This window comes from Pristiophorus japonicus, chromosome 1 (genome assembly GCF_044704955.1).
Source record: "Pristiophorus japonicus isolate sPriJap1 chromosome 1, sPriJap1.hap1, whole genome shotgun sequence".
Classification (NCBI taxonomy): Eukaryota; Metazoa; Chordata; class Chondrichthyes; family Pristiophoridae; genus Pristiophorus; species Pristiophorus japonicus.
The window spans coordinates 280342377-280630734 of NC_091977.1; the positions used below are offsets into that span (position 1 = coordinate 280342377).

General features: G+C 45.9%; 1 protein-coding gene across 1 annotated transcript; it reads right to left on the reverse strand.

Annotated features, from left to right (window-relative positions):
* Positions 1-112079: 112079 nt before the first annotated feature.
* dipk1c (divergent protein kinase domain 1C) lies at positions 112080-201414 on the reverse strand. The gene is made up of 4 exons (XM_070879039.1): positions 201229-201414; positions 156778-157473; positions 141987-142151; positions 112080-112285 (listed from the first exon to the last, which is right to left on the reverse strand). Exons 1-4 carry the CDS (start codon positions 201412-201414, stop codon positions 112082-112084), a joined length of 1251 nt encoding a protein of 416 aa, XP_070735140.1. The 3' UTR covers positions 112080-112081.
* Between the last annotated feature and the right edge of the window lie 86944 nt (positions 201415-288358).

Genomic DNA, 288358 nt, shown 5'->3' on the forward strand with positions numbered 1-288358 from the left:
ATGTAATTAGTAGAATGGACAAGGGAGAACCAGTGGATGTGGTGTATTTGGACTTTCAAAAGGTTTTTGACAAGGTCCCACACAAGAGATTGTTGTGCAAAATTAAAGCATATGGTATTGGGGGTAATGTATTGACGTGGATAGAGAACTGGTTGGCAGACAGGAAGCAAAGAGTAGGAATAAACAGGTGCTTTTCAGAATGGCAGGCAGTGACTAGTGGTGTACCTCAAGGTTCAGTGCTGGGACCCCAGCTATTTACAATATACATTAATGATTTGGACGAAGGAATTGAATGTAATATCTCCAAGTTTGCAGATAACACTAAGCTGGGTGGCAGTGTGAGCTGTGAGGATGATGTTAAGAGGCTGCAGGGTGACTTGGACAGGTGAGGTGAGTGGGAAAATGCATGGCAAATGCAGTCTAATGTGGATAAATGTGAGGTTATCCACTTTGGTGGCAAAAACAGGGAGGCAGAATATTATCTGAATGGTAACAGATTAGGAAAAGGGGAGGTGCAACGAGACCTAGATGTCATGGTACATCAGTCATTGAACGTTGGCATGCAGGTACAGTAGGCAGTGAAGAAGGCAAATGGCATGTTGGCCTTCATAGCGAGAGAATTTGAGTATAGGAGCAGGGAGGTCTTGCTGCAGTTGTACAGGGTCTTGGTGAGGCCACACCTTGAATATTGTGTGCAGGTTTGATATCCTAATCTGAGGAAGGACGTTCTTGCTATTGAGGAAGTGCAGTGAAGGTTCACCAGACTGAGTCCTGGGGTGGCAGAACTGACATATGAGGAGAGGTTGGATCGACTAGGCTTATATTCAGTGGAATTTAGAAGAATGAGAGGGGATCTCATAGAAATATATAAAATTCTGACGGGTTTGGACAGGTTAGACACAGGAAGAATGTTCCTGATGTTGGGGAAGTCCAGAACCAGAGGTCACAGTCTAAGGATAAGGGGTAAGCCATTTAGGACTGAGATAAGGAGAAACTTTTTCACTCAGAGAGTTGTGAACCTGTGGAATTCTGTACCACAGAAAGTAATTGAGGCCTGTTCGTTAAATATATTCAAAAAGGAGTTAGATGTGGCCCTTACGGCTAAAGGGATCAAGGGGTATGGAGAGAAAGCAGGAAAGGGGTACTGAAGTTGCAAGATCAGCCATGATCATATTGAATAGTGGTGCAGGCTCGAAGGGCCGAATGGCCTACTCCTGCACCTATTTTCTATGTTTCTGTGTTTCTATGTTTCTCCGCCCACTCCCCATAACCTTATCATTCAAAAATTTAGCTATGACCCTCTTAAATACATTCAATGACCCAGCCTCAACAGCCCTCCGGGGTAGAAAATTCCAAAGATTCACGCCCCTCTGAGAGAAGAAATTCTTCCTCCTCTCAGTTCTAACTGGGCGACCCCTTATTCTGAAACTATGCCCCCAGTTCTCGATTCCCCCATGACGGGAAACATCCTCTCTGCATCTATCCTGTCACGTTCCCTCAGAATCTTGTATGTTTCAATACGATCACCTCTCATTCTTCTAAACCCCAATGTGTATAGGCCCAACCTGTTCAATCTATCCTCATAAGACAACCCCTTCATCTCAGGAATCAACCTAGTAAACATTCTCTGAACTGCATCTGATGCAAGTTGATTGCTGGACAATTAATACTTTTGGGTTTGGCTTTGCAGCCAGGAATGATCAAAGATAGTAAAGCCAGTAACACCCTGCCTTGGAGAGGTAAGTCGTATTTCATGTCTGTGTTTCTTGACACGGTGAGGATGATTTTCATGTTGAGTATTGTTCGATGGAAAGGGGAAGTGAGCGGGTTGTAAAACGGGCTGCCGATTCCTGACTGCCCGCTTTGCGCTGCCGCACCAGACCAGTTGCAGCCTAAAGTTCTTCCAATTGGAATTGCAAGGTAACACCAATGAGTAAAGAAACACCACTCTCCAATCTACAAAGCCATACCACCTGGATGTTAATTCAAATAGCATTCATCTCCATGCTCCACGAGGCTGGAGAAAAGTTGGAGAAAAACCTATTCCACTCATTCCAGGACTGGAATTGTCCGGAGTGATGGCGAGTACAACTGGTGGCAGGTCGGGTGGGAAAGTTGTTGGGTTTGTTTTTCTGGTCTTTTGCGCTGCGGGTTTCACCCCGGAGCGGCGTGAAAGGCGGCGTTGAGGTCTCCTGCGTCCCTTCGCAATCCTCCGGTCCATTTTTGCAACGGTGCTGAGTAGCACCGCGTAAAGAGCTGTGCCAGGTGTGCAACGCCACTTCTTGCGACATGGGCAGTACTTTGGCATTTTACCTGATCCGTCCGCCCGGAAGTGCGCCCACAATGATCGCCTGGGAAATCAGTGCGGTTCAGTCATGCCGGCGGCAGTGAAGAAGGTAAAGTACTCCGAAGGTAAGTGCACGTGCTTGTTCGTTTAATTTTTTTAACGATTTGTGTTGTGGTGCTTGGGCAATGTTTTGGGAATGTTTTTGAGTATTTTTTTAAGGTTTTCCCCCAACCCCCATGGCACCTCCCTCCCCCAGGCCTCTCTTGGAGTGCACACGGTCGGGCTCTTTAGTTCGCGAGTTACCCATCCTTGTGCCACAAAAAGTGTACAATGCCTCTCTTCGCACTGCGCCCCCTGACATAGGGCCTAGATGCCGAAACTTACTTACCAAAACGCAAACTATTCCTGGGTGGTAACATTCCCGCCCCGCCTCTGGTTCCACCCTGAAAACAGAAGAGCCTAAAATCCAGCCCATTATTTTTGACAGCGGGTCAGGAACCTGCTCTCATCTCCCTCCCACATGCCTTTCCCACAGGCACATCGTCATCATGGAACTAACCCAACTGGCAATAGCGGGCGAGCCAATTGAGGAAATTATCAGGTAGTTTACAGGCACTTAAGAGCCTTTTTTAAGTTACTTTTTAAATTTCCCTGAATGGCCACGGGATTCACACAGCTCGGAAACCATGTCTGTCAACCTGAATCGGGAGTTCCGTGGCCATTGCTCCAGCTGATTACTTGACAGTATCAAATATACAGTAAAAGCTCACACCTGAGAGATGATCACTTTCTTCATGCAGAAGCAATTGCTCAGTCCATCTGCAGCACAGCTTCTGCAGGCTGCAAGTGTTACCAGCAATGTCTCCATCCAGTTTCACCTCATTGAAAGAACTCTCTCACCAATGACAATGCTTTATAGAATCATAGAATCATAGAAATATACAGCACGGAAGGAGGCCATTTTGGCCTATCGTGTCCACGCCATCCTAACCCCACTTTCCAGCTCTTGGTCCATTGCCCTGTAGGTTAAGGCATTTCAAGTACTTTTTAAATGTGGTGAGGGTTTCTGCCTCTACCACTCTTTCAGGCAGTGAGTTCCAGACCCCTACCCCTCTTTGGGTGAAGAAATTTCCCCTCATATCTCCTAAATAAGAACATAAGAACATAAGAAATAAGAGCAGGAGTAGGCCATTTGGCCCTTCGAGCCTGCTCCGCCATTCAATAAGATCATGGCTGATCTGATCATGGACTCAGCTCCACTTCCCTGCCTGCTCCCCATAACCCTTTGCTCCCTTATCGCTCAAACATCTGTCCATCTTCGTCTTAAATATATTCAATGACCCAGCCTCCCACAGGGCAAAGAATTCCACAGATTTACAACTCTCTGAGAGAAGAAATTCCTCCTCATCTCAGTTTTAAATGAGCGACCCCGTATTCTAAAAATTTTCCCCCAGTTCTAGATTTCATCTTGAGTAGAAACATCCTCTATTCATCCACCTTGTTGAACCCCCTCATTATCTTACATGTCTCAATAAGATCCCCTTTCATTCTTCTGAACTCCAATTACAGGCCCAACCTGCTCAACCTTTCTTCATACGTCAACCCCTTCATCTCTGGAATCAACCAAGTGAACTTTCTCTGAACTGCCTCCAATGCAAGTATATCCCCCCTTTAAAAAGGGAGATCAAAACTGTACTCCATGTGTGGCCTCACCAATATCCTGTACAGTTGTAGCAGGACTTCCTTACTGTTATACTCCATCCCCCTTGCAATAGAGGCCAACATTCCATTTGCCTTCCTGATTACTTGCTGTACCTGCATACTAATTTTTTGTGTTTCATGCACAAGGACCCCCAGGCCCCTCTGCACTACAGCAGTTTGTAATTTTTCTCCATTTAAATAATAATTTGCTTTTTTTTTCTGCCAAAGTGGATAACCTCACACTTTCCCACATTATACTCTATCTGCCACATTTTTGCCCTCTTACTTCGCCTGTCTATATCCCTTTGCAGATTTTTTGTGTCCTCCTCACAACTTGCTTTGCTATCCATCTTTGTATAATCAGCAAACTTGGCTACATTACACTCGGTCCCTTCATCCAAATCATTAATATAGATTGTAAATAATTGAGGCTCCAGCACCGATCTCTGCGGCACCGACTAGTTACTGTTTACCAACCGAAAAATGACCTATTTATCCCAACACTCTGTTTTCTGTTAGTTAGCCAATCCTCTAAGCACGTTAATATAATATATTACCTCTAACCCCGTGAACTTTCATCTTGTGCAGTAACTTTTTATGTGGCACCTTATTGATTGCCTTCCGGAAATGCAAATACACCACATCCACTGGTTCCCCCTTATCCATCCTACTCGTTACATCCTCAAAGATCTCCAGCAAATTTGTTAGACATGATTTTCTCTAAACCTCCTACTAATTACTTGAATTTATGCCCCCTGATTGTTGGCCACTCTGCTAAGGAAACTAGCTTCTTCCTATCCGCTCTATCTAGGCCCCTGATAATTTTATACACCTCAATAAGGTCTCCATTTAGCCTCCTCTGTTCCAAAGAAAACGAACCCAGCCTATCCAATCTTTCCTCATAGTTAAAATCCTCTAGTCCAGGCAACATCCTCGTAAATCTCCTCTGTTCCCTCTCCAGTGTAATCAGATCTTTTCTGTAATGTGATGACCAGAACTGCACGCAGTACTCTAGCTGTGGCCTAACTCGTGTTTGATACAGTTCAAGCATTACCTCCCTGCTCTAATATTCTATATCTTGGCTAATAAAGGCAAGTATTCTGTATGCCTTCTTAACCACCTTATCTACCTGGCCTGCTACCTTTAGGGATCTGTGGACCTGCACTCCAAGGTCCCTTTATCCCTCTACACTTCTCAGTGTCCGACCATTTAATGTGTATTCCCTTGCCTTGTTAGCCCTCCCCAAATGCATTACCTCACACTTCTCTAGATTGAATTCCATTTGCCACTGTTCTGCCCACCTGACCAGTTGTTTGATATCTTCCTGCAGTCTACAGCTTTCTTCTTCAATATCAATCACACAGCCAATTTTAGTATCATCTGCAAACTTCTTAATCATACCTCCTACATTTAAGTCCAAGTCATTGATATATACCACAAAAAGCAAGGGACCTAGCACTGAGCCCTGTGGAACCCCACTGGAAACATCCTTGCAGTCACAAATACACCCGGCAACAATTACCCTTTGCTTCCTGCCTCTGAGCCAATTCTGGATCCAACTTGCCACTTTGCACTGGATCACATGGGCTATTACTTTCGTGACAAATCTGCCATGTGGGACCTTGCTAAAATCCATATACACTACATCAAATGCACGATCTTCATCGACTCTCCTTGTTACCTCCTCAAAAAATTAAATTAAGTTATTCAGACACGACCTTCCCTTAACAAATCCATGCTAACTGTCCTGGATTAATCCGTGTCTTTCTAAATGAAGATTTATTCTGTCCCTCAGAATTTTTTCCAATAATTTTCCCACCACCAAGGTTAGGCTGACTGGCCTGCAATGACTCAGTCTATCCCTTTCTCCCTTTTTAAACAAAGTTACAACATTAGTAGTCCTCCAGTCTCCCAGCACCACACCTGCAGCCAGATAGGATTGGAAAAGGATGGTCAGAGCCTCTGCTATTTCCTGTTCTTCTGTCCCCCATATTCAATCAACTTGGATACCATATATACTGCCTCACCTTGGTCCTCAGAATCTGACCAAAATGAGCACCAACACCAGCAGCAGCAGGCACATCAGCGCACCAACAACAACACTAACCTGCTCCACAATCACCTGATGCTGCACAGGACACAGGGCATCAGCACCTGAGCACATTGTCATGTATCTTACATTATTATACATAACTGTATCCTAACATGCTATACATGACTGTAATAAGACATTACCTGTAACCACCAGCATACCTTACCACCAGGGGTGCACTTGCAAGAGACAGGTATATAAGGACAGGTCTCAGGCAAGTGCAGCATTCCAGAGCTGTGAAATAAAGGTGCAGGTCCAGAGTGACCTTGACTTCACTACATGCCTCGTGTGAATCTGTACTGAGGGGACAGGACTTTACAGTGGCGACGAGTTACGGGATTACAGAATCCACAGAATGGTGAACAACGGATCAGATGAAAAGTACAATACTGGAGACAATTGGGAGGACTTTATAGAAAGGCTCCAGCAAAGCTTTGTAACCAAAGACTGGTTAGGAGACGACAAAGCAGACAAGAGAAGAGCCCATCTCTTGACCAGCTGTGGCTCAAAAACATACGCTTTAATAAAGGATCTGCTGACACCCGAGAAACCAGCAAGCAAGTCGTTTGAAGAATTGAGCACACTGGTAAGAGACCACCTGAAGCCAGCGAGCAGCCTACAGATGGCCAGACACAGGTTCTACAACTACAGACGCTATGTGGGCCAGAGCATACCCGACTTCGTGGCGGAACTTCGGAGGTTGGCTAGTTTATGTGAGTTCTCCGATGAACTGAGGAGAGAAATGCTGAGAGACTTTTTCATTGAAGGAATAGGCCACGCAGGCATATTCCGAAAGCTCATAGAGACCAAGAACCTGATCTTAGAGGCAGCAGCACTGGTTGCGCAGACATTCTTGGTAAGGGAAGAAGAAACGAGGTTGATTTACAATGCAGGTACGACAACTAACAAAATAATGGAACAAGAAGTTCACAGCACTAAACAAGCTGCTACCCCCACACACAGGCAAAACCGGGAGAACAGGCTCTCGACAGCAGGCAGTGGCGCCAGAAACCATCAAGGGCCACAGGAACGGCCGTTCACATCTCATCAACCCACAATGCGAGCAATCAACTACAAACTGAGAGAAGCTCAAGAGAGATCAGCCAGACGCAGCTCATTCTTTGCAAACAGTCTGTGCTGGAGGTGTGGGGGTGGGCACTCATCAAGGGGATGTCGATTTCAGCAGGCTGTTTGCAGGAACTGTGAATATACAGGGCATTTGGCTCGCATGTGCAAAAAAATGGCAGCTCGGCTGGTATACGAATCGGATGGGTCGAAAAGTGGACCAGAAGACGGTGGGGACAGTACCTGGGACACCGATGTACAGCGGGTCAACACGATCAATAGCCGCTGCTCCTACAACAGGACACCTCCTCCTATAATGATGAGGGTCCTACTCAACTGGATACCTGTCAACATGGAGCTGGATACGGGAGCGAGTCAATCTCTCATGAGCGCTCAACAATTTGAACAACTGTGGCTGCATAAAAGAGTCAGACCAAAACTCACAAGGGTCGACACCAAACTAAGGACCTATACCAAAGAAATCGTACCAGTCCTCGGCAGCGCCATGCTCTGTGTCACACACAAAGGGACAGTGAACCGACTTCCCCTATGGATTGTCCCCGGAGAACCCCCCAGCACTGCTGGGGAGAAGCTGGCTGGCAAAACTAAACTGGAAATGGGATGATGTCCATGCCATGTCATTAGAGGAATGGACCTCCTGCTCAACAGTTATAAAGCGATTTGAACATCTCTTTCAGCCAGGTGTGGGCACTTTCAAAGAGGCCAAAGTCAAAATCTACATCACACAGGATGCTCGACCGGTCCATCACAAGGTCAGAGCTGTACCCTATGTGACGAGGGAAAAGATTGAACACAAACTAGACAGGCTTCTGCGGGAAGGCATTATATCACCTGTGGAATTTAGCGACTGGGCAAGTCCCATCGTCCCAGTCATGAAGCCTGATGGATCCGTACAAATCTGTGGGGACTACAAATCTACCATAAACAGAGTCTTCCTACAGGACCAATACCCGCTGCCCAGAGCGGAGGACTTATTTGCACATTGGCTGGAGGTAAACTTTTCTCAAAACTAGACCTCACATCTGCGTATATGACGCAAGAATTGACCGAGGAATCCAAGCTACTCACCACCATCAACACACATCGAGGCCTTTTCATGTACAATCGATGCCCATTCCAGCGCAACATGGAGAGTCTGCTCAAGTCCATCCTGGGGACGGTTGTATTTCAAGATGACATACTTATCACGGGCAGGGACACCGACTCCCATCTCTGTAATTTGGAGGAAGTACTAAAGCGGTTGGATCGGGTAGGCCTAAGAGTCAAGAAATCCAAGTGCCTGTTTCTCGCACCCGAGGTTGAATTTTTGGACAGAAGGATTACCGCTGATGGAATCCGCCCAACAGAGTCCAAAACAGAAGCAATTCGCCTGGCACCCAGGCCCCGGAATGTCTCAGAACTGCACGCCTTGCTCGGGCTACTCAATTACTTTGGGAACTTTATGCAGAACTTAAGCACGCTGCTGGAGCCTCTCCACGTGCTACTCAGGAAGGGGTGCGATTGGTTTTGGGGGGACGCCCAGGAACGGGCTTTCAATAAGGCACGCAACCTTCTGTGTTCCAACAGTGTTTTGACTTTCTTTGATCCAGGTAAAAAGCTAGTTCCCACATGCGATGCGTCAGCGTATGGGGTCGGGTGCATTTTGCAACATGTCAATAGTATTGGGCAAATTACAACCCATAGCTTATGCCTCCAGTTTACTTTCGCGAGCAGAGCTCGGGTATGGAATGGTAGAGAAGGAGGCGCTCGCGTGCATCAAAAAGATGCACCAATACCTTTTCGGGGCCAAGTTCGCGTTAGAAACCGACCACAAGCCCCTCACGTCCCTTCTATCCGAGAGCAAGGCAATAAACGCCAATGCCTCGGCACGAATTCAATGGTGGGCACTCATGCTAGCGTCCTACGACTATACCATAAGGCACAGACCAGGCACAGGCAACTGTGCCGACGCGCTCAGCAGGCTACCCCTGGCGACCACGGAAGGGTCTGACGAACAGGACTGTGAGATAGTCATGGCAATCAATGCCTTTGAGTCCACATCTTCGCCCATGATGGCTTGCCAAATCAGAGCCTGGACGGCCAGCGACCCCACATTATCCTTCGTAAAAAGATGTGTCCTAACCGGTGACTGGGCAGAGGCTCGCGATGCCTGCCCCGAGGAATTAAAATCCTTTCACAGGCGCATGCATGAGCTATCACTACAAGCAGACTGCCTGATGTGGGGCAGCCGAGTAGTCATGCCTCTGCGAGGCAGAGAGGCATTTGTCCGGGAGCTCCACCATGAACACCCGGGGATCGTTCTCATGAAGGCCATAGCCAGATCCTGTGTCTGGTGGCCTGGTATAGACGCGGACTTGGAGCTTTGCGTCCGAAGGTGCACCATTTGTGCCCAATTCAGCAATGCCCCCAGGGAGGCTCCCCTGAGCCCCTGGCCCTGGCCTACCAAACCGTGGTCGCGGGTGCACGTAGACTATGCAGACCCATTCATGGGCGAAATGTTCCTCATAGTTGTAGATGCATTTTTAAAGTGGATCGAATGCACCATTTTAAACTCAAGCACAACTTCCACCACTGTGGAGAGCCTCGCAACCATGTTTGCAATGCACGGAATCCCTGACATATTGGTCAGTGACAATGGTCCGTGCTTCTCCAGCGCAGAATTCCAAGATTTTATAATTGACCACGGCATAAATCACGTCAAGACGGCACCGTTCAAGCCGGCCTCCAATGGCCAGGCGGAGAGAGCAGTGCAAATCATTAAACAAGGCATGCTTAAAATCCAAGGTCCCACGCTGCAGAGTCGCCTGTCGCGACTGCTGCTGGCATACAGATCTCGCCCGCACTCATTGACTGGGATCCCCCCCACGCAACTGTTGATGAAAAGGACTTTAAAGACAAGGCTCTCATTAATCCTCCCAGACATGCACAAAATCATTGAGGCAAAGCGCCGTAAGCTGACTGAGTACCATGACAGAAATTCGAGGGGGAGATGGAATGAGATAGGGGACAAAGTGTTTGTACTAAACTATGGCAGGGGTCCCAAATGGCTTGCAGGGACAGTAACGGGCAAGGAAGGAAACAGGCTACTGGTAGTACAAATGGACAATGGCAAAACCTGCCGGAGGCATGTAGACCAAGTCAAAAGCAGATTTACCAACAACACTGCGGAACCAGAGGCAGACTACAATGTGGAACTCACACCACATTTGGTGGACAGACAGAGGGAACAACCTGAGGAAAGTGCAATCCCAACAGACAGCCCAGGCGAGTCAACAACAATCACACCAATCGAAACAGACAACCCAGGCGAGATACCAGCAACCACACCCAAAGAAAAACAGACACCAAGGCAAACAACTGAACCACAACTCAGACGCTCCACGCGAGAGCGTAGACCACCTGAGAGACTGAACCTATAAAGACAATAAGACCTTGGGGGAGGGTGATGTCATGTATCTTACATTATTATATATAACTGTATCCTAACATGCTATACATGACTGTAATAAGATATGACCTGTAACCATCATTATACCTTACCACCAGGGGTGAACTTGCAAGAGATAGGTATATAAGGACAGGTCTCAGGCAAGTGCAGCATTCCAGAGCTGTGAAATAAAGGTGCAGGTCCAGAGTGACCTTGACTTCACTACATGCCTCGTGTGAATTTGTACCGAGGAGGACAGGACTTTACACACATTGCTGCCCGGGAGGCCAGGAATGGCTTCATCATGGCCAGATTTAGTTAACTTTAAGCATTACACCCATATGACTGTCACATGATGCGTCAGGTTGGCACCACCCCACACGAACACCATGAAGCACCCTACAATATCCAAGCCATTCCTTTCACACTCACCACCATTGGAGGGGGTGGGTTACTGGTATGTCTCACCATTCACTACAACTCACTAAGCCACTTCCAAAGGTACACACAAATCTGTCCAAGAATGCAAAGTGTTGATAATAAAGATTTCAATGTTTGACAGCAAATTTACTGAAATTTTGCATAAACATTGGATAGAACTCCCAAGTGGCTACCCTTGTTTGTTGTTTGTTGGTATGATTAGACAAGAGTGAGGGTGAGTATGAGGGGTGGCTAGTGAGATGGGGCTGTGATAATGCAGATTGAAAGAGAGGGATGGGTGGAGGTGCATGGTAAGTTGGTGTGAGTAAGGTTGTGCAGGGGTAGGGTGGGGCAGGCAGAGTGATGGGGATGTGATGAGAAGCACAGCAGGATGAAGTTGAGTGTGGCTTTGTACTAACGGTTTTTGATCTAATGAGATCATTTAAACATTTGAAGCACTGCACCCAGGTCTTCCTGACCATATCCCTGCTTGTGATCTCCTCTGCTATCTGCAACCAGGCTGTTTTGATCTCCTGGGGTGGTCTCTTCCGCCCATCGGAAGGGATGATGACCTCCCTGCATGTTGTGACTCCCTCCATAATCAGTCATGGGAGAGCCTGGGTGCAGCCCTCTGCCTCTGTGCAGTCATTGCCAGTATTTGCAGCACTCCAAGCCAGAAACTTCAAATATAATCTGGCCATGGTCCCTTTAATGATCCTAGCTAAAAACGCATCCTGAATGACGTCACCAGACCCGCTCCATCTCATTGGCCCGGGTAATACGCTAGCCGGGCTTAATAGGCCTGATAAAGGTAAATACATTTTCAACAGTGGGGTGGAGCCAGTGGCGGGGTCGTGACCCGCCGTGGTCACTGCCCGCAATGGACCCACCCAGGTAAAGCAAACTACAGCCCAGGATTCTGGATAAGAGCGGACACTATTTTGATTTATAGACTGTGCTGTTTCTAGCCCAGGAGATAAGCGAAGAATTAGTCCACACTGGACAACTAGGAATCAAAACTCAGAAATGTGTTGGTGCAAATCTGACGTAGTTGTGCCATAGGGGACTGGAATGTGAGGTGCAAGTCAGATACGCCAGAGTTACTCCCATTCTAAAACTCCCACTAAATCCAGGTACAATTGCCTACTGGCAGAAGATGTGCCCACCCTCAAAGTGGTGTCTGTATGAAAATGGCAGGATAATGATGGCAAAGCTGCAGTCCCTGAAATTCAGCAATTGCACCAGACTTGAGTTGAGCTAGCAGAAAAGAGATTAAGCTAACTGCGTCAAACCAGCCAGTGGTTGAGTTCATAGAATCCTAGAAATTTTGAACATGGAAGTAGGCCATTTCAGCCCATCGTGTTCACGCCAGTTGACAAAGAGCTATCCAGCCTAATCCCACTTTCCAGCTCTTGCTCAGTAGCCCTGTAGGTTACAGCACTTTAAGTGCACATCCAAGCACTTGTTAAACATGGTGAGTGAGTTCAGGCAGTGAGTTCCAGAACCCCCAGCACCCTCTGAGTGAAGAAAGTTCCCCTCAAATCATCTCTAAACTTCTTACCAATTACTTTAAATCTATGTCCCCTCATTGTTGACCCCTCTGTTAAGGGAAATAGTTCTGTCTTATCCACTCTATCTAGGTTTTTCATAGATTTATACACCTCAATAAGGTCTCCCCTTAGCCTCCTCTGTTCCAAAGAAAACAAACCCAGCCTTTCCAATCTTTCCTCAGAGCTAAAATTCTCCAGTCCAGGCAACATCCTCGTAAATCTCCTCTGTACCTTCTCTAGTGCAATCACATCCTTCCTGTAATGTGGTGACCAGAACTGCACGCAGTACTCTAGCTGTGGCCGAACGGGAATTTTATATAGTTCAAGCATAACCTTCCTGCTCTTATATTCTGTGTCTTGGCTAATAAAGACAAGTATTCCATATGCCTTCTTAACCATCTTATCTACCTGGCCTGCTACCTTCAGGGATCTGTGGACCTGCACTCCAATGTCCCTTTGTCCCTCTACACTTCTCAATGTGCGACCATTTAATGTGTATTCCCTTGCCTTGTTAGCCCTCCCCAAATGCATTACCTCACACTTCTCCAGATTGAATTCCATTTGCCACTGTTCTGCCCACCTGACCAGTTGATTGATATCTTCCTACAGTCTACAGCTTTCTTCTTCAATATCAACCACACAGCCAATTTTAGTATCATCTGCAAACTTCTTAATCATACCCCCTACATTTAAGTCCAAGTCATTGATATATACCGCAAAAAGCAAGGGACCCAGTACTGAGCCCTGTGGAACCCCACTGGAAACAGCCTTCCAGTCACAAAAACACCCATCAACCATTACCCTTTGCTTTCTGCCTCTGAGCCAATTTTGGATCCAACTTGCTATTTTGCCCTGGATCCCCTGGGCTTTTACTTTCGTGACCAGTCTGCCATGTAGAACCTTATCAAAAGCCTTGCTAAAATCCATATACACTACATCAAATGCACTACCCTCAACGACCCTTTTTGTTACCTCGTCAAAAAGATTCAATCAAGTTAGTCAGACATGATCTTAACTTAACAAATCCATGCTGACTGTCCTTGATTTATCCGTGTCTTTCTGAATGACGATGTAGAGTTTTGTGCTGTGACTGTGCATGACCTTTTTCTGGAAATATTTGCTTTGACTGAAGTGATTAGAAACACCTTTTCTCTGCTTGTGCAGCCAAAAATGATTCTGCCCTCTGCCTTTTAGCATTTACAGGTAGAGCAATCTTTTGCATACCACCCTATTCCTATCTAATCGTAGCCAGAGAATCACCAGCAACTGCTTCTCTTCCTACCCCCGTATTGTTACCTCTGGTGTACCCCAATGATCTATCCTTGGTCCCCTCCTATTTCTCATTTACATGTTGTCCCTTGGCGACATCATCCGAAACATAGCACCAGTTTATACATGTACGCTGATGACACCCAGCTCTGCCTCACAACCACTTCTCTCAACCCCTCCAGGGTCACTAAATTGTCAGACTGCTTGTCCAACATCTAGTTCTGGATGAGCAGAAATTTTCACCAATTGAATATTGGCAAGACCGAAACTATTGTTTTCGGTTCCCTAGCCACTGACTCTCTCCCGCTCCCCAACTTCTGTCTGAGACTGAACCAGACTCTTCGCAACCTTGGTGTCATATTTGACCCTGAATTTAGCTTTTGACCACATATCCACAGCATAACTAAGACCGTTTATTTCCACATCCGTAACATCAATCGTCTCCGCCCTTGCCTCAGTTCATCCGCAGCTGAAACTCTCATCCATGCCTTTTTTACCTCTAGGCTTGACTATTCCAATGCACTCCTGGCTGGCCTCCCACATTCTACCTTGCGTAAACTAGAGATGATCGAAAACTTGGCTGCCTGTGTCCTAACTCGCACCAAGTCCCGCTCACCCATCACCCTTGTGCTCGCTGACCTACATTGGTTTCCGGTTAAGTAACGACTCGATTTTAAAATTCTCATCCTTGTTTTCAAATCCCTCCATGGTCTTGCCCCTCCCTATCTCTGTAATCTCCTCCAGCCCCACAACCTCCCGAGATGTCTGCGCTCCTCTAATTCTGCCCTCTTGTGCATCCCTGATTGTAATCGCTCAACCATCGGTGGCTGTGCTGTCTAGGTCCCAAACGCTGGAATTTCTACCCTAAACCCCTCCGCCTCTCTACTGCTCCTTAAAACCTACCTCTTTAATTTCTACTTATGCGGCTTGGTGGCAAATTTCTATCATAATACTCCTGTGAAGCATCTTGGGATGTTTCATTACGTTAAAGGCGCTTTATAAATACAAGTTGTTGTTGTTGTTGTTCACTATGAGCATTCTCATATATGTCCTTATTGTGGAGGAGGGGCAGGAGGAAGAGGAAGTGACAGAGGCACACAGGATAATGCTAGATTAAAGGAGAAGACCACCAACTAGGAGGAACCCATCCACTGAAGTCGACTGCCAGGCAGCTCCCTTGATGATGTCTCAGAAGAGGTCTGGTTAAAGAGGCTACAGTTCAGTAAGAATGCATAGAAGGATTTACGCGATCCATTGCAAGTTGACATCCAAACACCCTCCCAAACACTAAAAAACAAAGAACACATTAACCAGCACCCTGGATGTGGTTGCCAGTAATTTCCAATGGGGTTTCTTCCAAGCTTCTGCCATAACTTGTGCGGATGGTCAGCAGGAACTCTGGAGAAGCAGAGTAAATTCCCCTTGGAGAACGCCTGGCTTTGCTTAGTGCCTCTCTGCGGTAGTGCCAACAAGATCCAAACTCAACAATATGGGATCATAAATCCAGATCTCACTACTTCATAGGTCCACATGCTGGAACTTCAATACATGGACATCTTATTATAGACAAGAAAAAAACATAGTGACTAAATGATCTGAATGATTCCAGAGTAGATACTGTACTCATAATAAGAACATAAAAACATATGTAGGTGTAGGCCATACAGCCCCTCGAGCCTGCTCCGCCATTCAGTAAGATCATGGCTGATCTGATCTTGGCTTCAACTCCACTTTCCCGCCTGTTCCCCATAACCCTTGATTCCCTTATCAATCAAAAATCTGTCCATCTCAGACTTGAATATATTCAATGATCCAGCCTCCACAACTCTCTGGGGTTGACAATTCCAAAGATTCACAACCCTCTGAGAGAAGAAATTCCTCCTTATTTCCGTCTTAAATGGGCGTCCCCTTATTCTGAAACTATACCCCCTAGTTCTAGATTCCCCCATGAGGGGAAACGTCCTCAGCATCTACCCTGTCAAGCCCCTTCAGAATCTTATATGTTTCAATAAGATCGCCTCTCATTCTTCTAAAATCCAAAGAATGTCAGCCCAACCTGCTCAACCGATCCTCATAAGACAACCCCTTCATCCCAGGAATCAACCTCATGGATCTTCTCCGAACTGCCTCCAATGCAAGAATATCCTTCCTTAAATTAGGAGACCCAAACTGTATGCATAATATTATTTTATACTTAGTTATGATTGTCCTATACGCACAGACACTGTAACTAGTTACGTGGGGCCCAAGTTTCCACATGATTTGCGCCTGATTTTTAGGAGCAACTGGTGGAGAACGGACTATCTTAGAAATCGCAATTCTCCACATTTTTTTTTATGCAGTTCTAGTCAGGTAGAACAGTTCTACTTTGGAACAGAATTTTTTCTTCAAAAGGGGGCGTGTCCGGCCACTGACGCCTGATTTGAAAGTTTCCACAGTGAAAACGTACTCCAAACTAAAGTAAAATGGAGCAAGTGAAGATTTTTGTAGAACTGAAAAAACTTGTTCTACACATTAAAAAATCAGGCGCAGGTTACAAATTAGGCGTCCAGACGGAGGTGGGGGGGGGAAGGGAAGTCATTAAATTCTATAATAAATCCTTATTTATACTTCTACAAATATTATACAAATAAATCCAACCTGAATAAACATTTATAAGCAAAGAAAAGATTAAATAAACCATCTTCCTACCTGTGTGAAAGTGCTTCAGGCAGGCCTTTCGGGACCGAAGGCTGCCGGCCCGTCCCCAGCACCAGATTTACAGGTAGATGGCATTGGGTTGGGTCGGGTCGGGGGGAGGGGGGAGAGAGGGAGGGGGGGGGGTGCGGAGGTCAGGTCGGATCCAGTCTGGGAGCGGGAGTCGGGTCGGGTCCAGTGGGGGAGGGGGGGGGCTCGGGTGTCGGGTCTGGTCCGGAGGCAGAGGGTGTGCGGGGAGCGAGTGTTGTGTCTAGTCCTGAGGCGGGGGGGGGGGCGGGGAGCGAGTGTTGTGTCTGGTCCGGAGGCAGGGCGGGGGCGGGGAGCGAGTGTCGGGTCTGGTCCGGAGGCAGGGCGGGGGCGGGGAGCGAGTGTCGGGTCTGGTTGGGGGGGGGAGCAGGAGCTGGCCGTGGGAGGAGCCTTATTTACGCAGCCCCAGTGAGGCCATTCGGTCAGGGCTAGAGGCTGCGTGCTTCGGGCCTCTCCCACACAGTTTGGCGCCTGGAGCTACTGCACTTGCGTGCCCACTGTAGCGCGCATGTGCAGAGGTCCCGGCACTGTTTTCAGCGCAAGGACCTGGCTCCGCCCCCCCCCCCACAGCTCGTGCTGGCTGTGCCGAGAGCCAGAGGACCTGCAAGTAGGTGGAGAATACCGAGGATTTTTTTAGGCGCATTTTGTGGCGCGAAAAACGGGCGTCCAGGTCGGGACTGCGCCGTTCTAGGCGCGTGTGGAAACTTGGGCCCGTGGAGTCATGATAATTGTACTGGACAGATTACACACAGCACAAAAGAAGTAAAAATTCAGCAGCCACGCTAATAGGTTGGTGCACTTGTTTAATTCTCCCAGTATTTTCAATTAATCGTTGTCTTATGTGCAACAAATGTCTGTCATGCAGCATATTTGAAAAATATTTTTTTTTTAAACTGAAGGCCTGAAAATAAATCTGAACAATGATATGAGGACATAATCCAAAAATTGCTCATGAGATTATGTTTTAAAAATGTAAAAGTCAAGCAGCCTGAGCAAATGTAATTAAATGGTGAAAGGTTCTGTAAAACTGTCAGTAATTGGAAGAATTACTGGTCTCATTTAGTTTAATATCAATATGGGTAAAGATTTTTAGCAAGACTTGTCTCGAACAGAATTACACTATTACACTTTAAACTAAGTTACTAAATGGACTCAGCACATGTTCAAACAAATTCAAACTCAGTTACAGAAGAATTCATTACAATGTGCAAATGTACTGTGTGGAACTACTGTAAGCAAATTGTTTGACGAAATGTTTAGGGAGTGTGGGGTATAAATTCGCATTGACTTCATGCAAAAGAAAAGCAGGCTCGAATGCAAACAGGCTGATGATTTGCTATCACCTGTTATGTGCTGCTACCCAAGATAAATGTATACTCCTGTGCCTCTGGCCCCGATTTTAACTCCAGGTGGATTCCTCGCTCAGGTCTGAGTTAAAATTACAGTTGGGTCTCAATGATGTCTATGTAAAGAAGGACCCTGTTGGCTCTGGGTGCATGGCCTTGTTGCCTGCTCAGGAGAGCAGGTTAAAATTGTGGATGTTGCGATCATGGCGACTTTCGAACAGGTAAGAGCCAGGGCGATTTTACTGCCAGCTCGTCATGTTTCTGCTGAGCAAGTAGTGTTAAAATCGCCCCTTAAGTGACAGCTCAGTCTCACAGTCCATTGGTGTACCAGTGGAGTAACAGGGTGCAAGTTTACCACGCAATAAGCTCCCCACCTGAGGTTCACCAGTAGAAGAAGAAACCATACAAAACTGAGGTACTTCTCCTTCAGGACGGTCAGAGGGCAAGTCATATAAACAGCTACTGTAGGGTAATTTGTACTGTACATAATGCACCACAGTTACAGAACATTTCCAGAGATCTAAACAGGTTAGGCTGGATTTCCAGTTCTTCTCATTTCGGAGCAGTAAAGTTTGCACCGGGAACAGTTTGCGCCTCAGTCAGCAAAATTCATTAGCTGGGCCCTGACTGTGGGGTGGAGTGCTAAGGGAGGCATTACACACCTCTTTTAGGGTGCAAGGCCAGCTGAGCAACTGAAAATCCGTTGCTAAAGAGCCGGCCTTGGAGCACCCTAAGAGAGGCTTCTGTGGCACCTAAAAACACAACGAGCATTCCCAATACCTTAAACACCTCACAATAAGCTACATCGTAAAATTAAACTAAACAAAACAATCAAACTTACCTCATTCACCAACTCTATCACTCATTGCCACCGGGACAGCTCTGACCGCCTAGTTTTCCTACGCTATGGTGCGCTATGGGGCGTTATAGGCTGAATGCACAGCAAATTTCACCGCGCAGTCTAAAGTTGCACACCGGCTCGATGCTACCAGGCGGTGCTGCTCTGCTCCCCCACAAAACTAATTTATTAATAACTAATTTCCCGGTGGGGTGCTGAGAGCTGGCTGGTCGCCCGGAAACCATTGCCGCCCCTCTGGGGCACAAACAGGGACTGCAACATAGCGAAAATGCAGCCCATTAGCTTCCGACCCTTTTGGTCATGAATTGTGTGGCTTTGAAATTCCACAGGGGTTCTACTGTCTCACACATTGGGCCGAAAATTGTGGTCGGAGACTTCCTTCATACGAACGCCTCTAACCTGAAAAAAATCTATGAAACCACTTATTGATCCCAGATCTGAGGACTTCATTCACTGTGTAGCACATGAGAAGATGTCTTCCATGTACAAATGTATCTGCAGGAATCACGTGGGCCTGGACCACCAATCACAATGTAGAATTCTCATTGATAATAATGGGAACTCTGTTTGTACAGGCTCCCATTACTATCAATGAGAAAAAAACACTAATACAAGAAACACAGCACAATAAATTTTTTAAAAACTCACAAAATTTAAAATGAATTGAAATTAAACGTAATTAAATGTTTAAGAAAAAAATATATTTTGGGGATTTTTTTTTAATGGCCCTGAAATTCCGATGTCCCGGATCCGTAAGAAGTTCCTACGGACCCGGGAAGGCATTGGAAAAGCCGTTTTACAGCGTGCAATGCGCATGCGCTGGAAACCAACATTTCCGATCTGTCAAGTTTTTGGTCTTGACAGATGGCCGCATCTCGGGAGCTAGGACACCTTGCAGGGTAAGATTTCCGATATTTACGAATATCTTGCCCTACAAATGTCCTTTAAAATCTTGTGCCTGAAAAAGCAGGCGTATAGCCTACTTTTACAGGCACAAGTGTTTAAAAATACACATACAAATAAAAAATAAAGTTTTAAAGCACTTTTTATGTTTAAAAACCCTCCCCACTCCACTACTCATTCTCAGCATAATCGAGTGCACAAACCCAAAATGTAAGTTTAACATTGTTACTGAACAAAATAGTCTGTTTCACAGACACCACTGTGAGGTCTAACTTCAACAATTAACATGTTTGGTGCTGTTACCGTGGAGTTGGGTTGGAGAAACAGCATGTGTGGAGGAGAGCTAGCCAGGGTTGAACAGAACTACATCTGTAACTTGCATTTCTATGGCGTTCTTTGTGAGCAGAAAGATGCCTCAAAGCGTTTTACAATAAGAAGGAAAAATTGTAAATGCTCGATCAAAGAGAAAGATTTTTGGGGAGGCTTTTGTAAGTACTGTTGTGGAACAATATTTCCGAGACTGTAAAATATATAAAGAGAGGTTTATTAAATCGGAGACAAAGCTTTGGGAGAAGTGTTAGGGACCCCTGTCTCTGAACCACTTCTCAAATTGGTATTTCCAGTGAGGTTCTTTTATCTTACAAATTACGTCACTTTACATCACATGTTTTAGCACTAGTCCTTAAGTCTAATCATCGCATTACAAGGTTTACTATCCAAGGCTGAGCTTTTGATATAACCCAGCCTCGTATTGTGACAGGGCATTATAAACAAGTGCAGGCTTTTTGGCACCGGTATAGACAAACATCCCACTTAATTATCTCTCCAGTCGTTCATTATCTCACTTTCCTATCTCCATAACTCAAGGCCAGCATACCTTGAAGTCTAACTGTGTTTTTTTATATCAGTATTGTCCCTTACAAAATTCATTAAAGGGGAAAATAAAACAAATGTTTGGTCCCATATACTAGTCAAGTATATGTCCAAAAATCCGCTCCAACGGTAGGATGAGAGTTGGTCAGCAGACTAGGGAGGCATTTCCAGGGCACAGGAAAATAGTCTCTCAGGTAAAAGATCCCACAGCACTATTTTGAAGAAGAGAGTTATCCCCGGTGTTCTAGCCAATATTTATCCCTCACATTATCACATTGCTGTTTGTGGGAACTTGCTGCATTTCCCACTTTACAACAGTGACTACACTCCAAATACACCTCATTGGCTGTAAAGTGCTTTGAGACATCCAGTGATCGTGAAAGGCCGCTATATAAATGCAAGTCTTTCTTTCTTTCTTTCTTTCTTTCTTTCATCTGTTGTATACCACAGTGCCCCATACTTGCCTCTTGCCTCTCCATCATTTATGTGCCAGCCCTCAGTGATGTCAGCTGCCACATGTACGTAGATGACACTCAGCTCTACCTCCCGGCGGGGCGCTGGAAGCTGACCGGCCGTCCGGAAACCATTCCCGCCGCCATTACCTTCCCTCTGGTGCGTGAACAGGAGTGGCAGCATAAGGAAAATCCAGCCTGTTAGCTTCCAACCCTTTTGTTGTTCTACTGTCTCATATACTATCTCCAGTGGGAGATCCCGTGCCCCGCCACCCCCTTCCAAAAGGAAAATGGCATAAATATCTGTTTTCACCATTTATGCTGTTTCCTTGGGGGTTCCACTTGTCTTATAGTTATGGCAGGAGACTGGGAGAACTCCAATGACAATTTCAAGTCCTGTATGTATGACAGGAATCCCAGAACTTAAAAAAAAAGATTAGATGGAGCCAACACAATTGAATAAAACAAAAGCAGTTATTGAAGCACAGAAAAGCATGTTATCAAATCAGTACAACAGGCCAGATATTATCCTGCAGTCAAGCTCGATAATGTATGTGAGGCTCCCACTCTGTCGACAGTTCAGCAAAGAAGCTCGACTTGTAGATTGTGATGTACTGGCAGGACAACCATTTGTCAGAGAAAGCACTGAACTATCATGTCAAAATACATCTGGCCTAAAGTTACATATTGTGCCCCGAACTATAATGGCCCAGAAATTGTAGACAGAGGGTTCCTGCAGGCGGACGCCTCTTACCCAAATTAATTTTGTGAAAGTATCTGGTGGTCCTGGAGGAACATAGACTTGTGGTCCAAGGCCTGGTATGTGCAGCCTAGGATCACATGGGCCGGGCCAACCAATGAAAATGCCGTATCCCCATTCGCAGTAATGGTGAGTTCCGTTTGCACGGAGATACCTCCAAAACAGATAAACGTTTAAAATAAATAACAAAAACACTTCACATATTTAAAATTAATTGAAATTAAATGTTTTAGACAAAAAATTGTTTTTAATGTTTTAATAGGGGTAAAAATAAACTTACCTTAATGGACAGGGTTTTTAATATAAAAATTATTGCTTGCATTTCATTTTTCTATCTTTTAAAACTCTTACGCTGGTAAAAGCAGACCATACGCCTGCTTTTACCAGGCGTAAGAGTTTGAAGGACATTTGCTGGGCAGGAATTGGGCAAATAGCCCAAATCTCAGCCCGTAAATGTCCTTCTCCCGGGGATGCGTGCGATCTGTCAAAACATTTTGACAGATCGCAAATGCCGGTTCTCGGCACATCCGCATCACCCGCCGAGAACCGACACTTGCGAGGCTTCTTCGCGTGCATGCACACATCGTAAGCACCGGGCGAGGCCGCAATTTACAGGCCATTGTGAGAGAGACAGAGAGAGAGAGAGATTTTCCAACTCCAGCTTAATCCTTACAGAGTGTACACTTCTGGAACAGTCTGCATTCCTAGACCACAATTCTTTTCATTTTCACCTCACCAATGACTTCATACAGTACATATTAAGTAATGATGATATTCAGACAGTAGGAGTGGTTTTGTCACTGTAAGAATGATACATGTAGTTATGTCTGCCAGTCTAACTGGTTAACATGGATTTGATCAGCACTTTTGTGCCATCATGTAACAGCCTCGAATGATGTCAACCATTTTGTTTTATATAAACAATTAGTAATTCACGAAAACTACAACGGTTATTTCTCCTTGTGATCAAAGGATGGTCCCATGTTTGCAGCATGTTTTTCAAACCTTTTCAGCATGGCTAGGCTGGTGCACTCATTCTTAGCATAATGAAGTGCACAAACCCAAAAGGTAAGTTTAACATTGTTACTGAACAAAATAGTTTGTTTCACAGACACCACTGTGAGGTCTAACTTCAACAATTAACATGTTTGGTGCTGTTACCGTGTGGTTGGGTTAGAGAAACAGCATGTGTGGAGGAGAGCTAGCCAGGATTGAACCGAACTACATCTGTAACTTGCATTTCTATGGCGTTCTTTGTGAGCAGAAAGATGCCTCAAAGCGTTTTACAATAAGAAGGAAAAATTGTAAATGCACTGAGTAAATGCTCGATCAAAGAGAAGGATTTTTGGGATGGGAGTTGGTCAGGTGACTAGGGAGGCATTTCCAGGGTACAGGAGAATAATTTCTCGGGTGGATGTAAAAGATCCCACGGCACTATTTCGAAGAAGAGCAGGGGAATTATCCCTGGTGTTCTGGCCAATATTTATCCCTCAATCAATGTAACAAAAACAGATTATCTGATCATTATCACATTGCTGTTTGTGGGAGCTTGCTGTGCGCAAATTGGCTGATGCGTTTGCTACATTACATCAGTGACTATACTCCAAATGTACTTCATTGGCTGTAAAATGTTTTGAGACGTCCAGTGGCCGTGAAAGGCCACTATATAAATGCAAGTCTTTCATCTGTTGTATACCACAGTGCCCCATACTTGCCTCCCTTCCTCTCCATCATTTACGTGCCAGCTCTCGGTGATCTCAGCTGCTACACGTACACAGATGACACTCAGCTCTACCTCCCTGTTTCCTCCACTGATCTCATAGCTGTTGTCACTCTCTCGCAAACACCCACATAACTCTGACCTCAATTCCATGAACCTCTCTGCCTGACATCTTCGGTTGAGCCGAGAGGTATTGGACTTTGCTGTACTGCTCAACTCTCACAATCAGTTTCTTCCCCCACGTCCAATCCATTCATCACCTGTTCTTCTTCTTTGAATCTTTGTCCACCTTTATCTCTAACTTTCCCTTCTGCCAGTAATCCACACCTTTATCACCCTGAGACTGCATTCTTAGCTGATTTTATAGCTAAAGCTTCTCTGCATCAACTACAAGCTATCGAGAATGCTGCACCTCATATTCACTCACACCAATGCCCATTCACACCAACCTTCTGCCCTTTTTAGGCTCAATTAAGTGAGTGGGCAAAACTGTGGCAAATGGAGTTCAATGTGGGCAAGTGTGAGGTCACCCACTTTGGATCCAGAACAGATAAATAAAAGTATTTTCTAAATGGTGAGAAACTAGAAACTGTAGAGGAGTATAGAGATTTGAGTATCCATGTACACAAATCACTAAAAGCTATTGGACAGGTATAAAAAGCAATTAAAAAGACTAATGGAATGTTGGCCTGTACTGAAGAGGACTGGAATTCAAAGGGGATGAAGCTATGCTTCAATTGTACAGAGCCTTACTCAGGCCACATCTAGAGTACTGTTTTCAGTTCTGGGCACCACACCTCAGGATGAATATTCTGGCCTCGGAGAGGGCACAGCACAGATTCGCCAGAATGATACTGGGGGTTAATGAGGACAGGATGCATAAACTTGGCTCATTTTCCCTTGAGTTTAGAAGATTGAGGAGTGTTCTAATCAAGGTCATTAAAATGATAAAATGGATTCACTAGTGTAGATAAGAAAGAAAGAAAAGAAAGTATGGGCTAGATTTTCCATTATCTTGGCATACATAATGCCCACTTAACATCCATTTTAACACTGAAATGAGGTATAATGCCAGATACCACTCATTTAGCCACAAAATGGAAACTGACGCCCATTTTTAGGACACTTATCGCGAGCGTTACTTTTGCCATGTATGTAACGCCAGGAAAAAATAATACCACCAGCCCACTTTTTGGGGGCGGAATCATCAGAATCGGCGAACCCCATGCCCATAATATCACCCAGCGTTACCTTCGGCACGTAATTAACGGCGAGATTTAATAATACCGGCCGCCCACTGTTTTTTGTCGTAAAGATCATATTTGCCGAAACTAACGCTCAGTGCATCGTCCATCCTTACTTTCGGCACCTCGCACACATCTCGCCGACAATATCGCTCGCCGGAAAAAATGCTGGGAAAAAGTTGAACTGACCGGAACGACTCACAGCGGTATGGACGCCATGTTCTAAATCACATGTCGCATCATTTAAAAGGCTGCTCTGCTTCAACCTCGGGGGAGTTCGGATGTACTCTGGAGGTGTTTGGAGGTGAAGTGAACATCTGAACAAACATCTTTTCATACTGTGGACAATTGGACTTTACTAGGTGTCTTAGTGGGGACTTTCATTCTTTGTGAACAATCGGTGGAAAACAGATAGCTATTGGAATGGGGCCTGTCATTTCTCACCCTCTCTTGATGACCACTCACATGCTGCAGACTCGAGATGGCAGAAGGTACACTCGACAGCATCATGTGCCCAATCTAAGATGTGACAGACTGATGAGGAGGACCAGACGTTACACCCCCCTCAAATACAGGGAGAAGTAGTCTTACCTCAAATTGTGCAACACCATCTGCCTTAGGAGACTGCGCTTCCACAAGGAGGTTATCAGTGAGATATGCCAGTTCATAAGGGGAGATCTGCAGTCTGCCAGCACCATCAGGATTGCACAGTCCGTCGAGGTAAAGGTCACCGCGGCACTTTCGTTCTACGCATCGGGTTCCTTTCAGGCCTCAGCTGGCAACATTTGCGGTATATCTCAGCATGCCACACATTGCTGCATTAGACAGGTCACTGAAGCCCTGTACGCATGCAGGATGGACTTTATCAGCTTCCCTATGACTAAAGAGGCTCAGGCTAAGAGGGCTTTGGGATTCTACCGAATTGCTAACTACCCGAAGGTGCAGGGAGCAATAGACTGTATGCACATTGCGATGCAGGCACCTTTTCAAAATGCAGAGGTTTTCAGGAATCGAAAGGGATTCCACTCCCTGAATGTGCAACTCGTTGTCGACCACCAGCAAATTATTATGGCAGTGAATGCTAAATTTCCAGGCAGCATCCATGATGTTCACATCCTGCGTGAGAGCACTGTATCTGACTTGTTTAATAATCAGCCACAGGGTCAATGCTGGATGCTTGGTGACAAAGAATATGGCCTCACCTGGCTGATGACCCCCCTGTGTGACACCCACATTGAAGCCGAGAAACGATACAACGAGAGCCACAGAGCCACTTGCAATATCGTCGAGAAAACCATTGGCGTGCTTAAGCAGCACTTTAGATGCCTGGACCACTCAGGAGGCAAGCTTCAATACCACCCTGAGCAGGTAGCTCAGTTTGTGATGGTGTGCTGCATGCTGCACAACTTGGCTATCAGGAGGGGACAAGAATTGCCAGAAGGGTCTGACGGTCCACCTCCGGAGCGAAAGGAAGAGGAGGACGAGGAGGTCGGACATCAGGCCAGACAATCAGGCTGACGCTGAAGCCATGCCCCCATCCCCCTGTAGACCGCAGGAAAGGGCCCGTGATGGCATCATAGCTGCAAGACTCTTGTGTCAGGAGCTCATCAATGAGCGCTTTGCTTGAAAGAACATTGGTGGTATTTACAAAGCTGACACACTGCTGGTTGTGTAGGTCATACTTCAATGGTGGGCATCACCTTGGTGACAGTTAAAGTTTAAGTTGATTCAAGTTAAGTGTAATTATACACTTTCATGTTAAGGAATCACCAATGTGTAGCAGTGCAGCTATCTGAGCCAATGCGCAACAAGGTTATGTTAAATAAAAAACATTTAATCCGACCATTTGTCTGAAATCATAAGTATGTCTGTAAAAACCACCCCACCCCAACCCCGTCCCACGCCACAACAAAAATTTATCACATTTACATCATTACAATGGTTCCCATTTCCAGCAAAACAGAACACAAATGCAAATCAACAAGGTAGCCCCCTTGCCCCTTGCCCGGACCCTCTCACAAAAATAGCAGCAGGAACCTAAAAATATGCCCCAGACAACACCTGCAGCTATGCACCACACTTTCCTTCCCCCCCGCCGCTTCTCCTCCCCACTTCTACCCCTGCCCTTTCCCCTCCTGACTCCAAGCCGCCTGGCCGAGGAACTCCTTAGGTGATGCTTCATTGGGGGGATGACAGCCGACCCGTTGCTTGGACGGATACGGAAGAGGACGGTCCCGAGGTGGGAACGTGCTCTAAGCCAGAAGCAAGATGTTGCTCCTGGCTCTCATGTGTCATTGGCAATGGGGGTGTGGCACCTTAGGATGCAGTGCCGTGCTCTGGGACCACTGGGAGCCTTCTGCCACCAGCGTTTCTGGCTACCAGCTCCAGGGCCTCCTCCATCCCTTCCATGTTATCGATTATTTGTTGGACAAAAACTCGGTGCCAACTATGTTCTTGGTGCTTAATAGGCTTTTTGCTGCTGGTGAATCTCCCTTGTGCCTCCCACAACAGCCAAGCAAGCACAAACCACACCCACACACGCTTTCAGTCCCTCTCTGCTCCCTCTCTCTCTGTCTCCTCTTCTACGCATGTAATATTGACCCCTGACCTCCTGAATCGTGGGAATCGAGCATTGCCATTCCATTGCTAAGGACGGCGACACTTTATGGCAGAAGGTCAGAGAAATTTAACGCTAACGCCCATTTCATATTGCTCGCAGCAACGCCCAATTTTTAAAATGGAGCCGGCGATCTGAAAACCTATTTTTACAGCCCACGCCGGAAATAACGCCCATTTTTGGCTGATCTGCACAAAAGTATAAAATCTAGCCCAAAGACTTGGACTTATATCACGACCACCGGACTCCTAAAGCGCTTCACAGCCAATGAAGTACTTTTGAAGAGTAGTTACTGTTGTAATGTCGATAAAGTGAATATATTTCTCCTGTTTGGTGAATCCAGAACAAGAGCGCATAATCTTAACATTAGGCTATTCAGAAGTGAAATTAGAATGCACTTCTTCACACAAATGTGGTGCTGAGTCAGTTGAAATTTTCAAGACTGAGATCACTAAATTTTTGTTAGAGAAGGGTATCAAGGGATATGGGTCAAAGGTGGGTCAATGGGATTTAGGTACAGATCTGCTATGATCTAATTGAATGTCGGAACAGGCTTGGGGGCTGAATTGCCTCCTCCTGTTTCTATGTTTCTCCATTGGCTCCCCATATTCCACAAATCTGATTTCAGGATCTTAGAAACATAGAAACATAGAAAATAGGTGCAGGAGTAGGCCATTCGGCCCTTCTAGCCTGCACCGCCATTCAATGAGTTCATGGCTGAACATGCAACTTCAGTACCCCATTCCTGCTTTCTCACCATACCCCTTGATTCCCCTAGTAGTAAGGACTTCATCTAACTCCTTTTTGAATATATTTAGTGAATTGGCCTCAACAACTTTCTGTGGTAGAGAATTCCACACGTTCACCACTCTCTGGGTGAAGAAATTCCTCCTCATCTCAGTCCTAAATGGCTTCTCCCTTATCCTTAGACTGTGTCCCCTGGTTCTGGACTTCCCCAACATTGGGAACATTCTTCCTGCATCTAACCTGTCTAACCCCGTCAGAATTTTAAACGTTTCTATGAGGTCCCCTCTCATTCTTCTGAACTCCAGTGAATACAAGCCCAGTTGATCCAGTCTTTCTTGATAGGTCAGTCCCGCCATCCCGGGAATCAGTCTGGTGAACCTTCGCTGCACTCCCTCAATAGCAAGAATGTCCTTCCTCAGGTTAGGAGACCAAAACTGTACACAATACTCCAGGTGTGGCCTCACCAAGGCCCTGTACAATTGTAGCAACACCTCCCTGCCCTTGTACTCAAATCCCCTCGCTATGAAGGCCAACATGCCATTTGCTTTCTTAACCGCCTGCTGTACCTGCATGCCAACCTTCAATGACTGATGTACCATGACACCCAGGTCTCGTTGCACCTCTCCTTTTCCTAATCTGTCACCATTCAGATAATAGTCTGTCTCTCTGTTTTTACCACCAAAGTGGATAACCTCACATTTATCCACATTATACTTCATCTGCCATGCATTTGCCCACTCACCTAAACTATCCAAGTCGCTCTGCAGCCTCATAGAATCCTCCTTGCAGCTCACACTGCCACCCAACTTAGTGTCATCCGCAAATTTGGAGATACTACATTTAATCCCCTCGTCTAAATCATTAATGTACAGTGTAAACAGCTGGGGCCCCAGCACAGAACCTTGCAGTACCCCACTAGTCACTGCCTGCCATTCTGAAAAGTCCCCATTTACTCCTACTCTTTGCTTCCTGTCTGACAACCAGTTCTCAATCCATGTCAGCACACTACCCCCAATCCCATGTGCTTTAACTTTGCACATTAATCTCTTGTGTGGGACCTTGTCGAAAGCCTTCTGAAAGTCCAAATATACCACATCGACTGGTTCTCCCTTGTCCACTCTACTGGAAACATCCTCAAAAAATTCCAGAAGATTTGTCAAGCATGATTTCCCTTTCACAAATCCATGCTGACTTGGACCTATCATATTACCTCTTTCCAAATGCACTGCGATGACATCCTTAATAATTGATTCCATCATTTTACCCACTACCGATGTCAGGCTGACCGGTCTGTAATTCCCTGTTTTCTCTCTCCCTCCTTTTTTAAAAAGTGGGGTTACATTGGCTACCCTCCACTCGATAGGAACTGATCCAGAGTCAATGGAATGTTGGAAAATGACTGTCAATGCATCCACTATTTCCAAGGCCACCTCCTTAAGTACTCTGGGATGCAGTCCATCAGGCCCTGGGGATTTATCGGCCTTCAATCCCATCAATTTCCCCAACACAATTTCCCGACTAATAAGGATTTCCCTCAGTTCCTCCTCCTTACTAGACCCTCCGACCCCTTTTATATCCGGAAGGTTGTTTGTGTCCTCCTCAGTGAATACCGAACCAAAGTACTTGTTCAATTGGTCCGCCATTTCTTTGTTCCCCGTTATGACTTCCCCTGATTCTGACTGCAGGGGACCTACGTTTGTCTTTACTAACCTTTTTCTCTTTACATATCTATAGAAACTTTTGCAATCCGTCTTAATGTTCCCTGCAAGCTTCTTCTCGTACTCCATTTTCCCTGCCCTAATCAAACCCTTTGTCCTCCTCTGCTGAGTTCTAAATTTCTCCCAGTCCCCGGGTTCTCTGCTATTTCTGGCCAATTTGTATGCCACTTCCTTGGCTTTAATGCTATCCCTGATTTCCCTTGATAGCCACGGTTGAGCCACCTTCCCTTTTTTATTTTTATGACAGACAGGAATGTACAATTGTTGTAGTTCATCCATGCGGTCTCTAAATGTCTGCCATTGCCCATCCACAGTCAACCCCTTCAGTATCATTCGCCAATCTATCCTAGCCAATTCACGCCTCATACCTTCAAAGTTACCCTTCTTTAAGTTCTGGACCATGGTCTCTGAATTAACTGTTTCATTCTCCATCCTAATGCAGAATTCCACCATATTATGGTCACTCTTCCCCAAGGGGCCTCGCACAACGAGATTGCTAATTAATCCTCTCTCATTACACAACACCCAGTCTAAGATGGCCTCCCCCCTAGTTGGTTCCTCGACATATTGGTCTAAAAAACCATCCCTTATGCACTCCAGGAAATCCTCCTCTACCGTGTTGCTACCAGTTTGGTTAACCCAATCTATGTGCATATTAAAGTCACCCATTATAACTGCTGCACCTTTATTGCATGCACCCCTAATTTCATGTTTGATGCCCTCCCCAACATCACTACTACTGTTTGGAGGTCTGTACACAACTCCCACTAACGTTTTTTGTCCTTTGGTATTCTGCAGCTCTACCCATATAGATTCCACATCATCCAAGCTAATGTCCTTCCGAACTATTGCCTTAATTTGCTCCTTAACCAGCAATGCTACCCCACCTCCTTTTCCTTTTATTCTATCTTTCCTGAATGTTGAATACCCCTGGATGTTGAGTTCCCAGCCCTGATCATCCTGAAGCCACGTCTCCGTAATCCCAATCACATCATATTTGTTAACATCTATTTGCACAGTTAATTCATCCACTTTATTGCGGATACTCCTTGCATTAAGACACAAAGCCTTCAGGCTTGTTCTTTTAACACCCTTTGTCCTTTTAGAATTTTGCTGTACAGTGGCCCTTTTTGTTCTTTGCCTTGGGTTTCTCTGCCCTCCACTTTTCCTCATCTCCTTTCTGTCTTTTGCTTTTGCCTCCTTTTTGTTTTCCTCTGTCTCCCTGCATTGGTTCCCATCCCCCTGCCATATCAGTTTAAATCCTCCCCAACAGCACTAGCAAACACTCCCCCTAGGACATTGGTTCCGGTCCTGCCCAGGTGCAGACCGTCCGGTTTGTACTGGTCCCACCTCCCCCACCTTCTTCTTCATCTTGCTGCCTTGCCCCTCCTGACTTCGCAATATCCTCCCACATATTCTCCACTTCTCTGACACCTGCCCCTCCTGACTTCGCAATATCCTCCCACATATTCTCCACTTCTCTGTCACCTGCCCCTCCTGACTTCGCAATTTCCTCCTACATATTCTCCACTTCTCTGTCACCTGCCCCTCCTGACTTCACAATATCCTCCCACATAATCTCCACTTCTCTGATACCTGCCCCTCCTGACTTCACAATATCCTCCCACATAATCTCCACTTCTCTGTCACCTGCCCCTCCTGACTTCACAATATCCTCCCACATATTCTCCACTTCTCTGATACCTGCCCCTCCTGACTTCACAATATCCTCCCACATAATCTCCACTTCTCTGTCACCTGTCCCTCCTGACTTCACAATGTCCTCCTACATATTCTTATTGCCCATTGCCCCTGCTCCACCATTGCCTCCCCCTTTGAAACTCCCTCTCTCGGCCTATCCACCTTTCCTCCTCACTCTCTGTCTCCAAAAGCCTCATAAAGTCCAAATTGACTGTGCTTTTGATCCCTCCTTGTAAAGTCCTTACTCTACAGTATGAAACCACACGAGGCACATTCTGAGGACAAGGTCACTCCGTGATCTTAACTCTTTATTTCAGGACTCCAGAAGTGATGACCCTGCGTGGAACCTCCCTTTATATACCTGAGTGATCAGGTAAGGAGCGTCTCACACAAGTTCACCCCTTGTGGTCAAGGTGTGCATCAAGATTGAGTGGATACAGTAATAAGGTGGTGTTACATTGTGGTTACAAACATGACACTCCTGACTTCCTCCCTCTTGCTCGGCGTCCACTCCTGGCCCCCGTAAAATGCCCTGTGATGTCTTGATGTATGTGAGGACCGCTATAGAAGTGTAAGTTGCTGTAGAGGACCAGCTAAATTGTGGAGTTGTAGGCCTAGAATTACATTTGATTACTTTTAGAGAGCTAGAAGCATAGAATCATAGGGCTAGACTTTCCTCTTAAATGGCTATTGCCCAAAAAATGGGTGATGTTCCAGTTTTAGCGATGTTTCAGCTTTCAGGATCGCTGGAAGATCGCCCATTTTTCTGATCGGTACTTTTGGCTTTTATTTTGGGCCGATAGCTCAGCGATAGCTCAGTGATGTGAAATGGGCCTTAGCGATGTGGAAGGCAAGGGGCACCTGGCAATGGCCTTTCTGCGCATGTGGTTTTTTTTTTTGCAAACATGGTTTCCTGCATTTCGGGTGGTCAGGGGTCATCAGGGCATGCGCAGAAGGCAAAGGGAAGGAGAGAGAGAGAGAGAGAGAGAGAAAGCAGTTGAGAGATAGAGAGATAGAGAGATAGAGAGAGAGAGAAAAAGCAATGTCTGAAAACTAAAAGATGTCCCATCATGAGTCTGCAGAGAGTGGGCAGGATGTGGAGGGGAGGAGGAGGGAATAGCCATTTTCAGATGAGGCCAATGAGGCCCTCGTCCAGGAGGTGCATTCGAAGTGGGGCCAATTAACCCGGGGTGGACGTGGGAAACCTCCACCCTGGGCCTACAGAAAGACTTGGGACGAGATCGCCGACGTGGTCTCTTTGGCATCCCACGAGGCGAGGGGGTCGGACCAGTGCCGCAAGCGCTGGAATAACCTGGTTGCCTCAGCAAGAGTAAGTATTAAATAGATTTTAAATTGTAATGATACCCATAATATGTAAATCTCCTGGATTGAAATTAAGCTGGTTATTCGTGCATATATTCCCGGCTAAGATCTGGACAGGGCTCGGAACCTGCACCCTCTTTAAGTCTAATTTTGGCACTGTTTCCTTTTGAATTACATTGGCGGATGGGGCACGATTGAGCAATGAGGGGTCCGGTCACCTTTACCCAGATTGTGTCAATCTCTCCGGCTGCTGTCACTTACACAGTGAGCCAGCCTGGACTGGGGGAGAGCTGCCCTGGCTCACTGTCTGCCCTGGGACACTATCGGACATTAGCTCCTGTCATTGCCAAGCTCACCAGCGGTCCTGATTCCCCCCTGCCCCCCGTTCCCCAGGGGCCCTCATGGAGATTGTAGTCGAGATGTTTTGTGTCAAGCATTAGACCCTAAACATGATCTTATGAAATATTTTATCTGAACGTAGATGTTATAACCATGCATCAATTGTGGATACAAACTATATTAGCATATAACGTTGGAACCTGTTGTCTTTCCATGATATTACCTAGTCCATTAGCTTATGCCATGCTCTTGTCACGTTTGTTGAGGAAGATAATCACAGTGAACAGAGGTGCACCAGAGGAAGCCCTACTCAGCTACAGCTGCTCAGCGAATTGGAGGAACGTGCAGCAGCACTTGTGGGCACCCACAGTCGCTCGGCCACCCGTGGTAGTGCAGATCCCTTGCTTGCGTCACATGAGTAATGTGTAAGCAGTGGTCATTCAAAGTAATGTAATGGCATTTCATTATAATATACGAATGATGTCATGTTATGCATGCAGTTTCTGTGCTACTCTCAGGTTAACAACATAAGAACATAAGAACTAGGAGCAGGAGTAGGACATATGGCCCCTCGACCCTGCTCCATCATTTAATAAGATCATAGCTGATCTGATGTAGGGCTCAGTTCCACTTGCCTGCCTGCTCCCCATAACCCTTCACTCCCTTATCATTCAGAAGTCTGTCTATCTCCACCTCAAATATAGTCGCTGATCCAGCCTCCACTGGGGCAGTGAATTCCACATAGATGTACTACCATATGATGCATTAATATGTAACATCTCTTGGTCACATTTATTGTAGTAGTGCTGCTCCTCCTACGTATGCCAGCACAGCGCAAGAATCATGTGTACCCTTCTGTTCTAATAAGCTCAATAAGCTCAATTGTGTTTTGCAAGTCCAACTCCGCAGGCACAAAAGGAGGCCGTACCTGTCCCTTTTCAGGTCATTATCACCACGGGTGGTGAGGAGGAGACCATGGAGCCAGAGGAGGAGATGGAAAATATTGAGGAGGACGCCTCTTGCATCCCGATATCTATTGTACTTGCGGCCACAGCGTCGTCTTCGACAGAAGAAGTAGCGGACCCAAGCGGCTTACAGCAGGCGACTCCAAGGCGTACAGTGCCCACACCAACCCCATGGATGTTGAGTCAGCGAAGTCGGTAAGCGCCGCGATGGGCAGATCCCAATGAGGACGGGGAGAGCGTCGCCATAAGTCAAGAGTTGCTTCAGGTGATTGGTGGGTTGACCGGAAACATTGCCGCAATATCCGCTCGAATAACGGAGGGCTTTGAGCGCATAGTTGTGGCAATGGGCCAAACGACCTCCGCCATCCATGCCATGCGGCAGGTGATAGTGTTGGGAAATGGCACTGCACTCCAAGGTGCCATTCCACCAACCACCAGCACAGATTCGAGTCGGGAGGAACAACTTCCTTCTGGCGCAGAAGTCGTTTCATCTGAAACACCTTCTCCTCCACCCCCTGAGGGAATGTTGTCACCATCACCGCCCACCCCCGCCGCCCCCCCCCCCACCAGCAGTAGGCCTTGCGGTCCCCTGCTGCAAGTCGTCCTGGTCCCATTACTCGGGGGGCTAGGACACGGGGGGCTACAGGATCTGCAGGGAAGCATCGCCGCAAGTAGGGAGGAGGGGGGGCGGTATTATTGTTGTTATTGTTGTAGTTGTTAATAGAAATTTGTTGAATGTTGCGGGTGGTGGGCGAGTGTTTTTGTATTCTAAATTTATCATTGGGTGACTGTTGGGAGGGGGGGGAGGGTATTTTTACAGTACATAAATTGTTAAATTGTTAAAATATTTTATTGAATTTTACAATTGTTGTGTAGTGTCTTCTAATAATGTAAGGTAAGGTAAAACATGAATACAATTGTTGGAAAACAATGGCCAGACCAGGGCAGGCAAAGATGAAATGTAACGCAACTGTAACTGTTGTCTTTCCGTAACTGTAACTGTAACTGTAACTGTCACCAATGTAAGTTCACGCAAAGTGTTCATTTATGAACTGCTGATGCAAGAGTTTTGTAGCTGCGTAACTCCCACGGGGCTTTTCCAGTCTTGCAGGGGGGGGCGTGAGGACATGGGTTCATCACCAGGCTGATTGCCCTCCCCGAGGTCCTCATTATCCTCCTACTCCTCCTCATCTTCCTCTTCCCCGCTTTCCTGAGGTGGGCCTGCAGTCCCAGCTTGCAAATGTTGTCCTCTCCTTATAGCTGGGTTATGCAACATGCAACACACCACAATAAACTCAGCGACCTGGTCAGGCTGGTATTATAGGTTGCCTCCTGAATGGCCCAGGCATCTGAAGCACTGCTTCAGCACTCCAATTGTCTTTTAGACGATATTCTGTGTAGCTATATGGCTTTCATTATAGCGCTTCTCAGCTTCCATCTGGGGATTACGCAGGGGGATCATGAGCCAGTTGGCAAGGCCATATCGTTTATCCCCCAGCATCCAACCGTCACCTTGTGGCTGACTGTTAAACAGGTCAGAGACGGTGCTCTCAAGCAAGATATGCGCATCATGGATGCTGCCTGCAAAATTACTGCCATGATTATTTGGTTGTGGTCGACAACGAGCTGCACATTCAGGGAGTGGAATCCCTTTCAATTCCAAAACACCTCCATATCCTGTAAAGGTGCTTTCAGGGCAATATGCGCACAATCAATTGCTCCCTGCACCTTGGAGAAGTTTGATATTTGTGAGAAACCCAAAGCCCTCTCAGTCTGTGCCTCCCTGGCCATAGGTGTAACATATGAATAAGGAGTCTGATTAGATACTGTGAGCTCAAAGTAAAGTGTGACCTTAGTCTTTTGTTGCAGGTCTCCAGAGTGCCTTTCCAGCCTGTGAGCCCTCCTTAAGTACCAGTGCTCCCAAGGGATTGTGAGATCTCTTGAGACTCCAGGGGATGAGCCCTCTGGTGGCTACACAAGGTATATACAGGTTTACATATATAACAACACTCCCCCCCACAAGTCAATAATGTAACTATTTACAAGGTGAGTCGATCTGGGGCCTGTCTTTCCCTGGTTCATAGTCTCGGTGCAAATGCTGGTTTTGGTGAGTCATTTGTTATACCCTCGCTGGGCTGCCTGGTGTGGTGTTTCCTGCTGGGCTGCTGCAGGTGATTGGTTCTGCTTCGTGGTCAACAGCGGTGTCGGTTGCCACTGATGTGTATGTTGGGGGGGTCAAAGAAGGCAGGGTCCAATGGGGGTTGCTCTGGATAGTCCGTGAATCTGAGTTTGATTTGGTCCAAGTATTTCCGGTGGATGAGTCCATTTGGAAGTTTGACCTGAAAGACCCAACTCCCCTTTTTGGCCACAACAGTGCTGGGAAGCCACTTGGGACCTTGTCCCTAGTTCAACACAAATACAGGATCATTGATTTCAATTTTGCATGACACATTTGCGCTATCATGATGTGTACTTTGTTGAAGCTGCCTGCTCTCTACCTATTCATGTAGATCAGGGTGGACTACCGAGAGCCTTGTCTTAAATGCCCTTTTCATGAGCAGTTCAGCAGGTGGAATCCCAGTGAGTGAGTGGGGTCTCGTGCGGTAGCTAAGCAGGACTCGGGATAGATGAGTCTGCAGTGAGCCTTCAGTTACCCTCTTCAAGCTCTGCTTGATAATTTGCACTGCTCTCTCTGCCTGACCATTGGATGCTGGTTTGAACGGGGCAGATGTAACATGTTTGATCCCATTATGGGTCATGAACTCTTTGAGTTCGGCACTGGTGAAACATGGCCCGTTGTCACTCACAAGGATATCAGGCAGGCCGTGCATGGCAAACATGGCCCGCAGGCTTTCAGTGGTGGCAGCGGACGTGCTTGCCGACATTATCTCACATTCAATCCATTTGGAGTACACATCTACAACCATTAGGAACATTTTACCCAAAAATGGGCCTGCATAGTCGACATGGACCCTGGACCTCGGTTTGGAGGGCCAACACCATAAACTTAGTGGCACCTCCCTGGGTACATTGCTTAACTGCGAGCATGTGCGAGCAGGACTCTAAGTCCGCATCGATACCAGGTCACCACACGTGGGATCTGGCTATTACTTTTATCATTACAATGCCTGGGTGAGTACTGTAGAGATCACTGATGAAAGTGTCCCTACCCTTCTTGGAGACCACTACCTGATTACCCCACAGAAGGCAGTCTGCCTGTATAGACATTTCATCTATACGCCACTTGTATGGCTTTATCTCTTCTTGCATTTCCACTGGAACACTGGACCAGCACCCGTGAAGCACACAATTTTTTACTAGGGACAGTAAGGGGTCCTGGCTCATCCAGGTTCTAATCTGTCGGGCGGTAATGGGTGATTGCTCACTCTCGAATGCTTCCATTACCATGACTAAATTTACGGGCTGTGCCATTTCCACCCCTGTGGTGGGCAATGGCAGCCTACTGAGAGCATTGGCACAGTTTTCTGTGCCTGGCCTGTGGTGGATGGCGTAGTTGTATGCGGACAACGTGAGCGCCCATCTCTGAATGTGGGCCGATGCATTTGTATTTATCCCCTTACTTTCAGAAAAAAGGAATATCAGTGGCTTATAGTCAGTTTCCAATTCAAATTTGAGCCCAAACAGCTATTGATGCATTTTCTTTACCCCATAAACACAAGCTAACGCTTCTTTTTCAATCATGCTGTAGGTTCTCTCAGCCTTAGACAGACTTCTGGATGCATAGGCAACCGATTGCAATTTCCCAGATTCATTAGCTTGTTGCAATACACACCTGACCTCGTATGACGACGCATCACATGCTTGTACCAAACGCTTACATGGATCATACAACACAAGCAATTTGTTTGAGCATAACAATTTTCTAGCTTTTACAAAGGCGTTTTCTTGGCTTTTACCACATACCCATTCGTCTCCTTTACGCAGTAAGGCATGCAATGGTTCTAACAGTGTGCTGAGACCCGGTAAGAAGTTACCAAAGTAGTTCAGGAGTCCTAGAAACGACGGCAGCTCTGTCACGTTCTGTGGCTTCGGTGTGTTCTCGATTGCCTCCGTCTTTGAATCGGTGGGCCTGATGCTGTCCACCACGAATCTTCTCCCCAGGAACTTCACTTCAGGTGCCAGGAAAATGCACTTCGAGCGTATTAACCTGAGCCCCACGCAGTTGCGTCGACTAAGAACCTCCTCCAGGTTTTGCAGATGTTCGACTGTCTCCCAATCAAGATGTCTTCCGGAAGACCACCTTGTGCGGGACCGACTTCAGTTATCTTTCCATGTTTCTCTGGAGCATCGCCACGGCTGATCTGTTGTAAATGAAGAGACCTTTGTGCGAAAGTAAGGGGATTTCTCCAGCTCCTACGTCATGTAGGCTGAGGTCAATTCCAGCTTCGTGAACGTCTTTCCTCTTGTCAGCGTTGCAAAAAGGTCGTCAGTCTTTGGTAGTGGGTATTGATCCTATAGGGTGAAATGATTGATAGTTACTTTGTAATCACCACAGATTCTGACGGTGCAGTCTCCCTTGAGGAAGGCAGAATATTATCTGAATGGCAGCAGATTAGGAAAAGGAGAGGTACAACGAGACCTTGTTGTCATGGTTCATCAGTCATTGAAAGTTGGCATGCAGGTACAGCAGGCGGTGAAGAAGGCAAATGGTATGTTGGCCTTCATAGCTAGGGGTTTGAGTATAGGAGAAGGGAGGTCTTAATGCAATTCTACAGGGCCTTGGTGAGGCCTCACCTGGAATATTGTGTTCAGTTTTGGTCTCCTAATCTGAGGAAGGATGTTCTTGCTAGTGAGGGTGTACAGCGAAGGTTCACCAGACTGATTCCCGGGATGGCTGGACTGACATATGAGGAGAGACTGGATCAACTGGGCCTTTTTTCACTGGAGTTGAGAAGAATGAGAGAGGATCTCATAGAAACGTATAAGATTCTGATGGGACTGGACAAGTTCGATGTGGGAAGAATGTTCCCGATGTTTGGGAAGTCCAGAACCAGGAGACACAGTCTTAGGATAAGGGTTAGGCCATTTAGGACTGAGATGAGGAGAAACTTCTTCACTCGGAGAGTTGTTAACCTGTGGAATTCCCTGGCACAGAGAGTTGTTGATGCCAGTTCATTGGATATATTCAAGAGGGAGTTAGATATGGCCCTTACGGCTAAAGGGATCAAGGGGTATGGAGAGAAAGCAGGAAAGGGGTACTGAGGGAATGATCAGCCATGATCGTATTGAATGGTGGTGCAGGCTCGAAGGGCCAAATGGCCTACTCCTGCACCTATTTTTCTATGTTTCTATGGGACAATCGGACTGGCCCACTTGTTGAATTCGATCGGTGAAATGATGCCCTCTCGTTGCAGCCGGTCAAGCTCAATCTCCATCCTCTCTCTCATCATGTACAGTACCGCTCTCGCCTTGTGGTGGATGGGTCATGCCCCCGGAATCAAATGGATCTGCACTTTTGCTCCTTGGAACTTCCCAATGCCCAGTTCGAACAGTGAGGGGAACTTGTTTAAGACCTTGTTTAAGTGTCATCAGCGGACGAGAGCGCTCGGACGTCGTCCCAGTTCCAGCGTATCTTTCCCAGCCAGCTCCTGCCGAGCAGCGTGGGACCATCGTCCGGTACCACCCAGAGTGGTAGCTTGTGCATCGCTACATCATAGGAGACCTTTACAGAAGCACTGCCAATTACAGGAATCAGCTCCTTTGTGTAAGTTCTCAGTTTAGTGCGAATGGGAGTCAGGACTGGCCTTGAGGCCTTGCTGCACCACAATTTGTCTCAAATCTTTTTGCTCATAATGGATTGGCTCACACCCGTGTCCAGCTCCATTGACACAGGGAGCCCATTTAATTAAACCTTCAGCCTTATCGAGGGACACTTTGTGGTAAATGTGTGCACCCCATATACCTCTGTCTCCTCGGTCTGAGGCTCTGGTTCGTTGTGATCCACCGTGGATCTGTCCTCCTCTGCAACATGGTGGTTTGCAGGATTAGTAGGGTTTGCAGCTTGCCTGCACATACATTGGATGTGTCCCATTGTTCCACAGCCCTTGCAAATGTACCCTTTGAAGTGGCATGAATGGAAATGATGATCAGCCCCACAGCGCCAACAATGTGTTAATAGCCTTGCATTCATCACCCTTGATGGGGGACTCATATCTGCGGACGTGCAGTTGCAGGCATAAGGGGCCTGCCCGGTATGTTGCGATTTGAAAACAACATCACTTTGTTCACAGTACTTGTAGCAGCACTCGTGTGCTGAGAGATTTGCTGAGCATTGTGACTGGTGGCAATGAATGCCTGGGCTATCGCTATGGCTTTACTCAAGGTTGGGGTCTCTACAGTCAAATTTGCGAAGTATCACTTCATGGCTAATGCCAAGTACGAAGATGTCCCGGAGCATGTGCTCCAAATGTACTTCAAATTCGCAATGTCCTGCAAGGCATCTCAGTTGGGCGACATAGCTCGCCACTTCCTGGCCTCAGACCTTTTGTAGGTGTACAACCAGTACCTCACCATCAGAACGCTTTCCTTCGGGTTCAGATGCTCCCGGACCAGTGTGCACCAATCATCGTACGATTTCTCTGTGGTTTTCGTTGGAGCAAGCAGATTTTTCATGAGACCATATGTTGGTGCCCCGCAGACAGTGAGGAGAATCGCCCTTCATTTGGCAGCGTTCACTTCTCCTTCCAGCTCATTGGCTACGAAGTATTGGTCGAGTCACTCCACGAATATTTCCCAATCATCTCCCTCCGAAAATTTCTCCAGGATGCCCACTGTTCTCTGCATCGTTGGGTTCATCATCTGTATCTCATCACCAGTTATTATGTATGAATAAAGAGTCTGACTAGATACTGTGTGACCTTAGTCTTTTATTGCAGGTCTCCAGAGTGACTCTCAAGCCTCCTTAAGTACCAGTGCTTCCTTGGGATTTTGGGATCCCTTGGGACTCCAGGGAATGAGCCCTCTGGTGGCTACACAAGGTATATACAGGTTTACATATATAATAGGGACGTTTATAAAGTTCATCCTGCGAGCGTAAAGGGCTTTAGTCACCTGTCGAATGGAGCAATGTGTGGCGTACTGAGAGATACTGCAAATGTTGCCAGCTGAGGCCTGAAAGGAGCCCGATGCGTAGAAACAAAGTGCCGCAGTAACCTTTACTTCAACGGACAGTGCGGTCCTGATGGTGCTGGTAGGCTGCACGTCTCCCTTGATGAGCTGGCATATCTTAGAGATGACCTCCTTTCGGAAGCGCAGCCTCCTAAGGCATGCGTTATTGGACAAGTACAGGTATGATTGCTTTTCTCTGTCAGTGCATCAGGCGTAAGGTCTCCTCCACAGCAGCAGCAGTCTGCCATTTCTTTGGGCACATAATGCTCTTCAATATACCTTCTCTCATCTTCAGTTTGCAGCATGTGATTAGTGACCAATACTGGTAGAGAAATTACAGACCCCATCACTATATATCACTCTAAATGCCTAAATTTCCTTAACACATAGAAATGTGATTAGATGATTGCCAAGAGTCAATAAGATCCTTAAAATCACTCACAAATTAATTCTCCTCATAAGCCCCTTGTTGAAGCAGTCTCTTTCAGTTCCTCTAACGTTAAAAATGGCATCCATAGTGCTGCGACCTGCCGAACAGTGCCAGTCGGGAGCAATTTTACTCCAGCGATCTCCTGCGATCTTCTCGGCGAGTGATCAGCCCGGAGATGTGTGAGCGATGTGGCGAAAGTTGCGGTGGGTGATCACCTCGGCGATAGCAAATTCATGTGTGCCGAAAGTTGGGCCAGCGATCTTTGGATGTTGTTCCGGCCCAACTTTCCATTTTTGAGCTAAAACGGGTGATAGCCTGCCTATTTGGGTGATAGATGGGCGATAGCTTGCCGATCATCAGTGGAAAGTCTAGCCCATAGAATCATACAGCACAGAAGGAGGCCATTAGATACATTGTGTCTGTGCCGGTTCTTCGAAAGAGCTACCAATTAGTCCCACTCCCTAACCTTGTTCTTTCCCCAGAGCCCTGTAAATTTCTCCTTTTCAACTACATACTAAATCCTTTTTGAAAGTTACTACTGTATCTGCTTCCACTGCCTTTACATGTAGTGCATTCTCGATCACAACAACTCAGGCATAACCAGAATTTTCGGTAGTCATGGGCGGGCAAATGTCAAACATGTGCCCAAAGTGGCGCTTGCAGCAGCCTGGCAACCCGCCTTGGGTAGCCAGTCGCTGGTCCGATCGAAGCCCTCCCTGGTGGCCCAGTGGGCGCCACTAAAGTGGCCACAGTGCTCGTAGCGGCCCTTCCTTTAACTGAAGGGGAGGGACGTGGCTACGTGTCAGCGTGGCGCTGATGACACCGCCTGCCTTCCGCCCCGCTCCGAAAGCATTTCTGCCCCACAGCCGCCCCAAACACCGCCCGGACAAACTAAAAAAGTTAAAGAGGCCAATTTCCCTCTATTCTCCACCCCATGGATTTGAGTAGAGAATATTCATTTAATTTGAATTTTTCGCCCCATTTGGGGTGGAGGGCAATTTCAGCCCTGAGCGCATAAATCCAGGTTGACACTCCTGTGCAGTGCTGAGGGAGTGCTGCACTGTCGGAGGTGGCGTCTTTCAGATGAGACATTAAACCAAGGCCTCGTCTGCCCTCTCAGGTGGACGTAAAAAATCCCATGGCAATATTCGCAGAAAAGGAGAGGAGTTATCCCCGGTGTCCTGGCCAATATTTATCCCTCAATCAACATCACTAAAACAGATTATCTGGTCATTATTACATTGATGTTTGTGGGAACTTGCTGAGTGCAAAATTTGACTACCACCTTTCCAACAGTGACTACATTTGAACAAGTACTTCATTGGCTGTAAAGCGCTTTGGGACGTCCTTTGGTCATGAAAGACGCTATAGAAATGCAAGTCATTCTTTCTGGAATTGTAAGCCGAGGAAGTTCTGGACTATGGGATGCCATTACTAGACTTGCCAGGAAAGAGAACTAATGATATAGAGCCGGAAGAGTTGGGAACTTCTGAAGTGTGGACATCAGGGACCCAGTGAAACTGATAAATTTAAAGGGGTATGGCACATGCACATATTCTGATGGGCTTGAAGCGAGATTTGTAAATCCAGGCCAGGGATTTTCTTGGGTCTCCTTTTGGGAAATTATCCACATAGATGTATTGGTTGTCCACACGGTATCTGTAGAATGTCTTCTGACATCTTGTTTGTAAGTGTACCTCTTCTACTGCTTACTTACTTTGTTCTTGTTCATGTTGGCATGTGCTTAATAAATCTTTGTAAATATATAGATATATATATACATCATTGATATCTGGGTCTCATTGTGATTGTTTAACGGTCACAACATGATCCTTAAGAAGTGGGCCTATGGCCTTGTCCATCACAAAACCTAAAAGTCACCTCGAAAACTCCAACTGGATGGAGGCCTATAGCATAGGTAAACACCAGACTGCTATGATGAAAGTCACCTCTTAGTGTCAGCTGTGGCTCAGTGGGCAGCACCCTTGCCTCAAAGTCAGAAGGTTGTGGGTTTAAGTCCCACTCCAGGAACTTGAGCACATAAATCTAGGCTGATGCTCCACTGCAGTGCTGGGGAAGTGCTGCACTGTCGGAGGTGCTGTTTTCGGATGAGATGTTAAACCCTGTTTGCTCTCTCAAGTGGATGTAAAAGATCTCATGGCACTATTTCGACGAAGAGCAGGGGAGTTATCCCTGGTGTCCTGACCAATATTTATCCCTCAATCAACATAATAAAAAAAATGAATATCTGGTCATTGTCACATTGCTGTTTGTGGGAGTTTGCTGTGCACAAATTGGTTGCAGTGTTTCCCACATTACAACAATGACTACATTCCAAAAGTACTTCATTAGTTGTAAAGTGCTTTGAGACGTCCGATGGTCATGACATCTAAGTATTTCTTTTCTTTCTCTCTGCTGAGCGTAAGGATCCCAAATTTCAGAGCTTTTCTTAGTCCATAACACATCACAGCTGCTTTTCAAAATGTAAAACCAAAAGACTTGTTCAGCACTTGTAAGACTGTAAGATTGGGGTTCAGGCACACTGGAGTAAAAACTCTGCTACTTTATTCAGGCCAGGTGGTAGAAGCACCAATTGGGAAATTGCACACGCTCTGTCTGCAATTTTTCATCCTTTAATTTTAAGATATTTTTGAGATATGCGTTCCTATCTGCATTAGGAGTGCAAGAGTAGAACCTTCACTTTTCTTTTGGAGCAGAGCTGAGAAAGCTATGCTCTGTGCTTGCTCTGTACGACACCTGGCTATGGATTGCTTGGTAATGACATCTTCATTACTCCTGGCACATTAATTTATTGAATGGAAAGTTGTGGGGCTGTCAATTGGGCACATGCCTGAGTTCCCGATATGTGGTCTTGGTGCGCAAAGCTCTGCATTGGGCATGAGTTAAGGTGTAAATTACGGTCAGAACAACATTGAGTTTAACTGTGTATCAGAGTACTGTTACTTCTCAGGCTTTCATTATAAAAACTATACAATTGTGTAGCAATAAGGTTGCCTACTGAATGTGGTCATATAAAATTTGTCCAGGCAGCTGGAAGAGCAGCTTCTGGACGAAACAGTCTAAAACAGTCCAAAACCTTAAACCTATAAAAAGCTGAAATAATCAACGACAAAAACATTTCCAAACATTTAATGTTATTTAATTCTGCAAATCACTGTTTTGAGCTTCTGTATCTCATGCCAGTTCCTCCCCATCTGTGGTTCACTGGAAAACTATGAAGCCCTCTTATTGATTAAAGCAAAATGGTAGAAAAGTCATATGTTATTCAAGAACAAGTGGCTGGATTTTCGGTTCTTTCGTGCCTCTGTTTGGGTCCTGTTGGGGCAGTAAAAGCTGCTTTTGGGCGTTACGCTGGCCGTCCAGGTTTTCGCACCCGGCTGCTAAATTCAGCTCCTGATTTGCGGCGATGCATAAACTTACCGCCCTGCCCTCCAGTTTGACTGAGATCATGACGTCAATCATCGTGCAATGCTGCGTCACCACGCTGGATGGAAGATTCAGCCCTCATGCCTCATTAAATGCCCGCCCCAGGAAACGTCTGAAGAAATCGGCATTCCCAGGGTGCAGCAGGCATTCTTGGCGGCATATTTAAATGGATGGTGGAGGATTAGACATCGCAGGTCACATTGACTGCAACGGCTGCGCACAGCACGTTTCGTGAAGCTTCAACATGCAAACGGCACTTTTATGTGCTATTACAGTTTCCTTACAAGGTCAATGAGAGATTTGGATGGGGACATTATTAGTTCACCAGCATATCATCCTGGTTGCTATTGGCAGGCAGCTTGAAGCTAGAAGACGGGCTCTTGGCCATGTTGGTCCACGGATGAGGAGAGATTGAAGACGTATGGGGAGGAGGCCTTATCCCCCCATGGGTTTACAAGGACCATTGCTCACACCTCCAGCTCTCTGAGGCGCAGTGCATGAGAAGGCTATGCTTCTGAAAGGAAGTGCTGACAGAGATATGCCAGCTCCTACAGGCAGACCTACAGTCTCACATCAGCACCAGGACTGCATTGCCCATCGCAGTGAAGGTCACTGTGGCGCTGGCCTTCTATCCCTCTGGCTCCTTCCAGGCAGCAGGAGGGGACATATGCAGCATCTCTCAACATGCTGCACATCGCTGCAATGTAACAAAGGCTCTGTATGCCCACAGAAGGGACTTCATAAAGTTCCCTATGAGTAGGGACAGCCAAAATGGGAGGACCTGTGAGTTTGGCAGAATTGTAGGCTTCCCAAGGGTTCAAAGAGCTATTGACTGCTCACACATCGCCTTGCGAGCACCATTACACAACGCAGAGGTATTCCAAAACCGAAAGGGAAACCACTCCCTAAACGTGCAGCTGGTGTGTGGCCACACGCAATGCATCCTCGCAGTGAATGTCTGCTATCTAGGGAGTGCATATGATGCTTTCATCTTATATAAGAACAGTGTCTCACAAATGTTTGAGCAAGAAAGAGAAGGTGCGGCTAGCTGATTGGGGACAAAGGATACAGCCTAGCCACCTGCCTCATGACTCCCCTTCACAATTGCACCACAGAGGCCAAGCAGCACTACATTAACAACCATTCAGCTACCCACAACATCATTGAACAGACAATTGGGGTGCTCAACAAGCAATTCCGATGCCTGGACTGCTCTGGAGGCAGCCTTCAATACTCCCCTCAACAGGTCACCGAATTCATTGTGGTGTGCTGCATGCTACACAACTTGGCCACCATGAGGGGCCAGGCATTGCCAGTGGGGATTGCAGGCCTACCACAGGAGGAAGAGGAGGAGGACGATGAAGAGGAGCCTGTTGAGGCACTGATTGCAGAGCCACCCCATCCAAGGGGGAAGCAGCGTAGAGATGCTGCCAAAGCAAAAGCCACACGTCGCCAGCTCATAATGGATCGGTTTGCTTGAACGTGGAAGCTGAGGGATGTAGCTAAGACTCACAGCACTATGCGCCACCATAAAGGCTCTTCTACAGTGAATTTTGGAATGATACACATGACACCAATGGAAAAGAGTCAAAGTTACATTTTTATCCAACAAAGTAAGAAACCCCCCTCCCCCCGCCCCAACAAAACCAAATGATTCAATAAACAGAGTTCTGCTGCAAGTAACTCCACAACAATGAAGTGCATTAATGAAAATAAACTATTTACATGCGTACTCAAAATACATCCGGCCATCTACACAATGTTGTCCCACCCATTAATGGGACTTGGCCTTACATTTTCTCCTTTCCTTAATCCACCTCCCACGTCTGCTGATCCTCCTTAATGAGGCATCAGTGCCTACAGCAAGGCTGCTTGAGGGCTGCTGTGTTAGGGAGACAGACAATGCAGATGACCTAGGACGATGCCCCGGACCAGCTCTTGGCCTGGAAGGTCCGGCTGTGGACTGCTGCGCCTCATCATCATCAGAAGCAGTCACTGGTGGCTGGGCGTGTACCGTGTATGGTGCATGGATGGAGAGTCAGTGGTGGGAGCTGGAATGCTGCCCTCCTGAGGAAGGACAGCATCTTCCATGTCCTGGGAGCCACTGAGACTCCAACGGGGCTTGGCCTCAATATCTGGAGCATGATGTGTCTCCACAACTTGCTGATCTGCTTTGGCACCATCCCTTCCCTGTGGGACAGTGGGGAATGCAGAGAGGTTGACACCAGTCATCGATCACATCACATCACCAAGCTGCAGCGTAGCGATTCGATCGATGCTGTGACGTGATCAAGGACACACGTCACACACTCTGGAATGACACTGTCACTGCTGGAGGCCACCTGCCTCTGTGAGTGGGCAATGATGACCTTGCTGGAGTCCTGAGTTGCACCGACAACTCGTGACGCTGCCTCCGCAACAGTCGCAGAAAGTTTGTCGATGCTCTCTGGGATCCAATCCAATGCAGCCATGAGCTCACAGTGCATGCCTGTGTTTTCCCTGGACAGTTCCACCAAGTTCAGTTCCATGTCTGCCTTTTATTGAGCAGACTTATTTTGCTGACTCACCCTCCAGAGAGCTGGCCTCCGAGATTCCCCTCTCGCTGTTGCTGTAGGCGACTGGGGCCAGGAGCCTCTGACGACTCAAAGCCAGGGAAATTGGGCTCGTCCCCAGATGAGGTCTCTTCTAAGGGGCCAACTGATGGGTTCTGCGGCTCAAGCCTCGTCATCTCCCCCATGGCCAGATGTCAATGGCTCCCTGGACGCCTGGAGCGATTGTGGCTATTCTTCTGCAAGCAGAAAACCACAGACGTGTGATTAGCAGGAGGGAAGGGGGCAGGGTGACAGCAGGAAGGTAGCATTGCACATGTACATGTGAAGGCCCCACGCCACTTCATAATACATCTCAATGAAGTCACATCAGTCGCGCAATCCATTTAAATACACTCAATACTCGAAGGGGGCTCAGCATCGCCCCGGCAACTGTCCGAGCTGGTGCTTCAATGAGGGCAGACACCCGTTCATCGACATCGGGCAATTCTAGGATTTGAGGTGGACCCCTGCCTGCATGCAGCTGCTCGTGCCTGTTGTGTGACAGCTTCGACTGCAAAGAGAAAAATAGGAAGTGTTCAGAAAGGATACACTTCCTGTTGTGCCACATATACCTACCATACTTCAATAGGTGAGACTGTGTGGATCTTCTAATGACTTCACTTCAATCTATGCTGCTATTGCATGAGCTTTGTGAGTGATTGTTAGGAGGTGAGAGGTATGTAACATAGGGGCTGCAGGTGATTTTTATGAAACGCATGTCAGGAGTTGGAGTGTATTGCGAGGACGGTTCTCAATGATTAGGGAACAAGAGTCTATATGCATCCTTAATTAAGAGGCAATGGGTGGAGAAGTCATCCTTGGGTTTTCTGAGGCACTGTGAAACCCACCCCCACAGGCTGCAAGACTTTAAGAATGTGCTTATACATGAGATACTCCTCATAGCATCGAACATTCCGCCCCGATACTGGGAAAGCCGAAAATCCATTTCATCCAAAGCTCTCAAGAAATGGCATGTAAAAATAGGGGGCCATTGTGAACTCTGGATAATGTGTATTTATGCTCTTTGGGGAACCTACCTGTGGTTATGTAATATGTCTACCTGTTAAGCAGCACTGCGGGCAATCTTTAAAGATAATCGTTCTTTACTGCAGTTGGAGATATATTAATAAGTGTTACAGTGAAACTTTATTTCCTTACTTATATAAAAGTTTAAATAATGATTCCCATATAAGGACTTCCTGAAAACATTCCTTTGTGTAATGATATTGGCTCAAATGATCAGGATGTTGAAACAGTCTGGGTGGAGATAAGGAATAATAAAGAGAAAGGTAATTGGTGGGCGTAGTATATAGGCCCCCAAACAGTAGCAACTCTGTTGGTTGGAGTATAAACCAGGAAATAGTGGGGGCTTATAAAAAGGGAACAGCAATAATCATGGGTGATTTTAACCTCCATATTGATCTGGGTAGCTTTGAGGAAGAGTTCATAGAGTGCATAAGTTCATTGGGCAGTATGTAACAGAGCCAACCAGGGGGCAAGCTATCTTAGATCTGGTCCTGTGTAATGAGACAGGATTAATAAACAATCTAGTAAAGGATCCCCTTGGAACGAGTGATCATAGCATGGTTGAATTTCAAATTCAGATGGAGGGTGAGAAAGTTGGATCTTAAACCAATGTACTAAGCTTAAATAAAGGAAACTATGAAGGTATGAGGGCAGAGTTGACTAAAGTAGACTGGGAAAATAGATTAAAGTGTAGGACAGTTGATGAACAGTGGTGCACATTTAAGGAGGTATTTCACAACTCTCAAGAAAAATATATTCCAGTGAGGAGTAAAGGGTGTAAAAGAAAAGAGAGCCATCCGTGACTAACTAAAGAAATAAAGGACGGTATCCAATGAAAAACAAGGGCATAAAAAGTGGCCAAAACTAGTGGGAGGACAGAAGATTGGGAAGCTTTTAAAAGCCAACAAAGAATGACTAAAAAAATGATTACAAAAAGGAAGATAGACTATGAAAGTAAACTAGCACAAAATATAAAAACAGATAGCAAGAGTTTCTATAGGTATATAAAAAGGAAAAGAGAGGCTAAAGTAAATGTTGGTCCCTTAGAGGACGAGACCGGGGAATGAGTAATGGGGAACATGGAGATGGCAGAAACTCTGAACAAATATTTTGTATCAGTCTTTACAGTAGAGGACACAAACAATATTAAACAGTGGATAGTCCAGGGGCTACAGCAGGGGAGGAACATAACACAATCACAATCACTAAGGAGGTAGTGCTCAGAAAGATAATGGGACTAAAGACGGATAAACCCCCTGGACCTGATGGCTTGCATCCTAAGGTCTTAAGAGAAGTAATGGCAGGGATAGTAGATGCATTGGTTGTAATTTACCAAAATTCCCTGGAATCTGGGGAGGTCCCAGCAGATTGGAAAACTGCAAATGTAATGCCCCTATTTAAAAAAAGAGGCATTCAAAAAGCAGGAAACTATAGACCAGTTAGCCTAAAATCTGTGGTTGGGAAAATGTTGGAGTCCATTATTAAAGAAGCAGTAGCAGGACATTTGGAAAAACATAATTCAGTCAGGCAAAGTCAGCATGGATTTATGAAGGGGAAGTCATGTTTGACAAATTTGCTGGAATTCTTTGAGGGTGTAACGGACAGGTGGATAAAGGGGAACCAATAGATGTGGTGTATTTAAATTTCCAGAAGGCATTTGACAAGGTGCCACATAAAAGGCTACTGCACAAGATAAAAGTTCACGGGTTTGGAGGTAATATATTAGCATGGATAGAGGATTGGCTAACTAACAGAAAACAGAGAGTTGGGATAAATGGTTCATTCTCGGGTTGGCAATCAGTAACTAGTGGGGTGCCGCAGGGATCAGTGCTGGGACCCCAACTATTTACAATCTATATTAATGACTTTGATGAAGGGACCGAGTGTAATGTAGCCATATTTGCTGCCGATAAAAGATGGGAGGAAAAGCAATGTGTGAGGAGGACACACAAAATCTGCAAAAGGACATAGACAGGCTAAGTGAGTGGGCAAAAACTTGGCAGATGGAATATAATGTTGGAAAGTGTGAGGTTATGCACTTTGGCAGAAAAAAATCAAAGAGCAAGTTATTATTTAAATGGAAAAAAATTGCAAAGTGCTGCAGTACAACAGGACCTGGGGGTACTTGTGCATGAAACACAAAAGGTTATTATGCAGGTACAGTAAGTGATCAGGAAGCCCAATGGAATCTTGGTCTTTATTGCAAAGGGAAAGGAATATAAAAGTAGGGAAGTCTTGCTACAGTTATACAGGATAGTGGTGAGGCCACACCTGGAATACTGCATGCAGTTTTGTTTTCCATATTTACAAAAGGATGTATTTGCTTTGGAGGCAGTTCAAAGAAGGTTCACTAGGTTGATTCCAGAGATGAGGGGGTTGACTTATGAGGAAAAGTTGAGTAGGTTGGGCCTCTACTCATTGGAATTCAGAAGATTGAAAGCTGAGCTTATTGAAACGTATAAGATGCTGAGGGGGCTTGACAAGGTGGATGCAGAGGATGTTTCCACTGATGTGGGAGACTAGAACGAGGGGGCATAATCTTAGAATAAGGGGCCGCCCAGTTAAAACTGAGATGAGGAAAAATGTCTTTTCTCAGAGAGTTGTAAATCTGTGGAATTTGCTGCCTCAGAGAGCTGTGGAAGATGGGACATTGAATAAATTTAACTCAGAGATAGGCAGTTTCTTAACCGATTAGGGAATAAGGGGTTATGGGGAGCAGGCAGGAAAGTGGACCTGAGACCATGATTGGATCAGCCAAAATCGTATTAAATGACGGAGCAGGCTCGAGGGGCCGTATGGCCTACTCTTGCTCCTATTTCTTATGTTCTTATGTTCTTATGAGTGGGTTGAATTATGAGGAAAGGTTGAGTAGGTTGGGCTTCTACTCATTGGAATTCAGATGAATGAGTGGTGATCTTATCGAAACATATAAGATTTTGAGACGGCTTGACAAGGTGATGCAGAGAGGATTTTTCCATTGATAGGGGTGACTAGAACTAGGGGGCAGATTGGAAAACTGCAAATGTAACTCCCCTGTTTAAAAAAGGAGGCAGACAAAAAGTAGGAAACTATAGACCAGTTGGCCTAACATCTGTGGTTGGGAAAATGTTGGAGTCCATTATTAAAGAAGCAGTAGCATGAAATTTGGAAACGCAAAATTCGGTCAGGCAGAGTCAGCATGGATTTATGAAGGGGAAGTCATGTTTGACAAATTTTCTGGAGTTCTTTGAGGATGTAACGAACAGGGTGGATAAAAGAGAACCAGTGGATGTGGTGTATTTGGACTTCCAGAAGGCATTTGACCAGGTGCCACATAAAAGGTTACTGCACAAAATAAAAGTTCACGGGTTTGGGGGTAATATATTAGTATGGACAGAGGATTGACTAACTAACAGAAAACAGAGAGTTGGGATAAATGGTTCATTCTCGGGTTGGCAACCAAAAACTAGTGGGGTGCCGCAGGGATCAATGATGCGACCCAACTAGTTACAATCTATATTAATGACTTGGAAGAAGGGACTGAGTGTAACGTAGCCAAGTTTGCTGACAATACAAAGATGGGAGGAAACGCAATGTGTGAGGAGGACACAAAAAATCTGCAAAAGAACATAGACAGGCTAAGTGAGTGGGCAAAAATTTGGCAGATGGAGTATAATGTTGGAATGTACGAGGTCATGCACTTTGGCAGAAAAAAATCAAAGAGCAAATTATTATTTAAATGGAGAAAGATTGCAAAGTGTCGCAGTGCATGAAATTCTTTTAGAGAAACACAAAAGGATAATATGCAGGTGCAGCAAGTGATTAGGAAGGCCAATGGTAACTTGGCCTTTATTGCAAAACGGATGGAGTATAAAAACAGGGAAGTCTTACTACAGCTATATAAGGTCACACCTGGAGTATCGCATGCAGTTTTGGTTTCTATATTTACAAATGGATATACTTGCTTTGGAGGCAGTTCAGAGAAGGTTCACTGGGTTGATTCCAGAAATGAGAGGGTTGACTTATGAGGAAAGGTTGAGTAGGTTGGGCCTCTACTCATTGGAATTCAGAAGAATGAGAGATGATCTTATCGAAATGTATAAGATTATGAGGGGGCTTGACAAGGTGGATGCAGAGAGGATGTTTCCACTGATGGGAGGAGACTAGAACTAGAAGGTACGATTTTAGAATAAGGGGCCGCCCATTTAAAACAAAGATGAGGAGAAATTTCTTCTCTCAGAGGGTTGTAAATCTGTTGAATTCGCTGCCTCAGAGAGCTGTGGAAGCTGGGACATTGAATAAATTTAAGACAGAAATAGACAGTTTCTTAAACGATAAGGGGATAAGGGGTTAAGGGGAGCGGACGGGGAAGTGGAGCCGAGTCCATGATCAGATCAGCCATGATCTTATTGAATGGCGGAGCAGCTTGAGGGGCCATATGGCCTACTCCTACTCCTATTTCTTATGTTCTTATGTTCTTACTCATTTGGTTCCATATTAGAAATGTGCTTGAAGATAGACTTTGGAGATGAAATTCACCCTGTTGATAATTCTTATTGATCATTTTTACCCAAGTCAGAATGCATACATAGCAGAATAGCCCAATTTGTGCACAATCCGCCTTTTTCCCTACATTTATTGGCAGGAGAAATGACACCACATATGTGAGCTTTAGAAATTTCAGCCAGGTCTGTATATAAATGAAGAGAAAAGCAAAAAGTCTTGTCGCTGAAATGATTATAACCCCAATTTTAACCTAACCCACCCGACAGAATTGGGGCAGATTAAGGTCAGATGCCACATTTTACACCCACCCAATTTTACTTAAAGGGGTGTATAAACCGGGCGTCCAACCTGACCCTAGGTTGAAGTTGGGGCGATTGTCTTTAATACTTTATTCTTTTAGGCAGTCCCTCGGAGTCGAGGATGGTTTGTTTCCACACTAAATATGAGTTCTCAGATGACTGATGAGTGCAATGCGGGACTTTTAGTCTCTGTTATAAGTGGGGCAGACGGTGGTTGAAGGAACGGGTGGGTGGGGTGCCTGGGTTGCCATGCGCTCCTCCTACTGTTTACGCTTGGCTTCACTTTGCTCCCGGCGTAGAGACTCGAGGTACTCGGCGCCTTCACGGATGTTTTTCTTCCACTTTGAGTAGTCTTGGGCCAGGGATTCCCAGGTGTCAGTGGGGATGTTGTACTTTTTCAAGGAGGCTTTGAGGGTGTCCTTGAAGCATTTCCTCTGCCCACCTGGGTCTTGCTTGCCGTATCGGTGCTCTGAGTAGAGCGCTTGTTTTGGGACTCTTGTATCAGGCATGTGGATGACATGGCCCACCCAATGGAGTTGATCAAGCGTGGTCAGTGCTTCGATACTGGGGATATTGGCCTGAGCGAGAACGCTGACGTTGGTTCGCTTTTTGAGTGGAAGCAAGTCTTCCTTGATTTTGAGGGACTGCCTATGATGATGATGATGATGATGATACCCTGCCGATGGATTTGCAGGATCTTGCGGAGGCAGCATTGGTGGTACATTGGTGGTGCCCCGCCATGCAGCACTGCTTCCCAATGATCAAAATCCACGATGGGGCCTTGGACAATGTGGACCATTTTCCATACCTTGGAAGCCTACTGTCAACAGGGGCAGACGTCAATGATGAAGTCCAACACCGCCTTCAGTGCTCCAGTGCAGCCTTCAGTCGCCTGAGGAGGAGAGTGTTTGAAGACCAGGACCTCAAACCTAGCACCAAGCTCATGGTCTACAGAGCAGTAGTGATACCCACCCTCCTGTATGGCTCAGAGACATGGACTATGTACAGCAGGCACCTCAAAGCACTGTCTTTAATACACCACTGTTAGTTCAGATCCATGAACCTCGCTTTCAACTGAACCTGCCCTATGGGAATGGAGCAGATTTGTGTCGGACGCAGATTTTACATCCTGCCTGGTTTTAATCTATATTTTAAAAGGAGGTGAGACACCCGCCACAGAATACCCAGCCTCTGACCTTTGCTAGTGTGGCATTTATATGGCTGGTCCAGTGGAGTTTCTGGTCAATGGTGACCCCCAGGATGTTGATGGTGGTGTATTCGGAGATGGTAATGCCGTTGAATGTCAAGGGGAAGTGGTTAGACTCTCGCTTGTTGGAGATGGTCATTGCCTGGCACTTGTGCGACGTGAATGTTACTTGCTATTTATCAGCCCAAGCCTGGATGTTGTACTGACTTCAATGGGAAAGTAAAATGGGACAGGGTGTTAAGCAAGGCTATGGTTTGATTTAACACTTCAGTGCTGCCCGGATTTTCTTTCTGGGAACTTCTTAAATAGAATTTGTAATGCTACATTTGGTCTATTCTCAAAATGCCGAGATAGTACTTTACTTGGTTCCAAGGTTTTGTTACAAATGAATTGTCTGTATGGTGGAGGAGCTACAATCCGTGTTTCTTAAAGGAGGCACAACATTCTGCTCATGGAGCGTTCCATTACTAATGAAAATAACAAGAATCTATAAACAAGAACATTGGATTGATTCGAAGATGATACCAAGTGTGTACAATTACAATATAATCTGGTCACATTCTCAGTTTATTTTTATGGGGGTAATTTGGGAAATGTATCCACACGATAGATATCAGGCAGAGGGAATGGAAGTTTTTTTTCATTTGTGGCTATCAATGTTTATTTCAAGTAGTACCAAGTCAGATATAGCATATCATCATTATAGGCAGTCCCTCAAAATTGAGGAAGACTTGCTTCCACAGACGTGGATTGGGTCTGTGGTGGATCCATTGGTCAGGATCACAGCTTGCATGTCATTGTGGAGCAGGCAGAGGATGGTGACAAACTTTTGGGGAAAATCGAAATGAAGGAGGACGCTCTATAGTCCCTCACGGTTGACAGTGTCAAAGGCCTTTGTGAGTTCATTGAAGGCCATGTACAAGTGTTGGTGCTGTTCCCTGCATTTCTCTTGTAGTTATCGCGCAGTGAAGATCATGTCCGTTGTACCCCTTAGTGGATGGAATCTGTATTGCGACTCTGGGAGGAGCTCTTCAGCCACAGGGAGAAGATGGTTGAGGAGGATTCTTGCGATGATTTTCCCAGTGACCGACGGCAGGGAGATTCCTCTGTAGTTGCCGTAGTTGGATTTGTCCGCTTTTTTGAAGATGGTCACGATTACGGCATGCCTGAGATCTCCTGGCATGTTCTCCTCCGTCCAGATAAGAGAGATGAGGTCATGCATTCATGCCAATAGTGCTTCTCCACCATACTTTAGTGCCTCAGCGGGGATTCGATCTGCTCCTAATGCCTTGTTGTTCTTGAGCTGGCCTTTTCTACCTCATGCAGGGCTAGGGTTTTGCTGAGATCGTGGCGGGTAGCGTGCTGCAGGATGGAGTCGAGGACACTCGTGTCAAAGGCAGAGTCTCGGTTAAGGAGATCTTCGAAGTACTTCTTCCAGTGGGCCCTGACTGCTCGGTGTCCTTAATGGTGTCTCTTCATTCTTGGCCAGCAGTGGGGTGGAGCCTTGGGTGCTTGGGCCGTAGGTGGCCTTGGCTCCTGTGCTTTCTCCACCCACCATCTATTCTTTAGGTCTTTAGCAAAGCAACGCTACAGCGGCTGAAGGCTGAGGTCCAGGTCAGATATAGCATAATCAGACACTAGGTACACCTGAATCTATTCTATCTGAGCATTGTGCCATAAGCCAGTTCAAAGGAGTAAATCCTCTTGAATCAATCTGACATTTTCATATCCCTCACCATTTATCTTGATAGCCAATGGGGCATTGAGGTCAATGGAAGTGAAAATCGGGAGAGATGTATAATGAGTGGCTACATTTCACCCATTTTACACGATCACCCAAAGTAAAAATTACCCCCAATTGTACTCAATTATTGAAAGTTTGGGGGGCTGAAATCATGCCTACCAGGAGCTGGGTTAAAACCTTCCAAACTGATTTCACTTAGGATGTTTACAATTGGCAGAGAAAAGAGATTTAAGAACATAAGAACATAAGAATTAGAAACAGGAGTAGGCCTTACGTCCCCTTGAGCCTGCTCCGCCATTCAATAAGATCATGGCTGATCTTCTACCTCAACTCCACTTTCCCATTCGATCTCCATATCCCTTGAATCCCTTCATGTCCAAAAATCTATCAAACTCTGTCTTGAATATACTCAACGAATGAGCATCCACAGCCCTCTGGGGTAGAGAATTCCAAAGATTCACAACCACTTGTGTGAAGAAATGTCTCCTCCTCTCACTCCGAAATGGCCGACCCCTTATTCTGAGAATGTGATCCCGAGTTCAAGACTCTCCAGGTGGGGCAAACAGCCTCCCTGCATCTACCCTGTTAGAAACATAGAAACATAGAAAATAGGTGCAGGAGTAGGCCATTTAGCCCTTCGAGCCTGCACCACCATTCAATAAGATAATGGCTGATCATTCCCTCAGTACCCCTTTCCAGTTTTCTCTCCATATCCCTTGATCCCCTTAGCCATAAGGGCCATATAGAAACATAGAACATAGAAAAATAGATGCAGGAGTAGGCCATTCGGCCCTTCTAGCCTGCACCGCCATTCAATGAGTTCATGGCTGAACATGCAACTTCAGTACCCCCTTCCTGCTTTCTCGCCATACCCCTTGATCCCCCTAGTAGTAAGGACTTCATCTAACTCCCTTTTGAATATATTTAGTGAATTGGCCTCAACAACTTTCTGTGGTAGAGAATTTCACAGGTTCACCACTCTCTGGGTGAAGAAGTTTCTCCTCACCTCGGTCCTAAATGGCTTACCCCTTATCCTTAGACTGTGACCCCTGGTTCTGGACTTCCCCAACATCGGGAACATTCTTCCCATATCTAACCTGTCCAGTCCCATCAGAATCTTATACGTTTCTATGAGATTCACTCTCATCCTTCTCAACTCCAGTGAATAAAGGCCTATTTGATCTAGTCTCTCCTCATATGACAGTCCAGCCATCCCTGGAATCAGTCTGGTGAACCTTCGCTGCACTCCCTCAATAGCAAGAACGTCCTTCCTCAGATTAGGAGACCAAAACTGAACACAATATTCCAGGTGAGGCGTCACTAAGGCCCTGTACAACTGCAGTAAGACCTCCCTGCTCCTGTACTCAAATCCCCTAGCTATGAAGGCCAACATACCATTTGCCTTCTTCACCGCCTGCTGTACCTGCATGCCTGCTTTCAGTGACTGATGAACCATAACACCCAGGTCTCGTTGCACCTCCCCTTTTTCTAATCTGCCGCCATTCAGATAATATTCTGCCTTTGTGTTTTTGCCTGTAAAATGGATAACCTCACATTTATCCACATTATACTGCATCTGCCATGCATTTGCCCATTCACCTAACATGTCCAATTCACCCTGCAGCCTCTTAGTTTCCTCCTCACAGCTCACACTGCCACCCAGTTTCGTGTCATCTGCAAACTTGGAAATATTACACTCAATTCCTTCATCTAAATCGTTAATGTATATTGTAAAGAGCTGGAGTCCCAGCACTGAGCCCTGCAGCACTCCCCTAGTCACTGTCTGCCATTCTGAAAAGGACCGCTTAATCCCGACTCTCTGCTTCCTATCTGCCAACCAGTTCTCTATCCACGTCAGCACACTAGCCCCAATACCATGCGTTTTGATTTTGCACACCAATCTCTTGTGCGAGACCTTGTCAAAAGCCTTTTGAAAGTCTAAATACACCATATCCACTGGTTCTCCCTTGTCCACTCTGCTAGTTACATCCTCAAAAAATTCCAGAAGATTTGTCAAGCATGATTTCCCTTTCATAAATCCATGCTGACTTAGTCCGATCCTGTCACTGCTTTCCAAATGCGCTGCTATTTCATCCTTAATGATTGATTCCAACATTTTCCCCACTACTGATGTCAAGTTAACCGTTTTCTCTCCCCTCCTTTTTTAAAAAGTGGTGTTACATTAGCTATCCTCCAGTCCACAGGAACTGATCCAGAGTCGATAGACTGTTGGAAAATGATCACCAATGCATCCACTATTTCTAGGGCCACTTCTTTAAGTACTCTGGGATGCAGACTGTCAGGCCTTGGGGATTTATCGGCCTTCAATTCCATCAAATTCCCTAGCACAATTTCCTGCCTAATAAGGATATTCTTCAGTTCCTCCTTCTCACTAGACCCACTGTCCCCTTGTACATTCGGAAGGTTATTTGTGTCTTCCTTCATGAAGACAGAACCAAAATATTTGTTCAATTGGTCTGCCATTTCTTTGTTCCCCATTATAAATTCACCTGAATCTGACTGCAAGGGATCTACGTTTGTCTTCACTAATCTTTTTCTCTTCACATATTTATAGAAGCTTTTGCAGTCAGTTTTTATGTTCCCTTGCAAGCTTCCTCTCGTATTCTATTTTCCCCCTCTTAATTAAACCCTTAGTCTTCCTCTGTTGAATTCTAAATTTCTGCCAGTCCTCAGGTTTGTTGCTTTTTCTAGCCAAATTGTATGCCTCTTCCTTGGCTTTAACACTATCCTTAATTTCCCTTGTTAGCCATGGTTGAGCCATCTTCCCAGTTTTATTTTTACTCCAGACAGGGATGTACAATTGCTGAAGTTCATCCATGTGATCCTTAAATGTTTGACATTGCTTATCCACCGTCAACCCTTTAAGTATCCTTTGCCAGTCTATTCTAGCCAATTCACGTCTCATACCATCGAAGTTACCTTTCCTTAAGTTCAGGAACCTAGTTTCCAAATTAACTATCACTTTCCATCTTAATAAAGGGCTTTTTTACGAGTCAATGAGATTGCCTCTCATTCTTCTAAACTCTAGGGAATATAGGCATAATCTACTCAATCTCTCCTCATAGGACAATCCCCATCCCAGGAATCAGTCTAGTGAATCTCTGTTGCACTCCCTCTAAGGCAATTATATCCATGCTTTGGTAAGGAAACCAAAACTGTACACAATACTCCAGATGTGGTCTCACCAGGGCCCTATAAAATTGCAGCGACTTCCTTACTCTTGTACTCCAACCCCCTTGCAATAAAGGCTAACCTAGCATTGGTCTTCCTAATTGCTTGCGGTACCTGCATGTTAACTTCCTGTGATTCATGTACCAAGATCCCTTTGCATACCAACCTTTATTAGTCTCTCACCTTTTAAAAAACATTCTGATTTTCCATTCTTCCTACCAAAGTGGATAATTTCGCACTTCCCCACATTAGATTCCATCTGTCACCTTTTGGCCTAATCACTTAACCTGTCTATATCCCTTTACAACAATAACAATAACTTGTATTTCTATAGTGTCTTTTAACGTAGTAAAATGTCCCCAGCCACTTCACAGGAGTATTATAAGCCAGCCTCTGTGTTCTCCTCACAGCTTACTGCCGTACCTAGCTTTGTATCACAAGAAAACTTGGATACATTGCATTCGATCCTCTCCTCTAAGTCATTAATATAAATTGTGAAATGAGAAGGCCCCAGCACAGACCTTGTGGCACCCCATTAGTTATACCCTGCCATCCTGAAATGACTTGTTTATTCCTACTCTCCGTTTTCTCTCTGTTAGCCAATCCTCTATCCATGTTAATATATTATCCTCAACCCCATGAGCCTTTATCTTGTGTAACAGCCTCCTGCGTGGCACTTTTTCTATTTGGCTCGGACTCTACACTCAGATGGAACAATGCTGGTTTCCTAAGAGCAGCTAAAATGGACAAGCCAGCAGAGTAGCATGATCCTCTGATGGAACTTTGAATACCCAACCGCCTATGCTTTCTGGGCCAGGTTGCTATTACTGGACTTTTGAAGGAGGTGTTTTACTTCTCTCTGTGTAATCTTGCTTTGGCTAATTGGACAACTACTTCCAAATCCAACTTTTGATAAAGGACCTTGGCCTAGAAATTCGGGTCGTTTGTGTCTCCCATTAGAGCACGGACCCTAAATTGGGTATCGCCCCCTGAAGCTGCGCATGGGAACTGCCGCTCACGGGGCACAAGTTAAAGGGGAGGTATGGGCCTTTACCAAAAAATGTTGCCAATTTTATCCTGATGTTGCCGCTTTGAATGCGGGGTCCATGCCTAGCACTCTACTTGAGTGCCAAGCTGTCGGCACGGCACCCCCATTCTCCGGTGGTCCAGGTAGGGCATTTTTATCGTGCAGAGTTTGCAGCTTCGGTCCTTCCCTTTAATTAAGGGAAGAGCCCCTCCTATGCGGCAGCGCTATGTGGCCTAGTGCGTAGCGCTGCGCCCCACTCCCAACGCGTCCGCCCCGCTAGCGCCCCAAGCGGGGCTCAACTGAATTTTTTCCCCCTTAAATTTGAATTAAAGTGGATTGAAACCAAGATGGTCACTACTGAATTCGTCAACCAGATCACTGACGAAGATGAGACAGCGATGTTACCCTTCTATACTCGCCTTTGTGTGACGAGAATTGGAGATGTGCCACAAGGCTCAGTGCTTCATTCACTCACCCGCGCTGTCACCACCCCAGAAAGAAGTTTCTCTTCAGCTGACCCAACTAATTAACTTTTCTTCATGGATATGCCACTGTGTTCTACAAATATCACCACGGCAACAGCAGTTTGCTCCAGTAATGAAGGAAATGGTTAAATTATTGCACGCTTGGGTTTTGTTCGGTTGGATATCTACAATATCTTTCTGCCTGTTAATCCTAACCAACAACATGAAGCAAGCATTTGTTATTCCTGTCACATTCTTGCATCAGCAGGAAACCGCTCAGCTAATATAAAACCTGTGAAAACATTTGGTTATTGAATAGCTAAAGAATGCCACTTAGACATTTAAAACCAAGGCACTGCAAGCTTTTCTTCACAACAGCGCCACCATCCAAAATTAACCCCACTGGCCCTGTGATATATTCACAGAGCACAACACACACACACACATGGCAGGCAGCTCTCAGAAGTCTCTGGAACCCCCTGGTTCTGTTTATTATTAACTCTGTAGTTGCAGTACACAATACGTCCACATCCACAGTGTGGAGTTCCAAACATTACAAGCTTACAGACATTACACTTCTCCCTCCTTAATGAAGAAGTTATTATAACATCATACATAACTTGCATGTTTATACATAACACACAATATAGACTTATTTTTTCTCATATTTACAAATTTAACCTAACCACTTGTTTTCTGTTTCGAAGAGGATACCTTCGCTCTCGAACAGAACCTTCCAAACATGGTGTTGAATTTAAACTCATTCGAGGCTCATCCTGAGGAACGTTTTCCTCCACAGAATTTCCTTGACTTTCATTTGAACTCACTCTAACTTCAGGCTGTTTGTTTTCCTGACTCAGACTCAAACTTACATTCTGATTTTCTTTTGGATTTGTTTCCAGTACATTATCCAAGAAAAAATCAGAATTTAAGTCTGAGTCCGAGTCAGGAAAACAAACAGCCTGATGTTAGAATGAGTATATTAGATGTAGGATATGCTACTGGTGTATCAAAACGATCTGATGAGTCAGAAATAATTGAATCATTCCCACCTTCAACTCCTTCCATGTCTGTAGGTAAAATATGATCAATGTGAACAAACCTAACCTGTCCATTATCAAACATCTTGACAAAATATGTGCGAGGACCACATATCTTCACTACTCTTCCTAGTAACCACTTTACCCACATATGGTGATGGTTCTTCACTCTCACCTTCTGGTTTAATTTCACACTTCTCTCTTTTACTCTACCTCTATCATGATTCTCTTTCTGTCTTAATTGTGTCTCTTCTACGGACTGTGCTAAATTTGGTTTTAACAACGAGAATCTGGTTCATGGCTGTCGTTTGAGAAACAACTCTGCTGGTGTTCTACCAGTAGTTGTATGAGGAGTATTACGATACGTAATCAAAAAATTAGACAATTTGTGATCCAATGACAACTGTTGTTTCCTTGGATTTGGATCTAACATTTGTTTTATGAGGGCACGTTTTACAATTTGTATAGTGCGCTCTGCTGCACAATTCGAAGCAGGATGGTATGGTGGAACCTTGGTATGTTTCACACCATTTTTGCTCGTGAACTGTGCAAATTCTTCTGAACGAAATTGTGGTCCATTATCCGAAACAATTTCTTCAGGGAAGCCAAATGAAGAAAATAAACTTCGCAAAATGTCCAATGTTTTACTTGTTGTTTTCCACATTGGAATCACCTCAACCCACTTTGAATGGCTATCAATTACAATGAACAATTGTTGTCCATATAACTCAGCAAAATCAATATGTAGCCTTTGGCACACCCTGGGAGGCCATTTCCATGGCTGTAATGGTACTGGTGGTGGTTGCTTGCTTACCGATTGACATGTCGTATACTGACTCATGATGTACTCTATATCTTTATCAAGACCTGGCCACCATAAATAACTGCATGCAAAACTCTTGGTCAAGCACATTCCTAGGTGCTGGTTATGGAGGTCTCCTAATAATTTGGACCTGAATTTATTTGGTATAACCCCTCTTGCACCCCACATGATACAATCTTTATCGACTGATAATTCATTCCTACGAGTGAATAATGGATGAACATCTTTGTCTGTTTTCTGGTTTGGCCATCCATTTGCAATATAATCATACACCTTTGACATCACTGGGTCACGTTTTGTTGCTCTACCAATCTCTTCAGCTGTGACTGGCAGTTCATCAATGTATGAAAAATATCCTGATGTTGCCGCTTTGAATGCGGGGTCCATGCCTAGCACTCTACTTGAGTGCCAAGCTGTCGGCACGGCACCCCCATTCTCCGGTGGTCCAGGTAGGGCATTTTTATCGTGCAGAGTTTGCAGCTTCGGTCCTTCCCTTTAATTAAGGGAAGAGCCCCTCCTATGCGGCAGCGCTATGTGGCCTAGTGCGTAGCGCTGCGCTCCACTCCCAACGCGTCCGCCCCGCTAGCGCCCCAAGCGGGGCTCAACTGAATTTTTTCCCCCTTAAATTTGAATTAAAGTGGATTGAAACCAAAAATAAAGCACTTCTTCCCTATCCGGTGTAACTTGTGATGGGGAAGGCAATCTCGACATTGCATTAGCATTACTGTGATCAGCTGATCATCTGTATTCAATATCATATATATATGCTGACAAAATCAAAGCCCATCTCTGCATTCGGCCTGCAGCTAATGTTGGAACTGGGGACTTTGGATGGAGGATTTCTGTCAGGGGCTTATGTTCCATAACGATGGTAAACTTACGATCATACAAGTATTTATGGAACTTCTTCACCCCAAAAATGAATGCCAAAGCTTCCCTTTCAATTTGTGCATAATTACTCTCACTGGCACTGAGAGTGCGTGAAGCAAAAGCAATTGGTCTCCTCCCCACTACGTGATACATGAGAGATCACTGCCCTCACTCCATATGGAGAGGCATCACATGCTAGCTTAATCTCCTTAGATATGTCATAGTGAACTAACATGGCGCTCTCTACCAATTTGCTTTTACACACTTTGAATGCTGTATCGCATTCTTATGACTACTTCCGATGCACCTGTTTTTTCAAAAGTTCATAACAGCAATGTAATACTGTAGCCAAATTTGGTAGGAACTTCCCATAATAGTTCAAAAGACCCAAGAATGAACGAAGTTCAGTGACATTCCTGGGAGTGGGTGCATTTCTGATTGCATCCAGCTTTCCCATGGTTGGATGAAAACCACCTTTGTCTACTCTGTACCCTAAGTACTCCACTGAGTTTTAAATTAACTCACACTTACGAGCAGACACTCGTACTCTAGCCGTTTGAGGACTTCATTCAATATGTTATTATGAATTTGCCTATTTGGTGCTGAAATTAATATGTCATCCAAATAACATACTACCCCTTCGATACCTTGCAAAATCTGGTTCATCACCCCTTGGAATATGGCAGCGGCGGAAGACACCCCAAATGGTAGCCTTGATATAGGCCGAGATGAGTATTTATAGTCAAGCATGACATCGACTCCTCATCTAGTTCAAGCTGTAACTAGGCATTCGTAAGATCCAGTTTTGAGAAGATCTGTCAGTGTTGTGAACAAATCTTCTGCATTTGGCAATGTATTGGGGACATTACCCTCTAGAACCTGGTTTACGGTTACTTTATAATCACCACACAATCTTACCTTATCATTGGACTTAGGTACAACAACAATGGGTGTAGCCCAATTACATCGATCTATCTTACAAATAATGTTCTCAGTCTCTAGTCTTTTGATTTCTTGCTCAACTTTCTCCTTGAGGTACAGCATATGGTACAGAACATGGCTTGTCGTAAACCAATCTAGCGTCCTTCTGTACTCTGACACTCGCCTTGAAGCCTTGGATCGGACTGTCCATTTCGCAGAACACCTTCGGATACTGCTTGATAACTTCATCCGTTGATGAAAATCTCGCTTCCACACAGAAAATCTTACTCCAATCCAGCTTCAGTGATCTCAACCAATTTCTTCCCAGTAAGGCAGGCTTGTCTCCTTTCACTACTATCAGAGGCAAGTTCTGAAATTGATCTTTATATTTCACTGGTACGGTGATACGACCTACCACAGGAATTTTCTCTTGCAAGTAGCCTCGCAGCTCCATCTTGGATTTCTCCAATGGGCAATCACGCAATTTGTCGAGGTATAGCGACTACGGTACCACATTCACGGATGCACCTGTGTTGATTTCCATTGCTAACTTGAATCCCGCAACATTTATGTGGATTTTGATATTTTCCAAATCGCTGTCGTGTTCCTGATGACATGTAACTCTAACATCTCCTCGTCCTGTTGTTGTTCCTCCACGCTATGTAGTCTCTAGACCCATAGCTTTAAAAGCTGGTTTATCCTTCAGTCAGCATGCCTTTGCAAGGTGCCCAGTCTTTCTGCAGAAGAAACACTCTGCCTTCACATATGGACAACTTTGAGCAATGTTTTGTCCCAGGCACCTATAGCACAACTTCGACTCTCTGTTAGAATTTCCAGTTTCTGAGACTTTGGGCCCTCTCCGCCTTTTAGTTTGAATCTGCAGGCGACTCACCTCGGTTGACTGACGACCGTAATTATTATGCAATTCTCGGGAATATTGATCGGCCATGCGCATCGATCTCGCTGTCTGACAAGCAATCTCAAAAGTCAAGTCATCCATCGTCAATAACTTTCTTCTGATTGCATCATTTTTCACCCCACAAACAAAACGATCCCGCAATGCTCGGTTTTGATAGTTTCCAAAATTACTTGTAATCACTGATACTTTCATCTGTTTTTTGATTCCATATCCCGAAACGATAGCTTTCAGCAATTTATAATGATTTGAGGTTATAATGCTGCTCCAGCTTTGTTAAAATCTCTTTAAGCGTTGTGTCCTTTAGCTCATCAGGCACAAGCAGATTTACAAGGGTTTCATACAATTCAGGTCCAGCTGCAGATAAGAAGATAACTCGCTTCCATTCCAATATCGCCTGATTCTGGACTGCATTCTCTGGAACTTCGATTATGTTATTTGCAGTGAAATACAGTTCTAGCCGATCCACATATGCTTTAAAACGTTCCCGGTTGTGTTCATGTTCACTCAAATGTCCCATTACTGCTATGGGTGCCGCCATTTTAAACTCTGCAGTGCAGACAGTGTGCTTGTTCTTTACTTCAGATTTTGTAGCTATTTCCAAAGACAGAGAAGCTTCCAAAGTCTCTCTGTCGGCTGGCTGAATCCTTCATCAACAAAATTTCAGCTTTAAATCATCTGAAAAATCCCATCTCGCCACCAAAGGTGATATATTCACAGAGCACAAGTACACACAGCTTCATAACATGGCTGGCAGCTCTTGGAAGTCTCCGGAACCCCATGATTCAGTTTATTATTAACTCTATAGTTGCAGTACATAATACGTCCATGTCCACAGTGTGGCGCTACAAACATCACAAGCTTACAGACATTACAGGCCCCAGCAATAACAACTCACGTATTTAGGGGGAGAATGTTCAAGTATCAGCCTCCGGGGCTGTGGATGAGATCGGGTGGATCTCAGTTTAGCAATTTAACTGAAAGCAGCTGCTATTGTGATGGATTCTCACGGGCAAGTTTGAAACTTTGATGCAGATGCTGATGACAGTTGTTGGGCTTTTACATGTCAAAACTGAGATACATGAAACCAGTTTGCCAGGAAATATTACACAAAGATCAAGATTGCATAAAAATCAGGATTTCTTCTAACTCAGGATTTTGGAGTGGGGAACAACTGTTTATTTCCTCTTCCTTTCCCTCTTCCCCTCCATCCCCCCTCCCACCTAGTCCCTTTTCTGGGACTAAAGATCTAAAGGGAGCCTTGAAAATATATCTTACACTTCATAAACTAGATACAAAAACCACCCTCCTGATGTGCAAAGCTCCACACTGGGTGTCCAAATTCATTGTGGGAGAAATTCAGTATCGTCCCGTTTGAGGGCGGTAATTGTCGGGAGGCATGAGTCTTAGCGCCAGGGAAGGGAAGGGCTCATGCTACCGACTCTGCAAATGTAAAGGGGATCTTGTTGGACCACCATGGAGCAGGGGTGCTGCGCGAGCAGCCTCGGTACTCAAGCAGAGCGCCAGGCTGAGCGATCATGGCACCGACTCGGCGAAGAAATTGGATCAATAGTGGGAAAACCAAGCTAAGTTTATTATCTAATTTCCATTGGCAACCTCGCCTTTAACCATCGCCCTGGTAGCGGCTGGCCGGCCAATCCATGCCTCCTGCACTTTTTGCCCAGTGCTGCTGCAGGAGACGGAAGTGAATTTCGGGGCTGGGTTGCTAACGGGGCGATGCACGTGACAATCATGTCACAATCTCTGGGTGCAGGAGACCAGGGTGCAAAGCCATAGTGCCGCTGCTAAAACCCGCCCAATATGGCAGGAGTCATTGCCAACGCCGTGCCCGGACAGTAAGACATTTGCACAAAAGAATCGAATTTCTAGCAGGTAAAGTCTACTCTATGATGTGTTGGATTTGTTTTTTTTAACTTAGGTGGGTGAGTGTTGAAGCGATCTGTGTATCCATGCAGGAGTAGCATCAGGTGGGCTCATTTGATTTTAACCTCGTTATCATTGCCTCCTGCCAACTTCCCGACCAAACGGTTCAGGGAGTCAGCAGGAGTCAGCTGCTCAGCCGTTAGAATCAGGCGGGAAGGGGTTACCCTGCAAGGGGAACCCTTGTCGAGTAAGGTGTGGGGGAGTCCGGGGCAAGGGAAACCCGAGGTTTACTAATGAGGTCCCTGGGAGCACTCCTGATCTTCCTGGCCCACAAGGAAACCTGGTTAAAAAAAAAACTCACCTTACTGGGCCTTTTCTGGTCCTGGCAGATTTCACCCTGGCGGGAAGCCACTGCTGCTCTCCCAATTGGGCCTCAGGTTAAAATGGCAGATTGGGCCCCAGTGACATCATCGAAGCCCAAGCTGCATATTTAATGAGGACCCTGCCAGCATGGGCCAGAATGAGGCAGGAAAGGAGTGGGTAAGTGCCCCCTTTACCAACAAGTGTGGGGTGTTTAAAATCGGCCACATTATCTTCCTGCATGCACAGTAATGTCTACATTATAAATTGCGCTGTTGTTTGGAGTCGGCTGTTTTTTTTGGCGTATTGAGTTAAATTTTTGGCGTATTTTTTTTTTCAAACTTTTCCCCTGCGATCTGCGCCGGCGTAACGGACTTAGTTATGATTTTTCTAGGTCAGTTTTTTTTCACCTCAAAGGGGGCGTTCCCTCATGTCTATACCGTTTTTTTTCAATTGTTCGCAGTTTGGCCAACATTTTTCTCCATTACGTTGGCGTATCTGGCCATTCCCAAAAAAACCTTAAGGTGAGTTAAGAAACCAGCACACATTCACAAATCTGTGCTGAAAGACGCCATTGTTTTTAAATCGAAGATTTTGGAGGGAGTCAAGAACACTGTCAAAATCAATAATAAAGTTTAACTTTTTTTTTACCTGTCAACGTAAAAGTGTAAATTTGTTGGATTTCACACGTTTTCTCATTTTTTTTACTCACTCACATGCCACCACTGAATGTCTTGAAGAAAGCCTGGAGGGTTGTAGGTTTGGCTGGCAGAATTGGCCTCGCATCTGGACAAAGTAGCTCGGGGTTCGGCTACAAAACAAGCCGTTGGGGGTGTGGGGTGGGAAGAGAGATGAGGGAAAGATAGACGATCTTATGGCTTGCAGCCCGGGAAGGGAGAGAGATAGCCAATCTTACGGCTTGTAGCCCGGGGAGGGAGAGGGAGAGAGAGAGAGAGAGACGATCTTTCGGCTTGTAGCCCGGGGAGGGGGAGGGAGAGAGAGATCACAAGACTCAAGCGGGGAAGGGGGTGGGGAGAGAGGAGAGGTCACAAGACCTTTGTGTGTGGTTCATCCATACAGACCTTGGGGAGTGAGAGAACTGTGAACCTGTGCTACCTGCTTTCCTGCCGTATTGAGCTTCTTTGAAAGTTTAACTTTAAGTATGGGGGCAATACTGACAATGCCATACCTAGTGTGAGCCTTCTGCATCATGGTGCTACGTAGGAGATAATTGATTAGAGCTCTTCACATCAGGAACATCAGAGCCCGTAGGGTGCTGGACAGGAGGCCTTACACACCTCGGGTATATCGAGACAGGCATTCGTACCTGCACCTGAGTGATGTAGACTGTGTCAGAAGGCTGCATTTCCGCAAAGATCAGTGAGTTGGTGAAAGCAGACCTGCAACCTAGAAGCATCTGGAGGACTGCTTTGTCAGTTGAAGTGAAGGTTACAGCTGCACTTTCATTCTATGCCTCTGGATTGTTTCAAGCTACAACTGAGGATGTGTGCGCCATCTCTCAACATGCAACACATGTCTCCATTCACTAGGTCAATGCTGCACTGTATGCACAGAGAAATGACTTTATCAAGATAGGGCTGTGGGGTTCTCAAGGATTGCTGGCTTCCCAAAGGTACAGGGCTGCATTGATTGTACCCACATCACCTTGCGAGCACCTTTGGAGGATTCCGAGATGTACAGGAATAGAAAAGGCTTCCACTCCATTAATGTGCAGCTCGTGTGTGACGACATGCATCGCATCATGCCAGTCGATGCAAGATAACCCTGGCAGCACCCATGATGCATTCATCCTATGCGACAGTGTTATATCTGCCATGTTTGAACAGCAGCCAGAAGAGCAGAACTGGCTACTGGGAGACAAAGGGTACGGCCTCACCACCTTGGTTATGATGCCCCTATGCGTAACCTGGACGGAAGCTGACCGGGAATACAACATGTCGCACATTGCGACGCGTAGCATCATAGAGAGGACCATTGGCATCTTGAAACAGCATTTCCGATGCCTGGACCATACCGGAGGCTACTTGCTGTACTCCCCTGAGACTGTCAGTCAGTTCACTGTTGTGTGCTGCATGCTGCATAACTTAGCCATCATGAGGCAGCAGCACCTGGTCGTGGAAGACCCACCTGCGGTGAGAGTGGCTGATGATAATGATGTGGAAGATGCAGGTGACGAGCAGGAGGAGGAGCAGGAGGATGATGAGGATGAGGAAATCATGCAATTGTCTGAGGCCAGAGCATGACGGCGGAGGACAGGCCATCGTGCTCCTTTAACGAGTGCTCTAGCCTTGCACCAGCAGCTCATCCGTGAATGTTTTACTGATGCCTGAGGGCTCAGCGCCAACTATTCCACATGGACATGTTTATTGTTTGGAGGTGTTCCGTAATGTTGTGTTGTGTTAATGGAACATAATTCAGTTTTAATGTAAAATATATTTTATTCAAAAGTTTACAATGTACTTAACTTAACTTTAATAAAATGATTCTTGTATCAAATTTTACTTTAATATCACTCCTTAAGATCACTTAAAAACTTTAATATCACTGATAAACTTGTAAATTTACATAACTTACAAAAAACTTTTAATTTGAGACCATTTGCAACAATAACAATAACAACAACAGCAGCAGCAGCAGTAAAGAAAGGCTGCACCCATCTCTCCTCTCCCTCAGTCTAACACCGCCCGCTGTGTTTGGTCTTGTACTCTCCACCACCCCTGCCCACAGGCACAGTGTTCCTGGGCTTGGTACCAAGCTTATTCCTTCTAACATCTCGGGTAATGAGCACTTCTTGTTGATGGGGGTTGTGGGGGGGGGGGTCAGGTGGTAATGTGGAAGGCTCGGCTTGGGGCTCTTCAGAGGCTAGTGGGGGGATTGCAGAGTGAGTGGCAGTTAATTCTGTCAATGGGCGCGGGGTCTGGGCGTGTTCCCTTATTGCAGCAGCTAACTCACACATGACATCCCTCATGCATCCTGATAGTGTCTCAGCGGCCTGCAAAATGCCCTCTGTAATGGCCAGTACTAACTCTGACATTCCCTCACTCATTGCTAGTGTCGTGGTTTGCACTACCTTTGACATTCCCTCCCTCATGGACACTATTCCCTCACTGATGGTCCCGACGAGTGTTGTTACTTCTCCTGGTAGTCCCGTTACCTCATCACTCACCCCACTGACGATGTCCAGGAGTGATCGGGTAAGGTCAATGTTCTCCGCACTCAATGACATCATCTGAACCACATCTGTTACATCCTGCATCTCAGGAGAGAGTGGTCGAGCTCTCCTTCCCCTCACCCTGGGTGTGGCTCGTTGTATCCCACTGGGACCCGCAGCCTCGGATGGTGGGACCCTGGGTGTGCCTCGCTGTATCCCACTGGGATCCGCAGCCTCGGACGGTGGGACCCTGGGTGTGCCTCGCTGCATCCCACTGGGACCTGCAGCCTGGGACAGTGGGGCCCTGGGTGTGCCTCGCTGCACCTCACTTCTGGGAGCCGCAACCTTGGAATGTCCTACCAACACTCAAACCACTAGTCACGGAAGGGGCTGGCATCTCCATGAGCGGCACCACCTCCAAAGTCAGTACAACAGTGGGAGCTTCATCCAGCTCCATCCCCTCCCCCTCACCCCCATGTTCTTGGTCTGGACGGTTCTCCTCTTCGGGCTCGTCTGCGTCTGAATCTTCTTCTGCATCTTCAGGATTGGCCACAGGTTCTGCAAAAGATAACAAAACAGTCAAATGCTTAGCAGCAGAGGAGGGGGCAGGGTGGATGGCATGAGTAGGCTCACACATCTCAGGCCAGGCAGCAGGCTGATTTGATGGGCCACAATGAGTTTGCAGGACTTACCCTCTCCCTTTGTGCAGCACTGATTGCTTTTTTCCAGGCAGGACCCATCATAGCAGCGACCCTCTCTTCGAAGGGGGTCAGTGGGTGCAGATTTGCCGGGCCTCCTTCTGTTCGAGTTTTTTCCCTTTTATTATTTGCCACCTTCCTCTGCAAAGATGAAAATGCAACTTTTTAGAGAGGGTGTATTTCTGCTGGGTGGTACATATACAACTGGTCACATTTACAATTGCATTGAATAAATGAAAATATTACTTACACTAACTAGTTGACCAAGGTCCTACCATTTCAATTTACACTGGCTTCCAGATCCCGTGGTGTTCACCATTGCACAGTAATTTTCTGCAAATTAGTTCCAGCGTTTCTTCCTTTCTTTGGGTGGAACTTTTATGTGACCTAGACTGGTATCCAGCTCCTGCCATCTGTTCTCAATCACAGTAACTAGTGTCTGCAGTTCTTCCAGCAAGAAATTCTTGGTCCTTGGTCCGCGTTGCATCTTGTATTATATAGAAACATAGAAAATAGGTGCAGGAGTAGGCCATTCGGCCCTTCGAGCCTGCACCGCCATTCAATGAGTTCATGGCTGATCATGCAACTTCAGTACCCCATTCCTGCTTTCTCGCCATACCCCTTGATCCCCCTAGTAGTAAGGACAACATCTAACTCCTTTTTGAATATATTTAGTGAATTGGCCTCAACAACTTTCTGTGGTAGAGAATTCCACAGGTTCACCACTCTCTGGGTGAAGACGTTTCTCCTCATCTCGGTCCTAAATGGTTTACCACTTATCTTTAGACTGTGACCCCTGGTTCTGGACTTCCCCAACATTAGGAACATTGGCCCCAAGTTTCCACATGATTTGCTCCTGATTTTTAGGAGCAACTGGTGTAGAATGGAGTATCTTAGAAATCGGAATTCTCGTCATTTAGTTTGCTCCAGTTCTAGTCAGTTAGAACAGTTTCACTTTGGAACAGAATTTTTTTTTCAAAAGGGGGTGTGTCCGGCCACTTACGCCTGTTTTCAAAGTTTCGTCAGTGAAAACTTACTCCAAACTAACTTAGAATGGAGTAAGTGAAGATTTTTGTACGCTTGAAAAAACCTTGTCTACATTTTAGAAAATCAGGCGTAGGTTACAAATCAGGCGTAGGGAATGGTGGGGGGGGGGGGGGTTTAAAGGGAAGTTTACAAACATTAAACACTTCAGTTTTACAAATAAAGAGCCATCATCAATAATAAATGATAAATACATCAATAAATCAACTAATAAATCAATCAAAAAAAATTAATAAGAAATAATATTTTTTTAAATCAATAAATAAAACATTTTCTACTTACCGACTGCAGCACCGGGAGCCCTCCAACAGCATGCTGGGATGCCCCCCCCCCCCCCCTCAGTGTGTCTCTGTCAGTGTCTCTATCTCTCTGTCTGTCTGTGTGTGTCTCTCATTCTCTGTCTGTCAGTGTCTGTGTTTCTGACAGCGAGGGGAGGGGGAGGAGGGGGCTAGAGGGAGAGAGGGGGGGAGCAGAGGGAGGGAAAGGGGAAAAGGGGGAGGGATGGGGGAGAAGGGGGAGGGGGAGAAGGAGGGGGGGAGAAGGGGGAGGGTGGGGAGAAGGGGATAAAGGGGAGAAGGGGGAGAAAGGAGATGGGGGGAAAGGAGATGGGGGGAAAGGAGATGGGGGGAAAGGAGATGGGGGGGAAAGGAGATGGGGGGGAAATGAGATGTGGGGGGGAAATGAGATGTGGGGTGGGAAGGAGATGGGGGGAAGGAGATGTGGGGTGGGAAGGAGATGGGGGGAAGGAGATGGGGGGGGAAGGAGATGGGGGGGGGAAGGAGATGGGGGGAAGGAGATGAGGGGGTGGGGGAAAGGAGAAGGGGGAGGGAGGCTGAACGGGCCGGGCCCGAGACTTCGGGCAGGGCCCATCCCCAGCACCAGATTTACAGGTAGGTGGCATTGGGTCGGGTCGGGGGGGTGGTGGGAGGGAGGTCAGGTCGGGGGGAGGGGGGTCAGGTCGGATCCAGTCCGGGGGGTGAGGGAGAAGCGGGAGTTGGGTCGGGTCGGGTCCGGGGGCGGCGGGGGAGGAAGCGGGAGTCGGGTCGGGTCCAGTTCGGAGGCGGGGGGGGGGGGGCGGGGGAAGTGGGAGTCGGGTCGGGTCCGGAGGCGGGTGGGGGGGGGGGGGGAGGGAGTGGGAGTCGGGTTGGGTGCTGAGGCGGGGGGGGGTGGGGAGGGAAGCGGGAGTCGGGTCCGGTCAGGGGGAGGGGGGGGGGGGAAACCGGGAGTCAGGTCGGTGTCGGGTCCGGTCTGGGGCGGGGGGGAAGTGGTGGTCGAGTCGGGTCGGGAAGAAGCAGGAGCTGGCCGTGGGAGGAGTCTTATTCACGCAGCCCCAGTGAGGCCATTCAGCCAGGGCTAGGGGCTGCGTGCTTCGGGCCCCTCCCACACAGTTTCCGGCGCCTGGAGCTACTGCACTTGCGTGCCCACTGTAGTGCGCATGTGCAGAGGTCCCGGCACTGTTTTCAGTGCAGGGACCTGGCTCCTCCCCCTACAGCTCCTGCTGCGCTGCGCCGAGGGCCAGAGGACCTGCAGGGAGGTGGAGAATCTGGAGGTTTTTTTTAGGCGCACTTTGTGGCCCAAAAGACAGGCGTCCAGGTCGGGAATGCGCCGTTCTAGGCGCGGCTCGAAACTTGGGCCCATACTTCCTGCATCTAACCTGTCCAAACCGTCAGAATTTTAAACGTTTCTATGAGATTCCCCCCTCATTCTTCTGAACTCCAGTGAATACAAGCCCAGTTGATCCAGTCTTTCTTGATGTGTCAGTCCCGCCATCCCGGGAATCAGTGTGGTGAACCTTCGCTGCACTCCCTCAATAGCAAGAATGTCCTTCCTCAAGTTAGGAGACCAAAACTGTACACAATACTCCAGGTGTGGCCTCACCAAGGCCCTGTACAACTGTAGTAACACCTCCCTGCCCCTGTACTTAAATCCCCTCGCTATGAAGGCCAACATGCCATTTGCTTTCTTAACCGCCTGCTGTACCTGCATGCCAACTTTCAATGACTGATGTACCATGACACCCAGGTCTCGTTGCACCTCCCCTTTTCCTAATCTGTCGCCATTCAGATAATAGTCTGTCTCTCTGTTTTTACCACCAAAGTGGATAACCTCACATTTATCCACATTATACTTCATCTGCCATGCATTTGCCCACTCACCTAACCTATCCAAGTCACTCTGCAGCCTCATAGCATCCTCCTCGCAGCTCACACTGCCACCCAACTTAGTGTCATCCGCAAATTTGGAGATACTACATTTAATCCCCTCGTCTAAATCATTAATGTACAATGTAAACGGCTGGGGCCCCAGCACAGAACCTTGCGGTACCCCACTAGTCACTGTCTGCCATTCCGAAAAGTACCCATTTACTCCTACTCTTTGCTTCCTGTCTGCCAACCAATTCTCAATCCACGTCAGCACACTACCCCCAATCCGATGTGCTTTAATTTTGCACATTAATCTCTTGTGTGGGACCATGTCGAAAGCCTTCTGAAAGTCCAAATATACCACATCAACTGGTTCTCCCTTGTCCACTCTACTGGAAACATCCTCAAAAAATTCCAGAAGATTTGTCAAGCATGATTTCCCTTCCACAAATCCATGTTGACTTGGACCTATCCTGACACCTCTTTCCAAATGCACTGCTATGACATCCTTAATAATTGATTCCATCATTTTACCCACTACTGATGACAGGCTGACCGGTCTATATTTCCCTGTTTTCTCTCTCCCTCCTTTTTTAAAGTGGGGTTACATTGGCTACCCTCCACTCCATAGGAACTGATCCAGAGTCTATGGAATGTTGGAAAATGACTATCAATGCATCCGCTATTTCCAAGGCCACCTCCTTAAGTACTCTGGGATGCAGACCATCAGGCCCTGGGGATTTATCGGCCTTCAATCCCATCAACTTCCCCAATACAATTTCCCGACTAATAAGGATTTCCCTCAGTTCCTCCTTCTTACTAGACCCTCTGACCCCTTTTATATCCGGAAGGTTGTTTGTGTCCTCCTCAGTGAATAGCGAACCAAAGTACTTGTTCAATTGGTCTGCCATTTCTTTGTTCCCAGTTATGACTTCCCCTGATTCTGACTGCAGGGGACCTACGTTTGTTTTTACTAACCTTTTTCTCTTTACATATCTATAGAAGCTTTTGCAGTCCATTTTAATGTTCCCTGCAAGCTTCCTCTCATACTCTATTTCCCCTGCCCTAATCAAACCCTTTGTCCTCCTCTGCTGAGTTCTAAATTTCTCCCAGTCCCCGGGTTCGCTGCTATTTCTGGCAATTTATATGCCTCTTCCTTGGATTTAACACTATCCCTAATTTCCCTTGTTAGCCACAGTTGAGCCACCTTCCCAGTTTTATTTTTACTCCAGACAGGGATGTACAATTGTTGAAGTTCATCCATGTGATCTTTAAATGTCTGCCATTGCCTATCTAGCGTCAACCGTTTAAATATCATTCGCCAGTCTATTCTAGCCAATTCACGTCTCATACCATCGAAGTTACCTTTCTTAAAGTTCAGGACCCGAGTCTCTGAATTAACTGTGTCACTCTCCATCTTAATGAAGAATTCTACCATATTATGGTCACTCTTCCCCAAGGGGCCACGCACAACAAGATTGCTAATTAATCCTCTCGCATTACGCAACACTCACTCTAGGATGGCCAGCTCTCTAGTTGGTTCCTCGACATATTGGTCTAGAAAACCATCCCTTATGCCCTCCAGGAAATCTTCCTCCACCGTATTGTTTCCAGTTTGGTTAGCCCAATCTATATGCATATTAAAGTCACCCATGATAACTGCTGCATCTTTATTGCATGCACCCCTAATTTCCTGTTTGATGCCCTCCCCAACATCACTACTACTGTTTGGAGGTCTGTGCATAACTCCCACTAGCGTTTTCTGCCCCTTGGTATTCCGTAGCTCCACCCATACCGATTCCACATCATCCAAGCTAATGTCTTTCCTTACAATTGCATTAATTTCCTCTTTAACCAGCAACGCCACCCCGCCTCCTTTTCCTTTCTAGTCTATCCTTCCTAAATGCTGAATACCCTTGCATGTTGAGTTCCCAGCCTTGGTCACCCTGGAGCCATATCTCCGTGATGCCAACCACATCGTATCCGTTAACTGCTATCTGCACAGTTAATTCGTCCACCTTATTCCGAATACTCCTCGCATTGAGGCACAGAGCTTTCAGTCTTGCCTTTTTAACACACTTAGACCCTTTAGAATTTTGCTGCAAAGTGGCCCTTTTTGTTTTTTGCCTTGGGTTTCTCTGCCCTCCACTTTTACTCATCTCCTTTCTATCTTTTGCTTCTGTCTCCATTTTGTTTCCCTCTGTCTCCCTGCATTGGTTCCCATCCCCCTGCAATATTAGTTTAACTCCTCCCCAACAGCACTAGCAAACACTCCCCCTAGGACATTGGTTCCAGTCGTGCCTTGGTGCAGACCGTCCAGTTTGTACTGGTCCCACCTCCCCCAGAACCGGTTCCAATGCCCCAGGAATTTGAATCCCTCCCCTGCTGCGATTCCTACTCTGACTAGCACGTGGCACTGATAGCAATCCTGAGATTACTACTTTTGAGGTCCTACTTTTTAATTTAGTTCCTAGCTCCTTAAATTCGTCTCGTAGGACCTCATCCCGTTTTTTACCTATATCGTTGGTACCAATGTGCACCACGGCAACTGGCTGTTCACCCTCCCTTTTCAGAATGTCCTGCACCTCGCTCCAAGACATCCTTTTTAATTATAGGCTGGTTAGCCTGACATCAGTAGTGGGGAAAATGTTGGAATCAATTATTAAAGATGAAATAGCAGCGCATTTGGAAAGCAGGGACAGGATCAGTCTAAGTTAGCATGGATTTATTATGAAAGGGAAATCATTCTTGACAAATCTTCTGGAATTTTTTGAGGATGTAACTAGTAGAGTGGACAAGGGAGAACCAGTGGATGTCGTGTATTTGGACTTTCAAAAGGCTTTTGACAAGTTCCCACATAAGAGATTGGTGTGCAAAATTAAAGCACATGGTATTGAGGGTAATGTATTGACGTGGATAGAGAACTGGTTGGCAGACAGGTAGCAGAGAATCGGGATAAACGGGTCCTTTTCAGAATGACAGGCAGTGACTAGTGGGATGCCGCAGGGCTCAGTGCTGGGACCCCAGCTAGTTACAATATACATTAATGATTTAGATGAAGGAATAGAGTGTAATATCTCCAAGTTTGCAGATGACATTAAGCTAGGTGGCGATGTGAGCTGTGAGGAGGACTCTAAGAGGCTGCAGGGTGACTTGGACAGGTTAGGTGAGTGGGCAAATGCATGGCAGATGCAGTATAATTTGGATAAATGTGAGGTTATCCACTTTGGGGGCAAAAACACGAAGGCAGAATATTATCTGAATGGCGGCAGATTAGGAAAAGGGGAGGTGCAATGAAACCTGGGTGTCATGGTTCATCAGTCATTGAAAGTTGGCATGCAGGTACAGCAGGTGGTGAAGAAGGCAAATGGTATGTTGGTCTTCATAGCTCGGGATTTGAGTATAGGAGCAGGGAGATCTTAATGCAGTTGTACAGGGCCTTGGTGTGGCCTCACCTGGAATATTGTGTTCAGTTTTGGTCTCCTAATCTGAGGAAGGACATTCTTGCCACTGAGGGAGTGCAGCAAAGGTTCACCAGACTGATTCCCAGGATGGCAGGTCTGACATATGAGGAGAGACTGATCGTCTGGGCCTGTATTCACTGGAGTTTAGAAGGATGAGAGGCGATCTCATAGAAACATGTAAGATTCTGACGGGACTGAACAGGTTAGATGCAGGAAGAATGTTCCCGATGTTGGCGAAGTCCAGAACCAGGGGACACAGTCTAAGGAAAAGCGGTAGGCCATTTAGGACTGAGATGAGGAGAAACTTCTTCACTCAGAGAGTTGTTAACCTGTGTAATTTCCGACTGCAGAGATTTGTTGATGCCAGTTCATTAGATATATTCAAGAGGGAGTTAGATATAGCCCTTACGGCTAAAGGGATCAAGGGATATGGAGAGAAAGCAGGAAAGGGGTACTGAGGGAATGATCAGCCATGATCTTATTGAATGGTGGTGCAGGCTCGAAGGGCCGAATGATCTACTCTGGTTTCTATGTCCCATGCTTTATCCTGCTGTTAAAATCTTTTAAAGCCAATTGGTAACTAACATTGAAGGACATCATCACTTACTAGGAGGAAGTTTTGTGGTTTAACATTTGGGGAATTTCTGGAAACTGTTTAAAAACTTTCAGTGTACTTGCCTTATAGCTCAGGCTGGTGATTTGGCAATTAAAAAATTCCAAAAATCAGAGTTGGTTGTGAATAACATGGGGCAAAACTCTCCAAACATTAGAGCCAAGTTGGACTGAGTAGCAGCTCAACCCACAGCTCCAGCTCTGCTGTATTACAGCCTCTTGTTATAAACCAGTGCAGTCAGTTCATTAGACCAAGAAACCAGCCACCAAATCACACTATCAAAAAATACACTTTCAAGAACATAGGGGATGATTTTTGGCAGTGCGTTCAGGCGCTAAAGATTCTCCGAAGTCGCCAAGATGGGGTCCTGAGCTGAAACGCTGGTTTAGCCCGCATTTAGCGCAAGACGCCATCTTATATAAGAACATAAGAATTAGGAGCAGGAGTAGGCAATTCAGCCCCTCTTACCTCCTCCGCCATTCAATAAGATCATGGCCGATCTTCTACCACAATTCCACTTTCCTGCACTGTCCCCATATGCCTTGATTCCCTTAATAACCAAAAATCTATTGATCTCTGTCTTGAATATACTCAACGACTGAGCCTCCACAGCCCTCTGGTGTAGTAAATTCCAAAGATTCACCACGCTCTGAGTGAAGAACATAAGACATAGGAACAGGAGTAGGCCATTTGGCCCCTCAAGCCTGCTCCGCCATTCAATAAGATCATGGCTGATCTGATCATGGACTCGGTTCCACTTCTCTACCCACTCCCCATAACCCTTTATTCCCTTAATGCTCAAAAATCTGTCTATCTCCGCCTTAAATATATTCAATGACCCAGTCTACACAGCTCTCTGTGGCAGAGAATATTTACAACCCTCTGAGAGAAGAAATTCCTGCTCATCTCATTTTTAAATGGGCGACCCCTTATTCTAAAACGATGCCCCCTCATCCTAGATTCCCCCATGAGTGGAAACATCCTCTATGCATCGACCTTATCAAGCCCCCTCATTATCTTATATATCTCAATATGTTCATCTCTCATTCTTCTGAACTCCAATGAGTACAGGCCCAACCTGCACAACCTTTCTTCATAAGTAAGCCCCTTCATCTCAGGAACCAACCGAGTGAACCGTCTCTGAACTGCCTCAAATGCAAGTATATCCCTACTTAAATAAGGAGACCAAAAGTATTTGTTTAATTTCCTTGCCATTTCCTTATTCCCCATTATAATTTCTCCTGTAGCAGCCTGTAAAGGATCCACATTTACTTTCGCTAATCTTTTCCTTATTACATATCTATAGAAACTTTTACAGTCAGTTTTTATGTCTCTCGCAAGTTTACTCTCACATTCTATTTTCCTTTTCTGTTCAATTTCTTGGTCCTCCTTTGCTGAATTCTAAAATCCTCCCAATCCTCAGGTTTACTGCTCTTTTTGGCACCACTATAAGCCTCTTCCTTTGATCTATTACTATATTTAACTTCTCTTGTTAGCCACGGTTGGACCACTTTTCCGGTGGGGTTTTTGTGTCTTACAGGAATGTATATTTGTTGTAAATGATGTATTAATTCTTTAAATGCTAGCCATTGCTCATCTACCATCATACATTTAAATGTATTTCCCAATCTACCTTAGCCAACTTGCCTCTCATACCTACGTAGTTTGCTTTGTTTAGATTTAAGACCCAAGTTTTGTATTGAAGTAAATCACTTTCAAACTTAATATAAAATTCTATCATATTATGGTCACTCTTCCCTATATGCCCCTTTGCTACAAGGGTATTAATTAACCCTTTCTCATTGCACAATACTAGAATAGCCTGTTCTCTAGTTGTTTCCTCAGCATACTGATTCATAAAAGAAAGGGGCGATGCAGACATCGCAATCAGGGGGGAGGAATGTGAAATATTAGATGAAATACTAATCCTGAGAGAGGAAGTATTAAGGGGTTTAGCATCTTTGAAAGTGGACAAAAACCCAGGCCCAGATGAAATGTATCCCAGGCTGTTAAGAGAAGCAAGAGAGGAAATAGCAGAGGCCCCAACCATCATTTTCAAATCCTCTCTGGCTACAGGTATGGTGCTGGAGAACCGGAGGACTGCTAAAATTGTATTGTTGTTTAAATAGGAAAAAAAACATCAGAACATAAGAAATTGGAGCAGGAGTAGACCATATGGTTCCTCGAACCTGCTCCGCCATTTAATAAGATCATGGCTGATCCGATCATGGACTCAGGTTCACTTCCCTGCCTGCTCCCCGTTACCTCTTATTCCTTTATCGGTTAAGAAACTGTCTATCTCTGTCTTAAATTTATTCAATGACCCAGCTTCCACAGCTCTCTGAGGCAGTGAATTCCACAGATTTACAACCCTCTGAGAGAAGAAATTCCTCCTCATCTCAGTTTTATTCTAAGATTATGCCTCTGAGTTCTAGTCTCCCCTATCAGTGGAAACATCCTCTCTGCATCCACCTTGTCAAGCCCTCGCATAATCTTATACATTTTGATAACATCACCTGAATTCCAATGAGTAGAGGCCCAAACAACTCAACTTTTCCTCATAAGTCAACCCCCTCATCTCCGGAATCAACCTAGTGAACCTTCTCTGAACTGCCTCCAAAGCATATATATCCTTTCTTAAATATGGAAACCAAAACTGTACGCAGTATTCCAGGTATGGCCTCACCAATACCCTGTATAACTGTAGCAAGACTTCCTTGCTTTTATACTCTATCCCCTTTGCAATAAAGGCCAAGATTCCACTGGCCTTCCTGATCACTTGCTGTACCTGCATACTAACCTTTTGTGTTTCATGCACCAGGACCCCCAGGTTCCGCTGTACAGCAACACTTTGCAACCTTTCTCCATTTAACTGGCCAGTCACCCAGTCAGCCTAACCTCAGTGGTCGGAAAATTATTATTATTATGAAGGACAGTATAAATATTCTTTGATTTTTTTCTGCCAAAGTGCATAACCTCACACTTTCCAACATTTTACGCCATCTGCCAAATTTTTGCCCAGTCACTTAGCCTGTCTATGACCTTTTACAAGTTTTTTGTGTCCTTCTCACACATTGCTTTTCCTCCCATCTTTGTATCATCAGCATTGTATTGGCTACGTTACACTCAGTCCCGTCTTCCAAGTCATTAATATAGATTGTAAATAGTTGGGGTCCCAGCACTGATCCCTGTGGCACCCCACTAGTTACTGATTGCCAACCTGAGAATGAACCATTTATCCTGACTCTCTGTTTTCTGATAGTTAGCCGATCCTCTATCCATGCTAATATATTACCCCCAACCCCATGAACTTTTATCTGGTGCAGTAACCTTTTATGTGGCACCTTATCAAATGCCTTCTGCAAGCCCAAATACACCACATCCATTGGTTCCCCTTTATCCACCCTGCTCATTACATCCTCAAAGAATCCCAGCAAATTTGTCAAACATGACTTCCCCTTCATAAATCCACGTGGACTCTGCCTGACTGAATTATGCTTTTCCAAATGTCCTGCTATTGCTTCTTAATGGACTCCAACATTTCCCCAACCACAGATGTTAGGCTGACTGGAAAGGGATAGTCCAAGTCAGCCTAACCTCAGTGGTGGGAAAATTATTGGAAAAAATTCTGAGGAACAGGATAAATATTCAGTTAGAAAAACACGGATTAATCAAGTACAGTCATCGTGGATTTGTTAAGAGAAGGTCGTGTCTGACTAACAACTGAGTTTTTTGAAGAGGTGACAAGGAGAGTCGATGAGGGTAGTGTGTATGCTGTAATATATATGGATTTTGGCAAAGCATTTGATAAGTTCCCACATGATAGACTTGTCACGAAAGTAAAAGCCCATGGGTTCCAAGGCAAAATTGTCCCAGGTGCAGGAAGCAAACCATTTTTTGAAGCTGGAAGGCTGTTTCCAGTGGGGTTCTGCAGGGCTCGGTACAGGATCCCTTGCTTTTTGTGGTATATATCAATGATTTAGACTTGAATGTAGGGAGACATGATTAAGAAGCTTGCAGATAATGCAAAAATTGGCCGTGTGGTTGATAATGAAGAAGAAAGCTGTCGACAACAAAAAGATATCAATAAACTGGTCAGGTGGACAGAACAGTGGCAAATGGAATTCAATCCGGAGAAGTGTGAGGTAATGCATTTGGGGAGAGCTAACAAGTTGGGAGAATACCCAAAAAATAGTCGGACACTGAGAAGTGTAGAGGAACAGAGGGACATTGGAGTGCATGTCCATAGATCCCTGAAGGTAGTAGGCCAGGTAGATAAGATGGTTAAGAAGGCATACGGTATACTTGCCTTTATTGGCCGAGACATAGATTATAAGAGCAGGGAGTTCATGCTTGAACTGTATAAAACACTAGTTAGGCCACAGATAAAGTACTGCATGCAGTTCAAGTCACCACATTACAGGAAAGGAGATTTATAAGGATGTTGCCTGGACTGGAGAATTTTAGCTATGAGGGAAGATTGGATAGACTGGATTTGTTTTCTTTGGAACAGAGAAGCCTGAGGGGAGACCTTATTGAGGTGTATAAAATTGTGAGGGGCCAGGATAGAGTGGATAGGAAGGACATATTTCCCTTAGCAGAGGGGTCAACAACCAGGGTGTATAGAGTTAAAGTAATTGGTAAGAGGCTAAGAGGGAACTTGAGGGGAAATGTTTTCATCCAGAGGGTGTTGGGGATCTGGAACTCACTGCCTGAGAGAGTGGTAGATACAGAAACCCTCACCATATTCAAAAAGTACTTGGATATGCACTTGAAGTGCCGTAACCTACAGGACTATGGACCACGAGCTGGAAAGTGGGATTAGGCTGGATAGCTCTTTGTCGGCCGGCACGGACATGATGGACCGAATGTCCTCTTTCTGTGCTGTAAATTTCTATGATTTTATGATCTAGAAAACCATCATGTATACATTCCATGAATTCGTCCTCCACACTATTATTGTAAATTTGTTTTGCCCAGTCAACGGGCTCAATTTTCCACAATGCCATTTTTTTGTGTATTGCCAGAGTTACGCCCATTTTTTCTGGCCCCAACTACTCCAAAAAAATAAGAAGTAAGTTTTCCCATTCTATTTTTTTAAATTGGCACCGCGCAGCCGGTCCTTTGATTCGGGGGTGGAGCCTAATGTCTGCGACAGAAACAAGGATGTCCCTCCTTCTGCGCATGTTTTTGACGTGATTGCTATGAGCGCGCATGCCCAGCACAGCCCCCAGTCAGTATTCGGCCATTTTTAAAGAGTTAGTTGTGTGTGAGAACTTTAATTCTCAGTTGAAAAATTGGAGCTGCAATATGCAAAGTCGCTCAAGGACAAAGATTTTCTCTCAGGATGAAGTGGAGGCACTAAGTACTGTAATTGAGGCCAGATGGCATGAGCTGGACACCAGCAGAGGTCACTCACATAAAAGTTTCACCAAAAGATATGAAGAGACGCTGGAACCAACTTGCAGAAGATTACCTTGCAATGGTGATCACCCCGAGGTCTGGAGGTCAGTGCAAAAAGAAGTGGCAGGACCTTGGTCAAGTAGTTAGTATAAGTAATATTTTCACTTATTCGCTGGAATTTCAATTGTAAATGTGACCATCTGTATATGTCCCACCCAGCAGAAAAACACCCTCTCTAAAAAGTTATATTTTCATCTTTGCAGAGGAAGGTGCCACACAACAAAAGAGTGAAATCTTGAACAGGAGGAGGCCCGGCAAATCTGCACCCACTGACACACTTGGAAGACAGGATCGTTGCTTTGATGTGTCTTGCCTGGAGATAAGCAACCACCACTGCACAAGCTGGGCCCACACTCGAGAGAGAGAGGGTAAGTCCTGCAAATTCCACAGTCTGGCTTTGCGAAAAGTTACTATGCAGGTACAGCAAGTAATGAGGAAGGCAAATCAAATGTTGGCCTTTATTGCAATGGGGATAGAGTATAAAAGTAGAGAAGTCCTGCTACAACTGTACAGGGTATTGGTGAGGCCACACCTGGAGTACTGCGTGCAGATTTGGTCTCCGTATTTAAGGAAGGATATACTTGCATTAGAGACTGTTCAGAGAAGGTTCACTAGGTTGATTCCGGAGATGAAGAAAGGTTGCGTAGGTTGGCGTTCAGAAGAATGAGAGGTGATCTTATTGAAACTTATAAGATGATGAGGGGTCTCGACAAGGTGGATGCAGAGAGGATATTTCCACTCATAGGGGAAACTAAAACTAGGGGACATAGTCCGAGAATAAGGGGCCACCCATTTAAATCTGAGATGAGGAAAAATTTCTTCTCTCAGAGGGTTGTAAATCTATGGAATTCTCTGCCCCAGAGAGCTGTGGAGGCTGGGTCATTGATTATATTTAAGATGGAGATAGACAGATTTTTGAGCGATAAGGGAATAACGGGTTATGGGGAGTGGGCAGGGAAGTGGAGCTGAGTCCATGGTCAGATCAGCCATGATTATTGAATGGCGGAGCAGACTCAAAAGGCCAAATGGCCTACTTCTGCTCCTATTTCTTATGTTCTTATGTTCTTAAGTACTGCATGGGTTGACATGCTTCGATTCATGGGGATGTCTCCATCAGCTATGCTAAGTTATGCACCGACAAGCTCAGGGGAGTATTACAAGTAGCCTCCTGAATGGCCCAGGCATCGGAAACGCTGTTTCAAGATGCCAATGGTCCTCTCTATTATGCTGCGCATCACAATGTGCGGCATGTTGTATTCCCAGCCAGCTTCCTTCCGGGTTACGTGTAGGGGCATCCTGATCCAGGTGGCGAGGCCGTACCCTTTGTCTCCCAGCAGCCAGCTCTGCCCATCTGGCTGCTGCTGAAACATGGCAGATATAACGCTTTTGCGTAGGATGAACACATCATGGGTGCTCCAAGGGTATCTTGCATCAATTGACATGATGAGATGCATGTCGTCACACACAAGTTGCCCATTAACAAAGTGGAAGCCTTTTCTGTTCCTGTGCATCTCGGAATCCTCCAAGGCGATGTGAATACAATCAATGCAGCCCTGTACCTTTGGGAAATCAGCAATCCTGGAGAAGCCCACTGGCCTGTCACGCATTGCCTGGGCGGTCAGGGGAATTGTATATATTCATTCCTCCGGGCATATTGTGCAGCAGTCACCTGCCGAATGCAGAGAAATGGCGCACAAATCCCCAGTTGTGGCCTGGAATGATCCAGTTGCATGGAATGAAAGTACAGCTGTAACCTTCACTTCAACTGACAAAGCAGACCTCCTGATACTCCTAGGGTGCAGGTCTGCTTTTACTAATTCACAGATCTCAGTTACAACTTCTTTGTGGAAACGCAGCCTTCTGACACAGTCTGCAATACTCAGGTGCAGGTATGAACGCCTGTCTCGATATATCAGACATGGGTAAGGCCTCTGTTGGATCTCTTAATTGCCAATGAAATACGACCTCCGATTGTAGTTTTAATGTCACTTTATTTCTGGCAGCTGTAAGAAGCTCTTGGCTTTAAGCCAGGTCTTTGTCTTTCTGAGACCACATGGTCAAAATGACTGTACTTATACCTGGATCAATTTACAGAAAAGAACTTGCCTTCTTTGACCTTATTGGCTCGCTACCCAAAGTCCTAAAATGTCAAGTTGATTGATGACTTAATGCAACATGCTCCCACTCATGTAGCATCTCTGACTTGGTGTCTGTGAATTCTCACAGTCTGTCTAAATGCAGCCTTTTTGAATTCACTATCAATCCCCCCTTTGATTCTTTCACAAACTGAATCATAAAACATCAGGTATCACTGGTTAAGCATTCTACAAAATAATTTCATACATGTTAATAGAGTTTCCTTCTAAAATTTGTTGATGTGTTTCGCCACATGTCCGGACTAGTAGCTTCCATACAAATTTACACCAACCTGAGTTCCATCGTGGCCACAATGGAAGTCTGGTTTTAGTAGGTCAATTAACCTTATTCTAATATAATCCAAATCAATATCTTAGTTCAACCAGTAAACAACCTTCCCTGAAGCATAACATACCCCTGTGCCACGTACAGATGGTCTGCTGGGACCTGCAAGGTGTCTCACCTGCGGGACAGCAGCTACAGCCGCCTGGTCGCAACAACATTTAATCAACATAAACACACAATATAAAAGTAAAATAATTACAACAAATAGAATTAAACCTTCCACCAATGAAGTTCCTATTGAACCTAGCCATTCAGTGGCTCCACTCCACAAAGTGAATGATGGGGGTTGCTTAAGTTTTTCTACCTCCTTTTGGATATGCTCCGCTAAGTGGGTAATTTCTTCGGAGCTATCTGGGATATATGTGCAACACTCAGTTCCGAGTAGGGTGCAAGTACCTCCCTTTTCAGCCAGGATGTAATCAAGGGCCAGTCTATTCTGTAGGGCTACTGTGCGGATTGCTACCATTTCTGCATTGATTTTAACTAGGGCCTCTGAGGTATCATTGGCTACTCGTTCCACAACGGATGCCATGTTAATGGATTCCCTTGCCAGTCTGGCGGTCCCATACCTGGGGATCAGAATGGCAAAGAACCTCTCTATTTCTGTGATAGCTCTCTTAGGATGGTGTAAATGTTCCGACAGTGACTTTATGATACATATAAGGCACAATGTAAGCTAAATAGCAGGATCCCGTCCAATTCTGGGGCAGCCAAGGGTAGGCCTTGTGGCCACACACCCAATAGGTGCCATTATAGGCAATGAATGTTAGCTGTTTCTTTGTCAGCAACACTCCGGGGCCTGTCCAGGCTTTTCCATCTGTTTTATTCAGAATCCCCGTTACGTAAAAAATTCCCACGTCGGCCCAGTTTGGACGGTTCCGTGGCTTGATTATATTATAATTCCGGGAGCAGTTACTATACCCCATATTTTGGCCTCCTTTGATGTTTCTAATCAGACAGACCGATTCCCCCCGGTCTTCCTATTCCCGTTGTATTAGTGATAACAAAAAATGGGGGCCGGTTGGAATTATTGTAGCATGGTTGGTATCCCCCTTCAAAGGTAGTCAGATTGTAACCTGCTGACTTCCATTTACGTGCCCAGTTTTCCGTATCCTGAAACACATTGCCTGTTTTGTTTTGATTAATTATCCATTCAGCCATTTCCGAGATATTCAAGGGAACTGGCCTCAAGGGAATCCCTCCCTTTGAGTGAATAGGAATATGCGCACACACCCAACAACTCGAAATGTTACCTTGTTTGGCATAAATGTATGACATATATAAAAAGGTATTTACTTGTAATTCCCTTGCTACCCTACTATTTCCCTTTGGTGCAGAAGGTTGGCTAGTAAGAAGTAGGCAAATGCCTAGAATACCTACAATCAGTAATACTGTAAATTTATACATTTTGGCAAAAAGTAATTGTCCTTATTCAGTTACGGGTGCTCATTTAACGTGTGAAGCGTGGATCCAGGCTTTCTTTCCTTGAACTTTAATAGCTGCCTGGGTGGTCAATAACACTTAATAAGGTCCCTCCCACTTGGTACCCAAAGGTTCTTTATGCAACTTTTTCACATACACCCAGACTCCCGGGATGATGTCGTGTCCTCCTTCGGGTGAATTACCCCAAGCTGCCAATACCTGTCGGGAAACAGAACTAATTGCATTGGTTAAGTTCTGACAGTATGATAACAAAGTGTCACTCATTAAGTGAACATCAGCTTTCCGTAAATCGATAGTTCCTGGCAGCGTCATGGGTCTTCATGTTATAATTTCAAATGGGCTTAGACCTGTAGTTCTGTTCGGGGTTGCCCTAATGCTACATAGCACTATTGGTAGTGCCTGGGGCCATGGTGTTCCTTCTTGGTGATATTTGGCAAGCCGTTGTTTCAGAGTTCGATTCATTCGTTCTACTTGTCCTGATGATTGTGGATGATAAGGACAGTGTAAATCCCACGTAATGTTCAGTAACCTACAGACTTCTTGGCAGACAGCACCTGTGAAGTGTTTTCCCTGATCTGAGTTAATGCTACTCGGGACTCCCCATCGGGGAATGTAATCCTTACACAAGACCTTTGCAGTATGATTGGCTGTGGCTCTTTTAGTTGGGACAGCTTCTACCCATCTAGAGAATCTGTTGACCATGACAAGAATGTTAGTGTATCCTTGGCATGAAGGAAGAGATATATAATCAACCTGCAGATGCTGGAATGGTCCGACAGGGGCAGGGGGCCTCAGTTGGGGCATTACCGTGATGGGTCCAGAATTATTTTTCTGGCAGACCACACAGCGGTCGGTTACCAGCTGGGCATGTTTTTTAAATCCCCGACCCCACCAGCTTTTCTGGAACCGTGCAGTCATCTGTTGTGAGGCCAAGTGTCCCCACGAGTGGATCTGTTGGGCTAAAAAAAGGCATAAGCGCTTGTGGCGCGACTAGCTTGTCGGTAATTCTTTGTCTCCAGACACCATCTTCACACAGCTTAATTTCTGCCTCAATCCATGTCCATTTTTCCTCTCGGGAGCACTCGCCTTGCATTGTTTGAAGGTCTCGTGTCAGAGTCCTGAGTGCTTTCAATCTGCACATCTGTGTTGGTTCTTCTGGAGGAACGCCCTGTGAAGCGGCATCTTTAGCTGCCTGGTCAGCTTGGGCAGTTCCCTGTGCTTCCGTGGTATTTTCCTTGGTATGGGCCTTACACTTCAGGATGGACACTTCCTGAGGTAATTGTATGGCCTCCAGTAAGTCTCGGACTTCTTTTCCATTTCGGATAGGTGTACCAGCAGCAGTGAGGAATCCTCTTTTCCGCCATAACAGACCAAAGTCATGAAAGACTCCAAAAGCATAACGCGAATCTGTGTACACATTAGCTGTCTGTCTTCTGCTATTCGACATGCTTCTGACAGGGCCCGTAACTCGGCCTGTTGTGCTGACGTTCCTGAGGGTAAACATCCTTTTGCTCATATAAGGTTGTAACTGCCCATTCTGCTTTTCTGGTACCATTGTCAACAAAGGAGGAACCATCTGTAAACAGATGAGGTCTGGGTTGTGAAGAGGCTCCTCTGCTGCTAAGGCTGCTTCTTCTGTTTCTTTTAAAATCTCCACGCAGTCATGCTCTTCACATTCTCCCCCCTCTTGCTTCCTCGATTCTGACATCGGGAGCATAGTTGCGGGATTAACCGGGCTGGCCCGGACGATATGGAGATTAGGAGCTTCCAAAACTGCTGTCCAGCGGGTCCATCTAGCTGCTGTCATCTGAGATATTCTATTCATAGACAGCAAAGCATGTACGGTGTGGGGACACTTGACAATCAGCTTTTGGTCGAGGACAAGACCCGCAGTGATCATTACCGCTCGGCATGTAGCTTCCATAGCCCTTAGGCAACTTCCCCATCCGAGGGCTACCACATCCAGTTTTGCCGAATAATAGCCAATAGGTCTTTGCCGATCCCCATGTTCTTGTGTCAGTATAGCTATCATTTATCCTTCTTTCTCATGGAAAAACAGGGTAAATGGCTTACCACTGTCGGGGATTCCCAGAGCTGGTGCCAAACACAAAGCCTTTTTCAAACTCAGGAAGGCCTCTTGCTGTTCCTTAGTGAGGGTGATGGCTTCTTTAGAGGCACGTTTCCCCTTTAAAATATAATTCAGTGGCTGAGTAAGCTGTGTGAAGGAGTCAATCCAATTTCTGTTAAAGTTACACAATCCCAAAAAAGACCTTAGTTCCTGAATAGTGGTGGGGTTTTTAGCAGCCCGAATGGCTGCAGTTCTATCCTGGGTAAGTTCTCTCTTTCCTTGTGAAATCTTTTGTCCCAGGTATACAACCTCTTCTTGGGATATTTGTGCTTTGTCGATGCTGGCTTTATGTCCTTTCAGCCGAAGGTGGTCCAGCAAAGCTCGTAAATCTTGTTCATGCTGGCTTCCATGTTTGAAGCTAGCAGGATATCGTCTACATATTGGATGACTGTGGATGACAGGGGAGGTAATTCTCGCAAATGGCTTTGTAAAGCCATGTGGAATACCGTAGGGCTGTTGTGGAAACCCTGCGGTAACCGGGTCCAAGTATACTGTTGTCCTTGGACCGTGAAAGCAAACCACTGTTGAACCTCCGGTGCCAGAGGCACCGACCAAAATCCGTTGGCCATATCTATAACCGAGAAATATTTATGTTCCGGTTTGAGGGCGTTAAAAATGGTGGAGGGATCTGCAACCAAAGGAGCTTTTTGATCAATACACTGGTTAGCTTTCCTATAATCGACAGTCAAACGCCAAGTCTCATTAGATTTCTGTACCGGCCACACGGGGCTATTGGAGGAGCTATGCATTTTAATAAGCACCCCTTGCTTCTCCAATTGCTGAATAACCGGTAAGATTCCCGCGATGGCAGTTGGACTGATGGGATACTGTTTCGTGCATGGAGGCTTGGTCCCGGTAAATGACACAGGCTCCATCTGGAGTAAGCCACAATCGTTCTTTTCTTTAGCCCATATCGGGTGTTCCTTCAATTCTTCTTTCTTCAAAGTTCTAATTGACCATGTCACCCGACCATCCTCGAAATGCAACGATGAATCTATTTGGATTAGAACGTCCATTCCCAAAAGGAGTTGATCTACTGGGCCTATCCAGACCGGCGTGGTTAGTTCATGTGGACCCAGCCCTATAAGTACCGGTGTTGTCCTTCTAATTTCCATTTTATGGCCCCCAACTCCATAGGCTGTACATGTCCGACCATCCAACGGCAAAAAGTCTCCATTTTGTAGGGGTAAGCATGTTAATTCCGCCCCTGTGTCTAAAAGACAGTCCACATCCTTATCGCCCACCCTCACAGTTATATATAGCCCATCTCCCCTCTGTTGTATTAGTGCGAGGAGGAGGGCCAGGGTGGGCTCTAATTGTTTTTGCTATCCCAAGTAACTCCTTCTGTTGTTGTATTGTCAGTCGCTTAAATGCTTCTATGAGGTCGTTATCTTGTGACAAGCCTGGTTTGTTGGCTGAATTGTATCCCTGGCTGCGTCCTCTTCCCCAGCCACGACCTTGCTGTTTTGCCCTGCACGTCTTGGCCCAGTGACCTTCTTTCCCACAATAATGACATTTTCCGGGTAATTTTCCTAATGACTGTTTATCGGAATCCTGGGATTTCCATCCCATAGCCTGTACAGCTCGGACTTTAGCTCCCATATCCCGATCTAATTGGTTACATCGATCCACCAATGCTGCAAAGGTAATTCCTCTACCTTCCCAGTCCGGTAACACTATCTTAAGCATTTTGGATAGTTCTGGCTTTAGACCTGCCACAAAAGCTGCTTTCAGGGGTCCAAACACTTGTTCATCCATTTCCTCATCCGTATTATTCATACCCGAATGTTCTAACCACGTGCATCTAAACTGCTCTTCATACTCCAGGACCTCCTCTGTTCCTTTCTGTTGGCAGGCTGCAATTTTTCCCCAGTCTGTCTTAGTTGGACTGAAGGCTTGCAGCCAGTGTTTAATCGCCTCCCATCCTGCGTCTAATTCTTGCTCATCCTGCCCCAAAGCTTCATCTACCTTGTCGTGCAATTTTCTTCCCTGTGTTTATTGCACCATTATGGTCAAAATTAGCACTCCGTCACAGGGATGAAGTTGATATATATTTCTTAAGCGATCCAATTGGTCCCACGTTTTTACTCCCCCTTTCTTTGGATTGGGCAATTCCTTGCACCATTTATCAATTTTCTCTGGGTCTGCCGGATCATGAACTAAGTATTTTTTATACAACCTTTCTTCGTTGTTTTGGTTCCGCCCTCATCCGCAGTCTCTTCTGATTTGACTACAACTCATCTTTTTTTAAACGGGGCAAAGCGCACCCCTAATTCTTCATCCTCCGAACCTGTATCGTTGGAGGATTCAGAATTCGTATCTATTCCTCGGTCGTGTCTTCGGGTTTGCGTTTTTAATTTATCCAAACATGGGTGCCCTGGGAATTGACCGATACATTTTCCTTTTCCTATTACTGTCTCTTGACCGAATTATTTTTTCCATTCTTTAATTTCACCTTTAAGATCTTTAACTTCCGCTTCCAGCTTTTCAAGTTCAAGCTTTTTCTGTCGCAGCTGTGCACAAACAGCTTGCAATTGATCCTTTATACTGGTCAGTTCTCGATCATGTTGGGAACGCATTATAATTTCATTCCGGTTTCGGATCTGTCCCATAACCGCTAGGGACCATCTAGTTCACTCTTTATTTTTCATACGGGTCGTTTTTCCCCAGACCCTTTTAATCTCGTCCAAGGACCATTGTCCTTTGGAGGTTCTGTACTTTTGTTCAATCTTAATATATGTTTTAGATAAATTGAATTGTTGCTCCATGTATTCTTTCAACTGTTTGAGAATTAAATCTAGCGAAACTTCAGGTGGTGCCTGCCCACCTTTAACAGTTGTAGGCAATTTTTTGCTCTTATCTCCTGCTGCCATAATACTGATTTCTTTACTGGTGTTTCGACTTGTAGGCTTTCCAGCCGATCAATAGGTTGGTGATTAATTAACTAACACACCGCCGAAGTTTAGACGTCTAAAGAACCTCGAGCCGACTACCAACCAGAGGGTTTGCAAACCGGAGGCTTTCGGAATCGCGTAGAAGGAGAGGCGAATTTAGACTTTTGACCGAGGACTTTTATAAAGAGGAGTCCTTACCTCAGTATGTAGGTCCAATGTCCAAAATTCAGTTTCTTTCCTCAGCGATCCTGTTCGTGACGCCAAAATTGTTGGATCTCTTAATTTCCAATGAAATACGAACTCCGATTGTAGTTTTAATGTCACTTTATTTCTGGCAGCTGTAAGAAGCTCTTGGCTTTAAGCCAGGTCTTTGTCCTTCTGAGACCACATGGTCAAAATGACTGTACTTATACCTGGATCAATTTACAGAAAAGAACTCGCCTTCTTTGACCTTATTGGCTCGCTACCCAAAGTCCTAAAATGTCAAGTTGATTGATGACTTAATGCAACATGCTCCCACTCACATATCATCTCTGACTTGGTGTCTGTGAATTCTCACAGTCTGTCTCAATGCAGCCTGTTTGAATTCTCTATTAGCCTCCTGCCCATTATCCTACGTGCTCTGAGGTTCCTCATGCAATGATGTTGAATCATATGTCTGCGACGCAGCACCATCATGCAGGAGGATTGCACAAGTTATGGCATTATCAGTATTGCCCCCATGATTAAATTGTACCTTTGCAAGAAACTGACAACAGCAGGTAGGATAAGTTTCTATGTTGTCCCTCTCCCCAAAGTCGACCCCCTTGTATGGACCACATCCAGGCCTGAGCATGCGCTATAGGCAGATTGGGAAACAACACCCCCTCCCCCCCGCCAGCCACCACCTGGGCTTCATTTGATGCTGCTTGTTGCATAGTGCAGGGGTTCTCATCCCTTCAGTTCGGCTTCCGCACCCCCCCCCCCCCCCCTTCCTCTGTGCTTTATTTGAAGTCGAGCCCCGAGCCCCTGTGTCCGGGTGAGGGATTGATTCTGCCAGTCGACGCTCCGACCCTCAATGGAAGTTCTTGCCTCCCTCCAAAACTTCGCATAAAAACAATGGCATCTTTCTGCGGCGATTTTTTGATGTGCGCTGGTTTTTCTTAAGTGCCCAGAAGGTTTTTTGGGACTGGTCACATACGCCGTGCTCGGAGAAATGTAAGTTGGCCAAACTTGCATAAATATGAAAAACTGGTTACATCAGGTTACACCTCCTATGACTCAAAAAAAACTAACCTAAAAAAATTGTAACTGAGTTACGCTGGCGCCCAATCTTTGGGGATACTTGGATTTTTAAATTTAGGCCAAAAACGCAGCATGCGCCAAAAAAACGGCGCAAATCACTGGGGAAAATTGAGCCCTATATGTAGATTAAAGTCCCCCACGATTACTGTATTATCCTTGTTAGATGCTGCTCTAATTTCCTCATTTATACTATGCCCTACATTACCACTACTGTTTGGGGTCCTATAAACAACTCCCACCAATGTTTTCTGCCCCTTGCTGTTTCTTAGCTCCACCCAAACTGATTTCACATCTTGATCTTCAGAGCTAAGATCCTTTCTCTCTACTGTCTTTATCCCATCCTTTATTATCAGAGCTACCCCTCTTTTTCCATTTTGCCTATCTCTTCTAAAAGTTAAGTATCCTGGAATATTTAGTTCCCAACCTTGGTCACTTTGCAACCGCATCTCCTTAATGGCTACTAGATCAAACCTATTTATTTCTATCTGCGGTATTAATTCTTCTATTTTATTGTGAATGCTTCATGCATTCAGATATCATCATCATAGGCGGTCCCTCGAACGAGGATGACTTGCTTCCACGAGTTCACAGGTGTTTCGATGAAGAACCCGATGTTGCAGTCTTGAACTCCAATTGAGGGTGTGGAAGATGCCTGTGTGTGAATTTTTATATCATGTGCTGACCGTTGCACACCAGCCACCACACGGGTTTGACAGAGCTAGGCCTTTATCCAGTGGCAAGGGTTAACCAGGACAACTGGAGACCTGCTCTGCTGCACGGACCTAGTGCGCACACATATCGCAGTTTAGGCTGGCCCGGGCTGCCTCTGGGACCTTGCCTCTTCTGGGCCCCGTACTCTTGTTCGCCGCACCTCTACCACAATCTCTCGCTGCTCCTCCACCACAAACATTCACTGCATCTCCTCCACAATCTCTCGCCGCTCCTCCTCCAAACATTTGCCTCACCTCCGCCGCGATCTCACACTGCTCCTCCGCCACGAGATATAGTGCCTTTAGCTTTGACTTTTTTCTATTTTTCCCTTATGTCACCTTAGTCACTGATGCCCTATTACCTTTGTTAGAGTAGAGTGCTTGCTTTGGGAGTCTTGTGTCGGACATGCGGACGATGTGGCCTGCCCAACGGAGCTGGTCGAGTGTGGTCAGTGCTTCGATGCTGGGGATGTTGGCCTGATCGAGGACACTGACTAATATGTCCTTACTATACAGTATAAATGCACACGTGGCCCATACTTCAGAGAAGATCACTCTGTGACCTTTATTACCAAGACCTCAAGAGACAGACAGACACCCCCTGTGGTCAGTGTTCTCAAGGTGTACAACTTAGGTCAGCTTATACGTGGGTTACAATGATAGTTGAATACATGACACTAACATTGGTGCGTCTGTCCTCCCAGGGGATTTGCAGGATCTTGCAGAGACATCGTTGGTGGTATTTCTCCAGCGATTTGAGGTGTTTACTGTATATGGTCCACATCACTGAGCCATACAGGAGAATTCTTACACGGCAAGGGAGCCCCAGGTGGGCAGAGGAACCATTTCAAGGACACCCTCAAAGCCTCCTTGATAAAATGTAACATCCCCACCGATACCTGGAGTCCCTGGTCAAAGACCGCCCTAAGTGGAGGAATAGCATCCGGGAGGGCACTGAGCACCGCTAGTCTCATCCCGAGAGCATGCAGAAAGGAAGCGCAGGCAGCTGAAGGAGCATGTGGCAAACCAGACTCCCCACCCACCCTTTCCTTCAACCACTGTCTTTCCCACCTGTGACAGAGACTGTAATTCCCGTATTGGACTGTTCAGTCTCCTGAAAACTCACTTTTAGAATGAAAGTCTTCCTCGATTTTGAGGGATTGCCTATGATGATGATGGTGATTACCTTTGGTACTCTCTGTCCCTTTCTGACCCACTCTGCTTATTTTTACCCCAAACTCTGCTCTGCTCTAGAACCATGACACTTCTCTTGCTGCTTTTAAATTTACTCTTTGCTGAATCCTCCCTCCCCCTTCATTAGTTTAACTCCCTTGGTAAAGGAGTTGAAGGTAATGCTCGGAACGGCCACCCAGGGGCTCATTAAGGTGCCGATTGCCGCTTAAAGTGCCAGCTGGAGCTCATTAAGGAGGCTGTCCAGCATTTTGGTGGTGAGCACTTGTCTGAATGCTCTCTCCTAACAGTGACCAGCTGAACAGGAGTGAACTAGTTGTCGCTGATAGTTTTCAAGCGTTTTATATCATCTTTCACTACTAACTTGCTACAGGAAATTTGAAGAGGACTTTTGAAACATATTAGGACACTGGGACTCTTTGTCAAGACTTCACCAATACTCTTATCAACATTTATTCTGGAAATGTTCTGAGGACTTCACCTAAAAAGAGTGAGTGCTGTGCTACTCCACTTTATAGGAGTCACCAGGAAAAAGGGAGTGCTTGATGATCGGCATCTTGCTCGGGGTCCCCCCTTGGTCTGTAGGAGGAATGGGAGGAGGACATGAGGCCAGGCTGAGCAGCAGCAGTTGCTGCAGGAGAAATGGACAGGAAGGCGAGGTGGACTCCTTCCCCCCACTGTGGGTACAGGACATCGCTCCTCCTCTGGACCTCCTCCAGCAGGACCTCCAGTGCCGTATCCGAGAACTTGTGTGCCCCCTCCCTTGGTCCCTGAGCCATCCTGCAATGTGCCGCTGTGTGCCAGCCAGAGCACTCCAAACCTTCAGTGGAAGTAGGTGTGAGGAGCCCACATACACTGCTCCATGAAAATTGGGTCCAATCAACACTAAATCTATAGGTTTAGCACCTCCAGGCAAGTTCAAATTATGGTGATCAGCAATTAGGACCAAAATTGTTGGCTAAAACCAGACTTTCAACCATTTAGTACCTTTTTTGACCCTTTGGCCAAAATAAACCCCATACTCTTGTTCTTAAGTCCCCCCACTGATTCTCAACTTTAGTGTCAGCTCCTGTGACTTTCTTCCCCCGATCTTGTCCAGAACCACTTGTGATTAAAAAAATTATGTGATTTATCATGGAAGTGAGACCATCACATATCACTAGTTCTAGCATATTTATAGAGTTAAGTTACTGCTGACAGCTGCTTCAGGAAATGGGGCTGGAATATAAACATTGAATTCATCCTGTAAATAGCTGCGGTCATCAAACCAAAATAGGTTTATTGTCCATATCCGCGGATTTGTTGATATGACTTCAGTTGTCAGGTTCCAAAGAATATAGATGTAATTATAGCTTTTTTACACAATTCTTGAGTGATACTAACAATTTGTCAATTTAATTTTATCTCAAGTGCAGCAAACATTTAGGAAAAGAACAGCTAATTTGAAGGGAGCGTGTGCTCGCAGACAGCAGGGCAATCCCTTTATAAATAGGTCAGTGATATTGCTCTCCCTCCAGCACCAGAGCTACATTTACACACCCAGTAATTAGTTCTTTCCACTCTTACATTATGTAATTGTACACTACATGTCTTTAACCCAGATTCAACTCACTGCTTACTTTTAAATCTATGTTATTAAATACTTCGAACTGTACCACGATGCACTCTGGCCACTGCACTTAACTGGCTTCCTTTCTTTATTAGACATCTGCAAAAGCAGCGTTTCCCCTGTAAGTTCCTTCAATCATTCCTTCTATTATCCCGATGGCCTTCAGCCCCCGCAGTCCCATTCCATCTTCTTCCTCTTGCTTCCGAATTCTGCTTTTGTATTAAAGGGAAACCTAATTAATTTTTGGGATGCTTTCAAAGGTAGATTAATTTAAAATGAATCTATATCCCGCTACGGCAGGGAGCAAATGATCACTGCTTTCCTGTTATTCACTCTGGTTCTTTTGCTCATGCTGAACTGCAGTGTGGTATAATTCACCTATTTAAAAAAGAGAAAAAAGACTGGCTTTCACGCCCACCGGACGTCCCTAAGCATTTTACAGCCAATGAAGTTTTTAGATTGTAGTCACTGTTGTAATGTAGGAAATGCGGCAGCCAATTTGTGCACATAGAAACATAGAAACATAGAAAATAGGTGCAGGAGTAAGCCATTCGGCCCTTCTAGCCTGCACCGCCATTCAATGAGTTCATGGCTGAACATTCAACTTCAGTACCCCATTCCTGCTTTCTCGCCATACCCCTTGATCCCCCTAGTAGTAAGGACCTCATCTAACTCCTTTTTGAATATATTTAGTGAATTGGCCTCAACAACTTTCTGTGGTAGAGAATTCCACAGGTTCACCACTCTCTGGGTGAAGAAGTTCCTCCGCATCTCGGTCCTAAGTGGCTTACCCCTTATCCTTAGACTGTGACCTCTGGTTCTGGACTTCCCCAACATTGGGAACATTCTTCCTGCATCTAACCTGTCTAACCCCGTCAGAATTTTAAATGTTTCTATGAGGTCCCCTCTCATTCTTCTGAACTCCAGTGAATACAAGCCCAGTTGATCCAGTCTTTCTTGATAGGTCAGTCCCGCCATCCCGGGAATCAGTCTGGTGAACCTTCGCTGCACTCCCTCAATAGCAAGAATGTCCTTCCTCAAGTTAGGAGACCAAAACTGTACACAATACTCCAGGTGTGGCCTCACCAATGCCCTGTACAACTGTAGTAACACCTCCCTGCCCCTGCACGGCAAGCTCCCACAAACAGCAGTGTGATAACAACCAGATAATCTGTTTTTGTTATGTTGATTGAGGGATAAATATTGGCCAGGACACTGGGGATAACTCCCCTGCTCTTCTTCAAAATTGTGCCATGGAATCTTTTACGTCCACCTGAGAGAGCAGCCAGGGCCTCAGTTTAACATCTCATCTGAAAGACGGCACCTCTGGCAGTGAAGCACTCCCTCAGCACTGCACTGGAGTGTCAGCTTAGATTTTTGTGCTTAAGTCCCTGGAGTGGGACTTGAACCCACAACCTTTTGACTCAGAGGCAAGAGTACTACCATCTCAGCCACGGCTATTTAAGGAAAATTGCAGATGATGAAACAAACTGGGCCTTTTTATCACAACATTGGTGGTGGATGCTATTTTATCTTTGTTTTGTTTTCTATCTTGCCTGTCTCAAAATCATATTGATATGATCAAGGAGAATGCTAGGAGCACAGTTTAAGTATCTGAGTTGCCCCCACTTACTGGTCCTGATCTTATCTTTGGGCGGGTTCAGTGTGGTTGGGTGAAAGTTTGCACAGGAAATCCGGAACTATAGGTTTCCCGAACGTCCTGGTCTTTTTAGATGTCTTTTAATTTGTTTCTGTAGATGTCCCACCAGGGTGAGAAAGCCTACAGCACAAGCCTGCAGCCTCTGAGAGCAGGTAGGGAGTGTGGGAGAGATCTCGGGGATGCGGATGGTGGTCAGGAGGGACCGATCACACGGTGGGGGGCGATGAGATGGTGGTCGGGGGATTCAATCGCGGTGGTGGAGGGGTGGTGGGAGTGCTGACAGATCGCAGGGATAGTTACAGATGTAAGCTTGTTGGGGCTGGAGGAAACACCCCTGCTTCTCCTGGCCCACAAACCATGTTGTGAAGGCACGCACCTTATGGATTCAGACCTTCTCCCCTCCTTTTACCTGCCGGGTTTCCTGAAGCCAGCCGATTGTGATTAAAAATAGAAACCTTGTTAAAATAAAGGCATATAACCTTCCATAAAAGGTTTCAATGACCAAACCACCCCCACTCCCAGCATTAAAACCAGAAGTGTGTGGGTTCCTGTTTAAGATTTCTACCTTTTTAGCTTTCCACCCAAACCAAACCCACCCGTATTGGGCGATTAAAATTACCCCCATGATAAGAGGGTGTGCTGTCATCCAGGGTCGGTGTAACCGGGACAGGTTAGTGGAGCTGTCCCCAGAAATATTGCATATTCTCAGCATGATAGCTCCTCAAAAAAGCTTGATTTTCCTCATGTGTGCATGGATATGTCTGCTTCACCGAAAAAACAGTTCATTTTATCAAGAATCAGAGCAGTGCGTGGTTTCGACCATTGAGCTGACTTCCGTACCAATATAACCACAGCATAGGTTATTCTTCATCTGTAAACTAAGACAGTTCACACAGTTAGTTATGTATGTATTACTCAATATTAACTTACCTTAATTTAATAAAATCTTCAGAACACATTATTGTTATTGAAAATCGTATATTGATGATTTATTGTTACTTGTGTTAAATTTTACAGAGAGCGAGCCCCATGTTTTACATCAGGCTGAAGACACCCTTGGCTTTGCTCCATAGCCTTGCGATATTGGAGCTTTGCGTGATTTTGTGTTCAGGGGAGCATCCTTTTAACTGCACAGCTGGTTATGTAGTTGTTTACTTAAATCAGATTCTGAAAGGCAATAATACAAAAGCAAAATACTGCAGAAGCGGGAAATCTGAAATAAAAACAGAAGATGCTGGAAATGCTCAGCAGGTCAGGCAGCATCTGTGGAGAGAGAAACAGAGTTAACAATGTTTCAGATCGATGACCTTTTGCCAGAGCTGGAAAAAGTTATGGAGATATAACAGGATTTAAGCAAGTGTAGGGGCTTGGAAAGTGGGGAGGGGAGGAAAGAGCAAAAGGGAAGGTCTGTGAAAGGCAGGCATCCACCCTATCACAGACCTTCCCTTTTGTTTATTCCTCCTCCCCCCTTTCCCTGCCCCGACACTTGCTTAAATCCTGTTACATCTCTAACTTTTTCCAGTTCTAATGAAAGGTCATCGACCTGAAATGTTAACTCTCTTTCTCTCTCCACAGATGCTGCCTGACCCACTGAGTATTTCCAGCAATTTGTGTTTTTATTCTAAAAGACAGTTATTACTGAGAAAGCCACTTAATGATCAAATAGAATCTGTCTTTTACTTCACATCAACAACATTGGAATGTGCCAACGGTGGGCCTTAGTTGTGTTGAAATCGTGGAGGTACTCTGCACGCCATGCATTGAACATAATTTTTATTTTGGACTGGAACCCGTATGAGCCATTATGAGCCAGATGGAAGCCAGAGTCCAGGTGCACTTGGGAGTTGGTAGGTTTACAAATCTTCAGATTTGTTGCATGAGCTTATATGTAGGTACCCCTCTGCAATGGGGGTCTACGTATTACATCTACATATTACTCAGTAAAGCGCAGCTGGAGTATAGTGGTACATAGTGACACTTCTAAACAGTGGAGACCCAGTGCACAGTGCTGCAACAAAAAAAAAATCCATGTATAAAAGCGCCTTTTGTCCTTTAATATGCAACCACTGCTGTGTTACTGCCATTTATTCCAGCAGTTGGTTTGGCACACTCTCTGAACTCATATTTTTGAACATGTAACTGTTCCAAGATTGTACTAACAAGAAATGTTTTGAACAATTGGGGAAAGTTTCCATATACAGGTGGTATTGTTTTCTGCTCCAGTCTTCACCTGGCCCAATTATGAAAATTGGCAACCAGTACATACCACAGCAGCTGATATACGAGCTAACTGAGGCTGCAGGATGAGTCAGGCCAACAAGGAAACAAAAGGCTTACTTTAGTATGGTGTAGTGACAGAACACAGGAACATTACAAGAATGTTTCTGCTTTTGCACTTTTAGAAAACCAACCAATTGGGCTGAATTTGGCTCTGCAACATTGGCATACTAATGTGCTGACACATTTATATAAATGTAATCTGTCCATCATTTGAACCAAGGCATTAGCCAGTGTAAGAAAAATGTAAATAAACATTAATATAGCGCAGAAAGACATTTTATGTGACTCCATTAATGCATTTGTATCTTAACAGCGTACAGCGTGATTCCATTGTACAGGCATATTAAACTAGACATTGTATATTATTGTATAATCAGTGGTAGGTCAGATTAATGCAGGATCAATCAATGACTGAGCTGAGACTCATCAGTCTGAGTCTGTGTCATCCAGTTACACCTCAATCTCTAAACCTTCCCTTTATAGCAGAAGGAAAAGAATAATTTTAAGTTAAGTACTGTGCCTCACTGTGCACCACGCACAGTGAAAGTACAACTAACTTTGATGCAAAACTGGCTCTAGGAAAGACAGTTACCAGAAAGACTATAATTTTAACGTTACCCGATACTTTTCAGTTGCTGTACAAGTTCAGTATTTGTACTCTCCACACTGGGTACTTTCATCAAAAGCTGAGCTTTATATTTTATACATGTCCCCTTTGACAATAGCCTCATTTACAAAAACTTCATTCCAAAAAAATTCAGTATAGATTTAAAGTGAACAACATTGAATAACAATTGCAATGTTAACCCTGCTGCAATCTGCATTCAAATGAAGAACTGGCACAAACTGTACCCAGTGAGACATGAACTTTGTTCACCAGCTGGATAGTCTCCAAGATCCTTTAGGCAATTCACATCATTCATTAAGGCTTTGGGTAAAACACAATGGGGCTAATTTTGACTTTGACTTCAATGGAAATTTAAAAATGGGAGAGATGCATAAGGGGCGGCTGATCCGATGTCGCTTGTTTTAACACTATTGCCCAAATGTCAAAATGACCCCCCACTGTTTTTATCCATTAGTGTGGTTACCTGTCAATAGAGAAACTGCTAGGTGACATCACTACATTGCACTGTGAAGCTCACAAACACACGCGCAGAATCTGATGATGTGAAACGGAGTGTTGGATCAGTGCATGCAGATGCTAAGACAGGTGGCGTCCTTGACTCAAAGTTTGGTTGATTGTATTTGGCCTATACTCATTGGAGTTTAGAAGAATGAGAGGTGATCTTATTGAAACACACAAGATTCTGAGGGGCTCGACAAGGTAGATTCAGAGAGGATGTTTCGCCTCGTGGGGGGAATCTAGAACTAGGGGGCATAGTTTCAGAATAAGGGGTCGCCCATTTAAAACGGAGATGAGAAGGAATTTATTTTCTCAGAGGGTCATGAATCTTTGGAATTCTCTACCCCAGAGAGCTATGGAGGCTGGGGCTTTGAATATATTCAAGGTGGAGATAGACAGATTTTTCAACGGTAAGGGAGTCAAGGGTTATGGGGAGCGGGCGGGGAAGTGGAGTTGAGGCCAATTTCAGATCAGCCATGATCTTATTAAATGGTGGAGCAGGCTCAAGGGGCCAAATGGCCTACTCCTGCTCCTATTTCTTATGTTCTTATTCTGATATGATTGGTGTGGCGGCTGGCTAATTGCATCGACAGGAAGCCATCCATCCACATTTTTTGGACAAATTCCGGTCCAAAGGCAGCGTATTTAAAGGGTGCATGCACCTCTTACAGGAAAGTTGTATTCATTGAATTTAAACAGTTTGGCGTTCACAGTTTGATTCTGTTGGATATTTCAGATAGCTGGAAGTGAGGGGAGGGGGGGGGGGGGTGGGCGGTGTTGCCCCTTGGTTCTCAGACATCTCCCTGCAGGTGATGTTAGCAGAGGCCAGATTCAGGAGGGAACGGTTTTCCCACAAAGTGAGAAGAAAATGTTCAACAGCCTCAACCAGAAAACCTGGATGGTGATGGCAGGTGAAGTGAGTTGCAGGAGCATCACCCAAGGTTTCGGATACAGTGCAGGAAGAGGTTCAATGACTTCATAAGATCAGCAAAGGTGAGTACTGCTCCACCTTTCGCATTGTACCTTGTCATAGTCCCTTTCCTCCCTCCCCCAGCATTCAGAGCAATTACCACCCCTGCACCACCAATCATAAGGGCACACTGTACCGCTTCTCATTCTCACTCTGAACACACATACACCTGCTGCTTGCTCACTGCACTGCTTCTACTAATGGCCTGCTCATCTCACCTGGTGGCAATTGCAGAACCTGCAACTCCTACATAACTCCTTCCTCAATTCACTCAAATTACTTACTACCCATTCAACATCTCCTCATTCTCCTAGCATCTTGAAAGAAAGACTTGCATTTCTACAGCGCACAGCAAGCTCCCACAACAACAACGTGATAATGACCAGATGATCTGTTTTTGTTATTGAGGGATAAATATTGGCCAGGACATCAGGAATAACTCAACTGCTCTTGCTTGAAATAGTGCCATGGGATCTTTTATATTCACCTGAAAGAGCAGGTTTAACGTTTCATCCAAAAGACGGCCCTTCTGATGGAGTGCTGCACTCCCTCATTACTGCACTGGAGTACCAATCTAGATTTTTGTGCTCAAGTCTCTAGGAGTGGGACTTGAGTCCACAACCTTCTGACTCAGAGGCGAGAGTGTTACCCACTGACCCACACCTGACACTTGCTGCTTCTTCCTCCCAGCTTAAGCACTACATGCTGAAACTCCACATGTGCACTTGCCTTCTCAGTAGCCACTCATAACTCTTTCCTTATTCTGCAGGAGAATATAATGCACAACACTCGGGAAAGGAATGAAATGGGGGGGGGTGGAGGAGAAGCACCCAACATCATAGACTGGAGCTGTGCCTTCACGGGATTGAGCTCCGAGAAGCCACTGTCTCAAATGGACGTTAAAGATTCTACAGCACTTTCAAAGAGAATGGGCACACTCCCAGTGTCCTGATCAACATTTATCCTCAACCAACATCATTAAAACAGATTGGCTGGTCATGTATCTCATTACTGTTTGCTGTGTGCAAATTGACTGCCGTGTTTTTCTACATTGCAACAGTGACAACACTTCAAAAGTACTTCATTTCCTATAAAGCACTTGGGACATCCTGGAATTGTGAAAGGTGCTATATAAATGCAAGTTCTTTCTTGCTTTCTAACATCCTGCACAGCAGCCTATAACCAACACTGGGGGAAGTCACTGCACAGAAGCAGCAGTGAGTAAATTTTCTTTTTAAAAAAAAAGGCACTATGGATTGACAATTGGGTGATTAATGATTTGAAGAATCTGATTTTGTTTGGGTACACATTAAAACCTTTATCACTTTTGACACATTAGTCTGCAGCATGTGTTGTCGGGCATATTCTGGCTTGTCAGTAAGTCATTGATGTAGAGGTTGGCTGAATGGTTTCAATGTTATACAATGTAAGATTGAGCGACTGGTGAAAATGGATGCCATGACTGTTAATGCAGATGGGTTTGGTGTCAGTATTCAGGAGATGGGACTGAGCAGTTCACCTGAAGCATTTAGCTATTAATTCATCCCTTGCATCTCTGGTTGCAAGGCCTTGTAGTCGCACTGTTTTCCCCTCACCTTCGTCCGACTGCTGTCATCAGTAGAAAAAGCGATGCACTGCTTCGACATGGCCAATTGTGCATCGGCAACCTCCTTGAGCCTGTTGTGGACCGCCGACTGCGAGAAGCTTGAGATGCTCCGCCCCCCCTGCCCCCACAGTCGCAGGCTGGAAGTATCCTGAAGCAAAGAAGTTCAGGGCGGTGGTCACTTTTACAGCCACTGGCAAGGCACGACATTCTGGTGCAGCAGCATGAGGCTGTAGATATCAGCAACAACATGCTTGGAGAAGCAGAGCCCCCTCAGGAGCTGCTCCTCAGATACATCCAGAAACATAATTCTTGACCTATAGAACCTATAAAGCATAGAAGGAGCTCCTACTGATTACCAACAACTCTCTGTCAGCTGTATAAAGCCACATTGAACACTCTAATGTATGCACCTGCGAGGTTTGTAGAGCTGTTGACATGCCATGGTGCACCATCTTGCTGACCGAAGGAAGCAGGGGTCCCCTATGGAGTGCACTCTACGCGGGAGTCCTCCCACTATTTATTGGAGACTTGGCCTGGAGGGTGTTGCACGATGCTGTCCCGTGCAATAAGTTTTTAAGTCGGTTCACAGGCTCCCAGGCCGCCTGCAATTTCTGTGGTCTGGAGGAGTCTGTGTTCCATTATTTAAAGGGGCTGCTCCTCAATTTCTGGTTGCACTTCAGTCCCACTCTCCTGATCTTTGGGCACCCTGTGCGGAGGGGAGCGGGTAGGTCCGAAGGCCTCCTCGTAGGACTGCACCTGGGCACGGCCAAGAGTGCCATCAGCCGGTCCAGGCAGCGGGCGGTCGAAGGGGTCGTTCAGCCTGACTGCCTGCCTCTCTTCCGCGCTTACATCCGAGCCAGGGTGTCCTTAGAGGTGGAGCACGCGGTGTCCACCGGTACGCTCGCGGCCTTCCGCTAGAGGTGGGCGCCGGAGGGACTGGAGTGCATCATCACCCCCGGCAAACACATTTTAATTTGATTTTATATGTTTTAAAGTTTAATTTGTTTTTATTGCCGGATTTAGTGTCCCCCAACCTTTTAGCTAGGGGGCACTTGTAAAATGTGTTTTTTTAGTGCCGAAACAAAACAAAAACATTTTTTTTTAAAAACCCACAAAAAAAAGGGCACTTGAAAAGTGTTTGGTGTGTCCCCCAGATCAGGGGGCACTTGATTTAATTGATTTATTGTTTTACAGCCAAAAAGAGTTGTAGAGCTGTTGACACGCCATGGCGCACCATCTTGCCGGCCGAAGGAGGCGGGGGTCCCCAATGAAGTGCACTCCACGTGGGAGTCCTCCCACTATTTATTGGGGACTTGGCCTGGAGGGTGGTGCACGGAGCAGTCCCGTGCAATAAATTTTTAAGTCGGTTTACGGGCTTCCAGGCTGCCTGCAACTTCTGCGGTCTGGAGGAGTCCGTGTTCCATGTTTTTATCGAATATGCGAGGTTGCAGCCTCTATTCCAATATCTGAAGGGGCTGCTCTTCAAATTCTGGTTGCACTTCAGTCCCACACTCCTGATCTTTGGGCACTCTGTGCGGAGGGGAGTGGGTAGATCCAAAGGTCTCCTCATTGGACTGCTCCTGGGCATGGCCAAGGGTGCCATCAGCTGGTCCAGGCAGCGGGCGGTCGAGGGGGTCGTTCAGCCTGACTGCCTGCCTCTCTTCCACCCGAGTCAGGGGATCCCTGGAGATGGAGCACCCGGTGTCCACCGGTACGCTCGTGGTCTTCCGCGAGAGGTGGGCGCCGAAGGGACTGGAGTGCATCATCACCCCCGGCAACCAAATTTTAATTTGATTATTATTGTTTAAAGTTTAATTTGTTTAATTGCTGGTTTTAGTGCCCCCCCCCCTTTTAACCAGGGGGCACTTGTATAATTTGTGTCTTTTTAGTGCTCTTAAAAAAAAAAGGGGGCACTTGAAAAGTTTTTGGAGTGTGCCCCCTTTAATCAGGGTGCACTTGATTATTAGTCAACAACTAAAAGAGTTGTAGAGCTGTTGACACGTCATGGCGCACCATCTTGCCAGCCAAAGGAGGCGGGGGTTCCCTATGGAGTGCACTCTACGCGGGAGTCCTCCCTCCATTTACTGGGGACTTGGCCTGGAGGGTGGTGCATGGAGCAGTCCTGTGCAATAAGTTTTTAAAGTTAGTTCATGGGCTCCCAGGCCACCTGCAATTTCTACTGTGTGGAGGAGTCCGTGTTCCATGTTTTTATGGAATGTGCGAGGTTGCAGCCCCTATTCCATTATTTGAAGGGGCTGCTCCTCAAATTCTTGTTGCGCTTCAGTCCCACACTCCTGATCTTTGGGCACCCTGTGTGGAGGGGAACGGGCAAGTCAGAAGGCTTCCTTATAGGACTGCTCCTGGGCATGGCCAAGGGGGCCATCAGCCGATCCAGACAGCGGGCAGTTGAGGGGGTCGTTCAGCCTGCCTCTCTTCTGCGGTTACATCCAAGCTAGGGTGTCCCTGGAGATGGAGCACCAGGGTGTCCACCGGTATGCTCGTGGCCTTCTGCGAGAGGTGGGCGCTGGAGGGACTGAAGTGCATCATCACCCCCAGCAACCAAATTTTAATTTGGCCGTCTATTGTCTAAAAAGTTTTATTGTTTAATGTCCAAAGTTTAATTTGTGAATTTGTCAGTTTAAGTGCCCTCTTTTACGGGGGGCACTTGATTTATAGTTTTACTAAAATAGTTGTCGAGCTGTTGAATTGGGAATGGCTTAGCCAGTCACCTGATGTTCACAAGACTCAATAAAACCCAGCCCGTTAGGTTCAGGGGATCCACGATGAGGCAGGTAATTGATAGCCTGGTGGATGAACTGGTAATGTGCAGTGTGATTGTTAAACTTTTGCTAATAAACCAACTAGTTCTTAATTGCAATGTGTTGTTATGAATTCTAAAGCAAAGAATCCATGAAGCAAATACATTACAAACACCACTTGGAGGAAGCAAGAGTACAGAAGGCACTGTGGGTGGGGTGCTTCAATATCCATCATCAAGAATAGCTCGGGAGACTACCACTGACTAAGTTGGCTGAGTCCTGCAGGATATAGCTGCCACACTGGGCTTGGGGCAAGTGGAGAGAGAACCAATACAAGGGAATAACTAATTTGACCTTTTCCTCACCAATTTACCTGTCGCAGATGTGCCCATCCATGATGGAATTAGTTGGAGTGACCACCGCAGTGTCATCATGGAGACCAGGTCCCGTCTTCAGACTGAGGCCAACCTCCATCATAAGTGAGATAGATTTAGATCTAGCAGCTTAAAACTGGACAGCCATGAGTTGCTATGGGCCTATCAGCAAAATTGTACTCCACCACGATCTGTAACCATATGGCCCGGCATAGACCTCAGTCCTCCATCACTATCAAGCCAGACGACCAACCCTGGTTGAATGATGAGTGTAGAAGAGCATGCCTAGAGCAGCACCAGGCATTTCTGAAAATGAGGCGCTAACCTGGTGAAGCTACAACACAGGACTAGATACATGCTAAACAGAGAAAGCAGTATGCTATAGACAGAGCTAGGAGATTCCACAACCAACAGATCAGGTCAAATCTCTGTAACCCTGCCAAATATAGTCAGGAATGGTGGTGGGCAATTAAGGAACTAACTGGAGGAGGAGGCTCCATGAACACCCCCTTCCTCAACGACGGTGTAGCCCAGCACGAGTGCAAAAGACAAGGCTAAAGAGTTCACAACAAGCTTCAGCCATAAGTGCCAAGTGGCTGATCTTTCTTGACCTTCTCTTGAGGTCCCCACTACCACAGGTGCCAGTCCTCAGCCAATTCGATTCACTCCATGTGACATCAAGAAATGGCTGAGTGCCCGAAGACTATGAGCCTGACATCAACTGTAGTTCTGAGGACCTTGGCTCCAGAACTAACCAGGTAGCTACAACGCTGGCAGCTACCCCACAAAAAAGCCAGACAAAAAACTAAAATGGTACAATTTTAAAGGGGCTGCAAGAACAGAGAGACCCTGGAGGTGCTTGTGTACAAATATTTGAAGGTGCCAGGACAGGTTAACAAAGCAGTTAATAAAGCATGTGTGATTCTCGCTTTATAAACAGAGGCACAAAGTACAAAAGCCAGGAAGTTATGCTAAACCTATAAAGAACACTAGTTCAGCCCTAGCTGGAGCATTGTCTCCAATTCTAGGCACCACATTTTAGGAAGGATGTGAAGGTTTGGAGAGAATACAGGAGATTTACTAGAATAGTTCCAGAGTTGAGGAAATTCAGTTACATGGATAGACAGGAGAAGCTGAGATTGTTCCCCTTAGAGCAGTGAAGGCTAAGAGGAGATTTGACAGAGGTGTTTAAAATCATGAAGGATTTAGATAGAGTAAATAAAGAGAACCCGTTTCCAATGGCTGAAAGGCTGATAATCAGAGGGCACAGATTTAAGGGGATTGGCAACAGAACCAGGTGCAAAATGAGGAAAAACCTTTTTACGCAACGAGTGGTTAGGATTTGGAATTGACTGCCTGATAGGCTGCTGGAGGCAGATTCAATTGTAGTTTTCAAATAGGAATCGAATAAATACTTGAAGGAAAAAATTGCAGGGATTTGGGGAAAGAGAGGGGGAGTAACGCTAACTGGATTCTCTTCGAAGGGGCCACGCAGACTCGATAGGCTGAACAGCCTCCTTCTATGCTGTACTATTCTATGATTTTATTCGATACATCCAATCCAGCCAATTACCGCCCTATCAGTCTATTCCCGATAATCAACAAAATGATGGAAGGAGTTGTCAACAGTGCTATCATGTCACACTTACTCACCAAACGCCTGGTCACTGATGTTCAATTGGGTTCTGCCAGGACCACTCAGTTCCAGATATCACTACAGCCTTGGTCTCAATATGGGCACAGGAGTTGCATTCCAAAAATGAGATGAAAGAGTCTGCTTAACATCAAGGCAGCATCCCATCGAATGTCATCGGGTCAAATCCTGGTACTTTCTAATCAACAGCATCGTGGGAGTACCTTCACAGCATGGACTACAGCCATTTAAGAACTAGGCTCATAAACATCTTCTCAAGGACAATTAGGAATGGGCAATAAATGCTGGCCTTGCCAGCAACGCCCAAATCTCAAATAGGAATTAAAAAATATATCTAAAAGTGAGAAATCACTTCAGCTCCATAAAGCTCACCAGAACACAGATGTCAATGATTTGTGTGCCTGGACCAGAGTACCTCTTTAAAAACTGAATCATGCACAACGTTGAATCCATCCCGCTAGGTTTTATCTAGCGGGTTGGGTGATGAGTGGTTTGGGAGCTGATTTCTTATGCTAATATCATGTTGGGGCCTCAATTGCATCATGGGACCCCCATTCATGAGGCTCCTGCCTGTCTCTGGCAAGGGCCTCGGCCAACTGCAATGTTCATGCCATCAAAATGGCGGCGGGAGCGAAGTAAGGGGGCAACGGTCGGTAAGCACATCCAAGTGATTTTTACCCCTCATGTGCCCGGGGTTCTCGCCCCGATGGCTGAAATTCTCCCCGTTGTTCCATTTGAAGATAAAATCCAGATTTGCACCTCGTCACAGCGGTCATGATCTGAGGCTCACCTCTGCAGTGGCAGCAGTGGCTTGTTCTGGAGTTCCCTTTGGACACTGATGCAAATGGACTTTTTGATTATGAGGCTGCATTTATTACTGCCAGTTTTGCACAAACAGAAAATGCTTCTGATTGTGCATCAATGCAAAAGTGGCAGTGTAATTTGGGAGACCAGCCAGCGCACCAAAGCCCTCAAGTGCGAGACCCCTTCCAGAGGTCGACTCACACCCATTCGAGTTCCCAAAGAGTGTGTATAAACTCAGCTGTAAATGACTCAGGTGGGGGGGGGGGGGAGGACCTTAGGCCATAATATATGCAGGTTGTGAACCTTCCCTCCCCCCCCCCCTCTTCAATGCATCAATCGACTGCCTTAAAATTGAACTTGAAATGGCTCAAATCAGTTCAGGTTTGCCACTCACCTTTACTCTAAAAATGACTTTTTCCATGAAATATAACAATGATAGTTTAACTATTGTGTGAAAGGGTTCGGATTTCAACAGCAAGTTTCACAATGGTTAGTTCTTTAACCTCGCGAGTAGTCAGTTTGCTGCTTTGATATCATAGTTCTCTCTGACAAGCCTTAAACAAATTGTACAGTTCAGAGAATGTAACCTCCGTACTCTTCTTATCCACACTGCCATGGTTGGACAGCTCAGCACACCTGTGTACTGCCTTATACAGCTGGGATTTCAATGGATGATACACCCGGAGTTCACTCAGCCTCGGCAAGAACAAGGGTCGGAAAATCTTATCGCAAATAACCTGTGAGAAACAAATAAACAAATTAATCATCAGGTCTGAGGTTAAACAATAGTTCCATAATGATGCAGATGAAGATGGAAGATGGCTGTGTGAATTCTTTTAACGTGGGGTGGCCATTGCACACCAGCTACCACACGGACTTGACAGTGCAAGGTCTTCGTCCAATGGCAAGGGGATCCAAGACGATTGCAGACCAGGTTCTGCTGCATGGAAGTAGTACACACACAGACACACACACACACACACACACACACAGCTAAAGCACATCAAAAAAGACAAGGAAAGGCTGGATGAGGATCAGAATCCTGATTCTCACTGGGTGTTGAGAGACTGGCTAATTGGAGACAAGCCATTGGCCCTCAAAGATTGAGGAAAAAAAAATGTGGGTGAAAATTAATCTAGGCTGCTTGGACATACTCCCACAGAACCAGTTACACAGTGACACTGCCAAAGGTCAGGACTGATGATGGTGTAAGAGGACCTAAAGCAAGGGAGAAAAATCATAATTTCTCCGAGTTTTTTCCTGAAGGTATGATTCCTCGCCGTCAGCAGCCATCATCCGATATCGGCTCCTTCAGCATGAGTCTCAGCATGAAGTGTTGATGAGCTATTTGATCTGTAGGGTGAGGGTGCCTTAGCTGAGCCTCATTTGTTCTCACCCAAAGTCCACACAGACACTTATGGCATCAGAGTCACTGGATGGTAATCAGGAGCAGCAACCCTGCCTGATATCCCTCCTCCCTGACCTGGAAATAGTAAGGCTAATTATACTTCCTCCATCACTATTGAGCTGTGACAAAAATAATTTTGAACTAAGGAAAATTTTAATTTAAAAAGTAATTGAGAAAAGATAAAGGTGAGATCTACAACTAATACGTTTTAGGTGTCTCATCATATTATTATGCCATAGTGAACACCAAACTATTCCTTGAACTAAATCAAATATTTTCCTCTCGAAGATCTTTGATCTCATGAACCACTCCACATCCGCCCCCCCCGCCCGCCCGCCGCCCCCTAAAACAGAAAGTGGCTAGTGACTCAGTACTGTGGGTAGAGAATGCATGAGAACAGTGCATTCCCTCTATCACAAAAAGCACCTCACCTCTCTCTAGCACCTTCAAGACAACTCACTCTTGAGGTCAGGATCTCTGGCTGCAATTGTCTCCGGCTGCACCCTGTTGTTACTATGTCACACTATGGGAGCAAGTCTGGCCATGTACCTCATCATACCAGGTTTCTCTTACTACAGTTAGGCAAGTTCTGGAGAAAGTACAGAAAATGATTGACAAGGATTTTACCAGAATTGAGAGGATGCAACTATCATGAAAGATTGATTAGGCTGGGGCTCTTTTCTCTGAAAAAAAAACTAAGAGGAGATCCGATAGAGGTCTTTAAAATCATGAAGGGGTTCGATAGGGTGGATGTGGAGAAATGGTTTCCACTCATGATGAGTTCAGGCAAGGGGGCATAAATATAAGATAGACACCAACAAATCAAGTAAAGAATTTTGGAATAATTTCTTTACCCAGAGTGTGGTGAGGATATGCAACTCGCTGCCACAAGGAGTGATTGAAGCAGACTCCATTTGTTAACAGTAGGTAGACATGTAAAAGTCACTGCTGTTATGTCCCTGGATTTATTAGCAATGCGTTTTTAACAATCTTGTTTTAATAGTCTTGATTTAATTTTGATGGTTTCTTAGAACAATACGTTGTGGAACCAACCAGTGAGCAGATTATTTTAGATCTGGTAATGTGTAATGAGACTGGATTAATTAATGATCTCATAGTAAAGGATCCTCTTGGGAAGAGTGATCATAGCATGGTAGAATTTCAAATTCAGTTTGAGGGTGAGAAAGCTCGATCTCAAACTATTGTCCCGAACTTAAATAAAGGTAATTACAAAAGGTATGAAGGCAGAGTTTGTTAAACTGGACTGGGAAAATAGATTAAAGGGTAAGACGGTAGATGAGCGGTGGCAAACAATGAAGGAGATATTTCATAACTCTCAGCAAAGATATATTCCAGTGAGGAAGAAAGACTCTAAAAGAAGAATGAACCATCTGTGGCTAACTAAGAAAGTAAAAGGATGGTATCAAATTGAAAACAAAGGCATATAATGTTGCAAAGAATAGTGGAAGGCCAGAGGATTGGGAAGTAATTAGAAACCAGCAAAGGATGACTCAAAAGAGAGAGAGAGAGAGAGAGAAGATAGTTTGAGAGTAAACTAGCAACATACATAAAAACAGACAGTAAGAGCTTCTATAGGTATATAAAAAGGAAGAGAGTAGCTAAAGTAAACATTGGTCCCTTAGAGGATGAAACTGGGAAATTAATTATGGGAGACAGGGAAATGGCAGAGACTTTGAACAAATATTTCATATCAGTCTTCATGGTAGAAGACACTAAAAGCTTTCCAATAATTGATACTCAAGAGGCGATTTGGAGGGGGAACTTAAAAAAAAGTCACTACCACTAAAGAAAAAGTACAAGGCAAACTAATGGGACTAAAAAGTGGACAAGTCCCCTGACTTGATGGCCTGCGTCCTAGGGTCTTAAAAGAAGTGGCTGCAGATATAGTGAATACATTGGTTGTAATCTACCAAAATTCCCTGGATTCTGGAGACGTCCCAGTGGATTGGAAAACCACAAATGCCTCTATTTAAGAAAGGATGGAGACAGAAAGCAGGAAACTATAGACCAGTTAGTCTAACATCTGTGGTTGGGAAAATGTTGGAGTCCATTATTAAGGAAGTAGTAGCAGGACATTTAGAAAATCATAATACAGTCAAGCAGAGTCACCATGGTTTTATGAAAGGGAAATCATGTTTGACAAATTTGCTGCAGTTCTTGGAGGATGTAACAAGCAGGTTGAATAAAGGGGAAATCAGATGTCGTGTATTTGGATTTCCAGAAGGCATTCGATAAGGTGCCACATAAAAGGCGACTGCACAAGATAAGAGCTCACAGGGTTGGGGGTAATATATTAGCATGGATAGAGGATTGGCTAACAAACAGAAAACAGAGTCGGGATAAATGGGTAATTTTCAGGTTGGCAAACTGTAAATGGGGGGTGCCACAGGGATCAGTGCTAAAGCCTCAACTATTTACAAACTATATTAATGATTTGGATGAAGGGACCGAGTGTAATGTAGACAAATTTGCTGATGATACAAAGATAGGTGGGAAAGCAAGTTGTGAGGAGGACGCAAAGAATCTGCAAAGTGATATAGATAGGCGAAGTTGAGTGGTCAAAAGTTTGGCAGATAGACTATAATGTGGGTAAATGTGAGGTTATTCACTTTGGTAGGAAAAGTAAAAAAGCCAATTATTATTTAAATAGGGAGAGATTAGAAAATGCTGCAGTACAGAGGGATCTAGGGTCCTTATATATGAAATACAAAATATTAGCATGAAGGTACAGCAAGTAATTAGGAAGGCAAATGGAATGTTGGCCTTTATTGCAAGGGGGATGGAGCATAAAAGTAGGAAAGTCCTGCTACAACTGTACAGGGTATTGGTGAGGCCACACCTAGAGTACTGTGTACAGTTTTGGTCTCCTTATTTAAGGCGGGATATTCTTGCATTGGAGGTAGTTCAAAGGTGGTTCACAAGGTTAATTCCCGAGATGAAGGGGTTGTTTTATGAAGAAAAGTTGAGCAGGTTGGGCCTATACTCATTGGAGTTTAGAAGAATGAGAGATGATCTTATTGAAACGTATAAGATTCTGAGGGGGCTTGACAGGGTAGATGCAGAGAAAATGTTTTCCCTCGTGGGGAAATCTAGAACCAGGGGACAGAGTTTCAGAATAAGGGGTCGCCCATTTAAAATGGAAATGAGGAGAAATTTCTTCTCTAAAAGGGTCGTGAATTTTCTGCCCCAGAGAACTGTGGAGGCTGGGTCATTGAATATATTTAAGGTGGAGCCAGACAGATTTTTGATGATAAGGGAGTCAAGGGTTATGGGGAGTGGGCAGGGAGTTGGAGTTGAGTCCATGATCAGATCAGCCAGAATCTTATTGAAAGGTGGAGCAGGATCGAGGGGCCAAATGGCCTATCCTGGTCCTATTTCTTATATTCTTAACATCACGGCAGTTTATGTGAAGTAACTGCACGTGATGAGGATGTGAAAACTGGGCTACAAGTGGGATAATATGAACATCGGAACAGGAATAGACCACTCAGCCTTTCAAGTCTGATTAAATGAGTTGATAGGGTAGATAGAGAGGTGGGAGAGTCCAGAACAATGTGGCTTAACCTTAACATTAGAGCTAGGCCATTCAGGGATGGTGTCAGGAATCATTTCTTCACACAAAGGATAGTGTGAATCTGGAACTCTCCCCCCTAAAAAACTGTTGAGGCTGGGATCAATTGAAAATTTCAAAATAGAGATTGGACCATGGGTGATCTGTATCTTAACTCCATCTGCCTGTCTTGGTTCCATAACGCTAAATACCCTTGCCCCGTTTTGAAATTTTCAATTGACCCCCAGCATTTTGGGGGAGAGAGTTCCAGATTTACAGTACCCTTTGTGTGAAGAAGTGCTTTCTGACATCACCCTGAACGGCCTGGCTCCAATTTTAAGGTCAAGTCCCCTTGTTCTGTACTCCCCCTACCAGGGGAAATAGTTTCTATCTACCCTATCAACTCCTTTAATCATCTTAAACTTCAATTAGATCACCCCTTAATCTTCTTTATTCTTCACCCCCTCCAAAATCAATACAGGTTGATCTTCCCTTATCCGGAACCCTTGGGACCTGGCCTGTTCTGGATAAGGGATTTTCCGGACGAGGAGTGGTCACGTTAAATTGGATGGTACAGGTACTGACCAAGGGGATATCGGGGCTGGCTGGTTGGCTTGGGGCTGGGAGTGCAGCAGAGAGATCCTTGGGGGGGAGGGGGGGGCAGTGGTGGATCACGGGGTCATGCCAGCGATTGTGGGAGTCAGCAGCGAGGAAGGACTTCAATTTGTTCATGTCGGAGTTCTGCGCATGCGCTACCCGGTGGCCGGGAATGGTTCTGGATGTGGGGTAGTTCTGGATAAGGGAGGTTCAACCTGTGTATTCTTCCTGAGGTGGAGTGCCCAGAACTGAATGATGTTCTCCAGGTGGGGTCGAACCAGAGCTCTGTACAGCTGTAACACCACTTCCACCCCTCTGTATTCCAGCATCCTTGAGATAATGGCCAACATTCCCTTAGCATTTTTTAATTATTTTTTGTACCTGTCCAATAGCCATTAGTGATTTCTGTACTTGGACCTCTAAATCTCCACAGTTTCTAGCTTCTCGCCATGTAGAAAATACTCTGATCTATCGTTCTTGGGTCCAAAGTGGATGGCCTCACAAAGGTCATATGATCAGTCGATAGGAATTTCAAATTCCATAGTCCAGTGGGCTTTAATAAAATCCCATGTTCTTGGACTGCAATTTAAGTATTATCCTTAAAAGGTCCATATGGAATGCAATTTCCTCCTTAGGGTTATTATACAGGGCACACATGTTTTCTACTGTTATGGGGAGTCAAATATTAAAAACTCTCAACTACTATGCTTTAATATTTAGGTGATGGTTGAGCACTGAGACAGGCAGACTGTCCACTACCTGGCTGTAACCACATCAAAGGGGTATGGATGACATTAGAAAGTATCACAGCAATTTTATAGCTATGTCAGCTTCAAAATTACCGCAGGCAACCAATTCTTTTTTAAATAACCTGCAGATCGCTCATCTATTACTCATGGGAAAAATAAAAACAAGACTGGCTGTTGTACTCTCTCATTATTATGGGCGGCTGATTCAATATTACTCATTTTACACCATCACTGAAGGTCAAAATTTCTCTCTCATTCTTTGTCTCCTCTTTGCATCGTTCCATATTGTCATCTATTCCTTTTTCCTTTTCTGTATAACTCTCACTTTTCTCATTTGTAGTGCCTGTCTGTTATTTGTCTCAGATGCTTTTTCCACATTTTCCCTCAATGTTTGTATAAGGCTTTCATACACGCTGCCTCCTGTGTTTCTCCCAGTCTGTGAGCAGCTCTCACTCATATTTCTTTACAGGACACGCAGCAAAATGGTAGACAAAATGTACTGGAGTGCAAGTGGGTACTGGAATCAGGCTGGGAGATCATTTCTGAGGGTGGTGGAACACATGCAAGGAGAGCGAGTGGGAGAGACCAGAGCTAGTTGATGGAACCTAGGATGGGCAAATGGCTAACCATGATGCAGAGGACCAGGCCTTGGAGGGAGGTGGGAAGGTTTTCACCTAGAAGTACTCGTGAGGGAGACCTAGCTTCTGAGGCTTGGTGTATTCAGTCGGGCCAACTTCAGGAGCACTGAAAGAGGTCTGGGACTACTTGATAGATTGTGGTTGAGGATGTGGCGCTATGGCATCCAAGAGCACTGGGAAGTGCTGAGGTTTATATAATTGGCTAGTTGAGAAACAATATGGTGCCTGAATGAAATTGGAAGAAACTGAACTATGCATTTGGTTCATTTTACTGCAGTTGCTGGTTTCCCATTGGTAAAGTTTAAAAAAATGAATGATTTGATTGCTTGGTTTATATGGGCTAGTGGTTTGTGATTGCTAGTTTTTCTACCTGTCTGTATTTTGGTAAATCAGCATGATTAACAGATAGTAGTTATTTGAGCCAATCAGCTACAAGTGTGACATGACATGTGATGTACGAGGTATACATCCGTAAATTGTAAGGGCGTACTAAATGCAAGATTTCAAAACAGATTAATGAACTTTCTGGGTCATTTTATTCAACACTGAAGCTGTATTTTTGCCAACAGTACGTTCCATGACGTAGACACTGAAGAATTAACAATTGTGAAATAATCATTGCCAGTTTATCAACTTATAAATCTGTGCTTGCTTTTGTTTGGAGTAGCCCAGGTGTCTGACAGAAATCCATCGGCATGCTTAAGAGTCTCATGTTCAAGCTGTTGAGAAATATACACCCATTTGTAGGGTTTCTCTTTGCCCAGTATAGAGTGCACATTCTCTCCCCTAGAGACATAGCCAACTTGTCTTAGCTTAGGTACTAGTTATTAGAGCAAAGGCTTGAGTCTTCCAACTGTGCAAATGGATACAACTGGAGTTTAGCCAGTTAAAACAATACAACTTACCAAAGTACATAACTGACAGACATCCTTTAGCTCCTGTTACGACAATTAGGTCTTTGACCTGCAGCATTATCTGGACCTAAATGGAATAATCTCTGTCCCCAGTGACAGGTCCACCACTCTACATTATGTTAATCACCAAGGTTGGTTGATCGGTCATAAAAAGTGCTCGAGAAGTTCACATATCGCCAAGTCTGACATGGACAATTGACTTGATCGCAAACTTCCATCACGAGGCATACTAAATACCCAAAGGGATCCTGCTGAGCCTTTCCTCTTAAAGAAGGTCCGTTATTAAACCACTGACTTGTGCAGGTTTCAGTATCTAGAAGTAGGTACTAGTAGCTCCTCGCAAAGAGCCCAATGCACCATACAGTACAACCCAGTAGTTCATTAACAAGAGATAATACAAAAAAGTATAAATTAGAACTACATTCAAATCTGAGCTCCTGCTTCCCAACCAGTTGCTCATGCTACGAGTCCTAGCTGCTTTTCACCCGATTCACTGGTCACTGATGGAAGAGTTTTATTCAATGCTATAGTCTGTCAAGTAGTTGTAATCAATTTGAATTAAAATAAAAACACACCCTTTTTACTGATTTTTGTTTTCTTAACAATTTCCTCTTGAACTTACTTGTGATGTTCCAGTAAGAGCATTCTGACTCACTCTGCTAAGCACTTCCACTTCCTTGAACCTCCCTCCCACTCCCCTGAGCCCCCCAACAGCAAATGCGAGGAGATCATGGACTTCTTTGTCACTATGATTAAGACCATCCGATCAGCTGCCTCTGCTGTTTCTCCCTAGCCCATCAAACCAAACTCCCCCCAAGGTTCACCCCTGTCCTAGCCCTGAACTCGTACCTTTCTCTAGTCTCTCTCCCCATCGCCCTCATGCCCTATTCGAGCTCACCTTGTCCGTGAGTTCCACCTCCTGCTCTTTTGACCTTATTCCAACTAAACAGCCAACCACCCAACTTTCTTTCCTGGTCCCCATGCTAGCAGATATTGTAAATGGTTCACGCTCCTCTGGAACTGTTCCCCCACCCTTTTCTAATCTGCTGTCATCAGCCCCTTCTCAAAATACCTACCCTTAACCATTCTGTTCTTACAATCTACAAATTTCCATTTCCTCCCCAATTCCTTGAACGTGTTGTCACTTCCCAAATCCTTGCCAATCGTTCTCTCAACTCCATGTTTGAACCTCTCCAATTAGGTTTCTGTCCCTAACACAGCAGTGACACAGCCCAAATCAAAGTCACAAATGGCATCTTATGTGACTGCGACCGTGATAAACTATCCATCCTCATCCTTGTTGACTTGGCTGCAGCCTTTGTAAATGTAAACTAGCCCTCCCCGTCCTTCTGGACCTGTCTGCAGCCTTTGAAACAGTTAACACACCATCCTCCTCCAACACCTCTCCTCCGTTGTCCAGCTGGGTGGGACTGCACTCGCCTGTTCCATTCTTTTCTATCTAATCGTAGCCCAAGAATCCCTAGCAATGGCTTTTCTTCCCATTCCTGCACCAATACCTCTAGAGTCCCCCAGGATCTTTCCTTGACCCCTCCCATTTCTCATCTATATGCTGCCCGGCAGCAGCGATATCATCCGAAAATATGTCAGGTTCCACATGTACGCTGACGACATTCAGCTCTACCACTTTTCTCGACCCTTCCACTGTCTCTACTTTGTCACACTGCTTGCCCAACGCTCAGTACTGGATGAGCAGACTTTTCCTCAAATTAAGCATTGGGAAAAACAAAGCCTACTTAATGCCCACTTAGCCGCTGAAATGACGTATAATGCCCAGATATCGCCCATTTTGGCACAAAATGAAAACTGACGGGCTTTTTTTTTTTAAGGAGACTTATTGTTGAGCGTTACTTTCCCCATGTGCTTAACACCAAGAAAATATATTACCGACCGCCCACTTTTTTGGGGCGGAATCAGCAGAATGGGCGATTTCAACGTCCATATTATCGCCCAGCGTTACTTTCCTAAAAGACTTAACGCCAAGATTCAATAATAACGCCCGACGACTGTTTTTGGTCGTGAAGCGCATATTTACCCAAACTAGCGGCTATGGAGATCACCCACCATCAATTTCACCACCTCGCACACATACCGCCCAGAATATCGCCTGCTCAAAAAAACACCCACAAAAAGTGGAACTAACCGGGACGGATGCCAGAGGTAATCTGTTAAATCCCACTCTTACGTAAGGAAAGATTTGCCTGAAAGAGCGCTAATGTGAGTGACAATGCTGACACACTGCTGTGTGTGTGCAGCTCAGACATCAATGTGCCCATCACCTTGGTGCCAGTTAAAGTTTACGTTGATTGATGTTAAGTTGTATTTAACCCTTTCACGATAAGGAATCACCAGTGTGTAACGGTCCAGCTATCTGAGACAATGCGCAACAAGCTTATGTTCAATAACAAAAGTTTAATACCAACATTGGTCTGAAATCATAACACAGCCAATAACACCCAACCCCTGCCCACATCCCACTTGTTCCACCATTGACATAAATCACATGTTCAACATGTCCAACAACAGAGAATACAAAGGCAAAGCAGGAGCGTGGTCTCCAGCTGCCATACATTGCAACAAATTGCATACACCCAGACGGAGATATAACACAGCTATCACCTGTGCAAATGCACCTCACTTTCCTTCCCCCTCTCTTACTTCTCCCCACCTCGCTCCATGGCACCTGGCTGAGGAGCTCCTCAGGCGGTGCCTCATTGCGGGGTGGGGGGGGGGCGGATGAAGGCAGATGCATTGGTTGAACGGGTGCGGGAGTGGGGGGTTGCTGAGGGGGCAACATTCTCCAATGCAGAAGCAAGATCTTGTCGTTTGCATTGGTGGTATGGAACCTAGGGGTGGAGTGCCGTGCTCTGGGACCACTGGGAAGCCTGTAGCAACAGTGTTCCTGGCTATCGCATCCAGGAATTCCGCCATGTGCGGAATGTACTTGGACATGTTGGCCAGGTTTTGGGATATGCCCCTCAAAGCTTCGATGAGCTGGTCACCAATGTCTACAGTCCTCCTAGACAACTGTACCATCTCGCCGGTCATGTCACGCTCGTGGAACAGACCTACCGTGTCCACGAGACCTCCACGGGGTCGGCACCATCCTGGGGACAAATGGGGTGCCCTGTGGAGAGGTGCTTGGGGCCGGCACCTCCAGAGTGGAGGCGGGAATGACCGGAGGACCACTAGATGGCCTTGGGGTGGAATGGATCCTGGAGCGTGGTGATGCAGGTTCCTCGAAGTCCGCGCTTTCATCCGTCGAGAACAGACCCAGCGGATTGACGGGCGACAACCGGAGCTCATCAGCACCAGATGTAGTAGGATCGTCTGCCGACTCCTGCCTCACGCCCCCACCTTCTGGCCTCTGTGGCCTTGCCTGGGGCCACGCTGCTGGTTGAGCTGCAAGACACAAATTAGGTTGTTAGAGGAGAAGGGGGTGCTCGGGTGACAAGGTGACAAGGTAACAAGCGCTACACACAGCATATGCACGACAAAAGCACCACCACTATCAAAATCATCGCAGACATCATATTTCATGACCATCAACACATTGTTGACTGCAATGATTTTCATTTGGCCAGCATTATTTCTATGACACTTTGAGATCATCGGATATGAGTTGGTGTGGCATCTATTGAATTTATATCATGCAATGATGTAAGCTTTACTCACGTGGCATCACTTCAGGGTCTGCAGATGCGTCCATGGATGTTTCCCCACGAGTGCTAGCACTCGCTCCTCCACGTCAGGGACTGGTGGCCCCCCCAACCACCCGTTCGCCTCTACATGGACCTCGTCGTCAATAGCTTCTTCTGTAAAAGGTGACAGGACGACATGGCATGAGATCATTGCGTGATATCATTGCTAGGTACTGTCACAGACACTGATACAACACATAACCAACAGATGTAATCATGATTATTATAATAATTATCATTCTTTACCTAAAGACGTACACATCAGTCATTGAAGGTTGGCATGCAGGTACAGCAGGCGGTTAAGAAAGCAAGTGGCATGTTGGCCTTCATAGCAAGGGGATTTGAGTACAGGGGCAGGGAGGTGTTACTACAGTTGTACAGGGCATTGGTGAGGCCACACCTGGAGTATTGTGTACAGTTTTGGTCTCCTAACTTGAGGAAGGACATTCTTGCTATTGAGGGAGTGCAGCGAAGATTCACCAGACTGATTCCCGGGATGGTGGGACTGACCTATCAAGAAAGACTGGATCAACTGGGCTTGTATTCACTGGAGTTCAGAAGAATGAGAGGGTACCTCATAGAAATGTTTAAAATTCTGACGGGTTTAGACAGGTTAGATGCAGGAAGAATGTTCACAATGTTGGGGAAGTCCAGAACCAGGGGTCACAGTCTAAGGATAAGGGGTAAGCCATTTAGGACCGAGATGAGGAGAAAATTCTTCACCCAGAGAGTGGTGAACCTGTGGAATTCTCTACCACAGAAAGTAGTTGAGGCCAATTCACTAAATATATTCAAAAGGGAGTTAGATGAAGTCCTTACTACTCGGGGGATCAAGGGGTATGGCGAGAAAGCAGGAATGGGGTACTGAAGTTTCATGTTCAGCCATGAACTCATTGAATGGCGGTGCAGACTAGTAGGGCTGAAATGGCCTGCTCCTGCACCTATTTTCTATGTTTCTATGTGACCGCAGGCTTTGAGTAAAACCTTCCTGTTAAAAGTGCAAGACCTCACATCTGCTGATAGTCACTCATGACTGTTACAAATCAAATTATATAAATACATAAAATTATATAAATACATAAGTATATGTAAATCAATGTAACACTTACTCTTACGGATCCCACAAGGTCATTCCATCGTTTGCGGCATCGGTTGCCCTCACGCACCTCGTTGGTTGCCGACGAAACCACCTCTGCTATCTCGGTCCATATCCTCTGGTAGGCCTTTGGGGTGGGCTTCCCACGCTCTCCCTGTGTCAAATTACCCCAGCACGACTCGATCTCCTGCAGGAGGCAGGTATTTGTCTCATCCGAGAACCTCCTGGCTCTTTTGCGGCCTCCAATGAGCTCCTCTCCCACTTCATTGCTCTCTCCAGCATCAGTCTCCACAGCATGCTATGATGCCTCCTCCTCTCCCTCCATAATAGGGCAAATTTGGTCAAATATGTGGCTGTTAACAACTACTTTTTGTTTACCTACTTGCTGTGAAGCTCTAAAGTCTCCCTCCTTCCTCTCAAAGCAGCCACACCACACCCAGCCACGCCTTAAGTCCCTCTGAGCTCCCTTTCTGTCTCCTCTTCTGCGCATGTCATGGTGACCCTTGACCTCCTGAATCGTGGGAATCGAGCGTTGCCACGCAGTTGCTAAGGACGGCCACACTTTACGGCAGAAGGTCAAAAAAATTTAATGCTGCCGGCCATTTGATATCGCTCAAAAATGTAAACTAGGTGTTTTGAGAATGGGCGAGAAGCCGGCGATCTGAAAACCCTATTTTTCCGCCCATGCCAGAAAGAATGCCCATTTTTGGGTGATAAGCTCAAAAGTGCAGGTTCTAGCCCATTGTCTTTGGCACCCGCCACAACTCCGCTCCCTAGCCATCGATTCCATCCCCTTCCTTGGCCACTGTCTGAGGCTGAACCAGTCTGTTTGAAACCTTGGCATCCTATTTAACCCTGAACTGAGTTTCCGACCCCATATCTTCTCCATCACCAAGACCAAGTACTTCCATCTCTAATATCCCTGTCTCCATCCCTGCCTCAACCCATCTGCTGCTGAAACCCTCACCAACTTCCAGATTCAACTATTCCAATGCTCTCCTGGTTGCTCTACCATCTTCCACCCTCCATAAACTTGAGCTCATCCAAAACTCTGCTGCCTGTATCCTAACTTGCACCAAGTCCCGTTCACCCATCACCCCTGTGCTCGCTGACTTAGTGTTTTCTGGTCCACCAAAGCCTCGAATTTAAAATTTTAATTTTTGTGTTCAAATCCCTCAATGGCCTCGCCCCTCCCTATTTCTATCACCTCCTCCAGCCCCACAACCACCCAAGATCTCTGCGTTCCTCCAATTCTGGCCTCTTGTGAATCGTTAACTTCCTTCGTCCCTCCATTTGTGGCCGTGCATTGAGCAGTCTTGGCCACACACTGTGGAATCTTCTCTACTCTCTTTGACCAAGCTTTTGGCCATCTATTTTATTATTTCCTTCAAGACATTAGACAACTTACAGACTAGGCAGTTAATGTAGATAAATGTGAGGTGATGCACTTTGGTGGGAATAAAAGAAACATCACCTACACCTTAGAAAATAAGAAACAAGAAACTGAATGGGGTAGAAGAGCAAAGGAATCTTGGGATGCTGGTTAACAAATCATGAAAGCTTCATTGCAGGTCAGCAAAGCAATTAAAAATGCGAAAAACATGGATTTATTTCTCGGAATATAGGGCTAGCGTTTCCTCGTTTTTTTGCATGCTTAACATCTACTTATTGCCCATTTAGCCACAAAATGGAAACCGACGGGCATTTTTCGGAAACTTACCGCCGAGCGTTACACACATGGAGAAAGTAACGCCGGGAAAAAATAATACCGCCCGCCCACTTTTTTGGGGCGGAATCATCAGAGTGGGCGAAATCAACGGCCATAATAATCGCCCAGCGTTACTTTCCACACAGAATTAATACCAAGCTTCAATAATACCGCCATCCCACCTTTTTTTGTCATAAAGATCACATTTGCTGAAACTAGCAGCCATGAGATCGCCCAGAGTCACTTTCACCACCTTGCACACATATCGCCCACAATATCGCTCGCCCAAAAAAAGTGGAACTAACCGGAACTAATCACAGCGTTATGGACGCCATGTTCTACATCACATGTCGCATCCTTTAAAAGGCTGCTGTGCTTCAACCTCGGGGGAGTTCGGATGTACTGTGGAGGTCACTGTGGAGGTTAATGTGAATATCCGTATAAACATCTTGACCATACTGTGACGATTGGAATTGAATAGGTGTCATCGTCTGGACATTTATTGTTTGTGACCAATGGGTGGAAAACAGCGAGCTACTGCAATGGGGCCTGTCCTTTCTCACCCTCTCTTGATAACCAATTACATGCTGCAGACTTGAGATGGCCGAAGGTACGTTCCACAGCAGTATGTGCCCAATGCAAGATGTGCCAGACTGATGAGGAGGACCAGACGTTACACCCCCCGCATGTACAGGGACAAGCGGTCTTACCTCGACTTGCTCGACACCACCTGCCTTCGGAGACTGTGCTTCCACAAAGAGGCTATCACTGAGGTATGCCAGCTCATAAGGGGAGATCTAAAGCCTGCCAGCACCATCAGTACTGCACTGTCCGTCAAGGTCAAAGTCACCGTGGCACTGTCATTCTACGCGTCGGGTTCTTTTCAGGCCACAGCTGGCGACATTTGCGGTATGTCTCAGCATGCCACATATTGCTGCATTAGACAGGTCACTGAAGCCCTGTATGCATGCAGGAGGGACTTGATCAGCTTCCCTATGACCAGGGAAGCACAGAGTGAGAGGGCTCTAGGATTCTCCAGAATTGCAAACTTCCCCAAGGTGCAGGGAGCAATAGACTGTATGCACATTGTGATGCGGGCACCTTTTCAAGAGGCAGAGGTTTTCAGGAAATGCAAGGGATTCCACTCCCTGAATGTGCAACTCGTTGTCGACCACCAGAAAATTATACTGGCAGTGAATGCTCCATGATGCTCACATCCTGCGTGAGAGCACTGTATCTGACTTGTTTAACAATCAGCCACAAGGTCAATACTGGATGCTTAGTGACAAAGGATATAGCCTCGCCACCTGGCTGATGACCCCCCTGCGTGACACCCAAACTGAATCCGAGAGGCAAAACAATGAGAGCCACAGAGCCACTCGCAATATCGTCGAGAAAACCATTGGAGTGCTTATGCAACACTTTTGATGCCTGGACCACTCAGGAGGCAAGCTCCAATACCACCCTGAGCAGGTAGCTCAATTCGTGGTGGTGTGCTCCATGCTGCACAACTTGGCTATCTGGAGGGGACAAGAATTGCCTGATGAGTCTGACAGTCCACCTCACCAGAGAGAGGAAGAGGAGGATGAGGAGGCGGACGCTGAAATCGGCCCAGACAATTAGGCTGATGCTGTAGCCAAGCCCCCGCCCCCCTTGTAGACCGCATGAAAGGGCCCGAGGTGGCATGATAGATGCAAGAGCCTTATGTCAGGAGCTTATCAATGAGCGCTTTGCCTGAAAGAACGTTGGTGGTATTTACAAAGCTGACGCACTGCTGGGTGTGCAGGTCATACATCAATGGTGGGCAGTTAAAGTTTAAGTTGATTGAAGTTAAGTGTAATTATACCCTTTGATGTTAAGGAATCACCAGCGTGTAACGGTGCAGCTATCTGAGTCAATGCGCAACAAGGTTTTGTTAAATAAAAAACATTTAAACTGAACATCTGTCTGAAATCATAAGTATTTCTGTAAAAACCAACCCTCCCCCCCGCCCCCCGCCCCCCGCCCCCCGCTACCCCTTCCCCTTCTGACTCCAAGTCACCTAGCTGAAGAGCTCCTCAGGCAATGCTTCATTGGGGGGGGGGGGGGGGGCGGGAAGGGGATGATGGCAGACCCGCTGTTTGGATGGATAGGGAAAGGACAGTCCTGAGGTGGGAACGTGCAATGAGCCAAAAGCAAGATGTTGCTCCTGGCTCTCGTGTGGTTGGCAATGGGTTGCGACACCTTGGGTGTAGTGCCGCATTCTGAGACCACTGGGAGCCCTCTGCCACCAGTGTTCCTGGCTACCAGCTCCAGGGCCTCCACAATCACTTCCATCTTATATCATATTTGTTGGACAAAAAACTCAGTGCCAACTATGTTCTGGGTGCTTAGTAAGCTTTTTGCTGCTGGTGAATCTCCCTCGAGCCTCCCACAGCAGCCAAACAAGCACACACCATAGCCACACACGCCTTCAGCACCAACGTATGGCCTCATGAAAAATCTGCTCACTCCAGCGAAACCCACATACGATGATTTGTGCACACTGGTCCGGGAGCATCTAAACCCGAAGGAAAGCGTTCTGATGGCGAGGTACCGGTTCTACACATAAAAGAGGTCTGAAGTCCAGGAAGTGGAGAGCTGCGTTGCCGAGCTAAGGTGCCTTGCAGGACATTGTGAATTTGAAGGACACTTGGAGCACATGCTCAGGGATGACTTTGTACTTGGCATTGGCCATGAAGTAATACTTGGCAAACTTTTGACTGTGGAGACCCAACCTTGAATAAAGCCATAGCGATAGCCCAGGCGTTCATCACCACCAGTGACAAAACCAAGCAAATCTCTCAGCACACGAGTGCTGCTGCAAGTACTGTGAACAAAGTAATGTTTTGGAATCATAACTACCAGAGCAGGACTCACATGCCTGCAGCTGCACGTCCGCAGATGTCTCAGAGTCCACCATCAAGGTCGGTGAATGCAAGGCCATTAACACATTGTTGGCGCAGCGGAGATGATCATCGTTTTCATTCATGCCGCTTCAAAGTATACATTTGCAAAGGCTGTGGAACAATGGGACACCTCCAATGTATGTGCAGACAAGCTGCAAACCCTGCTAATCCTGCAAACCACCATGTTGCAGAGGAGGACAGATCCACGGTGGATCACGATGAACCAGTGCCTCAGACCGAGGAGGCAGAAGTATATGGGGTGCACACATTTACCACAAAGTGTCCCCCAATAATGCTGAAGGTTGAATTAAATGGACTCCCGGTGTCAATGGAGCTGGACACAGGCGCGAGCCAGTCCATAATAAGCAAAAAGACTTGCGCTAAATTGTGGTGCAGCAAGGCCTCAAGGCCAGTCCTGACTCCCATTCGTACTAAACTGAGAACGTACACAAAGGAACTGATTCCCGTAATCGGCAGTGCAACCTAAAGGTCTCCTACGATGGAGCGGTGCACAATTTACCACTCTGGGTGGTACCGGGTGATGGCCCCACGTTGTTTGGCAGGAGCTGGCTGGAAAAGAGACAGTGGAACTGGGACGACATCTGAGCGCTCTAGTCAGTCGACGACACTTCATGTGCCCAGGTCCTAAACAAGTTCCCCTCGCTGTTTGAACCGGGCATCGGGAAGTTCCAAGGAGCAAAAGTGCAGATCCACTTGATTCCGGGGGTATGACCCATCCATCACAAGGTGAGAGCAGGACCGTGCATGATGAGAGAGAGGGTGGAGATCGAGCTGGACCGGCTGCAACGAGCGGGCATCATTTCGCCGATCGAATGCAACGAGTGGGCCAGTCCAATTTTTCCAGTCCTCAAGGAAGATGGTACCGTCAGAATCTGTGGTGATTACAAAGTAACTATCAATCGTTTCTCTCTGCAGGATCAATACCTGCTACCAAAGGCCGACGACCTATTTGCGACGCTGGCAGGAGGAAAAAAGTTCATGAAGCTGGACTTGACCTCGGCCTACATGATGCAGGAGCTGCAGGACTCATCGAAGGGCCTCACCTGCATCAAAGGTCTCTTCATTTACAACAGATGCCCATTTGGGATTCGATCAGCTGCTGCGATATTCCAGAGGAACATGGAAAGCTTGCTGAAGTCAGTCCTGCGCACCATAGTCTTCCACGACAACATCTTGGTTACAGGTCGGGACACCGTCGAGCATCTGCAGAACCTGGAGGAGGTTCTTAGTCGGCTTAATCGTGTGGGGCTCAGGTTAAAACGCTCTAAGTGCATTTTCCTGGCGCTTGAAGTGGAGTTCCTGGGGAGAAGAATCATGGCGGATGGCATCAGGCTCACCGATTTGAAGACGGAGGCAATCAAGAATGCACCGAGACCACAGAACGTGATGGAGCTGCGGTCGTTTCTAGGACTCCTGAACTACTTTGGTAACTTTTTACCGGGTCTTATCACACTGTTAGAGCCACTGCACTCTTTACTGCGTAAATGGTATGAATGGGTATGGGGTAAAAGCCAAGAAAATGACTGAGAAAGCTAGGAAACTGCTATGCTCAAACAAATTGCTTGCGTTGTATGATCCATGTAAGCGTTTGGTACTAGCATGTGATGCATCGTCATACGGTGTTGGGTGTGTATTGCAACAAGCTAATGAATCTGGGAAATTACAACCAGTTTGCTTATGCATCCAGAAGTCTGTCTAAGGCTGAGAGGGCCGACAGCATAATTAAGTGTGTTAATGGGGTAAAGAAAATGCATCAATATTTGTTTGGGCTCAAATTTGAATTGGAAACCGACCATATGGCACTTATATTCCTCTTTTCTGAAAAGGGAAAAATACGAATGCATCGGCCCGCATCCAGAGATGGGCGCTCACATTGTCTGCATACAACTACGCCATCCGCCACAGGCCAGGCACAGAAAACTGTGCCGATGCACTCAGTAGGCTGTCATTGCCCACCACAGGGGTGGAGATGGCACAGCCTGCAGATTTAGTTATGGTAATGGAAGCATCGAGAGTGAGCAATCACCTATTACCTCCCGACAGATTTGAACCTGGGCGAGCTAGGACCCCTTACTGTCCTTAGTAAAAAACCGTATGCTCCACGGGAGTTGGTCTAGTGTCCCATTAGAGAGGCAGCAAGCACTAAAGCCGTACCAGCGGCGCAGTGATGAAATGTCCATATAAGCAGACTGCCTCCTATGGGGTAATCAGGTAGTGGTGCCAAAAAAGAGCAGGGACACTTTCATTAGTGACCTCCACAGTACCCACCCAGGCATTGTAATGATGAAAGCAATAGCCCGATCCCATGTGTGGTGGCCCGGTATCGATGCGGACTTAGAGTCCTGCGTGCACAAATGTAACATGTTCACAGTTAAGCAATGCACACAGGGAGGCGCCACTAAGTTTACGGTCTTGGCTCTCCAAACCGTGGTCCAGGGTTCATGTCGACTATGCAGGCCCATTCTTGGGAAAAATGTTCCTTGTGATTGTAGATGCGTACTCCAAATGGATTGAATGTGTGATAATATCGGCAAGCACGTCCGCTGCCACCATTGAAAACTGCGGGCCATGTTTGCCACGCACGGCCTGCCTGATGTCCTTGAGTGACAATGGGCCATGCTTCACCAGTGCCGAGTTCAAAGAGTTCATGATCCGTAATGGGATCAAATATGTCACATCTGCCCCGTTTAAACCAGCGTCCAATGGTCAAGCAGAGAAAGCAGTGCAAACAATCAAGCAGAGCTTGAAGAGGGTAACTGAAGGCTCACTGCAGATTCACCTACCCAGAGCCCTGCTTAGTTACCGCACAAGACCCCACTCGGTCACTGGGGATCCCCCCGCTGAACTGCTCATGAAAAGGGTACTTAAGACAAGGCTCCCGTTAGTCCACCCTGATCTGTACGAACAGGTAGAGAGCAGGCGGCTTCAACAGAATACATATGATCGCGCAAATGTGTCACGCGAAATCGAGATTAATGATCCTGTATTTGTGTTGAACTATGGTCAAGGTCCCAAGTGGCTTCCCGGCACTGTCGTGGCCAAATGGAGAGTAGGGTGTTTCTGGTCAAACTTTCAAATGGACTCACCTGTAGAAAACACTTGGCCCAAACCAAACTCAGATTCACGGACTGTCCAGAACAACCCACAATAGACTCTACCTTTTTCGACCCCCCAACACACAAAGTGGCAACTGACCCAGCGGTTGACCACGAAGCAGAACCCATTACCTGCAGCAGCCCAGCAGGACTCACCACATCCAGCAGCCCCGCAAGGCCAGCTGCACAGCAGCCCTGCAAGGGCCCAACAAACGACTCACCAAAATCAGCATTTGCACCGAGACGATCAGCCAGGGAAAGGAAGGCCCCAGATCGACTCACATTGTAAATAGTTACAGTATTGACTTTGGCGGGGAGTGTTGTTATATATGTAAACCTGTAAATACCTTGTTTAACCACCAGAGGGCTCATCCCCTCGAGTCCCAAGGGATCCCACAATCCCTTGGGAGCACCTGTACACAAGGAGGCCTCACAGGCTGGAGATGCACTCTGCAGACCTGTAATAAAGGACTACTGTCACATATTACTTTAAGCTTACAGTATCTGGTCAGATTCTTTATTCAAGACATAACAGGTTGGACAGGTAGATGTGGAGAGAATGTTTGCACTTGTGGGAGAATCTAAAACGAGGGGCAATAAATACAAGATAGCTACTAATAAATCCAACAGGGAAATAAGGAGAAATATCTTTACTCAGAGCGTGGTTAGAATGTGGAATTTGTTACCACAGAAAGTAGTTGAGGCAAATAGCTTGGATGCTTTCAAAAGGAAACTAGACGAGTACATGAGAAAAAAGGGAATAAAAAGATATGTTGAAAGGCTGCAATGAGGGAGATGGAATAGGAGGAGACTGGTGTGGAGTATAAACACCAGCAGAGACTAGTTGGGTGAATTACCTGCTTCTGTGCTGTATATTCTATGTAATTCTATGTAATTCTTTGGCTTGTGTCAATTTTTTGTCCGATTACACTCCTGTGAAACGCATGAACACATTTTACTACGATAAAGGTGCTATATAAATGTATGTTGCTGCAAATGTAGTGACCAAAGTCAGTGTTCTTGCTCAGGCCAACATCCCCAGCTTCGAAGCATTGACCACGCTCGATCAACTCCATTGGGTGGGCCACATCGTCCACATGTCCAACATGAGACTCCCAGAGCAAGCCCTCTACACGGAGGTTACAACACGGCAAGCGAGCCCCAGGTGGGTAGAGGAAGTGCTTCAAGGACACCCTCAAAGTCTCCTTGATAAAGTGAAACATCCTCACCGACACCTGGGAATCCCTGGCCCATAACAGTCCAAAGTGGAGGAAGAGCATCCAGGAGCGCGCTGACCACCTCGAGTCCCATCACCGAGAAGAAGAAACCAAGCGTAGACAGTGGAATGAGAATGCATCAACCCAGACTCCACACCCATCCTTTCCTTCAACAACTGTCTGCCCCACCTGTGAGAGCAGGGGTTAAACTAATATGGCAGGGGATGGGAACCTATGCAGGGAGACAGACAGAAGTGGAATGGGGGCAGAAGCAAAAGCTAGAAAGAAGTAAAAGTAAAAGTGGAGGGCAGAGAAACCCAAGGAAAAAAGCAAAAAGGGCCACATTACAGCAACATTCTAAAGGGGCAAAGTGTGTTAAAAAGACAAGCCTGAAGGCTCTGTGCCTCAATGCGAGGAGTATTCGTAATAAGGTGGACGAATTAACTGCGCAGGCAGCAAGTAACGAATATGATATAATTGGCAACACGGAGAAAGGAAAAGGAGGTGGGGTGGCGTTGCTGGTTAAAGACGAAATTAATGCAATAGTAAGGACGGACATCAGCTTGGATGATGTGGAATCGGTATGGGTGGAGCTACGGAATACCAAAGGGCAGAAAATGCTAGTGGTAGTTGTGTACAGACCACCAAACAGTAGTAGTGAGGTTGGGGACAGCAGCAAACAAGAAATTAGGGATCCTTGCAATAAAAGGTGCAGCAGTTATCATGGGTGACTACATATAGATTGGGCTAACCAAACTGGTAGCAATGCGGTGGAGGAGGATTTCCTGGAGTGTATTAGGGATGGTTTTCTGGACCAATATGTTGAGGAACCAACTAGAGGGCTGGCCATCCTAGACTGGGTGATGTGTAATGAGAAAGGACTAATTAGCAATCTTGTTGTACGAGGCCCCTTGGGGAAGAGTGACCAGAATATGGTAGAATTCTTTATTAAGATGGAGAGTGACACAGTTAATTCAGAGACTAGGGTCCTGAACTTAGCAAAAGGTAACTTCAATTGGTATGAGACGTGAATTGGCTAGAATAGACTGCCGAATGATACTTAAAGGGCTGACAGTGGATAGGCAATGGCAGACATTTAAAGATCACATGAATGAACTTCAACAATTGTACATCCCTGTCTGGAGTAAAAATAAAATGGGGAAGGTGGTTCAACTATGGCTAACAAGGGAAATTAAGGATAGTGTTAAATCCAAGGAAGAGGCATATAAATTGGCCAGAAAAAGCAGCAAACCTGAGGAATGGGAGAATTTTATAAAGGGTTTAATTAGGAGGAGGAAAATAGAGCATGAGAGGAAGCTTGCTGAGAACATAAAACCTGACTGCAAAAGCTTCTATAGATATGTGAAGAGAAAAAGATTATTGAAGACAAACATAGGTCCCTTGCAGTCAGAGTCAGGTGAATTTATAAATGGGGAATAAAGAAATGGCAGACCAGTTGAACAAATACTTTGGTTCTGTCTTCACGAAGGACGACACAAATAAACTTCTGGAAATACTAGGGGACCGAGGGTCGAGTGAGAAGGAGGAAGTGAAGGAAATCCTTATTAGGCGGGAAATTGTGTTAGGGAAATTTATGGGTTGAAGGCTGATAAATCCCAGTGGCCTGGTAGTCTGCATCCCAGAGTAATTAAGGAAGTGGCCCTAGAAATAGTGGCTGCATTGGTCATCATTTTTCAACTGTCTATCGACTCAGTTCCTATGGACTGGAGGGTAGCTAATGTAACACCACTCTTTAAGGAGGGAGAGAGAAAATGGGGAATTATAGATCGGTTAGCCTGACATCAGTAGTGGGGAAAATCTTGGAATCAATTATTAAAGATGAAATAGCAGCGCATTTGGAAAGCAGTGACAGGATCGGTCCAAGTCAGCATGGATTTATGAAAGGGAAATCATGCTTGACAAATCTTTTAGAATTTTGTGAGGATGTAACTGGTTGAGTGGACAAGGGAGAACCAGTGGATGTGGTGTATCTGGACTTTCAAAAGGCTTTTGACAAGGTCCCACACAAGAGATTGGTGTGCAAAATTAAAGCGCATGGTATTGGGGGTAATGTACTGACGTGGATAGAGAACTGGTTGGCAGACAGGAAGCAGAGAGTCGGGATAAACGGGTCCTTTTCAGAATGGCAGTCAGTGACTAGTGGAGTGCTGCAGGCTCAGTGCTGGGACCCCAGCCATTTACAATATACATTAATGATTTAGATGAAGGAATTGAGTTTGCAGATGACACTAAGCTGGGTGGCGATGTGAGCTGTGAGGAGGATGCTAAGAGGCTGCAGGGTGACTTGGACAGGTTAGGTGAGTGGGCAAATACATGGCAGATGCAGTATAATGTGGATAAATTTGAGGTTATCCACTTTTGTGGCAAAAACACGAAGGCAAAATATTATCTGAATGGCGGCAGATTAGGAAAAGGGGAGGTGCAACAAGACCTGGGTGTCATGATACATCAGTCATTGAAAGTTGGCATGTAGGTACAGCAGGTGGTGAAGAAGGCAAATGGTATGTTGGCCTTCATAGCTAGGGTATTTGAGTACAGGAGCAGGGAGGTCTTACTGCAGTTGTACAGGGCCTTGGTGAGGCCTCACCTGGAATATTGTGTTCAGTTTTGGTCTCCTAATCTGAGGAAGGACATTCTTGCTATTGAGGGAGTGCAGTGAAGATTCACCAGACTGATTCCCGGGATGGCAGGACTGACATATGAGGAGACTGGATCGACTGGGCTTGTATTCACTGGAGTTAAGGATGAGGGGATCTCAGAAACATATAAAATTCTGACAGGACTGGACAGGTTAGATGCAGGAAGAATATTCCCGATGTTGCGGTAGTCCAGAACCAGGGGACATAGTCTTAGGATAAGGGATAAGCCATTTAGCACTGAGATGAGGTGAAACTTCTTCACTCAGAGAGTTGTTAGCCTGTGGAATTCCCTGCCACAGAGAGTTGTTGATGCCAGTTCATTGGATATATTCAAGAGGGAGTTAGATATAGCCCTTACGGCTAAAGGGATCAAGGGGTATGGAGAGAAAGCAGAAAAGGGGTACTGAGGGAATGATCAGCCATGATCTTATTGAATGGTGGTGCAGGCTCGAAGGGCCGAATGGCCTACTCCTGCACTTATTTTCTATGTCTCTATGTGTTTGAGACTGTAGATCCTACATTGGACTGTACAGTCACCTGACAACTCACTTTTAGAGTGGAAGCAAGTCATCCTCAACTCCAAGGGACTGCTTATGATGATGATGATGATGGATATAACATGGCTGCAATGGAGCTGTATAATTGAGCCCGGATTTAAAAGTGCTTGGGTTAAATTTCTCATAATTGGTAACAGTACATTTGAGAAAGTAGTATCAAATGCTGATGTCTTATGTTGTCAAATCGGGGTCTCTGGAACCTCGAGAGACTATTTGGTGATGAAGTCAGGTTTCTGTCACTCTGATTTCTGATTTCTCTGCATTAGCTGACTTAGTGGCAATTTATTTCTGTTAATGTATGCGGATTTTAAAAAATAGCCGTACGTCATCTGGCTGTGCGCCTTCCAGCTGCAGTACAAACATACCAGCCAGAAGATCCAGTGCATCACCTTATTCAGAAAAGGTACACTTGTTTTCATCCTCCATCTGCCTGGTGTCTGATCTCGTTCAGATCCTTTGATCTAATTGAGGCTAGGTGCAAAGCCTAAGGCCCTCTTGTACCTGAAAACCTGTGGTTGCCCAGCATGGACCCAGGAAACTGAGGAGAGAAGGACCATGAACCCATTCCTGCCTCATCAGCATAGGATTTCCATGCTTGTGTTAGCTATAGGTGCAAGAGTTTTAACCCTTGCCCCCCTGTGAAGGTCTCCAGAAAACTTTGGGGAAGACAAAGGAGTGGATGTCCAGCATTTCGGTTAATGTCCTTTTTTTCCCCTGCTTTACTCCCAGAAAATAATTTGTCCCCGGGTACAAAGTGGTGAAAAATCAGCTCCACAACTGTTACAGCATGCCCTACACTGTAAAATTGAACATCAACAAACATGCACACAACAGTGCATTCCTAAAGTCGTCTAACCATCAAATCATGAGCCAATCCAGCAACTATGTTTGTTCATTCCTGGCTGAACTTACCAGCAATGTGCACAGCAGTAATTATTTGTAATGCAAGCCCATTTCTAGCCAGTTTTCATGTTTCTGCCAGCCTACCAAGAAACCACTCACTTTCAACCTCCGCTCCAGTTGCTTTTGATATTCGAAATTCCTTCACTGAAACATTATTACAAGGTTCAGCCCACTCTTCATTTAAAAATTTAAAAATTGGATCTTGCTGGTGCAGGGCATCTTGCAGCGTACACCATTAGTTAGTCTCCTGCACCCTTCAGCTCGAAATGTTTTTTTGCACCGTAACTTGGAAGTGCGAGCTGATAACGGTGGTGCCAGGGCAGCGGGGCAGCGGGGCATCTGCGATTTTCATGACCAGCGAGACTCACAGTCTATCTCCTTAATAAATGAGATTTGAGGATTGAGAAAGAAACAGAGGCACAATGGGGAAGGAGGATGAATTAAACTCAATTCCGGTGAAGAAAGAGAAAGAAAGATAAAAAGAGAGAGAGAAAGAAAGAAAGAAAGAAAGAGAGAGAGAAAGAAAGAAAGAAAGAAAGAGAGAGAGAAAGAAAGAAAGAAAGAAAGAAAGGAGAGAGAAAGAAAGAAAGAGAGAGAGAGAGAGAGAAAGAGAGAGAGAGAGAGAGAGAAAGAAAGAAAGAGAAAGAAAGAAAGGAGAAAGAAAGAAAGAAAGGAGAAAGAAAGAAAGAAAGAAAGGAGAAAGAAAGAAAAAGAGAGAGAGCGAGCGAGCGAGAGAGGAGAGAGGCGAGAGAGAGAGAGAGAGAGAAAGAAAGAAAGAAAGAAAGAAAGAAAGGAGAAAGAAAGAAAGAAAGGAGAAAGAAAGAAAGGAGAAAGAAAGGAGAAAGAAAGAAAGAAAGAAAGGAAGAGAGAGAGAAAGAGAAAGAAAGAGAGAGAAAGAGAGAGAAGGAAAGAAAGAGAGAGAGAAAGAAAGAGAGAGAGAGAAAGAAAGAAAGGAGAGAGAGAGAGAGAGAAAGAAAGAAAGGAGAGAGAGAGAAAGAAAGAGAGAGAGAGAGAGAGAAAGAGAGAGAGCGAGAGCGAGAGCGAGAGCGAGAGCGAGAGAGAAAGAAAGGAGAGAAAGAAAGAAAGAGAAAGAAAGAAAGAAAGGGAGAGAGAAAAAGAAAGAAAAAGAGAGAGAAAGAAAAAAAGAAAGGAGAGAAAGAAAGAGAGAGACTCAGACAGGAAGGAAAAAGAAAGAAAAACAGTGTAATTTTAATTTTAAATCTCTATGAACAATTCACACTACCTGAAGGAAAGATTTAAGAGTAAACTCAATGGTTTAAGTTGTTCCCTTTCTGGGCCAGAGAGGTTGTTTGGTATTGCACTAATAATTATCACATCGTTAAAAGGGCACTTATGCTTGTAATTGCCAGACTTAACTTTCTGCAGGAAGTTTAATGGGCAAATCCAACAAGTTCTTAAAAATAACAGGGAGGCTAAGGGCAAGATGCCGTTTGTGCGAAGCAAATGGCGGGGCGGGGTAAATCCACCAGCAACTTCTGGAGATTTGCAACTCACGGTGTAGCTCTAACTCCCCTGAATTTGCTGGCCGATTTATACATTAATAACGCCATACGTTGTTAACACCTGGAAGATCTAGCCCATTAATCTGCCTGGCAATGAGCTCTGACAGAGACAGCAATAGTTTCTAAAGGCCAGTGATATATATTTAAAATGTTACCATCTGCTTCAATTTCAGTTTTACGGTTTGTTAGTAACGCAGCATTAGAAAGTTAATGATGCTGATTAAACAGCACTCTGGGGAATCACACTGATGTGCATGTGGCAGCATGCACAAGTTCACCAATTATACCTCTTGGTAATCCTCCCTGTTTTCTGTCAGTTTTACTGCTTATATGAAGTTTCAGAGATTTGCTGCTTTTTTTCAACAAGTAATTGTTACACATTTATAATAATTTGCAAAATAAAAGCAGCTGTGAGGGGGAGCAGTGAGTTTATAGAAAATAAACTATGAAGTGATGCATCCTTCAAGATCGGTTTATGTCCCGTTAATCTCCACCATTCCAATATATTTACTTTATACCATCCGTGAAGCCGATTTCATTTTAAAAATAGAATCACTGCATTTTAAATTAAAAATGTCATAGTTTATGGAAAAAATTTTTAGGATAAGTTTAGAAGTATGGTGGATAGATTTGCCTCTGCTCCTCTCTCTTAAAATTTAGAATGATTATAGGCTTCAGTCAAACATTGAGGGAGCAAGTTTGAAGCATCCATGCAGATGATTGGATCTAGGTCACTGTGATTTTAGTCCATTAATGCATTAGAACCAAGGGATTCAAATTTCCTACCAGTCACCATGGTTGCCCAGAGAGCAAGCAAAATGTCAGCTAACAAAGTTCCCACAACAAATCTGTACTGAACGAGACAGTCATCTCAGTTTATGGGTACATAGGAATTACATAGAGATTCCATAGGGTATGCAGCACAGAAACAGGCCAGCGTTTATGCTCCACTCGAACCTCCTCCCGTCTTTCCTCATCTAACCCTACCAGTATAACCCTCTATTCCCTTCTCCCTTATATGCTTATCTAGCCTCCCCTTAAATGCATCGACACTATTCGCTTCAGCCACTCCCAGTGGTAGCGTGATCCACATTCTCACCACTCTCTGGGTGAAGAAGTTTTTTCTGAATTCCACCTATTGGATTTCTTGGTGACTATCTTATATTGATGGCCTCTAGTTTTGCTCTTCCCTACAATGTATCTCTATCAAAATATTTTATAATTTTTAAAACATCTACTAGGTCATCCCTCAGCCTTCTCTTTTCAAGAGAAGAAAGACCCAGCCTGTTCATCCTTCCCTGATAGGTATAACCTATCATTTCTGGTATCATCCTTGTAAATCTTTTCTGCACCCTCTCCAGTGCCTTTGTAACCTTTACATAATATGGCGACCAGAATTGTACACAGTACTCCAAGTGTGGTCAAACCAAACTTTGATAAAAGTTCAGCATAACGTCCCAACTTTTCAATTCTATTTCCTGAGAAATAAATCTTGCTGCTTGGGGCTCAATTTTCCTCAGTATTTGCTCCGTTTTTTTTTGGAGTAGGCTGCTTTTTCTGGCCTAACTTAAAAATCCCCAGTTTCCTCGATCAATTTGCACCAGCATAATTGACTTAATTAAGTTTTTTTTTAGGTACGTTTTTTTTTCTCAAAAGGGGGCGTTACCAGCCACCTACAGCAATTCTGGCCATTTAGGCAACTTTGGCCAGCTAATAGTTACTCTAGTTCTACTTAGGCCAGCGTATGCGGCCATTCGAGAAAACTCTTGTGGACAGTTAAAGAAGTCAGCACAGGTAAGTGCAGCAGCAGCAGCAGGAAAGTTAAGAGAGAAGAGGAGAGAGGGATGAGGGAGGAAGAGAGAGGTAGGGGAGGAAGAGAGAGGTGAGGGGAGGGGAGGAGAGGGGATGGGGGGGAAGCCTTTGACCGGGAGGGAGGAGACCAATCGGCCTGGGCTAGGGGCAGGAGAACGCACCGGCAAGCCCTTCGGCCAGGGCTAGGGGCGGGGGAGCAGACCGGGAGGCTGAAGACAGCGCAGGTAGTTCAGGGGGTGCGGGACGGGGGGCAGGGGGGAGGCCCTTTCGGCTCGGGAAGTCAGTTTCCAGCCCAACCTCAGCCTTTTTTCAGTTTCTAACCTCAGCCCTTCTGAGTGTCCCTTGTTACCCTAGCAACATCAGTTTTTGGCACAGGCCTTAAGCTCCACCCACAAAGTTTAAGGCCAATCTGCGCTGCTCCAAATTAAAAGTTAATTCCGGTGAAAGTTGGATTTTTTTTGGCATATTTGAGCCACTAAAAAATCATATGTACCTCTTCAACTGTGCCAAAAATCACCCTTGTGGAAAATTGAGCCCTTGGTTTGTATTGTTATGGCTACTTTTAATAATGTGTATCTGTACTCCGAGATCCCTTTACTCTTCTGCCCCATTTAGATTCTTATTTTCCAAGTAATATGTGACCTCCCTATTTTTCTTAAAAATGCAATACCTCACATTTATTTTCCACCTATGAAGTGCTATGGAAGACATAGTTTGTTAGCAGGCACAAGTAATGTGGAATGGAAACCAGCGAGGTGGAGAGAAACCAGGATACAATCCAAACATACAAAAAATGATGGACAGGTAAAGACCATTTGATCCATTGAGCCTATCCTTATGATAACTTGTCTATCTTACCATATACACTCCACCCCACCCAGAACCATGTGATCTCTTGGGAGGCAAAAAGCCAGATTAAAAAAAACAGGCCAATTTGGGGAGAAAAAAATCTGGGAAATTCCTCTCCGACCCATCTAGGTGATCAAAACTAGTCCAGGAGATCACTCTGGCCATTGAATTCACTACAGTACACACAATGAAGAGGAGGGATGAGCAGGTTGTCAACTGGAATGACAAGAAAGAGCGGAACAAACATGGGGAGCCACAGATAGTGTTTAGAAGGCAATGAATTGGGCTGCAAAGTGAGTGGAGTTAGGATTGGTGAACGGATGTGCTAATTGTGTTCTTAATGGTGGTCACTGGTCATAAACCACAATAATATTCCCATATACATATCATATCACCCGAGGTGTATGGACATTAAAGCCAAACTATTGATGAAAATACATTCATGAAATTTAAAGTAAAAACGTTTTCACTGACCTGCAGGTTATTATTTGAACGCTCTGCTTTGCATTTTTTAGTCTTTATATTACACCTAGAGAAACAGTCAAAAAAATTGCAGTCTTCATCACCTGTGCAATTTTGTTCAAGGATGTCACGCATTTTGGGTTCAAAAAAGGCCATGTCGACATCAATCGCAACAACCTGCAACAGATAAATGGAAACACAGCTTATAGCTCCAAATTACCTTCAGCAGGTTTCAATTGGTTGTTATTGCATTTTTATTAAATGAGTTTCTGTATAAAATAGAAAATACTGTCAACGATATTAGCAGACAAAAAACTTAAAAGTGTTCAGTTGCATTCCTGTTAGCTATTTTAATTGAAATATTAAACCATTTATTTGAAACTTATAGGAGTAGCTTTATCTACACTGAGGGCAGAAACTACACTAGCAAATTGCTCAACACAACCCTCAGCAAACAAGGCCAGTCTGTGGTAACTCAATGATTTAAGTTAAAAGAAGTTTAACTGCTCATATGAAACAGTTGGTCATCCTTAACACTTTCACACATGGGAGGAAAATTTTACCCCAAAAATCATGTGGGTTGTGGTCGGGCCGGAGGCTGAAGTGTTAAAAACTGAATTCCAATCCTTAACCTGCCTCCAACCCGCCCACATCTGGTTTTAACACAGCCGGTATGGGGTGGAGGTGGGGAACGCGTTGGCAGCTAATCCGCTCCCAGGAGATGGGACGTCAATTTAAAAATCATAAGGCGGCTTGTGTGCCCCAGATTTAACGAACATTTTAAATTTAATTGTGACTGGTTGGGTTTCTCAGGCCTCAGTAAGGTGGATCCATGAAGTAAGTGCCTTCATACCTACCTCCTGGATCCAACGTTTCCTGCCAAACCCACCACCGCGATTGGATATTCCTCCCGCCTCCATGAGGCCTTCGATCCCTCCCACGAGACCCCCAATCCCTCTCCCCCCGCCCAACAAGGTCTCTGATCACCTTCCTGGACACCCTGCCCCAGATCCACCAGCCCCAATACTTCCCTCCTTCCCCCCCTCCCCATGCTCAGGTCCCAATCCTCTCTTCCTCCCCCACCCCCGCTTCCCCATCACCACCACTCCCCACCTCCCCCTCCCCCACCACCCCCTCGCCCCAGTGCTCTGGTCCCAATTCTCTCCTTACCCACCCCCCCGACCCCTCCACACCCCGATCCTCTCTCCCCCCACCACTCCAACCCCAATGCTCTGGTCCCGATCCTCTCCCTCCTCTGGCCCTGACCCTCCCACAGCTCCCACTTGATCCCTCCCTCCCTCTTCTCTGTGGCCAAGTGCTGCAAGGCCTGCCAGTCAGCCTCCCTAGCCGTATACAGATTCAATAGTAGCCTTCAAAAAGGAATTGGATAAATACTTGAAGGAAAAAAAAAAATCGCAGGGATATGGGGAAAGAGCGAGGCAGTGGGACTAACTGGATTGCTCTTCGAAAGAGCTGGCACATACTCGATGGGCCGAATGTCCTCCTTCTGTGCTGTACTATTCTATGATTCTATGATTCTATTCTATGCATCCAACCCAGCAATTACCGCTCTATCAGCCTATTCCCAATCATCAGCAAAATGATGGACATCAACAGTGCTATCAGGTGACATTTACTCATTGTATCATCAGTGATTCCATAATTCAAGGTCATGGTAGGGGCTGCCATCTCCTTACGATTCTTCATTATCAGAAAGTCACAACTTGTCCAGCAGACTTACCTGCAGCTGACATCTAAAACCCTGGTTAGGTCACTGTCATGTATCCTACATGGTTACTGCTTGTACTATTACAAGGTGTGCCACCAGAGGACACTGCAGTGGGAGACTTGTAGGTTACCTGTACAGGTGTGCCAGGCCTAGTATAAAACGCAGGCCACCAGATGTGATCCTCACTCTGAAGTTACAGTAAATGGACTAAGGTCACTACAGTTCAAGCACAACACATTGTCTCGTGGAGTCATTATTTGAGCATCTGAAGACATAACAATTGGCGACGAGATTACGGACCTTCACGTGAAAATGGCCACCTTTGGTACGTTGCAGCAGTTCGCCGAAGGTGCTGATTGGGAAGCCTTTGTAGAGAGGCTCAACCATTTCTTCACAGCAAACGACCTGGTAGGCGACAATCCAGCCACACTAGCTGATAAGCACAGAGCTATCCCGCTAACCAGTTGTGGGCCCACCGTCTATGGCTTCGTCAGGGACTTGTTGGCACCAGTGAAGACAACGACCAAGACGTACGAGGCGCTTGTAATGCTGATCCAAGAGCAACTCAAACCCAAAGCGAGCATCCTCACAACCAGACACCGGTTTTATACACACCGATGGCTGAAAGCCAGGAGATCGCGAAATATGCTGCAGACCTCAGGAGGCTGGCGGCACCGTGTGATTTCGGCGACCACCTCATCGAAGCGCTGTGGGATATCTTTGTCATCGGAATCGGCTATGAGGGCCTTCTTCATAAGCTACTATCTGTGGATACCACAATCACACTGCAGAAGGTCATCTCCATGAGCCAAGCATTCATGAACTCAACCTGCGGCTCTAGGCGGATGATTCATCCTCAGTACTCAAACCCGGCAAATACTGTGCACAGAATGGTGCATTTTAGAGGCTGGACTGTAGAACGTGAATCTTCACAGGGCAGAGAGAGAACAGGCCCCTCAAATCCCTTAACTCAGAGTCCGCTGAGGGGGGCTAATCGAGTAGCACCATGCTGGTGTTGCGGAGGGAATCACAGAGCTCACCAGTGCCGTTTTAAAGACTATGTATGTAAAGGCTGCAGCACAAAGGGCCATCTTCAGCGAATGTGTAAAAGAAATATGACTCACTGTGTTGATGAAGTGTCTGCAGGTGGCCATGAATCCAGTGCGGATTATAAAGCGATAGGCAGAGAGGCAGTTCAGCCCCACGATGAGGTATATAGCATGTTTACCTGCACCACAGAATGTTCTCTGTTGAGGGTGGAAGTTGAGATAAAGGGTGTTCCAGTTTTCATGGAAGTGGACACGGGGTGAGCCAGTCAGTAATGAATCAAGAAGCCTTTGAGAGACTATGGGACAATCAGGCTGAACGACCCAAGTTGGTCCCGGTTCAGGCAAAGCTGCGCACCGACGCCAACGAACTTATCCCAATCGTTGGTAGTGCGAATGTAAAGGTACTCCATGATGGCGCGGTGCACCAGTTACCCCTGTGGTTTGTTGCAGGTGATAGGCCAACACTACTCAGAAGAAGGTGGATGGAGAAGATTCATTGGAGCTGGGAAGATTTCATCCCTTCAGCAATCGACGTTCCTCACGCTCAGAGGCAAAGCAAGCCCCCACCTGAGGTTGGATCCGGCACCAGAGAGCAGGCCAGCACAGCACCCGAGGCACAGACCGCTCAGCACGACTACGTGGAGATGATCCGCTGAGACGACCCGAACGCACCTTCCAGGCTCCAGTGGCAGGAGTCCAGAGGAAGAAAATCAGACCCAGAGGTGACTTCCCAGCTTCGGTGGCAGAACCCGGGGAGAAGAGCATCACAGCAGTCGACATTGTGGATAGAAGAAAGATGGCGCCCAAACCACGAGGTGATGCACTGAAGAAAAAGATGGCGGCGGCCAGACCATGAGGTGCTGCGCTGATGGAGCAACACGTGGTACCAAGCGAAGAAAAGGATTGGGGTAAAGATAGCAAGGCTCTCTTAAAGGAGGCCCACAACTCACCACACTTAAAGGGACAGTTCCACACTCTCAATCAATGTAACAGCAACTGAGTTAGATGTAAAATGTGTAATTGATGATGATCAGAATTGTGTACATGCAACAAGCAAGGAAAAGTCACGCGATTGTGATCGGAGCTATGGGCTATTTACAATAAGTAATAAAACGTTGTGTGATGTAGGATTTCAACTGCATACAGTCAATGCAGCGGGCATACACCCAGCGGGAACACACAGGTCCAGCAAGCTACCCAATGCTGTAGCCTGCATCCCTGGGACTAGACTGATGCACCACGGAGTATGGCCACAAGCAGCTAATATAGACAAGCTGCAGAGCAAGCGATCTCAGGAGGGCAGTGGCACCAGTATTGACTCCCTGCCTCGATCGACTTCACCTCTCAGGCACCAACCGCCATGAGTCTGAAAGAGCAAACTGCGCTAAGGCACAGCCCCCAGACCCTATCGCCACCAAGGCTACACCCAGGAATGAAGGGTCACCCACAACAGTTCTCCCAAGTGGGACTGGGACCAGCCAGGATCCTAAACCAAATAACGCCCAGGCAAGTGAGTCAGCAGTTCTCTGCACACTGCCAGATGACTGCTCCTCGGAGCAGCAGCGACCTGGGGCACAAGGAGAGGACAGGGAGGTCACAGGCATCTGTGAACCTGCCCGATGCTAGAAGCAACGGCAAAAGCCCCGAGAGCAGGCAACTTGAGCCAACCGGGTTCCCACTGCCAGCACTGGGCACCATCCAGCAGTTCTGGCACTAGTTTGTCCTCACGCACCGGTGCTGACACTAGCACTGACTCCAAGTATATACCTCACCATTCAAATATACTTACCTCACCACGGTACCATGAATGCAATACTGTAAATGCAAATGTTTTGGAGGTCCTGAATGTATATGAATGTAATGAGCCAACGGCACAATCTGTATGTGGCGGGGGAGAGAATGGAGTGATCATGGACGCACAAACAGAAACCACCAGCAACTCTACTGCCAATGAAACACCACCTACTCACCCAAGATGGAAAGGACCCTCCAAGGATCAACCAGAGAGAGCTAAGCCCAGAGCACAGTCAATGCAAAGGCAGTGTACACTAAGGACTTGGGGGAGAGTGATGTCATGTATCCTACATGGTTACAGCTTGTACTATTACAAGGTATGCCAGAAGAGGGCACTGCAGTGGGAGACTTGTAGGTTACCTGTACAGGTGTGCCAGGCCTCGTATAAAAGTCAGGCCACCAGATGTGATCCTCACTCTGGAGTTACATTAAATGGACTAAGGTCACTACAGTTCAAGCACAACACATTGTCTCATAGAATCATTATTAGAGCATCTGAAGACATAAGTCACCATCACCTTCTATCTTTGCCTTGGTGGACTCTTCATTGGCCTGGTCTCTACATTTCTCAGAACCTTCCTGTCCCAGCTGCATTGCACCCATTTCACCTTCTACACCTACCACTTGGGTGTGCCGGAACTTCTAAATCCGGTTCCTATTTTTTGCTTTTTGCACCCATTACCAGAACCTGGATCCTGTGTCCATACCCAGAAATGGATCCCCTGATATGCTGGAATTCCTGCCCAAGTCAGGCTCCTGCACAGACCTCCTTGTTCTGCTGTGAGTGGAAAGCACTGTAAAATGTCCCTTACCTGTATGTGCATACATGTATTTGCATATACATGTCCATGTATGGGGCTGAGAATCCACAGCCATTCCAGCACACTCCTGACCCCAAAGTTTGAGTTTCCTGTGCTATGTGGGAAGCTAGGAAGGCTCCCAGTGTCCCTGATGACTACATGTGCAGGAAGTGTATCCAGCTGTCAGACCGCATTGCGGCACTGGAGCTGCGCATGGATTTACTCTAGAGCATCCGCGATGCTGAGGATGTCATGAATAGCATGTTTAGTGAGTTGGTCACACCGCAGCTAAAGGTTACTCAGGTAGATAGGGAATGGGTGACCATCAGGCAGAGCGGTGGAAGGAAATGCAGGGGTCCCCTGCGGTCATCCCCCTCCAAAACAGATACACTGCCTTGGGTGCTGTTGGTGCGGGGGGGGGGGGGATAACTCACCAGGGGAGGGCAGCAACAGCCGCCAAATTCATGGCACCGTGGGTGGCTCTGCTACACAGGAGGGCAGGAAAAAGAGTGGGAGAGCTATGACGGTAGGGGATTCTATTGTAAAGGGAATAGATAGACGTTTCTGTGGCCGCAATCGAGACTCCAGGATGGTATGTTGCCTCCCTTGTGCAAGGGTCAAGGATGTCTCGGAGCGGCTGAGGGACATTTTGAAGGGGGAGGGTGAACAGCCAGTTGTCGTGGTGCATATAGGTACCAATAATATAGGTAAAAAATGGGATGAGGTACTACAAGCTGAATTTAGGGAGCTAGGAGTGAAATGAAAAAGTATGACCTCAAAAGGTAGTAATCTCAGGATTGCTACCAGTGCCATGTGCTAGTCAGAGTAGAAATTGCAGGATAGCTAAGAAGAATATGTGGCTTGAGGAATGGTGCAAGAGGGAGGGATTCAAATTCCTGGGATATTGGAACCGGTTCTGGGGGAGGTGGGACCAGTACAAACCGGACGGTCTGCATCTGGATAGGACCGGAAACAATGTCCGAGGGGGAGTGTTTACTCGTGCTGTTGGGGAGAGGTTAAACTAATATGGCAGGGGGATGGGAATCTATGCAGGGAGACAGAGGGAAGCAGAATGGGGGCAGAAGCAAAAGATAGAAAGAAGAAAAGTAAAAGTGGAGGGCATTCTAAAAGGGCAAAGTGTGTTAAAAAGACAAGCCTGAAGGCTCTGTGCCTCAATGCGAGGAGTATTCATAATAAGGTGGATGAATTAACTGCGCAGGCAGCTATTAACGAATATGATATAATTGGCATTATGGAGACATGGCTCTAGGGTGACGAAGGCTGGGAACTCAACATCCAGGGGTATTCAATATTCAGGAAGGATAGACAGAAAGAAAAAGGAGGTGGAGTAGCATTGCTGGTTAAAGAGGAAATTAACGCAATAGTAAGGAAGGACATTAGCTTGGATAATGTGGCATCTGTATGGGTAGAGCTGCGGAATACCAAAGGGCAGAAAACGCTAGTGGAAGTTGTGTACAGACCACCAAATAGTAGTAGTGAGGTTGGGGACAGCATCAAACAAGAAATTAGGGATGCATGCAATAAATGTACAGCAGTTATCATGGGCGACTTTAATCTACATATAGATTGGGCTAACCAAACTGGTAGCAATACGGTGGAAGAGGGTTTCCTGGAGTGTATTAGGGACGATTTTCTAGACCAATATGTCAAGGAATCAACTAGAGGGCTGGCCATTCTAGACTGGATGATTTGTCATGAGAAAGGACTAATTAGCAATCTTGTTGTGCGCGGCTCCTTGGGGAAGAGTGACCAGAATATGGTAGAATTCTTCATTAAGATGGAGAGTGACAAATTAATTCAGAAACTAGGGTCCTGAACTTAGCAAAAGGTAACTTCAAATGGTATGAGACGTGAATTGGCTAGAATAGACTGGTGAATGATACTCAAAGAGTCGACGGTGGATCGACAATGGCAAACATTTAAAGATCACATGGATGAACTTCAACAATTGTACATCTCTGTCTGAAGTAAAAATAAAATGGGGAAGGTGGTTCAACTGTGCCTAACAAGGGAAATTAAGAATAGTGTTAAATCCAAGGAAGAGGCATATAAATTGGCCAGAAAAAGCAGCAAACCTGAGGACTGGGTAAAATTTAGAATTCAGCAGAGGAGGACTAAGGGTTTAATTAGGAGGGGGAAAATAGATTGAGAGAGGAAGCTTGCCGGAAACATAAAAACTGACTGCTAAAGCTTCTATAGATCTGTGAAGAAAAAAAAGATTAGTGAAGTCCCTTGCAGTCAAAATCAGATGAATTTATAAATGGGGAACAAAGAAATGGCTGACCAATTGAACAAATACTTTGGTTCTGTCTTCACGAAGGAAGACACAAATAACCTTCTGAGAATACTGGGGGAGCAAAGGTCTTAAGAAAGAGGAACTGAAGGAAATCCTTATTAGAGCAGTTAGCCTAACAACAGTAGTGGGGAAAATGTTGGAATCAATTATTAAGGATGAAATAGCAACGCATTTGGAAAGCAGTGACAGGATCGGTCCAAGTCAGCATGGATTTATGAAAGGGAAATCATGCTTGACAAATCATCTTGAATTTTTTGAGGATGTAACTAGTAGAGTGGACAGGGGAGAACCAGTGGATGTGGTGTATTTGGACTTTCAAAAGGCTTTTGACAAGGTTCCACACAAGAGATTGGTGTGCAAAATTAAAGCACATCGTATTGGGGGTAATGTATTGACATGGATAGAGAACTGGTTGGCAGACAGGAAGCAGAGAGTTGGGATAAGCGGGTCCTTTTCAGAACAGCAATCAGTGACTAGTGGGGTGCCGCAGGGCTCAGTGCTGGGACCCTAGCTATTTACAATATACATCAATGAAGGAATTGAATGTAATATCTCAAAGTTTGCAGATGATACAAAGCTGGGTGGCGGTGTGAGCAGTGAGGAGGATGCTGAGAGGCTGCAGGATGACTTGGACAGGTCAAGTGAGTGGGCAAATGCATGGCAGATGCAGTATAATGTGGATAAGTGTGAGGTTATCCACTTAGGTGGCAAAAACACGAAGGCAAAATATTATCTGAATGGTGGCAGATTAGGAAAAGGGGAGGTGCAACGAGACCTGGGTGTCATGGTTCATCAGTCATTGAAAGTTGGCATGCAGGTAGAGCAGGCGGTGAAGGCGGAAAATGGCATGTTGGCCTTCATAGCTCGGCGATTTGAGTTTTGGAGCAGGGAGGTCTTACTGCAATTGTACAGGGCCTTGGTGAGGCCTCACCTGGAATATTGTGTTCAGTTTGGTCTCCTAATCTGAGGAAGGACGTTCTTGCTATTGAGTGAGTGCAGCGAAGATTCACCAGACTGATTCCCGGGATGGCAGGACTGACAGATGAGGAGAGACTGAATCGAATGGGTCTGTATTCACTGGAGTCTAGAAGGATGAGGGGATCTCATAGAAACATATAAAATTCTGTCAGGACTGGACAGGTTAGATGCAGGAAGAATGTTCCTGATGTTGGGGAAGTCCAGAACCAGGGGACATAGTCTAAGGATAAGGGGTAAGCCATTTAGGACTGAGATGAGGAGAAACTTCTTCACTCAGAGTTGTTAACCTGTGGAATTCTCTACTGCAGAGGGTTGTTGATGCCAGTTCATTGGATATATTGAAGAGGAAGTTAGAAATGGTTCTTACGGTTAAGGGTATCAAGGGGTATGGAGAGAAAGCAGGAAAGGGGTACTGAAGGAATGATCTGCCATGATCTTATTGAATGGTGCTGCAGGCTCGAAGGGCCGAATGGCCTACTCCTGCACCTATTTTCTGTGTTTCCATGATTCCTGGATTACCTTATGGTGCGGAGCCTCTGCCCAGCCTACAAGGCCATTGATGGAAGAGACTGGGAACTCCCTAAGTCGGAGGGGCGGACACCCAGCAACCCCATCATCCTAGTAAGCGTCAGCTGGCATTTCTAGCCTCTGCGGTGCCACAGATTTGCCCCCATACCTGCCAAAGGCCCACTGCTCTTGCCCCTACCACTCTACCTTAGCAGGGTCAGCTGAGGAGTTCACCAGTGGCCGTGACCCCAGCTTAACTGCCGGGAATTCCCCTCATCAGGCCATTTCCAAGTTTGTGTGGGTGTGTGTGTATGTGATGGTTGTTCTCTGTGTGTGTGGGTGTGTGTTTGTGTTGTTCTGTGTGTGTTGGTGTGGCTTTGTTTGTGCGCGTGTGTTTGTATGCCTATAAGTATGTAGTGGTAAGGTCACTAAATAAAGGCTAATTCTGGATTAAATGCTAGAAGAAAAATGCCTAGGCTGGGTGAAGTAAATATTACATGAAATACTCAATACCCCCTGCATTAATCTGAAATGTAGCTTCAGACAAAACCACAAACTACATTCTCCCTCCATCGCCTGCCTTCTTGACATATCAGTCTCACAATTTCAGAACTGAGATTACAGCTGTAATTTCCCCCAGTGCAAGTTATGTCTAAGAGCACTGTTGCATTGTTGAATTGGCTCCAGTGGGACCAGTGTGAAAATGACAAGTCTCATTTACTTATGATCTGTAACTAGCACCTGTTAAGATCCTGAAGAGAGTCTCTTGGGTATAGTTAGGTAATATCAGGATGAAGATAGTCCCTTGTGGATTGGTGGATTACAAGAACATGAACATAGTGCTTGACGTTGTACTTAAATTACACAAGAAATCCCTTTTGAACATTAGGGTTACTTGAGATTATGGCGAATTCCATAGGTCCCAGCTCCAGCAACATTTTTTTTTCCAAATTCTGTGTAACTCTTTCCACCCCAAACCAACTGGAATGTTGGAAGAACCTATACTGCAAGTGGAAAGAAAATAGGGCCTAGAAATTGGGTACCGCCCAGTTTGGGGATAGTAACACGCACAAGACTTTGCTCTAGGTGCTGAAATCTCGCTCCCCATGATAAATTGGGGTTACTGTCCCCGAAAGGAAATGGAGGGCTAAATCAAGCGCACCACTTCCTTTCTGGGGCAATAGCGGGGTGCACGGCTCAGCAGCGCTAAACACTGGGTCATGCAGTGCTGCCGTGTACGAGGGGCTCTTCCCTGAATTAAAGGGAAGGGCCCAAGCTGCATACTCTGCATATATTGGGAACCCACCTACCTGGACCAACGGGGAACAGGGGTGCCGCATATGCGGCAAAGTGCTGGGCTGAGCGGTCGCAGCACCGACCCCGCAACCAAAGCGGCACCAGAGCGGAAAAGAAAATGAGAGATTTTCTTCAGGAGCAGCCGGGCACCTCCTTTTAAATTTCGCCCCGGTATCGGCCGGCCGGCAGGTATGCACCCCTTGCAGCTGGCACTGTTATCGCCCATCACTGCTTCAGAGGGCGAAACCCAATTTAGGAGCCGGGGCGCTAACGGGATGATGCGCACGGTGATGACGTCATGGTCTCCGGGTGAAGGAGATCCAGGCGCAACGCCATAGCGCCGTCCCCAAACTCCCGCCGAATTTAGCGGAAATCATTAGCGGCACCACACCCAGTCACAAAGCCACTTGCGCCTCATTGCCGCACCCCAGGGGCGCTAACAGGAGGCGCAAATGACCCCAATTTTTCACCCTATGTCTTAAAGTTACTGTAAATTATGTTAATATATAAATATGCATCAAACTATTATACCGGATTCCTCTGGTAACTTAAAGGCAGCATTAATCCATCTAAAATAAATATCTTAAAATAATGGAGTGAGGAATTTGAAATGAATGCATTAACTTTGAAAGAAAGAAAAACCTGGATTTATATAGCGCCTTTCACGACCACCTGATGTCTCAAAGCGCTTTACAGCCAATGAAGTACTTTTGGAATGTAGTCACTATTGTAATGTGGGAAATGCAGCAGCTAATTTGCGCACAGCAAGCTTCCACAAACAGTAATGTGATAATGACCAGATAATCTGCTTTTGTTATGTTGATTGAGGGATAAATATTGTTCAGAACACCTGGGATAACTCCCCTGCTCACCTTCAAAATAGTGCCCTGGGATCTTTTACATCCACCCAAGGGGGCAAACGGGGCCTCGGTTTAACGTCTCCTCCTTTGGCACAATAATATCACATAGTAATTTTCAAACTTGTATTTCTTAGAAAATATTTTGTTCCATTATCTGTATTCATAAATACCAGAGAAATGAATAAATCCTGAAATCAATTCAAATTACTTTTTATTCCTCTGACCAATTTTCTCCCCTCTCCTCTACTCCCCTCCCTGACACTGTTCCATGGGGGACAGGGCTCTCTCACCGAAGAGAGCCTTGAGGATTGGCCGGCTAATCAAATAAAAGTGGGAATCACTGCCATGCCGGATTCCATCTTCACCCAACATCTACAGACGCACTTCCAGCAGGAATCATTGGAGAATGATCAGGAGCTGGAACCCTGGATAATTCTTTCCCTTACGAACTCAGGGGAACAGAGGTCAGCTACACTGCCCAGCTGCATTAGTGTTAGGTTTCAAATAAATTAGAATTTGGTTTCAAATAAAACAAATCTGCTAATGATTTGAAAATATTTGTATCTTATATGTTGCCTTTTTTTTTAAAATTGAAGGTTTCTAATATAAATACTAATTGAGCCTCAAAGGCAATTGCTTGCAGGCAAAAATGTTCAAAAAGTGTATCTCTCTTTCTGCGATTATCTTTCTGCTCATCTCCCATTCTCAAATTCTCTCTGTTTAACATTTTGTCTCCCTCCCTATCTTTCCCCTGTCTCTATATAGAAAAGAAGAGAATATTTTTTAAATGATGAGAAACTATTAAATGTTGGTGTTCAGAGAGATTTCGATGTCCTTATACAGGAAACACAGGAAGTTACCATGCAGGTACAGCAAGCAATTAGGAAAGCTAATGGCATGTTGGCATTTATTGCAAGGTGGTTAGCGCACAAGATTAAAGTCTTCTTATAATTATACAGGGCTTTGGTGAGACCATACCTAGAGTACTGTGCACAGTTTTGGTCCCCTTATTTGAGGAAGAACATACTTGCTTTAGAGGCGATGCAATGGAGGTTCACTAGATTGATTCCTGGGATGAGAGGCTTGTTTTATGATGAAAGATTGTGTAGAATGGGCCTATACTCTCTGGAGAATGAGAGGTGATCTCATTGAAACATATAAGATTCTGAAGGTGATTGACAGGGTTGATGTTGAGAGGTTGTTTCCCCTGGCTGGGGAGTCTAGAATTAGGGGGCATAGTCTCAGGAAAAGGAGCTGGCCATTTAAAACTGAGATGAAGAGGAATTTCTGCACTTGAAGGTTGAGAATCTTTGCAATTTTCTACCCCATGGGGCTGTGGATGCTGTCATTGAATGGTTTAAGGCTGGGATACTTAGATTTTTGGACTCTAGGGGAATCAAGGGATATGGGGATCAGGCAGGAAAGTGGAATTGAAGTCAAAGGTCAGCCATGATCTTATTGAATGGTGGAGCAGGCTCACGGGCCGTATGGCCTCCTCCTGCTCCTAATTCTTATGTTCTTATATATTCCATACACAGGCCAGAAATGCCGGCGCTCAGAGGGTGGGTTCCGAGCCGCGTCCGTTGTCAAAATATAAAAGATTGACAGCAGGTCGGGATCCTGCTCTCAACCTGCCTCCATGTTAGTTTCCCAAGTGCCAGGTCTGTCTGCGCTTTACAGACCCGACACCAAGTGGCGGGACAGCCAATAGACATAGTTAAGTGCATGTTAAAAGGTACTTAAATAGCATTTTAACATGAACTTACCATTTTTCCAGCTTTTTGATGAGTTTCCAGCTTTTTGATGTGGATCGACTAGGCTTATATTCACTGGAATTTAGAAGAATGTCATCTCTGAATTTCTCTTTTGCCTTTGACTTTTTTTCTCACTCTTCCTTTGTGTGAGGCTTTGCAGTAACGTTCCGTGATCTACTGATCTGTCCTCTGTACTATATCTCTTTTTTCTCTCTTTCTTTCCATATGTCTGGTACACTGCATTCCATTGCTTTAAATGTTTATGTAAGTACATCATGACTCCAATATTCTAAGCACATATGGTTCATGAGGAAGCAGAGAGTTGGCAGAGGCAGGTACAGGACCAGAGAACACAGCAGAGGTGGGTGCAGGTAGGGAGGGACGATTCAGGTCAGGCATAGCAAAGTGGTTGAGCAACTCAAGCCATATGGGACAAAAAAGTAATTTTAAAATACTAAAAAAGTTAAACATGAAGGGAACAATTGTTGAACACAAGCACATCCCGAGATGAATTAGAGTTTTACTGTTATTGAGGGAAGTTTGAAAATTGGTAGATAGTTTCCAGATTTAAATCAAACCAGCATAAAAAAGCTACCTTTATCTTTTTTATCATATAAAAAAATAGAGAATGCTGGAAATACTCAACGGGCCAGGCAGCATCTGTGGAGAGAGAAACAGAGTTAACGTTTCAGGTCGATGACCCTTCGTCAGAACTTTATCGGGTCAATGACCAGAGCTGTTTCTCTCTCCACAGATGCTATCTGACCTGTTTTTATTTCAGATTCCAGCATCCGCAATATTTTGCTTTTATCTTTTTTATATCTGTAACAATTTAAAGTGTGATGTGATGTTTAAAGTGCGTGGTTTAAAATGTGATGAATCATAGAATCTTACAGCACAGCTATCCAATTAGTCCCACACCCCTGCTTTTTCCCCATAAGCCATATAAATGTTTCCGTTTCAAGTATATATTCAATTCCCTTTTGAAAGTTATTATAAATCTGCTTCCTCTACCCTTTCAGGCAGTGCATTCCAGTTGCAAACTAAACATAAGACTACAATGCAAATAGATAGATGTGTGTGTTTCTTGTGTGTATTTTAAGCGGTGTTCTTGAAATCTAGGAACATAGAAACAGGAGTCGGCCATTTAACTGCTCGAGCCTGTTTTGCCACTGTATTAGATCACGGTTGATCTGTAACTCAACTCCATGTCCCTGCCTTTGCCCCTTATCTAGCAAAAATCTAGCTCAGTGCGTCAACGGATTTATTAAACACGAGTTATTTTCACAGATTGGATGAGGTTTATATTATATTTCTGCCATCTTCTTTCACTGGTGTGAACCAGCTCACATAAATTAAGAGCATGTTGGAAACACACAGCAGATCCAGCAGCATCTGAAAAGAGAAATGACATTTCAGATGTTATGCAGACTTTATTGATGAAGGCTTGACATCTGTGATGTTACCCTCTCTTTTCCCTTTTCAGAGACTGATGGACCTGGTGTACATTTCCAGTATTTTTCAGATTTCAAAACCTGCATTAATCTACTAGAAAGATTATGACCCAGAATAACATACACCACTTGAAACAGACAACAGTGCACCTTTGAGTTATGATACCTTTTAAATTAATTTATGAATGGGGCGGGGAGGGGGGGGGGAGCAAATTAACCTGTCTTTTCTATGCTGTCATTCTCACATCCCCTACGGATAAATTACCGTTAGATCAGCCCTGATGGCAAAGTTTTCTGGCTTGATGTCACAAAGATGCAGCTGGTGGGAAAAGTCGTTCTCAAAGTGCCTGGCCAGTTCAAGAAAGCTCAGCGCGATTCCATTGGTCATCTGCCATAAGACCGTTCTGCTGCTGCCTCGCCAGGATGGGGTGACCAGCTCCTCCAGAGAGAAGAGATTGTGATGCCAAGCGTGACCGGCCATAAGGTACTCGACAGCGTAGAAGTGTCCACAGGAGCCCACCACTCTCAGAACGTGCTTACTGAGATCCTGCAGCAGCTGGAAAAATACATATTCCTCCTGCTGCAAGAGGGTCCACATGCTGGCCAGCTCAGCCCTCGAGAACGAGCCTCTCCTGTCCTTTAAGTGCTTGGTCCACAATTGCGGCACTGTGATGTTCTTCACCTCCAGACCCAAGGAGTGCTTGATTTCCAGTGCAGTGAAGACAAGGATGTCAATGTCCGGAATGGCTCTGCTTTCCCGCTCATCCAACAGGTACATGCTCTCATAGCTCAGGAAGTTTTCGAGCTTGGATTTCAGAATTATTGGCCGACCGTTCCAATCAGCCTGGATAACTTTTTTCCCTTTGTCATAGTAAAGGCAGCGTTTATAAACCATTGTCTGCCTGACACACAAATCCTCGCACAGGTCTCCGGTCAAGACTCCTTGTCTGTAGTCATGGCACTGGAACAAACATAGAAATATACAGTCAGTGCCATTGTATTTTATTGAAACAAAGGGCAGCAAAATATAAGTATTCAGTGAAATTAAAGTGCATTAAAGCTTTATGAACTGAAAATCTTAACATTAGATTTGGAATATTATCTAACAGATAATATTTGTCAGTAGAACATAAGAACATAAGAATTAGGAACAGGAGTAGGCCATCTAGCCCCTCGAGCCTGCTCCGCCATTCAATAAGATCATGGCTGATCTGGCCGTGGACTCAGCTCCACTTACCCACCCTCTCCCCGTAACCCTTAATTCCCTTATTGGTTAAAAATCTATCTATCTGTGATTTGAATACATTCAATGAGCTAGCCTCAACTGCTTCCTTGGGCAGAGAATTCCACAGATTCACAACCCTCTGGGAGAAGAAATTCCTTCTCAACTCGGTTTTAAATTGGCTCCCCCGTATTTTGAGGCTGTGCCCCCTAGTTCTAGTCTCCCCGACCAGTGGAAACAACCTCTCTGCCTCTATCTTGTCTATCCCTTTCATTATTTTAAATGTTTCTATAAGATCACCCCTCATCCTTCTGAACTCCAACGAGTAAAGACCCAGTCTACTCAATCTAACATCATAAGGTAACCCCGTCATCTCCGGAATCAGCCTAGTGAATTGTCTCTGTACCCCCTCCAAAGCTAGTATATCCTTCCTTAAATAAGGTGACCAAAACTGCACACAGTACCTATGTAGCCTATGCTTGTATTGTTTCTGGAATGATTGTTAAGACTCTCAGCTTAACATTATCATAGCTCTATTCAATCTTCTAGACTTCCCAATATTTTTACTTCAAATTTTATAAAAATTAAAACAAAAAGTATCGGGACTGAAATTCAGTTCCCAAATAAGACCCGTTACTGTCTGATTGTGTCGGCCTTGCGGCGGAGTCGAGCGGCTGCCGATTTCTAGTCGAATGCTAATTTCATCATGGAATTTTATGGCGGTCCCCACTTCTTTCCCACCGCTGCTAAGCGACCGTGAGTGCGTCATCAGTGCGCGCACTGCTGGGACCGCACACCTGTGTCAAAATTCAGCCCGAAAAATCTTATGCCCGCCGAGCGGTGCCCCCGACAGCCTTTTCTGTCAGTGCACCTTTCATTCCCTCTGTCAGGCCTGGCTGTGCGGTGGCCATTAAAGGCAAGGTCCCAATGCCAGCTGACTTCTATGTTGGCCAGACTATTGTGTCCCCAGGTTCAGCTGAGCCGCCAACAGGCAGCCTGGCACCCCCCTCTTGGGTGGCAGGCCGCTGGCCCGGCCAAAACCCTCCCTGGTGGCCCAGTGGCCGATACTAAATAATTGCCGATTCTCTCCCCTTTAATGGAGGCAAAATACCTGGTGACACAGATGCGCAATGACGTCACCACCTCTCCGTCGCTGAGTGACAGCGGCAGGGAATCCATCCTGCCTACAGTTCCACCCCTCACCAGCACTTACCGCCGCACTTCCGCCCCCATTATGACCAACTTCCTGGCTGATTAAAATAAAAAGATAAAGAGCTGAATATCGATCATGAGTCGACCTCATCCTACCCGGTGGTGAAAACCCTTAAAAAAACGGTAACTGTGCCAGGTTTCTGGCGGCCCTGAATTTCGGCCCCATAATGTATTGACAGAAACATAATGGAACCAACATTCCCTGAAAGTTATGTTATACATGACACCAGCTTGAAAAGAGTAAGGGCTAGACTTTCGGCACATCACCACCCATATAAGCAGGCTTTGGACGATAGCGATCTTAGTGGAAAGTCCAGCCCTGAGGGAGAAATATTGGGTGAGACACTGGGAGAACTGACTGCTCCTCTTCGAATAGTGCAGTGTAATGACCACTGAAGCAGGCAGCCAAGGGTTTTCGGTTTATCTGAACAATGGTACTTCAGACAATGCAGCACTCCCTCAGTTGAGTGTCAGCTTAGAAAATATTACATCGAATATATGGCTCAGAAACAGGGCATTCAGCTCAACCAGACCATGCCGGCGTTTATGCTCCACTCGAGCCTCCTCTCGTCTTTCCTTATCTAAATCTATCAGCATAACCCTCTATTCTCTTCTCCCTCATATGCTTGTCTAGCCTCCCCTTAAATGCATCTATACTATTTGCTTCAACCACTCCCTGTGGTAGTGAGTTCCACATTCTCACTACTCTCTGGGTAAATAAGTTTCTTCTGAATTCCCTATTTGGTTTCTTGGTGACTAACTTATATTTTCTGGTATCATCTTGTAAATCTTTTTTGCACTCTCTCCAGTGCCTCTATATCCTTTTTATAAAATGGTGTCCAGAATTTTGCACAGCACTGTGTGTGGCCTAATCAAGGTTCGATACAAGTTCAACATAACTTCTCTACTTTTCAATTCCATCCCTGTCGAAATAAACCCTGGTGCTTGTTTTTTTTTATGGCCTTGTTAAACTGCGTCACAACTTTTAGTGATTTGGATATTTGTATTCCGAGATGCCTTTGTTCTTCTACCCTATTTATTTTCCAAGTAACATGTTATTGAATGGCAGAGCAGGCCAAAATGTAGTATCTCACACTTATTTTTGTTGAAATTCATTTGCCAATTATATGCCCATTCTACAAATTTACTAATGTCTTCTTGTAATTTGTTGCAGTCCTCCTCAGTATTGACTATCCACCCAATTTGGTGTTAATTTTCAAATTTAGAAATTATCTTTTTTATTCCAAAGTCTAAATCATTAACGTAAATTGTGAACAACATTGGACCCAGCACAGATCCTTATGAAACCCCACTTTCCACCTTCTGCCACTCTGAATAGTTATTCTCTGCTTTCTGTCTTGAAACCTGTTACCTATCCATTCTGCTACCTATCCTCTGACTCCACATGCTCTGACCTTATTCATTAGTCTATTATATGGCACCATGGCCTTTTGGAAATCTAGATAAATTACATCTACCACATTTACCCTTGTCTACTCTTTCTGTTACATCTTCAAATAATTCAATGTTTATTTGTTCCCCGGTGTATGGTAAAAATAAGTTCACAGTATATTGTTTTATCAACACTTTAGTATATGAACTATAGGAACATAGGAACAGGAGTAAGCCATTTAGCCCCTCGAGCCTGTTCCACCATTCAATGAGATCATGGCTGATCTACGACCTAACTCCATATATTCGCCTTTGCCCCAAATCCCTTGTTTTGTTTAACAAAAATCTATCTCAGATTTAAAATTAACTATTGATCTAGCATCAATTGTTGTGTGCAGAAAAGAGTTCCAAAATGTTACCATCCTTTGGGCCCAACATTGCCCAACCCCTTTTTTTGACGCACTGACCTGAAGCGCGCCAAGTTTGCGCGCTGCAAAGGGCGCCAGAAAAGAGGGGCCCCATCCTGGCTGCTCTTCGGCGTCCCCGGAGTCATGGCGTGGCGTGGAGGCTGAAGGAGGGGGTGGAGCAACAGGCCAGCGCACAAAACACTGCCGGCACCTGCGCGCATGCTCAGTGAGAGCTGTGCGCATGCTCCTGCCCTCCCAGCGCGTCCTGTGGGCTGTGAGCAGGTCCCGATGCTCACAGCCCCTATCCCAGGCCGAAGGGACGCCCGATCTCACCGCACCCTATCCCCGGCCGAGTGGACTCCCACACCGGCCGGCCGGCCCGCTGAGTTCCCGGGCAGGTAAGGGCTTTGCTTTTATTTATTATTTAGTGGCTACGCTTGAAACTTTTGATTGGGGGGGGGGGCGGGGAAGGAGGAGAGTTTTGGGGGGGGGCGGGGGTGGGGGGGGGGGGAGAAAAGAGATGAGACTTCCAGACCCACGAGCTGTGATTCCTCTGGTTGCTCAGCGCGCACCCCCCACCCCCGCAACCCTAGCCCTCCGGTGCACATCTTCCCTCCCCTATCCTAAGTCGAATGGCCTCACGCACAGGCTGGCCAGCTGCCTTTCCCGGACAGACTTTAAAGATAAGGTAGGATTTACTTTTATTGTATTTTAATGCTTTGAGCTTTTCCTTAATGTTTGCTGCTTGGCTGTTGAGGTCCTCTCCAGTTCCCTTCCCTCCCCTAATGTCTGCCGAATGTGTGTTGCTTTTTCTTAACTGCCCCAAGGTTTTTCAGAGCTGGCCACATACGCTGACCTAAGTCGATTTGGAGTACGTTTTGCTGGCCAAAGTGGCATAAATGGCCAAAACTGTCGTAAGTGTCTGGGAACGCCCCCTTTTGAAAAAAAAACTGACCTTTTTAAAAAAAAAATCGCACATAACTTACTTATTCTGGAGCAAATTTTTTGTGGAAAATGGCATTTTCTAACTTACGCCAGAAAAACAACTTATTCCAAAAAAATTGATGCATGTCAATATTGGGCCCTTTGATGTGTAGAAGTGTTTCCTAATTTTACTCCTGAAATTTCTGGCTCTAATTTTTAGATTCCTAGTCCTAGAGATTCCCTAACCAGAGGAAATAAGTTCCATCTATCTACTCTATCTGTTCCCCTTAATATCTTCAAATCTTCGATCAGATCACCCCTTAACCTTCTAGGGAATACAAACCTAATTTGTGAAATCTCTCCTCATAATGTAATTCTTAGAGTCCGGGTATTATTCTGGTGCACTACCTCCAAGGCCAATTTATCCTTCCTAATGTGTGGTGCTTTTTCTTAACTGCCCCAAGGTTTTTCAGAGCTGGCCACATACGCTGACCTAAGTCGATTTGGAGTACGTTTTGCTGGCCAAAGTGGTCACTGTACTTCAGGTGTGGTCTAACCAGGTTTTGTATAACCAGGTTTTGTATAGCTGGAGCATAACTTCTACCCCCTTGAATTCTAGGCCTCTAGATATAAAGGCCAGCATTCCATTAGCTGTAATGATTATTTTCTGTACCTGTTCGTGACATTTGAATGACCTGTGTACCTGAACTCCCAAGTCTCTTTCGGCCTCCACTGTTTTTAGCTTTTCACCATTTAAAAAGTGCCCTGTTCTATCCTTTTTAGGTCTAAAGTGGATGACCTCACATTTGCCTGCATTGAAATACATTTGCCACAGTTTTACCCATTCGCTTAATCTAGCAATATTCCTTTGTAATTTTATGCTTTCATCTACACTGCGTACAATGCTGCCTATCTTTGTGTCATCGGCAAATTTGGATATGTGGCTCTCTATCCCATTATCGAAGTCATTAATAGTGAATATTGAGGGACCAAAACAGATCCCTACGGAAAACTAGTCACATCATGCAATTTTGCTTAATTTCATTCTCTGTAAAACTAGTGTAAAATTAGGAACACACTGTCAGTCATTTAGATCACAGTTACCATATGGCTGAACAGTAGCCAAACATTGCTAAGCAACAGTGGCTACGTGATCAATAAACCAGCCATATTCCTGTTTTAAATAGGGACGATCACTTAATCCAATTGTTGAGAGAAATGTTGGGGGAGAAATTCAGGGCATTTGCGCCTCCCATCGCAGACCACTTTTCGCCCAGGCACAGCACCACTAATGACTCCCGCGGGAGTTTAGCAGTGGCGGTAACCAGTAGCACCCTGCTCTGCTGCGCCGGCGATGACAACGTCATCACCGTGCGCAGTGCCCAGTTATCGCCCTGGAACGAAAATTCGGGCGTGCCCCCTGAAGCTGCGCTGGGCGATGCCAGCAACAGCTTCATGGGGCGCGTACCAGGCTGTCGGCCGCTCGCGGGGTAAAATTTAAAGAGAAGATGACGATTTGTTAAAATAAAAATGGCCAAATTAGCGGTCGCGACTTTCTTTACGTTGGATAGCAGAGTCCGTGCCGCGATCTTGCAGCCCGGCACTCCGCTTGTGTGCCAGGCTGCTGCCACGGCACCCTGCTCCCTGGTGGTTCTTGTAGGGACCTGTTTCTCCCACCACAGCTTGGCCCTCCCCTTTAATAAAGGGGAGGGCCCTGTCTACATGGCAGTGCTATGCTTCCCATCGCGTAGCACTGCGTCCCTCAGAGTCCTTCCACCCCACTCCCGCCCCACAGAGCAAGTGCAGCGCGATATTTTACACGGTGGTTGCTGTCGGGGGTGATAGCCCGAATATAGGTTGCGGGGCTGGACTTCTGAGCCTGGCACAGGAACTCCCGTCTCGCGGCTGTTACCACCCCTAAACGGGAAGCTACGCAGTTTCCCCCAAAACTGCTCAGAGTAGCAGTCAGAATGTGGAAGGTGTAATTTGATAACATCCCTCAAAACCCTAATGCAGGTCATAATGCAGGCTATCCATACAATTTATTGCAGCATCAGACACCACTTCCTCCTGAAGTAAAGGGTTCATGTTGTGTGGAAAAAAAAACCCAACCGTAACAAGTCAATGTGATTCCACACACCAGCTGTACATTCTCTGATCTGTAAAGTACACTGTGACTTCTTTCCGATGTGAAGAGCACTTTATAAATACAAGTTGATGTTGCCTCTATTATTGCACATAGAAAGAAATTAGGCAGAAATTCTTTGTCCTTAGAATAGTTACCAAAATATGTCATTGCGTAATAGTGAGTGTACGTTATCTGGGAATGAAAAGGAAGCACCAGTTAACAACAGTAAGTGGTTATAGAGGTGTTGAAAGATAGCTTTTTAAAAAGTTGTTCACTAATCACTGGCATTGTAATGCAGGGAGTTTGAATACTGATGTGATATATCACAGCATCATCATAGGCAGCCCCTCAGAATCGAGGAAGACTTGCTTTCACTCAAAAAATGGGTCCTTAGGTGGCTGAACAGTCCAATACGAGAACCACAGTCCCTGTCACAGGTGGAACAGATAGTGGTTGAGGGAAAGGGGGCATGGGACAGGTTTGCCACGCGTTCCTTCCGCTGCCTGTGCTTGATTTCTGCATGCTGTCGACGATGAGACTCAAGGTGCTCAGCGCCTTCCCGGATGCACTTCCTCCACTTAGGGCAGTCTTTGGCCAGGGACTCACAGGTGTCAGTGGGGATGTTGCACTTTATCAGGGAGGCTTTGAGGGTGTCCTTGTAATGTTTCCTCTGCCCACCTTTGGCTCGTTTGCCGTGAAGAAGTTCCGAGTAGAGCGCTTGCTTTGGGAGTCTCGTGCATCACGGCAAGGCGTATATGTGTCACAAAATAATTAGGAGTTCAAAGAGAGTGTATGTATAACTGTTCACAGAGAATGACCTGACCATGTCCTTGTAAGTTGCAGAAAGTTAGAACTGCAGCTAGCAAAATAGTGGAAAATGATTGGAATTACCCACAACATCACAGATTCTATCTACCATGTTTATACTGTCGATGTATGATACACTCTCATTCACCCTCCAGCAATATCATGTGTACAGCAGCACTGGCCCAGGCGATTGGCTTTAATGTTGACATGCATCATCTGTCTTTGCAAAACTGGTAATAGCAGCATGGAAACCATCCAGGGCCACTCAGTTTGAGAAAGCCAGCATGTTGCTGGCACACATGCTAGATTTTCTGAGCTCAAAACACAGGTCACCCAAATCCTAGAAGCTCATTTGCATAGTTAACAGCCACCCAATAAGTTTACTTCTTTCAGTCTGGTTGCAAATATGAGCAGCTCACAGTGTGGAGGTGCAATGCATGATTCACAGCATCATAAGGAAGCACCAATCACAATGTCTGCACACATTATTGTATAAATAAGGACTAATAACTTTTTATATTTTTGAGCAATTCATTTCAGCATTTTTTTTGATCCACCATCATGATAATAGGCCATACAATGCTATGCCACTTCCAGCCATCTCCATCCACACCTCCAATACCAAATGCATGCAGCTGACTCCGCTGCTTCCTCCTTTATCCCGGATCTCCCCTTCATCCGTGTTCCTAACCAATCCAACATTATCCCTTCCTCACTTTGAGATTCTCCCCCTTGCTCTTTAAAAACTCAGTTCTTCCATAAATCCCTTCTCCTGCTCCTTGGATCCCCTCTCAAACCAACTTCTGTTCAATCAATACCACTCCTGGTTTCTCCATGCGAGCTGACATTGTTAATGGTTCCCTTTCCATAGGGACTATCCCTCTCCCCTTTATAATTGTTGTCGTCATGTCCCTACGCAAAAACCTATCTTCGATCTATCTGTCCTCTCAAACAGTAATCCCACTGCTATCCTCCCTTTACTCGCTAACGATCATCCAGCTGGGTGGGACTGCACACGCCTGGTTCCATTCTTATCTATCTAATCGTTGCCAGAAAATCACCTGCTTTTCTTCCCACTCCTGCATCGTTACCTCTGGTGTCCCCCAAGGCTCTATCCTTGGCTCCCTCCTAATTCTCAACTACATGCTGCCCGTTGGCAACATCATCCGAAAGCATGGCATCAGTTTCCACATGCACACTGAACACCCAGCTCTACCTCACCACCACTTCTTTCGACCCCTCCACAATCTCTAAATTGTCAGACTGCTTGTCCTACATCCAGTGCTGGATGAGCAGAAATTTTCTCCAATTAAATATTGGGAAGACCGAAGCCATTGTCTTTGGGCCCCGCCACAAACTGCATTCCCTAGCCACCGACTCCATCCCTCTCCCTAGCATCTGTCAGAGACTGTTCGCAACCTAGGTGTCACATTTGACCCTGAAATGAGCTTCCGCCCACATATCCACGGCATAACTAAAACCACCTATTTCCACCTTCGAAACATTGCCTGTCTCCACCCTTGCCTCAGCTCATCTGCTGCTGAAAACCTCATCCATGCTTCTGTAATCTCCAGGTTTCATTATTCCAAAGTGCTCCCTTCTGACATTCCTCTATCCACATTCCATAAACTCCAACATGCACATAACCTCTCTGACTCGAAGCCTTGCTTGCCCATCACCCCTGTCCTCACAGATCGATGCTGGATCCCTCTCCCCCAGCACAATAAATTTTAAATCATTGTCCTCTTCAAATTGCTCCTCACTTCAGTCTATGCCCACAACCTCCTCCAGACTTACTTTCTCTCCATATTCTATCATCTTCTGACTCTGGCCTGCTGTCCATCCCATCCTCCCTCCACCCCCACCCAACTGCTGGATGACTTTTCAGCTCCCTCCTAAACCCTGCCACCTCTTCACTTCTCTCTCCCCTTAAAAAGCTTTGCACATGCCTTCAATCACACCGCCTAACCTTCACCCAATGTTCTGTTCCTTGTGCTACTGCTCTATGAAGTGCCTTAGGACATTATGCAAGATGGTATATAAATGTAGCTTGTTCTCATTGTTTTTACAAGTTATAATGAATATGTGGCATCAAATAAAAGGCCCTAAATTATACATCTGTACTGCTAACTACTGAAACAACAACTTGTATTTATATAGTGCCTTTAAGGTAGTGAAAAGTCCCAAGGCGCTCCACAGGAGTATTATGCGATAAAACTTTGACACACAGAGCCGCATAGTAGAAATTAGCACAGCTGACCAAAAGCTTGGTCACAAAGAGGTAGGTTTTAAGGAGCGTCTTGAAGGAGGAGACAGAGAGGTTTAAGCAGAGAGATCCACAGCTTGAGGCCTAGGCAACCAATGGTTGAGTGATCAAAATCAGGGATGTTCAGGAGGGCAGAATTACAGGAGCGCAGACATCACGGGGGATTATGGGGCTGGAGGAGATTGCAGAGATAGGGAGGGGTGAGTCCATGGAGGGGCATATATGATCAAATGGAGTTGTTGTCAATTAAAGCTTCATAGACCAGCCTCACTTGCTGCACAAGGTCCTTTGCTGCTCGTGGCTCCAAGGAAGCATTCTTCTTTGCCTCCGCCACTGCTAAGGCTTAGAGCACCTTCTCAGCATCTTTCTATTGCGTGGTCATGGAGCATGTAGCGCATCACACAGTTATTTCGAGAGCCTCCTGGAGGTATATTGCAATGCTTCCCATGATATATTTAAGTATGTGGATTGTTGCTTTCAAATTCTAAATGGCTGCTCCCTTAAAATCCTTGTTCAGACATGTACTCGTAATGTTTGTATTCTTTCAGGCTACATGGGTGCAGTAACTGGGTCACCGATGTAAGGGTTATGCAAAATCGCTCAAAAGTAATGCTCCAGACATGGTTCCCCCCTTTGAACAATTTTGAAAGGAATTATTAAGGCAAGCATCATTGGACTGATTTTAAATCAGCCCACCTGGCACATCTGGGAAATGGCCTGGATCATTGCCACACCTCCCTAACCGCACCACGCCCCCACCCCATTTACACTAGCACTTCATCCACCACCATAGTTTGTGGGGCTAGGAAGGGGCAAGAATACTCCTTGAGACGCCACAAGAATATCGTGGATTGCTGCTACCCATAGCTTTCCCACCCCCTCCACTTCTGCGATCAGCCCACCCCTCCTCATGGACCTACCTAGCTGCCGGCTGGCATGGTATCCAGGCTGTCCATAAGTCCTCCACTAGCCAACCATCAGCTCGCTGGGGCTATGCAAATGAGGCCCAAGCCTCAAAATGGCTGAAGCTCCCCTGCTGGCCCAACGGGTGGCCTGTGCGCGTCACTGGTCAGCCACCCAATTGTCATAATCTACCCCCGCGCGTGCTCCCAGGAAACCATGCATTCACATTCATGATTCTGCGATAGTGGTTGCGTACTATATATTAAATCCCTTCCTTCCTATAAACGGGTTAGGCAGGACCAGAGGGCACAAATGTAAGTTGTTTAAGACTAGATCTAGGTTAGATGTCAGGAGGTGGTTCTTTTCCCAGGGAATAGTAGACGCCTGGAACAAGCTGCCGTTTCATGTGGTGGATGCAGACTCACTGAATTCCTTCAAGCGAAAGCTGGATTTATTTCTGGCTGCGGCAGAGATCACCTCTTACAGAAGATAGATACTGCAGGAAATTTAATGGCCAGAGTGATCTCCTGGACTAGTTTCAACCACCTAGATGGGCCGGAGAGGAATTTCCCAGATTTTTTCCCCAAATTGGACTGGGTTTATCATCTGTTTTTTTGCATCTCCCAGGAGATCACACAGTATCTGGTGGGGTGGAGTGTATATGTTGTAATACACAAGGTATCGCAATTGTGTGGGACAGGCTCAACGGACCAGATGGTCTTTAAGTGTCCATCATTGTTCGTATGTGCATATGTTCGTATGTAACATGGCCTCCTAAACTGGAGTCCAAATGGGTACAATTACACCCTGCACTTTGGGAAACTCCACATCATGGCAGCATTTGATTTATCTGTCCTGCTGCTACCGACAGTCATTGTTGAATTGTATTCAGGTGTTGCAATGCGAAAGGAGGCATCGGCCACATCTCTGATGCTGCAGTGGACAGCAAATTGGCTGAAGCCAGTGGAGTGTCCAACAGGTGGCTGCAATGACCCAGTGGTATGGAAGTTCAAAGCAATAATGACGTTTAACAGCCACCGGGAGCGCAGTGCTGATGTGCAAATGTTTCCCCAGTAATTACTTTCAATCTGTACTGGAGTCTGTTGAGGCGCTGTTTTTCTGAGAGGCCCATGTGGTTGTTACTAGCACAATGCTTAAAATGCACAGGGCTCCTCTGCGATCTGTGGCTCCATCTCACTGACCTCCCAGCTTCTGCATCATTCTATCCTTATATTAAGGAAGCAATAGCGGGACACTTGGAAAAGCATGATTCAATCAAGCAGAGTCAACATGGTTTTATGAAAGGGAAATCATGTTTGACAAATTTGCTGGAGTTCTTTGAGGATGTAACGAGCAGGGTGGATAAAGGGGAACCAGTGGGTGTGGTATATTTGGATTTCCAGAAGGTGCCACATAAGAGGTTACTGCACAAGATAAAAGCTCACGGGGTAGGGGAATATATATTAGCGTGGATAGAGGATTGGTTAACTAACAGAAATCAGAGAGTAGGGATAAATGGGTCATTTTCCGGTTGGCAAACAGTGACTAGTTGGGTGCCGCAGGGGTCGGTGCTGGGTCCTCAACTATTTACAATCTATATTAAATAACTTGGATGAAGGGACCGAGTGTAATGTAGCCAAGTTTGCTGATGATACAAAGATGGGTGGGAAAGCAAATTGTGAGGAGGACACAAAAAATCTGCAAAGGGATATAGACAGGCTAAGTGTGTGGACAAAAATTTGGGAGATGAATTATAATGTGGGAAAATGTGAGGTTATCCACTTTGGCAGAAATAATAGAAAAGAAAATTATAATTTAAAATGGAGAAAAATTGCAAAGTGCTGCAGTACAGAGACCTGGGGGTCCTTGTGCATGAAACACAAAAATTTAGTATACAGGTACAGCAAGTAATCAGGAAGGCAAATGAAATGTTGGCCTTTATTGCAAAAGGGGGATAGTATAAAAGCAGAGAAGTACTGCTACAACTCTACAGGGTATTGGTGAAGCCACACCTGGAGTACTGCGTACAGTTTTTGTTATGTATGAATAGAGAGTCTGACTGGATACTGTGAGCTCAAAGTAAAGTGTGACGTTAAGTCTTTTATTGCAGGTCTCCAGAGTACCTCTCCAACCTGTGAAGCCTCCTTAAATACCTGTGCTCCCAGCTGTGCAGCTGACCTTGCTGGGCTGCCTGGTGTGGTGTGTCCTGCTGGGCTGCTGCGGGTGATGGGTTCTACTTCGTGGCCAACCGCGGTGTCGGTTGCCACTGGTGTGTATGTTGCGGGATCAAAGAAGGAAGGGTCCAATGTGGGTTGCTCTGGATAGTCCGTGAATCGGAGTTTGATTTGGTCCAAGTGTTTCCGGTGAATGAGTCCATTTGAAAGTTTGACACGAAGCACCCTGCTCCCCTCTTTGGCCACAATGGTGTCGGGATGCCACTTGGGACCTTGTCCATAATTCAATGCAAATACAGGATCATTGACATCAATTTCACGTGACACATTTGCGCTATCATATGTACTTTGTTGAAGCCGCCTGCTCTCTACCTGTTCATGTAGATCAGGGTGAACGAACGAGAGCCTTGTCTTAAGTGCCCTTTTCATGATCAGTTCAACAGGTGGAATCCCAGTGAGCGAGTGGGGTCTCGTGCGGTAGCTAAGCAGGACTTGGGATAGGCAAGTCTGCAGTGAGCCTTCAGTTATCATCTTCAAACCCTGCTTGATGGTTTGCACTGCTCTCTCTGCCTGACCATTGGATGATGGTTTGAACGGAGCAGATGTAACATGTTTAATCCCGTTACCGGGTCATGAACTCGGCACTGGTAAAACATGGCCCGTTGCCGCTCACAAGGATACCAGGTCGTTCGTGCGTGGCAAACATGGCCCGCAGGCTTTCAGTGTTGGCAGCAGACATGCTTGCCGACATTATCTCACATTCAATCCATTTGGAGTACGCATCCATAACCACAAGGAACATTTTAACAAAAATGGACCTGCACAGTCGACATGGACCCTGGACCACAGTTTGGAGGGCCAAGACCATAAAACTTAGTGGCGCCTACCTGGGTGCATTGCTTAACTGCGAGCACGTGTTAAATCTGTGCACGCAGGACTCTAGGTCTGTATCGATACCGGGCCACCACACATGGGATCTGGCTATCGCTTTCATCATTACGATGTCTGGATGGGTACTGTGGAGATCACTGATGAAAGTGTCTCTGCCCGTCTTGGGGACCACTACCCGATTGCCCCACAGAAGGCAGTCTGTCTGTATAGACATTTCATCTTTGCGCTGCTGGTACGGCTTTATCTCTTCTGCATTTCCACTGGGACACTGAACCAGCTCCCGTGAAACACGCAATTTTTTACTCGGAACAGTAAGGAGTCCTGGCTCGTCCAGGTTCTAATCTGTCGGGTTGTGACGGGTAATTGCTCACTCTCGAATGCTTCCATAATCATGACTAAATCTGCAGGTTGCGCCATTTCCACCCTTGTGGTGGGCAATGGCAGCTTACTGAGAGCATCGGCACAGTTTTCTGTGCCTGGCCTGTGGTGAATGGCGTAGTTGTATGCGGGCAACGTGAGCGCCCATCTCTGGATGCAGACCGATGCATTCGTGATTATCCCCTTACTCTCAGAAAACAGAGATTTTAGTGGCTTATGGTCAGTTTTCAAACCAGATTTTAGCCCAAACAGATATTGATGCATTTTTTTTACCCCATAAACACACGCTAATGCTTCTTTTTCATTCATGCTGTAGGCTCTCTCAGCCTTAGACGGACTTCTGTATGCATAAGCAACCGGTTGCAATTTACCAGATTCATTAGCTTGTTGCAATACACACCCGACGCCATATGACGACGCATCACATGCTAGTACCAAACGCTTACATGGATCATACAACACAAGCAATTTGTTTGAGCATAACAATTTTCTAGCTTTTACAAAGGCATTTTCTTGGCTTTTGCCCCATACTCATTCGTCTCCTTTACGCAGTAATGCATGCAGTGGTTCTAACAGTGTGCTGAGACAAGGAAAGAAGTTACCAAAGTAGTTCAGGAGTCCTAGAAACGACTGCAGCTCCGTCACGTTCTGTGGCCTCGGTGCGTTCTCGATTGCCTCAGTCTTCGAATCGGTGGGCCTGATGCCGTCTGCCACGATTCTTCTCCCCAGGAACTCCACTTCATGCGCCAGGAAAACGCACTTCGAGCGTTTTAACCTGAGCCCCACATGGTTGAGTCGACTAAGAACCTCCTCCAGGTTCTGCAGATGCTCAACTGTGTCCCGACCTGTAATCAAGATATTGTCCTAGAAGACCACCGTGCGCGGGACCGACTTCAGTAAGCTTTCCATGTTTCTCTGGAATATCACCGCGGCTGATTTATAACAGATGCCCGTTTGGAATTCAATGAAGAGACCATTGTGCATTTTCATGCAGGTGAGGCCCTTTGATGATTCCTCCAGCTCCTGCGTCATGTAGGCAGAGGTCAAAACAAGCTTCGTGAACGTCTTTCCTCCTGCCAGCGTAGAAAAAATGTCGTCAGCCTTTGGTAGTGGGCATTGATCCTGCAGAGAGAAACGATTGATAGTGGTAATTACAAAGTAACTACCACAGATTCTGATGGTGCCATCTCCCTTGAGGACTGGAACAATTGGACTGGCCTACTCATTGAATTCGATCGGCGAAATTATACCCTCTCTTTGCAGCCGGTCTAGCTCGATCTCTATCCTCTCTCATCATGTACGGTACTGCTCTCGCCTTGTGATGGATGTGTCGCGCCCTCGGAATTAGGTGGATCTGCACATATGCTCCTTGGAACTTCCCGATGCCTGGTTCGAACAGCGAAGGGAACTTGTTTAAGACCTGGGCACATGAAGTGTCATCAGCGGACGAGAGCGCTCGGACGTCATTCCAGTTCCAGCGTATCTTTCCCAGCCAGCTCTTGTCGAGCAGCGTGGGACCATCACCCGCTATCAACCAGAGTGGTAGCTTGTGCACCGCTCTATCGTAGGAGACCTTTACAGTAGCACTGCCGATTACAGGAATCAGTTCCTTTGTATAAGTTCTCAGTTTTGTGCGAATGACAGTCAAGACTGGCCTTGAGGCCTTGCTGCACCGCAATTGTTCGAAAGTCTTTTTGCTCATAATGGACTGGCTTGCACCCGTGTCCAGCTCCATTGACACCGGGAGTCCATTTAATTCAACCTTCAGCATTATCGGGGGACACTTTGTGGTAAATGTGTGCAACCCATATACCTCTGCCTCCTCGGTCTAAGGCTCTGGTTCGTCATGATCCGCCATGGAGCTGTCCTCCTCTGCAACTTGATGATTTGCAGGATTAACAGGGTTTGCAGCTCGCCTGCACATAGGTTGGAGGTGTCCCTTTGTTACACAGCCCTTACAAACGTATGCTTTGAAGCGGCATGAATGGAAACGATGATCATCCCCGCAGCGCCCACAAGGTGTTAATGGCCTTGCATTCATCACCCTTGATGGGGGGACTAATATCTGCGGACGTGCAGCTTCAGGCATGTGGGGCCTGCCCTGTACGTTGTGATTTGAAAACAGCATCACTTTGTTCACAGTATTTGTAGCAGCACTCGTGTGCTGAGAGATTTGCTTAGTATTGTCACTGGTGGCAATGAATGCCTGGCCTATCGCTATGATCTTACTCAAGGTTGGGGACTCTATAGTCAAAAGTTTGCGAAGTATCACAATGGCCAATGCCAATCCAAAAAAGTCTCTGAGCATGTGCTCCAAATGTCCTTCAAATTCACAATGTCCTGCAAGGCGTCTTAGCTCGGCGACATAACTCGCCACTTTCTGGCCTTCAGACCTTTTGTAGGTGTAGAACCGGTACCTTGCCATCAGAACGCTTTCCTTCGGGTTCAGATGCTCCCGGACCAGTGTGCACAAATCATATGATCTCTCTGTGGGTTTCACTGGTGCAAGCAGATTTTTCATGAGGCCATACGTTGGTGCCCCGCAGACAGTGAGGAGAATCGCCCTTCGTTTGGCAGTGTTCGCTTCTCCTTCCAGCTCGTTGGCCACAAAGTATTGGTTGAGTTGCTCCACGAAGGTTTCCCAATCATCTCTCTCCGAGAATTTCTCCAGGATGCCTACTGTTCTCTGCATCATTGGGTTTATCATCTGTATCTCGTCACCAGTTGTTATGTAAGAATAAAGTTGTTATGTATGGATACTGTGAGCTCAAAGTAAAGTGTGAACTTAGTCTTTTATTTCAGGTCTCCAGAGTGCCTCCCAGCCTGTGAGGCCTCCTTAAGTAGCTGTGATCCCAAGGGATTGAGGGATCCCTTGGAACTCCAGGGGCTGAGCCCTCTGATGGCTGTACAAGGTATATACAAGTTTACATATAACAGTTTTGATCTCCATATTTAAGGAAGGATATACTTGCATTGGAGGCTGTTCAGCAAAGGTTCACTAGGTTGATTCCGGAGATAAGGGGGTTGGATTTATGAGGATAGGTTGAGTAGGTTGGGCCTATACACATTGGAACTCAGAAGAATGAGAGGTGATCTTATTGAAACTTATAAGATAATGAGGGGGCTCAACAAGGTGGATGCAGATAGGATATTTCCACGCGTAGGGGAAACTAAAACTAAGGGACATAAGGGGCCACCCATTTAAAACTGAGATGAGAAGAAATGGTTTCTCTGAGGGTTGTAAATCTATGGAATTCTCTGCCCCAGAGAGCTGTGGAGGCTAGGTCATTGAGTATATTTAAGGCGGAGATGGACAGTTTTTTGAGCGATAAGGGAGTAAAGGGTTATGAAATCTGAAGGTTTATGGGGAGCGGGCAGGGAATTGGAGCTGAGTCCATGATCCGATCATGCTCATTAGAACATAAAGAACATAAGAACGAGAAGCAGGAGCAGGCCATTTGGCCCCTCGCGCCTGCTCCATCTTTTAATATCATGGCTGATCTGATCTTGGGCTCAGCTCCACTTCCCTGTCCTCATAAACCATCAGAATTAGGTCAGTTACTTCAGCACTGCGTGCAGGCCCCATGCAGCTGGTGACAAGTATTTGCTTCTGAATTTATATAGCTTCACTGTTCTGCTAAACAATGTTATGCTGCTGTCACATCTACTTTAAAAGGGCTTGGTAGATGCATAAAACATGCTTTGGAAGGATATGGAATTTCACATGGGAGAAACAAGTTCAAAGCCTCTACTGAACCCACGGTATGATATTAACATTGGCAGATCCTGTTGTAGGGGATGACGCGCTAAACAAACAGAGATTAATGCACAGCTGTCCAGTAATACATGTTGCATTTCTGTGCTAAACGTAGTGGCCTGAGGAATTTCTAAGCCATAATGCCATAGAATTTTGTAATAGCTGTTGAATCAGTTCTCTCACGTTTGGTGGGTATAGTCTTTACATCCTCTCATTGTACTACAGTAATGCAGACTGTCAACCAAACACCTCGTAGCATATGAAATTGTCGATAAAGTAACCTGTCATGTGATGGACCACTCCCTCAATAAACGTTATATAGAAGCTAATGATTACCTGTGAGTAAATTATAGGGCCATCAATGAAATGAGGAGTTTGGATGAATCATAAATCACAAAAGGGAAGTCTGAGCAGAATATCATCATCATCATAATCATCAGCTGAAACCCTAGTATTGGATTGTTACTGAATAGAAAGAAAGACTTTGATGGATATAGTGCCTTTCACAACCACCAGACTTCCCAAAGCGCTTTACAGCCAATGAAGTACTTTTGGAGTGTAGTCACTGTTGTAATGTCGGAAACACAGCATCCAATTTGTGCACAGCGAAGTCCCACAAACAGCAATGTGATAATGACCAGATAATCTGTTTTTGTTATGTTGATTGAGGGATCAATATTGGCCAGAACACCAGGAATAACTCCACTACTCTTGCTTGAAATAGTACCATGGAATCTTTTACATCCACCCGAGAGGGCAAACGGGGCCTCGGTTTAAGCCTCATGTGAAAGTCAGCACCTCTGACAGTGCAGCACTCCCTCAGCACTGCACTGAAGTGTCAGCCTAGATTTATGTGCTCAAGTCTCTGGAGTGGGACTTGAACCCACAATCTTCTGACTCAGAGGCGAGTGTGCTACACAATATTACTTCCCAGGTGTTTTAGTAAAGGAGCAATACTTTTATTTCCAATTCCTGTGGGAAAAATGGCTGCTGGTTGGTATGAGTCGTGGAGGTTTCCATCCGAAACTGCCTATTTGAGTTCATGGTTTAATTTGATGTCACATAATAGGTGTCATGTATGGATGCTAGGGTTACTGGCCACCAGGTGGCGCCACTGTCGGAAGTCATTGGGCTGTACGCACGTGCGCGCGGCTCAGGTGTCAAAGGCAAGCCATTATGTAATGTAATGACTTTGGGCCCTAATAAAGCAGAGCCAGGTTCGTACCTGTTAGTTTACAGTATTCAGTCTATCGAGTTATTACATTTGGCGACGAGGTAACTCAAGAACCTTTGGATGCAAAAATGAGCACAATTGGAATTCTGGAAAGATGCGTGGAGGGAGAGGACTGGGCAGATTTTGTAGCTCGGCTGAACCAGAACTTCGTGGCCAACAAAATGGAGGAACCCACTGACAGATAGGCGCAGGGCGGTCTTCCTCGTGGTTTGCGGTCCGAACATCTATGGACTCAAAGAATCTTCTCTCGCCTGAAATTTCAAAGGACAAGGATTTGAGGAATTGTGTGCTCTGGTACATGACCATCTCAAACCAGAAGGCGGCATCATCATCTCATGATATCGATTCTACAAGCACGTTCGTTCTGAGGGCCAGGATGTGTTGGAATTCGTTGCCACAGGAGCAGCCAGCGGAAGTTCGAGGAGTGGCTCATAAAAGGGCGTAATCGTCAGGGAGCAGCCAGCGGGAGTTCAAAGAGCTAGCTGGTGCAGGGGCAGAAGGTAAACAAAGAAGTAAAAAGAAATTGAAGCGTGACATCACAGCCAAGCGGGTAAGTGATTGGCTGGTGGATTGGTGAGTATTTGATCTTTTTCTTCTTTTCTTAGCAGTAGGAAACTTTTGGCATTGTTGCCAAATTAAGTTCATCTAAGGGTTAAGTCATGGCAGGAGAGCCCAGACCCGTGTCATGCTCCTCCTGTGCTATGTGGGAAATCAGGGATGCTACCACTGTCCCTGACTACTATGTGTGCAAGAATTGTGTCAAGCTGCAGCTCCTGATAGGCCGCTTTGCAGCACCGGAGCTGCGCATGGACTCACTCTGGAGCATCCGCGACACTGAGGATGTCGTGAATAGCACATTTAGTGAGTTGGTCACACCGCAGGTAAAGGTTACTCAGGCAGATAGGGAATGGGTGACCATCAGGCAGAGCAGTGGAAGGAAGGTAGTGCAGGGGTCCCCTGCGGTCATCCCCCTCCAAAACAGATACACCGTTTTGGGTACTGTTGGGGGAGATGACTCATCAGGGGAAGGCATCAGCAGCCAAGATCATGGCACCATGGGTGGCTCTGCTGCACACGAGGGCAGGAAAAAGAGTGGGAGATGTAGTGATAGGGGATTCTATTGCAAGGGGAACAGATAGGTGTTTCTGCGGCCGCAAACGAGACTGCAGGATGGTATGTTGCCTCCCTGGTGCAAGGATGTCTCGGAGCAGCTGCAGCACATTCTGGAGCGGGGGGGGGGGGGGGGGGAACAGCCAGCTGTCGTGGTGCATATAGGTACCAACGATATAGGTAAAAAACGGGATAAGGTTCTACAAACTGAATTTACGGAGCCAGGAGTTAAATTAAAAAGCAGGACCTCAAAAAGTAGTAATCACAGGATTTTTACCAGTGCCACGTGCTAGTCAGGGTAGGAATCGCAGAATAGCTCAGATGAATTACGTGGCTTGAGGAGTAGTGCAGAAGGGAGGGATTCAAATTCCTGGGACATTGGAACCGGTTCTGGGTCAGGTGGGACCAATACAAACCGGATGGTCTGCACCTGGGCAGGACTGGAACCAATGTCCTAGGGGGAGTGTTTGCTAGTGCTGTTGGGGAGGGGTTAAACTAATATGGCAGGGGGAAGAGAACCTATGCAGGGAGACAGAGGGAAGTAGAATGGGGCAGAAGGAAAAGATAGACAAAAAAGTAAAAGTGGAGGGCAGAGAAACCCAAGGCAAAAATCAAAAAGGGCCACATTACAGCAAAATTCTAAAGAGGTAAAATGTGTTAAAAAGACAAGCCTGAAGGCTCTGTGCCTCAATGCGAGGAGTATTCCTAATAAGGTGGGCGAATTAACTGCGCAGGCAGCAATTAATGAATATAATATAATTGGCATCACGGAGACATGGCTCCAGGTTAACCAAGGCTGGGAACTCAACATCCAGGGGAATTCAACAGTCAGGAAGGATAGACAGAAAGGAAAAGGAGGTGGAGTAGCATTGCTGATTAAAGAGGAAATTAACGCAATAGTAAGGAATGACATTAGCTTGGCTGATGTGGAATCTGTATGGTGGAGCTGCGGAATACCAAAGGGCAGAAAACGCTAGTGGGAGTTGTGTGCAGACTACCAAACAATAGTTGTGAGTTTGGGGACTGCATCAAACAAGAAATAAGGGATGTGTGCAATAAAGGTACAGCAGTCATCATGGGCATCTTTAATCTACATATAGATTGGGCTAACCAAACTGGCAGGAATATGGTGGAGGAGGATTTCCTGGAGTGTATTAGGGATAGTTTTCTAGACCAATATGTCGAGGAACCAACCAGAGGGCTGGCCATCCTAGACTGTGTGATGTGTAATGAGAAAGGACTAATTAGCAATCTTGTTGTGCGAGGCCCCTTGGGGAAGAGTGACCATAATATGGTAGAATTCTTTATTAAGATGGAGAGTGACACAGTTAATTCAGAGACTAGGGTCCTGAACTTAAGGAAAGATAACTTTGATGGTATGAAACGTGAATTGGCTCGAATAGACTGGTGAATGATACTTAAAGGGTTGACGGTGGATAGGCAATGGCAAACATTTAAAGATCACATGGATGAACTTCAACAATTGTACATCCCGGTCTGGAATAAAGATAAAACGGGGAAGGTGGCTCAACTGTGGCTAACAAGGGAAATTAACAATAGTGTTAAATCCAAGGAAGTGGCATATAAATTGGCCAGAAAAAACAGCAAACCTGAGGACTGGGAGAAATTTAGAATTAAGCAGAGGACGACAAAGAGCTTAATTAGGGGGGGAAAGAGAGTATGAGAGGAAGCTTGCTGGGAACATAAAAACTGACTGCAAAAGCTTCTATAGATATGTGAAGAGAAAAAGATTAGCGAAGACAAATGTAGGTCCCTTGCAGTCAGATTCAGGTGAATTTATAATGGGGATACAAAGAAATGGCAGACCAGTTGAACAAGTACTTTGGTTCTGTCTTCAAAAAGAAAGACACGTATAACCTTCCAGAAATACTAGGGGATCGAGGGTCTAGAGAAAAAGAGGGACTGAAGGAAATCCTTATTAGTCAGGAAATTATGTTAGGGAAATTGATGGGATTGAAGGCCGATAAATCCCCAGGGCCTGGTAGTCTGCATCCCAGAGAACTTAAGGAAGTGGCCCTAGAAATAGTGGATGCATTGGTGATAATTTTCCAACAGCCTATCGACTCTGGATCACTTCCTATGGACTGGAGGGTAGCTAATGTAACACCACTTTTTTAAAAAAGGAGGGAGAGAGAAAGCGGGTAATTATAGACCGGTTAGCCTGACATTAGTGGGGAAAATGTTGGAATCAATTATTAAAGATGAAGTAGCAGCGCATTTGGAAAGCAGTGACAGGATTGGTCCAAGTCAGCATGGATTTATGAAAGGGAAATCATGCTTGACAAATCTTCTGGAATCTTTGGAGGTTGTAACTAGCAGAGTGGACAAGGGAGAACCAGTGGATGTGGTGTATTTGAACTTTCAAAAGGCTTTTGACAAGGTCCCACACAAGAGATTGGTGTGCAAAATTAAAGCACATGGCATTGAGGGTAATGTTCTGACATGGATAGAGAACTGGTTGGCAGACAGGAAGCAAAGAGTGGGAATGGCAGGCAGTGACTAGTGGGGTGCCGCAAGGTTCAGTGCTGGGAACCCAGCTATTTACAATATACATTAATGATTTAGATGAAGGAATTGAATGTAATATCTCCAAATTTGCAGATGACACTAAGCTGGGTTGCAGTGTGAGCTGTGAGGAGGATGCTAAGAGGCTGCAGGGTGACTTGAACAGATTAGGTGAATATACTGCATCTGCCATGCATTTGCCCAATGTGGGTAAATGTGAGGTTATCCACTTTGGTGGCAAAAACTGGAGGCCGATTATTATCTGAATGGTGACAGATTAGTAAAAAGGAAGGTGCAACGAGACCTGGATGTCATGGTACATCAGTTACTGAAGGTAGGCATGCAGGTACAGCAGGCGTTGAAGGCGGCAAATGGCATATTGGACTTCATAGCGAGAGGATTTGAGTATAGGAGCAGGGAGGTCTTACTGCAGTTGTACTGGGCCTTGGTGAGGCCACACCTTGAATATTGTGTGCAATTTTGCTCTCCTAATCTGAGGAAGGACATGCTTGTTATTTAAGGGAGTGCAGTGAAGGTTCACCAGACTAATTCACGGGGTGGCAGGACTGACATAAGAAAGACTGGATCGGCTAGGCTTATACTCACTGGAATTTAGAAGAATGAGAGGGGATCTCATAGAATCATATAAAATTATGACGGGACTGAAGAAGTCAGATGCAGGAAGAATGTTCCCGATGTTGGGGAAGTCCAAAACCAGGGGTCATAGTCTAAGGATAAGGGGTAAGCCATATAGGACAGAGATGAAGAGAAACGTTTTCACCCAGAGAGTGGTGAACCTGTGGAATTCTCTACCACAGAAAGTTGTTGAATATATCCAATGATCTGGACTCAAGAGGGAGTTAGATGTGGCCCTTACGGCTATGGAGATCAGTGGGTAGAGAGAGGTGGGAGTGGGGTACTGAAGTTGCATGATCAGCCATTATATTGAATGGCGGTGCAGGCTCGAAGGGTTGAATGACCTGCTCCTGCACCTATTTGCTATGTTTCTATGTTTCTAAGGCGTCTAGCTGGACCATGTAAGTTCGAAAACACGTTGGGAGACATGCTGCAGGATCTCTTTGTAATTGGCATTAACCATGAATTGATCCTGCGTAAGCTACTGACGGTAGAAACACTGGATTTGAGTAAGGCTATCACTATTGCCCAGGCATGCATGATGACGGACTAAAACTTATAGCAGATATCATCGAAAGATCGGAACTCGGCAAGTACTGTAAACAAGATTGTATCGTCGTTTGGCAGAGCTGCATATGGCAGGGCCCACTCGACTGCGTATGTGAAACCTGTGGCTGCCCAAAGTCTGCCAACGGGAATGAATCCGATTTCACCATGTTGGCATTGTGGAGGCAATCATCAGCCTCATCACTTTCTGTTCAAACAGTACATTTGTAAAGGCTGTTCGAGACTGGGGCATCTCCAGCGCATGTGTCCGCAACTGAGCAAGCATGCTGCGACACACCACGTTGAGGTTGATGACCAATATAGTGCGGATCCAGATATGCAATCCGAGATACGAGGAAGTGTATGGACTGTATTCGTTCCTAACAAAGAGCCAACCGATAATGAATAATGTGAAACTTAACGGTGTGCCGGTACCGAGGGAATTGGACACAGGTGCAAGTCAATCAATAATTAGCCAGAGGACATTCGACAAGCTTTGGGATACTAAGGCTGTGAGGCCTAAGCTGAGTCCAGTTGCCTATGTACACTAAAGAACCCATAACGGTGATTGGCAGTGCAGTAGTCAAGGTGTTGTATGATGGTACGGTTCATGATTTACCATTATGGATTGTTCCAGGCAATGATCCAACGCCGTTCGACAGGAATTGGCTGGAAAAAAATCAAATGGAATTGGAACGATATCAAAGCATTGTCGTCGAAGGACGATACCTCATGTGCTCAAGTGCTGAGCAAGTTCCCCTCACTGTTTGAGCCAGGCATCGGCAATTTCATGGGAGCCAAGGTGCAGATCCATATGGACTCGGATGCAAGACCCGTCCATCATAAAGCTTGGGCAGTTCCGTATATGATGAGGGAGAAGGTCGAAATCAAACTGGACAGATTCCAGCATGAAGGGATCATATCACCAGTCGAATTTAACAAATAGGCCAGCCCCATTGTTCTTGTGTTGAAGAGTGATGGCACTGTCAGGATTTGTGGAGACTACAAGGTTACGATCAACCGAGTTTTGAAGCAGGATCATTACCCGTTACCGAAGGCTGATGACCTGTTTGCAACGCTAGCTGGGGGGGGGGGGAAAGTCATTCACTAAACTGGATCTGATGTCGGCCTACATGACACAGGAGCTGGTCGAGATGTCGAAGAAACTTATGTGCACCAACACTCAAAGGGCTGTTTATCTACAACAGGTGTCTTTTCGGAATTCACTCAGCTGCAGCCATATTTCAGAGGAACATGGAGAGTTTACTGAAGTCCATCCCTAGAACCGTCGTGTTCCAAGATGACATCCTGGTCACAGGTCTTAACACCGCCGAACATCTGAACAACCTGAACATCGTCTGACAAAGTGGGACTCAGACTGAAAAGTTCGAAGTGCGTCTTCATGGCACCGGAAGTCGAATTCCTGGGGAGGAAAATTGCTGCTGACAGCATCAGGCCTATGGACTCGAAAACCAAGGCCATCAAAAATGCATCCAAGCCTCAGAATGTAATGGAGCTGTGTTCATTTCTTGCTCTACTCAACTACTTCGGTAATTTCCTATCTAGATTGAGCACTTCATTAGAGCCACTGCACATGCTGCTAAGAAAAGGCGACAACTGGGTTTGGGGTGCATCTCAAGGTAGAGCTTTTGAGAAAGCTACTAATCTGCTTTGCTCTAACAAGCTGCTGGTACATTTTGATCCGTGTAAGCATCTAGTATTCGTCATATGGAGTTGGTTGCTTGCTCCAACAAGCTAATGAGTCGGGTAAAATACAACCTGTTGCGTATGCTTTTAAAAGTTTGTCATAGGCGGAAAGAGCCTACAGCATTGTAGAAAAAGAAACATTAGCCTGTGTGTATGGGGTTAAAAAGATGCATCAGTACCTGCTGGTCTTCAGTTTGAACTGGAAACAGATCACAAGCCACTCATTTCATTGTTTTCCGAAATCAAAAGGTCTAAATACCAATGCATTGTCTCGCATCCAGAGGTGGGCGCTGACATTATCTGCCTATGATTATATCATTCGCCATAGACCTGGCAACAAGAATTGTGTCGATGCACTGAGCTGTCGTTGCCCACACCAGAGGTGGAGACGCAGACCTACTGTTAGTTATGGATGCTTTTGAAAGTGAAGGAACCCCTGTCACGGCTTAACAAGTTAAGACCAGCCAGGACCCGTTATCAGTTGTGAAACGTTGTGTCCTTAGTGATGATTGGTCTGCCATACCCAAGCAAATGGGTGATGAGACCAAACCTTGCAACCATCGCAAAGACGAAGTATCCATTCAGTCAGATTGTTTACTGGGGTTAATCGTGTCGTTATGCCCAAGAAAGGCAGAGAGAAATTTGTACATAATCTACATAGCACTCATCCTGGTATTGTCATGATGAAAGCCATTGCCAGGACTCATGTATGGTGGCCTGGAATTGACTCTGATCTGGAATCATGTGTGCATCAGTGCAACACTTGCATGCAGCTAAGTAAAGCATCAGCGAAACCATGGTCCAAGATCCACATCGACTTTGCAGGTTCCTTCCTGGGAAAGATATTTTTAGTTGTGGTGGATGCATATCCCAAGTGGATAGAGTGTATAATCTTGTCATCCAGCACATCCACAGCTACCATTGAGACCCTTCATGTCATGTTTGCCACTCATGGTCTGCCCAACGTCGTTGTAAGCGACAACGGACCTTGCTTCACTAGTCTGGAGTTTCAAGAGTTCATGAAACTACATGGTATCAAACATGTGAGGTCAGCACCATTCAAACCCGCATCTAATGGTGAAGCAGAGCGTGCTGTCCAAATCATCAAGCAGAGTATGAAATGTGTAGCTCAAGGTTCACTGCAGAGTCGCTTGTCATGCATATTACTTAGTTACAGGACAAGACCCCACATGCTTACTGGGGTTCCCCCCCCACCCCTGCTGAACTATTGATGGAGAGGTCTCAAGACCAAGCTCTCTCTTGTCCATCCTGACTTGAATGATCATGTTGAACACAGACGTCAAAGTCAGCAGTGGTATCATGATCGCACTGCTGTGTCACGCAACATTTCTGTGACGGATCCAGTGTATGTACTAAGTTATGGTCAAAGTCCCAAGTGGATCGCCAGTACTGTTACAGCCAAGGAGCGTAACTGAGTGTTTATCGTCAAGCTCAAGAATGAGCAAACATGCAGGAAACCTGTTATCAGATAAAGCTGCGGCACATGGATGAACCGAACAAGACGACACAATCAGTGAGCAACCAACCTACCCTCAGTCATCAAAAGACTCTGCTGTCATCAATGAATCTGAACTTTCAATCCTTGACATGGTCATTGCCACTCCCATCAGATCGGCTACCCAACCCCCAGTCATAACAGACTCAAAACGCTCGCCCAAGGCTGGAGTTTAACTGAGACGATCAACTCAGGAGCGGAAAGTGCCGGACCGTCTCAATTTGTAAAAGGTCTGTTACTAATATCTTAAAGGGGAATATGTCATGTATGTATGCTTGGGGTTACCAGCCACCAGGTGGCGCCACTGTCGGAGGTCATTGGGCTGTACGCACGTGTGTGCGGCCCAGGTATAAAAGGCAAGCCATCATGTAATGTAATCACTTTGGGCCCGAATAAAGCAGAGCCAGGTTTGTACCTGTGTTAGTTTACAGTATTCAGTCTATCGAGTTATTACATACATAACAATAGGGATGCCCCTGAAACAACTCTGCTGCAGCTTCTGAATCTCAAACAAAGTATTGGGGAAACACAATAGTGATAAATTATACTTGAATCATTGTCAATGAGCTTGTCGAGCCCCCTCAGTATCTTATGTGTTTCAATATGGATCATTGAATATATTTAAGGCGGAGTTGGACAGATTTTTGAGCGATAAGGGAATAAAGAGTCATGGGGAGTGGGCAGGGAAGTGGAGCTGAGTCCATGATCAGATCAGCCATGATCTTATTAAATGGCGGAGCAGGCTCGAGGGGCCAAATGGTCTACTCCTGCTCCTATTTCTTATGTTCTTATATTAAGATCACCTTTCATTCTTCTAAACTCCAATGAGTATAGGTCCAACCTACTCAACCGTACATCTCAGGAATCAACCTATGAACCTTCTCTGAACTACCTCCAATGCAAGTAAATATCCCTCCTTAAATAAGAACAAAATTGTACATAAATAAAGAAGAATATATATGACCCCCAACCCAGTGAGCTCTTATTTTGTGCAGTAACCTTTTGTGTGGCACATTTTCGAACGCTTTCTGGAAATCCAAATACACATCAACTGGTTCCCCTTTATCCACTCTGCTTGTTACATCCTCAAAAAACTCCAGAAAATTTGTCAAACATGATTTCCCTTTCAGAAAATCATGCTGACTCTGCTTGACTGCATTATGATTTTCTAAATGTCCTGCTACTATTACCCCAGCATTTTCCCAATGACAGATGTTAGTCTCTCTCTCTCTCTCTCTCTTTTTAAATAGGGGCATAACATTTGCAGTTTTCTAGTCCACTGGGACCTCTCAAGAATTCAGGGAATTTTGGTAGATCACAACCAATGCATCCACTATCTCTGCAGCCACCTCTCAAGACCCTAGGATGGAGGCCATCAGGTCCAGGGAGCTTGTCCACCTTTAGTCTCATTAGTTTGCTTAGTACTTTATTCTCTAGTAATAGTGATTATTTTAAGTCCCTCCCCCCCAATAGCTCCTTGATTGTCAATTATTGGGATGTTTTTAAGTGTCCTCTACAGTGAAGACTGATACAAAATATTTGTTCAAAGTTTCTGCCATTTCCGTGTATCCCATTATTAATTCTCCAGTCTCATCCTCTAAGGGATGAACATTTACTTTAGCTACTCACTTCCTTTTTATATGCCTGTAGAAGCTCGTAGTGTCTGTTTTTATATTTTTTGCTAGTTTACTATCATATGCTATCTTCTCTGTCTTTATCATTTATTTAGTCATTCTTTGCTGGTTTCTCAAAATTTCCCAATCTTCTGGTCTTCCACTGTCTTGCGCAACATTGTATGCCTTTGATTTCAATTTGATACAATTCTTTACTTCTTTAGTTAGCCAGGGATGGTTCATCCTTCTCTTTGCGTCTTTTTTTCCTCACTGGAATAAATCTTTGCTGAGAATTATAAAATATCTCCTTAAACACTGCTTTTCTACAGTCTTATTCTTGAATATATTTTCCCAGTCCAGTCTAACCAACTCTATCTTCATACCTTTGTAATTACCTTCATTTAAGTTCAGGACAGTAGTTTGAGACCTAGCTTTCTCAACCTCAAACTGAATTTGAAATTCTACCATGCTATGATCACTCTTCCCAAGAGGATCCTTCACTACAAGATTATGAATTAATCCAAACTCATTACACATTACCAGATCTAAAATAGTCTGCTCCCTGGTTGGTTCCACAATGTTTTGTTCCAAGAAACTATCCCGCATACACTCTTCTTCAAGGCTACCTTTGCCAATTTGATTTGTCCAATCATGAATATTAAATTTGCTCATGATTATTACTGTATTATAAGAAACATTATAATTTTAAATATAGATACAAAACGGGAAAATAAAACGAATGATTCGATGAGAGCCATAGAACGAAACAGCATTGACGGAGGCCATTCCGCTCAATATGCCTGTGCAAGCTCTTTGATAGAGCAAGCCAATTCATCCCACAGCCCTGCTCATTCCCCATAGCCCCGTATTTGTTTTCCCTTTAAGTATTTATTCAATTTTTTTTTGAATATTACTATTGAATCTGCTTCCACCATCCTTTCAGGGAGAGCATTCCAGATCACAACAATTTGCTGTGTAAAAAATGTTTCCTCATGTCACCTCGGATTCTTTTGCCAACCATCTTAAATCCGTGTCCTCTGGTTATCAACCCTTCTGACATTGGAAACAGTGTCTGCTTATTTATTCTATCAAAACCATTTGTAATTTTGAACACCTCCATCAAATCGCCACTTAATCTTCTCTGTTCTAAAGTGAACAAACATAGCTTCTCCAGTCTCTCCACATACCGAATCTCTCATCCCTGGTACCATTCCAGTAAATCTCTTCTGCACCCTCTCCAAGGCTTTGACATCATTCCTAAAGTACGGTGCCCAGAATTGAACACAATGCTCCAGCCAAGGCCTAACCAGTGTTTTATAAAGGTTAAGCATAATTTACTTGCTTTTGTATTCTATGCCTCTATTTATAAAGCCAAGGATCCCATATGCTTTTTTTTAAAAAAACAAACAGTCTTCTTAACTTGTCCTTCCACCATCAAAGATTTGTGCATATACACCCCCAGCTCTCTCTGTTCTTGCATCCCCTTAAAATGTTACCATTTAACTCATATTGCCTCTCCTCATTCTACGTATCAAAATGTATCACGTCTCACTACTCTGCATTAAATTTCATCTGCATGTGCCTGCCCATTTCACCAGTCTGTCTATGTCCTCTTGAAGTCTGTTACTGTCCTCCTACATTTCCAAGTTTCGTATCATCTGCAAACTTTGAAATTATGACCTGTATACACAAGTCCAGGTCAGTAATATACACATTAAAAAAAAGCAGTGGTCTTAATACTGACCCCTGGTGAACATCACTGTACAACTCCCTCCAGTCAGAAAAACAATCGTTCACCACTTTTCTCTGTTCTCGATCCCTTAGCCAATGTTGTATCCATACTGCCACTGTCCCTTTAATCCTATGAGCTTTAAATTTGCTAATAAGCCTATTATGTGGTTCTTTTCAAAGTCCAAATACATCAACTGCACTACCCCCATTAACCCTCTCCGTTACTTCATCAAAGAATTCAATCAATTTCGTGAAACACAATTTGCCTTTAACAAATCCGTGCTGACTTTCATTTATTCGACCATACTTTTCCAAATGCCAATGAATTTTGTCCTGGAATATTGTCTCTAAAAGTTTCCTCATCACCGTGCTAGGCTGACTGACCTGTATTTGCCAGGTATATCCCTCTCCCATTTTTAAACAGGGATGTAACATTTGCAATTCTCTAGTCCTCTGGCATCATTCCCATATCCAAGGAGGTATGGAAGATTGTAGCCAGGGCCTCCACCCTTACTTCCCTCAGTAACCTAGGATGCATCCCATCCGGACTGGGTGATTTTCCTACTTAGAGTACTGACAACCTTTGAAATACCTCTTTATTTATTTTTATCCTATCCAATATCGCTACTACCTCTTTACAGCTACATTGGGAGCTTCCTCTTTTCTAGTAAAGACAGATGCAAAGTTCTAATTTAGTATCTCAGCTATGCCCTCTGTCTCCACAAGAAAATCTCCTTTTCTGGTCCCTAATCGACCCCACCCTTCCTTTGACTAACTTTTTACTATTTATGAAAGGGATTGTTAATATACTCTCTTTTCCTGATTTATAATTATTCTGTACATACTGTAGTTTTATCTAATACACACACACACTCTTGCTCAAGGGAGGGGAGGGGAGAGTGTGCACATGGCAGCCGAAGGGATTTAGAGAGCAGTTTTTGAAAGATGTGCTCAGAGACCCGAAACTTTCTTTTTATTGTTTCTTGGGAAATTTGAGCTAATTAGGATTTTGTGAGGAACAGTTTGTATATTAAATGAGCACACGCTTCACGAGAGACCACTATATAGGCAGATTGGCAGTGTATCACATTGCACGTGGAGTTATTTTTAATGGAGTACATAAAAAAATACATCTGGAATTTCCAGAGTTTCCTCCAATCTCCTGCCATAACTCTCAAGTTGTAGCAGGAAATCAGAAGCATCCCCCACCCACCGCCTGCCCACCCCCGGAAACTTCAGCCCATAATGTTTACCTCAGCCACGTTGGGTTGATAAATAAATACATAAATTTGATCATGACACATGCACTAATTACATAATAAACAATTCCTCATTTACATAATTATTTTTATAAAAGTTGATGACTCAGATAAAAATTAAACGCTTCGGCTTTACTTTGCTCGCTGCTTTTATACAAAAAAATGTCAGTTACATTTGTATTCACCCATGACTCCTCTAGTGCTTTGTGCTGTTTCCATCACTGGACTTGAAAACAGTGTACTGGCATGCTCGGTGAATAGCCAGTCTTATTGTTGATCATAAAAAAGCTTGTTTGTAATGCATCCTCCACTGCAAAATCTAATGTTATTCATTTCACTCAGAAGGAAGACAATCTTAGCAGAAAGTTTTGTTCACAGAATGCTTGCAAAGAGTGACACTGCTGCAGGCTCTGGAAGATGTAATCTGCTACTTGGTGGAGCTTCTTAATTCTGCTGATGATAGATGTTGGAAGTCTAATTAATATAAGTACCCTGAACAATGAGCAGGCTTCCAGATTCCACTCTCCTGTGTTGGGTTGGCTGATTAGAAGTAAGGCCTCAGCACCTCCGGGTTAAGGAAAGCAGAACTCCTGCTCCCGATCATCAGTATGTGGTGACAGGATCAGATGTAATGCCCTTCACGGTCGAATTGCCTGCCAATGCTCATTGTCCAGGCTGAGGCTTGAAAACATGACCACTTGCGTGATGCACGTGGAATTGTACCACAGCAGGAATCTGAGCATCCAGAAGGAGAACTGGAGCGGAGTGGGGAGTGTTTTGCTGGGTGCTATGGTTGAACCCATGTGAATATTGTTCTGTATATAAATCTATCAAATGACATGGACTTAAATATTGGGGGTATGATTAAGAAGTTTGCTGATGACACTAAAATAGGCTGTGTGATTGATACTGAAGAAGAAAGCTGTGGACTGCAGGAAGATATAAATGTACTGGTCAGGTGGGCAAAACAATGACAAATGGAAATCAATTTGGAGAAGTGCGAGGTAATGCATTTGGGGAGGTCAAACAAGGCAAGGGAATACACATTAAATGGTACGACACTGAAAAGTGTAGAGGAACAAAGGGACCTGGGAATGCAGGTCCGCAGATCGCTGAAAATAGCAGGCCAGGTAGAGAAGGTGGTTAAGAAGGCATATGGAACACTTGCCTTTCATAGTCGAGGCATAGAATACAAGAACAGGGAGGTTATGCGTGAACTGTATAAAACACTGGTTAGGCCACAGTTAGAGTACTGCATGCAGTTCTGGTCACCACATTACAGGAAAGATGTGATTGCACTGGAAAGGGTGCAGAGGAGATTTACAAGAATGTTGCCTGGACTGGAGAATTTTGGCTATGAGGAAAGATTGGATAGGCTGGGTCTGTTTTCTTTGGAATAGAGGAGGCTAAGAGGGAGACCTGATTGAGGTGTATAAAATTATGAGGGCCTGGATAGAGTGGATAGGAAGGACCTGTTTCCCTTAGCAGAGGGGTCAACAACCAGGGGCCTAGATTTAAAGTAATTGGGGGGAGTTTTAAAAGATATATGTGGGGAAATGTCTTCACCCAGAGGGTGGTAGGGGTCTGGAACTCACTGCCTGAAAGGGTGGTAGAGGCAGAAACCCATACCATATTTAAAAGACACTTGAAGTGCCGTAATCTACATGGCTACAGACCAAGAGCTGGAAAGTGGGATTAGGCTGGATAGCTTTTGGTCGGCCGGTGCGGACATGATGGGCTGAAATGGCCTCCTTCTGCATTGTAAATATCTATGATTCTATGATTAATGTCAGCTGTGGCTCAGTGGTTAGTACTCTCACCTCTGAGTCAGAAGGTTGTGAGTTCAAGTTCCACTCCAGGGACTTGAGCTCAAAAAAAAAACTAGGTTGACACTCCAGTGCTGTGCTGAGGGAATGCTACAGTGTCGGAGGTGCCGTCTTTCAGGTGAGACATTAAACTGAGGCCCTGTCTGCTCTTTCAGGTGGACATAAAAGATCTTATGGCATTATTTCAATGAAGAGCAGGGGAGTTATCACTGGTGTCCTGGCCAATACTTATCCCTCAATCAACATAACTAAAACAAATTATCTGGTCATTATCACATTGCTGTTTGTGGGAGCTTGCTGTGCGCAAGTTGGCTGCCGTGTTTCCTACATTACAAGTGACTACACTTCAAAAGTACTTCATCAGATGTCTCAAAGCGCTATACAGCCAGTGGTCATGAAAGGCGCCATATAAATGCAAGTCTTTCTTTCCTTCTATCGTGAACCCATTCTTGTTACAGAAGAACATAAGAAATAGGAACAGGAGTAGGCCATACGGCCCCTCGAGCCTGCTCCGCCATTCAATAAGATCATGGCTGATCTGATCATGGACTCGGGTCCACTTCCCCGCCTGCTCCCCATAACCCCTTATCATTTAAGAAACTGTCTATTTCTGGCTTAAAGTTATTCAATGTCCCAGCTTCCACAGCTGTCAGGCAGTGAATTCCACAGATTTACAACCCGCTGAGAGAAGAAATTTCTCCTCATCTTTGTTTTAAATGGACAGCCCCTTATTCTAAGATCATGCCCTCTAGTTCTAGTCTCCATCAGTGGAAACATCCTCTGCATCCACCTTGTCAAGCCCCCTCATAATCTTATACATTTCGATAAGATCACCTCTCATTCTTCTGAATTCTAATGAATAGAGACCCAACCTACTCAACCTTTCCTCATCCCCGGAATCAACATAGTGAATCTTCTCTGAACGGCCTCCAAAGCAAGTATATCCTTTCTTAAATATGGAAACCCAAACTGCACGCAGTATTCCAGGTGTGGCCTCACTGATACCCTGCATAGCTGTAGTAAGGCTTCTCTGCTTTTATACTCCATCCCCTTTGCAATAAAGGCCAAGATACCATTGGCCTTCCTGATCACTTGCTGTACCTGCAATACTATCCTTTTGTGTTTCATGCACAAGTACCCCAGGTCCCACTGTACTGCGGCACTTTGCAATCTCTCTCCATTTAAATAATAACTTGCTCTTTGTTTTTTTCTGCCAAAGTGCATGACCGAACACTTTCCGACATTATACTCCATCTGCCAAATTTTTGCCCACTCACTTAGCCTGTCTTAGCCTGCTCCATTTCAGCCTGTAACAGTATTATGTAACATATTAATAAAGCCATTTGTAAAAGTGTTTTAAAAGATGGGCAGGGCTCCAAGGAAATAAGGTACTAGAAAGTTTTCAAACACAGAAAATTAATCATTTGCAAATGATCTACTTTTAAAGGGCTCAATTTTGCCCAAGCCCATTTTCTGGCATATTGTCAGATTTTCAACCCTTTTTATAGGCCAGAAATACTCCAAAAATATTTGTGCGAAGTTTCCCCAATGTGCAATTCAAATTTGGCGCAGCGCAGTGTGTCAGTTGCCTCGGTGGGTGGAGCCTTCCGTCTGCGTCGAAAAAAATGATGCCGCACCGTCTGCGCATGCACGACAAAAAAAAGTGAAGTTTTTGACATTATTTTAATGGACGCGCATGTGCCGTACAGCTCCAGGTTGGCAATTGGCCATTTTTAAAGAGCCAGTTGTGTGTGTGAGAAGGAGCGGTGTGAGTGAGCATTGGAAAAATCGCAGCTGCAACAATACAAGATGAATACGTGGCTTGAGGAGTGATGCAGGAGGGAGGGATTCAAATTCCTGGGACATTGGAACCTGTTCTGGGGGAGGTGGGACCAGTACAAACTGGACGGCCTGCACCTGGGCAGGAAAGGAACCAATGTCCTCGGGGGAGTGTTTGCAATTGCTGCTGGGGAGAGGTTAAACTAATATGGCAGGGAGATGGGAACCTATGCAGGGAGACAGAGGGAAGTAAAATGGGGGCAGAAGCAAAAGATAGAAAGAAAAAAAGTAAAAGTGGAGGGCAGAAAAACCCACGGCAAAAATCAAAAAGTTCCACATTACAGCAAAATTCTAAAGGAGCATAGTGTGTTAAAAAGACAAGCCTGAAGGCTCTGTGCCTCAATGCGAGGAGTATTCGTAATAAGGTGGACAAATTAACTGCGCAGGCAGCTATTAACGAATATGATATAATTGGAATTACTGAGATACGGTTCCAGGGTGACCAAGGCTAGGTATTCAACATTCAGGAAGGATAGACAGAAAGGAAAAGGAGGTGAAGTAGCATTGCTGGTTAAAGAGGATATTAATGCAATAGTAAGGAAGGACAATAGCTTGAATGATGTGGATTCTGTATGGGGAGAGCTGCAGAATACCAAAGGGCAGAAAACGCGATTGGGAGTTGCATACAGACTACCAAGCAGTAGCAGTGAGGTTGGGGACAGCATCAAACAAGAAATTAGGGATGCGTGTAATAAAGGTACAGCAGTTATCATGGGCGACTTTAATCTAAATCTAGATTGGGTTAACCAAACTGGTAGCAATATGGTGGAGAAGGGTTTCTTGGAGTGTATTAGGAATGGTTTCCTAGACCAATATGTCAAGGAACCAACTCGAGGGCTGACCATCCTAGACTGTGTGATGTGTAATGAGAAAGGACTAATTACAAATCTTGTTGTGCGAGGCACCTTGGGGAAGAGTGACCATAATATGGTAGAATTCTTTATTAAGATGGAGAGTGACAGTTAATTCAGAGACTAGGATCCAGAATTTAAGGAAAGGTAATTTCGATGGTACGAGACGTGAATTGGCTTGAATAGACTGGCGAATGATACTTAAAGGGTTCACGGTGGATAGGCAATGGCAAACATTTAAAAATAACATGGATGAACTTCAACAATTGTACATCCCTGTCTGGAGTAAAAATAAAACGGGGAAGGTGGCTCAACCGTGGCTAACAAGGGAAATTAGGGATAGTGTTAAATCCAAGTAAGAGGCAAATAAATTGGCCAGAAAAAGCAGCAAACCTGAGGACTGGGAGAAATTTAGAATTCAACAGAGGAGGACAAAGGGGTTAATTAGGAGGGGGAAAACTGAGTATGAGAGGAAGCTTGCTGGGAACATAAAAACTGACTGCAAAAGCTTCTATAGACATGTGAAGAGAAAAAGATTAGTGAAGACAAAGGTAGGTCCCTTGCAGTCAGAATCCAGTCAATTTAGAATGGGGAACAAAAATGGCAGACCAATTGAACAAATACTTTGGTTCTGTCTTCACAAAAGACACATATAACTTTCCAGAAATACTAGGGAACCGAGGGTCTAGCGAGAAAAAGAGGAACTGAAGGAAATCCTTATTAGTTGGGAAATTGTGTTAGGGAAATTGATGGGATTGAAGGCCGATAAATCCCCAGGGCCTGATATGTACTGTAGGATGCAGACTAAGGAAGTGGCCCTAGAAATAGTGAATGCATTCCAGATCCATTTTCCAACAGTCTATCGACTCTGGATCAGTTCCTATGAACTGGAGGGTAGCTAATGTAACACCACTTTTTAAAAAAGGGAGAGAAAACAGGGAATTATAGACCAGTTAGCCTGACATCAGTAGTGGGGAAAATGTTGGAATCAATTATTAAAGATGAAATAGTAGCGCATTTGGAAAGCAGTGAAGGGATCGGTCCAAGTCAGCATGGATTTATGAAAGGGAAATCATGCTTGACAAATCTTCTAGAATTTTTTGAGGATGTAACCAAGAGTGGACAAGGGAGAACCAGTAGATGTGGTGTATTTGGACTTTCAAAAGGCTTTTGACTAGGTCCCACACAAGAGATTGTTGTGCAAGATTAAAGCACATGGTATTGGGGGTAATGTATTGACGTGGATAGAGAACTGGTTGGCAGACAGGAAGCAGAGAGTAGGAATAAACGGGTCCTTTACAGAATGGCAGGCAGTGACTAGTGGGGTGATGCAGGGCTCAGTGCTGGTACCCCAGCTCTTTACAAGATATATTAATTATTTAGATGATGGAGATATTACACTCAATTCCAAGTTTGCGGATGACACTAAACTTGGTGGCAGTGTAAGCTGTGAGGAGGACACTAAGAGGCTGCAGGGTGACTTGGACAGGTTCGGCGAGTGGGCAAATACAAGGCAGATGCAGTATAATGTGGATAAATGTGAGGTTCTCCATTTTGGGGGAAAAAACACGAAGGCAGAATATTATCTGAATGGCGGCAGATTAGGAAAAGGGGAGGTGCAGCGAGACCTGGGTGTAATGGTTCATCAGTCATTGAAAGTTGGCATGCAGGTACAGCAGGCGGAGAAGAAGGCAAATGGTATGTTGGCCTTCATGGCAAGGGGATTTGAGTATAGGAGCAGGGAAGTCTTGCTGCAGTTGTACAGGGCCTTGGTGAGACCCTACCTGGAATATTATGTTCAGTTTTGGTCTCCTAATCTGAGGAAGGACGTTCTTGCTATTGAGGGAGTGCAGTGGAGGTTCACCAGACTGATTCCAGGGATGGCTGGACTGACATATGAGGAGAGACTGGATCAACTGGGCCTTTATACATTGGAGTTTAGAAGGAGGAGAGAGGATCTCATAGAAACATATAAGATTCTGACTGGACTGTACAGACTAGATGCGGGAAGAATGTTCCCGATGTTGGGGAAGTCCAGAACCAGGGGACACAGTCTTAGGATAAGGGGTAGGCCATTTAGGACTGAGATGAGGAGAAACTTCTTCATTCAGAGAGTTGTTAACCTGTGGAATTCCCTGCCACAGAGAGTTATTGATGCCAGTTCATTGGATATATTCAAGAGGGAGTTCGATATAGCCCTTACGGCTAAAGGGATCAAGGGGTATGGAGAGAAAGCAGGAAAGAGATACTAAAGGAATGATCAGCCATGATCTTATTGAATGATGGTGCAGGCTCGATGGGCCGAATGGCCTACTCCTGCACCTATTTTCTATGTTTCTATGTCTCCGTCAGCTACGGTTCGGTTGATGCAATGGGCTTTCATCGTGGTCCTTCAAATCAGCCTGCTGCCTGTGCTGTGTGAGTCTATCCATGCCACCCACCCTGGCCCCTCCTCTGCTGCTAACCATTTGTTGGTGTTGTGTTATATTTTGCAAAAATTGAGGCCGACCCGGATGATGCAGATGATGATTTAGAGGAGGATGAGCCTGTAGAGGAGAACATCTTCCAATCTCAACCTCCAGACCAAGAGCATGGGGGTAAGGAGGAGGGGATGGAGATGGATGAAGCCCCCACTGTTTTACTGACTTTGGTGGAGGTGCAGGTGTGGCCCATTGAGGTGCCAGCCCCTTCCATGACTAGTGGTTTGAGTGTTGGTGGGACATTCCATGGTTTCCTAACATCCAAGGCTTTGGGTCCCAGTGGCAGGGTGCAGCAAGGCACACCCAGGGCCCCATCTTCCGAGACTGCGGGTTCCAGTGTTGTGGTGCAGCGAGGCACACCCAGGGCCCCACCTTCCGTGGCCGCGGGTTACAGTGGTGGGGTGCGAGCCACAACTGTGGGGAGGAGGGGAAGGAGAACTTGACCACGCTCTCCTGAGGTGCAGGATCTAACAGATGCGGCTCAGATGATGACAATGAGTGGGAAGAGCATTGACCTTATGCAATCACTCCTGGCCACCATCAATGGGGTGGGTGATGAGGTAGCGGGACTGTCGGGAGAAGTAACAGCAATCTCACAAGAAATGGGAACAATGTCCGGGACCATGAGTGAGGGAATGTAACAGGTAGCTGATGCGCTGTTAGTGAATATCAGGAAGGGAATGTCAGAGATGTTGCATACACTATCACTGAACATGAGGGAGGAAATGTTCACACATAGTTGAGACACTGTCAGGGTGCATGAGGGGTGACATGTTGGAGTTAGCTGCTGCAATAAGAGACAGAATCAACGGCCACTCTCACTCCAATCCCCACACCAGCCTCTGCAGAGCCCCAAGCAGGGCTCTCCACATTGCCGCCTGGGCCCTCCACAACGATGCCTGCTGTGCAACCCCCCATCCAATCCCATCCCCTTCAATAGGTGCACATTACCTCAGATCTTGAAAAGAATAAGCTTGGTACCAACCGCAGAAACACTGCCACCCTCCTGTGGGCAGGGGTAGTGGAGTCACCAAGAACAAACGCAGCAGGTGGTCTTAGAATCAGGTGGAGACGAGATGGGTGCAGCCTTTCTTTGCTGCTGCTGTTGTTGTTATAACTTTTGTTCTCAAATTAAAAGATTTTTGTAAGTTATGTAAATTTACAAGTTTAAAAGTTAGTAAGTGATCTTAAAGTTTGTAAGTGACTGTAACTGCAAACTTTAAGGTTTGATACAAGAATAATTTTATTGAAGTTAAGTACAAGGAACTGTTTGTTAAACTTTTGAATAAAATATATTTCACATTAAATCTGAATCATTTCTATTATTTGATCGATTATTAACACAACTTTTAAAGTAAACAAGAATCATTTCCAAGATTTGTTCCATTAACACATTACATAACAGGTCCAAACAGTAAACATGGTCCATGTGGAATAGTTGTCGTTGAGCCTGCTGGCAGCAAAGCATTCATGGATGAGCTGCTGGCGCAAGGCTCGAGCAATCGTTAAAGGGGCACGATGGCTCGCCCTCCTCCACCGTTGTGCTACGGGTTCAGGTACTTGCATGGCTTCCTCATTCTCATCCTCGTCACCTGCATCTTCCACATCATTATCATCAGCCATTCTCACTGCAGGTGGATCTTCTCCTACCAGGTGCTGCTGCCTCATGATGGCTAAGTTATGCAGCATGCAGCACACAACAGTGAACTAACCGACAATCTCAGGGGAGTACAGCAAGTAGCCTCCGGAATGGTCCAAGCATTGGAAACACTGTTTCAAGATGCCAATGGTCCTCCCTATGATGCTGCACATTGCAGTGTGCAACATGTTGTCCTCCTGATCAGCTTCCATCCGGGTTATGCGTAGGGGCGTCATGCGCTAGGTGGCGAGGCCGTACCCTTTGTCTCCCAGTAGCCAGCTCTGCCCTTCTGGCTGCTGCTGAAACATGGCAGATATAACGCTCTCTCGTAGAATGAACGCATCATGGGTGCTCCCAGGGTAACTTGCATCAACTGACATGATGCAATGCATGTTGTCATACACAAGCTGTACATTAATGGAGTGGAAGCCTTTTCTGTTCCTGCACATCTCGGAATCCTCCAAAAAGGTGCTTGCAAGTTGATGAGTGTACAATCAATGCAGGCCTGTACATTTGGGAAGCCAGCAATCCTGGAGAAGCCCACAGCCCTGTCATGCATTGCTTGGGCAGTTATGAGGAACTTTATGTAGTCATTCCTCCATGCATATACTGCAGTTGTCACCTGCCGATTACAGACATGTGTTGCATGTTGAGAGATGGCGCACACATACCCAATTGTAGCTTGAAATGATCCGGAGGCATAGAATGAAAGTGCAGCTGCAACCTTCCTGACGCTTCTAGGTTGCGGGTAAGATCTGTTACAACTTCTTTGCAGAAACGCAGCCGTCTGACACAGTCTGCATCACTCAGGTGCAGGTACGAACGCCTGTCTCGATATACCCGAGGTGGGTAAGATCTTCTGCCCAGCACCCTATGGGCGCTGATGTTCGTCATGCGATGACGCCAAATCAATTGTCTCCCTCGTAGCACCAACATGCAGAAGGCTCGCACAAGGTATGGCATTGTCAGTATTGCCCCCATAGTTAAATTTTACCTTTGCAAGAAGCTCAAAATGGCAGGAAGGCAGGACAGGTTCTTTGTTCTCTCTCCCCCCAAGGTCTGTATAGATGGACCACACCCAGGTCTTGTGACTTCTCCTTCCCCCAACTCCTTCCCCCACCTCATTGCAGTCTGTGACTTCTCCCTTTCTCCCCCCCCCCCCCCAAACTTATTGCAGTCTTGTGCCTAGTGCAGCAGTCTTCCAATCGCCACCACCCTCCCCGGGCTCAGTGCAGAAGCCTTCCGATCGGCACCTCTCCACCCGCCCATGCCCCCCGGGCCTGTTTTCCAGCCGAGCCCCGAACCCGTGTCCGGGCATGGAGCCGATTCTGACGGCCGACGCTACGATCCCCCACCTCCCCCTTCCACCCTGCTTGAAGATGTTTGGTGGTGGCGCGAGAGTAAAAAAAATGAAAACTTCAGAAATCCAAGCAGCTTCCATGTACTCCATTGAAAGATAAAAAAAGTTGAACTTTATCATGGATATTTAAAGTGTTAGAGAGTCCCTCCAAAAACTTTGTTGAAAAACAACGGCGCTTTTCAGTGCCGATTTTTCAATGTACGTTGCCTTCTGTTAACTCACCAGAAGGTTTTTTGGGAGTGGCCAGATACGCCGATTTAGGATTAAAAATTTGGGGCAAACTGTGAAAATGCTGAAAACTGGCGCAGATATGACAGAACACCCCCTATGATGTCCAAAAAAACCTAATGTAGAAAAATCATAACTAAAGCAGTTACGCCGGTGCAGATTCTGGGGGAATCTTTGAATTAAATAATTATACCAAAAAAAAAATTACCCAAAAAACAGCACAAATGGCCCAGGAAAATTGAGTCTAAAAATCTGTTTCTTATGTTAGAAATCATATTTTGACTACTTTGCCCTCCGGTTATTGGGAACATAAAATGGTGCTGGAAAAGATTTTCAAAAAATACTTTAAGCAATTTAATTGGTTCCCATTTTCTTCCTCATTGGCAGTTTTATTGGTAAGTGTTTTCTGACTGATGATGGCTGTTTGGTAATTTGCATTGGTTCTTGATAGTTCCTAATTGATTCCTGCTTTTAATGGTATGCCCACTACCTGTTCAATTGGGATTTGTTGCTGTTACATCTCGAATTGGGGAGTCAAGGGTTATGGGGAGAGGGCAGGGAGATGAGGCCAAGATCAGACCATCCATGATCTTATTGAATTGCGGAGCAGGCTCGAAGGGCCAAATGGCCTACTCCTGCTCCTATTTCTTATGTTCTTATGAATACAAAATCTGAGCCGATGAGTTGAAAGTATGGCCATAAACCCAGTGATAAGCCTGACTCCTGTATGTGTGCTAAGTATGACAGAGAGATTGGACTCGACACTTATATATAGATTATGTATACTTATTTAAACATTCATATTCTTGAGACTTTCATTTATAACGATAACTTACAGTTGCTATTGCTGGTCAGTGCCAGAAATAGTGGAATTAGTTGAACTTCATTTTTTCACACTTGATGCATAATAATTTTAAAATTATGCCGAAAGTAAATCAGAATCCGAATCTGTATTTGTGACCCTCTGATTCAGTTTCAAAATGGCCTAGGAACTAACATTATTTCCAGGTATTAAATGCTATTGAAAATTCACCATGTAATCATTTCACTTGTTGTGACAGACACATTATCTATCGTAATAAGTAGAAAATGCCTTTTATTCGGCTGGCAAGCGAGCTCTGTAGAGTCGGATAAGTCCCCAGACAATTTGTCGGCTCGTGATTTGAAGTAAAAATTGTCATCTAGGCAGTAATTAACAGATTTAAAATGCTGGAGTGTCGTCACTGTATCTGACAGCACTTTTACGCACTGAAGCTTTGGTTCGGGAATGGTGCTAATCCTGTCCCCGGGCATCAATCATTAATCTTGCTCGGTGCTTTGAATCATCTCTGGGCAGAGGGAATCTGCACCGTGTTATAGCGTGGCCGGACCAGCGCTTGCTGTGTGAAAGCTCGCATCTAAAGGGTGCTTTTATCTTTTTTTTATGCTTTTGAATCGTCCAACCTCTTGAATTTTTTTTAACAGCCAAACAAACACACTCGATAAAATGTCCCGGTACAACAACGTCTTAAAGGCTTACAGAATTGTTGAAATCATCTTCGGCCGAGCCAATTCCACTTACTAACCTCCTACTCTCAGTCGGGTTAGAAAGCTGACTCCTCCCAAACTGACTTCTTCGCTTACTCTACAGTCTTTAAATGAGACACGGCGAGCTTTCCTACTGCCCGGGAATGGTACAACGTCTGTCCAGTAATTGGCTTTTCCTTACCTGACCGCCTCGCATCTTAGATCATTATCCCATGCTTTAACTCCACCCACACACAGAAAAGAAATTACATATTGTTGCATTTGCACCGGATCCAGGTTAAGACACAACATGTAAAGACCCCGCGGGGTTACCGAATTGGGCTTGAACTTTATTCCAGCCCAACTTGTTATGGAAAACACGTTGCTTCTTGAACTAGAACAACATTTCCTTGGAATAAAACGATTGATACCGCGTTTATAACCTCGTGTGTCGGTCAGCATAGACACGATGGGCCGAAATGGCCTCCTTCCATGCTGTAAACTTCTATCATTCTATGAAGAGCAACTTCTGTTCAATGTAAAACTGCATCTTTTCCGAAGGGCAAGGTGACTTGCAGTTTCTATCGTTAGTTTCCGAGTTGCAATACTTTGTGCAACCCTGCTCCCTGCGTTTGTACAATCGCTTACCAGCCTGGCGAGGATTCTCTTACTGTGTCGATCGGTGCAGTATTCGGCGAAGACAGTCCTGTGGATGAAGGCTGTGGTGTTGACCAGAATCCAGCAGGCGAGCCACAGGAGGAAACAGCGAAGCGCGGATTTCTTCAGGATCTTCGGTCTCAAGTGCCGAAAGCCAGGGATCCCGGGGACGGGCATCGCTCGGGTCACTTGTCAACCTTCAGCCCACTGAACCGAATAGAGCGGGGTGTGGGGGGGTGTGGACCAAAGCCCAATCTCTGGCCCGGTACCCTGCCAGGGGGGAGCCGACATCTCCTCGACAGCGTATTCACAACGACATGTTCCCGACCCCAGATCTTGTCTCTCTGGTGCACAAACATAAAATGACAAGAGTTCCGATCAGCCAGCGACCTCCCCATGGTCTGTGAGCGGACACACACAGTCTCTAGCCCGCTCTGTCCCTCGCCCAGCGCACATTTATATTACAACACACACACAATAATCCAGGGTTAACCCTAAATGCTCCTTTATTTTTTTATGGAGGTTCCCAGTTTGCTTTTGTATTGAAACCACGTACTTCCGCATTTTTTGACTGCGATGTGTGGGGTGTCGCGCCGCGAACAGGCAGTGTTGAGTTTGATAGAAATCACACTGGGGAGGGCGTTTCCTGTGGAACCTTGCAATGCATTTCACATTTATGTTTAGTTCAAGGACGAAGAAGTTAAATAAAGGTCAAGATCAACTCGATTGAATAGCCCACGAGGGGACTGAACAAGGCTCGGGAACTATCCATAGGTGTGTACAGACCATGATGTCGTCATTGAGTGGTGGATACTAATACGATCAATATCTCGGGCAATATAAAGAACGTGGCATCAGCATCTGAAAAAGATGGGATTCTTCCTAGCACAGCCGATTTCACTCACTGAAGGATTCCACCTTTCATTAAGACCATCTATCTACCAAGCCATTAATGCACAGTGCGCTCAAATGGCTTTCGGCGTGAGGGCAGGAGTTTGACTTTACAGACCGTCCACCGCAATTTCAGTCCATTGCTCTCTGCTCTCCTACACTGCTCCATGTCCAGTTCAAATCCATAAATATTCTCTTTCCATTTGTTCCCAGTGTATTCCCTAATTCCCTGCTCTGAACATTGATTATGTCAACTTTAGACCTTAACTATCTCTGTTATGTATGTAATAAAGGTACAAACTGAGTACTGTTTAACGGAACAAGGTACAACCTTACTTCAGCTTTATTGCAGCCCAAAGTGCTTGACTCACAAAATGGCTGGCCTTTTACACCAGAGCAGTACCATGTGCGTGCTGCTCAGTGGCCTCTAACAATGACACCATCTAATGGCTACAAACAGCATGTACATATATGACAATACCGTCCTCTGAGATCTTATCACAGTCTTTCACAGGTTGAGACGGTTCGGTGCTTTACGCTCCCGGGTTGACCGTCTCAGTTCGATTCCGGCCTTGGGTGAGTGTGCAGAATCTGTTGTGGCTGGTGGCTGGATGGCTGACTTGTTGGGCGTGGCAGTGGCCATGTCAGGAATTGCAAGTCCATTTTTATTGAACAAGTCAGTGAAGGAAATTCCAGGTTCACTGATGACCCTTGAGTCCACTGAAGGCTGCTGGTAGGTTGGTTTCTTTGTCCGACTGCTCTGGCTCGTCTGTGTCCCTCAGCTTTGTTTGATCCATGTGTTTCCTGCAAGTTTGCCCATTCTTGAGCTTAATAACAAATACTCTGTTGCCCTCCTTGGCCATGACCGTACCAGCGATCCATTTGGGACCCTGACCATAATTCAACACATATACAGGATCAATAACAGAAATCTCGCATGACACAGTTGCACGATCGTGGTAGCCTTGTTGACTCTATCTTCTGTATTCAACATGATTATGTAAATCTGGGTGTACAAGAGATAACTTGGTCTTAAGACCTCTTTTCATCATGAGTTCAGCAGGCGAGACCCCTGTGAGTGTGTGGGGTCTTGTCCTGTAACTCAGCAGTATGCAAGACAAGCGGGTCCGCAGTGACACTTGGTTTACTCTCCTCATGCTTTGCTTGATAACTTGTACTGCATGTTCTGCTTGCCCGTAGGATGCAGGCTTGAATGGTGCTGACCTGATATATTTTATGCTGTTAAGTTTTACAAACTCCTGAAACTCCTGACTGGTGAAGCATGACCCATTGTCGCTCACCACTATGTCAGGCAGACTATGTGTCGCGAATATGACATTGAGATTCTCTATAGTTGTACTAGACGTACTGGATGACATGATTTTGCATTCTATCCACTTTTGAATAAGCATCCACCACCACTAAAAACATCTTTCCCAGGAAAGGACCTGCAAAATCTACATGGATCCTGGACCAAGGTTTGAATGGCCATGACCACAGACTCAGCGGCGATTCCACTGGTGCTTTGCTGAGCTGCATGCAGGTGTTGCACTGATGCACGCATGCTTCCAGCTCAGAATCAATTCCTGGCCACCATATGTGGGACCTGACGATGGCCTTCATCATCACTATACCAGGATGTGTGCTGTGTAACTCACACACAAACTTGTCTCTTCCTTTTTTCGGCATTATAACTCGATTGCCCCACAAATGCAATCTTCTTGAATAGACAGTTCGTCCTTTCGACGAATGTACGGTTTGTCCTCCTCACACATTTGCTTAGGTATGGCAGACCAATCCCCTTTGAGGATGCAACTGTTTACCACCGATAATATCGGGTCCTGGCTGGTCCAGGTCTTAATTGTTGAGCCGTGACAGGGGTACTTTCACTTTCAAAAACATCCATGATTAACATTAAATCTGCCTCCGGTTTGGGCAATGGCAACCAGCTCAAAGGTTCTTGTATTCTCATCGCCAAATGTTATGTATGCACTAAAGGTACAAACCGAGTATTGTTTAACTGAACAGGGTACAACCTTGGCTCTTTATTACGGCCCAAAGTGCCTGACTCACCAAATGGCTGGCCTTTTATACCAGAGCAGCACCATGTGCGTGCTGTTACGTGGCCTCCAACAATGACACCATCTGGTGGCTACAACAGCACATACATACATAACAGTCTCCGCCCCCCCCCCATTTCCCTGCAACCTTTCCCATTCACATCCCCCCGCCCGCCCCCACCCCCCACCCCAACACCCAGCTGTGTTGCAGCTGCTGCACTCACTTGCTTTTATTTTTACGCTTCTTCACAGCTTGACTGAGACGAGCTTTGGCCCTTTCCTTCTTTTTTTAGAATCGTAGAAAACTAGAATCATAGAAATTTACAGCACAGAAGGAAGCATTTCGGCCCATCACGCTGGCTGACCAAAAGGTACGCATAGTCAGAGGAAATGTATTAGCATGGATCAAGAATTGGCTGGCTAACAGAAAGCAGAGAGTCGGGATAAATGGGTCCTTTTCGGGTTGGAAATTGGTGGTTAGTGGTGTGCCACAGGGATCGGTGCTGGAGTCACAACTGTTTACAATATACATAGATGACCTGGAAGAGGGGATGGAGTGTAGTGTAACAAAATTTGCAGATGACACAAAGGTTAGTGGGAAAGCGGGTTGTGTAGAGGACACAGAGAGGCTGCAAAGAGATTTAGATAGGTTAAGCGAATGGGCTAAGGTTTGGCAGATGGAATACAATGTCGGAAAATGTGAGGTCATCCACTGATAGAGAATTCAAACAGGCTGCATTTAGACAGGCTGTGAAAATTCACAGACAACAAGTCAGAGATGCTACGTGAGATTTTAGGACCTTGGGTAGCGAGCCAATTAAAAGGTTAAAAGAGTAGTAATTGAGCCAATAAGGTCAAAGAAGGCGAGTTCTTTTCTGTAAATTGAACCCAGTATAAATACAGCCATTTTAACCATGTGGTCCCAGTAAGACAAAGGAACTGGCAATCAGCCAGCAGCTTGTTGCTCTCTGCCAAGATTTAAAAGTTAAAACTACCATCGGAGTTCGTATTTCATTGGAAATTAAGAGATCTAACATCCACCTTGGAAAAAAAAACAGTAAAAGGAATATTATTTGAATGGGGAGAAATTACAACATGCTGCGGTGCAGAGGGACCTGGGAGTCCTTGTGCATGAATCCCGAAAAGTTAGTTTGCAGGTACAGCAGGTAATCAGGAAGGCGAATGGAATGTTGGCCTTCATTGCGAGAGGGATGGAGTACAAAAGCAGGGAGGTCCTGCTGCAACTGTACAGGGTATTGGTGAGGCCGCACCTGGAGTACTGCGTGCAGTTTTGGTCACCTTACTTAAGGAAGGATATACTAGCTTTGGATGAGGTACAGAGACGATTCACTAGGCTGATTCCGGAGATGAGGGGGTTACCTTATAATGATAGATTGAGTAGACTGGGTCTTTACGCATTGGAGTTCAGAAGGATGAGGGGTGATCTTATAGAAACATTTAAAATAATGAAAGGGATAGACAAGATAGAGGCAGAGAGGTTGTTTCCACTGGTCGGAGAGACTAGAACTAGGGGGCACAGCCTCAAAATATGGGGGAGCCAATTTAAAACCGAGTTGAGAAGGAATTTCTTCTCCCAGAGGGTTGTGAATCTGTGGAATTCTCTGCCGAAGGAAGCAGTTGAGGCTAGCTCATTGAATGTATTCAAATCACAGATAGATAGATTTTTAATCAATAAGGGAATTAAGGGTTATGGGGAGTGGGCGGGTAAGTGGAGCTGAGTCCACGGCCAGATCAGCCATGATCTAGTTGAGTGGCGGAGCAGGCTCGAGGGGCTAGATGGCCTACTCCTGTTCCTAATTCTTATGTTCTTACGTTCTTATCCAGCCTAATCCAATTTTCCAGCTCTTGGTCCGTAACCCTGTAGGTTACAGCACTTCAAGTGCACATCCAAGTACTTTTTAAATGTGGTGACGTTTCTGCCTCTACCACCTTTTCAGGCAGTGAGTTCCAGACCCCCAGCCACCCTCTGGGTGAAAAATTTCTCCTCCAAAATGTGGCTATTAAATAGCCCACTTAGTAATAGCAGGTAGCATTTTTGTACCCTCATCTTTACCTGCTCTCTGTTAAGTGTCAGCTGTGGCTCAGTGGATAGCACACTCACCACTGAGTCAGAAGACTGTGGGTTCAAGTCCTACTCCAGGAAAGTGAGCACACCAATCTCGGCTGGCACTCCAGTGCAATGCTGAGGGAGTGCTGTGCTGTGCTGTGCTGTCGAAGGTGTTGTCTTTCAGATGAGATGTTAAACCGAGGCCCTGTTGGCTCTTTCAGCTTGATGTAACAGATCCCACGGCACTATTTCAAACAAGAGCAGGGGAGTTATCCCTGGTGTCCTAGCCAATATTTATCCCTCAATCAACATAACAAAAACTGATTATCTGGTCATTATCACTTTGCTGTTTGTGGGAGCTTGCTGTGTACAAATTGGCTGCCACGTTTTCTACATTTCTACAGTGACTACATTTCAAAAGTACTTCATTGGCTGTAAAGTGCTTTGAAATGTCCAGTGGTCAAGAAAGGTGCTATATAAATATAAGTATTTTTTTCTTTTCCCTTCCCTCTCTGTTTCGGTTCTTCTCTTCAAGGTGCTCTGGTGCCTAACTCTCTTTGGTCAGTTCCGAGAGAGGGCTCCAGCTCCAAACATTGACCTGTCATATTTGTTTTCAGATACCAACTAACCCGCTGTATACTTCTAGCATTTTCTGTTTCTAATTCACATTTGCAGCTTTCATCATTTGAAGGGATAAGGCAGCATAGTTATGTTACTAGATAATGTTACCAGACGAGTAATCCAGAGGCCTGGACTAATGATCCGGAAATGTGATTTCAAATCCCACCACGGCAGCTGGGGACTTTAAAATTCAATTAATTAAATAAATCTGGAATAAAAAGCTAGTAATGGTGACCGTTAAACTACCGGATTGACCTAAAAATCCATCTGGTCATCAATGTCCTTTAGGGAAGGAAATCATCCATCCTCACCTGATCTGGCCTATATGTGACTGTAGACCCACAGCAATGTGGTTGACTCTTAACTACCCTCTGAAATGGCCTAGGAAGCCACTCATTTGTAACAAACCGCTACAAAGAAATATCGTGGATTGAAGTGGTTCAAGAACCTTCTCAAGGGCAATTAGGGATGGGCAATAAATGCTGGCCTTGCCAGCAATGCCCACATTCCAGGAATGAATAAAAAACCTGAACGTTTCTTGAGCGTCACTATTATATGATACTTCATAGAATCATAGAATGATACAGCACAGAAGGAGGCCATTCAGTCTATCGTGCCCATACCAGCTCTTGGAAAGTGCTATCCAATTAGTCCTACTCCCCAGCTCTTTCCCCATAGCCCTGCAAATTTTTAGTAATTAAAGCACTGATACGATGAGCCGAATGGCCTCCTTCTGTGCTGTATCATTCTACGAAAGCCAACCAGCAAAATATTTCAGAATTTATTCAACAAAACGTTTTAAATGGATGGCAGAACCCCTCAGTTACCTGAAAGATTATTCTGGCCTTTTCCTTGGAAGAACCACCTTAGAGGGTAGTTAGTCAACTGGCGAGTGAAGGGGAAGCTTGGAAGGATAATAAACCATTTCACAAGAGAAGGTCCGCAATTCAAGTATTTTTTTAAATGCTCCATTATCTAATTCTTATCTCTGCCCACGTAATAGTTTGTAACACAATCATTTACACTCCGTGCCGTCCAATGTGTAAATAAAAAGTCAATGAGCCTAAAATTCCGGTCAGCGGCTTCCTTCAGAGGAACATCTCCGACCCAAAACTTCTCTAAAAGTATTTGGTGGTCCCGGAGGCGCCTTTGATTCTGGTCGGCTTCACAGCGCATCCACGTCTTGGAGATACGGACGCAGAAGCTGGAATCACGTGGGACTGGACCACCAATCACTGTACAGTATTCTCATTGATAATAATGGGAACTCTGTATCTTCGAGTTCCTATTACTATCAATGAGAATATCCCCAACACATGCAAACACAACATTAAAAAATAAAAAAACACCTCACATAATTAACATTAATTAAAATTAATTAAATGTTTTAGAAAAAATATATATTTTTGGAATTTTTTTAAGTGTTTTAATAGGGTTTAAAATAAATTTACCTTAGTGGACAGAGTTTTTAACATAAAAATGTGTTTTAAAATGTTATTTTTATATGTTTTAAAACTCTTACGCTGGTAAAAGTAGGCATTCGCTTATTTTTACCAGGCGCAAGAGTTTGAAGGACATTCGCTGGGCAAGAGTTGGGCAAATAGCCCAATCTTGCTCGTGCGAATGTCCTTCTCCCGGGGATGCAAAGGATCCGCCAAGAGAAATCTTGACAGATCGTAAAAGCCAGTTTTCGGCGCATGCACATCTCGCCCCAAAAATTGGATTTTGTGAGCCCGTACGGACCCGACAAGGCCGGAATTTCAGGGCCAATATTCACTTCTCGAACAGGATATATAAACTGGAGACAGAAACTTGTTTTGGAAACTGAATTTCTTCTTTCGGCAACCTCATATTCCTTTAGCTCATCGAATAATACATTTCAGTTTCGAACCTTACAAAGGGTCTGCGGTTAGCAACGCTACCGCTAAGCTGCATGCATGCATGGCCGCGCAGTAATCTGCAATGTTCCGCGCAGGCCGCTCACAAGTTTTGCCATTTGAAATACTGCGCATGCGCAAAAATTTAAAGGGACCACACATTGAAATAAACAGGCTGCACACACAAAGACAATTTAAATGGAACATTGGATTTGAATTTTCTGAATCACTATTTTATCCCTTTAACCCTTAGCCTACAGGTGCTTTTTAAAATTTCCTCTTAATATTGTTCCAGGTACTTTTTTATTAATAGTTTCAAGTAAATATTACCGGTGATGACAACTGTAAGGGAAAATGTCAGCAGTATAACTAACAAGATGTACATCTAATGTGCAAGAGGACTGTTTCACCCCTGAGTATTTAGCTCGCAGTCTGAGCACATTCTCCAGAGTGAGTTGGTGCCTCCAGTCAGGAAGCTGCAGAAACATTATTACTGGAAAGATGTGTGCTAATTTTCAAAGAGCAAGACTGATTTATGAAGAATAATTGCCCAGTTGTAGTGGAATAATGCTTATTGTACTGACCTCCCCGAGCAGCACACAAACGTACACACATATTTTAAAGGAATTTAGCTTCCAACAACTCGTGAGATCTTAGTTATAGTCTGGTGAAGCGAGGAGAAAAGTGTGTGTGTATGTGCATATGTGTATGTGTGTGTGTGTGTATGAGTGTGCGTGTATGGGTGTGTGTGTGTGTGTGCATGAGTGTGTGTGTGTGTGTGTGTGTGTGTGTGTGTATATATATGTGTGTATTTGCATATGTGTGTGCATGAGTGTGTGTGTGTGCTTGAGTGTGTGTGTGTGTCTGAGTGTGTGTGCATGACTGTGTGTATGTAAATGTGTGTATAAATATATGAGTGTGTGTAAATATGTATATGTGTGTGTGTATTCTGGGGAACATTCTTTTAATCAAAAGATTGGGAAGAATGAACACAAGAGCAATAAAGCAGGAGACTATCACATTAACTTTAATCCATGAGGTAACAGCAAAATTCTAACAAGGATTCTTTCCATGCTAAAATTAAAAGATAAAATGCTGGGAATACTCGGCAGGTCAGGCAGCATCTGTGGAGAGAGAAATAGAGTTAGCATTTCAGGTTAGTGACCTTTTGCCAGAACTGGAAAAGATTAGAGATGTAATAGGATTTTCCAACAATGGACGAGGGTAGGGCAGGAAAGAACAAAAGGGAAGATCTGTGATAGGGTGAAAGGCAGGAGAGATTAAGAGACAAAGGGATGATGGTGCAAGGCAAGTAAAGAAACATAAGATGAGTCTTGAGGAGATGTAAATGGTAATGGCAGAATCATAAACAGCTGCTGTCTGAAAAAAATAGGTCAATGTTTATGATTGAAGGCTGTAAAGGGCCTAATTGAAAGTTGAGGTGCTGTTCCTCGAGCTTACATTGAGCTTCAGTGGAACAGTTTGGAGACCGAAGACAGAGAGGTCAGAGTGGAAGTGGAGCGGGGAATTAAAGTGACAGGCCACTGGAAGCTCAGGGTCAAACTTACGGACTGAATGGGGGTGTTCTGCAAAGTGATGACTCAATCCGCGTTTGGTCTCCCCAAAGTAGAGAAGACCACATCATGAGCAACGAATACAGTATACTGAATGGAAAGAAGTATAAGTAAATCGCTGTTTCACCTGGAAGGAGTATTTGGGAGAGTGGGAAGGGAGGAGGTAAAAGAGCAGGTGTTGTATCTCCTGTGCTTGCACGGGAAGGTGCCATGGGAAGGAGAGGGGCTGCTGGGGGTGACTGCAGAATGGACCAGCGTGTTGCGGAGGGAGCAGTCCCTTCAGAATGCTGAGGGGAAGGGGAGGGAAAGATGTGATTGGTGGTGGGATCATGCTGGAGGTGGCGGAAATGTTGAATGTGAAGGTTGGTGGAGTGGACAAGGTGAGAAAAAGGAGAATCCTATCGTGGTTCTGGGAGGGAGGGAGAAGAGGTGAGAGCAGAAGTGTGGGAAATGGGATAGACACGGTCGAGGGCCATGTCAACCATGGTGGAGGGGGATCCTCAGTTGAGGAAAGGGGAAGACATATCAGAAGCAATGGTATAGAAAGGCCATCGTCAGAACAGATGCGACAGAGAAACTGGGAGAATGGAATGGAGTCCTTACAGAATGTGGGGTGGGAGGAAGTGTAGTCCAGGTAGCTGTGGGAGTCCATGGGTTTAGAATGGATACTGGTCGAAAGCCTATCCCCAGAAATGGAGACAGAGAAGTCGAGGAAGGGAAGGGAAGAGTCAGAGATGGATCATGTGAAGGTGAGGGAAGGGTGGAAATTGGAAGCAAAGTTTATGACATTTTCTACTTCAGGGTGAGAGCAAGAAACGGCACCAATATAGTCATCAATGAACTGGAAAAAGAGGTGAGGGAGTGGACCCAAGTAGGATTGGAACAAAGAATGTTCCACATATCCCACGAAAAGGCAGGCATAGCTAGGATCTATGCGGGTTCCCATAGCAACACCTTTAATTTGGAGAAAATGAGTGGAGTTAAAGGAGAAGTTGTTCAATGTGAGAACAAGTTCAGCCAGGCGGAGGAGGGTAGTGGTGGATGAGGACTGGTTGGGCCTCTGCTCGACGAAGAAGTGGAGCGCCCTCAGGCCATCCTGGTGGGGGATGGATTGGATGTCCATAGTGAAAAGGAGACGGTTGGGGCAAGGAAACTGGAAACTGTTAAAGTAGTGGAGGGCATCGGAAGAGATGTGGATTTGGGTGGGAAGAGACTGGACATGGGCAGAAAAAAATAGAATCGGGATAGGAAAAAACAGGCTGAAATGATGAGCCTACCAGGGCAGTCCTGTTTGTAGATCTTGGGAAGGAGGTAGAAGTGGGCTATGAGGGGTTTGGGGTCAATGAGGTTGGAGGCCGAGGAGGATCGATTTCTAGAGGAAATGAGTTCAGTAACAGTCTGGGAAATGGTGGCTTGATGTTCGGTAGTGGGGTCATGGTCCAGGGGGAGGTTAGGAGGAGGTTCCAGGTAGTTGGCATTCAGCCTCTGCAAAGTTGAGATCAGTTCGCCAAATAACAACACCACCACCCTTGTCAATAGGTTTACACAGAAATATAGAAACACAGAAAATAGGTGCCGGAGTAGGCCATTTGGCCCTTCGAGCCATGGCTGATCATTCCCTCAATACCCATTTCCTGCTTTCTCTCCATACCCACTGATCCCTTTAGCCGTAAGGGCCATATCTAACTCCCTCTTGAATATATCCAATGAACTGGCATCAACAACTCTCTGCGGCAGGGAATTCTACAGGTTAACAACTCTTTGAGTGAAGAAGTTTCTCCTCATCTCAGTCCTAAATGGCCTACCCCTTATCCTAAGACTATGTCCCCTGGTTCTGGACTTTCCCAACATCAGGAACATTCTTCCCACATCTAACGTGTCCAGTCCCGTCAGAATCTTATACATTTCTATGAGATGCCCTCTCATCCTGCTAAACTCCAGTGAATAAAGGCCCAGTTGATTCAGTCTCTCCTCATATGACAGTCCAGCCATCCCAGGAATCGGTCTGGTGAACCTTCACTGCACTCCCTCAATAGCAAGAATGTCCTTCCTCAGATTAGGAGACCAAAACTGAACACAATATTCCAGGTGAGGCCTCACTAAGGCCCTGTACAACTGCAGTAAGACCTTCCTGTTCCTAAACTCAAATCCCCTAGCTATGAAGGCCAACATACCATTTGCCTTTTTCACCACCTGCTGTACCTGCATGCCAACTTTCAGTGACTGATGAACCATGACATCCAGGTCTCGTTACACCTCCCCTTTTCCTAATCTGCCGCCATTCAGATAATATTCTGCCTTCGTGTTTTTGCCCCCAAAATGGAAAACCCCACAAATGCTCTGCTATTTCATCCTTAATGATTGATTCCAACATTTTCCCCACTACTGATGTCAGGCTAACCGGTCTATAATTACCCGTTTTCTCTCTCCCTCCTTTTTTAAAAAGTGGTGTTACATTAGCTACCCTCCAGTCCATAGGGACTGATCCAGAGTCAATAGACTGTTGGAAAATGATCACCAATGCATCCACTATTTCTAGGGCCAATTCCTTAAGTACTCTGGGATGCAGACTATCAGGCCCCAGGAATTTATCGGCCTTCAATCCCATCAATTTCCCTAACACAATTTCCCGCCTAATAAGGATATCCTTCAGTTCCTCCTTCTCACTAGATCCACTGTCCCCTAGAACATTCAGAAGGTTATTTGTGTCTTCCTTCGTGAAGACAGAACCGAAGTATTTGTTCAGTTGGTCTGCCATTTCTTTGTTCCCCATTATAAATTCAGCTGAATCCGACTGCAAGGGACCTAGGTTTGTCATCACTAATCTTTTTCTCCTCACATATTTATAGAAGCTTTTGCAGTCAGTTTTTATGTTCCCTGCACTGGGATTCATCTCCAGAGCAAGAGAATTGCAAAGCAGAGATGCCACGCCAAACGCATAGTTTACAGAGGGTGGAAGTGGGAGGCCTGCCAGGCGAGGATTAGAATGGTCGAGTCTGGATGTACAAAGGCATGGATGAGCGTTTCAGCAGCAGATGGGTTGAGGCAGGGGCACAAAGGAAGGTGGAAGTAGGCAGCCTTGTACTCTATTTTCACCCTCTTAATTAAACCCTTAGTCCTCCTCTGTTGAATTCCAAATTTCTCCCAGTCCTCAGGTTTGTTGCTTTTTCTAGCCAATTTATATGCCTCTTCCTTGGTTTTAACACTATCCTTAATTTCACTTGTTAGCCATGGTTGAGCCACCTTCCCAGTTTTATTTTTACTCCAGACAGGGATGTACAATTGCTGAAGTTCATCCATGTGATCTTTAAATGTTTGCCATTGCTTATCCACCGTCAACCCTTTAAGTATTCTTTGCCAGTCTATTCTAGCCAATTTACCCCTCATACCGTCGAAGTTACCTTTCCTTAAGTTCAGGACCCTAGTTTCCAAATTAACTGTGTCACTCTCCATCTTAATAAAGAATTCTACCATATTATGGTCACTCTTCCCCAAGGGGCCTCGCACAACCTTGCACAGGTTTAATGACAATGTTGGGGTTAGATCTGAGCGAGCGGAGTGCTGAAAGTTCAGAGCGAGTTGGAGTGAATGAGGGGAGCAGAGAAATTGAGATGGCTGATGACACGCCAGCAGTTCCCAATGAAAAGATCTAGAGAGGGTAAGAGGCCAGAGGGAGGGGTACAGGTGGAACAAGAATTCTGACGATGGGAGAAAGAGTTTGATGTGCCGGGGCGACGGGTGGGGGGAAGACTCCTGGCCAAAGAAATGAGCGTGGAGGTGAAGACGACACCTTTATATTGTACTTATTAACATCCATTTTCAATTATTACATTGATATCGCTCAGTTTTTCATGACAAACCCGGTGCAGAAAACAGGTTCAGAAAATGAATGCTGCATATCGAAAATAAGCTGTAACTGGTTAAAACATGTCTTCTGTTCATTTGCTTTTCACGCACCTTCCTTTATAGAATGGATTAAGGATTAGATTTGGAAACCTAGACTGGACTGTGATGAATGGTCCTGCACCAGAAATGTTGGTCTCCGCACACGCTTACTGACCTGCTGCGTCTCTCCAACATTTTGCACATTTTTTTTACTCCACATTCTTTGCTCCGAGAATGGAGCGAGTTGGAGATGTGTGCAGGGTCCTGCTTCCTCACCACATCTTGAGAAGATAATGGGCCGAAAATTGTGACCTCGCCGGGTGTGTACGATGTGCACACCCACCCGAAGAGGCCTTGCAAATGTTGCTTCTCAGCACGCGATGCACATGCGCCGAAAACCAGCTTTTGCAATCTGTCAAAACATCTTTTGACCTATCGCACGCATCCCAGGGAGAAGGACATCCTTGGGGAAGAGACTGGGCTATTTGCCGAACTCTTGTCCAGCAAGTGTCCTTCAAACTCTTAAGCCTGGTAAAAGCAAGCCCTTAGCCTACTTTTACCAACGTAAGAGTTTTAAAACATAGAAAATTTAAATTCAATCACTAATATTTATATTACAAACCCTGTCCATTAAGGTAAGTTTATTTTTAACCCTATTAAAACACTAAGAGCAAACGTCTGCTGTTGCCGGAGTGTTCTTTTAATGAGGGGCAACTTGTCACATTCATCGGGGTCATGCACTGGGAGCGAATGGCTGAATGAATGAATGCCCAGTGATGATGCTTGGAGCTCAATGCAGGACTACCAGGATTCAGGCTGTTTAGTACCTCACAGAGGCCGAGGAAGGAATGTGGGAAGAGGGGAGATAAAAGGCAGAATACTGCAGAAGCGAAAAAAGATTCTCAAATAACTCAGACTTGCTGCAGTCTGGATAGCTAACTTTCTCAAGTAAAGTTACCCGAGAAATCAGCACAGGGATCTGGTGTGACCTTCTCATCAGCGACACTCAAAAAATAAATCATTTCTTCTTGTTGGAATTTTCTCATTAAACTTCATTCGCAATATCCTGTGAATCATTAAAAACAATAGGATTTATGATTGTTTGAAAGTTTATTTTTCCAAACAAAAGCAACTTTTCAGGTGTTACTGTTTTTGTTTGTTTTCTGTGGGTTGTTTTGAATCCAATTCCATTCTTTCTGATATTTCTCTGAGGGGACATTTTAGTTTTTTTTCACTGATACACTGGGAGAAAGTAACCGCACACCTGTTAACAGTGACAATTCTTCTCAGTATTTCACAAAGATGAAACATTTTGGGGTATAAACCCCTGGTTTAAAAAAATCGTTATTTTAAAAGGGGCTTATGACAGCAAAGAACTTTGATTAACATCCTCCACATAAAGCAATATATACAGGAGAGAAGGTAAGAATGAGAGATTGTCAAGAATGCAGCTTGTAGAGAGCTAAAAGGGGAACGATGTATGAGACATGTAAGCTTTCTGTGTACTCTTTTAAATGATGTAAATTTCAATCTAAAATGATGCTTTATCTGAATGAGAATCAAATCAACTGCTTCATTAAGTGTCAGGCTTTTCTGGAACCTTGTATGGCACAGAATAAAAGAGCTGCAGTTACAATTGTGTTATTCAGGGTTTAAAGTGAGTCATGAGAAGTTGAGGATTGAAGGAACTGGAAAGATGGGAGGTCTCTAAACCAAGACATCTGATCTCAAAAATGGCACAAAACTTTACTTTAGTTTTACAGTCATGTGAGATGTTTTCAGTAACTAATGCTTTAAGCTTTCAATTCTTTAAATGGAGCTAACTGTATAGTAAATAAATGCTCAAGGAAGGATCTTATAATAAAATAAATACCTCTCAATAGGTAAGTTTATACTTTTTTTGTATGTTTTAAAAAAATCACTTATCATTTTCCAATTGAAGTTGCTGCCATTGCAGTTTCTTAACCTAGATAAGGCAAATAAAGGACGAGAAGCATTTGTTCAAGGTACTACTTCATTTTATACTACAAAAGGAGGGGAGGAATGAACAAAAGGAAAGATCTGTGATAGGGTGAAGGGAAGGAGAGATTAAATGACACAAGGGATGATGGTGCAAGGTAATGGGGACATAATGAGACAAGTAACGAAACAAAAGATGGGTCTGGAGGAGCTGCAAATGGCAACAGCAGTATCATTACCAGCACCTGCTCTCTGAAAAAATGGGAGTGTGGTTATGGTCTGAAATTGTTGAACTCAATGTTGAGTCTGAAAGGTTGTAAAGTGCCATAACCTTTTCTGCTGCAGGGAGATTAACGTCAATTTCTCTAGTGTCTCCACATAACGAAAGTATTTCATCCCTGGTACCATTGAGGGGCTAGACTTTCCAGTACGATTGTTGTCGCCCCAAAATGGGCAATATTTCAGCCTTAGTGTTTTTTAAATTTTTCAGGATCGTTGGAATATCACCTATTTTGAAGACCGCTAGCTTCATCCTTTTCATTTGGGCGGTAGCTTTAACAATGTGAAATGGGCCTTAGCAAGGTATTCAGTCATGCAAGGCTGACAGCCATAGCAACAACCATTTTGTGCATGCGCATTTTTTTTAGCAAAGAACTTTTCCCGCAATTCGGGAGTTCTAAGGTCATCTGCGCATGCTCAGAAGACTGAAAGAGAGAGAGAGAGAGAAGGAGAGAAAATGAAGCTGTCTGTAGAGGGTAAAAAATGTCGAGTGATAGTAACATGCAGCAGGAGCTGTCAGGGAGAAGGAGGGCAAAAGCCTTCTCTGATGAGGCCAATGATGCCCTCGTTAATGAGGCAGAAAATCGCTGAGGCCAATTAACCCGGAGTAGGCGTGGGAAACCTCCCCCCTGCACGTATCAAAAAATATGGGGTGATATCGCTGCTGTAGTCTCATCAGTGGCCCATGATAGGCATGAGGCAGACCAGTGCCGCAAGCGGTGGAACAGTCTGGTTGCATCGGCAAGAGTAAGTATTAAATGATTACATTTTAAATTGTAATAATGCTGGGTAATCTTAGGTAGTTTCCCTGCTAAGATTTGGATTGGGGTCGGAACCTGCACCCCTTTAAGTCTAATTTTGCTGAGGTGCCTTACAATTAATCAGCAGTATTAATTATTATTATTTAAGGAATGACTGGAAACAGACAAACCACAAACATTCGGCAGTTCTACCACTTTAGTTTGGAAGGAGAATTCTTGTGTGCTGTGAGCAAGTCTTTAACTTGGGCACTGTCTCCTTTTGGGTTATGTTGGTGGATGGGACACGACTGAGCACTGAGGGGTACATTGACCTTTACCCAGACTGTGTGAGTCTCTCTGGCTGCTGTCACTCACACAGTGACCCAGCCTGGACTGGGGGAGAGCTGCCCTGGCTCACTGTCTGCCCTGGGACATTTTGGGACATTAGCTCCAGCCGCATGGAGATCTCCTTGCACAGCCCATAGACACGGCGCCCCCTACCATGACAGTCCTGTCATTGCCGAGCTCACCAGCGGTCCTGATTCCTCCCCCTGGCGGATCTCCATCGATTCAAATAAACCGCCTACCTCCTCTCAGGCGCCGAATGGCACAACCCATGGATGGGGCCTTTCCTGGAGATTGTACGCGAGATGTTTGCTGTCAAGCATTAGTTTATAAACATGATCTTATTAAATATTTTCTCTGAATGTAGATGTTATAACCATGCATCCATCATAGATACAAACCGTATTAGCATATAACGTTAATGTTAATAATGAATAGAATGTGGGGTGACTAATTGTGGATTACAATATCTGGTGTGTTTCCGTAATAGTACCTAGTCAATTAGCTTATGCCATGCTCTTGTCACGTTTGCAGAGGAAGATATTTAAGAATCATGCTGAGCAGAGGAGGACCAGAGGAGGGCCTGCTGAGCTGCACCCTCTGACGGACCTGGAAGAACGAGCCGCAGCATTAATGTGCACCCACAATCATTCTGCCACTCGTGGTGGTGCAGATCCCATTGTTGCACCACGTGAGTAATGTGTAAAGCAGTGGTAATCCAGTGGTAATTTAAAGTAATTTAATGGCATTTGATTATTATATATGAATGATGTAATGTTATGCATGCAGTTTCTGTACTCTCATGTTAATCATATGTAATGTCTCTCATTCACATTTATTGCAGTACTGTTGCTCCTCGTACATATGCCAGCGCAGCACAAGCATTCTCATTTCTCCCCTTCTCTTCTAATAAATTCAATTATGTTTTCCAGCTCCCCAGATTCCCCAGGTGCAAAGGGAGGTCCCTGCACCAACATCTGGACTGCTGCAAGTCGTTATCACCACGGGTGAAGAACACGAAAGTGAGGAGGAGGAAGAAGCAAAGCCTGAATTGTCATCTGTGGTACCTGTGGTCACATCATCATCAATAGATGAAGTAGCGGGGCCAAGTGGCTTGTAGCAGACCACTCCAAGGCGTCCAGTGTCCATGCTGACCCCGCGGAGGTTGAGTCGGCAAGGTAGGTACGCGCTGTGACGGGCAGATGTAAATAAGGACATGGTGTCACTGTAAAGGGCGAGCGTTGACATAGGTTGAGAGTTCCTCCAGATTCTTGGTGGGTTGACCGGCAACATTGCCAACTGTCTGCGTGAATAACGGAGGGCATGGAGCAGATAGATGCAGCAATGGGGCGAATTGCTCCCTACACCTTGGGGAAGTTTGCTATTCTCGAGAAACCCAAAGTCCTCTTAGTCTGTGCCTCCCTGGTCATAGGGAAGTTTATTAAGTCCATCCTGTGTGCATAAAGGGCTTCAGTCACCTGTCGAATGCTGAGAGATACTGCAAATGTCACCAGCTGAGGCCTGAAAGGAGCCCGATGCATAGAAGGAAAGTGCCTCAATAATCTTAGCCTCAATGGACAGTGCAGTCCTGATGGTGCTGATAGGCTGCAGATTTCCCTTAATTAGTTGGCCTATCTCACTGATGACCTCCTTTCGGAATCACAGCCTTCTAACCCACGTGTTATCGGACAAGCCAGGTATGATCACTTATCCCTGCAAATGCAATGGGTGCAACATCTCCTCCTCCTCAGCAGTCTGCCACCTCTTTGATTGGGCACATAATGCTCTTCAATAAACCTTCTCCCATCTCTATTCTGCAACATGTGATTAGTCACTGAGTGTAACGTAGCCAAGTTTGCTGACGATACAAAGTTGGGAGGAAAAGCAAATTTGTGAGGAAGACAGAAAAAATCTGCAAAAGGACACAGACAGGCTAAGTGAGTGCGCAAAAATTTGGCAGATGGAGTATAATGTTGGAAAGTGTGAGGTCATGTACTTTGACAGAAAAAAATCAAAGAGCAAATTATTATTAAAATGGAGAAAGATTGCAAAGTGCTGCAGTAGAGCGCGACCTGGGGGTACTTGTGCATGAAACATAAGAACATAAGAATTAGGAACAGGAGTAGGCCATCTAGCCCCTCGAGCCTGCTCCGCCATTCAACAAGATCATGGCTGATCTAGCCGTGGACTCAGCTCCATTCTTTGCTGTCGGTTAAAATTTTCCCAATCTTCTATTTTCCCACTAACCTTGGCCACCTTATACGCATTGGTTTTTAATTTGATACTCTCCTTTATTTCCTTGGTTATCCACAGCTGGTTATCCCTTCTCTTACCGCCCTTCTTTTTCACTGGAATATATTTTTGTTGAGCACTATGAAAGAGCTCCTTAAAAGTCCTCCACTGTTCCTCAATTGTGCCACCGTTTAGTCTGTGTTTCCAGTCTACTTTAGCCAACTCTGCCTTCATCCCACTGTAGTCCCCTTTGTTTAAGCATAGGACGCTGGTTTGAGACACTACTTCCTCACCCTCAATCTGTATTACAAATTCAACCATACTGTGATCACTCATTCCGAGAGGATCTTTTACTAGGAGATCGTTTATTATTCCTGTCTCATTACACAGGACCAGATCTAAGATCGCTTGCTCCCTTATAGGTTCTGTAACATACTGTTCTAAGAAACAATCCCGTATGCATTCTATGAATTCCTCCTCCAGGCTACCCCGTGCAATTTGATTTGACCAATTGATATGTAGGTTAAAATCCCCCATGATTACTGCCGTTCCTTTTTCACATGCCTCCATTATTCCCTTGATTATTGCCTGCCCCACCGTGAAGTTATTATTTGGGGGCCTATAAACTACGCCCACCAGTGACTTTTTCCCCTTACTATCCCTAATCTCCACCCACAATGATTCAACATTTTGTTTATTAGAGCCAATATCATCTCTCACAACTGCCCTGATATCATCCTTTATTAACAGAGCTACCCCACCTCCTTTCCCTTCTTGTCTATCTTTCCGAATCGTCAGATACCCCTGTATGTTTAATTCCCAGTCTTGGCCCCCCTGCAACCATGTTTCTGTAATGGCCACCAAATCATACCCATTTGTAATGATTTGTGCCGTCAACTCATTTACTTTATTTCGAATGCTGCGTGCGTTTAGGTGGAGTGTTTTAATACTAGTTTTTAAACCATGATTTTTAGTTTTGACAAAAGGATAGTATGCAGGTACAGCAAGTGATCAGGAAGGCCAATGGAATCCTGGCCTTTATTGCAAAGGGGATGGAGTATAAAAGCAAGGAAGTCTTGTTACAGCTATACAGGGTATTGGTGAGGCCACACCTGGAATACTGCGTGCAGTTTTGGTTTCCATATTTACAAAAGGATATACTTGCTTTGGAGGCAGTTTAGAGAAGGTTCACTAGGTTAATTCTGGAGATGAGGGGGTTGACTTATGAGGAAAGATTGAGTAAGTTGGGCCTCTACTCATTGGAATTCAGAACAATGAGAGGTGCTCTTATCAAAACGTGTAAGATTATAAGGGGGCTTGACAAGGTGGATGCAGAGAGACTGATGGGGGAGACTAGAACTAGAGGGCATGATCTTAGAATAATGGGCCACCCATTTAAAACTGAGATGAGGAGAAATTTCTTCTCTCATAGACAGTTTCTTAAACGATAGGGGATAAGGGGTTATGGGGAGCAGGCAGGGAAGTGGAGCTGAGTCCATGATCAGATCAGCCATGATCTTATTGAATGACTGAGCAGGCTCGAGAGGCCGTAATGCCTACTCCTGTTCCTATTTCTTATGTTCTTATGTTGTTATGTTCTTATGTCACCAATATTGGTTGAGAAATTATAGACCACATCACTATAAATCACTATAAATGCGTTTAATTTGTCTTCAACCAGTACAAATGTGATTGGACAAGAGTCAAAAATGCCCTTAAAATCACGATCTTAAACGCCCTTAAGGTCCTTCATGTTGCAAAATGGCATCGTAGACCGAGTTAACGTCAAGTGATTGCAGCTTTTCTTCAGCGTTTTTTTGGGCCAGTGATCATTTGGGCGAATTATGGGCGAAATGCCAAAAGTAGCGCTCGGTAATCATCTGGGCGACAATCGGGCGCAAGTTTCCATTGTATCCAGTATTCTCGGCCTTGCACAAGGATGACATCATATATATTTTTTTAATTAGGCCGGGTGATGCGGCTATTCCTGTATGGCAAAAGTTGCGCCAGCGATAAATGGGCTACAATTGGGCGCTAGCTTCTATTTTTCATCAAAAATGGATGATAGCCTGAATCTCAGCGCTTATATGGGCACTAAATTGGTGATGATGTGCCGAAAGTCTAGTCCATTATAAAGTTCCTCTGCACTCTCTCTAAGGCCTTGACTGCCTTCCTAAAGTGTGGTGCTCAGCATTGGCCAATGTACTCCAGCTGGGGCCTAAACAGTGATTGACAAAGGTTTAGCATCACTTGTACTCTGTGCAGCAGTGGGGGATCCAATTAAGCTCATTATGACCTTGATTGCTCTAAACACTTGTCACCTGCAGAAAGCTCAATGTACCTTCCAATTGTAGTAAGCAACAGTTTCTGAGCTTAGAAAGTGAATAGCTGTGAGGTGGAGGTTTGTCTCGCACTTTCCAAGCTGAGAAACTGTTTATTACTGCATTTGGAAGGCAGATTGATCTTTATGCAGGTTACAAGTGTTTGGAGCAAACTCTCTATCCAGTGTCACCTCACTGGAACCACCTCTCTCGCCATTGACAGATCGCTTCTGTCATCTAAACTTCACCTGCCATCTATTACATTAGTATCGGTACCCTTTATACTCTCTCACCTTGTCCTCAGAATTCCACCACGATCAGCCCCAACATTAGCATCACCAGGCACATCAGCAGCACCAACTTCTCCGCAATCAACTGATGCTGCACAGGACACAGGACATCAGCCCCTGACCACATTGCTGCCCGGGCCACCAGGGATGGCCTAACTTTGGACAGATTTACTTCACTTGATGCTGTGCACCCTGACCACCACATGATGAGCCTGGTTGGCATAAAGCAACCCTACAATGTCCAAGCTATTCCTTTCACACTCATCACCAATGCAGCGGGTACCGTTATGTTTCATCGTTCACTACAACTCACTAACCCCCTTCCGAAGTTGCACACAAATCTGTCCAAGAACATAAAGTGTTAAAAATTAGGGGCTGAACTTTCCATTTAGATCGTTAGGGTCCAAAAAATGGGCGCTGTTCCAGCCTAAGCAATGTTTCAGCTTTCAGGATCGCTGGAAGATCGCCCATTTTTCGGATCGCAACTTTCGGTATTTTTTTTCCCGGCAATAGCCCAGCGATAGCTCAGCAATGTGGACTGGGCCTTAGTGATGCAAAATAAGCCCCAGCAATGTGGAAGGCAAGGCGTCCCTTGCAACGGCCTTCTGCGCATGCGGCTTTTTTTTTGCAAAGAAGTTTTCCCGTGATTCGGGAGGTCAGGGGTCATCCAGACATGCACAGAAGCTAAGGTGAGTGAGGGAGAGAGAGAGAGAGAGAAAGCAGTTAGAGAACTAAAGAAAGCAATTAGAGAGAGAGAGAGAGAGAGAAGATAATCAAAAAAAATGTCCCAGCACGAGGAGTCTGCAGAGAGTGGGCAGGATGCAGAGGAAGGGAGGAGGAGGGCCAAACCCTTCTCCAACAAGGCCAACAAGGCCCTCGTCGGGGAGGTAAACTCTTGCTGGGCCCAATTAACCCGGGGTGGGCACCACCCCGGGCGTATACGAAAATTTGGGGCAAGATCGTCGATGCGGTGTCCTCGGTGTCCCACGAGCCCAGGGGATCGGACCAGTGTCGAAAGAGGCGGAACATCTTGGTTGCTTCGGCAAGAGTAAGTATTAAATAGATTTTAAATTGTAATGATCCACTGAATATGTAAATCTGCCGGATTGAAATTAAGCTGGGTATTCTTGCGTAGGTTCCCTGCTAAGATTTGGACAGGGTTCTGAACCTGCGCCCTTTAAGTCTAATTTGGGCTCCGTCTCCTTTTGGTGGATGAGGCATGACTGAGCACTGAGGGGTCCGGTCACTTTTACCCAGACTGTGTCAGTCTCTCCGGCTGCTGTCACTTACACAGTGAGCCAGCCTGGACTGGGGGAGAGTTGCCCTGGCTCAGTGTCTGTCCTGGGATACTTTGGGACATTGACAAGTTCACCAGCTGTCCTGATTCCCACCACCCCGTGGGCTCTTCAATGGAGATTTTTGTGTCAAGCCTTAGATCCTAAACACGATCTTTATTATAACCATGTATCAATTGTGGATACAAACCCTATTAGCATATAACATTGGAACCTGTTGTCTTTCCATGATAGGACCTAGTCAATTAGCTTATGCCATGCTCTTGTCACGTTTGCAGAGGAAGATATCGAAGAATCGGGCTGAGCGCAAGTGCACGGGAGGAGGCCCTGCCCAGCTGACCATCCTTACCTAGTTAGAGGAACACGCTGTGGCACTGGTCGGCAGTCACAGTCCCTCGGCCATCATCCGTGGTGTTGCAGAACCCTCCCTTGCATCACGTGAGTAATGTATAAAGCAGTGTTAATTCAAAGTAATGTAACGTAATTTAATTATAATATATGAATTATGTCATGTTATGCATACAGCTTCTGTGCTACTCTCAGGTTAACAACATAAGAACGTAAGAAATAGGAGCAGGAGCAGGCGATCTGGCCCCTCGAGCCTGCTCCGCCATTTGATAAGATCATAGCTGATCTGATGTAGGGCTCAGCTCCACATCCCTGTCCACTCCCCATAAACCTTCACTGCCTTATCATTTTGTCTATCTCTGACACATATATAGTCACTGATCCACCCTCCACAGCTCTCTGGGGCAGTGAATTCCACATTCCATATGTACTACCATATGATGCATTAATATGTAACGTCTCTCAGTCACATTTATTGTAATAGTGCTGCTCCTCCTACGTATGCCAGCACAGCGCAAGAATCATGTGTACCCTTCTGTTCTAATAAGCTCAATAAGCTCAATTGTGTTTTGCAGGTCGCCCAGCACCAGAGGCGTATAGGGAGGCCGCACCTGCACCTGCCCCATTGCAGGTGGTAATCACCACGGGTGGTGAAGAGTAAGAAGAGGAGACCACCGAGCCAGAGGAGGAAGGAGATGTTATGGGGCTAAAACCTCCACTTTTGTGATTTTTGCCCAAAAATGGGTGATATTTCCGGCGTGGTCGGTAAAAAAGGGTTTTCAGATCGGCGGATTCTCGCCCATTCTCAAACCACCTAGTCTCCACTTTTGAAAATGGGCGTTACCGTGGCCAGTAGCGTTAAATTTTTTTTGACCTTATGCCGTAAAGTGTGACCGTCCTTAGCAACGGCATGGCAACGCTTGATTCCCGCAATTCTGGAAGTCAAGGGTCACCATGACATGCACAGAAGAGGAGACAGAGAGAGAGGGAACTCAGAGGGACTGAAAGCGTGGCTGGGTGTGGTGTGGCTGCTTTGGGAGGAAGGAGGGAGACTTTAGAGCTTCACAGCAAGTAGGCAAACAAAAATTAGCTGTTACCAGCCACATATTTGACCAGTTTTGGCCTATAATGGAGAGAGAGGAAGAGGCATCACAGCACGCTGTGGTGACTGATGCTGGAGAGAGCAGTGAGGTGGGAGAGGAGCACATTGGAGGCCGCAAAAGAGCCAGGAGGTTGTCGGACGAGGCAAATGTCTCCCTCCTGCAGGAGATCGAGTTACGCTGGGGTGATTTGACACAGAGAGGGCATGGGAAGCCCAGCCCAAAGGCCTACCAGTGGATATGGATCGAGATAGCAGAGGTGGTCTCTTCAGTGACCAACGAGGTGCATGAGGGCAACCAATGCTGCAAACGATGGAACGACCTTGTGGGATCCTGCAAATGGTCATTGTCCCGCTACCCAGGGATTCAAATGGGGTGGCTAAGACACGGGGGTTGGGAATTGGATCTGGAGGGAAGCGTGGCCGCAGGTAGGGAGGTGGGTATTTATTGTTATTATTATTATTGTGTTCTTGTTGTTGTTTTTAACATTTATTGTTGGGTGATTGTTGGGGTTGGGGGGGTGTTACAGTTCAAAAAAAGATAGTTACTGTGTTAAATTATTAAAACATTTAATTGAATTTTACAATTGTTGTGCAGTGTCTTCTAATAATGTAAGGTAAGGTAAAACATGAATACAATTGTTGGAAAACAATGGCCATGCCAGGCAAGAATGTAACGTAACACAACTGCAACTGTTGTCTTTCCATAACTGTAACTGTAACTGTCAATAATGTAAGTTCATGCAAAGCGTTCATTTATGAGATTTACAGCTGCGTAACTCCCACGGGACTTTTCCAGTCTTGTGGGGGGGGGGGTGTGAGGGCATGGGTTCATCGCCAGGCTGATTGTCCTCCCCGAGGTCCTCATCAACCTCCTCCTCCTCCTCCTCATCTGCCTCTTCTGCCTCCACTCTCTCCTGAGGTGGACCGGCAGCCCCATCTGGCAATTGTTGTCCTCTCCTTATAGCTAGGTTATGCAACATGCAGCACACCACAATAAACTCAGCGACCTGCTCAGAGTGGTATTGTAGGTTGCCTCCTGTGTGGTCCAGGCATCTGAAGCACTGCTTCAGCACTCCAATTGTCTTTGACGGTATTACGTGTAGCTATATGGCTTTCGTTGTAGTGCTTCTCAGCTTCCGTCTGGGGATTATGCAGGGGGGGTCATGAGCCAGCTGCCAAAGCCATGTCCTTTATCCCCCAGCATCCAACCGTGACCTTTTGGCTGACTGTTAAACAGGTCAGCGACAGTGCTCTCAAGCAAGATGTGCACATCATGGATGCTGCCTAGAAAATTAACATTTACTGCCATGATTATTTTATTGTGGTCGACAACGAGCTGCACATTCAGGGAGTGGAATCCCTTCAGTTACGAAACACCTCCGCATCCTGTAAAGGTGCTCTCAGGACGATGTACATACAATCTATTGCTCCCTGCACCTTGCGGAAGTTTGATATTCACGAGAAACCCAAATCCCTCCCGGTCTGTGTCTCCCTGGTCATAGGGGAGCTTATAAGGTCCATCCTGCGAGCATAAAGGGCTTTAGTTACCTGTCGAATGGAGCAATGTGTGGCGTGCTGAGAGGTACCCCAAATGTCGCCAGCTGAAGCCTGAAAGGAACCCAATGCATAGAAAGAAAGTGCCGCAATAACCTTTACCTCAACGGGTAGTGCGGTCCTGATGGTGCTGGTAGGCTGCACATCTCCCTTAATTAGCTGGCATATCTCAGCAATGACTCCTTTCGGAATCACAGCCTCCTAAGGCACGTGTTATCGAACAAGTTCAGGTATAATTGCTTTTCCCTGTAAGTTCGTCGGGTGTAAGATCTCCTCCTCCACATCAGTCTGCCATCTTCAGTTTGCAGCATGTGATTATTCACCAACAATGGTAGAGAAGTTACAGACCCCATCACTATTGCTATAAATGCCCTAAAATTCATCCTCAATAGAATTGTGAGCAGATGATTGCCAAAGAGTCAGTAAGGCCCTTAAAATAACTCACAAGTTAATTCTCCTCATAAGCCTCTTCTTCAAGCAGCCTCTCATTTTCTCAGACGTTCAAAATGGCGTCTGTTGTGCGGCGTCCTGTCGAACAGTGCCAGTCGGGAGCCGCTTTTCTCCAGCAATCTCCAGCGATCTTCTCGGTGAGCGATCAGCCCGGTGATGAGTGGGCAATGTGCTGAAACTTGCGCTGGGCAAATACCTCGGTGATGTGAAATTCTTGTGCGCTGAAAGTTGGGCCGGCGATCTTTGGGCGATGTTTCAGCCCAACTTTCCACTTTTTAAGTAAAATGGGCGATAGCCTGCCTATTTGGGCAATAGATGGCCGATAACCCAGCAATCTCAAGTGAAAAGTCCAGCCCAAAGGTTTCAATGTTTGACACCACATTAACAGAAACCTTACATGAACATTGGATAAAACACCCAAGTAGCTACCCTTGTTTGTTGTTAGTTTTACACAGGATTACATAGGATAAACGGCACAGAAACAGGCCATTCAGCCCAACTAATCCAGACCGGCGTTTATGCTCCACTCGAGCCACCTCCCATCTTACCTCATCTAAATCTATCAGCATAACCCTCTATTCCCTTCTCCCTCATATGTTTGTCTAGCCTCCCCTTAAATGCATTTATATTATTCTCTGGTAGCAAGTTCCACATTCTCACCACTCTTTGTTTAAAGAATTTTCTTCGGAATTCCCTATTGGATATCTTTGTGACTATCTTATACTGATGGCCTCTAGTTATGCTCTTCCCCAAAGTGGAAACATTCTCTCTGTATCCTCTCAAAAAAACCTTTCATAATTTTAAAAACCTCTATTCGGTCACCCCTCAGCCTTCTTTTCTCAAGAGAAGAGATCCAGCCTGTTCATCCTTTCTTGATAAATATATACTCTCGCATTTCTGGAATCGTTCTTGTGAATCTTCTCTGCATCCTCTCCAGTGCCTCTATATCCTTTTTATAATATGGCGACCAGAACTGTATGTACGCAGTTCTATGTGTGGTCTAAACAAGGTTCGACACAGATTTAGCATGACTTCCCTATTTTTCAATTCTATACCTCTAGAAATAAACCCTAGTGCTTGGTTTGCTTTTTTTATGGCCTTGCCCGACTGTGTCACAGCTTTTAGCGATTTGTGTATTTGTACTCCGAGATCCCTCCCCTCAACGGTAAAAATTGGACTATTGAATATAAAAACTCAGAACAGCATCACAGCTTGCAAAAAGAGCTGGGCAGGAAAAGGTTAATTCTTACATTGCAGCCAAACCATCTGACATCATGAGGGACATTCACCAGAAGAGAGACATTCACACCTTCAATAGTTTTCTGCTGGAAAAGATACAGGAGCATTCATATATTAATTTACCTTAAGGGGTTACATTGTTTAAAGAAAGGCTGGTATCAGGGTAGGCCTAGACAATGGACCGGACGCTGAGCCACGCGGATATGAATACTAATAGAAAACCAACCTTGTAAAGGACCTCATTACTGTCATGAACAATGACTCCAGATGTTTTGGTATAAAGAAGACCCATTTTTGAAGGCAAGACACGCAGCAGCAGAACACAGAAGCCAGCCATTCTTCGGGACACACGCTGCAACCAAGGAAAGGGCCGACAGCCAACCTCAGAAGACAGTCGAGGAATTGGTGATTGTTTTGTTCCAGCTAAATCATAGAAAGGTTTTGTGATTGGGTCTGGGTAACTTTATATGTTACAATCAAATCGCGGGCGAGTTTAACTTTGTCAAGTTGTGCCGATGCAAATGATCTTTTCGTAGGGGTTTGTATTCTGAGTTTGTTAGTCCGACATAGATCGTAATGATTTATACTAGAGAGGTAGTCATGTGTATGTTCAATAAAATGTACCAATCTTGGTTGAGCCAAAACCCTGTGCCGTGTGTAATTTTGTCAAGAACTGTGTAACTGTGAACTAGGCATTCTTACCCTCCAAGTAATAAGTGGCCTCCATATTCTTCCTACCAAAATGTAATACCTCACATTTATCTGTGTTAAACTTCATTTGGCAATTATATGCCCATTCTGCAAGTTTATTAACGTCCTCCTATAATTTGTTTCAGTCCTCCAAAGTATTGACTATCCCCCCAATTTGGTGTCATCTGCAAATTTAGAAATTGTGTTTTTGATGCCAAAATCTAATATAAATTGTTAACAACAATGGTTCCAGCACTGATCCTCGTGGAACACCACTACCCAACTTCTGTCACTGTGAATAGCTGCCTTTTACGTCTACTCTCTGCTTTCTATCTTGAAGCCAGTTAGCTATCCATTCTGCTACTTGTCCCCTGACTCCGCATTCTCTGACCTTGTTCATCAGTCTATTATGGGGTACCTTATCAAAAGGTCTTTTGAAAATCTAGAAAAATTACATCTACTGCACTAGCATTGGTATGATTGGACAAGGATGAGGGTAATTGTGAGTGGAATGGGGATGGGATAATATAGATAGAGAGGGATTGATGGAAGTCCAAGATAAGTTGGTGTGAGTAAGGCTGTGCAGGAATAGAGTAGGAAAGGCAGAGTGATTGGCATGTGATGAGAGGCACAACAGGATGAGGTTGAGTGTGGCTTTGTACTAACATTTCATGATCTACTGAGATCATTGAAAGGTTGGTGGCACTGCATCCAGGTCCTCCTGACCACACCGTGCTTGTGCCCTCCTCTGCAATGTGCAACCAAGCTGTGTTGATCTCCTGGGGGGTGGGGGGGCCTTTTCCTCACATGAGAAGGGAAGAGGACCTCCCTGAGTGTTGTGACATCCTCCATAAGCATATAGAGTGAGTGATGGGAGAGCCTGGGTGCAGCCCTAAGCCTTTGTGCAGTCATAGAAACATAGAAAATAGGTGCAGGAGTAGGCCATTCGGCCCTTCGAGCCTGTACCGCCATTCAACGAGTTCATGGCTGAACATGCAACCTCAGTACCCCTTTCCTGCTTTCTCACCATACCCCTTGATCCCCCTAGTAGTAAGGACTATATCTAACTCCTTTTTGAATATATTTAGTGAATTGGCCTCAACAACTTTCAGTGGTAGAGAATTCCACAGGTTCACCACTATCTGGGTGAAGAAGTTTCTCCTCATCTCAGTCCTAAATGGCTTACCCCTTATCCTTAGACTGTGACCCCTGGTTCTGGACTTCCCCAACATTGGGAACATTCTTCCTGCATCTAACCTGTCTAAACCCGTCAGAATTTTAATCGTTTCTATGAGATCCCCTCTCATTCTTCTGAACTCCAGTGAATACAAGCCCAGTTGATCCAGTCTTTCTTGATATGTCAGTCCCGCCATCCCGGGAATCAGTCTGGTGAACCTACGCTGCACTCCCTCAATAGCAAGAATGTCCTTCCTCAAGTTAGGAGACTAAAACTGGACACAATACTCCAGGTGTGGCCTCACCAAGGCCCTGTACAACTGTAGCAATACCTCCCTGCCCTTGTACTCAAATCCCCTCGCTATGAAGACCAACATGCCACTCGCCCTCCTAACCGCCCGCTGCACCCGCACGCCAACCCCCAATGACTGATGCACCGCGACACCCAGATCCCGCCGCAACCCCCCCCCTCCCAACCCGCCACCACCCAGACAATAGTCCGCCTCCCTGCCCCTACCACCAAAGTGGACAACCCCACATCCATCCACACTACACTGAATGCTGTAGAACATTGACTGCTCAACTGCCAAAATAAAGTTGGCCATGGTCCCTTTAAGGAAACCGGCTGATGACACATCATGAAATGATGTCACCAGACCCGCTTCCCATAATTGGACTGGGAAGTGCGCGAGGCTGGCTTAACAAGCCCAAACAACAGAAATTAATTTCACAGAGCGGGATGGAGCCAGCAACGGGGTTGGGATCCGCCACCGATGTTGTCCACCATGGACCCGCCGAGGTCAGCAAAAATCACGGTCAGTGAGTTTCCCCAGCACTGATGTTAGGCTGATTGGCCTGCTGTTGCTGGGTTTATCCCTCTCCCTTTTTTTGAACAGGGGTGTAACATTTCCAGTATTGCAGTTCTCTGGCATATCCAAGCAGGATTAGAAGATTGTATCCAGAGCCTCCAGTATCTCCACTCTTACCTTCCTCAGCAACCAAGGATGCATCCTATCCGGACCGGGTAACTTTCCTATTTTAAGAGCTGCCAACCTTTTAATTACCTCTTTACTTTTTTATCCTATCCTATTTCTCTACTACCTCCTCCTTTACTTTCGTGCTGGTTCAGCCAATTCCGCCCGGATTGCACTGATATTCAGACTGATTCTTGGGATGGCACGACTGTTGTATGAGGAGAGATTGGGTCGACTAGGCCTGTATTCACTAGAGTTTAGAAGAATGAGAGGGGGTCTCATTGAAATGTATAAAATTCTGATTGGGTTGGATAGGCTGGATGAGGGGAGGATGTTTTCCCTGGCTGGGAAGTCTGGAACAGTCTCAGGATACAAGGTAGGAAATTTAGGACCGGGATGAGGAGAAATTTTTTCACTCAGAGGGTGGTGAACCTGTGGAATTCTCTGCCACAGAAGGCTGTGGAGGGCAAGTCACTGAATATATTTAATAGGGAGATAGATAGATTTCTAGAAATAAGTGGTATGGGGAAAAAGTGGGAATATGGTGTTGAGATAGAGGATCAGCCATGATCATATTGAATGGCTGTGCAGACTCGAAGGACCGAATGACCTACTAGTGTTCCTATTTTCTATGTTTCTATTTTTCTATGCTGTAAATTAACTGAAACTCGACCTCATATAGTGGAACAGCTAATTAAGCAGACTTTCACTGTATGATAGCATTGATCATTTCATTTAGATTCTTAATTTTCTTGACATTTATTGTATACAAATAACAAAACAACTATTTGCAATATTCAGATGTCGAAACTAGCTTAACTGGTAGGTTTTTGGATCAATTAAGTTCCACTCTGCAATGGTTCGGAAGTTTAGAGTATCTGTTCATGCGGTATATAACCAGACATGTATAATGTTAATTGCTTTGTTGATTGCTAAAATTCCTGACTGATGACAGAACAAAGTCTTTGAACCGTTTCAAAGATGCACCTGCTCAGTAACATATTTTTTCTGCAAATTATGAGAGACTCGTATTTTCACAACCATTTTAAACAGTGAGAATTGTCCCCTTTTCTGAAAATAGTTAGATATTTTGAGTGCTTGATGGTTACTCATCAATGCTGTTCATTTCAGAGGGGTCCTGGAGGGGTTGATTCTAAAAACAAAAAATATGTCAAATAAAATTACCCAAAAAATGATCACTAGAAAAATAACAGAGTTTTGTTAACCATACTAAAAGAATGTAATCTTTGCTTGCATCTCTGGGAATGTACACTCATAGCCACACAACTGGCCACCTGGTTGCTTGTTATCATCTGTCAAATTTCCTGTCTTATTTCATTCATCATTCTTTCATTATTGTCCTCAGGCCACACTTGACTTGATTACCTGCAAAGTGTACAGCAGTCTATATTAACTAAAAACAATAGCTGGTAGGAAATCACTCCACTGTTGACTTGACTGCACTTCCACTTCTAAAAGCTGCTGGAACAGATGTTTTTCCCCTCTCTCAACCACGTGGTCAAAATAAGCACTAACTGCCCCCTCATGTCTGCTCAAAGACTGTAGCCAATTCCACCGTGAGTGAAACAAATGCTGTGGGCCCAATTTTCAGTTCAAATAAGGCTCATTTTTATTTCTGTTTTCCTAATAGTTAGTCTTGAATTACCAAAGCCTAACAAAACAAATGTTCTTGTTCCTAAAGTATTTTCTGCTTGATCAGATTACATTTACTATTAATGTAATAGAATTCCCGCCCCTCACCAGTTTTCTTCCCTTTCTTCCTTCTCTCCTGAAAGGATTGACTTACGTAGAAAATAAGTTCCACCGTCGGTGAAAGCTCTCTAAAACTTTGCCAAAGGGGCTATTGTAAGTGTGGGAACTTAAACAAGCACCGTTGACAAGCTTTAGAAGTGTGCGCAGGTCACAACAGAGCATATCCTGTTCTCACCCAATATCATTACACACGCTCACTTTCGAGCTGATAATCCTGATAATGAATTTTTTTTCCCCCTCGTTAGCCCACAGGCACTGAGGCCAATTCTGGCAATATTTTCTGCGTGAGATCAGCTAACTCAGCACAGCTGGGATTAACCTAGGTCTGAATGGCTCAGTCGCACACAATAAGGTGGTTAAGAAGGCATACGGAATACTTGCCTTTATTAGCCGAGGCATAGAATACTAGAGCAGAGATGTTATGCTGGAACTGTATAAAACAATAGTTAAGCCACAGCTAGAGTACTGCTTGGAGTTCTGGTCATCACATTACAGGAAAGATGTGATGACACTAAAGAGGGTACAGAGGAGATTTACAAGGATATTGCCTGGAATGGAAAATTTTGGCTATAAGGAAAGATTGGATAGGCTGGTGTTGTCTTCGTTGGAACAGAGGAGGCTGAGGGGAGACCTCATTGAGGTGTATAAAATTATGAGGGGCTTGGATAGAGTGGATGGACCTAATTCCCTTAGCAGAGGGGTCAACAACCAGGGGGCATAGATTTAAAGTAATTGGTAGAAGGATTAGAGGGGATTTGAGGGGGTAGAGGCAAAAATCCTCACACATTTAAAAAGTACTTGGATGTGCATTTGAAGTACCGTAAGCTACAAGGCTACAGACCAAGAGCTGGAAAGTGGGATTAGGCTGGATGGCTCTTTGTCGGCCGGCACGCACACAATGGGCCGAAATGGCCTCCTTCTGTGCTGTAAATTTCTATCATTCTATGTGTTATGTATGGAGAAAGAGTCACACTGAACACTGTGAGCGCAAAGTAAAGTGTGACCTTAGTCTTTTATTGCAGGTCTCCAGCGTGCCTCTCCAACCTGTGAGGCCTCCTTAAATACCTGTGCTCCCAAGGGATTATGGGATCCCTTGGGACTCCAGGGGATGAGCCCTCTGGCGGATGTACAGAGTAAATACAAGTTTACAAATATAACAATACTCCCCCGCCAAAGTCAATAGTGTAACTATTTACAATGTGAGTCGATCTGGGGCCCTTCTTGCCCTGGTTGAACATCCCGGTGTGAAAGCTGGTATTGTTGAATCATTTATTGGGCCCTTGCTGGGCTGTTGTGCAGCTGGCCTTGCTGGGCTGCCTGGTGTGGTGGATCCTGCTGGGCTGCTATGGCTGATGGGTTCTGCTTCGTGGTCAACTGTGATGCCGGTTGTCACTGGTGTGTATGTTGGGGGATCAAAAAAGATAGGGTCCAAGGTGGGTTGCTCAGGATGGTCAGTAAATCTGAGTTGATTTGGTCCAAGTGTTTCCGGTGAATGAGTCCATTTGAAAGTTTGACCCAAAACACCCTGCTCCCCTCTTTGGCCACAATAGTGCTGGGAAGCCACTTGGGACTTTGTCCATAATTCAATACAAATACAGGATAATTGATTTCAATCTCGTGTGACACATTTGCGCTATCATGGTATGCATTTTGTTGAAGCCGCTTGCTCTCTACCTGTTCAGGTAGATCAGGGTGAACTAACGAGAGCCGTGCCTTAAGTGCTCTTTTCATGAGCAGTTCAGCAGGTGGGATCCCAGTGAGCGAGTGGGGTCTCGTGCGGTAGCTAAACAGGACTCGGGATAGGCGAGTCTGCAGTGAGCCTTCAGTTACCCTCTTCAAGCCTTGCTTGATGGTTTGCAGATGTGACATGTTTGATCCTGTTACAGGTCATGAGTTCTTTGAACTCAGCACTGGTAAAACATGGCCCGTTGTCACTCATCAGGACATCGGGTAAGCCGTGACTGGCAAACATGGCCCGCAGGCTCTGAGTAGTGGCAGTAGACGTGCTAGCCGACATTATCTCACATTGGAGTACGCATCTACAACCACAAGGATTATTTTACCCAACAACGGGCCTGCATAGTCGACGTGTACCCTAGACCACGGTTGAGAGGGCCAAGACCATAAACTTAGCGGTGCCTCCCTGGGTACATTGCTTATCTGCGAGCATGTATTACATCTGTGAACGCAGGACTCTAAGTCCGCTTGATACCGGGCCACCACACGTGGGATCTGGCTGTCGCTTTCATCATTACGATGCCTGGGTGGGTACTGTGAAGGTCATTGATGAAGGTGTCTCTGCCCTTCTTGGGAACCACTACTCGATTGCCCCACAGAAGGCAGTCTGCCTGTATAGACATTTCATCTTTGCACCGCTGGAACGGCTTTATCTCTTCCTGCATTTCCACTGGGACACTGGACCAGATCCCGTGAAGCACACAGCTTTTGACTAGACATAATAAGGGATCCTGGCTTGTCCATGTTTTGATCAACCGGGCAGTGATGGGTGATTGCTCACTCTCAAATGCTTCCATAACCATGGCTAGATCTTCAGGCTGCGCCATTTCCACCCCCGTGGTGGGCAATGGCAGCCTACTGAGAGCATCGGCGCAGTTTTCTGTGCCTGGCCAGTGACAGATGGCGTAGTGTATGCGGACAACATGAGCGCCCATCTCTGGATACGGGCCGATGAGTTGGTATTTATCCCTTTAATCTTGGAAAACAGAGATATAAGTGACTTATGGTCAGTTTCCAATTCGAATTTTAGCTCAAACAGGTATTGATGCATTTTCTTTACCCCATAGACACACGCTAACGCTTCTTTCTCAATCATGCTGTATATTCTCTCAGTCTTAGACAGACTCTTGGATGCATAAGCAACTGGTTGCAGTTTCCTGAAATCATTAGCTTGTTGCAATACACACCCGATGCCATATGACGACGTATCACATGCTAGTACCGAACACTTACATGGATCATACAACACAATTTGTTTGAGCATAACAATTTTCTCGCTTTTACAAAGGCATTTTCTTGGCATTTGCCCCAAACCCATTCGTTCCCTTTCCATAGTAAGACATGCAATGGTTCTAACAGTGTGCTGAGACCCGGTAAGAAGTTACCAAAGTAGTTCAGGAGTCCCAGAAACGACCGCAGCTCCGTCACGTTCTGTGGCCTTGGTGCGTTCTTAATTGCTTCCGTCTTCACGTTGGTGGGCTTGATGCCATCCGCCGCAATCCTTCCCAAGAACTCCACTTCAGGCGCCAGGAAAACGCACTTCGAGCGTTTTAACCTGAGCCCCACGTGGTTGAATCGACTAAGAACCTCCTCCAGGTTCTGCAGATGCTCGATTGTGTTCCGACCTGTGACCATGATGTCGTCCTGGAAGACCATGGTGTGCGGGACTGAGTTCAATAAGCTTTCCACGTTTCTCTGTAATATCGCTGCCGTTGATCGGATTCCAAATGGGCATCTGTTATAAACAAAAAGACCTTTGTGCGTGTTGAAGCAGGTGAGGGCCTTCAATGATTCCTCCAGTTCCTGAGTCATGTAGGCTGAAGTCAAATCCAGCTGCGTGAACATCTTTCCTCCTGCCAGCAATGCAAAGATGTTGTCGGCCTTTGGTAGTGGGTATTGGTCTTGCAGGGAGAAATGATTGATAGTTACTTTGTAATCGCCACAGATTCTGATGGTGCCATCTCCCTTGAAAACTGGGGCAATAGGACTGGCCCACGCATTGAACTCGATCGGGGAAATGATGCCCTCTCTTTGCAGCTGGTCTAGCTCGATCTCTACCCTTTCTCTCATCATGTATGGTACTGCTCTCACCTTGTGATGGATGGAATGCACCCCGGGAATTAGGTGGATCTGCACTTTTGCTCCTTGGAATCCCCCGATGCCTGGTTCAAACAGCGAAGGGTATTTGTTTAAGACCTGGGCACACGAAGTGTCGTCAGTGGGCGATAGCACTTGGACATCATCCCAGTTCCATCGTATCTTTCTCAGCCAGCTCCTGGCGAGCAGCGTATGACCATCGCCCGGTACCACTCAGAGTGGTAGCTTGTGCACTGCTCCATCGTAGGAGACCTTTACTGTAGCACTGTCAATTACAGGAATTAGTTCTTTAGTATAAGTTCTTAGTTTCGTGTGAACTGGATTTAAGACTGGCCTTGAGGCCTTGTTCCACCACAATCTTTCAAAAGTCTTTTTGCCCATGGTGGACCAGCTCGCGCCGATGTCCAGCTCCATTGACACTGGGAGTCCATTTAGTTCAATATTCAGCATTATCGGGGGAAAATTTGTGGTGAATGTATGCATCCCATGTACCTCTGCCTCCTCGGTCTGAGGTTCTGGTTCATCGTGATCCTCCATGGATCTGTCCTCCTCTGCAACATGGTGGTTTGCAGGTTTATCAGGATTTGCAGCTCACCTGCACATTCATTTGAGGTGTCCCATTGTTCCACAGCCCTTGGAAACGTACCCTTTGAATCGGCATGAATGGAAACGATGATCACCCCCGCAGCGCCAACAAGGTGTTAATTGCCGTGCATTTATCACCCTTGATGCTGGACTTAGACTTCTGCGGACATGCAGCTGCAGGTATGTGTGACCTGCCCTGTACGTTACGATTAAAAAACAACATCACTTTGTTCACAGTACTTGTAGCAGCACTTGTGTGCTGAGAGATTTGCTTCGTATTATCAACATCTGGGCTATCGCTATGGACTTACTCAAGGTCGGGGTCTTTACAGTCAAAAGTTTGCTTTCGTGGCCAATGCCAACTACGAAAAAGTCTCTGAGCTTGTGCTCCAAATGTCCTTCAAATTCGCAATGTCATGCAAGGCATGTTAGCTCGGCGACATAACTCACCACTTCCTGGCCTTCAGACCTTTTGTAGGTGTGGAACCGGTACCTCACCATCAGAACACTTTCCTTCGGGTTCAAATGCTCTCGGACCCAAGTGTGCACAAATCATCGTACGATTTCTCTGGGGGTTTCGCTGGAGTGAGTAGATTCTTCATGAGGCCATATGGTGGTACCCCACAGACAGTGAGGAGGATCGCCCTTCGTTTGGCAGCGATTTCTTCCCCATCTAGCTCATTGGCGACAAAGTATTGGTTGAGTCGCTCCACAAAAGTTTCCCAATCATCTCCCTCCGAGAATTTCTCCAGGATGCCCACTGTTCTCTGCATCTTTGGGTTTGCTATCTGTATCTCGTCGCCAGTTGTTGTGTATGGAGAAAGAGTCAGATTGAACACTGTGAGCTCAAAGTAAAGTGTGACCGTAATCTTTTATTGCAGGTCTCCTGAATGCTTCTCCAACCTGTGAGGCCTCCTTAAATACCTGTGCATCCAAGGGATTATGGGATCCCTTGGGATGCCAGAGGATGAGCCCTGGTGGCTGTACAGAGTAAATGCAAATTTACATATATCACACTATGAATCTATGATTTACCCAATGAGCCTCCAAGGGAGCCATTGTTATGCATATTATCACCAGCATCTTCATTAAGACCTCATTCAGGGAGGGTGAGTGAATGACTGTGGCTACGTTCATAGGCACGCTACGTTCAGCCAACGTGAACTTCCAAAGTGTGATTGGGGTGACATTCTCTTTCCTTTCCATTGAAAACACACTTCGGAATAGAATTTCTCATAGAATTACATAGAATCCATAGCACAGAAACATGCCATTCATCCCAACTGGTCTACACATGAACCTCCTCCCAGTCTAGATATCTCTTCACAACTGCCCCCATATTCCCTTCTCCCTTATGTATGCATCAAGTCTCTCCTTAAATACATAAATGCTATTCACTTCAATCACTCCATGTGGCAGCGAGTTCCACATTCTCACCAATGTGTAAAGACATTTCTCCTAAATTCTTTGTTTGATCTGTAAGTGACTATCTTACATTTATGGCCCCTTATTCTGGTTCTCCAGATCTCCTGCCATAACTTTGGTGGAAGATCAGTGCAACCTTGGAAAATGTTACTCATGATGTTTCTTTTGGAATTCCACTGAAGTTTCTTCGGGAGCTTGGGAGATCCTCTGCAGAAATGTTGTCCCTTTGTTTCTGGTCCATACTAGATCACCATCGCTCTGTCTTCAGCAAGCCTATGAAGCAAATCTATTAGAACAGAGAGACACCAATCGGTGTCCTAGTACAAGAAACACAGAGTTAGCATGCAGGTACAGCAAACAATTATGAAGGCAATTGGTATATTGGTCTTTACTGCATGGGGGTTGGAGTACAAGAGTAAGGAAGTCTTGCTACAATTGTGCAGGGCTCTGGTGAGATCACACTGGGAGTACTGTGCACAGTTTTGGTCTCCTTATCTGAGGAAGGATGTACTTTCTTTAGAGACTGTGAAACGAAGGTTCACTAGATTGATTCCTGCGATTAGAGGGTTGTCCTATGAGGAGAGATTGAGTAGATTGGGCCTATATTCTCTGGAGTTTAGAAGAATGAGAGGTGATCTTATCGAAACATAAGATTCTGAGGGGGATTGACAGGATAGATGCTGAGAGGTTGTTTCCTCTAGCTGGAGAGTATAGAACTAGGGGGCATAGTCTCAGGATAAGGGGTCGGCCATTAAAGAATGAGATGAGGAGGAATTTCTTCACTCAGAGGGTTGTGAATCTTTGGAATTGTCTGCTCCAAAGGACTGTGGATGATGAGTTGCTGAGTATATTTAAGGCTGAGGTAGATAAATTTTTGGGATCGAGGGGAATCAAGGGATATGGGGATAGTGCGGGAAAGTGGAGTTGAGGTAGAAGATCAGCCATGATCTTATTGAATGGCGGAGCAGGCTCGAGGGGCCATTTGGCCTTCTCCTGCTCCTAATTCTTATGTTCTTATAGAGCATCAAGTACCGTAGCAATTATATAATATTATTAAAGAAGCAACAGGACAGTCAACATTTTGTTAATATTAAAACATTTAAGAATCAAGTTTATTGGGCTGGATTTTCGGCTTTCTCCATGTTTTGACAAAAACAGAGCATGAGAATTACTGCCCAATTAGCGTTAGCGATTAATTACCCAACGTTCGGCACTTGGGGTCTAGGGCGCAGCGCAAAGGGAGGCGTTGCCCTATTTTCAGGGCACAAAAACGGGATTCTCACCAACTTTAGTGCGAGGCTGGGAGCACTCCGAGAGAGGCCTTAGGATGGGGGGGAAACATTCAAATAACATTGCCAACACTCTTACCTGATAAATCGCCGCAAAAATATAAAAAAATTAAAATTTTAACTTATCTTTTTCTCAGTTTTTCCAACTTACCGCTGCCGGCAGGGCTGGCAGTCATCAGGGTGCGACGTACGGGTCGGGTGAGTCTCGAAACTCAAAAATTGTCTCAATGGGAGTCGTTACACCCCGGTGCAGCTCTCCCGGTGGTACTTCCAAATGCCGCCACAAAAGCCAAGCCGAGGATCACAACTGGACGAAAAACAGCTGAGTGCCCAGTTTTGCGCTGCAGATGGTCAAAATGCGGCAAAAAACCCTAAAAAATCCAGCCGAATAAATCCATTGATGCCAGTCAATAAAACAAGCACTGTGCAATCAAAATGTACAATAGCTTCGTAAGATATATGTGAATGTTAAAAAAAAAAATCAATAAAAGATGGAAAAAATACATTCAGAAGACAAAGGAAAAGAGAACTTGGGCTGATAGCACAAGTTTTTCCAATAAATTAAAATTAATAAATCTTTCAAAAAATAAAATTAATGTTTTGAAATTCTTTTGTGATCAGTTGCAATGATACTGCAGTCAGTGGGAAGCTGAAGCACTGTGAGGCTGTGCTGGAGGCTTATGTACATTGCATTTGTTAATCAAAATTGCACTGAGCTCATTGCCATCAAGTCACCCCTGAACCTAAAGAATTGCTGGTCTGTTGTACAGCTGCTGTGCTGTCTGAACTTTACAAAACACATATCTGATACTCCATCAGCACCCTATGTCCACTCTCAGAATTTGCCTCTGTGACTTTCTCCTAGAGCATAATTAAGCAGGAGTTGTCTCCAACCATTGACAAGCCATGTAGTACCAGTTGCGAGTGAAGTGCCTATTTTTATACAATACTAGGAAATCTCCTGTGGGATGTCAAGGCCGAGTGTGGTATTTAGGTGAAGCAGGGCTGAAGGTCATAGAGGGTGTAAGGTATGCACCTGTGAGGATGCTCACAGGTTTGTGGAGCTGTTGCATTGTGAATGGCTTAGCCAGTTATGTGATGTTCACAAGATTCAATAAAACCCCAGTCAGTTGGGTCTAGGTCATCCACGATGAGGTATGCAGTTGTGAGCCGAGTGGATGAACAGCTAATGTGTCATGTGATTGTTAAACCTTTGTTAATAAACCATCTAGTTCTTAATAGAAATGTGTTGCTATGAATTCTTAAGCAAAGAACCCATAAAGCAAGTACATTACAGCAGGGAAAGAGTATAATTGGAATCAAATGGAGAAAGGGGAAATAAATGTGGATGAGGCAGATGGAAGTGGGAAAGAGTAAGGGAGAGGCAGGGAGAAATGGAGATTGAAGGGAGAGGGGTGATGGGACAGGGTGGGGATAGAAGTGGTAACAATGGGGAAAAGAGGGGAGAGGGAGGGAGAGAGAGGGGAGAAGGAAAGAAGAGGTAATGGGGGAGACTTTCAACTGTCAGCTGCCTGTTTCTTGCCTGAAAACCGGGCAAGAGATACTTGAAAATTTGGCGGGGACTTTGTGCTCCCATTGGCCTGCCTGAATCAACTTTCAGACATGCCTTTAAACATCCAAAACAGGTAGGAGGCTGTTTAAATGTTGAATGGGAAGTCCGATACTTGTTACAGGACCCCGATTCCAGGAGAAATGGGTGGAGCATGTACAGTGCATGTCAGTCCGACTTTCTCTAGCTGTTGAGGCCTACAATTTCTCCTTTGTGATGGAACCTTTAGGAACTGCTGGAGGCTCCTCGTAAAAGATACGTTTTTTTTTTCTGGAGCCAGGAAAGACAGGAGTAGTTTTTTCAGCGCCACAAAAATCTCTTCTGCCAGTCCATTCTCATCCCCATGGCACATTTATAATAAGTGACATGGAGACAGAAGTATCAGACATTACTGAATTATATCCATGGACTTTTATCACAAAAAACCTAGGCTTACACTCCAGTGCAGTGCTGAGGGAGAGCTGCACTGTCAAAGGTGCAGTCTTTTGGATGCGACGTTAAACTGAGTGGATGTAAAAAATCCCATGGCACTATTTCGAAGAAGAACAGGGGAGTTATTCCCAGTGTCCTGGCCAATATTTATCCCTGAATCAGCATAACAAAAACAGATTATCTGATTATTATCACATTGCTGTTTGTGGGAGCCTGCTGTGCGCAAATTGGCTGCCGCATTTCCCACATTACAACAGTGACTACACTCCAAAATTACTTCATTGGCTGTAAAGCACTTTGAGATATCCGGTGGTCATGAAAGGCGTTATATAAATCCAAGTCTTTTTTTTATATAGGTTATATTAATCACCTCATTCAAAAAGACAAAATTACACAATTAGAAATAAATTGCATTTATATAGCACCTTTAATGATTTTAGGATGTCCCAACGCGCTTCACATCCAATTTAAAATTTGTAAAGTGTAGTCACTGTTGTAATGTAGGAAACGCAGCAGCCAATTTGCACACAGCAAGCTCTCTCAAACAGCAATGAGATAAATGATTAGATAATCTGCTTTTAGAGATGTTGGCTGAGGGATAAATATTGGGCAGGATACCAGCAGAGCTCAGCTGCTCTTCTTCAATAGTGCCATGGGATCTCTTACATCCTAAGAGGGCAGAAAGGAGCTGGGGTTAATGTCTTATCTGAAAGTCAGCACCTCTGACAGTGTAACTGCGCTGAAGTGTCAGCCTAGATTATGAGCTAAAGTACCTGGAGTGGAGCTTGAACCCAGGACCTTCTGAGTTTGAGATAAAAATGCTACCACTGAACCGAGGCTGACACCAAAAAAGCAGTTTCCATCTACAAGATGCACTGTAGCAACTCGCCAAGGCTTCTTCGACAGCACTTCCCACAACCACCTACCGCTTAGAAGGACAAGGGCAGCAGATGCATGGAAACACCATTATCCTGACTTGGAAATAGATTGCTGTTCCTTCATCGTCACTGGGTCAAAATCCTGGAACTCCTTCCCCAACAGCACTGTGGGAGCACCTTCACCACATGGACTGCAGCAGTTCAAGAAGGTGGCTCACAAACACCATCTCAAGGGCAATTAGGGATGGGCAATAAATTCTGGCATTGCCAGTGAAGCCCACATCCCATGAATGAATAAGAAAAATCTACGGTCAAAGTTTGTTACTTGAGTAGAGTTTCAAAGATATTGTTATTGGCCCAGAAATCCTGGTAGGCTGCGATCGGGTAAAAAACTTAAAAAAAATGCGAACTTACCTTATCCTGCTGCGCCCCCACGAGTTTCCAGTCCTGAGGCCTCCTCTGGCTGCGCGTCGCAGCATGTGCACGTAAGGATGTGCACAGGGCTGGAGCTGCAGTCACATGGCTATGGGCAGCCAATCAGGTAAAGTATGTTCTCATTCATAATTATGGGAACTTCGTAAGTAGGAGTTCCCATTATTATGAACGAGAAACAGCCCACAAAACACAAAACCAATAATAAAAAATAGAAAAAATACACAACATATTTTTATTAATTATATTAAAGTTATTTATGTATTTAAAAAATATATATTTTTCCGATTTAAAAACAAAAATTTTTAATCATGGTTTAAAATAAACTTACTATAGTGAGGAGGGTTTTTATCAATAAAATGTATTTTTATAATTTTATTTTAAAATGCTTTTGTGTATTATAAAACTCTTATGCCTGTAAAAGTAGGCTTTTATCAGGCGCAAGAGTTTTGAGGACATTTGCTGGGCAAGATATGGGTAAATCCCGCAATCCTGCCCATGCAAATGTTCTCATTCCCGAGAGATGGAAGACCTGCCAAGCTCCAGCTTGACAGATTAGAAACTAGCTTTTGCAATGCCTTGCCGGGTCCGTAGGCACTCAGTATGGACCCAGGAGGCTGGAATTTCTACCCCAGTAATTACTTTAATAACTCATTGTGACAAATAAATGATCACTCAAGCAGTAAAAAATCATTTATGAGTGACAATGAGCTGGAACTCTCTTCGTCAGAACAAACGTTTTCCTTTTTCCTTTGGCCTTTAATCAATTATGTGCTTGAAAATTTAAATAAGGTGCAATTATCTTTAACTAATGGGTTTTTGTGTTTCATTTTATGAACTGCTATCATTGCCTTGCCAGATTTTGTTCCCTTTTAATTTTACCCCTTCCCAGTTTTGAACACTGCTCCCTTGTTGAGTGAGTTTGCAGCCCACTTTCCCCCAACACTTCTGTACAATTATTGCTTTACAAACATTTACTAGGAGCTGTGACAGAGTGCCTCGGAGTGAGTCCTCCAGTGTGATGATTTTTTTTTCCTTCCGGTTTATAAAAAAAGTTCTGATTCTCCAAAGGCAATTCCCACCAAAATTAAGAACTGGTTTGTTGTGAGCAAAAGGCAGGCATGAAGTGGCGTTGTCCAATTCCATGGCACTGCATATTGGAGAATCAATCCATTGTGCTGCCACTTGCTAAGTGTAAACTTATACAATTGCCACATGCTGTGTGATAGATTGATTCTTCAAGATTATTTTAAAAATGCACAAACATGCACAGAGGATTCTTGCTGCAAAGGTCAAAAATTGTGGTCGGAGGTTTCCTGCGGGTGAAATTTTTTTAACGAAAGTATTTGGTGGTCCCGGAGGAATGTAAACTTGCGCTACCAGGCCTCCATGTGCAGCCCAGCACAGAGGCCCACATATTCCAGGAGCATATGCGCAGCCTGGGTTCACGTGGGCCAGATCAACCAATGAAAATGGCATATCCCCATTTGTATGTATGGAGATACCCCAAAAACAAACATTTTTAAATAAAAGAAAAATACTTCACATATTTAAAATTAATTGAAATTGAGTTTAGTTAAATATTTTGGACAAAAAATTATTTTTTTGAATTTTATTTTATGTTTTAATAGGGGTAAAAATGAACTTACCTTAATGGACAGGGTTTTTAACATAAAATTTATTGATTACATTTTATTTTTCTATCTTTTAAAACTTTCACACCTGCTTTTACCAGGCGTAAGAGTTTGAAGGACATTCGCTGGACAAGAGTTGGGCAAATAGCCCACATCTTCGTCCACAAAGGCCCTTCTCCCGGGACGTGTGCGATCTGTCAAAAGACATTGTGGCAGTTCGCAAGTGCTGGTTTTAAGCGCATGCGCATCGCGCGCAGAGAATGGGCACTTACGGGGCCTCTATGGGTGCATGAACACATCTTACGCCCCCGTAGAGACCGCAATTTTTGCCGCTATGAAACCATTTTCCTATAGGACCATAATTATATGTGCACATTATTCTGTGTCCAGTAGCTCAAGCCTTTCAACTTTAACTCCAAGGGGTGAATTTTACTTTTACCACCAGGCAGAAACCAGGCAGTAGTGGATTGACCGTCCGTTTTACACTGCCTGATGTTTGTTTCCATGGAAGGTGCGGGTGTAAAACTAAATGAGCTGCCAGCCACTGGTAAAAGTGAGCGCCCACCACTTTTGTGAAGATGTTATTCAGAAGTATATTCTATAGCTGCTACATTAAATGAATCTCAAGACTGCAAAACATTAACCTGAAAATGATCCTAGAGTAAGAACTATAAGGTTTATAAGACCACCAAAACTAAAATTCAAGAAATCTATCAACAATAACTTATATTTATATAGCGCCTTTAATGTAGTAAAACGTCCCATAGCGCTTTACAGGAGCGTTATCAAACTAAATTTGACACTGATCCACATAAGGAGATATTAGAACAGATGACCAAGGTAGGTTTTAAAGAACATCTTAAAGAAGGATAGAGCGGCGGAGAGGTTTAGGGAGGGAATTCCAGAGCTTGGGGCCCAGGCAACAGAAGGCACGGCCACCGATGGTGGAGAAATTAAAATAGGGTATGCGCAAGAGGCCAGAAATCTCAGAGGGTTGTGGGGCTGGAGGAGATTGCAGAGATAGGGAGGGGCGAGGCCATGGAGTGATTTGAAAACAAGGAGAATTTTAAAATGGAAATATTGCTGGACTGGGAGCCAATGTAGGTCAGTGAGCACAGGGGTGATAGGTGAATGGGACCTGATGCGGGCTGCAGAGTTTTGGATGAGCTCAGGTTTATGAAGGATGTAAGGTGAGAAGCCGGCCAGGAGAGAGCATTGGAATAGTCGAGTCTAGAGGTAACAAAGGAATGGATGAGAGTTTCAGCAGCAGGTGAGCCGAAGCAGGAGCAGAGACGGGAGATGTTATGGAGGCGAAAATAGGCAGTTCTGGTGATGGCGTATATATGTGGTCGATTGCTCCTGGAGGGATCAAATATAGATGAAGGAATTGAGTGTAATATCTCAAAGTTTGCAGATGACACTAAACTGGGTGGTGGTGTGAGCTGTGAGGAAGACGCTAAGAGGCTGCAGGGTGATTTGGACAGGTTAGGTGAGTGGGCAAATGCATGGCAGATGCAGTATAATATGGATAAATGTGAGGTTATCCACTTTGGGGGCAAAAACACGAAGGCAGATTATTATCTGAATGGTGGCAGATTAGGAAAAGGGGAGGTGCAACGAGACCTGGGTGTCATGGTACATCAGTCATTGAAAGTTGGCATGCAGGTACAGCAGGCGGTGAAGAAGGCAAATGGTATGTTGGCCTTCATAGCTAGGGGTTTTGAGTACAGGAGCAGGGAGGTCTTACTGCAGTTGTACAAGGCCTTGGTGAGGCCACACCTTGAATATTATGTTCAGTTTTGGTCTCCTAATCTGAGGAAGGACGTTCTTGCTATTAAGGGAGTGCAGCAAAGGTTCACCAGACTGATTCCTGGGATGACTGGACTGACATGAGGAGAGACTGGATCGACTGGGCCTTTATTCACTGGAGTTTAGAAGGATGAGAGGGGATCTCAGAGCAACATATAAAAGTCTGACGGGACTGGACAAGTTAGATGCAGGAAGAATGTTCCCGATGTTGGGGAAGTCCAGAACCAGGAGACACAGTCTAAGGATAAGGGGTAAGCCATTTAGGACTGAGATGAAGAGAAACTTCTTCACTCAGAGTTTTTAACCTGTGGAATTCCCTGCCGCAGAGAGTTGTTGATGTCAGTTCGTTGGATATATTCAAGAGGGAGTTAGATATGGCCCTTACGGCTAAAGGGATCAAGGGATATGGAGAGAAAGCAGGAAAGAGATAATGAGGTGAATGATCAGCCATGATCTTATTGAATGGTGGTGCAGGCTCGAAGGGCCGAATGGCCTACTCCTGCACCTATTTTCTATGTTTCTATGTTGCGAACAGTCTGGTTCAGCCTCAGATAGTTACAATAAACAATTGTTTAGAACAGTTGATGCAGTAACATACATAAGCTACAAGTAGCACGGCCCTTCTGAGCAACGTTTGCAGTCATGCTTTTATGAACACATCTTCCATGTTAATTCAAAATGGTGTGCATTAATGTAAAAATGTTAGTTTCACTCATAACTTCTGAACACACTATGAGAAAGAGTTGTGAGAACACCGCTCAGACCAAACCAGTGAAACCTATTTCCAGCTTGGGTGAAGCGAAATTGAAAAAGGGTCCTTTGAAAAATCTAAGCTCCTTAGAAACTTAGCATTGCACATTTTTAATGTGATGAGAAAGTGTGGCTCCCAGCCAGCTCTAGGATGTATTCATACAGCACCACTTTAGTCGGAGTGTAAATCGGGTGGCAAAGTCCAAAGTGACTCCAAAGCAAAGTGAAGTGAGACTATATCATTCAGGGAGTACCACTCAGCTTATTTCAGAGGTCAGGTGATGCTGGATTCAGGCCACATTTCCACAGAAACTGCAATGCAGTGTAAAGTTAAACAGCTTCGGTCCAGTGCTACCATGTCAGCTGTGGCTCAGTGAGTAGCACTCTCACCTCTGAGTTAGAAGGTTGGAGGTTCAAGTCCCACTCCAAGGATTTAAGAACCTAAATCTAGGCTGACAGTGCAGTACTGAGGAAGTGCTGCACTGTCAAAGGTGCTGTCTTTTAGATGAGACGTTAAACCGAGACCCCGTCTGCTCTCTCAGGTGGACATAAAAGATCCCATGGCACTGTTTCGAAGAAGAGCAGGGGACTTACTCCCAGTGTCCTGGCCAATATTTATTCCTCATTCAACATAACAAAAACAAGTTATCTGGTCATTTATTTCATTGCTGTTTGTGGGAGATTGTTGAGCACAAATTGGCTGCCGTGTTTCCTACATTACAACAGTGACTGCACTTCAAAAAGTATTTAATTGGCTGTAAAGCACTTTGGAACGTCCTGTGGTCGTGAAACATGCGACATAAATGTAAGTCTTTCTTTTTCTTTTTTTCTGTTGTAGTGTGAATGCACTCCTAATGTGAAGAATATTTTCTTGGGGAGTGGAGAACTGTATTTGTATCCAAGCACTTGCATTTATTTTACACTGGGCCCAGTATGAGCTGCAGTATGGTGCAGCCTGCAATACAAGTCGGGTCTGAAAGGACCCCACACCGGCCCGCTTCTATCCCGGCTACCCAGGAGCGGAGGTCATCAGAGGACAACGGAGGACAGACCCCGCCCAGGAGCGGAGGACAGACCCAACCCGGGAGCAGGGGAGAGACCCAGCCCGGGAGCAGGGGAGAGAGCAGGTGTGGTGATGATTCTAAACCCTGTGTCCAGCCCTGTACTGCAGTCTCGCGACTTGGGCCTCCCAGCTGGACCTCCTGCGACAACTGTGAAACATTCTGCCCGGGGCTGGCATCGAACCGGCCGAAGGGACTCCGGGGCCGACACTGAACCGGCCGAAGGGACTCCGGGGCTGGCATCGAACCGGCCGAAGGGACTCCGGGGCTGGCATCGAACCGGCCGAAGGGACTCCGGGGCCGACACTGAACCGGCTGAAGGGACTCCGGGGCCGACACTGAACCGGCCGAAGGGACTCCGGGGCCGACACCGAACCGGCCGAAGGGACTCCGGGGCCGACACCGAACCGGCCGAAGGGACTCCGGGGCCGACACCGAACCGGCCGAAGGGACTCCGGGACCGGCATCAAACCGGCCGAAGGGACTCCGGGGCCGACACTGAACCGGCCGAAGGGACTCCGGGATCGACACCGAACCGGCCGAAGGGACTCCGGGGCCGGCATTGAACCGGCCGAAGGGACTCCGGGGCTGGCATCGAACCGGCCGAAGGGACTCCGGGGCCGGCATTGAACCGGCCGAAGGGACTCCGGGGCTGGCATCGAACCGGCCGAAGGGACTCCGGGACCGACACTGAACCGGCCGAAGGGACTCCGGGAACGACACTGAACCGGCCGAAGGGACTCCGGGGCCGACACCGAACCGGCCGAAGGGACTCCGGGGCCGACACCGAACCGGCCGAAGGGACTCCGGGGCCGACATCGAACCGGCCGAAGGGACTCCGGGGCCGACACTGAACCGGCCGAAGGGACTCCGGGGCCGACATCGAACCGGCCGAAGGGACTCCGGGGCCGACATCGAACCGGCCGAAGGGACTCCGGGGCCGACACTGAACCGGCCGAAGGGACTCCGGGGCCGACATCGAACCGGCCGAAGGGACTCCGGGGCCGACACTGAACCGGCCGAAGCGACTCCGGGGCCGACATCGAACCGGCCGAAGGGACTCCGGGATCGACACTGAACCGGCCGAAGGGACTCCGGGGCTGACACTGAACCGGCCGAAGGGACTCCGGGATCGACACTGAACCGGCCGAAGGGACTCCGGGATCGACACTGAACCGGCCGAAGGGACTCCGGGACCGACACTGAACCGGCCGAAGGGACTCCGGGACCGACACTGAACCGGCCGAAGGGACTCCGGGACCGACACTGAACCGGCCGAAGGGACTCCGGGACCGACACCGAACCGGCCGAAGGGACTCCGGGACCGACACTGAACCGGCCGAAGGGACTCCGGGACCGACACTGAACCGGCCGAAGGGACTCCGGGACCGACACTGAACCGGCCGAAGGGACTCCGGGATCGACACTGAACCGGCCGAAGGGACTCCGGGGCCGACACTGAACCGGCCGAAGGGACTCCGGGGCTGGCATCGAACCGGCCGAAGGGACTCCGGGACCGACACTGAACCGGCCGAAGGGACTCCGGGGCTGGCATCGAACCGGCCGAAGGGACTCCGGGACCGACACTGAACCGGCCGAAGGGACTCCGGGACCGACACTGAACCGGCCGAAGGGACTCCGGGATCGACACTGAACCGGCCGAAGGGACTCCGGGACTGACACTGAACCGGCCGAAGGGACTCCGGGACCGACACTGAACCGGCCGAAGGGACTCCGGGACTGACACTGAACCGGCCGAAGCGACTCAATTTTTTTAACTTTTAATCAACTTTTAAACTTTTAAAAAAATGTTTACGTTTTCGCGAATTGTTTATCAACTTGTAGAACTTTCTTTTTTCTAACTTTTAAACAACTTGATTTACATTTTAGACTTTTTTTTAAATCAACGTTATCAACTTTATCTATTTATTAAACCTTCAATCAACCTGTGTAAATTTTTTAAAAAATAATTCGGAAATACTTTTAAACTCTTAAACTTTTAAAACTTGGAAACCTTTGGGGAAATCTTTAACCTTGGAAGAAACTCTCCCAAACATCCCTCGAAACCCCAGCGGCCTGCCCCCCAACCAAGCCTCGGGCCATCTACCAACAATGGCGCTACTCGGTGCCGAGCTTGTGGCCAACACTTCGCCGTAGGCAATTAGGCTTATAGAGCTGTGCCTGGTCTCCAGTTGTCTTGGACCCCCTTGCCACTGGACCAAGACCTTGCTCAGCTAAGCCCGTGTGGTTGCCGGTGTGCAGCTGCCACCCCACGTTAAAAGAACTCACGCACAGGCATCTTCCACTTCGCTAATATGAAGTTCGGGACCTGCAACGTCAGGACCCTCATGGACAATTCCAATAGCGACAGGCCGGAATGCCGCACCGCCATAGTTGCCCGGGAACTTAGGTGTTTTGACATTGACATCACCGCCCTAAGCGAGACCCGGCGGGCAGGTGAAGACCACCTCAAGGAACATGGTGGATGTTGTGTCCTTAGATGCTCTAATAATGACTCCATGAGGCAATGTGTTGTACTTGAACTGTAGTGACCTTTGTCCTTTATTTACTAACTCCAGAGTGAGGATCACACCTGGTGGCCTGCCTTTTATACTACGCATCACAACCTATACAGGTAACCTACAAGTCTCCCACTGCTGTGCCCTCTGGTGGCACACCTTGTGATGGTACCAACAGTAGCCATTTAGGATACATGACATCACTCTCCCTAAGCCTTTAGTACAAATCACCTCTGTATTGATTGTGCTCTAGGTTTAGCTCTATCTGGGCTCTCTGATTGACCCTTGGCAGGTCGTTTCAATCTTGGGTGAGTGGTTGGTGCAGTAGAGTGCTGGTGGTTGCTGTTTGTGTGTGTCCCTGACCACTCCATTCTCCGCCCACCCCCCCACATATAGATCATGCTGGAAACTCATTGCATTCATATACATTCAAGTTCAGAAAAACAAGGTTGCATTACATTTGTGGTTCCATTGAGACAAGTATGTTAGACTGGTGAGATACATTATCGATGCTGTGACCGGCGCGTAAGGACAAATTAGTTCCAGAACTGCTGGATGGTGTCACTGCAGTCTGGTGGCGGCGCGGTGCCCAGTGCTGGCAGTGGGAACCCGGTTGGTTCAAGTTGCCTGCTCTTGGGGCTGTTGCCATGGTTCCTAGCGTCGGGCAGGTTCACAGATGCCTGTGACCTCCCTGTCCTATCTTTGCGCCCTGGGTCACTGCTGCTCCCTGAGGAGCTGTAGTCCAGCAGTGCACAGGGAACTGCTGACTCGCTGGCTTGGGCATTGTTTGGTTTGGGATCCTGGCTGGTCCTGGTCACCTTGGGAGGGACTGAAGCGGGTGACCCTTCATTTACGGATATGGCCTTGGTGGCGATGGGGCCTGGGGACTGCGCCTTAGCACAGTCTGCTCTTTCAGGCTTGTGGCAGTTGATGCTATCGGGTGCCTGAGAGGTGGAGCCGATCAGGGGCAGGGTATTGATACTGGTGCCATTGCCCTGCTGAGATCGCTTGCTCTGCAGCTCGTGTGTGTTGGCTGCTTGTGACCACACTTCATGGTGCATAACTCTGGTCCCTGGGGCGCAGGCTACAGCATTGGTTGGCTCGCTGGACCTGTGTGCTCCTGATGGGTGTCTGCCCGCTGCATTGGCTGCGTGCAGTTGAAATCCTACATCGCACAACTTTTCATTACTTATGATGGATACTCTGTAGTTCAGATTGTGGTTGCAAGACTTTTCCTCGCTGGTTGCATGTACACAATTCAGATCAATTACACATTTTACATGATCGCGCGACTTTTCCTTGCTTATTGCATGTACACAACTCTGATTGTCAGTTACACATTTTGTCTCTAACTCATAGTTGCTATTACATTGCTTGAGTGTGTGGAACTGTCCCTTTAATTGTAGTGGGTTGCAGGTCTCCTTTAAGAGAGCCTTGCTTTCTTTACTCCAATCCTCTTCTCCGTTTGGTGCCACGTGTTGCTCCATCAGCGCTGCACCTCGTGGTCTGGCTGCCGCCATCTTTTTCTTCAGCGCCTCACCTTGTGGTTTGGGCTCCACCTTTCCTCCATCCACGATGTTGACTGCGGTGATCCTCTTCTCCCAGGGTTCTGCCACCGAAGCTGGGAAGTCACCTTTGGACCGATTTTCTTCCTCTGGAGTCCTGCCACTGGAGCCTGCAAGGTGCGTTCAGGTCGTCTCAGCTGGATCTTCTCCACTCAGTCGTGCTGAGCAGTCTGTGCCTCGGGTGCTGTGCTGGTCTGCTCTCTGGTGCCGTGTCCACCCTCAAATGAGGGCTTGCTGTACATCTGAATGCGTAGGACGTCAATCGCTGGAGGGTTGAAGTCGTCCCACTTCCAATGGATCTTCTCCATCCACCTTCTGCTAAGCAGCGCTGGTCCATCACCTGCAACAATCCACAGAGGTAACTTGTGCACTGCGCCATCATGGAGTACCTTTACATTCACACTACCAACGACGGATAATTTCATCGGTGTAGATGCGCAGCTTTGCCTGAACCGGGACCAACTTGGGTCGTTCAGCTTGATTGTCCCATAGCCTCGCAAAGTCTTCTTGATTCATTACTGACTGGCTCTCCCCCATGTCCATGAAGACTGGAACACCATCCATCTCAACTTCCATCTTCAGAGGGGAACACTCGGTGGTGCAGGTAAACATGCTATATACCTCATCGCGGGGCTGAGCTGCCTCTCTGCCTATCGTTTCATAATCCGCACTGGATTCATGGCCATCAGCAGACTCTTCGACAGTGAGTCATATTTCTCTTTCACATTCGCTGGAGGTGGCCCTTTGTGCTGCAGCCTTTGCATACATAGTTTTTAAAGCGGCACTGGTGAGCCCTGTGATTCCCTCCGCAACGCCAGCATGGTGCTACTCGATAAGCCCTCCTTGGTGTACTTTGAGTTAAGGAACGCAGGGGCCTGTTCTCTTCCCCGAGAGGGTTTGCGCTCTACAGTCCAGCCTCTTAACAGTGCCACTCTGTGCACAGTACCTGCCGGGTTTGAGTCCTGAGGGTGAGACATCTGCCTAGAACTGCAAGTTGAGGTCATGAATGCCTGGGTCACAGAGATGGCCTTCTGCAGTGTGACTGTGGTATCTGCTGACAGTAGCTTATGAAGAAGGCCCTCATGGCCAATTCCAATGAGAAAAATGTCCCGCAGCGCTTCGTTGGTGGTTGTCGAACTCACGCGGTGCCGCCAGCCTCCTGAGGTCTGCGGCGTACTTTCGACTTCCTGGCCTTTGGGCCGCCGGTGGGTGTAGAACCATTGTCTGGCTGTGAGGATGCTCTCCTTGGACTTGAGTTGCTCATGGATCAGGGTTATGAGCTACTTTTATGTCTTGGTCATAGTCTTCGCTGGTGCCAGCAAGTCACTGACGAGACCATAGACGGTGGGCCCACAATTGGTTAGCAGGATACCTTTGCGCTTATCAGCCAGTGTGGCCAGGTCGTTTGCTGTGAAGAAATGGTTGAGCCTCTCCACAAAGGCATCCCAATCATCACCATCGGCGAACTGCTGCAATGTACCAAGGGTAGCCATTTTCGCGTGAAAGTTCATAATCTCGTCGTCAATTGTTGTGGCCCTTAGATGCTCTAATAATGACTCCACGAGGCAATGTGTTGTACTTGAACTGTAGTGACCTTAGTCCTTTATTTACTAACTCCAGAGTGAGGATCACACCTGGTGGCCTGCCTTTTATAATAGGCCAGGCACACCTGTACAGGTAACCTACAAGTCTCCCGCTGCTGTGCGTCCTGGTGGCACACCTTGTGATAGTACTAACAGTAGCCATGTAGGATACATCACAGTGGAGGTTACACCTTTTTCTGGAAAGGAAAACCAGAGGAAGAACGCCACCTTCATGAAGTCAGCTTCGCCGTCAAAAATAAACTGGTTGACCGCCTCAAAGACTCCCCCTGCGGGGTTAACGAACCCCTCAGGACTCTTTGCCTTACCCTACCCTGGAACCAATGCGCTACAGTCATCAGTGCGTATGCCACAACAGTCGATGCAACGGATGAGGCTAAAGAGGGCTTTTATTTCAACCGAGACATCCCTGTCCCGCATCCCCACGGGCGACAAATTGATCCTTCTAGGTGAGTTTAATGCCAGGGTCGGCAAAGACACAACCCTCTGGGGTGGGGTGATTGGCAGAGAGGGGGTAGGGAAAGCCATCTCCAGCAGTATCCTGCTCCTGACAAAATGTCTAGAACACAAACTCCTCATCACCAACACCCTGTTCCACCAGAGGGACAAATACAAGGCATCGTGGCAACACCCTCGCTCCAAACACTGGCACCTGCTCGACTATGTCATCATCCGAGCCAGGGATCGCAAGGATCTGCGCATCATCCACGACATGATAACTGCTGTCGACTGCTGGATGGACCATCATCTAATCCAATCCATCATCGATATAAATATAGCCTCAAAGCAGAGGGGACAGCAGAAGCAGTGCCGCAAAAAAGTTAATGCCAGGGCACTTAAAGACCCAGCTAATCTGGCGTGCCTTAATGACCCGGAGATGCTGAATGCCCACAGCGCCTGGTCTGCCCTCCAGGTTTCCATAGCCAGTGCCTGTGAAGAGACACTTGGTTACTCAACAGAAATCAGCAGGATTGGTTTGATGAAAATGATCAGGAGATTTAAGAACTAATAGATCGTAAGCGCAGAGTATTTGAGTCTCAAGCAACAACCCAACTCGGGAGCTACAAAGCAATGTTACAGATGGCTCAAGGCTGAGGTCCAACAAAAAACCCGGGACCTAAAGAAAAGGTGGTGGATGGAGAAAGCACAGGAGATACAATAACTGGCCGACAGCTACGATGTGAGGATTCTTCATTGCAGTCAAGGCCACCTATGGTTCAAAGTCCCAAGGCCCCACCCCACTCCTGGCCAAGAACGGGGAAACACTTATCAAGGACACCGAGGCTGCCAAGGCCCGCTGGAAGGAACACTTTGAAGATCTCCTCAATCGAGACGCTGCCTTTGACTCGAGTGTTCTCAACTCCATCCCGCAGCATGCGACCCGCCATCACCTCAGTGAAACTCCAATGCTGCATGAGGTAGGCAAAGCCATAAAACAGCTTAAGAACAACAAGGCTACGGGTGCAGATGGAATTCCTGTTGAGGCGCTAAAGTATGATGGAGAGGCGCTGTTGGCGCGGATACACGACCTCATCTCTCTCATTTGGAGGGAGGGGAGCATGCCGGGAGATCTCAGATGCAGTGAAAATGATCATCTTTAAAAAGGGGGACAAGTCCGACTGCATCAACTACAGGGGAATCTCCCTGCTATCACCCACTGGGAAGGTTGTCGCTAGAGTTCTCCTCAACCGTCTTCTCCCTGTGGCCGAGGAGCTTCTCCCAGAATCACAATGCGGACTTCGGCCCCTACGGGGCACAACGGACATGATCTTTGCAGCTCAACAGCTGCAGGAAAAATGCAGGGAGCAGCTCCAACCCTTATGCATGGCCTTTTTCGATCTTACAAAGGCCATTGACACTGTCAACCATGAGGGCTTATGGAGCGTCCTCCTCCGTTTTGGATTGCCCCGAAAGTTTGTCAACATCCTTCGTCTGCTCCACGGCGACATGCAGGCTGTGATCCTTACCAGCGCTTCCATTACAGACCCAATCCACGTCCGGACCGGTATCAAACAGGGCTGCATCATCGCTCCAACCCTCTTCTCAATCTTCCTCACTGCCATGCTCCACCTCACAATCAACAAGCTCCCCGCTGGAGAGGAACTGAACTACAGAACCAGTGGGAAGCTGTTTAACCTACGCCGCCTCCAGGTTAGGTCCAAGATCACCCCAACCTCTGTCGTTGAGCTGCAGTACGCGGACGACGGCGGCGTCTGCGCACATTCTGAGGCTGAATTCCAGGATATAGTCAATGTATTTACCGGGGCATATGAAAGCATGGGCCTTACACTTAACATCCGTAAGACAAAGGTCCTCCACCAGTCTGTCCTCGCCACACAGCACTGAGCCCCAGTCATCAAGATTCACGACGCGGCCCTGGACAACGTGCCATTTCCCATACCTTGGGAGCCTCTTATCAACAAGGCATTGATGCGGAGATTCAACATCGCTTCCAGTGATCCAGTTGTTATGTTGATTGAGGGATAATAATCGGCCAGGACACCGGGGATAACTTCCCTGCTCTTCTTTGAAATAGTACCATGGTATCTTTTATATCCATTTGAGGGCAGGCGGGCCTCGGTTTAACATCTCGTCCAAAAGACGGCACCTCCGACAGTGCGGCACTGCACTGGAGTGTCAGCCTAGATTTTTCATGCTCAAGTCCCTGGAGTGGGGCTTGAACCCACAACCTTCTGACTCAGGTGAATGTGCTACCCACCGAGCCACAGCTGGCACATAATGGCACAAAACTCGCCATCCACATGGAACAGTTAATAGTCTGGCCGGAAATACCATCCCACTTAATGCTAGAGAGCTTACCAGTACAATGCTAGGGAGCCAAAACCCGGGGCAGATATGCAAACCCAATTTAAAAGCAGCACCATTTCAGATTTCAAGCATGGACAGCTTTTTATTTAAAAAGTAAAACGACAACTCTAACTGTTTCATCATCCTGCCTTTGGACCAAGCAACCAATTTTGTTTGCTGAATGTAGAAGTTGGTCCCAGCAGCTTCAAATTAAAGTCTGTAGGAATTGCTAGTACTTAGGCCCAAGGTACCTCTAAGCCAGTCTTAAAAGTTCAGGGGCTCATCTAGCTCCCCTCCCTCCATCTCTACATATCATCAAGTAATTGCCAAAACACATCAGAAATTCAGCAAGTTTCCTGAGAATTTTATAACAGCACAAGGGGTTGGATTTTCGGTCCATTGCCATCTCTGTTTTCATGCCGGAGGGGCAGTATTGCGGCGAAGAGCATTTCCGGGCTGGTGGCCAGCTTCCAGCTTCCTACCGGGACATTCGGTGCCAGGTTTGTGGCAGCCCGGAGAGGCGAGTTTTAAATTTCGAGCTGCTGTCTCAACCAGGGGCGTTGCAGATTGGCTCGCCTCTCCCAGGTGTTACTGTATGATTTATTAGATGTCAGATTTATTATAAGATTCTGTTGTTCAGACGTTCTATCATCCTGGTCAAGGATGACAGCACTATCTCTCTCCACGTAATACATCACTGCATTTGCAATCAAACTTATTAGACATGCCACTACTAGTGTCTCCCCCAGTGTCTCATCACACTGTTTACCTAACTTTGCTTTATGTTCATTCCAAAGATCCCCTTTTGCATCTTGGTGTACTTAAGAGACACTATCGGACAGTTAATACTGATGCTCCCTCTCACGAGGTTAATCCGACAAGGATTGATTCATTTGACCCAATGAAACCCTTGCCTCTGTTGCCTTATTCACAATAAACCTGGTTTCAGTTGAGGTCAAAGTCTCTTCCCAATTGTAAGATTTATTAGATCTGTCAGATTTATTATATCTGTCAGAAGAGACTTATGGGCATGACCACAACAAACCACACTGGGTACAGGTATTTTGTAAATAAGCACAACAGATATTAAGTAGTTTGCTTCGAGTACAAAGAAATAATACTTAAAGCGATAGTCAACAGTCTGTTCCTCGAAACCTCAATGGTAGCCCACTGAGTGACCGCAGCGTTTGTCTCTTGCTGTGTTTTGTTGACCGTAGTCCTTCTTCAGTTTCCTTCTGTGTTAGCACTGCCCTCAACGTCCAATTGCTGTTACTTTATACCCTAACCCTCCCATACAAATGCTATGAGAGTCTGCAGCTGTCTAAGGCTTACAATAGATCATTCCATGTCTGTGCCTCTGAGCTTCTGTTATCTCTAGTTCTTCTGAGAACTTTTACAAAGATTGAGTCACATTATTCATTACTGAGCTTGGCTTTACAAAATGGTACGTGCTGCATACTTTTATCTTATTGATTATTATTTGGCATTGACCATTCTAGTTCTAAATGAAGCTGTTTCAGCAAATTACAAAAAAATGGTTAAGATAATAATGGCTCTCCCATCATGCTTTACTTAAAAAAGGTTAACATAATAAAGGCTTAATCTACCATGATGCTTTGCTTAAAAATGGTTCGCGTAAGCTTACATACATTTTAGTTAATTTTATCAAATAACAGTTAAACAAAAGCATTAACAAAACACTATTACATAGAAACATAGAAAATAGGTGCAGGAGTAAGCCATTCGGCCCTTCGAGCCTGCACCACCATTCAATAAGATCATGGCTGATCATTCCCTCAGTATCCCTTTCCTGCTTTCCATACCCCTTGATTCCCCCTAGCTGTAAGGGTCATATCTAACTCCCTCTTGAATATATCCAATGAACTGGCATCAACAAATCTCTGCGGCAGGGAATTCCACAGGTTAACAACTCTGAGTGAAGAAGTTTCTCCTCATCTCAGTCCTAAATGGCCTACCCCTTATCCTAAGACTGTGTCCCCTGATTATTGACTTCCCCAACAACGGGAACATTCTGCCCACATCTAACTTGTCCAGTCCCGTCAGAATCTTATATGTTTCTATGAGATCCCCTCTCATCCTTCTAAACTCCAGTGTATAAAGGCCGAGTTGATCCAGTCTCTCCTCATATGTCAGTCCCGCCATCCTGGGAATTAGTCTGGTGAACCTTCGCTGCACTCCCTCAATAGCAAGAACATCCTTCCTCAGATTAGGAGACCAAAACTGAACACAATATTCCAGGTGAGGCCTCACCAAGACCCTGTACAACTGCAGTAAGACCTCCCTGCTCCTGTACTCAAATCCCTAGCTATGGAGGCCAACATACCATTTGTCTTCTTCACCACCTGCTGTACCTGCATGCCAACTTTCAGTGACTGATGAACCATGACACCCAGGTCTCATTGCACCTCCCCTTTTCCTAATCCACCGCCATTCAGATAATATTCTGCCTTCGTGTTTTTGCCCCCAAAGTGGGTGACCTCACATTAATCCACATTATACTGCATCTGCCATGCATTTGCCCACTCACCTAACCTGTCCAAGTTACCCTGCAGCCTCTTAGCATCCCCCTCACATTTCACACCGCCATCCAGTTTAGTGTCATCTGCAAACTTGGAGATATTACACTCAATTCCTTCATCTAAATCATTAATATATATTGTAAAGAGCTGGGGTCCCAGCACTGAGCCCTGCGGCACTCCACTAGTCACTGTCTGCCATTCTGAAAAGGACCCGTTTATCCCGACTCTCTGCTTCCTGTCTGCCAACCAGTTCGCTATCCACGTCAGTACATTACCCCCAATATCATGGGTTTTGATTTTACACACCAATCTCTTGTGTGGGACCTTGTCAAAAGCCTTTTGAAAGTCCAAATGCACCACATCTACTGGTTCTCCCTTGTCCACTCTACTAGTTACACCCTCAAAAAATTCCAGAAGATTTGTCAAGCAGGATTTCCCTTTCATAAATCCATGCTGACATGGACTGATCCTGTCACTGCTTTCCAGATGTGCTGCTATTTCATCCTTAATAATTGATTCCAACATTTTTCCCCACTACTGATGTCAGGCTAACTGGTCTATAATTACCCATTTTCTCTCTCCCTCCCTTTTTAAAAAGTGGTGTTACATTAGCTACCCACCAGTCCATAGGAACTACAACATGCAGGTAAGTTTAACCTTACAATCCCCAGCTTGAGGCCGAGGAAATCTTTCTGATGCCTCAATTTATCATGATATTGGCTAGCCCTCTTAATCTGGATCAGCAGTATATCCAGATCAATTCACTACTTCCAATATCCATACACCTTATGGGCTTAATTTTCCCCAAAGCATTTTTTTAGCGTACTTGAAGAGTTACGCCCAAATTTTTGTGGCCAAAGTACACCAAAAAAAAATGTTGTAAGTTTTCCCTTAGTCTCTCTTCATTTTGACGTGGCCTAACCCAAGGCGGGTGGAGCCTTGATCTGCGCCAAAAAGATCGAGCTGCCATGGTAACCTGTGAGTTCTCCTGCCTGCAGGTGAGTTCCGTCAGTTCTCCTGCCTGCAGGTGAGTTCCGTCAGTTCTCCTGCCTGCAGGTGAGTTCCGTCAGTTCTCCTGCCTGCAGGTGAGTTCCGTCAGTTCTCCTGCCTGCAGGTGAGTTCCGTCAGTTCTCCTGCCTGCAGGTGAGTTCTGTCAGTTCTCCTGCCTGCAGGTGAGTTCTGTCAGTTCTCCTGCCTGCAGGTGAGTTCCGTCAGTTCTCCTGCCTGCAGGTGAGTTCCGTCAGTTCTCCTGCCTGCAGGTGAGTTCCGTCAGTTCTCCTGCCTGCAGGTGAGTTCTCCTGTCTGCCAGCATGATCTCTTGAATTCTCCTGCCTGCCGGTGAGTTTGTCAGTTCTCCTATGTGCGTTCTGTGACTTCTCCTGCCTGCCGGTGTGATCTGAGTTCTCCTGCCTGCCGATGAGTTCTCCCAACCTTAGCCCAGACCAAGTGGTCTCCTCCCTCCCGGTCAAAGGCTTTCCCCCACGCACCCCCCCTTTCTTTCTCTCTCTCTCTCTCTCTCTCTCTCTCTCTCTCTCTCCCTTCCTTCCCCCATCTCTCTCCCTTCCCCCATCTCTCTCCCTTCCTGCTGCTGCTGTCTGGGCATCTGCTGTACTTATCTGCGCCGATTTCCTTAACTCTCCACAAGGGTTTTCTCGAGTGGCTACATATGCTGATCCAAGTAGAACTGGAGTAACTATTAGCTGGCCAAAGTTGCCTAAGTGACCAGAATTGGCGTAGGTAACGCCCCCTTTTGAGAAAAAAAAAGGAACCTAAAAAAAAACATAACTAAGTGAATTACGCTGGTGCAAATTGATTGGGGAAACTGGGGATTTAAGTTAGGCCAGAAAAAGCAGCTTGCTCCAAAAAAAAAACAGAGCATCTCCTGGGGAAAATTGAGCCCTATGACACTAACCTTCCTTTCTAAATGATGGTATGATTTTGGATTATCAAAACACTATTACAACATGCAGGTAAGTTTTATCTTACAGTACTGCAGGTGGATGTGGTGTCAAGAAAGTATTGGAAAAGTTTTGGTGGTTTTTTTTCAGATTTATTTTTCACGAAAGCCTCTCTTAGGGCACTCCGAGGCCAGCTGTTTAGCTCAGGATTTTAATTTGCTCAGCTGGCCTAGCACCCTACAAGAGGTGTAAACACCTCCCTTAGAGCTCTGCCCCATACTCAGGGCCCAGCTGGTGAATTTTAGTCTGGAGATGCAAACCATTTCTAGCATTAAATTTACCACTCCACCCAGGTTAACACCGCAACGGAGGCGCAACCAAATTTCCACACCATAGTATGCTATCTATTTTCAATTTCCCTTGTACTTTATCCTTTGTGTTTAGGATCAGATTGGCATAATTGATCTTACATAGTACTTGGCAAACCTTTTTGCATTTTTTACCCAATCACAGTGATGCTGTAATTTGTGTCTAATTTGTACATTTACAGTAAATACAGTTGCCAAAAAAATGCATCAGAGGTGGACAGAAGCGCATCTGCACATATCACACGTAACTGATAAGGATGACTAACAACCAAGACTGATCTCACTTGTACGCATGAGGTTGATTTGCTTCTGGAAATTGCTGCAATCAATCGAAGATGGGACTGAAGCCAGGAATCAGGCACATTGTGCATGATCCTGGAATAAGCCAACTACAGTCACTGACAGTAATTCTATCTAATTGATCGACAAAGAAAAGGGGCCAGGCCACTGTAATGTATTTGCTTCATGGGTCCTTTGCTTAAGAATTCATAGCAACACATTGCTATTAAGAACTAGTTGTTTTTTTTAACAAAGGTTTAACAATCTTATTACACATTACCAGTCCATCCACCAGGCTCACAACTGCACACCTCATCATGGATGACCTAGACCCAACTGACTGGGGTTTTATTGAGTCTTGTGAACATCACGTGACTGGCTAAGCCACTCACAATGCAACAGCTTTACAACTATTTTAATTAAACGATAAAGCCGAGTGCCCACTTATTAAAGGGGCACTAGAACCGACAAATTAACAAATAAAACTTAAACTATTGCAACAGCTCTACAACTCTTTTTGGTTGGAAACAAAAATAAACATTAAATCAAGTGCCCTCCGATCTGGGGGAAACTCCAGACACTTTTCAACTGCCCTTTTTTTGATTTTTTTTGTTTTTTTGTGTCTTTTTTGGGGGCTCTAAAATCATAAATTTTACAAGTGCCTCCTATAAAAGGGGAGGGGGACACTAAAACCGGCAATAAAACAAATTAAACTTTAAACAACAGCTCTACAACTCTTTTGGGGGAACAATCATTAGATCAAGTGCCCCCTGATCTGGGGGACACTCCAGACACTTTTAACTGCCCCTTTATTTTTTTAATGTATTTTGTTTTATTTTGGTTTTTGTTGTGGGGTTTTTTTGTGATTTTTTTTGGGGGCATTAAAACCATTTATTTTACAAGTGCCCCCTATAAAAAGGGGAGGGGGACACTAAAACCGGCAATTAAAACAAATTAATCTTTAAAACATATAAAATCAAATTAAAATTTGGTTGCCAGGGGTAACGATGCACTCCAGTCCCTCCGGCGCCCACCTCTCGTGGAAGGCCGCGAGCGTACCGGTGGAACAACAACAGCTCTACAACTCTTTTAGGGAGTACAAAATAAACATTAGATTGCATGCCCCCCGATCTGGGGGACACTCCAAACACTTATAACTGCCCTCTTTTTTTTTTTCTTTTGTGATTTTTTTTTTGGGCATTAAAATCATATAATTTACAAGTGCCGCCTATAAAAGGGGAGGGGGACACTAAAAACCTGGCAATTAAAACAAATTAAACTTTAAAACATATAAAATCAAATTAAAATTTGGTTGCCGGGGGTAACGATGCACTCCAGTCCCTCCGGTGCCCACCTCTCGCGGAAGGCCGTGAGCGTACCAGTGGAACAACAGCTCTACAACTCTTTTTTTTGGGGGGGAGGAACAAAATAAACATTAGATCAAGTGCCCCCCGATCTGGGGGACACTCCAAACACTTTTCACGTGCCCTTTATTTGTTTTTTTTGGTGATTTTTGTGGGGTTTTTTTGTTTTTTTGGGGGGGCATTAAAATCATAATTTTTCAAGTGCCCCCTATAAAAGGGGAGGGGGACACTAAAAATCCGGCAATTAAACAAATTAAACTTTAAAACATGTAAAATCAAATTATAATTTGGTTGCCGGGGGTGACAATGCACTCCAGTCCCTCCGGAGCCCACCTCTCGCGGAAGGCCGCGAGCGTACCAGTGGAACAACAGCTCTACAAACCTGCAATCATACTCACAGGTGCATATCTTACAGCCACACAAGTATCTATGCTGCCAGCTGTTTCTGGACACCTTCTGATTATGCAGGGTAGCTAGCTCACCAATTGCAACTGTATACATTAAGCAAAGCAAATTACTATTGTAAAAAGGCAATGGTAAGGAAAAATGCCACACACCCTGGACTATCACACAGCTTGCCATACCTATTGACGGAGAAATATCAATGCCATATGAGGCAATGTTGATCTAAGTGCCAGTAGCCAGGACTTTCCAAGCGCAGTATTTATGAGTGTGGTAAGTACTGTGCAGGTCCTGCGAGGACCATCAGCGACAGGTCGGGGCCTTCAAAGGCGAGCAGCATGGAGCATATGACCCAGGGAGCAGCGCGAGCTGGTGCAGAAGAGCGACGGCTGCGAAGAGGGCAACTGGTTTGGATGTCACCAAAACCCAGGCCGGTGATTGGAGTGTGGGCAGGTACAGCTGGAGTGGTGAGTTTCGGGCGCAGGAACGGTGAGTCATCGTGGAGTGACTTGATTGGGGCCCAGAGAGGCGTGAGTTTGGGGCCCAGAAGAGGCGTGGGCCCAGGGGCAGCAGAGGCCATCCCACACTGCGATATGTGTCCGCACTAAATCTGTGCAGCAGAGATAGCCTCCAGTCGTCTTGGTTAATCCTTGTCACTGGACCAAGACCTAGCTCTGTCAAGCCGGTGTGATGGATGGTGTGCCATGGCCACCACACGTTAAAAAATTCCACACACAGGCATCTTCCACCCTTCAATATGTAGTTCGGGACCTGGAATATTAGGTCCTTCATTGAAACATCTGTGGACATCCCTTTTTTGCGTGGAAGCAAGTCATCCTCGATACGAGGGACCGCCTAAGATGATGATGATGAAGCACTGTGCATAGTCCCTGCAATCTCCTGCTCTCCACCCATATCCGAACACATGCTATTGAGTAGAATGGGCCTATACTCTCTGGAGTCTAGAAGAATGAGAGTTGATCTCATTGAAACATACAAGGTTCTGAGAGGGATTGACAGGGTAGATGCTGAGAGGTTGTTTCCCTGGCTGGAGAGTCGAGAACTTGGGGTCATAGTCTCAGGATAAGGGGTCAGCCATTTAAGATTGAGATGAGGAGAAAATTCTTCACTCAGACGGTTATGAATCTTTGGAATTCTCTGCCTCAGAGGCCTTTGGATGCTGAATCTCTGAAGATATTCAAGGCTGAGATTGATAGATTTTTGGACTCTAGGGGAATCAAGGGATATGAATATCGGGCAGGAAAGTGTTGAGATCGAAGATCAACCATGATATTATTGAATCGAGACTCAAGGGGCCGTATGGCCTACTCCTGCTCCTAATTCTTATGTTCTTATTCATTTTATACATCTCAGAAGAACTATAAATTGAATGCTAGGATTCAAACCCAAGGCCCTCCAGCTCAAATCAAACTGAGCTACCCGGCACTCACCACTGTTGAGAATGGAGATCATTTCAATTCTAGAGCTTTTAAAAAAATGTTTACCAGATTGTAGACTTATATCCCCCCTGATATTTACTGGGGGTTGTGAAGAGAGCTGGGAGAGGAGGAGGGTGGGGAGGATTTCCGGATGGGAAACCCGGAAGTACGGGTTTCCTGGACACCCTACATGATTGACAGGTTGGCTGCCTGTCGGGCGAGAAAGCAGCCGAGGCGTGGATGCCAGGTAAGTGGGGGAGTCAGACATCATGGTGGGGGATCAGTTATCGGGGCGGGGGCAGACGATGATGGTTAGGAGGAGGGTTGGAGATCGCCGAGGTGGGGTGGGTGTTGGAGATCATGGAGTGGGGGGGCAGATACAGAGGTTAGCTTGTTGGTCCTGGAGCAAACACTCCCGCTCCTCCTGACCCACAAGCAGTGCTGTAAATGAATTTACCTTATGGATCCAGTCCCTCTCGCCTCCTTTTATCTTCCCGTGAATGGGGGCAGCCTGCTCCCAGGAGGCTGGTCTCTCATTTAAATATTTTAATGAGGCAAGACCTGAGGGAAATCCATTCTTCCAGGTTCTCAGCTGCAAAACTGCCCCTCACCTGCTCCCTCCCCATCAATATCGGAGCCATACTGTCTATTGGAGGGTTATGTTATGTTTATGGGATCATAGTATGGGAACCACTAGGCGACTGTTTCTGCCTATTGTGGAATGTGAGGGAGTTGTTGGGTGGCTGCTTCGCTGGATAAAGATTGAAATGGATTGACATGCAGGCACAAAAGCAGGCTCAAGGTCCCATAATATAATGAGTCGTTAATGTATATAAACCAGACATAAAGTATAGAATATTAGAATGGACCGCTCAAGTCTTACGGCAAGGCCATTCGAGATCGATCAGCTTGGAACCTTGTCGATGTTTAGCATGTTGTATCTCAGCATCTTATTTACTGTGTTGTAAGTACAACCTCAGTATGTTAACATTTTAACATCTTTACTTCTTGTATTGTAGCTCCTTTTATAACTGTAATAAACATACAGGGTCAGAAATTGCCCCTTTTATCGATAGCCGTTAGGGAGGCTGCCGAACGGGGTGTAAAATAGAAATCATCCAGGCGCGGTGCAAAAATCGCCCCCGCGGACTTGGGCGGGGGTTTTGCGGAGCCCTGCGTGCTGCCGGGAGCGCCCCGTTCGGCAGCCCGCGGTGACAATGACGTAATCGCTGTGTGCATCTCCCCCTTACTGCCCCGGAAATTAAATTGCCTAGCACAACCTACCTTAGCGCCTGCCGATGACAACAGCTTGAACAGTCGCATTGCAGTCTGGCACCGTCTGCACTAGCGCTATTTAAAGACGCAATCTTGGGAAGTATTTTTTGCCGGCCATTACTTATTTCTGCTTTCCAACAGTTAGGCAGAGTGGCTGGTGGACTGATAGCAGCGATGTTTAGCTCAAAGATTCCTCTGCCACCTACCTTTTCCCCTGTATCACTCACGGCACTTTCGACATTCAACCATTTCTATCACTTCATAGGAGCTGTGCTGACCCTCGACCGCCTACACCGACTTCACCATCAGAGGATACTTCGGCGAGGACAAAGGCACCGCCAATTACAGAGGGAATGCATCCAGAGAGGGAAAGAGAAAGGCTACGGCAAAGAGAGGATGCACCACAGGAAGAGGCCCATGGAGAGGACCATGGAGTACGCCACTGGGAGAGGCACAGGGAGAGGGCCATGGAGCATGCCACAGGGAGAGGTCCATGGAGAGGCACATGGAGAGGGCCATGGAGTATGCCACAGGGAGAGGCCCATGGAGAGGCACATGGAGAGGGCCATGGACTACGCCACTGGGAGAGGCACAGGGAGAGGGCCATGGAGCATGCCACAGGGAGAGGCACAGGGAGAGGGAAAGGGAGAGGGAAAGGGACAGGCACAGACAACCTCAGGCAGCAGCACGTGGACAAGCACAAGCAGCCACACAAGGACAAGCACAAGTTGACATGTTGCCAGAGGAAGAAGGCACCACAGGGCTGGCAACATGAGGCCTTACCCTCCCAGGGTATTCCGGCAGCAGTTCTACATCAATTTCATTGAGGAACAATGTGTTCAAAGGCTGCCGGAAGTGGTCACAGAGCTCTGCCATCTCCTGCAACCAGACCTCGAACCTTAAACCAGGGTCAGCACAGCTCTCTCAGTGACAGTCAAGGGCACCATCGCTCTCAATTTCTACGCCAATGGATCTTTCCAGGGAGCCACAGGAGACATCTCCAACATCTTCCAGTTTGCCATCCACGAGGTCACAGATGCTCTGTACAGAAAGAGAAGGGACTACATCTCCTTCCCCATGACCAGAGAGAAGCAGCACAAATGTGCATGTGGCTTTGCCAGGATAGTGGGCTTCCCCATGGTGGGGGGGGATCATTGACTGCACCCATGTCGCTTTGAGGGCACAGAATCACAATCCAGAGATCTTCGTAACTGCAAAGGCTACCACTCACTGAATGTGCAGTTGGTGTGTGACCATACACGTAGAATCCTCACCATCAATGCCCACTATCCTGGCAGCAGCCACAATGCCTTCATCCTGCGCCAGCTCTGTTCCAGCCCCCAAATGAAGTTCGCGGCTGGCTGCTCAGAGACAAGAGCTATCTGCTCTCCACCTGGCTCATGATTCCATTCCCCACCACTCCTGCCCAGCACTCGTACAATGAGAGCTATGCCGACACCAGGGACATCATTGAGCAGACCATCGGAGTGCTGAAGCAGCAGTTCCGCTGCCTTGCTCACTCGGGAGGAGTCCTGCAGTACTCGCTTGAGCGGGTGTCCCTATTCGTCATCATCTGCTGCATGCTGCACAACCTAGCATTCATGAAGGCACAACCACAGGCATAGCCATAACATAGCCGCACCACCTCAGGAAGAGGAAGAGGACCAGGAAGACCAAGAGCAGTAACAGCAGGAGGACGAGGAGGAGCAGGAGCAGCTACAGCCATGGCGGAGGAGACAGCGAGTCCATCGCAATCCTGCAACCGTCTCATCAGAGCTCATTTCCATTGATTTCCAACCCACTTCCCGGTTCCTGTGGACGTCCCCATTACCAGATCAATTTGCACTTCCATACCAAATCCCCAAGACTGAAATGAAAGACAACAGCAAACATTGAACATTCCAATCACCATTTATCAAACAACAATAAAATGTATAACTGTGTATTTATTCATCAACCATGTATATTTCCTTGTAGCCTCACTAGCACTTCTCTCCACCCTCATCAATGGTCCCTAAATTATCATACTGCTTGTCCGACATCCAGTCTAGATGAGTAGAAATTTCTCCAATTGGGAAGACTGAAGCCATTGGTTTTGGTCCCCGCCACAAACTCCATTCCCTAGCCACTGACTCCAATGTTTGTCTGATGCTGAACCACACAGTTCACAACCTTGTGTCATATTTGACCCTGAAATGAGGTTTCGACCACATATCTGCAGCATAACTAAGACCGTCTATTTCCACCTTCTTAACATCGCCCATCTCCACCCTTGCCTCAGCTCATCTGTTGCTGAAGCCCTCAGCCATGCCTTTGTTACCTCTTTACTTGACTATTCCAAAGCACTCCTGGCTGGCCTCCCACATTCTACCCTATGTAAACTAGAGGTGATCCAAAACTCGGCTGCCCGTGTCCTAACTTGCATCAAATCCTACTCACCCATGACCCCTGTGCTCGCTGACAACATTGGCTTCTGGTTAAGCAATGTCTTGATTTCAAAATTCTCATCCTTATTTTCAAATCCTGCCATGACCTCACCCTTCCCTATCTCTGCAATCATCTCCAGCCCCACAAACCCCCTTGATGTCTGCGCTCCTCTAATTCTGCCCTCTTGAGCAGTCCTGATTATAATCATTCAACCATTGGTGGCCGTGCCTTCTGTTGCCTAGGCCCCAAGCTCTGGAACTCCCTGCCGAAACCTCTCCGCCTCCGAACATAAGAAATAGTTGCAGGAGTAGGCAATTTGGCCCCTCGAGCCTGCTCTGCCATTCTAAGATCATGGCTGATCTGATCATGGGCTCAGCTCCACTTCTCTGCCAGCTCCCCAGAACCCTTTACTCCCTTATTGCTCGAAAATCTGTCTACCTCCGTTTTAAATAAATTCAATGACCCAGCGTCCACAGCTCTCTGGGGCAGAGAATTCCACAGATTTACAACCCTCTGAGAGAAGAAATTCCTCCTCATCTCAGTTTTAAATGGGTGGCCCCTTATTCTGAGACTATGTCCCCTAATTTTAGTTTCCCCTATGAGTGGAAATATCCTCTCTACATCCACCTTGTCAAGGCCCTTCATTATCTTATATGTTTCAATAAGATCACCTCTCATTCTTCTGAACTCCAATGAGTATAGGTCCAACCTACTGAACCTTTCTTTATGTCAACCCCTTCATCTCTGGAATCAACCCAGTGAACCTTCTCTGAACTGCCTCAAATGTAAGTATATCCCTCCTTAAATACGGTGACCAAAACTGTACGCAGTACTCCAGGTGTGGCCTCACCAATACCCTGTACAGTTGTAGCAGGACTTCTCTATTTTATACTTTATCCCCCTTGCAATAAAGGCTAACATTCCCACTTGTCTTCCTGATTACTTGCTGTACCTGCACACTGACATTTTGTGTTTCATGCACAAGGATCCCCAGGTCCCTCTGTTTTGTAATTTCTTTCCATTTAAATAATAATTTTCCTTTTTATTTTTTCTGCCAAAGTGGATAACCTCACACTTTCCCACATTATACTCCATCTGCCAAATTTTTGCCCACTCACTTAGCCTGTCTATATCCCTTTGCAGATTTTTTGTCTCCTCCTCCCAACTTGTTTTTCCACCCATCTTTGTAGCATAAGCAAACTTTGCTACATTACATTTGGTCCCTTCATTTAAATCATTAATATAGATGGTAAATATTTGAGGCCCCAGCACCGATCCTGCGGCACCCCATTACTTACTGTTTGCCAACCGGAAAATGACCCATTTATCCCAACTCTCTGATTTCTGTTAGTTAGCCAATCCTCTCTCCATGCTAATATATTACCCCCAACCCCATGAAATTTATCTTGTGCAGTAACCTTTTATGTGGCACCTTATCGAATGCCTTCTGGAAATTCAAATACAACATATCCACTGGTTCCCCCTTATCCACCCTGCTCATTATATCCTTAAAGAACTCCAGCGAATTTGTGAAACATGATTTCCTTTTCATAAAGGCATGCTGACTCTGCTTGACTGAATTATGCTTTTCCAAATGTCCTGCTACTGTTTTCTTAATAATGGACTCAAGCATTTTCCCAACGTTTGGTTTTCCAATCAGCTGGGACCTCCCCAGAATCCAGGGAATTTTGGTAGATTACAAACAATGCATCTACTATCTCTGCAGTCACTTCTTTTAAGACCCTATGATGCAATCCATCAGGTCCAGGGCACTTGTCCACATTTAGTCCCATTATTTTACCGAGTACTTCTTCTTTAGTGATAGTGATTGTGTTAAGTTCCTCCCTCCTTATAGCCCCTTGATTATCCATTATTGGGATGTTTTTAGTGTCTTCTATTGTGAAGACGAATACAAAATATTTGTTCAATGTCTCTGCCATTTCCCTGTTCCCCATTATTAATTCCCCAGTGTCATCCTCTAAGGGACCAACATTTACTTCAGCCACTCTCTTCCTTTTTATACACCTGTAAAAACTCTTACTATCTGTTTTTATATTTCTTGCTAGTTTACTTTCATAATCTATCTTCCCTCTCTATTATTTTTTTAGTCGTGTTTGCTGGTTTTTAAAAGTTTCCCAATCCTCTGGCCTCCCACTAACCTTGGCCACTTTGTATGCCCTTGTTTTCAATTTGATACCACACTTATTTCCTTAGTTAGCCATGGATGGTTATCATTTCTCTTAAAGTCTTTCTTTCTCATTGGAATATATCTTTGTTGAGAGTAATGAAATAGTTCCTTAAAGGTCCGCCACTGCTCATCAACCGTCTTACATGTTGATGTATTTTTCCAGTCCATTTTAGCCAACTCTGCCTTCATACCTTTGTAGTCTCCTTTATTTAAGCTTAGGACACTGGTTTGAGATCCAACTTTCGTACCCTCTAACTGAATTTGAAATTCAACCATGCTATGATCACTCTTTTCTAGAGGATCCTTTACTAGAAAATGCACCTTGGGATGTTTCACTACGTTAAAGGTGCTATATAAATACAAGTTGTTGTTGTAGCCCATTTATCGTTCACCTATTTTATTACTCCTCTGCAGTGTGGCTGGTGGAAGGCTGCTATGTGTCAGGGCTAGAGACTGCAGGTGGCCTTGTAGGATGCCCTTGAACAGCTCTGGGCCTGGAAAACCCAGCTGTAGACTGCACCATCTGAGGCTGGGCGGTGGCAGTCTGGATTGGCTGGGTGACAGGCAGTGACAAGTGCATTGGTGGAGTGGCAGTGGTGAGATCAGGAATACTGTCATCCTGAGAGAGGAAAGCAGGTTCCTTGCTCCACTGACCAACTGCCACTCCCCTGGGGTGGCACCTCAGCATTCTTAGCAATCTGCTCGAGCAAAGATTGGTGGCCTGCTGTGACACCGTGAGATTCCCAGTCAACTGTGGTGGACCCAGTGACAATGGCAGCAGTCAGAGCTTGCATGGTGTGCAGCTGAGACTGCATGACATCACCAAGACATTGCGTGGCATCAAGCTCAGACTACATGAGAGCAGTCTGAGCATTCATATGAGCAACCATTGACTCTATTGCAGCACCAAGACTTTGCGTTGCTTCCATCTGTGCTGCAATGGAAGCTGCCACATCGCCCATGATATGCGTCATAAGGTCGGGATCCACACGGTCTGTCTGGGATCCACCAGCGTCTGTACACTTGCAATGATGGACTCCATGATGTGCGCAGAACTGTGTACAATGTTGGAGGCGGACCCCTCTATGCTCCTTACCACTTCTGACAGTCTCTCAGGCACCCGTGCCATTGTACCTATCATGCCAGAGTGCATGGCCATCACCCTTTGTGTGAACGCCTCCCCACTGACGTCCTCATCTGTGTTCTCTGCAGCAGAACTCCTTTGCGAACATGCCCTCCGGGAAGATGACTCCCAAGCTTCCGTTTCCCCTTTACCGTGCTGCAGGCCGCTAGGCCCGGTGCAACACCCAGTGCAGACCCCTGTAATAAGCTAACCTCTAAAGACCACGTAGTGCCAGTGTCTGAGCTGGTGCTTGGTGAGAGAAGCAGTGACGCAGTGCTTGGTTCCTCCTCCCTCTCCTCCTCATCCTCGTCCCCCTCTTCTTCACCCTTGTGGCTGGATTGGAGGGGCTCAGGCACAGGCTGCTCATCTGCTGGCTGATTATCTGAAAGGATAAATGGCACAAGAATCGCATTCAGGTGAGGGCAAGGGGGCAGGAATGGAGCAAGGAATGTAGACAATATCAGGAGCTGGGAAGTGATAAGGCCTTCTGGTTTAATGCGGAAGTGGTATGAGAAGCAGGGATAAAGATACCATTGTTGCCCCCAGCGGGCTCAATGTCTCCACCGGTCACGGCGCCCACCACCTGTGGGCCAATGAGCCATAGCACTCGCTCCTGCAGGTCCGAAAGCTGACCCATTTCAGCTTCCCCCCCTCCAATCCGCTGCTGCTCCATTCTGTCGTGTGCTACCTTGGCCTGCAAAAGAAAGGAATCTATGTGAGTAAGTGTCCAGTTATGTATGTGGAAGGTATGCCTGCTGTGGTTAAATAGCTGTGAATGAAGGCAAGGCGTGAAACGAGGCTGTGACTGTGAGTAGGTCCAGATGGTTGGTGGTTGCCTGCTGGGTTAAGTGCTGGTTTGCAGAGTGTGCACAGACAGAGGCTCAAAGGCTGGTATGTAAGAGTTGTGCAAACATGTACTCACTTTGACCACCCGGCTGAGGTCGTTGAATTTCTTGCGGCATTGTGTTGGGCTTCTGTTGACCACGGTGCTGGCCAACACCTCTGCGGCCCCCTGTGCCCAAATGGCCCTAAAAACCTGCAGATTTGGTTTTCTCCTAGATGGATGGAACAGTGCATCCCTCCTTCTCTCCACTGCCCCAACCAATGTTTCCAAGGTAATTGAAACGAGTGGCCCTTGTATGAGGTATTGGAGCAGCCATCGCAGACCTTTCTTGCAGCTCTCAGTCCCAAATGGTACCAAATTTTGTCCCAATAAACTTTTGAACAAGGTTCCCTCTAGTCTCTGAGTATCACAGACCAATTCTAATCTAAATTTCTCACACCTCTATCATTAGAGGCAGCGAGGAGTTGTCCTGTAGTTCTAGTCAATATTTTTTTCCTCACCCGATACAAGCAACTCACAACAGATTAATTGGTCATTCATCACGTTGCTTGTTGTTCAATGTTGCAGAAAGGCTGCTCGGATTGTTTCCATAACAATGTCTCCATGTGGCAATGTGAAAAGGCACTATTTAACTATAAGCATTTCTTTCTTCTGTCAAGGATCTCTATGGCACGTACATGAGGACACAGGGCATCCGCCATGAAAATAATGGTGTATTAGAAATCTGTTTAAGGAAACCAATTCAGTGTTCCTATCTGTTGAGCACAGTATTGACATACTGCAATAGAGAATATGTCCCTTATTGTATTTATATAGTAGATATAACTCCTACAGCAGCAGGTTCGATGTTCTGGTAATTAGTTTAAGGCCCCTGAAAAGCTCCCATACTCTGCCCAATCTGGCTGCCATAATGCCATTTAAGTTCAATGGTGTCAGCTGTGGCTCAGTGGTCAACACTCTCGCCTATGAGTCAGAATGTCCTGGAGTCAAGCCCTACTCTAGAGACTTGGGCACAAAATCTAGGCTGACACTCCTTTGCCGTACTGAGGGAGGTGCCGTCTTTTGGCTGAGATGTTAAATCAATGCCCCATCTGCCCTCTTAGGTGGATGTAAAAGATCCCATGGCACTATTTCGAAAAAGATAGAGGAATTCTTTCCAGTGTCCTGTCCAATATATAATCCTCAAATCAACTCCTAGAAAACAGATTATCTGGTCATTATCACATTGCTGTTTGTGGGAGCTTGTTGTGCGAAAATTAACAGCTGCATTTCCTACCTTGCAACAGCGACTACACTCCAAAAGTACTTCATTGGCTGTAAAGCGCTTAGGGACATGCTGAGGTTGTGAAAAGCACTTTATAAATGCAAGTTCTTTCTTTCTGGAGGGCAAAGCCATCTTGAAGCCCTATTCTATAAACTGCAGTAAAATCTAATCTGCCCCAAAGGTTCTTCTGTGATCTGGGAGTAGCACATTCACTCATTGAGCTCCCTCTAGTGCAGGGTTGGTGGTGGTGCCTTGGCATTAATGCCTTACATTAATCATTTTGTTTGGCAATCAGAATCATAGAATCATCAAAAATTACAACACAGAAGGCCATTTGGCTCATCGTGTCCGTGTCGGTCGAAAAAGAGCCAATCAGCCTAATCCCACTTTCCAGCACTAGGTCCGTAGCCCTGTAGGTTACGACACTTCAAGTGCATATCCAAGCACTTTTTAAATGTGGTGAGGGTTTCTGCCTCTACCACTCTTTCTGGCAGTGAGTTCCAGCCCCGCTCTGGATGAAGAAATTTCCCCTCTAAACTTTCTACCAATTATTTTAAATCAATGTCCCCTGGTTGTTGATCCTGTAGCACCAGCTTTCTGGCCATTTTTATGAACAATACTTTAAATCCTTAAATCCAAAACCCCAAGAAAGAACTACACTGTTTGGCAAGCTTGTGGGAGTGGTTTAGGGAATAGGATTGACTGGCAGGAGTTTCGAGCCAGGCTAACTTGACTAAGGTGTATTCATATGCAAACAGGCATTTCACACTGACAGGCTGGGTGGAAGGGAACCCAGGCCGATTGATGTCATCACTATCCAATGTGATTACTGGGAACAATATTTCGAGAGGTAACTCAGAGACACTATGCCCTCACATTATTAAAGCACAGTCACAATTCAGTCCCAACCGAAACTGGTGGAAAGTAGGAGATGCCTGGGCCATTGTCTTCCAGGAGATAAGTTTGTTAAGCAAGATCGGTTTGAGATCGAAACCCATTACCTGCTAACGGGGGTCATCAACTCAGGAAATAACAGACATCCAGTAATCAGCACCCATTGTCTCTCCAGGTGCAAGGCCTGGGAGCGGGAAAACAAAATATCATTTTTTACAAAGATTTCAAAGGTTATGAGCCACTCCAAGCCACAGTGGGGGTCCAGACAGATCACCTGAGTCAATATATCGGTCAGTATTGGTGGGAGGAAAGGTGATGGGTTTTGAGGATCGAAGGAGCCGTTTTGCAAAGGTTCGAAGCTCTCTTCATTCAATGAAACACCGCCAGAAGCTGAGCGCTGCTCTTCAACCTTCACCAACAGACCTCGACTCAAACTGAAACTAGGATACTGCATCGGCGGTACGGAACCAGGAGCGAGACTAACAGGAAGAATCTGCAAGCAAGACAACGGGCAATCAGAATGAGCATATTGCCTGCACCTACACATCCGCAAGACCACTTCGCTGTGTGAGGGGGTGATTGTAATTCCCAACCAAACCCAAGGGATTTGGTGCTGGGGCGGGGCGGGGGTGGGGTCCTGAGTTCGTTTATTTCACGGGAGCTTTCTTTTATTAGGCCGTGGTAACTTAGCACAGCAGGGCTTATTGGACAAGCCAGGGTTGTATTGTTTATGAGTGGTGTTGTTAATCTTTTTAAACACAATACGGTTGAGCCCGAAAAACGTGTGTCCAAGTCTGATCTGTCCTTATAATTGCTATCATCCAGAACTTGTAGTAGGAGGTGCGTTTTCGGTACACCTGATAAAACCATCTACAGATATTGGCGACCACGACAGGACGATAGGTTTTGTGTCAGATCATGGACAATTTTAAGGACAAGAGCCAAGAGGATAGGATTTCCTCCTACATGTTCAATAAGATTAATACGTCTCAGTGCTAGAGATGCTGCGCTCTGAGTCCTCAGGATAGGGCAGCAGAGTGAACAGCTAGCAGGGATCACAGGAAGTCAAAGGAGAAAGTGATTTGGCTCCTGTGTCTGCAGAAGCAAGGTCAACTGTTCAGGGAGCTGGTTGAAAAGCTAGAGAATAAGCTTAAAGAGTTTGAGGATAGGTCAGACGTGAGGGAGATAGTCGGGAGTAAACTATTAGAGGAACTGCACAGGGAAATTCAGGAAAGATGTGCGCAAGAAGAGACCTCCCGTAACATGGTTGAATACCGACAGTGTCAGGATACAGAGGCCAAGGTAAATGAGCAGGCCCTACGGGAGGAGAATGCGAGGCTAATAGCGAGAGCTGACAGCTTGGAGTGTCAGCTCATCATCATCATAGGCAGTCACTCGGAATCGAGGAAGACTTGCTTCCACTCCCAAAGTGAGTTCTTTGGTGGCTGAACAGTCCAATACAAGAGCCACAGATGCTATTACAGTTGGGACAGACATTCGTCGAGGGAAAGGGTTGGTGGGGCTGGTTTGCCAAGCCCTCCTTCCACTGTCTGTGCTTGACCTCTTCACGCTCTTTGCGTTGAGATATAAAGATAGCTTATAAAGTAGTCAGGAGTAGAGGCTATGAGGAAGCAGATCATGGACCCTGTAAGGAAAGGATCCAAAAATTGACCCAAGCCTTGTCCGGAGCCAGAGGTATGGCATGTTTAATGTCACTGGGGAAAACCGGGCTGGACTGGGACAAGCAGGGTCAGGAGCCTGATGATAGGGCTCAGGACAGGGAAGTCTGACCTGCGCCTGAAGCGCCACCGAGACCAATGTGTCCTCTGTGGCAGCAGAAGTTTGGTCCACCCACACCAAACGGTGAGCAGGGCCCGCTGCAGAGCGATTACGTGGTCCCACACTCCACCCCTCAGCTGCAAGCCATGCTAGCAGGGACGCACAAGCTCAAACAGGGAGGGGACAACTTAATTCACTTTATGGAAGTAGAACAGGTGGGGTGGTCAACGGATAGAGTGAGGGTGAGATCAACAGGCGGATGCTGTCTTCCCTTGACGGGAGATTGTATCATGGCTTATCCGCAGCCACAAAGCTAGGAGGACGTAGCACAGAGGGGTTGAAAGATGAGATCATGAGGGCCATAGGGTATACCCAGGGTAGTCCGTTATTAAAAGTAGAATGGACTAGACAGCTGGCCGGCGAGGCACCAGATGCATTCACGGACAGGTTATGGCCTGTGTACGTAAAGGCAACTGGAGGGATGCTCGACGCACGCAGTTGATAGGGGCCCCCAGGAATCATTGGCTCAGGGTCCTTGTGGCGAACAGCTTGCCAAGGATCAGGGCCAGGACAGAAATGTGGTTTGACCCCAAGTACCTCGTGAATACGGAGGCAGGCGTGCTCAGAAAGCTGAGTCTTGCCTTTTAGGCTGATCCCGGGGAGGAGGTCAAACCAAAGGGAAGGGTCCATGAAATGAAAGCCAGCGAGGGTAATAGGAAGGAATGACGACAGGAAGGGGTTGGTACCGACAAGTCCAGGATTTTTATCGGGTGTGGGAAGCCGGGACACTGGAGGCAAGACTGCCCGTTCCCAAAAGGGGGAGGGGGGCCAATCTGAGGGGGTCCTCCAGTGCAAAAGCCACGTGGTACAGAGGTGGAGGGGACGACCGACGAGTCGTTCAAGCTTCCGGTGGCCGCCCATGGAAGGTTATGTTGGAGAACAAAGGTAAGTTAGACGCTGCCGTGAGCAGTGAAATGTCTACCACACCCTTATGCCCCCCACCCTGACTAGAATGCACCCAGCCTGAGTATCTGTGTCCGCTCATGTACGATGAGTGGGGCAGGCCCTGTGTAAAGATGGGGGGTGGAGATGGTGCAAGGGAAATATTTGGTGGACACCGGGGCTTCCAGCACAGTGGTCCATTCAAAAAACCTGACCATTTCACCGGTCTAGCAGGGTCCCATTCAGTCTCATGGGGTTCACAGGGACTGAGCCGGGGCAATCTCTAAACCCCTGGCCATAGAACTAGGATCCCCCCATACCACGTGGGAGTGCGCCCTGATGCAATGGGAACAGCCAGGATTGGGAGTCCTCGGGGCTGGCTTTAGGTTAGCCAACCGAGTGATTGTGGATTTAAGGAATCACTGCCTATGAGGGGGCAGTGGTTTCAGATAAAGTCGAGGAGGTGATAGTGATCCCAAGAGATAGGGAAGGAAGGGGTAGTGTGTGTACTATGGAGCCCAAGGGGAATTACGACCGAGAGCAGCTGGTCTGTAATACCCCAGCCAAATATCAGGCGAACATGCGGGACAACCTCGCTGCATTCGCCACTCACAAGCACGATTGTGGCAGGGTGACAGGGTGTCGCGGCCACAGAAACAGTAATTTCCTCAGAGAGGCAGAAACCAACTTAGAGATGGCACTGGGATCCCTCGTAGAACAGAAGGTGTTGAGACCGATAGCCACTTTGGCCGGTTAAGAAGCCCGACCAGTCGTGAAGAGCCACCGTGGACTATCGCGTGCTCAATAAAAATATCCCAGCCTGCACGCCCACAGTTGCAGCTGTTGCTGACCTCAGAGGGAGCATTCCAGCCACCGCGACCACTTTCATGGTGCTGGATATCTCCAATGGTTTCTGGTTGATTCCCCTTAAACGGGAAGACCAGTACAAATTTGCGTTTACATTTAAAGGGCAACAGTACACCGGACATGCCTTCCCCAGGGGTTTCACAACAGCACCTCCATATTTCACCAGTGTATGGCAGACGCACTCAAAGGCTTCAGCCGACCCAACCAGCTAATCCAGTATGTGAACAACTTGCTTTTGTTCTCTGCGGAGGGAGAGGAGCACGGACCACTGCTGGACGAGCTGTTGAGGCTGTTGCAAGAGACAGCGTTTAAAGTGAACCCAAAGAAAGTGATCGGTTGAAAGGAAGTCAAATTCCTCGGACTGACTGTAAGAGCTGGTGAGCGAGCGATAGATGAGGCAAAAAGAAAGGCAGTACAGGAGTTACCAGCCCCCAAGGATGTAATTGGGGTAAGATCCTTTTTGGGACTCACAGGGTAATGCAGGGACTTTATAGAGGGTTATGCAGCCACGGCAGTCCCTCTGCTTCGGCTCCTCTGCAAGGGAGTCGGGTGAGAGTGCGACCAGAAGTGCCAGGAAGCGTTCATCCGCCTCAAGGAGAATTTACAGAAGGCACCCGCGTTGGGAGTTACGGGAGGACCAGGCTATGAGCATACCTTTGAAGGAGGTCATAGCTGATCTGGAGGCGCACGCTCAGATGATCAATAGTTTGATCAGGGAGGATGGGAATGCATTGGCACAGGCAGCTAGAAATGAAGCGTGTGTGTTATACAGTGCATGGTTGCTGAACGTAGGACGCAGTAATTTGGAGGATCTGTATCAAGGTGCCTCTGTTCTTGGGTTAGCAACCGGCACCTCACCACGCTGAGCCCGTATGATAATCTGATCAGCCTGTGTCAACTCCGACTGGCCTCAGAGACAAACCCGGTTCCAGTTGATTGTGGCCAGTCCAACCACACAGTAATGGGGATTGTACTCCGGATGCCGGTTGTCATGTATTCAACTATCACTGTAATCCATATATAAGCTGACCACAAGTTGTACACCTTGAGAACATTGACCATAAGGGGGTGAACTTGTGGGAGACAATCCTAACCTGGACTTTCAGGTATAAAAGGGAAAGCTCCACCCACTTTCATCACTTGAGGTCTTGGTAATAACTGGTCACAGAGAGTGACCTTCTCTCAAGTATGGGCCTCGTGTGCATTTATACTGTATAGTAAGGAGATATCATTGGCGACGAGAAACTGGGATTTAAACCACGTGAGCATGGCCACTAGCAGCACAGAAGAGAGGTACTGTGTTGGCGATGATTGGGACGACTTTATTGAGAGACTACAGCAAAGTTTTGTCACGAAGGAATGCTTGGGACAGAATTCGGCCGACAAACGCAGGGCTCATCTCCTGACGGTTTGTAGATCCAGAACGTACTCCCTGATGAAGGACCTTCGAGCGCCAGAGAAGCCGGCAGACAAGACATTCGAAGAGCTCAGTAAATTGATCGGGGAACACCTTAAACCGGCGAGCAGCATGCACATGGCGAGACATCAGTTTTACACGCACCGGCGGCGAGAAGGGCAAAGCGTTCCAGACTTCGTGGCAGATCTCTGGCGACTGGCGAGCCTATGTAAGTTCCCAGATGCATGCAGAGCGGAGATGCTGCAAGACTTTTTTATTGAGGGCATCGGGCACGCTGGGGTTTTCAGGAAACTGATTGAGACCAAAGACTTGACCTTGGAAGCGGCGGCTCTGATAGCCCAGACATTTACCTCAGGGGAGGAAGAGACCAGAATGATTTATGACAAAAATCTTGGCTCAAATGCGACAAACGACCAGGGAGTCAACATTGTTAACGCGGCACACAGTTCTCTAGGCAGGCAAGGGCAATCAGACATGCCCCAGCACGTAGTCGAATCCAAAGGGGGAATTCAACAGAGACAATTGCTTGCTGAACAGCGATTCATGCCATCGCAAGGGACAATGCGGCCAGTAATGGGGCCATCAATACCTGTTAATGTTGCGCTTAAGGACAGTTACAGGGACAGTCAGAGACAATCGACTGGTAATGGACCTTTTTTTTCCAACAATGAGGCCTCCAGCTCATGCTGGAGGTGTAGAGGCAAACACCCAGCCAGAGCTTGCAAGTATCAGCAATATACCTGCAGAAACAGCAATGTCAGCGGTCACTTGGCGCATATGTGCAGGAAGCCTGCAGCCAGGTTGATATACGAGGAGGACAGGCCCGATGTAAGCCCTACGACGCCAAATGAATACTGGGGGAAATCGCTGGAAGCTGAAGTTCAGCGAGTTCATGTGGAGCAGTTCATATACCAGGACGCCACCGATAATTATGAAAGTGCTCCTCAATGGCATCCCAGTATTAATGGAGCTAGACATGGGGCCAGCCAGTCACTGATGAGTATCAAACAGTTCGAAAGGTTGTGGGTGTCCAAGGCCAGGAGGCCAAAATTATTGCCAATTGACGCACAGCTATGGACATATACAAAGGAGATCATTCCGGTGCTAGGCAGCGCCATGGTAGTCGTGACCCACAAAGATTCGGAGAACAGGTTGCCACTCTGGATTGTCCCGGGGAACGGTCCCGCACTACTGGGGAGGAGTTGGCTTGCTGTCATGAACTGGAAATGGGGCGATGTCAATGCACTTTCTTCTGTGGAGCGAGTATCATACTCACAGGTCCTGAACAAATTTGACTCATTATTTCAACCCGGCATCGACACTTTCATGGGGATCAAGGTAGTGATTCACTTAAACCTGGACGCCAGGCCAGTACACCACAAGGCCAGAGCGGTGCTGTACGTGATGCGGGAAAACATAGAATGCGAATTGGACCGCCTGCTGAGGGAAGGCATCATCTCGTCAGTCGAATTCACTGACTGGGCGAGCCCGATCGTGCCGGTGCTCAAGGCGGATGGGTCGGTCAGGATATGTGGCGATTACAAGGCCACCATCAATCAGGTGTCACTCCAAGACCAGTACCCACTACCGAGAGCGGAGGACCTCTTTGCGACGCTATCCGGTGACAAACTTTTTTCAAAATGGGACATGACCTCAGTTTACATGACCCAGGAGCTGGCGAGTGAGTCAAAGAAGCTGACCACCATCACGACACACAAGAGTGACTTGGATAGGTTAGGTGAGTGGGCAAATGCATGGCAGATGAAGTATAATGTGGATAAATGTGAGGTTATCCACTTTGGTGGTAAAAACAGAGAGACAGACTATTATCTGAATGGTGACAGATTAGGAAAAGGGAAGGTGCAACGAGACCTGGGTGTCATGGTACATCAGTCATTGAAGGTTGGCATGCAGGTACAGCAGGCGGTTAAGAAAGCAAATGGCATGTTGGCCTTCATAGCGAGGGGATTTGAATACAGGGGCAGGGAGGTGTTGCTACAGTTGTACAGGGCCTTGGTGAGGCCACACCTGGAGTATTGTGTACAGTTTTGGTCTCCTAACTTGAGGAAGGACATTCTTGCTATTGAGGGAGTGCAGCGAAGGTTCACCAGACTGATTCCCGGGATGGCGGGACTGACCTATCAAGAAAGATTGGATCAATTGGGCTTGTATTCACTGGAGTTCAGAAGAATGAGAGGGGACCTCATAGAAACGTTTAAAATTCTGACGGGTTTAGACAGGTTAGATGCAGAAAGAATGTTCCCAATGTTGGGGAAGTCCAGAACCAGGGGTCACAGTCTGAGGATAAGGGGTAAGCCATTTAGGACCGAGATGAGGAGAAACTTCTTCACCCAGAGAGTGGTGAACCTGTGGAATTCTCTACCACAGAAAGTAGTTGAGGCCAATTCACTAAATATATTCAAAAGGGAGTTAGATGAAGTCCTTACTACTCGGGGGATCAAGGGTTATGGCGAGAAAGCAGGAAGGGGGTACTGAAGTTTCATGTTCAGCCATGAACTCATTGAATGGCGGTGCAGGCTAGAAGGGCTGAATGGCCTGCTCCTGCACCTATTTTCTATGTTTCTATGTTGTTTGAGCATAACAGATGTCCATTTGGGGTTCGTTCGGCCGCCGCGATCTTTCAGCAAAATATGGAAAGCCTCCTCAAGTCGATTCCAAGGACAATGGTTTTTCAAGACGACATCCTCATCACGGGTCGTGATACTGAAGAACACCTCCACAACCTGGAGGAGGTGCTACGCAGACTGGACCGGGTAGGGCTGCGACTGGAAAAGGCGAAGTGAGTCTTCTTAGCTCCAGCGGTAGAATTCCTGGGGAGGAGGGTAGCAGCAGATGGGATCAGACCGACTGCGTCCAAAACAGAAGCGATCCAGAGAGCACCCGGGCCCCGTAACACGACGGAGCTGCATTCGTTCCTGGGGCTCCTGAACTATTTGGTAACTTTCTTCCCAAATTGAGCACACTATTAGAGCAGCTACACGTGCTTCTACGCAAAGGTCGCGATTGGGTCTGGGGTGACAGCCAGGGAAGGGCTTTTGATAGAGCACGCAATTTGTTATGTTCCAACAAACTGTTAATGTTATCTGACCCGTGTAAGAAACTTGTTTTAACGTGCGATGCGTCGTCCTATGGGGTTGGGTGTGTGTTGCAGCATGTGAATGCCAATGGTAAGTTACATAGCTTATGTCTTCAGAAGTCTGTCCCAGGCAGAAAGGTGCTACGCGGATGGAAGAAAAGGAAGCACTAGCATGTGTATATGCAGTAAAAAAAAATGCACCAGTACCTGCTTGGCAGGAAATTTGAGCTGGAGACAGATCACAATTCCCTAACGTCCCTTCTGGCCAACAACAAGGCCATAAATGCGAATGCATCGGCCCGCATACAGAGGTGGACACTTACGTTAGCCGCTGATGATACACAATTCGGCACAGACCGGGCACTGAAAACTGAACCATTGCACTCAGCAGGCTCCCACTAGCCACCACTGAGGGGGCAACTGAGATGATGCTGAGATGGTCATGGCTGTTGAAGCTTTCGAAAGCGAAGGCTCACCTGTGACAACCCGTCAGATTAAAGTTTGGACAAATAAAGACCCGCTACTGTATTTAGTTGAGAAATGTGCCCTGAATGGGGACTGGGCAGCCACGTACGGGGCATGCCCTGAGGAACTTAAATTGTTTCATAGGCGCAAGGATGAACTCTCGATTCAGGCCGATTGCTTACTGTGGGGAAACTGAGTAGTCATGCCCCAGATGAGCAGAGAGGTGTTTATCAGAGAACTTCACAATGAGCACCCGGGCATTGTCATGATGAAGGCTATTGCCAGGTCACATGTTTGTTGGCCAGGGATAGATGCAGACCTTGAACTTTGTATCGCAGGTGCAACACGTGTGCTCAGCTGGGCAACGCACCCAGGGAAGCCCCCCTTAGCCCCTGGTCCTGGCCCACCAAGCCATGGTCACGCATCCATGTGGATTATGCAGGTCCTTTCATGGGAAAAATGTTTTTGGTTGTAGTAGATGCCTACTCCAAATGGATTGAGTGTGCCATTTTAAATTCAAGCACATCCTCTGCCACGGTAGAAAGTCTACGGGCAATGTTCGCCACCCATGGGCTCCCGGATGTCTTGGTCAGCGACAATGGCCCGTGCTTCACAAGCACTGAATTCCAGGACTTCGTGGCAGGCAATGGAATCAACCATGTCAGAATGGCACCATTAAAGCCGGCCTCAAACGGCCAGGCGGAACGAGCAGTGCAGATAATCCAACAGGGGATGCTTAGAGTCCAAGGGTGTTCCCTACAAAGCCGCTTATCACGCCTCCTGTTGGCCAATAGATCCCGACCACACTCGCTCACAGGGGTTCCACCCGCAGAGCTACGAATGAAAAGGACGCTCAAAACCAGGTTATCCCTTATACACCCCACTATGAAAGAAATTGTTGAGAGCAGGGGTCAGTCACAATGTGACTACCATGACAGGAATGCGAGGGCACGATGTATTGATGTCAATGACCTTAATTACGCAGCAGGGCCCAAATGGCTTGCAGGCACTGTGATTGCCAAAGAGGGGAATAGGGTTTTGGTAGTTAAACTTACCAATGGACAAATCTGCTGTAAACACGTGGATCAAACTAAAAGGAGGTTCAGCCAGCCCATAGAAAAAGCAGAGGAAGAATACAGCATAGAGTTTACTCCACCACAGGTGACCGAACACCGGAACCAAGTGGAGGAGAGCCCAGTCACTGTGGGCAGTCCAGACAAGCCTGAGGCACCGCAAACAGCAGACACTCAGGCCAGCGCCCAACAACCAGAGCCCCAACTCAGGCGCTCTATAAGGGAGCGTAAACCACCAGAGAAACTTAACCTCTGATCCCAATAAGACTTTGTGGGGGAGCTGATGTCATGTATTCAACTATCATTGTAACCCATGCATAAACTGATCTAAGTTGTACACCTTGAGAATATTGACCACAAGGGGGTGAACTTGTGGGAGACACTCCTAACCTGGATTTTCAGGTATAAAAGGGGAAGCTCCACCCACCTTCATCACTTGAGGTCTTGGTAATAAAGGTAACTGGTCACAGAGTGACCTTCTCTCAAGTATGGGCCTCGTGTGCATTTATACTGGATAGTAAGGACATATCACTGGTAATGGGCAGGTCACCGCGGCCAGCACCAGTATACCGGGTAGAAAATATTGCATCCTGAGGAAGGGGTGCACGTGCGGCATCATGGGGCCCCCCCGTTCGTAATAAAGTGGGAATACGCCATGACCGGCACTGGCCTTAAGGTGTGTCAGAGCAGGGGCGCGCACGTGGTGTTGTGTTCCCAGCACCTCACTGCGTTTGATCGACCAGTGTGTGGGTTTGAATTGGAGAGTGCAGAGCCCATCAATTGCAGCATGGAGGTGATGGCCCATACACGGGCAATGGGATATACAGTGTCACGACGAGCGTGGACCAGTATCGGGCACACAATGACACTTGGTGCCTTGTCGCCGACAAAACTTTCTGCTTCAAACCCCACACAGAGGTTCAGGTGGCACAAGAGCGCATCATCCCCATTTCAGATTTCACCACAGTACACCTCAGTTATACAGGGTATTGGTGAGGCCACACCTAGAATACTGTGTACAGTTTTGGTCTCTGTATTTAAGGAAAGATATACTTGCATTGGAGTCTGTTCAGAGAAGGTTCACTCGATTGATTCCAGAAATGAGGGGGCTGACTTATGAAGATAGGTTGAGTAGGTTGGGCCCGTACTCATTGGAGTTCAGAAGAATGAGAGGTGATCTTATCGAAACATATAAGATAATGAGGGGGCTCGACAAGGTGGATGCAGAGAGGATATTTCCACTCATAGGGGAAACTAAAACTAGGGAACATAGTCTCAGAATAAGGAGCCACCCAGTTAAAACTGAGATGAGGAGGAATTTCTTCACTCAGAGGGTTGTAAATCTATGGAATTCTCTGCCCCAGAGAGCTGTGGAGGCTGGGTGATTGAATATATTTAAGACGGAGATCGACAGATTTTCGAGCAATAAGGGAGTAAAGGGTTATGGGGAGAGGGCAGGGAAGTGGAGCTGAGTCCATAATTGGATCAGCCATGATCTTATTAAATGGCAGAGCAGGCTCGAGGGGCCAGGTGGTCTTCTTCTGCTCATATTTCTTATGTTCTTATGTTCTTATGTTCTGTGACAGAGGGATGGTAAGGTGGGAAAGTGGTAAGCAATGGGAATCTGGTGTTTCCTTCAGGGGAACCGGCGTGTGAAGAGGCACTCACGGACAAATTGTCTGGAATGGGGATCTGCTGCCTGCCTCCTCCCTTGCTCCTCCTCTTCCTCCTATTTGTCCCAGAACCTGTGGTGGCAAGATCTGTGCCCTCATGATGGCCAAGTTGTGGAGGATGCAGTAGAGCACCATGAAATGGGCCACCCACTCCGGTGTGTACTGGAGGGCTCCTCCAGAGATGGTCTGCTCGATGAGGTTCCTCGTAACCACATGGCTCTCATTATATGAGTGCTGGCCACGAGTGGTGGGGTTACAGAGGGGGTTCATCAGCCAGGTGTAGAGTGGATAGCAGAAAATGCTGGAAAGCTCAGCAGGTCAAGCAACATCTGTGGAGAGAAACAGAGTTAAAGTTTCAGGTCCCGAAACATTAACTCTGTTTCTCTCCACAGATGCAGCCTGACCAGCTGTGATTTCTAGCATTTTCTGTTTTTATTTCAGATTCCAGCATCCGCAGTATTTTGGTTTTGTAGAGTGGATAGCCCCGGTCTCCGAGCAGTCACGCTCAGGTTTGAAGCGGTGGCTGAAAGATTGCAGGCACACCGTCCTGGTGCAGGATGAAGGCACCATGACTGCTGCCAAGATACCAGGCATTCACAATCATGATCTGCTGGGCGAGGTCGCACATCAACTGCACATTAAGTGAGTGGTAGCCTTTGCGCTTATAGTACATCTCAGGCTTTATATGCAGTGCCCACAAAACCACGTGTGTGCAGTTGATGGTGCCCTGCACCATGGAGATGCCCGATATCTTGGCAAAGCAACATGCGCGCTCCTCCTGCTTCTTGCTGTGCAGAGAGAAGAAAGTAAAGTCCCTTCTCCTGCAGTGCAGAGCCTCTGTGACCTCCAAGATGCAGCAATGGATGATAAACTGGGTGATGTTAGCTATGTCTCCTGCTGCAGACTGGAAGGATCGTTGGCAAAAAAATTGAGGGCCGTGGTGACCTTGAGGAGCACTGGCAGCACCGTCATTGCCCTGCTCTGAAGCTACATGTCTAGGTCCAAGAGATGGCAGAGTTCTGTGACCACCTCCTTGCTGAAGCAGAACCTCCTAACACACTGTTCCTGGCTCAGGTGCAGGTAGATAAAGTGCTTTCGGAAGACCCTAATGTGGGCAAGGCCTCCAGCTGAGACCCCTCCTCCCCTTCCCTCTGCGAGCAGCTTGTCCTCGTCTTCGCTGCCTCTGCTCCATCTCCCTGTCATACCCAAGTGCAAGGGGAAATGCAAGAAAGCTACAAACAGTTTCACAAATTTACACAGAGCCAGTACAAGTCAAAAAGAAAGTCAGCTGCAAGTTGCTGATGATCCTTTTAAATAACGCTGCTGGTGGGAGGTCCTTCCTGCCGCTGGATGTATCTTCAGTTAGTCATGCTTTGGAGAGGGTGCTGAATGGAGCAGCGACATCCAAAGTGACAGATCATGTGCCAAATTGGCATTGCACTCATTGATGTCACTATCTGCCTCATTACCATTTCTCCAGCGACCGCAGGCAACTGCAGTACCGACGACCTGCCCAAAATGGTGGCCGCCGCGGGACCCCTCAGGAAGTGGATGGAAGCGCTGCGTCC

Coding starts and splice junctions, on each gene's coding strand:
- dipk1c (XM_070879039.1), bottom strand. CDS start 201,414: ATGCCCGTCCCCGGGATCCCTGGCTTTCGGCACTTGAGACCGAAGATC. Junction 157,474..201,228: donor AGAGAATCCTCGCCAGGCTG/GTAAGCGATTGT, acceptor TGTTTGTTCCAG/TGCCATGACTACAGACAAGG. Junction 112,286..141,986: donor GTTCAAATAATAACCTGCAG/GTCAGTGAAAAC, acceptor TGTTTCTCACAG/GTTATTTGCGATAAGATTTT.